This window comes from Triturus cristatus, chromosome 9 (genome assembly GCF_964204655.1).
Source record: "Triturus cristatus chromosome 9, aTriCri1.1, whole genome shotgun sequence".
NCBI classification, from domain to species: domain Eukaryota; kingdom Metazoa; phylum Chordata; class Amphibia; order Caudata; family Salamandridae; genus Triturus; species Triturus cristatus.
In genome coordinates, this window is record NC_140592.1 from 111,996,363 (window position 1) to 112,254,907 (window position 258,545).

Genomic DNA, 258,545 nt, shown 5'->3' on the forward strand with positions numbered 1-258,545 from the left:
AATAACATCCTAATCGTCGAGAGGAGTGCCGCGTTATTATTTACTTGTGTTTGATATATATATATATATATATATATATATATATCACTCGAACCTTGTTTGGCGATGGATCTTTGCCTCTTTAGTGATGGCGGGCTGCCGGTAGGGTCGCGACCCCTTCAAATCCAGCAAAAACGATCAATCCTTCCTTGTTTAAAGATTGTGCCGAGCCCAATTCATTTCATTAGCGTGCTTTAATTAAAGCAATGACAAACACTGTCCCGACGCTTTTCAGAACCTTAGTTCCTTGGTCACGGGTCAACAGACGATAACGTGAGTCATGTGATATAGTGCAAAAAATTATAACTATACAAACAAAGGACTACGATGTTGGCATGATTGAGAGACTGCTTGCACCACCATATTGGAATGGTTCATTAATACCTGATAGTATCTAATGGTTTCAATTTCAAAACACTGAACCACGACTTAAAATCATTTAAAAAATAACAGAAATGAAAAAGTAATTTCATACATGATACATTCAGGTTTGATCAACATTAAATGTCAGATGTCGTCATTTAAGCATCACGTTAATATCAAAACATTCTTATTTCATGTTTAACAATATTGCCCTAGTGGGTGAGTATTCACAACTATTAATCGCAATGTTGGCTACTTGTTACATTGATGCCCTAGTGGGCCAATATCGAACGTGTTTTCAATTCATTAAATGATACCAATTCATGAGGTTTAATACTGCAATTCTTCACAACAAGGCATACACTCCGTCTCCTAGAAAGATAAAACCAAATGCACTAATCAATATAATGGTTACTACCCACCTATTAAAAACAACACAAACATCATGTACAAAAGGCATCATTTCGAGATTCATTATATAAAAACATTACATTTGAGTGGTCAGGTTGGAGCTACATCTTAGCCAAGGTGAACTGATTATTCTTCATCTTTGTTAATGCCCCCTGGGAACATGGTTTCGTACTTTATTATCAACCGTGATTCCAACCTGCCAACTCTTGTGTTCTATTTCCCCCTCTTTCAGAGATAGCAATTCTGTTGAGGGCACAATATCTCAATAAGCCAATATCTTTATTGTGGCATTCTTTAAAATGCCGAGCAATAGGATATTGCCTGTCCTCATTTGTTATAGTACACATGTGTTCCAAAATGCGTAATTTAACCTGGTTGATCGTACTACCAATGTACACCAGCTGGCAAGGGCATATAAGTGCATACACACAGAAATCCGATTTGCAATTTAGATGCTCTCTTATGATGAACGGTTTCATAGTTTTAGATAGAACTATCTGTTTACTGTTGAAACTGTTCCTGCATGCTTTGCATGAAGTACATGTAAAAAATCCCTGAATATTTGATCTAGTTTCCTTTTCAGGCATTAAAATATTTCTACATAGTACATCTTTTAAGGCTGGACATCTTCGAAATGTAACTTTTGGGAAATCATCACTACATTTCATGAAGGTCTCGTCAATACGTAACACCTTCCAGAATTTGTTTAAACACTTTCTGACATCGTTTGCCTGATTACTGAACGCGGTGATGAATCGTATAGGTTCTTCTCCACTTCTGCATCAGCCTTGATTTTAAAAAGTTCTTCTCTTTTTATTTTTGTGACTTTCTCACATGCCTTTCTGATAACTTTGCGGGAATAACCTCTTTCTTCAAACCTGCCTCTCATTGTATTCATCTCTTCTACAAATGCAGTTTCCGAGCTACAATTTCTTCTAGCTCTTAATAGTTCCCCATATGGTATACTATTAATGTGATTTACAGGATGACAGCTTGCAGCATGCAAGATGCTGTTTCCAGCCGTAACTTTACGGAATAGTTTACTCTCCAAACGGTTTCCATTGATTTTCACTTCCACATCTAAGAACTCAATAACGTTCTTATTGACTGTGCAAGTGAACTTGAGATTTAAGTTATTTTCGTTGAGGGATTCTACAAATCTAACTGCATCTACTTCATCTCCCTTCCAAATGCAGAATATGTCATCAATATACTTTGCCCAGAGGACGACCTGATGGTTAAAGGCACTGATATTTTCGCCACCTGCTCCTCCCACCAGCCCAGGTACAAGCCTGCGTAACTGGGGGCGAAGCAGGTTCCCATCGCCGTTCCCTGGGCCTGACGGTATAGCACATGATCAAAGATGAAAAAATTGTTTTTTAGGCAGGTTGACATCATGTTAAGTAACATCTCTGTATGCATAAGATAGCATACAGCTCGATCTTTTAAATAATACCTGCATGCTTCTAAACCCAAATCATGAGGTATGCAGGTATATAGGCTGTTCACGTCAAGTGTTAATAATAAACAATCCGGTTCCCAAATTACATCATCAATCATTCTCAAGAAATGCCCCGTGTCCTTAACATATGAAGGTAAAGCTTGCACATATTGCCTCAAAAAATTATCGATGTATTTTGAGGTATTTTCAAACGTGCTTCCAATAGAGGAAACAATTGGACGTCCAGGTGGAACGTCTTTGTTTTTATGTACTTTAGGTAATAAGTACATTGCTGATAGTTTAGGAAATTTACAATGTAAATATTTGTACTCATCATTAGTAATCAAATTTTTACTTTTCCAGTTCTCCAAGTCATTTATATCTCATTACTTTTTTCATAACAACTTCTGTCACTATTTATGTAACTGTCCTCATCATTCAATTGTCGTCTTCCCTCTTCTAAATACATATTGAGAGGCTATACAACAATGTTCCCCCCTTTATCTGCATTTTTAATAACTATCGACCTGTTGTCCTGCAGTTCTTTGATAGCTATTTGTTGTTTTTTGGTGAGATTGCTATTCAACTGGGGTTTCTGTTTAGCCAATTTTTTAAATTCTTTCAGTACACCCTTCTCAAATACCTCTATTGATTCATTATACAGTTGTGGCAAAAATACAGATTTTGGTTTAAAACCACTATTACATGCATCATCAATAACCATTTCTTCATGTGCCAAGCTAATCAAAGGATCGTCTACCCAATTTTCATCCACTAATTCCCTCAGTGTATGCAAAGTTTCTATATCACCAATAGATAATGTGGGTTCTTTAACACTGGTTGTATATGTCAATTGCTTCAACTTATTTGCATGCCATTTCTTCAATTTTAATTTGCGTGTGAAAAAGAATAGATCGATCCTGCTTTCTGTATAATTAAAACTCCTAGTTGGACAAAAAGTCAATCCTAATGAGAGTACATCAATTTGTTCATCAGTTAATAAAAAATTAGAAAGGTTCAATACTGTAAGAGTGTCCTTCATTGCATGGCTGTTTTGCCCCTTGTAACCATTCCCATGAGGCTTTGTATATTTCCTTGCTGCTTTGCGCCCCACTTGCCGCCTCTGGCACCTCGACCTCGACCTCTTCCCACTTGGGGACTTGCTGATTCCTGTCTTCCCTTGGCAATTATGTCAAATTCCCTTAAAATGCTGGATTTTACTCCTTCCGCGGTTTTACCTTTCCCCTTCCCCATAGATTCAGTTTCCTGTGGCCGTGATGTTGTAGCAACTTCCATTGGGATTCCATTGTTAATATTCTCGGTATTGACAATTCCTTGCACTTGCTCTATACCCGATGTTGCTTTCTCTCTTAAATGGTCAAATTTTCGACCAAAAGTAAGGATCTGACCTTGTTTATAGTCCAATTCGTCACGATAGAACTTCCGCTGTTTTTTATGTTTGATTTCTTCCTCAGCCTTTTCCAAACGTGTTTTTAATTTAGCCATTTCTGTCTCCAGCTCACTTGTAGTGCATTTGCTTTTCAACAGCTTTTCTATCTCCAATGCTAGTCGTTCTGTATCTTTAAGCGCGTATTTGATCAAAAGTTTCAGCATCACCGAAGAACACTCATGATTATTTACCATCCATTCTTCAATAAGATTGGGGTCAGGATCTTGGAAAGTAGGGGTGATGAAGATGCGCAGCTCCCTCGGAACTCTTCCAAAGTCTACACATTTTTGAAGGGCAGTCGCCTCCCACCACTTTACCTGTTCCAATTTGGCCACTTTCCACAATTTATCCCATAATTCTCTTTTGCTCTGGGATTCTTCCGTGATTTTATTGCCCACTTTGTTCACACCAACCTGACCATCTATGGTTGGTATAAATAGCAGCTCCGCTGCTTCTCGTCGTGTTGCCTCTCTGTTTGTCAACATTTTGCTTGTTTATCTTGGAACCTGACATACACTGGTCCCGTCCTGATGTTGTTGACTGCACGCTTTTAAATCGTGACGTGCCCGTCACGTTGATTCCACCAGCTTCGACTCGGTTACCGCGTTAACCTGTTAGGAGGTGACAGGTTCCTCTTCCAGATAATCCGTAATGGATCGCTGCGCTAACCGGAGAAGTCAGCTGACCTCCCGTAAGCGTTCCACAAATCCTTGTACTTAACTAGAAGTTTTCCCCTCCTGCAATGGATACGCGGTGTTGTGTCGAGCGGGCAGAGAAATATTTTCTATCACTCGAACCTTGTTTCGCGGTTGATCTCTGCCTCTTTAGTGGTGGTGGGCTGCCGGCAGGGTCGCGACCCCTTCAAATCCAGCAAAAACGATCAATCCTTCCTTGTTTAAAGATTGTGCCGAGCCCAATTCATTTCATTAGCGTGCTTTAATTAAAGCAATGACAAACACTGTCCCGACGCTTTTCAGAACCTTAGTTCCTTGGTCACGGGTCAACAGACGATAACGTGAGTCATGTGATATAGTGCAAAAAATGATAACTATACAAACAAAGGACTACGATGTTGCCATGATTGAGAGACTGCTTGCACCACCATTTTGGAATGGTTCATTAATACCTGATAGTATCTAATGGTTTCAATTTCAAAACACTGAACCACGACTTAAAATCATTAAAAAAATAACAGAAATGAAAAAGTAATTTCATACATGATACATTCAGGCTTGATCAAAATTATATGACCGTTGTCGTCATTTAAGCATCGAGTTAATATCAAAACATTCTTATTTCATGTTTAACAATATTGCCCTAGTGGGTGAGTATTCACAACTATTAATCGCAATGTTGTCTACTTGTTACATTGATGCCCCCCCCCCTTGATGAATCACCCCCAAACTGTCAACATAGGAGCTGATATTTCATGAAGATTCATCAAACGACGCCAAAGTTATAAGCAAAACAAAAAATGCTCTTCCTATGGAAACTTGGTCCTAACTATAACTACCTACAGTAGGTAATATATTCTCGATTCCAGGCAGAACCACAAAAAGAAAAATCAACAAATTAATAAATTGCAATACCGAATTTGTTGTATACTGCCTGTCCTGTCCCTGTGATTTAAAGTATGTAGGGAGTACTATTCACCCCGCCAAAAAGAGAATTCTGGAGCACATGCGTGCTATAAAAAATCATGATGTCAATTATCCGGTGGCACGCCACTTCAAGGAGTTTCACAAGTCCAATCCGAACCTTTTGAGGTTCTTCTGCCTGGATCACGTCCCAAAAGATGAGAGAGGTGGGGACAGAATTAAGAAACTTAGAAGACTCGAATCCAAATATATATTAGAGATGCATACCAAAAGCCCCTCTGGGTTGAACAACGAGGAAGAGCTCTGGGTACACATTACATAGTAACCTGAGAGCAGCAAATATTTACTATATCGGTATTACCCTAACTTCTTCTCTGTGAAAGGTTTGGCAGGCAACAAAGGGGATGGAACAGGGGAGACACTGATTAACAAAGAGATGAGTTTAGACAACAGGGGTTATTGATGATGACTATATAGTAGCAACGACATTGACCTCTGGCTGTGTATGCCCATTCAGGGCTGAAATTTAAAAAGGTGTATCTCATGAATTATTATGAACATCGAATGTATATATGTATTATAAACTGTGTAAATACATGGAACTATACATGATATCAAAGCATGTTACAAGATGTCTGCCCATTAAGAGATCTTGAAAAGTGATACAATGTTTCCCTCCTCTATTTCAATGATATAGAAAGTAGCGATCTCCTCTCTCGATGTCAATGAAACTTTATTATTTGTTTAAAATGACGAAAAAAATGTAACCTTACCGACATTGACAAAGGCGTGTAGCCGAAACGCGTCTGTCGGATGTTTTTCTTGTTTTGTTGCTGAATAAATCTTAAAGAAGATATCCCATGGAGTGCGCCGCATTCATGATCCGGGATAGGGTCAACGACTAGGAGTAGGTAATATATATATATATATACGGTAGCCTTCGCCACATCAATCCTCAGCCAAACAGACGAAAACAGCCCCAGTACTCAGTGCGGAGTTGTTAATTTAATATTAGATGCCCCTCTTGTCCGCCATGACGCGTTTCAGCCTTCAGGAGGCCTTGATAACAATATGAAGGCCTCCTGTAAACCTTTAAACTCCTCCTCAAGACCTGGCTTTTTAATACAGCTTTTGAGTAGCTATGTGTCAATAGAGATTACAGCGAACCATATATCGTCGGGACACTCTTTAAGTAGCTGTGCATTCTACAATTTTTTTGATTTATTGATCCACCGAATTGACAATGCCGCATCGCCACCTCTTCCTCTCGCATTGAGTCTTCGACGTTGACGCTTGCTCTCTGAAAGGTACTTTCTCAGCAGAACCTACATGAGTCCTGTAGTTGGCCTGCCCATCATCGTGGTTGGCCTGAACTTTGGATTTACCCCTGTCCAGCATGACCTCAAGTAACCCCTAAGCGCTATTGATTTATAAGCACTATTTTCGGTATATTCTTTTAACTCCGGTTCTACATACTGTATTTTTGGTCTTACTGTTCTCATCAAATTATTCTCTATATTTCTAAACCTGTGAGGAGTATTTTTGTGGTGTTTTCATTGTGTAATTTTTAGTGTTTATCTAGCTTACCCAGACTTGGATTGTGGTCTTTACTTGGACAGGTTGCATACCTCTGCCAGCTAGAGACCCAGTTTCTAACACAAGATAACTGACTTGCATCTTAGTACACTAATGGCATTGTAGTTGGAGGCGAACCATGAATGTTTCTAAAAACTATCCCTTTAATAAATGTATGTCTATGAAGTGATATAATCTGACACACTAAGGTGGAATGCTTGTACATATTAATATACTTTTTTGAATTTTGAAGAGATTGTATCATATTTTTACATTATGTTTGTTCCAGGACATACATACCAAATGTTCTCATGGCTCAGCTCACGCATGGACTCTTAGGGCCTTCTTACGAGTTCGGCAATCCATTGGACTGCTGACCCCGTAGTGGTGGTGCGTAGACCGCCAGTCTGGTGATCCGCCTGCCTTATTAGGAGTTTGGCAGTTGGACTGCCACTAGACCACTGTGGCAGCCGGGGATTCTGGATCCTACTGCGGTGGCGCAGTGAGCAAGCAGAGCAATATGCTGGTGGTGCCACTGCAGCATCGCCAAGCATATTACGAGTTGCCTCACCGCCAGCCTTTCCATGTCAGTGAGCCTGCAAGGAAAAGGATGTCGGTGAGGCAATAAGGGGGGCCCTAAGTTCCCCCTGCTGCTCCACAGCCTAGGGATGCATGGAGGGAGGCACATGTAGTGCCCTCCTTCATATGCCCACTCCAGTTCCTGCATGGTGCATCACGCACCACATGGTGCATGCCACACCATGCGGGATCGTGCTTCAGGGGTGTCACAGCAGTGCCTGTCTGAGGTTCACCTATGGGCCTTTAGACAATCACCACTGTGACATCGCTGCTGCATGCCCGTCTCCAAGGATTACAATCCTAATCCGGCAGGCGGTGTGAGTAAGGCTTTGATGGTCCTCCCACAGGGCACTGGTGTGGCGACCCGGGGGAGGAACGCCAAAGTCATAATAAGGCCCTTAGTGCTTGGCTCAACTCGCCCTATTAATTTGCCTGCTCACCCTCTTCTAGTTGCGACTCGAGCTTAGTACATTGGGCTACCAGTCACTTGAATAAATAATTTGTAAAAGGCTAGAAACATGGAGCCCTGCCCAAATGCACCAATTTGACACCTCAATTTGACACCTCTACCATCAAGGCTTCTTGTTGCAGAGATGAAGAAGATTGCATGCAATGAAAATACATTCAAAATAAGTGATCCCAGGGTAGGGACCTTGGGCCATTGAATTGTATGTTGCATTAGTCCTGAGTTCGCTGAGAGAACTACGAGGCTGAGGTGGGACAGACAGGGGCACAGCTTCAGTGGGGAGTTTCAGGTGTGATGCCCCTCAAATGCATTCTTAGTATGGTAGTTGAGTCAGGGGAGTCCTGATTCGTTGATGCTGAATCTGTGTCATTTTGTCTTGTAGCTCTCATTTCACTAAGAGTTTTTAACTGTTTAATTTTTTGGATCAGGATCGTAAATATATTTATAACATTTGAATTTTTTGAGCTCCATTAAAGACAATGGAGTGCTCCGGGCTTCTAATGGCTGGTAGAAGCCCGGAGCATCAACACTATAATGTTTTCCTTTCCCAGCTGTTGCTGTGAACAAAGGCCTCACGGAGCCCGAGAGAATTTCAACCTCCTCGGTCACCGTGAGGCCTTTGTTTTACTAATTAGAACATTCTGCCCTCTAGTGCTTGGGCTTTAAGCCTGGAACAGGCCTTTAATGGCCGGTAAAGCTCGCTATAGCGGGCTGTAAGGCTATAATAGTGAGTGGTTAACCAAAAAAGTAGTAAATATGTAACCAAGGAAGTACTCACTGAATGGGTGCAAATTTATCACCTTTTGGAATTCACAAACATTGACAGTAGTAGGCTTGCAAAGCTGCACTAGTCTTAAGTTTTCCAGGCATACTCAGTGGCGGCTGGCTTGTACCAAGAGTGGTGTGGCACAAAAAAAATGAATTCACTTACCTTCCCAGCACAACGTCCTCCTACCTCGGGTGTCTTCCAAGAAGCTCCCGATGCAGTAAACTACCCTACCCAATCCTGGTGCTGCTTTCACATAGAGTAGGCTCTCCCAGTGCTCCTAGGAGCACAGGAGGTATGCACTTTCTCAAACCCAGCTTTCTAAGACAGCTAGGTTAGAGAACTTTAAAAGGTGCACGCCTGGCTGGCCGTTTTAAAATAGCCTCCTGCCAAAGAGAAATGCACATTTTAAAGCATATAGCTCCATGCTGCTGCCACTCCGCATTGCTGGCTCCACCCCGTCCTGACACTTAAGTTCAGTTGCTGAAAAATGAAACGGTAATAAATAGAGTTTATTGCCTTTTTATTTTTGATCTCTGGGGCTTGTGGGGCGACACTCCTCTGCTCCAATGGAGAAGCCGGTCCTGGGAATACTACTGGCAATCAAACACCCAAAAGGTGATGGGATGAGTGCTTGACAGCTGTCTAAATTCTAGACGACTATCGCTCGGATAGCATTCCAACCCATCCCTCGTTGCCCACTGTGCCACCCTAGTCACCTAATGCAAATATGTTTCTGACCCTGTTCCTTACGGAAACAGCCCATCTCGAACCTTTATCATCTCACCCCAACACCCTGCAGCCCAATGCTTTTTTAGTTGGGAACTGTTAGATTCACAGACCCCACCTCCTCCCCGACTCCCCCGCAATGTCCTAAGCCGCGCCCCTGATAGGCTGTTGTTAGAGGTTACCTGCGCATCATCCTGTTTGCATCTGAGGGAGTTGTGTAATCTCCTTTGAATGCTGCAGATGCTTTACCTCGTGCCGTCCTAATCTCTCTATTCTTCAATGAAGCAATATTTTGACAGTTTTAAGAATGCGCCTTCCTGGCGCAGCCGACTCAGTCCACACAGGAGCTGTGCCCGAGTGAGGCTCGCGGTAAGAAACGCTTTCAACGGGTGCAGCAGGGGAAGGGGTCAGAGGGAGACGATTAATTTCTTACCTATTCAATTTGAGGCTGTTTGACAGAGGCATTTAATGAATATATATTTACTCGTTCTGGAAATGTGTGCAAATGGTTGGTTGTTTACTTGTAAAATGGTGCGTGTCTTTGGAGATCTGACAGACGGGCCTCTTTAGTTTCCGGAGTTGAAGTAGATGCACATTTGAGGCGAACGTAAAACCTGAAAAACTAAGGAAAGTCAATGTGACGTGAGGCTCTCACCTACTTATTACCCCAGCGCGTACTGCGTTTACCGTCCGGGGATCATCCTTTCACAGCTGTCTGCCCGAGCCGTCCTTCTAGGATGCGTTCGTAGGGATTTTTTCTTCCAGGGTGTTCATCCGAGGGGCGCATCTTGATGGAGAACTCATCTTTGAGGGATGTTTCCTTCTTCTTTTCCAGATAGCTCCTTGGTGAGGGTCACATCTCTGTATGCATGAAAAATAACTTCTTGGAGAGGGTGTTTATGTATGATGTTGGAAACTGAACACCTGTATCTCGAGAGCTCATAAACTGAGTGTGGGAGGAGGGGGAGTTACTTGTAGGGAGAGAAGAATGCGGGTGAGGCCAGTAAGGAAGAGTCAAGCGGGAAGGAGTCAGTGACTTTGTCTGCCCGCGATGTGGCGCAATTTTTCCATTATTTAACAATCGATCGCAAAGCAAATGGATGCGTGCTAGAATATTAAAACAAAAGGCACGCAGAATGATGCTTCCATGTGATACCACGTTAAAGATAGTCCTGTTGCTTTCTGGATGTATGGTTGTGTTGGCGGTGGTAGTGTTGCTTGCTTGTGGTTATTGGTGGTGGTATTATTGGTAGGAGTGGTATTGGTGTGATATTGATGGGGGTATAGGTATTTTGATATTGATATTGGTAGAATTGGTGGTGGAGTGGGATTGTTGATACTGGTGGTGGAGGAATTAGTGGTCCTTTTAGTTGGTTGTGGCGGTACTGACAGTAGCATTGGTAGTGTCTGAGGTGGTTGTATTGGTGTTGGTATTTAGTCTGGTGGTGGTGTCAGTGGTGGTGGTATTGTTACTAATGGTGGTATTTGCAGCAATGGTGATATTAGTGGTGGTGCTGTTGAGAAGGTATAGGTGGTAGTAGTGAAGGTGTGATTGTGGTTGGTGGTGATATTAATGGTGATATACTGTGATTTGTATTAGCAATGTTGAAGGTGGTGGTGCAGTTATTGAAGATACCATTGCTGATGTTATTGGTCATGTGGTTTTAGTATTCTATCAGTGATGCTGGTAGTGGTGCTGGTTGTCGTAGCATTGATCATGGCAGTGGTATTAGTGTTAGTGATTATGATAATGGTGGTAGTGATGGTGGTGTTATGTTAAGCTATGTTATATTGAATTGTATAGTGCACTAATCACCAGGGAGGGTATCCAGGCGCTTGAGAAGATGTGTAGGTGAGTGGTCCCTGAGGTGTTTATACCCAGCGCCAAGTCTTCACCTTCTTGGGGAGCTCAAGAAATGAGGAGGAGGTGATTGTGATGTGTTGGGGGTGGCCGTTCCATGTCTTGGGTGCAATGTAGGAAAATGATAGACCTCCAGTTTTGCTTTTGTGGATGTGGAGAATGTGCGCGAGTGAGAGTAAAGGTAGAGCGTGGGTGTCTGGTGGGTTGGTGAAAGTGTGTGGGGATGTTCAGGTATTCTGATCCTGTGTTGTTTAGGGCTTTGTAAGTTTGATTTGGCTGCGTTTGTGAATGGGGAGCCAGTGAAACTTCCTGTGATGCGGTGTGATGTGGGTGCATCTTGGGAGGTCGAGTATGAGTCTTGCAGCGATGTTCTGGATGGTCTGGATTCTGTGTAGGGGTTCTTTGGAGATTCTGGTGTAGAGAGTTGTAGCCTGCTGGTGCTATTGGTTGTATTATTAGTGGTACAATTGGAGGTTTTAGCAGTGGTTTTAGCTGGCTGTAGCGGGCACCGGGCGTTTTCCCAGCAGGCCAGAAGGGTGGGGGCCGGTTTTCAAGTGGTGAGGGCTGGTTTTGTTACTGGGGGCCGGTTTTGCAGCAGTGCAATATCGGACCCCTGTAACAAAACCGGAAGCAGTGATAAAGTGGAAGCAGTGCTACTTCTCGGTAGGACCCCCCCCCCCACAATTGCCAGGGCTGGTTTGTGTTCCCAGTCCAGCCCTAGTGTTAATAGTATTAGTAATGGTGTTACTGTGGTAGTACTGTTTGTATTATTGGAGATAGTGCCTTTGGTAGTGTCTTGAGGTGGTGGTCATGACAGTGTTAATGATGGAGGTTTTGCTGGTGGTATTCTTAAAGACATTGGTGTTATTCATGGCATTAATTGTGGTAATAGTGGTGATGGTATTGTTAGATGTGTATTGGTCTAGGTTTTACTGGTGGTGGTATTGAAGATGATGCTATTTGTGGTAGTGGTGGGGTTTGTGTGGTGTATTGGTGGTGGTATTGGTGATAGTATTGGTGGAGCATTTGTGATAATGACGGTGGTGTTAATATCTGTGTTATTGATGGTGTTGGGGATTGTGCATGGTATTGGTGGTATTTCTATTGTGGTGGCAAGATTGGTAGTGGTGGTCTGGTGTTGTTTTGCTGGTAGACGTACAGTTGTGGTGGTATTGACGATATTGGTAGTGGTGGTAGTGTGGTATTGGTAGTCGTGGTAGCAGCATTGGTGGTTGTGTCTGTTGGTGATAGTATTGTGTCTAGTGTGGATGGTGTAGGTGGTGGTAGTTTAAGTATTGATGGTAGTATTTGCGCGGTATAGAGATTGGTGCTGCTTTTGATTGTATTGGTGTTAGTGGCATAGGTGGTAATTGTGATATTGGTTTTTCTGGTTTTGGGGCCTGTATTGTTATTGGTAATGTTGGTGGTAAAGGTCTTGTGGTGGTAATGATTTCAGTGGTATTTGCAGTACTGGTGTTGTGGTGTTGATGTTTGCCTCTTTGTGGGTGTCATTGTTAGTGGTATTGGTGGTGGTCGAGTGAACAGGTAGTGGTGTTGCTTATACTGGTGGTAATATTGGTGAAGGAGCTATTTGTGCTGTTGGTATTAGTGTTGTAATGATGATGGTTGTATTGGTGGTGGCGTTAAGGCTGGTGGTGGTGGTATTGATGGTGGTATTATTAATTGCAATGGTGGTGATGATATGGTATTGGTGGTGGTGGTATTGTGTCTGGTGGGGGCCATACTGGTGGTCATCATATTAGTCATGAATGTTGTATTGGGGTGTGTTGTTGAAATTGGCGGTCTTATTGGTATTAGTAGTATTTGTGTTAATGGTGGTATTGGTGGTGGTAATAGTGGTATTTTTGATTTTGGTTTTGGTGGTGGTGTGGTGTCGTTACTGTGGTGTTGGTCTTGGCATTTGTGCTATTTGTAGTGCTGGTGTGGTATTGATAATGGTGGCCTTAGGTGAGCTATTGATTGTGGTATTGGTAGTGGTGCGATAAATTGGTGGTGGCATTAGTTATACTGGTGGTGGTGGTGGTTTAGGTGTTGGTGGTATTGATGGTGTCTAGTGGTGGGTGTAGTGGTGGTGGTATTGGTAGTGGTATTAGTGGTGGATTTGGGGGTGATATGATAATTGTTATGGTATTGTGATTGCGGTATTGGTATTAGTGACTCTGATAGTGGTGGTGGAGTAGTATCAGTGGTGGTGGTATTTACGGAGGTGATATTGTGATAAAGGTGGCAGTATTGTGGTGGTATTGGTAAAATTGGTCTTCATGATGGTATTAGTGGTGGTGTTGGTGATATTAGTGATGGTAGAATTGGTGGTTGTGGTATTAGTGGTGTTGTTAGTGTTGGTGGTGAGGCTATTGATGGAGTTGTTGGTGGTATTAATGGTATCTGGTTGTGGTGGCATTTGTGGCGGCATTGGTGTTTTTGTTGGTGGTATTGATGATAGTGTTGGTGGAGTTGATCGTTGCTGGTGGTGATGTTGGTTGGTATTGGTGTTGTTACTGGTGGCTTTGGTGGTGCTGGTATTGATGTGTTAGTGGCGTTGGCACTGTCTGTTGGTGGTGGTACTGGTGGTGGTGGTATTGGTGGTCGTGGCATTGGTGATCTTGGTGGTGGTACTGGTGCTAATGCTGCTGCTATTGATTGTTGTGTTGGTTGTGGGTGGTGTGACTGTACCTGTTTTATTGTCCCCATGTCAGTGCCTCTTCCCAAAATTCTGTGACTCTCTCTCAAGGTCTCTGTGTCAGTGACTTATCTCGATATTAGTTCCTCTTTAACAGTGTCCCTGTGTTAGTGCCTGTAACTATGTCGATGTCCCCATCTCCATGTCCTTGTGTAAACGTCTCCAAGTTGGTTTCAAAGTCACAATGTTCGTGTCAATGTCCCGGTTTCTTTGTTAGTGTCCCTGTGTGAGTATCCTAAATGCTTTGTCTATATCCCTAAGTCATTGGTCAGTTGTCAGTGTTGCAATGTTTCCCTGTCAGTAGCAGTGTTCCAGTATCAGTATTGTGGGTCAGTGTCTCAGTGGCTTTGTCTCAGTCACTGTCTCTATCCCAGTAACAGCATCTCACTATCATTGCCCTGATCTCACTGCTACAGTCTCAGTGTGTCTCCCGGTGATGGTGATACAGTGTTTTCATGATTTGTACTTGATTGGCACCTATTCCACTATGCACCCTGGAAAAAATAGAGTTGAATTAGGAGGCATGAAACTGATGGGTGGTCCCTGTGGGCTGAGGGGGAAGATCAATGAAAGATCTGGAGGTGGCAGAGAAAAATTGATCAGGGATTAGGGATTGTGAAGCAAATATAAAGTGAGAAATATTTACAATAAAGTCCAATCTTTGTTTAAACAGTAAAATTACATCTTTGTTTAAACAGCAAAGAGATTTTCATTTAGAAGAATAGCAAGACGGTGACATAAATTATACAAGAAGTACATTTTGGCTGCATTATAATTGTCCAAATTTACAAAGATATTATATGTGCCCTTATTTTGGTATGTACCTGTCTGCTTGTGCTGTTGGATCTCTCTGCATGCTTTCATAGGGTGGCCAACGAGGCACTCTATCTTTTTTGTCATAATGCATGGGCTGTGGTGGAAATGTCCTTGATTGGCTTAAATTATTCCAATGTGATTGCTCTCAGTGCATTCAGATTGATACCTCCAGTCCATGTAATATAATGAAAAAAATGAGTGTGATGTTATCAATGCTGCTGTCTAGGCCCTGAGCATCTATGAATGATGTATCCTGTACTTTCTTTGATCTTGTGATCTCTATGTAGTCGAGCAGTAAAATTGCTGTAGGCTTTGCCTAGATATGTTGTCTGCCACCTGAGATTGTATATTTTCTGGTATGTTTTCACTGTTCACGCGTAGTCTCAGTTTAAAAATATGACATTGCATCTATCTGGAAGAGCCTGGATAGAAACAAAAAGTTACGAAAAATTTTAAAATATTTTGAAGAAAGATAACCGTGTGACATTGTATGCTCTTAAATGCCAGTTGTATTGTTATGTAGCCACCATTTAGGAAATGTTTTGTTGGACAATCCATTGTTTTGCAACCATTTTGTCCTGTTTTTCAGGTGTTGAATTCCAGCACATGGAAGATAAGGCTTGCCCGGAACACCTCAAACATATTGGGCTATTTTATTAGTTTCCTTATAGACCCATAGGCTTGTTCAGCAATTTATGGGAACATTGTGCTGTACAATGAAACAATTTCCAAACCCTCTCAAAGGAAGTCAGGCTTGCTTCCTTTTCTGCTCTGTCAAACTGTAGGAAGGTCCCACCCACCACTTGTAGAGTCCAATAGCCTCCTCTGCTCGTGCCGAATCACCTGAACAAGCATAAGAAGAGGTCTGTGCTCAGTTATCCATGGATCCAAATGTTTCCAAAAAGCCCACAGTTTGATAGAATGCGTGGAAATATTGAGGCGATGGGCTGTTAATATGTTGTTTTTTTATCATGCACAACCAGTAGTTCACCAATACAACTTGAAGGTAGTACCACACATTTGTAATAATTGCTTAGGAAATCTTGTAAATTCACTACTGACCACCCACTTCCCTGAACACAGCAATTCACTTGAACGTTCATAAATGGTTGGAAGTGTTTGATCAAGTGCCTCTGTGTCACCCTAGTTCTCATTTTTTTTTATTTCTGACCCAGCTGGTATGTTCCCCTGCTGAAGAGGAATCATGAATACCCTAAGAGTCTGCTCAATAGTGGTTTTGACATTGGTCCCCAACAGAGTGTTAGACTCAATTGGGGTTGTGGGTGGCTTACAGTAAGCCCCGTTTAATGAAGAGTGTCAGCTGATTAAAGCATTATAGCTTCCAGCACTCCTAAATTTAGCAACCCTCCTTGATAAAATATACCCAGTATGTCATGACAGTAAATCCTCATTCCAGGTGTGAGATAAATGTGGCTAACCTGGCTATACATACATGAGGTGATGGGGTTTCCCTGTGTGGTGGATCTCCATTTACTTGTAGCCTCAAAATGTAGGGTTTAAATGGAAGCAGTTGTATTCCTTTCTGGTAGCTGGTTTGCCTTCATTCCCCTCATGCTGCTGTGATCCTGTCCTTAAATCCCGTTCTGTGCAGTTCAATGGCGGTGTAGAACCCACAAAAGCTTCAATAAAGTGGACATAAGACTATTGCATTTCCAATAACTAATAACACACAAGTGGAGAGGGGAGGTGAGGCCACCGTACGTCCTACCTAATCCAAATACTACCACACAACAGGGTATGGTAGCACAAAATGAGAAAGGACATTTTCTCTATTTGGGACTTCAATTCCGAGCCCTATTTAGATGTCACAGAAATACTGTTGGAGTATGTGGGAAGACCAATCTTTTGGAAGAGGAAGCCTCACACACAGCTTGTGTCTTGTCATACCCCACGGTATTTTTAATTTGTCTGATTCCTACCATTTGTCCAGTAGATCTTTATCTAAGAATTCCATCCTTCATTCGAGTCCCTCAGGAGGTTGAGTCTTCCTTGGTGGCATTGTGTGTCTTTTGCTTTCATAAACAGTGTGTGAGGCTTTCTCGTCCAAAGGATTGGTCTTCCCATGTGCTCTGACATTATTTCATCTGCATAGGTAAAGTATAGGATGCCAAACAATTATGTGGTAGTTGCCTGAGATGGCACATAGAGATAAAAAAGAGTAAGACTCAAACAAGAGCCCCTGTAGAACACCAAACTGAAGATTTTAATGTTTATGTCGGAATGGAGGACAAAAATATCTTGTGTTCTATTCATCGGAAAAGAACAGATCCATTTAGGAGCTTAGCTAACCTCTTCCACGTTCTGCAGCCTGTGTATTAAAGCACTGTGGGAGACCATGTGAACGGCTGCAAACAGGTCCAGCAAGATCATAATTGCAGGCTGGCGTAGTGCAGCACCCGCTGTACCAGCTAGAGCGGGGGTGTCACAGGACAGATTTTTGATTTTATGGCTCTTATGAATGAATGAATGAAAGAGTATTTATAAAATGCACAGCTACTCAGGAAGAGTGTCCCAGCACTGGAAAACCTCAAAACCGGTGTGCTGCTGTCCCTACTGGGCGGGGAAACTTAGGGTGAGTTTCGGAAGAGCCAGGTTTTGAGCATCTTCCTAAAAGTGGGTGCGTCCTTCAAATGTCTGAGTGTCACAGGAAGGAGGTTCCATGCACGTGCAACCTGCACTTGAAAGGAGCGGCCTCCTGTGTGGGCGCGGCATGTCTTGGGGATGGAAGCCAGATGCAGTGAAGATGACCTAAAGGTTCTGCGGGGTGCGTAATGTGTGACTCTCTTTCTGAGGTAATGTGTGCCAGTGCCCTGCAGTGCCTTAAAGGCAAGAACCAAGGCCTTGAAACAGATTCTCTTTATTACGGGTAGCCTGTGCAAGGCTTTCAGATGAGGTGAGATATGGGTTCTGGGTTTGAGCAGGTGGACAACCCGGGCGGCCGCATTATGGACCACCTGCAATCTATTTAACAGGTGTTCCGGGAGGCCTAGGTATAGGACATTGACATAGTCCAGTCTGGAAACAATGAGGGCTTGGACAACGGTCTTCCTGTGGTCAAGAAGCAAGAGGGGAAGGAATTTTCTGAGCATCCGCAGGAGGCCGGCGACTGACTGGACTTGCGCTTTCATTGACAAGGTGTCATCCATCTTGACGCCCAGGTTTTTGACCCTGCTGACGGAAGAGAGGGGCGGTGACATATCAGATGGCCACCATTGTTTCCACTCATCCATGGGTGGGATGCCGAAGAAGATAACCCCCGATTTCTCTGAGTTGCATTTGAGCTGGTTCTTCCTCAGCCATGCAAAAACCCTAGTCAGACATTGGTTGATCTTTTCACCTATAAAGTCTGCACCCTTGTCACAAGTGAATAGAAGCTGCGTGTCGTCAGCATAGGAGATCACGTTAGCACCACAAGCTTCTGCTAAATGAGCAAGGGGAGACATATAAAGGTTGAAAAGAGTGGGGCTCAGAATTGAGCCCTGAGGGACTCCCACCTTCAAGGCAGGGATGGGAGCGGCAAAAGGGGGAGACCAAACATCTTGGTATCTATCCTCCATAAAGAAGGAGAACCACTTCAGAACCGTGCGGCCAAGACCGCAACCTGTGCAGGAGTTGATCATGTGGCACGGTATCGAAAGCTGCAGAGAGGTCTAGCAGAATTAGCATGGCTTTAACCCCCTGTCAAGCTTCTTCTTGATGGACTCTGAGACTTCGAGAAGAGCCGTCTCTATACTATAATTGGATCTGAAACCCGACTGGCTCTGGTGGAGGAGATTATTATTTTCAGCATATTCAGAAATCACTGAATTAATGTATTTCTCTAAAGTCTTAGAGAAAAACGGGAGCAGTGAAATGGGTCTATAATTTGCTGCTACCATGGGATCTGCGAAGGGCTTTTTTAGCGATGGGAGTATTTTGGCGCTTTTCCACCTGCCAGGGACATGGCCGATCATCCGAGAGGAATTCAGGACTTTGTTAGCCGTTGGGTTAATGGCCTCGGCAACTGAGGCCAGCAGATTTGCTGGGCAGGGGTCCGAGGGAGAGCCGGGCTTAAGGCTTTTCATAATCTTCAAGGATACCTCCAGTTGGAGAGGGGGAAACTGTACTAGCGATGGGCCCTATACAGGGGCTCCAGGTGCTAGAAATTTGGAGTGCATTCCGTCCACAGGGAGGTTCTCCGCAAAAGAGTCTTGGAGTACTCTGATCTTATCATGAAAAAAGGCCGCAAGTTGGCTCGTCCATTCAATAGAGGATGGAAGAGGCTTCGCAACCGAAGACGGGGAGGAGAAGGCTTTACCAATTAAAAAAATGTCCTTGCCCTTCTTTCCGGGTGTCTCGATTTTGTCCGCAAAATAACTTTTTTTGGCCTCATACATTTTAATGTGATAGACTTTCAAGGCCTGTTTGTATATAGTTTTATCCTCTGAATTGAAGTTTTTGCGCCGTAGCCTTTCCAGGCGCTTGCAGGAGCATTTACTCTGCCTAAGGACTTCATTAAACCAGGGAGCCGAAATTCTGGTTATCTTGGAAGAGTGGGTCGGCATGGGGGCTAGGCGAGGGCATGAATGTATTGCTGCATCCAGTTCTCAAGGCAGAGAGCGTCCCTTTCCGGGTTGCCACTTAATGAGAGCGGGTGGTGCTCCAGTGCTTCACTCAGTGCTGATGGAGTGATGTGGTGGAAAGGTCTTAATGTATTTGACCTTTTCATGCTAGGGGATTAAGGACTCCTTGTTGCCCTGAGGACCTTAAAACCAATAAGGTAGTGGTCTGACCACACCAGAGGCAGGGGCAGGTCCATCTCGATCTCAGAATTAGAAAAGATCTGGTCAAGGGTGTGACCCTTATTGTATGTGGGATGGGAGACGTAGGGGGATAGATTAAGGATGGCAAGGGACTCGGTCAAGGAGATTGCCTCGGGGTCCGAGGGTTTGTCCAAATGGATGTTAAGGTCTCCCAGTACCAGGAAGTGATTGTACTTAAGTGCTAGGGGGTAGATTGCTTCAATGATGGATGTAAGGAAATTGCCGACTGGACCTGGGGGCCTATAGATTAGGACTCCGGCCAGGGATTGGTGTATTGACATTACACAGGGGAAACCCAGGCATTCTGCCCCGTCTATCTCCCCCATGGGGACAATGTTGCAGGAGATTTCCTATTTGAAAATGATTGACACCCCTCCTCCTTTGCCACCTGAATGATCTTTCCTGAGAATCTTATAGCCTGGAGGGATAGCCGTGGGGATGGTAGGGTTGGAGGCTTCGGTGAGCCATGTTTCCGTAAGAAACATTATGTCCGGGTTTGAATCTTGTATTAGCTCAAAAACATGGAGTTCGTGCTTTAGCAAGGTGCGTGTGTTAAGTAAGTATGCTTTATAGTTCTAACCCTGGTTGATCATAGGGCCCGTTATGTGACCTATTTCCACATGGACCACCTGCCTGGGTGCCCAAAGGTTATTGTCAGGTGCCTCCCAGTTGCAGTGCGCACATTTTAAAATAACTTCTTCAGCATTAATAGCGATGTTACTATGGCAGCAAGACGCCTTACCGATGTTTGGCAGTGTGGTTTTTTCATTGGTAATACGCTGCTCGTGATTTGAGCCAAATCTCGCAGCGTGGCACGCGCCGGCCGCCTCCGGGATGCTGACGGCCGTAGACAGGCTTGCCTTAGGTGCGCCTTTGGAATGCCAGCAGCGCGTCCACACAGCGCCACTGGTTTTATTCATGAGTCTAAACACTAGAGCGCTAACCCAGGAAAATGGTGCTGCTCCGTGTCTTCCCTTTGGAATCAGTGAGAGCTTAGTGCGGGCCCCACCACCCCACCAAACATCAAATTCAATACAGTTGTTATAACACAAATATAGAACAAAAATTGCTAAAAACGTACGAGCTTTCAATAAAAATGCGTATTAAACATGGGAAAAAAATCACCCAGCTTAGCACAGCTTCACACAGCTGACTTGTGGCGTGACTGACAGCGAGGGTTACTTTGAACTGCAAATTCCAAATCGCAAGTTTGAAGCCAAAGCTAATGAATCACACTGCAAGACCGGCAAATATGACACTGTTGTCTGGTGGGAGCTTACAGTGGCACACAAACTAAACCTGGTTACAATGACAAACAACATATAAAAGAGGCAAATAGAGTGAAAGTCAAAATGAAGGGAGGAAAGAATCCAAGCAAAGAAAGAAATATGAAACAACAGAAAGCAGGGGACAAAGAAGGCTGGAAGGAACAAAAGGAGAAATGGAAAGAAGGAAAGAAAACTAGAACGGAGAAAAGAAAAGGAAATTGTCTTTGAGAAACAAGGGCAATTCCTGCAGACTTTCCTTGAAAGGGTTGGAATCACATGATCCACACACAGGCCCAGCGCTAGCCATATTGTTCAAAGTGGGGGCTTCTTTATTTCTCTGGCTACTCCCTTGCGTACCAGAATCTAAACAAATTCAGATTTCATTTAGTTCAGAAATCAACATTGATTCAGTACTATACCCTTGTCTGAAACCAGATTGATAACTGGCATAAACATTAAAGTCTTTGAAAAAACACAAACGTTTTTATTGATATATGTCTCCAAAATCTTAGCATGTGCTGGAAGTAATGAAATTGGTCAACAGTTGGCTATCATATTGGGATAAGCATTACGCTTGTTTAATAGGGGAACCCCCTATGCCTGCTTCCAGGCCTTAGTCATTTAAAGGGGCCAATAAACAATCTTGCTAAAAATGAGAACTGGAACATTTGAACTGCTCTTGACCCCAAACAGAATGGTGATGGCCAGGAATGGAATGCCTCAGGCTGAGGTTGTGTGCCATTTTTTAGAGGAAACTTTACATACTCTCCAACATATAGGGGCTTATTATGATGTCAGACAGAGTTGCCTCTGACCGACACCATCTCGGTCTCGGGACCGACCAACCTCTGGTCAGCAGTTCCGACCGCCTTATTATGATGCAACGGAACACTGTTCGGTTGCATACTTACTATTCTGTATGGGAGCTTGTGTTACGGCCGTAAACCAGCCGTAATACAGGCTCTTATAGAGAAATGTTTGTGTATGTAAAACCCTGCACCCTGTGGCAATCACTCCGTGGTAGGCTGAAGAGGCAAGGAGGCCCTTCTAGGGGCCCCCAAAGTCGCTTACCAACAGCCTTTCCGTGTTCGACAGGCCGGCACGGAAAGGCTGTGGGAAACCGACATCGTAATCCTGACGGCAGAAACCCACCCATAGGGGATTACGGTGTGGTTCAAACTGGCAGGAAAACTCAGAGAACCGGACGGAACCAAGTCAGACTGACCAGCCGGTTTACGGTCCGACCACCGACATCATAATCGGGCGGTCGGAACGCAAACTGCGGTTAGAAAGCTTCCGACTAGCGGTCAGAGGCTTTGCGACCGACATCGTAATCGGCCCCATAGTATTTAACTGTCAGGAACTGTAGGATCTCTGCAGTCATTTTCCAAAGATGTACTTGCCAAGATGTGGGGCTCACCAGAGGAAATGATACACTGGATTGATTTCTAGAATTATTAGTTTAATCAATGATATATATGTGTCAGCAGGAATTTTAATAAAAATGGTGAATAAGGGCATTGACTATCAGAGTGGAAAACGAACCATGAGATAAACAGGATTTACATGGGCTGCATCCATAAATGCTGTTATTACAGTGAGCAAAAGACACCCAATTGATGGACGGAATGCAGAACAAATCAAAACATTCACCCCCAGTCAAGAGATCTGGGTTAAATCCATCATTCTTTTGCTCACCATGCTACCCTAGTTTAGACCTGGCCATATGCAAATCAGTCTTGACCCTGAGCCTCACGGGAACAGTCCAGCCCGAACTGCCAAGCCAGGTCCTCCCTGGACCGGAAACAAGCATCCTAGGACCGGTTTCGGGGTTTCACCCCTCTTCAGCCAGGATAGCTTGATTCCAGTGGCACAGTGAGCCCAGGACCCCCATCAGGACATACCTGGCACACTTAGGGCGAGAAAGCAAAAGACACACAATTGATGGACGGAATGCAGAACAAATCAAAACATTCACCCCCAGTCAAGAGATCTGGGTTAAATCCATCATTCTTTTGCTCACCATGCCACCCCAGTTTAGACCTGGCCATATGCAAATCAGTCTTGACCCTGTGCCTCATGGGAACAGTCCAGCCCGAACTGCCAAGCCAGCTCCTCCCATGGCATGGTGAGCAAAAAAACGATGGATTTAGGCCCAGATCTCTGTACTGGGGTGAATGTATGACATTGTTCTGCATTCTGTCCATCAACTGTTGTTTTTGCATTTGTCACCCCAAGTGGGAAGGGTATGCCCAGACGTGGGTCCTGTGCTCTCCATGCCACTGGAATCAAGCTATCCTGGCTGAAGAGGGGTGACACCCCGAAACCGGTCCTAGGATGCTTGTTTCCAGTCCAGGGAGGACCTGGCTTGGCAGTTCGGGCTGGACTGTTCCCATGAGGCACAGGGTCAAGACTGATTTGCATATGGCTGGGTTCAAACTGGAATGGCATGGTGAGCAAAAAACGATGGATTTAGGCCCAGATCTCTGTACTGGGGTGAATGTATGACATTGTTCTGCATTCTGTCCATCAACTGTTGTTTTTGCATATGTCACCCCAAGTGGGAAGGGTATGCCCAGGCGTGGGTCCCGTGCTCTCCATACCACTGGAATCAAGCTATCCTGGCTGAAGAGGGGTGAAACCCCAAAACCGGTCCTAGAATGCTTGTTTCCAGTCCAGGGAGGACCTGGCTTGGCAGTTCGGGCTGGACTGTTCCCATGAGGCACACGGTCAAGACTGATTTGCATATGGCTGGGTTGAAACTGGAATGGCATGGTGAGCCAAAAAATGACGGATTTAGGCCCAGATCTCTGTACTGAGGTGAATGTATCACATTGTTCTGCATTCTGTCCATCAACTGTTGTTTTTGCATTTGTCACCCCAAGTGGGAAGGATATGCCCAGACGTGGGTCCCGTGCTCTCCATGCCACTGGAATCAAGCTATCCTGGCTGAAGAGGGGTGACACCCCGAAACCGGTCCTAGGATGCTTGTTTCCAGTCCAGGGAGGACCTGGCTTGGCAGTTTGGGCTGGACTGTTCCCATGATGCACAGGGTCAAGACTGATTTGCATATGGCTGGGTTCATACTGGAATGGCATGGTGAGCAAAAAAACAATGGATTTAGGCCCAGATCTCTGTACTGGGGTGAATGTATGACATTGTTCTGCATTCTGTCCATCAACTGTTGTTTTTGCATTTGTCACCCCAAGCGGGAAGGGTATGCCCAGACGTGGGTCCCGTGCTCTCCATGCCACTGGAATCAAGCTATCCTGGCTGAAGAGGGGTGAAACCTCGAAACCGGTCCTAGGATGCTTGTTTCCAGTCCAGGGAGGACCTGGCTTGGCAGTTCGGGCTGGACTGTTCCCATGAGGCACAGGGTCAATACTGATTTGCATATGGCTGGGTTCAAACTGGAATGGCATGGTGAGCAAAAAACAATGGATTTAGGCCCAGATCTCTGTACTGGGGTGAATGTATGACATTGTTCTGCATTCTGTCCATCAACTGTTGTTTTTGCATTTGTCACCCCAAGTGGGAAGGGTATGCCCAGACGTGGGTCCTGTGCTCTCCATGCCACTGGAATCAAGCTATCCTGGCTGAAGAGGGGTGAAACCCCGAAGCCGGTCCTAGGATGCTTGTTCCAGTACAGGGAGGACCTGGCTTGGCAGTTTGGGCTGGACTGTTCCCATGAGGCACAGGGTCAAGACTGATTTGCATATGGCTGGGTTCAAACTGAAATGGCATGGTGAGCAAAAAAACGATGGATTTATGCCAATATCTCTGTATTGGGGTGAATGTATGACATTGTTCTGCATTCTGTACATCAACTGTTGTTTTTGCAGTTATCACAGTGAAGCCTGCTACATTAAAGGCGGTTCCAATACAAGGAAAAGGTAGCATGAGGGTATTGCTCTCTATAATGAATGTGTATTGAATGTTACGAACCAGAGTTTACTTTTCAGACATAAACATTCTAATTGACGCACTTACTGGAAGGCGGATGGTTCACCAAATAGCCAATAGCGTGAGCCCACTCTCCGTATAATTTAATGAATTTGAACCAATACATCTTGCAGGCAGCTGAGCAATCAAGCCAGACCTAGCAAGAGTAACCTGGATACAGATGAGCTCACGGAAGACAAAGAAAATGAAATAGCAACCAAAGAGTAGTTTGGTGGTGACAAGAGAGTACGTTTCACAAAGAAATGAAAACTGGGCGCACAAGCATAGAATGTAAAGGGAAGCTGGATTTTAAATAGGCATAGAGGAACGAGACCGCATTGGATACATAAGAGGGAAAGGATTGCAACCAGGCACAGGTGTTATTAGAAGATTTTCGGGTGGCAAACAAGAACAGGATACATTAGAATTGCAATAAGTGGTAATCAAACCACAGGATAATATAAAAGAAAGCTTGAAGACAAGCATGCACAAGGTAAAATAGAAGAAGAGGGGGTGACAAGCAAGCACAGGCAGGACAATTTAAATATTCCAAAAGGCTTAAGAATTGAATCACGTATATATGTTTCATTTACATCACATTAGTGGGTTGGTGATTTATCTGGTAATAAACAACCTTACTCTGTTCTAGTTCAAACATAAATCTTCATTTCAGAAGTATTGTGCAGAGAGAGCTAGAGAAGGGGTTCCTGTGGAATGTGATGACAATTGTGGATTGTGGAACGTGCATTTTATTTAGATGGTGTTGTTAATAAGATATCTGGATCTGCGATCAGGACGCTCTGGTCTGAGCACAATTGATTACAGCCGAAAAATAAACCTCTTGACTTTATGTTCCACAGGTAAATGCAGTGATGGTGGCTGTACTGCTGTTGGTAATCACATTTTTGGCATCCTTTGCATCTCCCAGTAAGTTGTTTATTTTTAAAAGGTATTCGCTATATAGAACACTGAATTAATTAACGAAAACGCACATATGAACAAGTGACCATAAGGAAAATTACCTACGGGGGAGGGAAGGGTAAATAACAGATGTGTCTATATATATATATATATATGTTCATGCCCTAAGGTAACTATAACTCACACCCTTGCCATGCAGTTTTCTCATCATTCATTTTATTGCAAATGTTGCAGTGATATTATGAACGATGTCATAGGAGATGTCATGACTGATGTAATATGTGGGGTAATTAGCAGTGCATGGCGAGGGCACAAGTTATAGTTACCTTGTGGCATGGGTTTATAGGGGCATATTATCAAGAGAGGCGATAAAATTATCGCCGCTTTAGCCGCAGAAAACTGCTGCTAAAACTGCGATAATGGGCTTGATAATATGCTCTATGGAATTCCAATTGAAGCCCATGTTAGATGTGAAGGACATCTAACCTGAGCTTCAATTGGAATTCCATAGAGCATATTATCAAGCCCATTATCGCCGTTTTAGCGGCAGTTTTCTGCTGCTAAAGCAGCGATAATTTTATCGCCTGTCTTGATAATATGCCCCATAGTTTCTTGTGATAAGTAGAACTATAACTGCTGAATTTCTATGGTTTTGTGTGTGTAAAATCTGAACCTAACTATACCATCCCTGTAACCCTTAGGTTGTTTTGTGAATTTCTAAAGTTTTTTCAATCTATTTCCCAACTATAAGGTCCTTATAACCTTTGCTTTTTTCTGTCACTTTCTGTTTTTTTAATGGTATTTCCTAACTCTAATGTCCCTATAACCTTTGCTTTTTCAGTGAATTCTAGTTTGTTTAACGTAAAGTAATATTTAATTACATTATGTTAATCAAGCCGCTGCCACACCTGGCCTTCAGCCACGTGTGGCGGTAGTTGGCCGTAGGGCCTGGCTGCAGCAGCCAACCCCCGTATGCAGCCAACCCCACGCAGCAATGGTCTTCTGCTTTGCATGGTAAGAGGGTGAGCACAGAGCCTGTCCTGCACCCAGGCCCTGTGGCCAACCCCCTCAAAGGCAATTAATCCGACCCCCACCACAGGTCGATTATGGCCCCGGCAACCCATCCCTCTGCACCAACTACATTTTCTTAAGGCGAGATGGGTACATGGCCCCCCTTTCCAGGCCATTTTTGACCCTGGGCGCCCCATCCCCGGAAGTCCACCACTGACTTCATGGAGTAGGGGCCACGCATCCCCGTTCCTCAGGCTGATTTGAGCCCCGGGGACCCAATCTCCCTGGACCCAGGAATATGGTAAATGGGAAGGGGGTACACAGCCTCCCTTCCTGGGCCGATTTCTGGCACCAGAAACCCCCACACCCATGGCTCAGCCATATTATAAAGGTGAGGGGGGGCAAGTAGCCCCCCTCCCTGGGCCAGTTTGGTGCAGGGGACCCCATCTCCCTGGGCCCTTTAAATGTTTACAAACGGAGGGAGGCACACAGCCCCCCTCCCCAGGCTGATTTCAGCCCTGGGGATCGCGGGCCCAGCAAATTAAGGGTGGATACCCTGAGACCCACCTAGGGTACCACTTCACCATTGTTGGGGGCAACTAGGGGTGCCCCAATCCCCCGCTGCCCCATCCAACTAAAAATGCTGCTCCTTGGTGCCGGAGCAATTTTCTCTGTTTCCCTGCCTGCTTCAGTGCAGACAGGGAAACAGATGACACGTCTACTCCCAGCATGCAGGACCCTTTTTAATGCTCCCTCCCACTGGGTGCAGACTTAGGTCCTGATTTAGATCTTGGAGGACTGGTTATTCCATCACAATGGTGGCAGGTGTCCAGTCCGTCTAAATATAAATTCCATAGGATATAATGGGATTTATATTTCGGCAGACAGGATGTCCGTCACCGTTGTGATGGAGTAGCCTGTCCACCAAGACCACCAAGATCTAATATCAGGTCCTTAGTGTTTGCTCTTGCTTGGTGGGAGCTTGGAAATTGCTCCCGCCAAGCGAGAGCAAAAACAGATTTCCCTGCCCGCACCAGTGCGAGCAGGGAGACTGCTATGTTTCGGGGTGGGCAACCCAGGACATAGCAGGAGCGAGCCCTGGAGGATGGGGTCCCCATGGCCTTTAAGAGCTTCTATAGAGGGGCCGCGCTCACTATTTGAAGCATGGCTGTGCCCCGTAGGATAGGGGTCCCTGGGGCCAAAATCGGCTACGGGGTGGTGCTGCATGACCCTCCTCCCCGTTTTTAAAAGAGGCTGGACCCTGGGGATAGGCCCTCAGGGCTGAAATCGGCCTGGGAGGGCCTGCCTAGTCCAACTCCCCCTTTCATTTTGACAGCCGGGCCTCAGGAGATGGGGGTCCCTGGGGCCAAAGGCAACCTGAGGAAGGGGGCCATGTGCGCCCCCCTTCCCATTAGATATTCATTTCATTTCCCCCATGACCTGGCCTGCCCCAGGGGCATGTAAAAACAAACGCAGGAAACTGCTCTTTTTTTATTTATATTTTCCTGCAGATCCTCTGCGGCTTAACAGAAAAGTTAAAAAATAAAACGTTTTTGTCCCCCAGCTGTGTTCCTGTAGGACCCCACCACCAGACCTAGGGGGTCAGGGTATTTATACCCTGCCCCTTTGTTTGTTTTTTACGTTTTATCTTGGGACTCAGCCGAGTTTGAGTCAAAAGATGTCTGCCACCACTTCCAGGTTGAAGTGGTGGTAGCCAATCCGATTTCATAATGAGATCTGTTGGATCCGCGGACCCTCCGCATCGCTAGATATACATAAATCCTTTTACTTTAATAACTCCAAAACTACTGAAAGGATTTACACCATATCTCAAAAAGAGATCTTTCTGGACCAAGATCTAACTTTCTGCCAAATTTGGTTTATCTCTGTTCCTCGGTTCAGACTGTAGTCGTGTCTAAAATCCATATGGAAAATTGCATGGGGAAAACACGTTTTGGGTCCCCCGATTTTTCTCAACCCCCTCTTGATGAATCTCTCATCTTTTCTAGACTGCAGCTGAAGTGAGTGGCAAACTAGTATGGAAAATTCCTTGAAGATTCGTCAATTGGGGCCAAAGTTATTAGCAAAACAATAAATGCTTTTCCTATGGAAACGGAGTCCTAACTATAACTACCTACTGCTTTGTATTACTTTTAATTATGAAGCAATGTTAAAAGATGCTCATATGACCATAACAATTGGCAAAGCCAATAGCTCTGCGACTAGTCACAAAGATTGTTTTCTACTATTTTTGCTTTTCAGATTCATAGGAAAGTAAAATAGTTTGACTTTTTTCTGTGATGACTAAATAGAATGATTTTGGTTCAGGGTCCAATTTGTATTCTGTGAGTAGCTGGCCTCTAATAAAAACCAGTTAAATATTTTCTTTGCAGCAGAGAGCAAAGGTTATTAGTTTTTTAGCATTCTCAACATAAATATGTCCCTATCAAATTAAGAACTGAGTAAAATACTTGGGAATGGGCAGATGGAGTGTTTGCATTGCTGTCAGCCACTTACCGCCATATTCGAAAAAGTGTTCAGTGGATTTGGGAATAACCTGTGGAAATACTCATTTTATTGGTTATTCCAGTTACCAAACATTTTTCCCTTTCACACCATTAGTGTTAAGTTTAAAATAAGGGCAACATTGTTGATTTCAGACCGAACTGACTATGTATTGTTTTTTAAACATATTGTACTGTTCCTCCATATATTCTACATTCTCTTTTTTCTTCTTTCTTTCTTACTTTTTCATTCTTTGTTTACTCCTTATTTTGAATATTTTGTTTAATCGTTCGTTTTACATTTACGTTCTTCATCTCCCCCTTCCCACTTTCCTTTCTCATATGTAATTTCTGCCTTCGTTGGCTTTTAATTTTCTACATAATATATTGTCAGATAACTTGTTATCTGACAGTATCCCTTTTTGTATCTTTTTAGTGTCCCATTTTTGTACTTTCCTTTCCACATTTTGTAATGTTCTTATCTACTAGTTTTCTCTGTGTTCATACTGCTTTTTTCACTTTTCTCTTCCCATTTGTCCTTCCCACTTTTTTACATCACTACCCTATTCATTCATTGGTATTTTTATATTTAAATCTTTAAATTGAACTTTTACAAATGACAGTTACAATCATGACACACTCAATCAGTCGCCATGTATCCCAACATGTAATGTTCGCCTATTTATCTTTCTTAACATGCACTACTGATATAAAGTTCTAGCAGACCATAGAGCAGTTCACACTAGTGGCAAAAATTATCCATCAAGACCTTCACATGCCATCAATTTACAGGTGGTGGTCATGTCTTGTCATGTCTTGACACCTTCAAAAAAGTCTGCACCACCTTTAAATGTGTGAAAATTAAAGATTTTCTCTCATGCATATTTTCTGTCTAATTCGGCTGCATATTGACACCCTGATGCTCAGGTTCTGGAGCAGGTCATGGATTGCCTGTAGCAGTTGTCTCTTGTCTAGCATCTAGGCCCCATAATCTGGAAAAAGTGTAATTCGTCTACCCTCTGCCTGCAGGGGGTCTTTCAGCGAAGCACCCTTCCTCAGACTCAAGTCTCTTATGTAAAGGTCGCAAACCACCCCAGTGATGATGCCTCCAGCTGATGTTGGCTGAGGCCAGCTGGTTTTAGAGTTAAGTCGGTATGCCTTTCTCACCAAATTTACGTCAACACTTTGTGACAGGGGATCAAATTATCTGCAAGGTAGGTGTGCATTGCTTCTGAGATGGGCTTACAATTTTACCTGAAGCCTCGAATATTTGCTGCTTTCTGAGAGCTTGCAAGTACCTCCATGTTATTGTCCATCAGAGACTATGCTTTTGTCAATGTATTTTGTAAATCTCTGGAGTTTTTTCTAGGTGTTTCTCCATTCCATTCATCTTTCTCCCACACTCTGCCACCGCATTCTCTGATGATTCCACCTTTCTTTCTGTTTCTGTTATCTTCTCTGCAATTTACTCTGGTCAGGTCTCCATTGCTGAAGTTGATTTCTCCATCTTGTCTGATTTGTTTTTGAGATGATGTCAAAAATGTTCAACATTTCTTTCTGCTCCCTGACCAGAGCACCTTCCACCACCCCTGCTCTGTAGCCCTCAGCTGGCACCTCTTTAGTTTGCTAAAGAAGTCCTGTTTAATCTTTTGCCTGGTTGCCTTTCCTTCAGTCTGATGTGCTCTGCCTGCAGGGCCCTTCATGATGCCCGCTGTTATATGCCATTTCTTCTCAGGGCCTCTTTCTTGCCAGCCTATATTTCAGCCCTCCACCCATTCATCGACCCAACCCAAGATGCATGGATTCATATTGCGATAAAGGTTGTGCTACAAATTTTTAATTTTAATATTCCATTTTAAGTATGATTTTTATATAATTAGGTATTAAGGATCTGAGTTCTGATTTAGAAGAGAGTCTTTTATTGAAAATCTTCAATGAAACCAGCAGATTTACCTTCTGTACTGCGGGGAATATATACATACTATTTAGAATAGAATGGGAGAAAACTCAATAGTGGAAACCTCCCTTATCTGCAAGTGTGCAGAGGTGACGCAACCCCAAATGATTGTGGGTCACCATTCTAACAGAGGTATCTCTATAAAAACTGCCAGGAAAAGTCTGGCAGAGTTTCACACAAATATGATGCTCCTAACATTCAGGCAGACACCCCATAGCATGTTAGAGAGAATAGATATGTAGGTGCTGACAACATGACCCTATTTGAGAGTATATCTTTAGTGCCCACATTTCTTTTCAGGCATTCTGTAGTGCAATGCGATTATTGGAGAATTTGTTTCTGGAGTAATTCCTCTTATAGGGTATTGTAATGTATTATTTAATTTGATTTTTGTGTTACACCTGTCACACCTGCTCCCATGAACTCTTCCTTTAATGGTTGAGCAGGCCAAACACTGACAGATCAAGGAAGCCTCGCAGAAGGAGCTGATCGCTGGTCTCCTGGCATCATGGGTCTCTAGTGGGAAACACCTTGGAAACTGTTGGGTGGTTACTACAGCCAAAGGATTTGGAGAAAAAATGCCATCAAAATTATGCCAGTTTTAGAGAAAACAGGCTACAGGCTTTTGCAGTTTTTCTTTTCATATTTGTTAGACTAGGTAACAAGAAATGATAGGCGTGTTTGCAGCATTGTAGGAATTTCCAAAGATGTGTAGACCTTGTCATCTTATTCTATGCATGCATAGTGTATAGTTTGACAGCACAAGCTATCTATCAAGTAGAGAAAAGTAATGTAATCATTATCTCAGGTTTGTTTAGGCTTAATTGGAATTTTTCACTAGTACCCAACGCAAACCACCATAGTGTTTATATGTTTACCAGAGAGGTATGTATGAATGAATATTGCCCACAGTGACCTGGAATGCTAGCAACAGCCTGGGTGAGATCAGGCTGCAGTCCTGTTATGACACTTATACAACATGCACCCCAATATTCAACCCTAGAGCTGATTCACCTGTTAATATGGGTGACATAGGGAGGGAGATGCTGCAGCAGCATAGATGTCACACACAACTCATTGTAACAGTTTAGCTCCAGCCTTGCTACTGATGCACTCTTGTGCTGTGCTGCTTCTGCCAATAGAGGCCTTGACTTGTGGGTTTAGTAAGGAAAGGGTTTTGATCAATTGCAGAGATACATCACTAAACCAGAAGGAGACGAGCTCTGGAACCAAAGATGCAACTGGCTGGTGGGGCAATTTACTATCTCAGGTTAATGTCTAGCTTGATTCTGAATGTTGGCAAGCATTGCATCTGTTGGAATGTGTGATGTCCACAGTTAGATTTAATCACGGCGTATACTGTACAGAAGAAGCAGATAAACAATGACCTGTAACTAATGCAGCTGTAACCTCAGAACTCAGCGGAGTCCTATCTGATTCCCGTGAACAGAAAGGGATGTGAGCTCACAGGTTGCGAAGGCTAACAGAAATAAAGTGTTGAAACTTATGATTGCCTCATTTAGCTGTCATCATATATTTACTGCTCACAAATTAGCCGAGGAATTAGACTGACTGGAGTGGCTTCTTTCCTAGATCCTACAGGACACTGTTCCTATAACCAATCTACAGAAAACTGTAGTTAATAACATATTTTTGTTTGCACTAACCCTATACAATAGAACCACTATGACTGAATGATTGAATTCACCACACCACTCACAGGATGCCCACAGTAAACAGCCCACAACATACTATCCTAACATTTCAACTTTGGATTGGTCCAGAATCTAACACCGTCCTTTACAACATTAAAAGAGTGGCCACCATAATTGTGGGGTTTTGCTTGGAGGAGTATGTGATTTTTATCAAGTCTGAGACAAAGTGAAGTTGTTAGAACCTAGGATTTCCAGTGGTTGCTGTGATCACAGTAAGCACTGTCAATAAAGTGGCACACAAAATGATCAACTACATTTATTTGTGTGGTTTGTTCCTCCAAACCGCACCATGGTTTTAAGGTATTATACTGGCTGTAACCAGCATTTCTTGGGAGAATAGTCCTAAACCATATGTAGTTGTGCTCACTGCCTGATATTCCATACAAGCCAAAGGCGCTAATGCTGTAGGAATAAGGGTACAGTGCTAGGTTCCTGTCATGGGTGACATATACAGTTTCAGATATACATCTGGGGGATGGTGAGCTTCCAATTAAACTTCCTGGAAGAAGAACAAAACTGAACATTTTTAAAGCACCCAAGAATAATGTTTGTCTCAAAGTAGTTTATGTTTTGTAAACAGTAAGCTGGAGGTTATGTAGAACATGATTGGATCCCTGCACCCCACAAATATTTTTTTTATCAACAATGGGCAAAGGGTTTAGGGCTGAGGGTTTAGTGTTGTGTCAGGGGCTCGTAGTGTAGGTACTGTTTTAGGGTTTAGGGTCGTGTCAGGGGGTCGTACTGTAGGGTAGTGATTAAGGGTTTGGGATTTAAGCTTTAGGGTAGTGTATTGTTTTGTACTGTAGGGTACAGTAGTGGACTGTGTGTTATGTAGGGTAGTGTATTACTGTTGGGGGATTATTTCGAAAAATAATTGCGATGTAAAAGCATGTGGGGGATTGCGTGCGTTGTAAAGGGATTGTGTATGCATTTCAAAGGAAATGCGAAGTAATGGTTCGCGTTAAAAAAACTTGCGTTGTGACGGTACATGCGAACTAAAAACTGCGATGTAAAGGCATGCGTTGTTTTAGTTTGCGATGTATCATCGTACATCCCTCTGGACAACTTATTTGTATCTCTCCACCAGGTCAGCAGGGACCTTGATGCTGAAAATATCTCTGCTGTTACAGACAAGGCACTTTTAACAATTCTAAATGCCAGGCAGACCACCATGTTGTCTCTTCGGTTTTAACGTTTGTTCTTCTGAAGCAGACTTCCTCAGGTGTTTTTTTCTGATAACCAAAAACAATGTCCATCACACACAAGAAGGTTTCTTCCTGAGCATGTGGGCCATTTTTGATTTTCCCTGCCAATGACCACCCTTCTTTGCCGGGCAGGAAAATGTACAACAGAAGAGCTGCCCAAAATAGAATGGCTCCTTCAATATTCACAGATTGGCTGCCCTGTGCTGGATGGACAGTTAGTCAAAGGTGTCTGCCCAGCAGAACCTCTACTAAGGTGGGAGAACAGCCTGTTTGTAAGTGAAATAGATCTCCTGCTGCGCCAAACACTAAATGGCCTCCAGTGTCATAATATGTGGTTCTGTCCAAATTAATTTTTTATTGCAAACAGTAGATAACTGATTGAAGAGAATAAATGTGTATTCCTAAAAACAAATGATCCTATTATTAGTGTTCAAATAGGACAAATATAAGTTAACATATAAGGAGTGGAGACCATGTAAGTAAATCTCCTAAAATGCAAATTTATTGGCCCCGATTCTGGGGTCAAAATCATCAGATCATCAAGGAATTTTATTTTACAATTGCAGTGAATGAAAATATGCTTGGAACTGGTCTCCTAAATTGCATGTCATAGGAATAAATAAAACGATGCCTTATAGATCAAGAAAAGAATCAAATCAAGTAAGTAGGGAGGAACTAGCATTAAGTAATTAGGAGAGTCATTTACACCCAGGTAGACCACTTTCTAGCTGCCACATCAGCGGAGGCTATGGCATTCAATATCAAGGTGGAGTACCGGCTGCTGGATTTGCAGATCTTTGCCTCCCTTCTTGGAATCTCCGAGACTTGAGAGCAGCTGCCACAGTTGCCCTGAAAGCTGAAACGTTTGCTGGTTGTCTCACCCTAAATTGGAAGGTGTGACTGTCATTATGACCCAGTGGCCCTGTGGGGGTTGAGCTGCCAGGTCAAGACTTCCACTGGGGGAGCCAGCTAAAGCTCCTCAGGTGGAAATCCTGTGACCTCCAAACCTCTACGTGGGCTGAGGCACCTCAGGTGGAAATCCTGCGACCTCCAAACTTCAACGTGGTTGAGGCTCCTCAGGTGGAAATCCTGTGACCTCCAAACATCTACGTGGGCTGAGGCTCTTCAGGTGGAAATCCTGTGCCCTCCAAACCTCTACGTGGCCTGAGGCTCCTCAGGAGGAAATCCTGTGAGCTCCAAACCTCTACGTGAGCTGATGCTCCTCAGGAGGAAATCCTCTGACCTCCAAACCTCTATGTGGTCTGAGGCTCCCCAGGTGGAAATCCTCTGACCTCCAAACCTCAATGTGGGCTGAGGCTCCTCAGGTGGGAATCCTGTGACCTCCAACCTCTACGTGGCCTGGGGCTCCTCAGGTGGAAATCCTCTGACCTCCAAACATCTACGTGGGCTAATGCTCCGCAGGAGGAAATACTGTGAGCACCAAACCTCTACGTGCCCTGAGGCTCCTGATGAGGAAATTTTGTGACCTCCAAACCTCTACGTGGCCTGAGGCTCCTCAGGTGGAAATCCTCTGACCTCCAAACCTTTATGAGGGCTGAGGCTCCATAGGGGGAATTCCTGTGACCTCCAAATCTCTACTTCGGCTTAGGCTCCTCAGGTGGAAATCCTGTGACCTCCAAACCTTTATGTGGCCTGAGGCTCCTCAGGTGGAAATCCTGTGATCTCCAAACCTCTAAGTGTGGCAGGAGAACTGCCCGTTTGGCATGCGGTGCATCTTTTTGTTGTTGTTGCACTGCATCCTTTATTTTTGGCAGATGTGCCACATCCATCAAACTCTAAATGATGGCCTCACTATGGTAAACTCTGCTGCTGCACATAATGTGATTGTTCTATGCTTTTGAAAATTGAGGTTCTGTCAAAGAGTCATCTGTTACACGTTATACATTCGTTGATGGAAGCTGGGTCTTTTGTCTTTGTCGTATCTCTTCTGTGCACAGGAGGGATGATTGCACACTTGTAGCATGTGCTTTATCTAGTCTGACTATAATACAAAAGCTTAGCTTTAGTACTTTGCTCTTCACCTTTTGAGTGTGTGTGTGTCTGCATGCGTGTTTGTTTGTGTGAGTGATGGAAACTTGATCAGCTGCTTCTATTATACCACATCTGTATGTACTGGAGTGAAAATTGGACTGCTTGTGCATTTCCTGTAAAATGCTGTGTATGTAATAAAGGTCTCCACTGTAACACAGTGTTCTGCACCTTTTGAGTTTGCACTTGTGCGGGCATTTTGGGGTGCGTGTGTTGGTGTGTTTAGGTGCTTGTGTGTGATGGCAGCTTGCACTGCTGTTTGTGGTATATCTCTCCTCTGCACCTGAGAGATGATTACATTGCTGCTGCCTGTGATCAATCTCTTCATTATGTAACAAATGATTACGCTGCAGCATTCCTTCTGCACCTATTGTATGTGTCCACGTGTGAGTGATGGAAACCCATGCTGCAGTTGGCTGTGAGGTACCACTATGGAAACAAAATATTTGATTCTATCCTCTCATTAACTGCATGCCTCTTAAAACTGCAACATCTGCACTCTTGTCCGAGACCGTTTTGCTGACTCTACCACCAGCGGCCATACCTGTCAGGTTTTCGCCTTTACTGTTTATTTTATGATGAGAGTTTTCAAATACATATGCTTGAGCTTTCAGAATCCTCAGGTATTAAAAACTACTCAGCCAACGCAAAATACACACGTTGGAGTAGGCAATGAAGCGTTAGAGGGACCTTTCAAGCAGGTTGTTTGTTTCGACATCTCCTGACCCTAATCTTACAGGATAACCGAAAGGTCTTATCTACTGTGGCAGTCTCTAAAGAGGCACCTCTCTAACTTCCCCTGTCTTGAACCCAGTTGAACTACTTCTGCTTTTGTCAAGAGGAAGAATCATCTTTATTGATAACCTTCTGCTTCCCTCTGTTAAAGAAACTGTGCAGAGGAGACCCCATAAATGTGTGTAAACAAAGCCTCAGATGTGTCTAGTGATGGCTGCAATAAGGTGTGTAATTGGGCCTCCAGAACGGTGGAAAGATGTGCAGCGTGGGAAAAGATGAGATTTATAGCCATGGATATTCGTAGGGTGTGTTGTACAGGCTCCATAGAGGAGTCCTGGCTGTGGATAAGGTGTGTAGTACATGCTCCACGGACGGTGTAAAGTGTAGGATCCAGATAAGATGTATAGCCCTGGCTATTGATAAGATGTGTTGTGCAGATTTCAAGTGCGGCCATGGATATGTCTTGTTGTGCAGGCTTCATGGATGATGTAAAGTGCAGGATTAATTTAAGATGTATAACCCCAGCTGTGGATAAGGGGTGTAGTACAGGCTCCACAGAGAGTGTAAAGTTAAGGAGCCAGGTCAGAGGTACAACCCCGCCTATGGTTAAGTTCTGTTGTACTGGCTTCATAGAATGTGTAAAGTGTAGGTTCCAGATAAGATATATTGCACCGGCTATGGATAAGGTGTGTGGTACAGGCTCCATTGAGGATGCAAAATGCAGCATCCAGATAAGACCTATAGCCCCAGCTATGGACCTACACCTTGTGTAATAGAGGCTTCACAGAGGATGTAAAGTGTAGGATCCAGTTAATATGAATAGCCCCGGCTACGAATAAGCTGTGCCATAGAGGCTCCACAGTCTGTGTTAACTGATAGACATTATGTACTGTTTGACCAGCGGTCAAGAAAATAACAAAGAAACTTCACTCTTTACCCATCTGTTGGCAAAATAGCAGACAATGTGCATAACTTGTCCAGTAGCAATGCAAAGAGAAGAGAAAGTTCATTATTCACTTGGTGGGTGGCTAAATAGTAGACAGTATGGACACATTGGCCAGTAGCTATGCAACTAGCAGAGAAACGTCATGATTTCTCCTGCTGCAGTCTAAACCATCATTTTAAATTTTGTGTGGTTTTGTCTTATGCAGATTTTTTCAACAGGCACTGACCACCAAGTAGGACTGCAAACAAGGATTTATCTCAATTAACATCTCCTTCTACAAGTTAGGGCTCTGATGTATTATTATTCCATTCGCAATAAGTGGTTGCATACTGCACACAGACTTTTTGTGAATGGCAAAGTATTTTTCAAACCAACCTGTGCTCTAGTTCATCGTTTCACAAAATACTGAATCACCACGAGACGCAGAACAACCTGCCTAATTAATATTCATTAGGGAGAAGGCAAACTACATCCTCTGAGATTGGATGCAATCACAGGGATGGTGGTATGCAAGGGACAGCAGCCACCATCCCTATAACTGCATTTCAAAATGGAAAGCATTTTTTTTAAAGCAGCCTGTGTTCCCTAAAAAACAAAAACAGTGCTGCTTTTCAAAAAAAAGTTTTACGTTTTGAGAAACTTCAAGGGGAGAAGGCAGTGATCCTTTGGGCCATTTTTTTCTCTGAGGCTGCTAAAATGATTCTTAAAGGGAATGGGGAGCAAAGGGGGGCCATTCCCCATTCCAAATCATCAGTTACTACGCCCAACTTAGGGATTGGTAGCGCCTCACCACAATTGAAGTAGCAAACTATTGATAACTTCCTTTCTGAAGTAGAAATGGGAGGTACATTGCCCCTTTCACAACCGGTCCCATTTGCAATTCGGAAAGATTCGCAAAAGTCCTTTTATCAGTCAATAGAATTTTCCAGCTCATGAAAGGGCTTTTGTACATAATGATATACACCTTTAAGGTCAGAAACCTTGTACGTTTTGACATTTGATCCTAAAACTGGCTTAAATGCAATTTTCTCACTAAGAACTAACTCAAAGATCTAAAGGTCCAAATGTTTGAATGTTGCCAAGTAATTTTGACAGACTGGCACATAATGCCTGTCTATTTCACTGTGTGCCAAGACACAGAAACTTGAGAGGCCCTTTATGGAGCTGTCTTACCCTCCACAAATGCTCATATTCCTTTAACTTTACCTGCAGAGGTGGCTAAAGATAAAGATGATTAGAACCATAACAAGACTGGGTGAAGCTGTTTACTCTTCTACAGTGAACTTTCTCTCAGGACACGGAAAACGTTTTGGACATGGCTTCTGGAGGGAATAATCTGAGGCAGACAACTAAGCCCAACCATATGGCCAATTTATGGATAATGTCTGCTTTACAAACAAAGGAATGGGGCCATGATTAATGAACAGAATGTCATTGGAATGTGAAGGAATATTCCTAGTAAATGAAAGACACATAGGCATCAATGACACAGAGCAAAATAAACTAACAGATATATTGTATTTATTGCCTTTATTACAAATACTGCAGGAAATAAGACACTGTGAATAAATAGAGACTTTTTGTTACCTCCATTCTTGTGACCCATAAAGCAATGATTTCACCCTTCCAATTTTATACTAATTTTCCTGACAGGGTATGTAGGTCGACTAGGGTTTCAGAAAAGATATGGGGTGACTCTCTTTCAAATGTCATTTTCTGCCTGCAGATGATGGCTCTAACAGGTACAGCAATGGTGCAGGCTCTTAGAAGGAGTATCCAATACAAGGACACAGATCTCGGCACCTGGCTGTCATCAGGAACAGACAATAGGGCAGGCACTGCCTTGACACTTTGTCACCGTAAACAAGAGAAACCTCTGACCTACCCCTCACTCCTATCGTCTAATCTATGTTGTTGCTCAGAAAGAAATAATCAGCAGCCCTTTGCTAACAAGGACCTTGCTGAATTTCTGTTGGTAGTCTTTTCTCTATCCTACCTCACTTCAGTGTCTGGATCACCACCCTGAAGCTACAGGTATACAATCAAAAGGGGGCAGGGCTTCAGGTGAAAAATTATATTTTGTAAGTAGTTATAACAGCACTACAGTACAGGTCAATATACAAGTGACCATATGTTGGACCTGTCAGCCCTAGGGTGGTCTCCCCATCTATTTTTTATCGTGCCTCATTTTTTCCACCCTCATTTTGATGTTGGACTTAGGTCTCCGGGCGCCTTTTCATTGCCAATCAGTGTTAAGGTGCAGGTGCTCCCTTCTCCCAAGATGGCTGCCACAGACCCCTGCTACTGCAGAGTGGTCTTTCATAGTAGCACCCTAGCTGCCAGGAGCTGGCTGGAACCCCACAACAATGTTGCGACACCAGCCCGCCTTTTTTGTCCCATAGGTAGAATGGGGAAGCTCCTGGAATGTGCTGGAGCCTTCTAGAAGGGAGGTGTGGTTTTAATTTTGCTGCCTTGGCTAGAGGTCACCTGACCTAGGGCTACTTAAGTGAGGGGGGGAACTTTTTCTAGTTAGTTGGCCAGTGGGGTAAAGCAGAGCTGGAGAATCCACGCAGGAGTGTAGGCGGTAGGGCCTAGCCAGGGACTTATTTAGGTGCTGCCTCTTAAGTGAGTGAGGGATCCTGTGAAACCCACTGATCTTGCCCAGCAGTAGGAGGACCCAGGGAACCTCTGCCCAACCTGACTAGGAAGGACCTAGTCGCCAACTCATTCCCTACCCCCCAGGAACAGAACCCCCAAGGGCGCCAGAGACATCTGCGCCAGTAAGACTTGAAAGAACGACTGAATACTAAAACTGAATGCTGTGACTTTGTGTCAAGACTGAACACTGAAACCAGATGCCAAGCGGATTGTGGAATTGCTGGGGATCGACCAGGTATTAGCGCTGTGACCCCTGCGCTTCATGTCCTGGCCTGGGATCCCTTGCAGCAAGCCCCGTTGAGCACGGAACTCTCCGCTTAATTTGACCCCCCCCCCTGTCGCGGGGGCTAGAGCGCGCTCACCGTAGCGGCCCGGAAGCCTGAAGTGTGCCCCCTTATCGAGGCGTGGCCCGCGGAGAAGCCCGGGGCCCCGTCACTGCCGTCGCAGCTGCTGAGAGAGGTGCGTGAGGCCGTGGCCTGCCCCCGTCGTGGAAGGAGCAACTGCGGAGACCGGAGCTGGTTTAGACGCCGCAAGACGTCGTGATCATGGTAAGCCGGGAGGCTTGGGAAGGACCCCGGTGCGCCCCCTATCGACCGGGAGCAGCACCGCACCCTGAGACCCTGGTTCCCCCGGGAGTCCCCCGTTAACCCAGAACTGTGACCCCTCCGAGGGATTGCCCCCTTTTCTGCAAGACTGTCAAGGAGCGTTGTGCCCCACAAACTGCACCGGAGTGCGAGAGGCGCGCTCCGTAAGAATCGTTGTGCCCCGTGAACTGCTCCGTTCTAAAGTATTCACCGCTTACTGATTACGAGTAGCGTTATGTTCTAAATGCTCTGCGCGGAAGTATTCACTGCTTACTGATTACGAGTAGCGTTATGTTCTAATGCTCTGCGCTGAAGTATTCACTGCTTACTGATTACGAGTAGCGTTATGTTCTAATGCTCTGCGCTGAAGTATTCACTGCGTGCTGGTTACGAGTAGCGCTATGTTCTAATGCTCTGCTCTGAAGTATTCACTGCGTGCTGGTTACGAGTGGCGCTATGTTCTAATGCTCTGCTCTGAAGTATGCACCGCGTGCTGGTTACGAGTGGCGCTATGTTCTAATGTTCTGCTCTGAAGTATGCACTGCGTGCGGATTACGAGTAGCGCTATGTTCTAATGCTCTGCTCTGAAGGAGTCCCTAAGTAGAGGTTACGAGGAGCGTATGATCGTAGGCTCTCCTCAGAAGTCCAGGGCTCAGTTAGTACGAGTGGCGCTACAATCCCCAAACCCTACCACGGGGAGTAAGATATACAAGGGTGGCCTAGAGCCTGCAGGTACAATCCTGGTGAATAACATACTGGTGAATAACATACTGGTGAATATCCTACTGGTGAATATGGTGCTGGCGGATTAAACGCTGACATAAGTGAATTGCCATTGTTATCTCAGGAACTGCATGTGCATCTCATGAACTGCATGTATATCTCATGAACTGCATGTATATCTCATGAACTGCATGTATATCTCATTAACTGCATGTATATCTCAGGAAGTGCATTTATATCTTATGAATTGCGTTGTGATCTCATGAACTGCATTTATCTCGAACTGCTTGGATAAACTTGAGTTATTTGCATAAATCTCTACAGTGTGGCGTCCCTTATTGTGTCCGTTCCTTGCTTCAGTGAATGTGCGTGTTGTATGGTCGCTTTACACACAAGCCTTTGGGTGCCCAGCCGCTCGTGTCACGTTACCCCCTTAGGGCCTGGAGACCCCAGGTCTTACATTGTTGGCGAGCGGTGGGATATTTGGACCTGTGACCATACAGCACCCTTCCGTGAAGCGGAGGGCGCCACAATTAAACACCTGTTGTTTCAAAGCTCTGCAACTATTATTTGCTACATTTATTGATTCCACTGTCCAGGCTGAGAGTGTAAGAGAATCCTGGTTAGCTGGTAACTGTCACCCATATCCTAGGAATTTCTTCCTCATATCTAGGTCCCACCTGTCAAGATGGAATTCCGGTTAGCTGACCTCGAGGGGTACTCGGTGAAGCAACTGAGAGAGTTCGGGCAGGGGATGGGGGTGCCTGGGGTGCGGAGGGCCAAAGGACCGGAACTCCGTACCGCCATGAGGGCATGGGTAGAGGCCCACCCAGAAGGGAGAGAGGATGAGAGACAGGAGGCGCCAGATGCACCTCAGGAGGAGAGCGCCCAGGAAGTACTAGACATACTTAATGTGGATATGTCTGAAAATGTGCCCCCAGGGAGACGTTCTGGGGCCAGTAATAGGACAGGGTCTAGGAGGAGCGCGTCTCCAGAGGAGTACGAGGACAGAAGGGAAGAGAGGCAATTAAAGTGGGAGCTAGTGAAATTGGAACATGAAAGAGAAAGAGAAAGAGAGAACAAGAGATGGGCAATGGAGCAAAAGAAGCTGGCGCACGAGCTTCAGCTGAAAGAGTTGGAGCTGCGCGCCCTCCAATTGAATGCGTCCAATAAGGACAATGGTGGCAGCATACCTAAAGAGTCTCACGAGTCAAAATTCTACCTACCTATGATGAGTACAGGCCCCAGCTAGGCCCGCAGGACACAAGGGTTCGCTCTCCTGCAATGGAATCTATAAGGAAGTTGGCACGGAAACTGCAAAGTACAAAGACAAGGTTTATTAACCCTTAAGGGTGGTCCTACAATCCATACAATACCCTTCAGTATTGCATAGAGTAGCACAAAGAACTTGCATACACGGTCCCCTTTTATACACAACAGAGGGGCTCATAAGTGGGAGGGCACGACATGAGACGAGGAATGTTACCTTTTATGGACATTTGCAATACAAGATCGATATGTGGGCGGAGCTGACATACTCCTTAAGCCCGCGAAAACATGGTCAAGCAAGGACTAACTGATAACAGATGTGGTCAAGTCTGGGCATGCGCCAGACGGACAAAGGAACTATTTATAGACTGTTACTAGGCAGATTACAAAAGCAACTAACACAAAGATAAGACTCTCCTCTCCTCGTGTTGAGCACGTGGAGACATGACAATACAAAATGGAGTCCAGACTTCAGTCAACATAACAAAAGGAACATGTGTAAGGGAGGAGAATTCATGTCTTTAGTAAATGCTTAATCACATCGAAGTTGCAATTTACAACAGACGACCCTTTCAGCATTTACTGAAGACATCCGGCTTGTTAGAATAATCATCATATATATCAATTATCATCATCTCTTCTACTTCCTTAGCTAAACGTTTCTGATAAGTGACATTGGCAATAGCTTTCTTATCGGGGATACAAAATGATACACATACGGAACAGAGCAAAGGACCACATTGAATACAGATACAGCAAGAAAACAGAACTGCTATAATTATGCAGAGACCAGTCCAAACCTTCCAACCCCAAGCAGTGATCAATGCCCAAAACCATCCAGAAAAGGACCAAGTGCCGTTTTCTGTATGGATTTCAGCTGCAATTTTATGCAACCTGTTAATTGCATTGTAGACTGAAGGTGTGTGGTCAGGAATAAACACACAGCAACTACTTCCGATAATTTTACAAGCTCCACCTCGATCAGCTAACATAACATCTAACACCATACGATTCTGCAATGCAACAATTCTGGTAATCTGTAATTCTTCCGTAAGATTCCCAAGAGCAGCAGCGGTTTGGTTTGTCACAGCCTCTACCACTCGTGTTAATCTTCGAATTTTCCTACTATTTAGGGCAGCTCCAACAAAGAAAAACAATCCTAGATTGAAGTCGATATACTGCTGTAAACTGGTGTCAGTTTGATCCACATCATCAATTGATAAAGTACGTTTATACCTATTTACAGTCACATTATTCAACAACTTTAAATCCTTATGATAGGATGCAGGTGCCAGAAATACAGGAGGTAACAAAAATGATACATAACATACTCCAGACCAACCGGCTGGCAAACGATAATAACCCTTAGTTCCACACAAGAAGTACGTATTATGGGATGCTAAAAAAGTACTGTTATTCAATCCATCGATGTTTAATATGGTAATACAATCGCTAACACCGACGGGAATATAACCCACACTTTGGACACACAGGTCCGCTTGAGCTTGTGCCACTTGAATCACAAATTTATCTCTTCCCACAGTGTCTCTGGTGTTCGTAAAAACATATAGAATCGATTCATTGTCTGGTCGATACTCTTCCCTTTCCCAAATTGTCCCATTCGCTTGCGGATATCCATCTTTATCCTGATGACATTCTTTATTGAGTCTGAAGAGTAATCGTCCCACTGTGGGTTTCCGAGTGGCAAAAAGCAAAGTGTACCATGCTCTACAAGAGCCATTATGAGAGAAAGGAAGAGGTATAAATGGCGTTCCTCCCTTCTTCTGATGAGCTGGCATCATACCACATATCCAACAGTTCGTAGCATTGGTGGCAACATGGGTATGATGTAACATCTGAATGAAAGTGTTATTCAAATAAGACTGACGATGCTTCAATTCTTGATACGGAAGGGTATAGAAATAGTGCTCCGCAGGCACTGGAGTGGTCAACACAAGCAACTCTCGGGCAGGAGTCACGTTCTCCACAAACCATGTGGTTATCCCAACAATAGTTACTGTGAGCATAAACCCTGTTGCACAGAGGATCTTCTTCTTCTCCATGTCAAAAATAAAAAATCAATATCTTCCTGAAACTAAAGGTTTGTCAGAACTCTTCCCCTTGGGCAGCGGTCGATTTCTTCACCAACGGGCCAAGACGGGTGTCACTACACTAATGCAGGGCTGATCCCCCCCCCTTGCCTCACTGGCTCTCCGTTTCACTAACCCAAGGGCCGTTCTGACAACATGTCCCGATACTGAAGGATTCACTTTCTTGGCCTCAGATGATATCGCCTTCCTCCAGGAGTCGCGTGGTCCGGAAAGAGCTCCTCAGCGTCGTTCGATTCCACAGCACGGCCTTTCTCTGTGGTCAGAATCTCTCGTTGATCGGTCAGTACAGCGGGCTCCACCAATCCGGGCGGTACTTTGCGGCAGTGCAGGGAATGGATCCAATTCTTTCTGTTGGAAACTCGCACAGCCGTCCTTGTTGCCAGCAAGACTTGCTCAGGGCCCACCCATCTCGGCTCCAGGCTGTTCGTCCTGTCGAAGATTTTCAGCATGACATAGTCTCCAGGCCGGAGACTATGTCCTTCGCCGGTGGACCGATCAGGGAGCGCCTCCCGGACCTGTTGATGAATGGAAACCAAGTTATCCGTTAACTGTGCCAAATAATCATTCATCATTACGCAAGGTACATCATACACAGTCTTAGGTTTTGGTGGACCCCAAATATTCATTGGACGTCCAAAGACAATCTCATATGGTGTAAGACCGATTCGAGAGTGCGGTACCGACCTAATTGACAACAATGCCAGCGGTAAAGCGTCTGGCCAAGTCAAAGACGTTGAAGCTTGAATTTTAGCGATCTTGAGCTTCAGTGTACCATTATACTTCTCGACTAGTCCTGCAGATTGAGGGTGGAATACTGCATGGAACTTCTGGGTGATGCCTAGACCCTTCAGAACATACTTTATAACGTCCGCTATAAAGTGGGGCCCGTTATCACTCCACAGAAGTCTACAAACGCCATATCGAGGGAAGAACTCCTTCAACAGCATCTTAGCGGTAGTCATTGCAGTATTGTCCTTCGTGGGGTATGCCTCAACCCATTTGCTAAAGGCACACACCACTACTAGAACATACTTCAAATTATTACAACGCTCCAGCTGGATGTAATCCATCTGTAACACCTCAAAGCGTGCAGTAGGCGTTACGAATCCTCCTGCTGGGGTCCGAGTCCCCTTTCCTGGGTTGTACCGCAAGCAGATCATACAGGTCTGCACCACTCTCTTTGCCGTGCTAGCAATCTCTGGATGCTCCCAAACTTGGGTAAGCAATTTTACAATTGCGGAAGCTCCAACATGTGCTAGCCCATGTGCCATCTGAACCATAGGTTGTACAAAAGCTGTGGGTAATTTCCATCGATCCATCTGCTTATTTCTCCAGCAACCCTCATCATCCAATTCTCCCTCACTGGACCATTGCTCCCGTTCTTTATCAGAAGCGGTCCTCTGTATTTCTCGCACTTCTTCCTTCGCATCATGCCATCTTTCTACTTGCGACTTTACTACATACATGGCAGTAGCACCGGGCTGCATCGCAGTCTTCCGCGCCACTCGGTCTGCTAACGCATTCCCTTCTCCAACTTTATCGACTATTTTCCTATGGGCGCTACATTTAATGATAGCAATTTTCTTCGGATATGTCAATGCAGTTAAAAGATTATGAACTAACTCCCCATGCATTATTTGTACTCCATGCGACGTTAAGAACCCTCTTTCCTTCCAGAGCAGGCCGAAATCGTGCGCTACTCCGAAGGCATAGCGGCTATCTGTATAAACATTCACACACAATCCTGTACTGAGCTCACATGCTCGTGTTAATGCTATCAGTTCCGCTGCTTGAGCTGATTTCTGTGGTATGCGTGCTGTCTCCACTATTGTTTGCAATGTGGTAATCGCATACGCCGCTGAAGTCGTACCATCTGGTAGCTTCAGGCATGACCCATCCACCCACAGTTCTCCATCTACATCTGAAAAGGGCGTATCCTGGAGATCAATACGACCCTTTGTTTGTTCCTCGGTCATGAGGATACAATCATGTGCTTCTCGTGCCTCAGACCGAGTCTCGGGGTATGGCAACAATGTGGCAGGATTTAACGTCACGCACCTCTTCAACGTGATATGAGGAGCCAAAAGCGTCAGCTCATATCCCGTTAAACGGGCACTGGTCAAATGCTGCGTCTTTGTCTGATTAAGCAGGGCATCAACAGCATGGGGGACTAATACCAACAGCTTATGAGATAACACAATTCCCTCGCTCTGGCGTATTGACACAGCTGTTGCCGCAACCGAGCGAAAACAACCAGGCAATGCTCGGGCAACAGGATCAAGTACAGCCGAAAAATATGCACAAGGGCGCTGCTTATCGCCGTGCATCTGCACTAAAACTGATAATGCACATCCATCTTTCTCATGCACATACAACGAAAAAGGCTTGGTATAATCAGGTGTCCCTAATACTGGTGCTGAACAGAGGGCCTGTCGCAGTTTCTGAAAGGCAGTGTCACACTCATTCGTCCAGGGGAGCGGGATAGGTATATCTTTTGTCAAAAGGGCTAACAATGGCGTGGCTATATACGAAAACCCTAATATCCACTGCCTGCAAAAAGAGACAAGACCCAAAAATGCGCGCACGTCCTTCTGCGTGGACGGCGTCGGTGTATCCAGAATCACTTGAACACGGTCTGGTGTGAGTGCACGTCCCTCCTTAGACAAAAGGTGACCTAGATAAGTCACCTTTGGTCTACAAAATTGCAACTTTTTCCGAGAGACCTTGTGATTGTGGGATGCCAAAAAGGAAAGCAAAGACAACGTACTCGTTTCACACAACTCCGGGGTGTCAGCCGCCAGCAAGATGTCATCGACATATTGAATGAGGGCGACACCCTCGGGCAGAACAAAGGAGTCCAATTGTCTTTTCAAGGCTTGACTGTAGATGCTAGGGCTTTCCGTATAGCCCTGGGGAATTCTACAAAATCGGTAAGACCTATTATTGAGAGTGAAACCAAAAAGGTATCGACTATCGGGATGAATGGGAATTGAAAAGAAGGCATTTTTCAAATCAATAACAGAAAACGTGGTCGCCGTAGGCGGGACCAAAGTAAGCAACGTCGTGATATCCGAAACCACTGGGTACTGAGGTATCACGATCTTGTTTACTTCTCTCAAATCAATGATAAACCGATAGACTTTGGCATCCGTATCCTTTTTCAGAATGGGTAGAATCGGGCTATTACAAACATTATAGGGAACTTCTTCCACCACTCCCACCTTAATCAAATCCTGCACAATCTGTATAAGAGCCTCTTCCCCCTCCTGCGAAATACGATACTGTGGAAGGCGTGGTAACACCGCCCCCTCCTGGACACTAATGTGAACAGGCGGAATCACCATCTGTCCCACATCAGTATCCGAAGTGGCCCACAGAGCACGGGGGAGGGCAGCTAACACAGCATCTTCTGTAGCCACACACATCCGTTCAGACAGGGGGTAATTGTCATTCAATATCACCCGCACTCCAGCAGGGGAACACCGGATCGTAGCTCTGAAGTGCTTCAGCATATCAAGGCCCATAATATTATCCGGCGTGTTCGGAGCTAACAAAAACGGACAGGGTGCAGAAAAGGAATTAACCCGAAATGTAAGGGGCTGCGAAAGAGGGCTTCGGGAGAGTGTTCCATCAAACCCTACCGATGTAACCATTAAGCCAGATGGGGGAGCCCTCGGAACCAATTGTTTAGACAGCGCACTACGAGTCGCTCCTGTGTCCACTAGAAACTGATCAGTGGAGCCCAAAACCTCAGCTGATACGTAAGGACCCCTCTGATCAACTGGCATCTCAACTGATTCTAACCTCCATCCAACGCATTCCTATGCATGCTGAGAATCATGATACCCAGACCGGTCAATCCCCGACACTTGATACTGATTTTGTCGATCAAAAACATTAGACCTATCTCGTTGCTGCCCAGCAAGGTCAAAACGAGCGTGATCAGTAGAATTCCCTCTAAAATTCGAGAAACCCCCTCTACCTCTGGGGCCACTCTGAGTGTGTCCCTGACCGTGCCCCTGCCGTGAAGCATGCAACGCTGGGCATTCTCTGGCCCAGTGCCCCGATTGCTTACAATACGCACATTGATTCCTATTCAGATCAGATCGGCCCGAGGGAGGACCATAAAATCCTCCCCTACCTCTATTTACACCCCGTCGGGGCGGACCATATACTTGTGCTAACATCACCTTCGTTTTTAAATCCTTCGATTTCTTTTCCTCCTGCCCCTTCGCTTCTAGCTCCTGGCGCTCATAGTACTGAGCTATAGTCAGAAGGGCTGTCGGGGTCGTAGTGGACCAAGAACTTTCACTCGCTTTGAGGCGAGCTGCAATTGCCGGTAATAAATTCGCCACATATTTGTCAGCAAAAAGGTGCCGACCCGTATCATCCGTAAGAGACTGACCACTAAAATCATGGAACGTCTCCTCAAAGCGCGTAAAGAAATCTGCAACTGATTCATCGGCTTTCTGCTTACACGAGGCTAACATATTCCAGTCAATCTTTTTAGGGGGAATGATGGTCTTCAACTTAGTCAAAATAGCAGCGGGGAGATCTAAAATAATCTGAGGTGGTTTCTGCGCGGGCTTTCTCTCCCTATCCTCAAGTTCAGACCATCGAGCCTTAAAAGTGGCAACATCATCTACCTTCCGCACGGATCGCCACATATCTGGTGGTAGAATAAGCCCAAAGAACAAATCTATATCCGCTAAGGTCATAATACAAGAATTCAAGGCCCCCTCGACTTCTTCGTAAAAGGCCGCTGGATTCTTGCGGGGATCAGGCAACGCATTCTTAAATGCCATGACGTCAGCCCTGTGCCAGGGAGTATAAACCCAATTATACACAAAATATCCCTTAGCATCGGCGGAGGTAATATCCGAGCTAGTCCCCGCTCCTTTAGGAGGAACATACAAAGGCGCCGCCTCGCGCATTGGTTTAGCATGCACTGGATCGCTCTTATCTGATTGAGAGATGGATGAATGGCCGCCTCCAGTACGCGAATCCGACCGCCTTTCCTCCTCAAGATGTTGGCGCGCTTTCTCTTTAAGGTCTGCTGCCGCATCCCGCAACGCAAACAGTCGCCGAACTGCTTCAGGCGCCTTAGAGGGAGAGAAAACACCATTACGCAATGCTTTAGCATCCAATACCACATCGTCAGGTTCAAAGACGCTGGAATATTTCCGAAAGGCACCAATCACTTCATCAGAAAAGTGTCCCAAGAAATACAACCTTTCTCTATCCTGCCACGACTCCCAAGAAGCCAACAGTTCATCAAGGGATAACTTGCCCTTACATGCACGATAAGAAACCTGCCGAAGCTCACCCATTCGCTCAGCCGATAACATGGACCGCGTGTCTACCTTACTCGAACCCGATCCAGAATCTTGTGGCCTCGGGGCAGACGCGCCGACATAAGGAGGCGGAGAACGATCTAATAAATAAAAATCATCGTCATGATTATTAAGGACAGGATAGAGTGGCTGACGAACAGCATATTGACCCGAGACTTGTAACCTATGTTCTTTCTCTTGTTTCTCCGTCTGTTCTCTTTCCTCCCGACGCTTTGCTTCCTGCGCTCTCACATGATCATTCTTTCGTTGCTCTTTATCAAACAGCGCTTTCTCGCGTTTCTCTCGCTCACGCACTTCCTTCACCCATAGTCGCACACATTCAAACATGTCTTGCCGCGCACGCCGTTTACACATACACTGTTCCACATACTCAATCTTACGTATATCAAACGACCCATACAACGGCCACCGTAACTCAGGATCCTTCTTGGTATATTTCCTCCATACTGTGCTGTACATTATGGAGGAAAGACCATGCTTCACATACATATCCCTATTAGGAGTCCCCTCTGGGGGAGCTGGAGCAGATTCCTCGAGGTTTAACCGGTTTCCAAAGCAGCAGCACCACTTACGGAGTGCGCTAAAAGCAGGCATGCTAAAAAATAATGCAGAATATGCAGTATTATCAAAAAAATGGCACTTAAACGTTGTGCTGGTCAAAGTTACACAGTTCCGGAGAAATATCTCCACATTACCTGCCTATATGTGTTGCAACACATATATTCTCACAATAATCAATACAAGATATGACCGGTCATCGCAAATCAAACTCAAATAGCCAACCCAGGCTTCAAAAACTCGGAGCAAGTACCGTACAACGGTTCTTACCAATCAAGAGTCCAGATTCCAACTGCCAAGCTCCGAAATTCGCCCAAACGGCTGTCACGGCAGAACCGACAGAAGAGGTCTCAGTCGAGGACCGGCGCCACCCAGATGGTCAGCTCGGAAGGGAAGGAAGAAAAACCTCGGGATGCCAGGACTAAAGTGCCTCTGGCAGTGATCACATCCCCGGCCAAATTCCTCACCTTCGTCGCGACCAATCCTTCGAGCATCCGAGTCGCCGATGAGCCCCACGTGACGGGCGCCAATTGATGAGTACAGGCCCCAGCTAGGCCCGCAGGACACAAGGGTTCGCTCTCCTGCAATGGAATCTATAAGGAAGTTGGCACGGAAACTGCAAAGTACAAAGACAAGGTTTATTAACCCTTAAGGGTGGTCCTACAATCCATACAATACCCTTCAGTATTGCATAGAGTAGCACAAAGAACTTGCATACACGGTCCCCTTTTATACACAACAGAGGGGCTCATAAGTGGGAGGGCACGACATGAGACGAGGAATGTTACCTTTTATGGACATTTGCAATACAAGATCGATATGTGGGCGGAGCTGACATACTCCTTAAGCCCGCGAAAACATGGTCAAGCAAGGACTAACTGATAACAGATGTGGTCAAGTCTGGGCATGCGCCAGACGGACAAAGGAACTATTTATAGACTGTTACTAGGCAGATTACAAAAGCAACTAACACAAAGATAAGACTCTCCTCGTGTTGAGCACGTGGAGACATGACAATACAAAATGGAGTCCAGACTTCAGTCAACATAACAAAAGGAACATGTGTAAGGGAGGAGAATTCATGTCTTTAGTAAATGCTTAATCACATCGAAGTTGCAATTTACAACACCTAAGGAAGTCATTGTCAATTACACAGTGGGGGACGACATTGGTAAATGGTTGGAGGCATACGAGGTAGCCTTGACTGCCCATGGGGTACCCGAGAGTAATTGGGGAGGTGGTTTATATCGGTATATACCTCCCAACGTCAGGGACACCCTGTTATATTTGGCCAAGGCGGATCAGGTCAGGTATGCCCCCATGAAAGAGGCTTTACTGAAGAAATTTGGTCTTAACCCCGAGAGGTACAGGCAGAAGTTCCGTGGCAGCCATAAGCTGTCCACACAGACATGGGTGGATTTTTTTGATTATGCAAGAAAAGCACTAGATGGTTGGGTGCGTGACAGCGAGGTGCAGGACTACCAAGGGGTGTACAATCTTTTTTTTACGGGAGCACCTCTTGGATAAGTGCTTTCCAGAGCTGCGCCACCATCTGGTGGACCGCAAGTTGATGGATCCCCGTGAGCTTGCGGAAGAGGCAGATATTTGGGTGAGCACCCGGGTGTCTCACAAGGGCCCCGGGGGAGATGGCTCGAAAGGCGGACAGGGTTTCCCCCAGAAGAAAGAGGGGGGAGATAAAAAGGTGGAGTTCTCTAAAGGCCCCCAAAATAAGTTTGGGAAGGGAGTAGGAACCCCACCCCCGTCCAATTCCACAAGACCCACTTACCCTGACAGGAGTCAGCAGCCAAGGATTGTGCGGTGCTACGAATGTGGGGAGATTGGACACTACAAGGGAGATCCCAAGTGTCGCAAGCGACCCCAGCCCCAACGGGCGGGAAAAGTCCTGGGGTGAGTAGTATAGCGCTTGGGGTGGAGCTGCCCTTAGATAGGGAAGGGGAGTGGACAGGCCTGACCCTGGTTTCACTCGGGGATAGAGAGGTGGTCCCCGTAGTGTCTCTGCCCCCGAACACTGCTAAATATCAGCAGAGGGTGAGAATTAACGGGGAGGAAGTGGAGGCTCTGAGGGACACAGGTGCCAGCATGACCACCGTAGTGAGGCGGCTGGTGTCCCCAGACCAAGTAGTCCCCGAGGAGTTCCATCCGGCCGTATTGGCTGACGGCAGTGTGAGTCACTATCCCGTGGCTCGTGTTCCATTTGAGTGGGGAGGAGTCAAAGGCCTACTAAGAGTTGCGGTGAGCCCTGCCTTGCTTGTGGGGTGCTTGCTAGGGAACGACCTGGAGCACACCAAGTGGAAAGATGTCGAGTTTCGAGCTCACACCGAGATGCTGGGATTACCAGGGTGGACTTGCGTAGTCATGCGGTCCATGGCTGCCCAGCATGGAACTCACCCTGGGTTGGAGCCTGGAATCATGGCCCAACCCAACACCAGAAGAGGAAAGAAGAAGGTGGTAGAGGACACGCCCCGTGAGATGGATGGGGAGGCCGCAGAGGTGCCCCCGGAGTCCGTGGAGGTGGATGTCGTTCCCGTGGAGGACTTGCCGACCCTTGCTGACTGGCATGTGGGAGGAGGCCCTACCCGGGAGGAATTTTGTCAGGCAAAAAGGGCGTGCCCCACGCTTGAAGGCATGCGGCGACAGGCCGAAGCCCAAGTGGCCAGTCAGGAGATGGGAGGATATCATGTGTATTGGGAGGATGGTCTCCTATACAGTGAGCCCAGGGTGCCGGTAAATGGATCTTCGAGGGCCATAGTGGTCCCCCAATGTTACCGGGCCTTCCTGCTGGAGTTAGCGCACGAGATACCCTCAGCCGGACATCTGGTCAGGACAAAACCTTTGCACGGTTGGTCCCTCATTTTTATTGGCCCAGGATGAGGATTGCCTCAGACACCTTTTGCAAGACCTGCAAGTCTTGTCAGGCAAGTGGCAAGACTGGGACTAAATTGAAAGTCCCATTGGAACCGCTCCCCGTGGTCGGGACCCCTTTTGAGAGGGTCGGTATTGATATTGTTGGGCCCTTGGACCCTCCGACCGCAGCGGGACACCGGTTCATTCTGGTTTTGGTGGACCACGCCACAAGGTACCCAGAGGCTATTCCTCTGAGGACCATCACTGCACCGGTGGTGGCGCGGGCACTATTGGGGATTTTTACCCGAGTGGGATTCCCCAAGGTCGTGGTGTCGGACAGGGGCACGAATTTCATGTCGGCCTACATGCAGGCCATGTGGAAGGAGTGTGGAGTGACCTACCGGTTCTCCACTCCTTACCACCCCCAGACTAACGGACTTGTAGAGCGCTTCAATAAAACCTTGAAGGGAATGATCCGGAGCCTGCCAGAGGGCTTGAGGCGTAAATGGGACGTCCTCCTCCCCTGCTTGATATTCTCCTACCGGGAGGTACCGCAGAAGGGAGTCGGGTTCAGCCCGTTTGAGTTGCTCTATGGCCATCCCGTTAGGGGTCCCCTCAGTTTAGTGAAAGAGGGGTGGGAGAAGACTTCGCAGAAGCTTCCCCGTGACATTGTCAGCTACATGCTGGCGTTCCGCAGCCAGATGGCCAAGCTGTGGAAGGCGGCCTCAGAGAACCTGGAGGCTAGCCAGACCGTGATGAAGGAATGGTATGACCGCAACGCTTGGACGGTCGAGTTGGACGTTGGACAGAAGGTGTGGGTCATGGAACCTGGGGAGCTTTGTGCCCTCCAGGACCGGTGGACTGGTCCGTACGACATTGTGGAGCGACGAGGCCAGACCACATATGTAGTGGATTTGAAGACCCCCTGGCAGCCCCTCAGGGTGCTCCACGTCAACCGCCTGAAGCCGCACCATGAGCGATCAGAGCTTGCTCTCCTGATGGTGACGGATGGGAGCGAAGAGGAAGAGAGTGAAGCTCTTCCTGACCTAGCGGTACAAGAGAAGGATGGTTCGGTGGAAGGTGTAGTCCTCTCCCCATCCTTGACCCCAGAGCAACAGAGGGACTGCCGCCATGTCCTGGGACAGTTCGCCTCGTTGTTCTCCCTCACGCCTGGAATCACTCATCTGTGTACCCATGATGTGGACACAGGGGACAGCCCCCCGGTGAAGAACAAGTCTTACCGGCTCTCTGACCGAGTGAAAGATAGCATCCAGCGTGAGGTGGCAAAGATGCTGGAGCTGGGGGTGATAGAACCTTCCAGCAGCCCGTGGGCTAGTCCAGTGGTGTTGGTGCCGAAAGCGGCCCCACCGGGTACGACGCCAGAGCTTCGGTTCTGTGTGGACTACCGGGGGTTGAACTCTGTCACGAAGACAGATGCTCACCCCATCCCACGTGCAGACGAGCTGGTGGACCGGCTGGGAGCAGCCCGGTACCTCAGCACCATCGATCTGACATCCGGATATTGGCAGATTGCCATGGCCGAAGGAGCAAGGGAGAAGACAACGTTCTCCACCCTCGAGGGCCACTACCAGTTCCGAGTGATGCCCTTTGGGCTCAAAAATGCTCCGGCCACATTCCAGCGGTTAGTGAATCAGGTACTATCTGGCCTGGAGTCCTTCTCAGCGGCCTACCTGGATGACATAGCTGTCTTCAGTGGCACCTGGGAGGACCATCTGCAACACCTCCAGGAGGTATTGCAGGCGCTGCAACGTGCTGGCCTAACAATTAAAGCCAGCAAGTGTCAGATTGGGGATCTGTCGTGTACCTGGGACACCTGGTGGGCGGAGGTAAGGTGCAACCCCTCCAGGCCAAAATAGAGACCATCTTGGCTTGGGAGCCCCCCAAGACCCAAACAGAGGTCCGAGCTTTCCTCGGCCTCACTGGGTATTACCGCCGGTTCGTCAAGGGATATGGTACCATCGTAACCCCCTTGACGGAATTGACCTCGAAGAAGCAACCTCGCAAGGTCATATGGACAGCTGCATGCCAAGAAGCCTTTGACACGCTGAAACATGCGATGTGTGCCGCTCCAGTACTAGCAACACCAGATTTCAGCAAGGAATTTATTGTGCTTACCGACGCCTCAGAGCACGGCATAGGTGCGGTGCTCTCGCAACTCAACACCGAGGGCCAAGATCAACCAGTGGCCTTCATATCCAGAAGACTCATCCCTCGGGAACGGCGATGGAGCACCATTGAGAGAGAAGCCTTCGCGGTGGTCTGGGCTCTGAAGAAGTTGAGGCCATATCTCTTTGGAACTCACTTCCTCATTCAGACCGACCACCGCCCCCTTCGCTGGCTCATGCAGATGAGAGGCGAAAACCCCAAGTTGTTGAGGTGGTCCATTTCCCTACAGGGGATGGACTTTTGGGTGGAACATCGGCCCGGAGTTGACCACGCCAATGCTAACGGTCTCTCCAGGTTTTTCCGCCTCAGCGAACTCCCTAGAGGCTGGGTAGCTCTCCCCTCTTTCGGCTGGGGGGGACGCGTGTTGGACCTGTCAGCCCTAGGGTGGTCTCCCCATCTATTTTCTATTGTGCCTCATTTTTTCCACCCTCATTTTGATGTTGGACTTAGGTCTCCGGGCGCCTTTTCATTGCCAATCAGTGTTAAGGTGCAGGTGCTCCCTTCTCCCAAGATGGCTGCCACAGACCCCTGCTACTGCAGAGTGGTCTTTCATAGTAGCACCCTAGCTGCCAGGAGCTGGCTGGAACCCCACAACAATGTTGCGACACCAGCCCGCCTTTTTTGTCCCATAGGTAGAATGGGGAAGCTCCTGGAATGTGCTGGAAACTTCTAGAAGGGAGGTGTGGTTTTACTTTTGCCGCCTTGGCTAGAGGTCACCTGACCTAGGGCTACTTAAGTGACGGGGGAACTTTTTCTAGTTAGTTGGCCAGTGGGGTAAAGCAGAGCTGGAGAATCCACGCAGGAGTGTAGGCGGTAGGGCCTAGCCAGGGACTTATGCCTCTGAGAGTGACAGGATTTAGGTGCTGCCTCTTAAGTGAGTGAGGGATCCTGTGAAACCCATTGATCTTGCCCAGCAGTAGGAACCTCTGCCCAGCCTGACTAGGAAGGACCTAGTCGCCAACTCATTCCCTACCCCCCAGGAACAGGACCCCCCAAAGGCGCCAGAGACATCTGCGCCATTAAGACTTGAAAGAACGACTGAATACTGAAACTGAATGCTGTGACTTCGTGTCAAGACTGAACACTGAAACCAGATGCCAAGCGGATTGTGGAATTGCTGGGGATCGACCAGGTATTAGTGCTGTGACCCCTGCGCTTCATGTCCTGGCCTGGGATCCCTTGCAGCAAGCCCCGTTGAGCGCGGAACTCTCCGCTTAATTTGACCCCCCCCTGTCGCGGGGGCTAGAGCGCGCTCACCGTCGCAGCCCGGAAGCCTGAAGTGTGCCCCCTCATCGAGGCGAGGCCCGCGGAGAAGCCCGGGCCCCGTCGCTGCCGTTGCAGCTGCTGAGAGAGGTGCGTGAGGCCGTGGCCTGCCCCCGTCGTGGAAGGAGCAACTGCGGAGACCGGAGCTGGGTTAGACGCCGCAAGACGTCGTGATCAAGGTAAGCCGGGAGGCTTGGGAAGGACCCCGGTGCGCCCCCTATCGACCGGGAGCAGCACCGCACCCTGATACCCTGGTTCCCCCTCCGTGGGAGTCCCCCGTTAACCCAGAACTGTGACCCCTCGCTGATTTTTTCACCGATTCGGCATTTCACCACCTTTCCGTGCCGACTCCTCCACATTAGGTTTGATCATGCACTGACCTGACGCTTCTCCTTATCTCACCTTAAAATAACCTCTGATTTCTCTCTTGCCTAGTTTTTTTTATCTGCTCTATACTATACTCATCACTTTTTGAAAAACTGTGACCATGGTCCGGATGATGACCTGAAATCAATCAGGTTGAAACGCCGTTGAATCCACAGCATAGAACTTTGGCACTGCTGTGGTCAATTTATGCATTGCAAAATACCTACACTGTACATAACTATTTTTGTATTGTTGACCACATTGTTACCTTTCATAGTACTGCTGCCGTTCTCGTTGTTTTTTCACCCTTGTGTCACTGCGCCGTTTACTATCACTAGTACTCCCAGTGCTCACTTGAGTTGTATGGTCACTTGTATTTTGACTTGTACTGTAGTGCTGTTATAACTAGTTACAAAATATAATTTTTCACCTGAACCCCTGCCCCTTTGTAGTCTCCATTTCTTCTTCCCCCTCCCTATGTGATTTATCTCGCTGTTACCTTTAAGAGTGGTTGCCGTGCTAGCAGGATTGATTACATTCTGCTATCACTAGATCTTTGGGAGACCCTGAGGGGCATGGTGGTCATAGACAGACTGGAGAGTGACCACAATCCCCTCTCTCTGTCTATCTTGTATTGGGCGACTCCCATCGCCCATAGAGGTTTTCCTCCGCAGTATCAGCAAGATGTAGTTATCACTAACGATCTGCGCCATGTTAAGTGGACTAAGATTGTCCAAAGTCAAGAATGTTTAACACGTATTTTAAATAGCTTAGAGCTTGCCACCCAAGATTTAGGGGTCGTATATAACCAGTGTCTCTTGGAAACACATTGTATACCTGAAATGTCGATTCATGATTCTTTCTTCCTTGAACTTAAAAATATTTTTGTTAGGCCTTGCAAACTACCTAAGCCCAAACAAGATTTTTCAACACGATGGTATTCTACTGAATGTAGAGATGCTCGTGTGAACTTGGGAATTGCACTGAAATCTGACGATAGTCTCAAAGTTCGTACCGCCAGATATGCCTATAAGCAAGCTATCTTTAAATCGAAGAGAGCGTGGGACTTCCAAAGATGGCAGGAACTTAGAGAAGCAGGTGCCCAAAAGGATATGAGACGCTTCTGGTCTGTTTTTAGATGGGGTACTGGGGGTAACCCTGATAAACCCCAAAACTGGGTTTCGCAAGATGCTTGGGTCAAACATTTTGAGGTCCTTTATGCTGCTGAAGAGGATACGTGTCCCTTTTCTAATCATCAAATTATTTTTTACAAGGAAGATGCATTTTCCATAGGTGATGTTGCTACTGCCCTTAAAACACTGGTTCCTGGAAAAGCCCCTGGGTTGGATGGAGTCCCTGCTGACATTTTTCTGAATAATAGCAAATCTTGGGGAAACTATATCTTAATTTTAGCCAACTTAATTGCCAGAGGTGCCCCGATCCCCACTTCTTGGAAAGGTGCTGAAATTATCCCGGTGTTTAAGAAAGGAGACAAGTCCCTCCCTGCTAACTATCGTCCAATCAGTTTGATTGATACTACGCAAAAGATTTTAGGCAGGTTGATCCTGAATAAAGTGCTGGACTGGGCTTTAGAGAATACAATCCTTTCCCATTTACAAGCTGGTTTTAGAGCTAGAATAAGCACCATTGACCAGGTGCTGCATTTTGCTATGCTCTACTGGAAAGTGGTCTACTTAGGGGGGGGGGTAGCTTATATGCTGCCTTTATAGATCTTAGGGCAGCCTTTGATCTTGTCCCCCGGGCATCCCTATGGACTACTTTAGACAAGATGGGGATGCCTGCTGCCCTAATCTCCCTAATTGCCAGACTTCATGCAGATAATTTTGCACAGATTCGATGGGGTGGTGTCGGCCAAGTGACTAAACAGTTTCCTATCCAGAAGGGGGTCAGACAGGGATGCGTACTCGCACCAACTTTATTTTCCCTGTATATTAACGATGTGGCCTCATTACTAATAGATGCAAATGTAGATGCCTCCTCTTTGGCAGGAGGAAAAATTCCTATTTTAATGTTTGCTGACGATTGTCTTATAATCTCTAAAACACCGAGTGGCTTACAGAAGTCTTTAGGTATTTTCGAGGACTTCTGTTCAGCCCGCGGCCTCGAAATTAATGTTTTAAAATCCAAATTTATGTCTTTTAACCAGTCGAAATCTTTTAAAAGTAAAATATATATGAATAATATGCCATTGGACCAGGTCCAAGATTTTACTTATCTAGGTATTTGCATCCAACATGATCTGGGATGGAAAAAGCAAGTAGATTTGGCATCCCTTAAACACTCCCAGCTCTCTGGCGCATTAAGTAAAGAACACGCCAAATCCCTGACTAAACCCATTAACCCTGCTCTTCGGGTGTATGATGGTAAAGTGGTTGGTGCTGCGCTCTACGGAGTAGAGTTGTGGGGATTTGACAATGTATATAAACTATCTACCTCTGAAAATAGATTCTTAAGGAATCTCACCAAACTACCACAGAGTACTCCCCTTTGCCCCCTGTCCTATGATCTAGGTATAAGGCCTATAGCACTAATTGCCCTGTTTCGCCCAGTTTTATATTGGAGACGCCTATGGGTGACTCCTGAACTTAGGCTCTTTGCTCTTGGCTTGATGGATATTATTAAATTGGACACCTTCCATAAGGTCAAGTGGCTTCGTAGATTGCGTGATTCGCTCCAGGACTTGGGCTTAAAAATTTTGTGGGAGGACCCACTAAACGCTAGCTTCCCGTCTAAGCAAGTATTGAAGGCTTTATATTGGGAAAAGGTAGCAACTCGAGTTTTTAGATCCACAGCCCCGCTTTCATTGTCTGGTATCTTTCTTGATTTTAAGGATACTATTTCTTTGGCACCTTTTTGGGATGACATCACAAATCCTCTGGACAGGAAGCTATATTTTCAATTCAGGGTTGGCAGTCTCCCAGTAAGAGAGTTTACATCTAGATGGGCCGTGTCTAACGTGCTTAATTGTCCTGGCTGCACTGCACCTATTGAATCGGTCAATCATTTTCTGTTTCAATGTCCATCCTATGTAATTCCCCGCCAGTTCTGGCTAAAATCAATGTGCCGACAGCTGGGTACCAGAAATGTTAAGGTGGCCGTGCGTATTATGCGTTCTGCTGAAATCCCATTTGTCTACATATCTGTTGCCAAGTTCCTAGGAAGGGCATGGGTGATCAGGAATAAAATGTTGGCGGGATAATCCACCCCTATACCTTGTAATGTTAATCTTTTTCCAAATGCCTTTATTTATTGTCTTAAATTATTTTTAATATGTCGTCTGTAACTGTGTATATATATAAATTTTGTATGCTTTTATGACAATCGTCGAATAAAGCTTTCTTGACTTGACTTTATCTCGCTAAATTTAAATTGCTCTGGTCAAATGATTTCCAGTTGAGACATTGTTGTTTGTTACAAACCTTTGCCCGGTCTCACCTGGGTTAACGGGCCTGCTCCTGTTTTTGCTTCTTTACAGTAAGTAAAGTCTTTATTGCTCAGTTAATTTAAACCATTGCAATTGTTAACATATAAAAAACATAAATTAAATACAATTGATGTTTAAAAGAGAAAATAGCAGATATGTGTGTACAGCAAAATTAGCTTCGAATAATAAAATAAAAAAGTACTTATAATGATTACAGAATAGAGGACTGTCTGTTAGCTTTGCGCCTGGATGTTAGCCAAGCTGTGATATTTATTACTGGGTCTGTTGGGTCGTGACAGTCCCCTGCAGTGTTATTGTGACCTGTTTTTACCATTCGGGTATCAAGCCATTGTCCATATCAAATGAGATGATTCCTTATCAGTTTTGGGTTTTACTTCGTTAGTTGGTGTCGGCCTGTTTTCGCCCTCTGTCATTCTTGTTTCTTTTCTGCTTTGTCCAAGAATTTGACAACGTGGCTTGCTATTTGAATGTTCGTTCCGTCCAAGCAGGCCTTTACTGCCTGCCGGCGAGTTCTTATGCCCAGCCTGTTGAAGTGCTTTTTTAGAAGGGATCTGCGCTCTGCGTCCAGACCTTTGCAGGTACATAATAAATGCAGGATGTCTTCCTTTGAGTTCCCACAAATTCGGCAGTTGATGGTTTCTTTGGGTCTTGTCCATGGGGGGGAGATGGTTTTGCACAGGAAGTTGGCCCAGCCGTAGACGTAGAAACTTCTCCTTTGTGCGCCTAGTAAACCCGACTCCTAGGTAGCTTTGGCAGAGGCTGGTTGTATAGCTTTGGATAACTGTCCAGCCATGAGCCCGGGTTGCTAGGCTTGCTTTGTCCTCAATTAACAACGTGGATCTTACTGATTTATTGACTAATTGTTTGAAGATATTATGAGATCTGCTGCTCATCCAGGCTTCTTGAAGACTCAAGGAATTTAGAGAGTGGTTAAGATATAGCGCAGCCGCGCTCTTACTCTTACTTTCCATCTCTTTCCAGAGGTGATGATTTAGGCTTGTGGATTCCCTTCTCTGTATCTTGTGCCAACTTTTGGCATAGGCACCCATTCGCTCTAGAGTTTGGTTTCTCCGGCCAAATTCCAGCCTAATTTGTGCCTGGGAGGTGTAGTTGGGCAGACTGAAGATTATTCTCATGGCCTTCGCTATTGTGCTGTTCAGTTGCTGGGCATCCCTTCCTCGGAGGCATTCGCATCCGTAGGTCAGGGCCGGTGTTAATTTTTCCTGTAGCACTTGAAGCAGAGGTGTGAAGCTTCGGCCAACTGCTTTTGTTTTGAGGTTCCTTAGTGCAATCCCTACGCTGGTGCCCCTCCGTTTTATTGCTTCCTTTTGCTGGTTGAATGAGCACTTTCTGTCAAAGATTACCCCCAGGTACTTGTACTCCTCTACTGTTTCCAGTGTGGACCCTCCCATGTGCCAGCGGAATCCTGCTGGTGGTCTTTTTGCGTTAATCCTCATTATTTTAGTTTTTGAAAGGTTTATGATAAGGTTGTTGTCTGTCGAGTACTTAAACGTAGTGCTGATCAGATGTTGTAGCCCTATCGGTGTTCTACTTATTAGGGCAATGTCATCGGCGTACATTAGGTTGGAGATAGTAAGGCCGCCTAGGCTAGGGGCGTGAGAGTTGGTTTGATTCAGCAGCTGTGCCAGGTCGGACATGAAAATATTGAAAAGTGTTGGAGCTAGGAAACAGCCTTGTTTTAAACCATTTGTGGTCGTTATTTTTCTTGAAAGAAGGTCTCCTGGCCCTAGCTTGACTTGGACCCATGTGTCCGTGTGAAGTAGAATCAGCTGTGTGAGAAGGCCAGGTGGGATGTTCCTTTTTTCCAGTTTTGACCATAGTATATTTCTGTTGACTGTGTCAAACGCTGAGGTGAAATCAATAAAGCATACATACAGGGGGAGGTTGGTTGCCTTTGTAGCGTCAATGAGGAGCGAGAGAGCTAGCATGTTTGTTGTAGTGCCCATTTGTTTACGGAAACCTGTCTGGGTGATAGGAATTACTGCATTTTCTTCTGTCCAGTCCAGAAGCTCCTCTAATAGGAGACCAGTGTAATATTTGGCTTCGTTGTCGATTAGGGCTATTAATCTGTAGTTTTTTGGGTCCTTTACGTTGCCCTTCTTGTGTATTGGTGCTATTATAGAGCCTTTCCATGAAGCTGGGATTGTTGCAGTATCTGTTATCTGCTTGAAGAGTGGGACTAGGGCTGCTGCCCAGTAATCCGGGTTTTGTTTATACAATATTGGGGGGATCCCGTTAGGGCCTGGAGCCCCCTCTGCTTTCCCCTTCGCGATCCTGTTTATTATTTGTTTTTCCGTAGGGACAAAAGCGTTAATGCCCAATTGTAACGTCCGTGATGGACTTTTTTTGGCGTTAGCCAATCGCCCTGTGGGATTGGGCTTCTTTACAGGTATACAATCAGCATTCTTCCACCATCTGGGAAAGCTGCATCTCATCTCAGTCACATGCCATGCTAAACCAGGTGACATCTAAAATGTATCCCTCTGGTCCTAGCACTCAGACTTTCACCACACATTGATGCATCCTACTACACACTTGCTACACATCCACTCACTTGAAATTTCAGCCCAAAGGTCTGGAAGCCACACAGTCTACTCTAATGTTCTTGACACTTTGGGCCATATGTAGGAAGCCCAATACCGGTCGGTAACGGCCGATTTTCGGTAAATATACCGTTACCGACCGGTATTTGGGCTTTTGCTATGTAGGGGGATCATTTCTGGATTCGGTAATTTACCGAATCGGTAAAATTACCGAATCGGTAATTTTACCGATTCGGTAAATACCGAATCCAGAAATGAGATGTAGGGGGAGTGTGTCGTGGGTGTGGGGATTCGTTATTTACCACCAACTGAAAGTTGGTGGTAAATGACGAATAGGTGTAAAAATGCATTTTTGTGCACTGTGAAGTGTGCAATGTGGCAGACATACATGCCCTTAGGGCATGTATGTGCGCCACATGTGCACACATCGACGATTCAGGGGTGCAACAGGGTGTCAATGTGACACCCTGCCACCCATGATACAGCCTCCCCCATTACCGATTCGGTATTTACCGATTCGGTAATGGCAACTGGCTTCCCATTCATTCCTATGGGCCTCCAGGCCCATAGGAATGAATGGGAAGCCAGTTGCCATTACCGAATCGGTAAATACCGACTCTAAAATACCGACACTTACCGATTCGGTATTTTTTTACCTACATTACATTTACCGATTCATAAATACCGAATCGGTAAAATTCGGTATTTAAGAATCGGTAAATGTAATTTACCTACATATGGCCCTTAATGCCCAATTTACAAAGGTGTCATGTAACAAACGCAGTGCAGCTCCCAATTGTACTGTGCTGCATTGCATGACAGGGAGAGAGCAAGGCAGCACCATATCTACAGAGATGTGGCACTCTCCTTTCCTCTCCTTAGTGCCGGCACAGAATTTTGCTGGTGAGCATCACACACACACACTTTGTGCCATAGTGGAAGGGTGTGTGCATGAGTCTTGAATCGGTTTTGTACTGGAAGGTTAACCTTCCAGTACAAAATACTATGACTAGACAAGTTTTATAACTTTTCCTGCTTTGTATGTGTGCTATAAGTGCAGCACATATGCAACATCGGAAAAAAAAGAGAAATGAAAACGTTTCTCTTTTTAACGCCTGCTTTCCAGCAGCATGATTTTTTCACACCAAACCCTGTATACTAATGTTAGTACATAGGGTTTTGTGTCACAAAGCATGGGTGGTTGCATGGTAAGGCCCATATACCACCCATGTAATTCCCACATGATGCTAAGTAACACAAAGCAACGCTCCGTGGTGGTTTGCGTACTTATCCTTACAAACCAACACAAATACCAATTTGCGTTGGTTTGTAAATCCTCAAAAAGATTTTGCATTGGGTTTGTGTTAAAAAGTAACGCAAACTCAACACAAAACCTTTGTAAATCTTGGCCTTAGTATCTCTTTGCTGGTATTCCAAACACTTCTGCTGCATATGTATCTCTGAACCCTTAAATTTAGCCATCATATTTTTGTGGACCACTTGTCTGGCTCTGACTCTGTCACTGCTGACCTTGGTTCCCAGTGCTAAGACAGATGGAAATCATAGGCCTTTGTTACTCAGAACACCTGTGTGGCACATCCAAGACAATCTATCTGGAGCCTCTCTCACTCCTCTTCTGTTTATCGGAGCCTTCTTATGACCCTAAGCTCCCCTTTTCTGATCTCCATAGCCCTTCATCTTCCTTTGTTAGCCATTAACAATGTTTTCTAACTTCAGCTCTCTGAGTTTCTCAAACTCTTTCTGTCATCCTTCTCAGACCATACTGCTTTTTGCTGCTGCATCTTTAGGCCCTTGTGGGAGCCGGCCTCGTGGCGTGGTCCTGTTTCCCCGCGCTAAGCCGCACGAGGTCCCATGCACATCGGGACTCCTCCATCTTGGATTGCACGTCACTCCACGTGACCATCTGTGTGACCCTGCTCTACCCAGCCTCGGTCCCAGCGAGGCCCGACATCGAGACGCCAACCCCTGGCCCGGGGGATACCACGTGAGCCCTTCCCACTCCCAGCGGAGGGCAGTATCAATGGGACCCCCAACCGTCTCTCCACACCTGGGTGTGACCGCCCCACAGCTCTCTGGGGCCTGGCGCCTCTCCTGCTGGGCGTCTGGCAGCTCCCTACCCGGCCTCTCTGCCCCCTCCGGGCGCAAGGGTCCGGACATCAAAGGGCTCCCGTCCTATATCTGGGGCGACCCGACAACAGGGCAGTAGTTGTATCCTGGAGTCAAGAGCCCTGCTGATCGGATCGCGGCTGACCCTACGGAAGAAGACTCACCCTGAACCACCACTTGAGCCCTGCTGACGACGTCGCGGCTCCACCGTGCTTAAAGACCTTCACGAACCTTTGGGGCCCTGCTGACGCTGTCGCGGCCCGACCTTGTTGAACCTTACCACCTGAGCCCAGCTGACCTCGTCGCGGCTCGACCGAAGCGGACCTACCACCAGAGCCCTGCTGACCGTGTCGCGGCTCGACCTAAGCAGAACTACCATCCGAGCCCTGCAGACGCCGTCGCGGCTCTCCACGTCCGAGCCGCTCTGAGACCAGCATCCAAGGTCTGGCACGGAGCCCTCCCGTACCTGGTTGGTACTAAGACTGTCCCGCTACCCTATCCTCTTAACGAACATTGAGACTCTGATAGGATCCCTTGATCCCTCTGTAAATATTGCCCGTATTACTGCCGATAAAGAATCTAATCTTGCAACTGCTATTGAGTCCAGTGTGGTGGTGTTACTGGGCCTAGTACGATCATAGGAGAAGGACCTCCCCGAGGGGGCTTCTCAGCGGCGCTCGGCTATAACTTTGCGGTAGGAAGGTGCCCGGAATAGTCTCCCCGACTACCCGGTGGGCCTCCCTCCAACATTTGGTGGCCAGCGATGGGATCCGAGCCAGACGCAATCGTACAAGCAAGTAACGCAACCACTGCCGGACCAGACGGGAAAAGAAAACCATGGATGGCCAAGAAGCAACCGTGGCCGCAACCTTCCAGGTGGAGAAACTGGAGGAATACACCCACAAAGAACTCAAACAGTTCTGCAAGGACAAAAGGATCCCAACCACAGGATTGGGCACCAAGGAAGAGATGCAGAGAGCCCTGAAAGCCAGGGCAGAACTCGAGACCCCTCCACCCCGAGCCGAAGGGACCTCGGCCCGGGACAGAAACCTGCCGACCACGACCCCGACAAACGGGGAGCGAACCGTCCCGGACACCAGCCTTTCCCACGAAGAGATACGAGAACGGGAAAGGGCACAGACACACGAAATGGACCTTGCCCGACTCCGGCTGGACGGTGAGCTCCTACTGGCGGAGAAAAAGATAGCCCTGGAGCAACTACGGCTGCAAGAGGAAATCAAGGAGAAGAAAAGGCATCGGGAGCTAGAGGAGAGACGGCTAACCCTCGAGCACGAGAGGAGCCTTAAAGAACTTGAACTAAAAGCTAAAACTGGGGAGACCAGCAACCCCGGAGCCCGGGACGCTCTGCCCCTGACCGAGCCAAAGGTTCACATCCCCAAGGATGTCGTCAAGGAGTACTATAAAAATGACGACATCCAGCAATGGTTCCGAGCGTACGAGGTAGCCATGACCTCCCATCGGGTACCCCGGAAGGATTGGGGCGCTGGCCTATGGGGAGGTTCCTCAGCGAGGGGCGGGATACCCTGCTGCAACTCCCCGATGCCGTGATGACCTCGTACGACCACATGAAGGAAGCCCTACTCACACGCTACGGACTATCGGCCGAGATGTACCGGCAACGCTTCCGGGACTGCAAGAAGATCCCCGGTACCACATGGGTCGAATACGTGGACTTCTTCAGCCGAGCGTTGGAAGGATGGATAAAAGGGAGCAAGGTCACCTCATATAATGAACTGTTCGACCTCATTGTCTGGGAGCACCTCGCCAACAACTGCTTTGTGGAACTAAGGCAACACCTCCTGGACAGTAAACTGACCGAGCCTCGGAAGCTCGCCGCCGAAGCGGACCGATGGGTCAACACCCGGGTCCCCCGGAACCCTGTGGGGGACTACACCCGGAGTACCACGGGACCTCCCCGCCAGCGAGGCGGAGGAGGGGGGTCCCACCGCAGTCGAGAATTCCCAGCCGGGCCGCCCAGAAGTCCGCCACGAGGGCAAGCAACCAACCCCGCTTCCCCGACCCAGGGCCGAAGAGGGACCCCTATCGCCGGGTCTGGACCACGACCGACAGTGACCTGCTTCGGGTGTCAGCAGACCGGCCATTATGCAAGCGACCCGGCTTGCCCCGTGAACCGACGGAACGGGACAACGGGGCCACCTCCCCGACAAATAGCCGCCGCAGCCCTGGGGGAGAGAGAGGACGAGGAGGAAAACCACGACGACGGGTCCCCCGAGTGGGAACCAGCCGCCATGTCGCTTGTATGCCTAGGCTCCCGAGAAATGGTGCCCCGAGCCACCATCCCAAGCAACACCCAGAAGTACCAACAGTGGGTCACCATCAGCGGGCGACGGGCCGAGGCCCTCCGGGACACTGGGGCCAGTGTGACCGCTGTCCACTGCCATCTGGTGACCCCCGAACAGATCCTGCCACATGTCCTCTGCCCTGTCCGGACCGCAGACAACACCGAGAGCATGTGCCGGATGGCCCGAATCCCCTTCGAGTGGGGAGGAGTGTCCGGCACCCTAAAAGTAACTGTCCGCGACGACGCCCCGGTGGACTGCCTCCTGGGGAACGACCTAGAGAGCTCCCCCTGGGCCCAGGTGGAGCGCCAAGAGCATCTGGGGATGCTAGGACTACCCGAGTGGGCCTGCGCCACCACTCGGTCCATGACCACCCAGCCAGCCGCGGCCCCGGCCCCCGACAAGCCGGCGGGCCCCGAACAATCCACCTCCTCCGGCCCGGAGGAACCTGACGAGGAGGCCGGGCCGTCCGAACTTTCTTCCAACGAGGCCGCTCCCCTCAGCGAGATCCCCGAGCTGGCCCAGTGGCGCCACGACGGGGGCCCCACCCGCGAACAATTCCAGCAAGAGCAGAAGGGCTGCCCGTCCCTCGAGGGGGCCCGACAGCAGGCGGCCGCGCAGGCTGCGGGGGACCCCACGGGAACCCACTGGGTCTATTGGGACAATGACTTATTGTATAGCGAGCAGAAAGTCGCCGAACTAGGGGCCGGCCGGGTGCTGGTGGTCCCCCTCCGATTTCGAGAGTTCCTCTTGAACCTGGCACATGACGTGCCCCTCGCCGGACATCTAGGGCGGGACAAGACTTACAGCCGCCTCGTGACCCATTTCTATTGGCCCCGAATGAGACGAGACGTGTACCAGCACTGCCGGTCCTGGCCGACCTGCCAAGCTAGCGGGAAGAATGAGGGACGAGTGAAAGCCCCCCTACAACCATTTCCAGCCGTCCACACCCCGTTCGAACGAGTGGGGATCGACATCGTGGGGCCCCTCGACCCCCGAACCGCCCTGGGCCACCGCTTCATCCTGGTACTGGTCGACCATGCCACCCGATACCCAGAAGCTGTCCCCCTCCGAACTGTGACAGCTCCAGTGGTGGGCCGGGCCCTGATGGGCATCTTCTCCAGGGTGGGGTTCCCCCGAGAAGTAGTGAGCGACAGGGGGACGAACTTTATCTCGAAGTACATGAGATCCCTCTGGCAACAATGTGGGGTCACCTATAAATTCACTACCCCTTACCACCCCCAGGGGAACGGACTGGTCGAGCGGTTCAACCGAACCCTGAAGGAGATGATCAAGGGCCTGGAAGAGCCCCTCAGGAGGAGATGGGATGTCCTGTTGCCCTGCCTCCTGTTCGCCTACCGGGAGGTACCACAGAAGTCCCTGGGCTTCAGTCCCTTCGAACTGTTGTATGGGCACCCCGTCCGAGGGCCCCTCAGCCTGGTCAAGGAGGGTTGGGAGGCGAACGTCCAAAGTGCCCCGCCCGACGTCTACCGGTACCTCCTGACCCTGCGGAACCAGACTCGGAAGTTTCGGGCCCTGGCAGAAGCCAACCTTGAAGCCAGCCAAGAAGACATGAAACGCTGGTATGACGAGAATGCCTCAGCCGTCGAGTTTGAGCCGGGCCAGCAGGTCTGGGTCATGTCACCCGTGGACCCCTGCGCCCTGCAGGACAAGTGGACGGGGCCCTTCAAGGTAGTTGAGAGGAAGAGCCCCGTCACGTACCTGGTCGACATGGAGTCTCCGAGGAACCCCCTCCGGGTCCTGCACGGCAACCGGCTCAAGCCCCACTTTGCCCGAACTGAACTAAGCTTACTGCTGGCTACTGACGATGGGGGTGAAAGTGACTCCGAGCCCCTACCAGACCTCCTGGGGTCCTCGAGCCAAGACGGCTCCTTGGAGGGCGTCTGCCTCTCCGCCACCCTGACACCAGAACAGCGCCATGACTGCCAGAAGCTGCTGCAACCCTTCGCTGCCCTCTTCTCTCTCACGCCCGGGGTGACCCCCTGGTGCGTCCACGACGTGGACACGGGGGATAGCCCCCCTGTACGACACTGCGCTTATAGAGTGCCTGACCGAGTCCGAGCCTGCATAAAGACCGAGGTCGCCAAGATGCTCGCCCTCGGAGTCATCGAGCCTTCCGACAGCCCGTGGGCCAGCCCGGTAGTCTTGGTACCAAAGGCCGCCGCCCCCGGCACGGCCCCCGAACTCAGATTTTGTGTCGACTACCGGGGCCTGAACGCAGTTACCAAGACCGATGCCCACCCTTTGCCATGAGCCGATGAGCTGATTGATCGCTTAGGGGCCGCCCGCTACCTAAGCACCTTTGATCTCACCGCTGGGTACTGGCAGATCAAGCTCACTCCCGGCGCACAAGAACGATCAGCTTTCTCTACCCCCGATGGCCACTACCACTTCCGGGTGATGCCCTTCGGCATGAAGAACGCCCCAGCGACCTTTCAGAGGCTGGTAAACAAGGTCCTGGCCGGTCTCGAAGCCTTCAGCGCGGCCTACCTCGATGACATTGCTATCTTCAGCGACCACTGGGCCGCGCACCTAGGACACCTTGGGGAAGTCCTGGCCGCTCTCCAAAGAGCCGGGCTCACCATTAAAGCCAGTAAATGCCAGATCGGTCAAGGCTCTGTGACCTATCTGGGCCACCAGCTGGGGAGTGGCCAGGTGGCCCCCCTCCAGTTAAAAGTCGACGCCATCCAGGCGTGGGAGCCTCCCGCCACCCAAACCGCTGTCCGGGCCTTCTTAGGCCTCACAGGTTACAACCAACGCTTCATAAAGGATTATGGCAGCATTGTGGGCCCTCTTACGGAACTCACTTCAAAGAAGCGGCCCAAGACGGTGCACTGGACGCCCCACTGCCAGACCGCGTTTGATGCTCTCAAGGCGGCCATTTGCGCTGCCCCTGTGCTACAGGCCCCCGACTACAGCAAGGAATTTGTAGTCCAGGCCGATGCATCGGAGTACGGGGTCGGGGCAGTCCTCTCCCAGCTGGACGCCAAGGGCCTCGACCGACCGGTGGCCTTTATCAGCCGCCGACTGCTGCCGCGAGAACAGAGGTGGAGCACCATCGAGCGGGAGGCCTTCGCTGTGGTATGGGCTCTCAAGAAACTCCGGCCCTACCTTTTCGGTACCCACTTCAGGGTCCAGACTGACCACCGGCCCTTGCGGTGGCTCATGCAAATGCGGGGCGAGAACCCCAAGCTGTTGCGCTGGTCCATCTCACTGCAAGGGATGGACTTCACTGTAGAACACCGGCCCGGCAACGACCACGCCAATGCTGACGGCCTGTCCCGATTCTTCCGCCTCGGCGAGGAGAACCCCCAAGGAGATGGGTGACTCTCCCTGCCTTCAGCTGGGGGGGACGCGTGTGGGAGCCGGCCTCGTCGCGTGGTCCTGTTTCCCCGCGCTAAGCCACACGAGGTCCCATGCACATCAGGACTCCTCCATCTTGGATTGCACGTCACTCCACGTGACCATCTGTATGACCCTGCTCTACCCGGCCTCGGTCCCAGCGAGGCCCGACATCGAGACGCCAACCCCTGGCCCGGGGGATACCACGTGAGCCCTTCCCACTCCCGGCAGAGGGCAGTATCGATGGGACCCCCAACCGTCTCTCCACACCTGGGTGTGACCGCCCCACAGCTCTCTGGGGCCTGGCGCCTCTCCTGCTGGGCGTCTGGCCGCTCCCTACCCGGCCTCTCCGCCCCCTCCGGGCGCAAGGGTCCGGACATCAAAGGGCTCCCGTCCTATATCTGGGGCGACCCGACAACAGGGCAGTAGTTGTATCCTGGAGTCAAGAGCCCTGCTGATCGGATCGCGGCTGACCCTACGGAAGAAGACTCACCCTGAACCACCACTTGAGCCCTGCTGACGACGTCGCGGCTCCACCGTGCTTAAAGACCTTCACGAACCTTTGGGGCCCTGCTGACGCTGTCGCGGCCCGACCTTGTTGAACCTTACCACCTGAGCCCAGCTGACCTCGTCGCGGCTCGACCAAAGCGGACCTACCACCAGAGCCCTGCTGACCGTGTCGCGGCTCGACCTAAGCGGAAATACCATCCGAGCCCTGCAGACGCCGTCGCGGCTCTCCACGTCCGAGCCGCTCTGAGACCAGCATCCAAGGTCAGGCACGGAGCCCTCCCGTACCTGGTTGGTACTAAGACTGTCCCGCTACCCTATCTTCTTAACGAACATTGAGACTCTGATAGGATCCCTCGATCCCTCTGTAAATATTACCCGTATTACTGCCGATAAAGAATCTAATCTTGCAACTGCTATTGAGTCCAGTGTGGTGGTGTTACTGGGCCTAGTACGATCATAGGAGAAGGACCTCCCCGAGGGGGCTTCTCAGCGGCGCTCGGCTATAACTTTGCGGTAGGAAGGTGCCCGGAATAGTCTCCCCGACTACCCGGTGGGCCTCCCTCCAACAGCCCTTCTGTCACGTTTCAGTCTCTCTGCCCTAAGATCCACCTTCAGACTACTATGCCAGTAAGAAACTACATCTGTTATCACTCAGAGGTCTGAATGTAACAGTCCTAGCTTTTATTCACTTTGCATGCTCTGAATTTTTAGCAAATACTTCGCAGATCTAAAAGTGGGCAGAAAAAGGTGAGGTTTTTAATGGGTTGATCCTGATCCTTCTTATCGTGGTCCTTGTCCTATTGGCCAACCTGGTATTACATTCAGTGGTACTGGTCTTCCTTATTAGGTCTTCTTGGGGTGGTATGGTTTGTGTGATCCTGGTCTGGCTGCCTTGGTCCTCATGGCATGGGTTGTCCTGGTCTGCCTAATCCTCATCAGCATGGTACTGCTACCCTAGACTTCCTGTTCCAAGGGTAGTGAAAGGGTGACTTTACGCCTTTTGTAGATGGATTGATGGAGTGAGAGATTGTAATTTTCCAGTGGAATACTTGTCTGCATCTTCAAATCATACAACAAATTGTTTTTCTGGGTTACCTGTGAGTGACATGGAGGGTGAGCAGGTAGATAGCTGTGTTTTGGGTGCAGGAAAGTGCGCTATCTTTGGTGGAATGGAATGAGGCAATTGACAGTAATGGTATTTTATAGGCAGAACAAGAGTATGTGGTTAAGGGATGGCCTGATAGAAGTAAGATTCCTGTGGAATTAGAAGGATTTCAGCAGAGGAGGAACAAATTATCTGTGAATGCTAAGATCTTATGCAGAGTTTTGATTATAGTGCCACCAGATAGTTTAAGTGACACGATTATTAATTTGGCTCATGAAGGGCATTTGGGAAGGAACAAAACCAAAGCCAGAGAAACCTATTGGTGGGCAAGTGTGGATCATATGATGGACAGAGGGGTAAAGGAATGCAATTTGCATGCTCATAGTGACAAAAGTATGGTAGTAAGAAATGCTCCTTTGTCTCCATTTGAGGTGCCTTGTAGATTTTGGTGCAAATTGTGTTTTGATATTGTTGAGACCTTCTGAAAGATGTTGGTGTGAATCATATGAGGACAGTGCTTCATTTCCCACAAGCAAAACGGTTTGGTGGAAAGCAAGAATAGTATGGTCAAGGCTTGCGGTCAACTTGCTAAACATACTGAGAGTCCTTTGAAAGAGATACTTAGAGAGAAATTGTGGGCACACAGAACCACACCTAGTGCAGCAACTAATTTTGTTTCCTTGTATGTGTTGAAGGGGAGAAGACCGTAAAAAAGTACACCCTAAGTGGTTGGTGGGTGTTGAGGGTGAGGATGGATTGAGTTTTGATGCTCAAAAGAGAATAGCTGATCATCAAAGGAACTACAAAGACAGGTTTGATAAAAGCATTCGGTTTAAGTGCAAGTGTGGCATGTGGGGGATAAAGAGTGGATTAAAGGACTGCACTTTATTAAGAAAGGGAAGAGCAGATTTCTAGGTCTTTATGAGATTATTGAAGTGAATGTGGTGAGAGTGCCAACTGGTGAGTGGTGGAGTATGTCTCGGTTAGTGAAATGTAACGGGGAGTTCATTGTGGGTAGTAAAAATGGTAATCGGGTGTCGGTTCCTTGGGTTACCTGAGATCAACCCTAAAGGGTCAGGCTTACACCGTGTCGTATGAGGATCATATTGATGGGTGATTTCCTCTTATTTATTCTTTCTACAGACCTCTGCCTTCTTTTGGCTAGGCAGCAATTTTGTTTCATCCATGATTGTGGGGTATTATACTTACTCTCTGTTATAAATATATTTTTTCTCCATTTGTTTGCATCAAAATTACACATTTTCTTCCTGTGTTAAAGGGGGAATATATGTTATGTTCTAGTTGCGTCTGTGCTTGGGGTTGGAACATTCCACCTGAAATCTGGAATGTTTAATGAGAATGTTGTGGGAGGCAGGGACAGTTGGCAGAGGACCTCGAAAATCTAGAAGCTATTTGGTGCTGGTCATCCGCTTACTAATACATTTATGAAATGCCAGATGAAGCGGATCCGCAGGAGTTATTTTCATTGGAAATGCAGCATACTTTTTAACAGTGAGTTTTTAAACCTGCACCGAGAAACATTCCTACCCCTCACACTGATGAAAATACTATTAGTGAACTAAGAGTTGTCATGTGTGCCCTATTTGGGGGCTAGATTCTCATGGATGCTCTAATAGAGCAACATAATACGCTAATAAATTAAACACAAGAGGTTTTGTACAGTGCATCTCCTGAACTCAAGAAAGGGAAGAGGCGTTTATATGTGCTAATGAACGAATAGGTGGTCCAGTGAAATAAATTATTTGCCTACGATCATACAATTTTGTCAAGACTGGAAGCCAAGATGGAGCTCAGATTTTCCAGTGTCCAATTCAGCCTTTAGAGGCTTATCGCTTTCTGACATCCAAGGTTAATGCTTAGTCTTTAATTCTTAGAGGGTAAGATTACAGCAGGAGAATTCACATTTTATTTTTTTGAGTTTCACACAGCATGAACCCTGTCGAAGGAGATAAGAGTGCTCACAACAGACAAACAACATTACACCGTTTTTCTTATGGTACAGGGTTATTTGCCAGAATTTGTAGGATATAGAGGTAAGGCAGGTATTCGAACTTGGTTTCCTATGTTGCATGGTCGGCTGCGGTGGCCACAAGGTCACATCACCTCCAGTCAAAGCTTGGGCTGTTTTGAGCTTGAGGTTCCAAGAGGACCTAGGGCTGAGCAAGAGCCAGGTATCCAACTCGAACGTGGCTTGAGCTTTCAGTGACATGCCCCCCTCTAAGTAAAATGAAAGTGAGAACGAGAAATCAATTTCATTATATCCTCCCAGCATGTCCAGATTTTCTGATTAACATTGAAGCGCTCTCCCAAAACCCAGTTTGCCCAGATTAGTAAAATACCTTAGCAATGCATACCTTACATCAGTCATCCTTGGCAGGACAACTTTATAACTGTACCGTGAGCAAAAGATGCAGCAGGTCATAGTGTATGGAATCTATCTCCACATTGGTTTCTAGTGCCTCATGCATCTATTTTTAAATGTCTCCACATACTTCAGTAACCTTACATTTGGGACACCCATGCATGTAACTAGACACAGCACTGTGCTTCATCTTGAGGCAAGGCCTCTGCTAAATTAACACCCCAAATAGTACAATGATATATAACAAACCCCATAAGTTTTGATTTCTAGAAGTATTCTGGTACAAACCAGGTGAAAGTTAAACCCATAGTACAAGGTTACTTGGCCCCCTTATTTAAGAAGCGTGAACTAGGAGATTAGATCCATGAGGGTAACAACGTATGAAACACTGGCCACCTTTGGGAACCACAGTTCAATCTCGAAAAGGTCCAATAGGAGAGGATGCCCAACCAATACTCCTTCCCCATTCTTTTAAATTAAAGCTTCTGATTGCGAGTTGTTTAAGGCATTGTACAAACGCTATGGATAAGGCACTTTACATACATTTGTCACAATATCTAAACACTAACATTTTTGTTAGGCTTTTTGAAAATTTGCTATTTATTGTATTTCTTATAGCACAAATCAGGCCCGCTAATGGAGCCCTGAACATTAGGAGACTATTGAAAAAGTGGAGATTTACATTGACCATATTTGCAATCATATTTCCAGAGATAAGGAGAATGAGTTATTTTCCCACAACCAGAGGATTTTCCCTCATGTGCCAAGGTTGCAGTTGAAATCTAGGTCTCCAGATTCAACAGCTTAGCCTCTAGACCAAATCCCCTGCTCATAAGGGGGAGGGAACTCCCATGTTATTGTTAACCAGGTGTAGGCAGAGGGTCCTGAGGTGAAGCCAAGTGCCCTGCCCCACTGTATTCAATAACTACATGGAAAAGTCCTCCATTGTAGATAAGAGTGCTACTGTAACTCAGACCATTAACATTTGGGGTGAAAATCACAAAATTGTAAGCTGGTGGGTTCGTCATGGGACTACTTAGGTGGAAGGTTACAGGAACAGAGCTGTTGGAGTTGTTTGATGATAAAGCACCACCTCATTTGTTAAATTAAAATGTATTGTGGTGAATGCCTGGATTTGAGGTCACACTAAAGATAATTTAGGAAGGGTGATAGTTATGTTCTTTAAAAATAATTGGTGGTGAGTACTAAGGTGATTTGATTTGATGGACCATGTTTGAGAGAAAACATTTTCCAGTCATGGTTTTCTCATACAAGTTTTAGAAGGTGCTACAGATTTTTCTTATTTGAGGCATCATATATACTTTTTAAGAAGCTAAATATAGTTGTAGACCGCAATCCCAATCGAATTCCAGCATCCCCTTTCCACCTCTGGGTACTCAGGATACCCATCTTCTCCCATCTTGCTTAATACCTCCTTAATTTTTAAATGGTAACATTTTGGTAGATGTTAAAGGTGTTTTCAATTTTCCATTTAAATGAATGTGAATTAAGTTTTTAGAGCTGGTTGAAGCTATTTACACACATATCTCATATTTAAAATTAGTAACATTGTGCTTCAATATGTAGGTAAGACCTTCCAGAAGGACTTGCTGTTTTGACATTTATTTTGTTCTTTTTTGTTTTCCTTCTCCCTCTTGTCAGTAGTTGCTTTTCCATGAATGAATGTGCACTGGCTTCAAAATAATTGTTATTGTGAGTTAAATATAGGGAGATTATGAAACACATGCAAACATATTTATTGTACATAGAATGACTTATTGTATACCTTGTAAACTACTACATTTAAATTTTATTAAAAATAACAGGTAAAAATATAACAATGCTATTCCAAAACAGTGACTGGGAGCACTTTAAACCTATAAACAGCACATGGACAAAAATGTTTTTGGTGTCTCATTTATTTCAGGATGTTGTAGCAGCAATGATAAGAAGCATTTCTATGTACATATTCAACCTTTTATTAAAGGGGGTGAATGATTCTAAATCTGTCAACAGCAGATCTTCCAGTGCAGATAGGTGAAGATTCTACTTCTTTATTTAATCTGTTCTGGATTTCATAGGTAGCTGTTTGGGAAAGAAGACATAGTGAAATGTAGGCTGATTACTGTAATGAGTTTGACTCCAGTATTAGCAGTGAATCTCCAGGATATATTGCGATTGGCGATGAGGCAAGCAAAATGCTGCATTTTTGGTAGTGTACGCTGTCTAATTTACAGTTGTTATTAAGGTTATTGTATAAGGCTCTCGCAGAATTCATGCTGAACATATTGTATTATATAATTACTTTAAAGGGCTTTGGGCCAGTCTCCTTCAGCCATTGGCTTGTTATATTGTCAATCAGATCTTGGGTCAGCCCACAGGAGTATTTTGGTTTCTATGTTTTTGTTGGTTGTTGTTTAGCTACGTTCTTCAGCTTCCATTGAAATGCATGAGGTAGTATCTTACAGTCTCCAAGCGGACCAGTAATACTGGGGAGCTAGGGCTGGAATATGCATCTGTAAAATTTAAGGTACAGATAAAACCAGTTGCCTTTATCTGTAGCATTTAATCTTAGATTTACTTTTCATTGTAGCATCAATTTTCAGATGCAGTTGTCAGCGCTTGTCCTCCTTTACTCAAAACCAATAGTACTTAGTACAGTTGTCAAACCAATTGGCTTGTTAATGCTAGTTGAGTTAACAATTCTTGCTTTGTTAGACTTTATTTCGGCCCCAAAGGCCATAAAAGCGACATGAGATGTTACAATTCACAGTTTAAAATATCTACATCAAATCACAGTTATAAAATTCACATTGTGCTCTTGTGCTTTGTTTAACAAGCTTATTGGTAGCGCACTACTGGATTTTCACAAAGCAGTGATAAGTGTTAGTTTATGATAATTGTTTCTGAATGTGACTTTTATACAGGTCCACTTTGTTGCTCTTCGGGTTGAGGGAGCGCCTTTGCAATGGATCATTCTTAGGGCTCCAAGAGCACACATTATGCTTCTATATATTTTCCTGTAGAATTTATTTTCATGGGATTTTTGAAGTTAACTTTAACTGTTGGTCTTCCCTCATCAGATTGGATCCTTCCTCCTGTAGATCTTCAAATCATGGAGTCGGCCCTGGGAGAAGTCACAATATCCTGGAAAGAGAATCTGTCCATGGAATTCGATGTCCATGATACAATACGGTATGCGGTGGTTCTGGAGACTCCATTCAAGACAATGCAGGTGACATATTAAATATGGACATAATGTACAGTATATATTGCAAATTCAGTGATGTTTGTATTGACCACTTAAGGGCTCATGCTCTGTTCTGCATAATTCTAGTTGCAAATTGCATGTTTGATAACTACTGATACAATGGAGTGTGGTATTTACCAGATGAACAAATTGTGATTAATCCTGGGAAACAAGTCTGAGAATGGGGGTAGCATAACAAATTGGGCTATTTTCTCCTATTTCTGAGGTATGCAAACACAGATTTTGTGTATTTTGCATGCACGATTTGTTCCATGCGCCACATGGAGCAAATCTTAAGGGTAAATACTCAAGTGGTGCATTATGTGCACATAAGTGAGAATATGTATTAATACACAAGCTGAAATGTGTGCATGACTTGGTATTCACAGCTGATTCTGAACGAGGGCCTTAGCATGTGCACATTACATATGTTTTACAAGGTGCAAGGATCTCAAGCAGCACAATTCACGTGACATTTTGCTACAGCCTCTCAGTTGTTAAAAGTTCCATAACGGGTGCTTCTGTGTCCATCCTAATACCATCCACCTCCTTTACTGATGCTACACTAGATAGCCATCTAGAATGCCTGCTGTAGAAATGACTCTGAACTGCAGGAACTATGAACATTGCCAAAACCTGCAATGCTGTAATAACCACAATAAAGGAGCTACATGGGCTTTGAGCTGTATGATGTCATGAATGAGATGGAGAGCTGGGAAAACTGCCATGATCTCTGTTGCTACTAGTCCAGCTCTACTAATAACAAAGAATCATGAGCTCTGAGTTGCACAAGTGTCAGAGAGGAGTTGCATGAGATCTGAGCTGCACGATGTTCTGAATGAGAGGAAGAGTTGTGAGTCCTATTGTGATCTCTTTCACTACCAGAACAGCTCTACTAAGCATGCACGATGCTCGGATTGAGCACCAGATCTAGAAGTTTTTCCATAATCTACTCTGTTATCTACACAGCTTTATTAAAGCATAACAGTGAGGATGCATAAGCCTTGGGCAATGCCAGGTCTTGAACTACTAACTATAATGGTAGAAGTTGTGGTGGGTGTGAATTCTACTATAATCAGCAATGCCATACTAACCTCAGTGAAGGAGCTACAGGACTCTACCATATTCTGAACAGCTAACCATGTACGTCTCTGAGTAGGTCCATACTCTATAAATACATGCATAAGTATAAATACATACTAATACTTGCATAGATATATGCTGCTGCCTGTTTTGCCGTAATCGCAAAATGAAGGATCTACATCAGCTGTGATCCATAACATATCTTGCAAGCTTAGCAGCTCTGAACTCTGTAATATCTTACAATGTCACACTAATCACAATAAGGAAACTAGAGACTATGTAGGCACAACCATATCCTGAATGGCTAGACATAATGATGGGTGTGCAGAAGCTGTAAACTCTAACATAATCTGCAATGCTATACTAACCAAAATAAAGAAAGTCATAGTCTGTAAGCTGTGCCAGGTGACAGTTGGAAAAGGTGGTGCTCTGAAAGGGCGAGAGGTTGCCTGACTGCACTCCCTCCATCATGCAACAGAAGCTGATGTGAGTTGTTTTATTTGCTACATTGCCGTAAGTGACTCTTTTGTAAAGCAGCTGGTAAGAGCACGGATATGTGACACAGTAGTTAAGGGTCGATTTGTCCCATTGCTTTTTAACCATAATGTGTTGTTTTGCATTGCACATTTTCCTTGCAGCCATAGATATAAGAATGCATCCACTTTTATGGGAAAGGCAATGTAATATTTAATTTAACATTTTTAATATGGAAATGCAACCAGAAAATGTTTTTCATCAAACATTACAATGTCGGTCGGAGTTGCGTCCGACCAACACCGTCGTGGTCTCTGGACAGACTGACCTCAAGTTGCCTGCTACACGGTGCAGGGATTAACAGGGTGAAGGGAGCCCTGCTAGGAGCCCCCAGTGTCTCTTTCCGACAGGGTTTCCATGTCGGAAAGCCCGACATGGAAAGCCTGTTGGAAACCAACATTGTAATCCCTACGGACGTCGGAAATGCCGTCCATAGGAATTACGTCCAGTCTCCGACTGGCCGGCCAGTTTCACTTCCGACCGCCTAGGTTGTAATTAGGCAGTCGGAATTGAAACTAAAGCTTAAGATGAAGTCTTTTGTAAAGACAAAATATTGTTTGTGTTGTATTGGGTGCACTAGATGTGGTATAAATTCTTGACTATATAAAATCCCATGGTTGAATTACCCACAATGTATTCAAATAATTTTCCCATTGAGAATTAACATAAACTTTATCTCTAACAATTTCTGAAATCATTAACAGATTATAAATGGAAATAAGTTAGAAATACCTCAAAATCAGGTGCTATTCATCTCTCCTTTTTAGTTTCCAAATAAATAGGCAATCCTTTTCCCATTTTGTTTTGTCCACCATACAATTTGACTAGCTTTTATTTGAAAAACATATGCATTTCCAATGTTTTATTGGTTAAAGCCCAGTAGAGGTTCTGTCAATTCTTCAAGTACTTTTTTTTAGAAGTAAAGTGTGTGTGTATTAAGGACTCAATTTGAACACGCCTTTGAAATACTTATTATAGATCTTTTTATGTAAGACACACTTTAAATTAAATCCTTTTCAGAAGCCTTACAGGTATCCCAAGTGATGCATACGGAAGTATCTACAACTGGATGTAGGTACAATTATTTATTTAGCAAAAGCTTCAAATTTAGATACAAATTGCATATCATTGAACAATCTAGTATTGAACCTCCATCTATGCTCTTTCTTTTTTTTTAAAGATAAAATCAAAATTTAATGTACCTGGTACATGATCTGATGTCAGGATATTTCCAGTTTCTGAGTATAGAAGACAGCCATTTTTTATTCAATCAATTCTGGAATTAAATCCATGTACTAGGGGCATATATGAAAATTCACAAACACCTGCATTATGTATCCTCCAAGTATCAGTTAATTCCCTTTGTGAAACAACTCTTGACAATGTTTTTGCATTCTATTATCAAATATACTTATATTTAGATTTCCTGTCAAGAACGTGGGTTTAGTATTTGGTACAATCACCCCCTGCTCATACATTTTCATTGGGATGTTTATTCAAGATCATATTAATACCATTATAAAAAGAAACCTCAGGATTAATTGGGCTAAACATAGGCAATATACTATAGGTATACCATCTATTTTAAGGATTAATAAAATGTATCTGCCTTCAGAATGGCATGAGATAATGATCCATTTTCCTTCTGAAATGTTCTGCAGTAGAAACATAACTCACACACTGTCTTTCAAATTTCATCACCTCATCTACAGAAAAATTGGATTTTTGAAGCAATGCAATAATAATTTTACATTTAGATTATTAGGAAATAACTATTTGTCTCTTGATGGAGTTACGCACATCTTACACATTCCAAGATACAAATCTAACCATGACATGAAGTCAACACTGGTCAAGGAAAATAATAAAACTGAAAACTTCACATCAAACATGATGCATTTAGCCCCAAACACACAGGAAATATATCAACACCACCTGGAGAAAAAAGTAAATAGAATGGCACTAGATAAGAATAAAATGAGAGACAGTCAGGAGCCAATAAGCTATGACTAAAATTGTAGAATGAAATAGAAAATGTTTGAAAGGAGGATGAGAACCACTGAAATAAACAGCAAACCTCACCCCCAGCCACTGCCTATCAACAACAGACAATTAAAGACTTGTGACCATACCCAAGGAGCTCTACACAAAATAACAAGGATAAAAAACATGAGGGAAAAACAAAAACATTCAATTTTATTTTACAACAACCTAACTCAAGGAACATTCTATCATCTATCCATAAGCACAGCCAAATAATGAAACATATTGAAATATGACAAATATGTGATATAACAGTTCTAAATATCCATGTATTTGCCTTCAAATGTTATACTATATTTTCTGAGCGTCTCAGTATCCTCATACATTATAGTTTTCCATTGTGAGTCTCTCTAAACAAACAGGGATGAATTCAGCCATAAAGTGGCCTCCATTGCCTCAGTGCTGGTTCACAAATCAAAAAATTGTTCATGGCTCTCAGTTGTACAATTTGCTACATGCTTTAAACTAAAATCTTATGTCCTGAACAGATACATTGTTCTCTCTCCTTTACCACCATCATCACCTTCATGAGAACAGTATACTCTAAAAAGAGCATTCTTATACCTCCTGATTTCTCATTTCTGCTTATCAGCTGTAATGTTTTACCCAGATGATGAGCTACGTGGATGTTAATGTCATTTGTATCTTTGAGCCCCAACAATTTGGATAAGACATTTTTCATGACAGCCATTGCATCCTCAAACTCCACCCCATAAGGCAGATCATGCTCTATTTTAAAAAACAATATCTTTATTTGCATTTTTACAAACAAAAATTATAAGTAACAAAGAGTATATTTGAGGTAGGGTATGGGTGCCCATGCCAGGTGCATTAAACTTTCTCATGCAAGCTGTACAGGTATAATAAATTATAATCAAACTCAATTCCGTAAATCAAACAAGTGTGCATTTGATTGTTATTCTCATACTTAATGCCAGATACAAACGTCGTTGGATTCACACTTTTATGTACAATAGTGTGACTATTTATTTACCCGAACCTACCCCCCTATAAGGCATATCATGCTCTATAAGGTTATTTCTTTTATTCCTTTTTTCCAAATTCTCTGCCTGTTTTCCTGGGATTTTGATTTCGGATTTTAGATTAGATAGTCTCTGCACAACATTCTCTGCATTACTAATATGTTGCTTTATCTCCAAAATTAGGTTACCGTGATAGACCATTTATCATCTATTATCAGAGGCTTTCTGTTTGTTTCCTCTATGAATGGTCTGAAAGCTATAATCCATTCTAATAGGGCTTCCATGGTTAATCCAGAATTAGGTTTCATAGATGAAGGTGGGTCTTTTTAACTGTTTTCATAGATACATTACCAGCCGTGGTGCTTTCTCTTCATGCTAAGAGGGTGGTGAAACTGGCTTTGGTGCCATGCTTGAATCCATCAGCCTGAGGAGAATCAATTTTCATTTTGCATGCAGAGTGGTCAGAAAGGTGACTAAGGGATAGCTTCCTGGATGACAGCACAGCCTTAGCGATACATGTATTCTTCTTCGCCCCCAGCTCCTTTGAATAAAACAGGAGATAAAGTAAATGCTCTGTCCATAACAGTACTTATAAAAACCCTATAGTCTGCAAACATTGAAAACTCGTGCATATTATAATGTAGGCATATAGTTAAAAATATGACGAGTCACCTATATATACAAGCTGAAAAAATAAATGTGTTCATTTACAGTTATGTGTGCAGACTTTCAGATGCCGGCATGGAAAGCGCACCAAATATTCTGCTTAAGAAATAAATACATTTCCTTTCTGTTAGGTGAGTAATGTCGTAGCTTAAATGTAACCATGCATAGGTACTTTCACAAGTTCTAAAAGTTAAAACTCACAATAATTGTTTCTTCCGTAGAGATAAAAAGGTAGCACACCATGGCTGACAGAAAGGGCTGAAATGAAGTGGCCTAGACCCTGAATGGTGACTAGGACTGCAACCTGCACAGCTGATGAATTTTCTTGCATTCCATACAATTTATCTATCAATTATGACATTGAAATGTAAACATAATAAACATAATAAACAACCGACGTTAAGTAGAGACACGCTTCGGTAAGCACGGTTTGCGGTTTGTGAATGATAAAGACTTCATTTGTATTTTCGCTATATCGGACGTATACTTTATTCAGGTTTACATATGTTTTAGGTGCCACGAAGCATTGGGCTACCTGAAGAAATCTTCAGCCACTTGCATAAAACAGCTTGTAATCATCGTTTGACGGTCGCTACTAATTCACACTCATTTACTCAATGAGGTGAGTTTATAAACTTTAGTTTTGTTGTAATGCTGAGAGCACCATGGATTCTAATAGTGGCTTATACAAAGGCACCTTTTCTATTTTTAGGTGTCCCAGAGAGGGAACATGATTTTGAAACACTGAATATTCACACGTATTGCCATCAGGTACGTGTTTGGTTTTACTGGATAAGCTTGTTTGTCATTCCCTCATTGGTGGTCCTGGTACATTAGAGTTGTGTTCTCTTTTTCATCTTTTTACATAGAGAAGGAACCACTTTGTGGAATCAAGATAGTAAGTGAAAGTCAGGTACACGTTTGTTCACAACACTGTGGTGAAGGGAGCACGATATGTACATACACTACATAAGTATTTAACATTTCATTTGAATCCAGGTGTGCAACAATTGAGAATAGTCTCCTTTCTTTCCTTTCAGAATACCCCTGACGAAGGGACTTCGTGTCCCAAAATGCATTGGGTGTTGGTGCCGCAATAACCTTGTGGCACGCAAAGAATAATATAATGTGGATATATCACAATGTGGATAATTTATTTTTCTATTGAAAGTTTCATGTTAGACATGTAAATATTCCTTGTTTATTATGTTTATTATGTTTACATTTCAATGTCATAATGGATTAATAAATTGTATGGAATGCAAGAAAATTCATCAGCTGTGCAGGTTGCAGTCATGGGGGCATATGTATCAACATCACCATTTGCGATTCTCAAATAGCGATTGTTAAGGAATCGCTATTTGAGAATTGCAAAACGGGATGTATTTAAAAATTCGCAAACTGTTTGCGATTTCTTAAAATTCCTTAATTGCGATCAGCAAATTGCGAAATCGCAATTAAGGAATACCTGCCCATTCATTTCTATGGGCCAGGAGACCCATAGGAATGAATGGGAAGTAATTCTCAAATAGCGAATTCGCAATTTGCTAATTGCTATTTGAGAATAATTTCAAAGGTGCAAGGGTGTCATGATGACACCCTGATGCACCCCTGAAATGAGCATGTGTGTGCATATGGCGCACATACATGCCCTAAGGGCATGTATGAGCGTCACGTGGCACTTTGCAAAATTAACAATAGTGCATTTTGAAAGGAAATCGCAAATTACCACCAACTGGAAGTTGGTGGTAATTTGCGATTTCTTAAGGATAATTCGCACAACTTGGGTGCTTTTTACATATCATTTAAGAAATCGCAATGTGCGATTTCTTAAATGATTACGCAAAATTAAGAAATCGCTAAATTAGCAATTCCTTAATTTTGCGATGGGATTTTGCCTAATACATCCCGTTTTGCGAATTTTTACTCGCAAACGCTGTATTTTGCGATTCGCAGCGTTTGCGAGTAAAAATTAGCTTGATACATATGCCCCCTAGTCACCATTCAGGGTCTAGGCCACTTCATTTAATTTATTTCACATATGCATCGCAGGCATATTGGCAACTTAGCACGCATATCGCTTTAAACTATTTTTACAATTTCTAATAGAGTGCGCTCTCCACCCACGTTATTTTCTGACAGAAATGACTGACATATTTATTGCCATTTGTAGAATGAACAATACTCCAAATACTTTCTTTTTATAATAACTGCTGTTGAAAAAAGAGCATGAATGAATCAATGAAAGTTACAAGTATTCGTCTTAATGTATAATGAAGTGATGGCAGTGGCGGGTCTTTAACTATTGTGACTTCAGCTTCACCTCATGTCATGGCTGCCTCGCATACTTTGAGCAGAAGGACAAATTACATCGCAGTCAGATCGCACTTTCAAGGAGAAAATCGTTTTTACTGCAGACTGACTTGTTCCCCTACCCCAGCTCAAACAAGATAAGTTCAAAACCCCATAAATCCTGAAGAAAAGGGTTGTCATGTAGGCACCGGCATGGAGCTGTCCTAGGAAGCAGCCATTTTCATCAGCCTCCAAGCCAAACCCCAATATATGCATTTCTTCCTGGAAATACTTGCACTTTGCTGCTCATCAGCACCCATTTCGAAAGGACTCTCACTCAGTGTGCTGGATGAGAGAGAGGAGTTGCTCACAGTCTGTCAGGTGAACATTAACACCTGCATAAGGTCTGTAACACCCTTGTCAATCAATCAATCAATCTATCAATCAATGCAACTTTATTCGATCATTATTTGTTCAGATCATAAAAGTACATAAACAGCAGTAAATTTAAAAAAGTAACTCTCATAGGTGGATTACAATACTCATTTTATTTCGGTTCTCATAAAAATAGTATAAAAAAGGGTATAAAATACATGCAGAGCTCCAGTATACGGGTTTTAAAAACTGCCAGATCAAATATAAATTAAAATACAATATATAATTAAATACATTCCATAAAAAGTTATAATCCCAAGGACTTTCTTTTTTTCATGCAAGCCCCCTAAGTGGTGGGTAATGATTTTAAGAAAAATAGTGCGACCCATCATTGAACAAACACCCTTGTCCTTTCAGGCTGCAGGTCAAACAGATTTATTGGTGTCCTTCCCCTGTATAATACAAAAAAGTGACGAATGGAAGGCTTGAATTAATCTCAACCACTGGTAATCACTCAGAGCTGCATCCCAATCCATTGTTTGCATGGTGCCACCTCAGTGTGGACCTAGCCATAGGCAAATAAGTCTTGACCCTGTGCAAATGGGAATTGTTCAGTTCCAAATGCCAGACCAAGTTATCCCCTAACTGGAACACAAACAACCCAGAACCACTTTCGGCCTTACTAAGGGTCATGAGCCAGGTTTAGCTTGGTCCCAGTGGCACAGCGTGCATGGGACCCATGTCTGGGGAAAATGCATCCCACTTCGGTCGTCACACTGTAGGTTACAAGAAAGTGATGGGTGATGAGATGTGCGACCAGGTGTACCTCTGCTCAGCCTCTAGCACCCCTGTAGACTGTCATGCTGCTCCGAGTGAGACAAGACAGGTATCACTTGCTGCTGAGGCCAATTGAGGCTGAAGTTGTATTTGAAAGTTTTGAAAGTGCCTCTTAGTGCAACATGTCAAAAATGGGAGTTAATTTCATTAAATGTTGTTACAGTAAACATTAATAGAGTATGCCTATAAAAAGCAACTTGTGTATGTAGGAAGAACATTTTGGTGGCCCTACTAATAGGGCATTTATCAGAACTCCAGGATTGTAGCATGACTTCAATTTTGCTGTGATGCAAGACACTGGGAACCAGACCTCAGATAATAGCCACTCCAATGGTGGCTACCAGTTGTTCCCCCTCCATTTGACGCAGGCGATGATTCTCATTTCTTAAGGAAGATGTCTACTACTTTCTTCTCAAAGAGGTAGAATCAACAACATGGCTCCTGAATCCTTCCCAAGGAAGCAATCCCCATTGTCCCTCTCAGGGAAAAAGGACATGGTCAACAATCTTCTATTCATGAGTTAGCGCTAGGACACCCTAATTGCGTGCTCTACAAAATTTATAATAAGAATATTAATAGTGAGACCCTGCCACAAATTCCCTTCCGTCTTCTGATTCAATGGGTTTTTAATAGCCAGATCAAATTATGACAGTTGTATAGACCAGATGTGACACCACAGTGTAGGTAGGGGACATTTAATACAAGTCAGCATATGTCAAAATATAGCGTGTCCAGTCGGCTGGGATCTGTAGTACAAAGCAAAAAGGTTGGTTCTTTATACATCGGGTTAAACAAAGAGAAATAAACACCGCACATGCATAAGTGTTATCTTGAAAATGTGAGGCGGGGAGAAAGGCACATTCCTCCTGTACAACCCTTGACGGGGAATGCACAGAGGATCTGGGAATGAAGAGGGAACATAAGGCAGTCAAGGTAGCATTATAAGGAGTAACATTCCTATGGGGGGCTTTACAGCCAGTTGCTGAGGGCTATACATTGTTGTTAAAGTCCCTAAACCTGAGTAATAGGCCTGAGCCGCAGGCAAAAGCCTATAATGAGGGAGAGGGCCTTTAACAACTGGTATAGCCTGAGGCAGAAGGGCTATAAGGCTACTAGAACATTCCACCCACTAAGGGTAGAATATTCTAAATAAAAAAAGGAGAAACCATAAAGACAAACATTGGAATGTTGGAGCAGAAGGCTTGTACCAGCCATTTTAAGCCCAGAGCTACTCCATTGTCTTCAACAGAGCTCCCAACACTCTGATGTTCTAAAATAGCATTATAGCCCGCAGTAGCAGGCTATACCATCCATTAAGGACCCTCTCCAGCGCTAAAAGCCTGAACCGACAGCGAGGGCCTTTAACAATGGAGCGGGCCTTTAATGGCAGGTATAAGCCAGATACGGAGAGCTATAAGCCTATTAGAACATTCCTCCCCTAGAGGGCAGAATGTTCTAATTAGTAAAACAAAGACTTCACAGAGCCTGAGGGGGTTGAAATCCCCTCGGACTCCGTGAGGCCTTTGTTCACAGCAACAACTTGAAAGGCAAAAATTGGAATGTTGATGCTCCGGGCTTCCACCAGCCATTGGAAGCCCGGAGCACTCCATTGTCTTCAATGACGTGCTTGACATTCCAATTTTCTAATTAGGAGTGAAGATGGTGTTCTCCTGACACAGACGGAGGCCACCTCAGTATGGCACTTCTAGGGCTGGCGGGCAGTAGCGCATTCAGACCTTATCGGAGTGGAAGGAGACAACTGTGCTTTCAGCATTGAGACAGACCTTGTAAAAGATAAAGTTTGAGATTATTTTAGTTCACTGTATACATTACAGAAATCGAAAAACTGATACACGACTATATAGTTACCTACAAAGCAATGAATTATAAAAATATATATAAAACAATATAAACCCTACAAATGTCTACAGTATTCCATCAATCAAGAACATAGATGTGCATGCCATTACTCTGAAGCCATCTGCTTTTTATTTGATTTTGATTTGAAAATCCTTAAAACGGTCTGCAATGTGCTAGGTTTGTCAAATCTCCTTTTGGCAGGTCACCAAATGAGTGCCCTGTTTTCTTCAGGTGAACCAACTGGCCTACCATACCTGGTAAAACTTATTTGTAAAAGAAATGCCAGGTCTATATATTGTCTTGTTGAGAGAGGCCACTTTCGCAGCCATATAAGGGATAATGATTGGATTTGGGTGATGTGGCCAGAAAACAATTGAAATGCTGCTTTCTTAGTGCAAAGTATAATTGATACCTTTTACTATTTCTCACAGATTACAACATTGAAATTATTTATTTTCTACCTTTCAATTAGTATGAAACTCTGCATAAAGAGAAGAAGCAAACTTTCGCTCTGAATGAGGGTCTCTCTGCACGTGTCGCCACTGTTCTATATACAAATGGTACAGTCAGGGAGAGAAGTCAATGGGCTGAGGTCCGACTCCTACCTCATCCAGGTAAGAGGCTGTCCACCATCTTTGGATGTTTTAGCAAGGATGAAGTTCAGTCACCTCAGTGACCAAGCACTATAGAACATTAACTAATGAGATTAGAACATGATCTATAGAAGCATCAGCAGTTCAGGAGAATCCTCTTTGTGGCTATTTTAAGAAAAGCCACAATAACTGTTTGCTCTTTCCTAATATGCTTGCTAAGCAATGTCGTCTAACAAGCATTGCTACATGTCAACAGAATGTTTAAAAAAAAATAAGAGTCTAATGTGAGGGACATAGAAAAACTGTGCAATTCATATCCTGATTGGCTAGTGGTTCACCATTAAATGCTGGCCAAAGCATTCATTACCATTTAACACCCACACGGTGAGAACCAAGATTGATCAACCCATTGTCTGCATTTTCTGAATAATTAATATTATTTAAGGTTGAGGCCTTCCCAAATAGTGACATGAAGCCCTACCCCACCACCGCTACCATTTATTCTGCGGGAGTCCAACCCCTCCAGATAATATTGTTTTTTAAGTCGGGCACTTAAAACGTTGAGAGCTGTTAGCAATATTTATCAAATATGTATGAAACAAAGTTAGATGAGATACATGAATTGTAACTTGCTGAATTGGTTTTTATTTTATTGTATTAACGTTTGTATATAGTGTGCACAAGGTTTAAGGGTATCAGGACACTTTACAATGGAAGGTGCATAGTTTGATAATATAAGGCACATGTAGGGAAGGGGGATTTAGGATGGCCACCACAAACCAATTTAAGGAAAATGAAAAACTGGTAAGAGTTAGATACAAAGATGATTATCTGGTGGGACAAGAGGCTTAATGGTATTAGTAGAGCGGACGACTGATGGAAGAGTATTAGCAAAACCTCCGACAGAGGGGCCGATTCCGATCCGGGTCGGAAGGGCACCGAACGCGATACGGCCGTAAAAACTACGCGCCGCACGCGTGTTTTCCGCCTGACTCGTACAGCTGTACGAGCGAGCAAGTACAATGCGAGCTACATAAAATTCACCAACCGACTCGTTTCCGGGTCCGAACCGCTCCGTACATCTCGGTCGTAAGCTAACCGTGGCGTGCAATGGATGCGATTCATGACCGAGCCAGTACGATGCACGCGTCGGACAGCCTGTGCGAGCCGGAGTGTCCGGCTCGCAAATCGTCCGGGTGGTTGCCTTTGGGGGTCCGCGTCGGACCCCCTGTCACCCGCAGCCCTATGACTCGGACACAGGGGGAGACCCATGGGTGTCCCGAACACAGGCATGTACAGTGCAGATGGCACGACGCACACTCACTGTAGGGGGCGCACTTGTCTGCGACGTACCCATTCAGTCAATGGGAGCCCATGTACGCGTCGTACGACCGGCTCCCATTGACTTCTATGGGAGTCCGACCGAACCGAGTCGACAGCATACGGCTGCTTCGTACTCGCTTAGTCGGACTGCAGGACTCCGGCTTGGTCGGAAAACACTCCGGATCCGGCTCGGTTGGAGTGCTTTCCGACCCGGATCAGAATCGGCCCCAGAGGAGGAAATCAGCACCAGAAACAACAGTCAACTAGTTCCTGTACACCTCCAAAATACCAGATGAAATACTAGTGACAGGGCTGATCCTGATGATTAAAGGAAGGGGAGGAGAAACATTGCTCGAGGAGGAAGGTTTTAATTCTTGTTTGAAGGTGATTAGAGAGGCAGGACTATGAATCGAAATTGGAGTAGCATGCTGTCAAAGCACATCCAGAAAAAGGGTGGTCAGAGAACATTTTTTATCGTATACTCGGATATCAAGCAGTGGAGCATCGGGGCTTTGTAACTGGTTGGAGCGTCCACAGACCTTTAATTTACTTGGCAATTAGTGATTTTTATCGGAGTTTAGGTTTGGGCCTGTACAGGTTAGTATGTCGATGTGCCATCACTAGGGGGCAGTATAATGAGCGTAGTAAAGGAGTCATGTAATCAGAGTGGCCAATCACAGAGATCAAGTGTGCTGCAGCATGTTGAGGAGCCTTTAGTGGAGCAAGGTGAGTTTCGGAATACACAACAGGATTGCTTTGCCGTAGTTGCTTCTTGAAAATGCCAGCTTTGGTAATAAGGCATATTCATTTTTCCCCTACACCAACCTAAATGTTCTTCTGAAAGTCATTGGAGTGGGTTTCTATATTTGAAGCTCACAACAAAAAAGGAATGATACTGCGATAACTGATTTTAGTGCAATACAAATTTATTGCTTTTTTAAGCTACATTGATTTTTGGACCTATGATCAGGGCCACTGGAATTATGCAACAAGGGAGGGCCAAATTGTGTGACAGGGTTGACTAAATTATGTGGCACAATAAGCAACATTTTGTGATAGTATAACATCATTTTTGGTCATTAGGTCGAGCCTAGCCAGTGCTTGAGCTGTCTCTTTGGGGCATGTTGTATATATACTTTGTGGGTTTACAGCCCGCCCATTGCTTTTTATTTGTTTCTTTCAGTGTCCGTAAAAAATCCTTGCTTCAAAGTGGTTAATCTTTCCTATTTGTCCCTCCTTTTCATTGGTTATTCCCTCCCAGGGAGCAGGTCCCCATTACTTCTAGACTCTCACCTGTTCTATTTTAACAACTATAAAAGGGACTACTTTTTCCTTTGTCCAAGAGCACTCCAAATGAGCACTCAATGTTTTCAGTCGGTCTGAGCTCTGACTTCCGTTTCTGTAAACAGGACTGTAATTCTTGTTATCTCCTCACATTTGCTGGGCATCATCCCTTCTTCTCCTGACACACCTGTGTGATCCCAGAAATGGTGCATGTTGCCTGGAAGATGTCTCCTCTGGAGTTGGTAATGTTTGTGCTGACTGATATGCCGTTGCAGGAGCAGTGTTCTGCTTCTCATTTCTTTCCTACAAAAACCAGGATGGAGCAAGTGCGGCATTCCTTGGAGTTCAGACCACAGGCGCGTTCCTGATCTTTCTGCTTCAGACTACTGAGTCTCCCATCCCCACGAGCCCTGTCAGCAGCACACGCTCATTACCATGCCTGCTTCTCAATTGGCACAGCCCTTTTAAATTTATTTTAAGTGCAATGTGAGCTGGACCCTGAGGGGGTGTAGCGGTGGCTATGCCTGGCATGCAGACTCTGCACTTTCTGCACAGCCCTGCTTGTCCTGGACATGCATGTTTCCCTTCCTTCTCCCAACACACTTTGTTTGCCTTCGCTTACATATTCTCCTGTCTGCACACCTCCTCTGCCACTCTTCTTCCTGCCCATACTTCATTTCCCCTTCCCCACTCCTGTCCCCTGCCCCCTACCTATCCTCGGTCACTTCCCATCTCTCCCCGGCTTTACCTCTTTATGCCTATGTCTGCTTTAAATACATCTCTTTGCCCTAAACATTGCCAGTGCTCTCCACAGTTCCCCAATATCTGAACTTTTGTCTTTCTCCTTTCAGAGAGGCTACAAGCTAGCTCCCACTGTCCTTCACGCTCTCTGTGCCCGTTCTGTGCCTGTCTGCCCGATGCCATCTCTCCCCTTGCTCTGTGTTTGCTCACTGCCTGTGACAATCTTACCCTTGTCTGTCATCTGCCTGTGCCTTCCCTGCCTCTCCGCGGCTTGACCTGCTCGGTGGATCGTCATCTTTCATATCTGCCTTTGCCCTTACGGTTTCTCACTGCAGGATCTCTGTATGTGTTCCTCCTCTTTCTCCAACGCTGCCATCCTTGTTTCTTGTCCCTCTGTAGTCTGTGTTGTTCTTTAGCAGTTTGCTCTAGTGGCATCTTTCCCAGAATGCTCTGAAACAAAATGGCCTCTGACCCCAGAGTACAAACTGAGCTCAGCATGTGGGAGGGTGCAACTGGACCAAGACATACAGGCAACTGAGCGTTAGTGAGGGCCACTCATGTACGCCTTATCGAGCTCTTCAGGCTCCTTGAATGCAGATCTCCTGAATGCTGGCCTTCTGCAGGTTTTGTTGGAGGCCTGTGGTAGGATCAGGGCGTGAGTGCAGACCTCTCCCATAGGCTTCGAACTTTGGTTCATGTTTCTCTCCCTCAGACCCGAGGTGCGCAGGCCACTCCACCTCAGACCGCAAGTGTGCAGGACTTACTCCTGTAGGCTTCAGATGTTTCTGCCTCTTCTGTTCATTTCTTGTCTGCAACCAGTTCCCAGATGTGCAGGTATCTGACCACCAGGCTGAAGATGTGCAGTCCTTTCATGGGGTCCCATGTTTGCAGTTCATTCTAATACAGATGTCCACTTCTCACCTTGCATGTCCTTTGTGTCAGGTCTCCAAACTGTAGCCACTCCCTCTAGGTCCACGAACCTGCAGACAGGCAGGTCTCTTCATTGGAGTTTCTCAAAGTGCAGGGGTCTAACCTCCAGTCTGAAGATATGCAGGCCTTTCACAGGGTCCCCATGTTTGTAGTTCATTCTAATACAAATGTCCACTCCTCTCCATGCCTATCCAATGTGTCAGATCTCTAAACTGCAGTCACTCCCTCTCGGTCCATGAGCCTGCTGACAGGCAGGTCTTTTCACTGGAGGTCTTTCTAGTTTAACCCGAGATGCACTGGAGACTGCTATGCAGCATGGCTACAAATCATTGCTAAATACATCAATGCCCATGTTGTAAAGCATGAACAAAAAGCAATATCAGAGCCAAAAGTCTCAAAGACAAGACCAATTGACTATGCCAATGCTTGTTTTTACTCATGGTAAAACTGTCTGGACTAGGATTTTACATAATTAGTATCTGTATTATAACCAAATGCAGCAATAAGCACCCTTCCGCCTAAAAACTGGGATTTACATACCTTTCCGCCTGCAATTTGTGATTTATGTATTTTACCGCCTGCAAACTGGGATTTACAAACCTGGGATTTACATACCTTTCTGCCTGCAGTCTGGGATTTATGTAGCTTTCCACCTCCAAACTGGGATTTACGTACCTTTCTGCCTGCAATCTGATATTTACGTACCTTTCTGCGTGCAAACTGAGATTTTAGTATCTTTCCACCTTCAAACTGAGATTTATGTAACTTTCAGCCTGCATTCTGGGATTTACGTACCTTTCTGCCTGCAAACTAGAATTTACAAATGTGGGATCTACGTACCTTTCGCCCTGCAATTGGGGATTTACATACCTTTCCGCCCGTAGTCTGGGATTTACTTACCTTTCTGCCTGCAAAATGGGATTTACAAATTTGGGAGTTACGTACCTTTCACCTGTAATCTGGGATTTATGTACCTTTCTGCCTGCAATCTGGGATTTACGTACCTTTCCATCTGTAATCTGGGATTTACGTACCTTTCCGCCTGTTATCTGGGATTAACATTCCTTTCCGCTGACAAACTGGGATTTATGTACCTTTCTGTCTGCAATCTGGGATTTACATTGCTTTCCGGTTACAAACTGAGATTTACATACCTTTCCGCCTGCAATCTGGGATTTAAACTACTTTCCAATCTGGGATTTGTGTTACTTTCCACCTAGACATTGAGTGATGCACAGTGGCTGCAGTGGGCCAGTGCTTGTCCTCTTGGGAACCCATTAGGCTCTCCCGCTCCTGCATCTGCTGGCATTTAGCCCCATGTAGCTGGATCAATCCCACAAAGTGAGTGGGACCTCAAACAAACCTGCCAGGCCCAGCAGATGAGATGATTGCTCCTTCAGTGACTACGTCAGGTGAAATCAAGGGATACAGACTGAGGAGTGACAGGGAGCCCCAGAACCATACAGACTGTCCCAGCTCCTGTTTCCTACGCTTTATGAAAGCCTAATAACATTGATCACCACATGAATGAGCAAATAGAAGGCAGAAGACTAATGCCTTTAGATAATGGGAGCAATTTCATTTCTGTTATTGACAGGAACATAATGACAATCAAATCAGGTGATTCAGTTTACACTGGACAGCAGCTACCAGTAAACAAACAGCAGCCTTTTTTTCACAGATGACATATCTGCTGGCAGGAGGGTTGTGGCAGGCAGAGGTATGCACATGAAGATCCAATGCATTTCTTTCTGTGGATGTATTTTCTGCCACTCACTTATTGTAGGAATGGATGTGCGGAAAAGGAAGGAGTAGGTTTTTTGTTTTCGGTTTAAACCTTTAAACCAGGTAAGTACACTGTGAAACAAAATTCTTGCTTGCTGAGCTCCAGTTTTGAAAATGTAATAAAAAAAAGATTTGGAGCCACATGTACGACCATATTTAGCTGCTACAAATGGCGAATCGGGCTGTTTGCGACCGCTAAAATGACCTGTAGCATGTATCAACTCTATTTTACGAGCAGTAACTTTTTACTGACTCACAAAATAGGGTCTGTGGGCCACTATTAGGAATGGGTGTGCAAAGGGCGTCTCTTCCTAATAGCGAGCCACAGGGGGATGTACAATTGTGTTGCGACCGGAATGCGGTTGCAAAACAATCGCAGTTTAGCGCCTACTTTATACATGTGGCCCTTGATCCATAAAAAATATGTTCCCTTAGTTTTCAAGTGAAAAGCACTGGGCACTCCACCCCCTTTCTTTTTAATTTCTTGAAATATACTAAACCTGCTGCAGGGTGTTTTGCAGTGCTTAATTTGAACCAGTGGTTTCCTGAGCTTGGCATCAGCACATAATTACCAAAATTGGCGCTTATGACAGCTGTCACATGGTGGTGCTGTTTGTGTAATTTAAAGATAAGCAGAACAACAGTCGTTTATTAATTCAATAAACATTAAAAACAACTAATACCTGCTCCCTGGCCATTCTTAGAGCTGTGGGGGCCTCCAACAGTCTGAATTGTCACATTTGTCGAAGTGTGACAGTTAGTGGTTGTTTTGCTACTGTAATTGTCAGCGCTACCAGTGGTAATGGGTGATGAAAGCGGGAGTGGCCTCATGGTGAGGGTCCTGGCACTTATTTTATACAAATTAAGCACTGGTGCTTTGTTACAATTTAAGGTGCATTTTAACCTTGTGCTTCTGTTTTGCACAGTGATGGGTACATGTACAGCGTATAAATAATGAGTAAACTTGCCCTTGCTTATCTATTACACATTGTGGATGTTTCTGGCTTGGACGTGGTGCAAGTACACCCTTATCAGTCACGTACATACTTGTTCCCTATTTGCAAAATGTGCAGAACAGTAACAGGAAATGTTGCTTCACAAAACAAGTGATGAATGTGTAGAGGGATATTTACTAATTTATCAGGCAGCTCAAGGCCTCAAGCTAAGTAGCTGTGGTGTTTTGTGTGAAAGGGAAACAGCAGAAATGTGTCATATCAACAAAGATGTGTGCTTCCTAGCGCCAACGCAGGCTCCATTGCACCATGGTAGGAGGCACTTTATGGTTGATCAAATAGCTTTAAATTTATTTACGAGAGTTTTGACTAAGACTGATACATTTTCTAAGACATCCACTGATGGGATTTGGATGCCCACTTGGGCCTTACTAAGAGCACCATGAAACATAAGTAAGTGAAAGGACTTGCTAATTTGTCAATTTGATGCAATTTCTATGATGTCCAAGGGGGCACAGATGCCACTTGGGTTTGACACAAAGCACCATGAATTGAACATTCCAGGGAAAGGATAGAATTTCAAGGGACTTTAAGGCCATGAACTGACTGATATAGAATATTGCCGAATAATTTTTTACACTGAAATCTCCAGCAAGGATGTCTATTCTTAATGAATTTCTTCTTCTAAATGCCCTGTTCTAAATATTCAGTTGGATTCCAAATATTCATTTCATGTTTATTGGCTGCAATGGATTTATTCTGCACTTTATTGGTTTGCACTTGAGGAGATGATGATGCCGTAGAGCTCATCCTTTTTTTGGACATTTATGGGAGATAACATTGGGATAAAGTAGTCATCTGTATAGCATTGAATATTTATGTTTAGACTGGCATTTAACTTTTCCAATATACAAAATGGCGACCGTTTGGTACCTTCAAAGATATTAAAAGAAATTATTGATTTGAGGTTGTCTCTCTATGGCCATGCTTATGGTTTGCTCTCACTTCATCTTCCTACAAAATGGCGAGCGCAAAGAATGCAAACTTGGTTGTGATATAGGCATCCCTCCCAACACACGTGGACCTTGTTTGTTTTGGGCGTCTGACTGCTTGCCATGAAATTATTCTTGAACGGAAGTTTTGCAATACTTGGTTGGTGTGCCGCCTTTTCTGCCTGCAATTCATCAATGGATTTTTGTTTCCCAATACACACATGCACACAGGCTTGCTAAGTACCACGCATCAGGCGTCAGACTAACGCATTTTAGTGTGGTGGTCCGCATCACCGCACTAAAATGAAAAGTCACAAATTATAGTGCTGCCGCCTCATCGTCATGGGCGCAGGGCTATATAATAAGTTAAGTAGCCGTGAGAAAGCAGCAGGAGCGTGGAACGCATGCTGGACAAGTTAGCGCTGCTGTGGCAGAGACCGACTGTGTGATTGACACTGTTCTCAAGTTACATTATGCATGCACATGCTGGCCAGGCAGCCTGAGGGGACTGCACACAGAAAAGTACATTTAAATTGTGTCTCTAACATCTCCCTGTACTTCTTCTGCTCGCTGTTTTGAATTTTAGTCCCTCATTCTTGTTTCTCCAGGTGATTCTAATACCTCTGTCACCAACCTATCGTGTGTTACCTATGTGGATCTTGCAGGTGCACTCTGTCTAAACTGTACCTGGCTCGCTGGAAAGAATGCTCCCCAGGATACCAAATACTTTCTGTTTTACAGGTGAGTCTCTTGTGAAAATGCTTGGGAGGAGTATGGGCTTACCTATCGTTAAAGTGAATTATGATGGGTGGGACCGCTCACTCCTATCTGTGTGTAAACTGATTTATCCTGTGTACTCTGTGTAAATTGATTGAGCGTGCCTATCGTTAAAACCACTATAGACTTGTGAAAGTAATGGCGAGAGAACTAAGAGGCATATCAATAAGGGGCGGCAATAATATTGTCGCCGCTTTAGAGCCCGTTTTCGGGCAAAAAGCGGTGATAATATTATCGCATTATCAACAAGGACACGCTAGCTCGTATTTCCTTGCATTAGCGCCCCTTGTCAGCACGCCTCCCATCGCATCACTAATGAGCTGCAAAGGAGGCGTGCCTGACAAAACGCCATGGGAAAATATCGCTAACCCAGCTTCGTCATATTAACAACGAGGGTTAGCTATATTTGAAATCGCGTTAAGTATGCCTTAACGCAGGAATTTAACGCCTGTAAAAATCCTGACTAAGGCATACCTAACATGGGGGGGTGGATTGTGTGGCTAAGACCACAGGCCCTATCACCAAGGTTATCGCCGTTTTCCATGGAACATCGCTGGAAAACCAGTGATGTTCCATGGAAAACACCGCTATCACTGGAATAATTATCACCGTTGCGCTATGCGTTGTTGATGCAGCGCTAGCTTGGCGATAATTTCCAGCGATAGCCGGTGATAAAAATCCTCACGCTAAGGGCGGCCAGCGATAATTATCGCTGCCGCTTGATATGTCCCTTTGGACCTTATTGAAGGTGTGTGGGCCATTGGTATATTTTTCTGTTTGGGATCTCCAGGCTTTTTGGTGGTCCCTATCAGGAAAACAAAAATGTTTGAATGTCCATCCTAAATAGGATGGAGAGTCTGAGGTACATAGCAAACAGACGTTTGGCAGACATTGTATTTCTCCACATTTGTGAGAGAGTACCCTCTTCACCAAACTCTAAATGAGTCCCTAATCTAACATTAGGGACTTTTTAAAGAGCATGCCATCCCAAACACTGTGTGAACTATTTTTGCTGTTTTCTATTTATTTAACCGCCGTGTTTATTACCCAACACCATTTTCCATGCCTATGCTATACTAACATGCCTGAGTTGGTTCTCTTCTGACCTGCACAGTCCGTGTTTCCGTGCCCTGTACAGCAAAGCAGAAAGCCTCAATCTAGCTAGCTCAGTGTCATGCATGTTCATTGTACTATCTTTTCTTCAAGGTCTTTCTGAACTCTTCTCATGACACAACCATGCATCTGCTAACACCAGAATCTAAAGTTGTGGTTTCTGTTTCAAGCACCTTCCTATGATTGCTTATGTGAAGAAAATGTATAAGTGTTGGTGAAATTTGGGGAGGGCCTAGCATAAGATGCACAGTTGCTTGGGGAGCTCTGTCTAACTCAGTAGTAATATTGCTTTATTTTTGCCTATTTTGTTTACTATGAACCTGTTATTCACTTCAATTGAGCCTGGGGAGATATTTTTCTTTCACAAATCGAAGACAGACTCATGACCCCATCACAATTATTTAAAAGCATTCTCCTCTGTTCAAAGGTGTTCAAATGACTAGCGGGTTACCTCCTGTTGAATATCCCTTCCACTTTTCATGTTGTAGACTAACATACCAGATACCATCCTTGCTTTTCGAATTGCAGGTATACTCGTTGTAAGGTACTGTTAGCTCGTTCAAAGTGTTATTTATTTATTTTTTATTTTTTTGTCTTTTTTTTTTTAAACCGTTTATTACAAAATTCAAAAAATATACAAAGATGGGCCTACAACCTTCAGGCCGGCCGCTAGCAAACAGAAGGAGCATATGGTACAAACAATAGCGCACATGCTGCGGCAAAGGGAAATGCACAGGAGTTAGCAGCGTTGATGGCCACACCATCCGGACCCCATATAACGGTTTCTTTTTGATATAAATAACAACAGGAAACAAATCCACAAGGCAACCCACAATCGGAAACAGCAACATGTGCTCCCCTAGAAGGGGGACCCTACCAATCCATAGGAGTATCAAGGGGGGGAAAAGGTCAGGACAGGGACTAGGTGGACTCAGTGCCCGGTACCGGGGCGATAAACCGGCTAAGGGGACGGGGCCGGAGACGGATCGGGCAATAACGGCGGGGTACAGATTCCCCCGCGGTAGGCGTTCCAGGGGCCCCATACTTTCACCCATGTCCCAGGCTTACCTCTCGCAACATACACCACCTTTTCCCAAAACATGCACCAGTCCATGTTGTCCTTCCAGGCCGAGACGGTCGGCGACCTCTGGGAACCCCACAGTTGGGCAATGTCGCGTTTGGCCACCATATATCCCAGAGTCACCCACCACGTGTTCAAAGTGTTATTGACTTGCTGAACACCTATGCTCTTGGAAAAGCAATCTCATGTTTCCTAGTAATATCTCCCTCACAAGAAGACAGTGTTTCTTTTTATATATGAGTTACACATAGTGGTAGGTACTCAAGTCTTGTGGAGATCAAAAGGCAATTCAACAGGTAATCTGTAATTCCTTTGAATGTAGGAAGCAGGTTTCATTGCATAGACTTCTGGTCATTGTTGTGCCTCTCTTTGGAAGGAGTACTAATTCACTATAAGACAGATGGAAGGCAATCTTTAATTATTACACACTTTTGTCAATGCTATCAACACTATTATGTTGTGTAAGTATTCATATTTGTAACCCTCTCTCTCTTTGAATTTTGGTATCAATACATCATTCAATACAACCAAACCATTATGTCTTTCTATTTTATCAGCTTCATAGATACAGTCAGCTGGAGACCTAGCATCCAGGCTAATGTCTCTGCTATTATACCAAGGGGCAGACTTACAAGCCCCTTGCGCCTCATTTACGCCACCGTTGTGTCACTTTTGTGACGCAGCGGCGGCGCAAATCCTGTGCCATGGTGCGGGGTACTTACAACGTGACGCATCTGGGAGATGCGTCACGGTGTAAAGCCCTGCACCACATGTAGGCGTTCCTGTGCAGGGGGGGGCGTTCCGGCGCAGGAACGCCTCCTAAAAGCGGCTGAGTGAAATCTACAAGATTTCACTCAGTCACTTTTATGCCCATGCTGCATCAAAACCCTGCGCCTGCCTGACGCAGGCATAAGGATTAACTCAGCATTTTAAAGATAGGGCCCCCCAGAGCATTGCTGGAGCTGCGTCGCGCTTGCGACGCAACTCCAGCAATGCGCCACTTTTACGGCACAGATGCGTCACGCATCTGTGCCGTTTTTGCCTCATGGTGCGCCGCATTGTAAATGCGGCGCATCCATGGTGGCAGAGCTGTGGCGCACAATAACTGGCGTATCCCTGCTGATATGAAAGGATGCGCCAGTTATTGTAAATATGCCCCTGAGTCTCTACTCAAGGTCACACAAAGAATGTGATCAAGAGCCAAGAGCAAGGCCCCAGAAACCAGGCATCCAACTTAGCATTGTAGACACGACTGCTCAATAAGGTCAGACAGGGAGTATTCTGAATAGCCAAGAGTAAGGCATTGGCGATATAGTACCCAGCCAAATGCAATCCCTTATATCTCACGCTACTCATCAAGCTAACATTCTCATCAAAATCAAAGCATAAGGATCATTGGGTCTAGCCAAATGTACCTCCTTTTGTACTGCAAATCCCCTAATGGATGACCTTATGCAGACAATGGTGGATCTAATAGATGACATGATAGAGCTATGCTTTACACAGTAACATTCAAGAAGGCAGATGAGCCAGATCGTAGGGGTCTTGGTAATATGTAGGAAAAAATGAAATTACAAAGTCCCCTGAGGACTGCATGTCTGGCTTTGTGTGTCAGACAGTGTAACTTGAAATGAATCTGGGATTGGACTTCTAGACATTGAAATACAGAATGAGCAGATGATACATGATTGAACTTACAAGGGCCATGAACCAGTTGGTGCTACACTCTCTACCATGTCTCTCTTAATATCCTAGCCCTTACAGCAGAGACTGTCATTGAAATGAGAACATTTCGGTTAGACCCCATCTCTTTACAGGTTAGCCGTAATAGTCAGAGATAGTGCCAGTTAGTTACTGTTAGAACTACAATTTTAAACAAAACCACTTATCAAGGTAATTTATAGAACCAGATGATGAATCAAGTCCATAGTTCAGCAGTAATCGAGAAACATGCATTTTATGGCGGAGTACACTTATGTGAAAGTGAAATAAAGGCAAATATAGGACTACAAATTTATGATAGGAGCTTCATACAATTCAACAACTTCCTCTCTCACTCACCCCCAATTTATGAAACTGCTGGGTCTGATTTTTCTGACCGGATCCCCTTATTGATATTGCATTTTTTAATTCAGGGATAAGAAGGTCACTGAAGAGTGCTGGGATTATGGCTTGGATGTGCACAGCAAGATTCCTACCAGCTGCCACTTTCCAAAAACAAAAGTAATCAGTAGAAGGGGAAGAGAGTTAGTAATATTCATTAATGGATCCAGTTGGCATGCCAAAATTCAGTCATTCTACCAGTTATTTGAGACAGACATTCTTGGTAAGCATTTATGACTTTTTCCAACATCTTTTGCTTTTACCTGTTCATATGACAACCATCCTCTGAACCTCTATTGTGTGTTACAGAGAAGATCCTCCCTCCTTGGAATGTCACAGTATTTCAGAAAATTGATTTCATTGAGATACAGTGGGAACACCCGCGTTCGTCATTTCCAAATACCTGCTTCATGTATGAAGTAAAGATGCACGATTTGAAGACAGGCAAGGAAGAGGTAACCATGGACATTGTACTCTTTGTAGAATCTAAAGTGAGGTGTTTCACTTATCTCATGTTTCATCAGGTATGCAAATAGATTGGAGACCATTGGTGTTACGTGGGAAATTGGTTGGTTTAATTACTTATAGCATTTTCGCTACTGCAGCATACGTTCCCTTGTGCCCACTGTAGAAATCTTGAACACATTTTTGAATAAAAATAGGAAAAATAGAAAAGTCAGTGTGTAGGTGCTGAATCATACAGGTTATAGGTGTAGTAATATGTGTAATGAGATAGGTTTTTTATAATAATTCCGGTACAGCTCCTGCAGTGTGGTACCTTAACTTGAAAAACATGTAGTCACCTTGGTAGAGAGAAGGAAATGTGAGAAGGAGAAAGGCTGATTGGTCTTAAACAAGAGTTTTTCCTAAAACAAACATCTTAAAGATATTTAAACTTAATTATAAAGTGCAGCTTACCTTCTTGTTTTAGATAAGTGGATGCCCAAATTGATCCTGCATCTACTGATGCTGGTGATATCGAGGCTGGTGATATCCAGGCTGCATGTGTGGTGTTGGGCACCACTAATTTTGCTTGTCAGATAGGGTGGGTGTGCTTTAGTAGACTTCCCTGTAAATAATATAGCAAGGTAATGAAAGCTAGGGTGTTAAGATAATTATGTTCTGTCTACCTTTCTAGTTCGGACTATGTAGTCATACTTATTCATTCTCATAATGAGTCCAGCTGCGGCGTGCAGTTCTTCTGAAGAGTTAGGGGAAGCTTGTGATGATGAGTAACAGTTTTACCACTTTCCAGGTATGAAATGCCCAGTGCTTCAATGGTTGTTCTAAAACAACTTCACCATGGCTCCCTTTGATGAACCATTTATCCAGGTTCAGCCCAGTCAGAATTTTTAACTTTGGTCTCAGAGGGTAACTTATATGTTGGAGTATGTATACTCTGTCACAACTGCGACGTAGTGTACATACTGCCAACATGAAGGTCAGTCTGCCTGATTTAAATGTTGGCAGACCTTCAATTTGGCCATGGCGGAGACTACTCTATTTATGCTGTGGCCAAACGTCTCCTACAGCCCTTGGGAGTCAGGGCAGTAGGAGGAATGGTTGCATGTCCGGCCACTCACTTAAGAAGGGTGGACATGTAGTCATTGTTTACTGTTTCTTACCACCAAGTAAAACATGGTGGTAATAAACAGTAAAAACATTATAATGTTTACCTCACCATGGGAGAAGACTCACATGGTAAGGGTAGCATTATATTTTTTCTTTGCAAAAAGAAAATCTTGTTTTGGGATTTTCTTTCTGTAAAGAAAAATATATACTTCGTGCTACAGGGCTGTGTCCTGCTGATGCAGTCCTATAGCACAGAGTACAATGCATTGACAGGAACCTCCATGACAGCGGTGCCTGCCAAAGCTTTTATAAATGACTGCCTGTGTGGTGATCATTTATAAATTAGGCAGGTGGTCCCTCCGTTTACTCTGTCTCCATGGCAGAACAGCGGACCATCCACCTACACATAAATTACCCCCGAAGTCCCTTCAGCGGGGCAAGGTATCAGGCTGGGCTGTGAATGGCTCCACCAGGTGGGATAGCTGCCAGATGAAGACCTGGTGAAGCCATTGACTTTTGGGGGAAAGCTCTGAGCAGGGGAAATTGAAATACTACTCCTAAGGAAAGTTCCATGCCCGCCGGATACTTTTGTCTCCTTTGCCCGGTTATGGTTTCTTCAATTGCACCTTTTTAGTTTTTGAAGCTCAAATTCTTTCAGCAGAGCAAGGCTTCAGGCTGTAGCTGAAGGGGACTCCACAAAGTCGGTTACCTTTTCCAAGTGGTCCAGCTGAATCGTATTTGCTTCTGCAAGAAAAGCTCCGAGCAGGTGAAACCAGAATCTCCAGCCTAACAGCAATGCACGTTCATCGGACGGCTTGGCAGGTTTGTCCCGGTCCTCCATAGGCTATGAAGTCAAATCTTTCTAAGTCCCCTGATTTCTCAGGAGGTTAGGAGGAGTACACCTTGATACAGCACAGTGTTCCATGACCTCAGCAATGACACTTGAGGTTCTATACCCACTCTAGCAGAGGCCACTAGCAGATTCCAGGGTAGGTCCAGTTTGACCTGGTCAACCGGGAAGCTGTAAAAAAGGCCTCTTGATGTGTCCCTGTAGCTTGGACAGCAGTTCATGCCTGTTATCCTTGGTTCCACTTCTTTGTCCTGCGTAGAGTGAGAGCAGGTTCAATGCTTCAGGGCACTTTTCAGGTCTCAGTCAGCAGGTTCAGTCCTCTTCTGATCTTCCTCATGTCCTGAAAGTCTTCTGAGGAGGGCACATTTTTGCCTGGCTTTAGTTTCTGGATGTGGCTAACCCTTGGCTCCTCCTTTACCAGTAGGGTGGAAATTCCCTGGGGTAACTTTATCCACTTTTGCCCACTTTTACCCACTTTTGCAGCATTTCCTATGTGTCCTAGAGCAAACAACCCAACAGTTCCCCTCTTTTCCTAAATATAAGATGAGGAAAGCCTTCTCCACTTGTACATGGCCTGTGTGCCCTCCTCAGATGTATTTTTTTTAAACATATTTTTATTTGCATTTGTAATATAAGGCATTTATGCACACATATTTCTCGATTAGCACTTTACATTGCGTAATCATTATTATACTGTAGGCATTTCCATACACATTTCAGCCCGATAACCCATCTGAAAACCACTTCTCATTTCCCCAGCTTTATCCGTACTCTTTCTAGATTTTATCTTCCATTCAAAGATTCATAGTGGCCATCTTTCCCTGGACAATGCCTACCACTACTTCTCGGTCCCATCCCAGTGTACGGACTCCAGCCACAGACCAGGCCTTAGTACTGTCTTCATCAAATCGAACTCAGAATTTAAAATTTAAACAATTAACCCAACATTGTGCGGGGGGTGTTTGCAGGGTATCAAACTCCAGGGACATGTCATCAGTCTAAATTACTAAGCTTTAAGCGCCAGCATATTCCTGGGGGGATCTTCTCACTTTCTGCTGCTGACCCTATCTGAATGTATAGCTCTGTCTTCGTTTAGAGGTGTCTATATTCTTTGCACTGCCGTCTACCTGCCCACCTCCATCTCCGCCCAAGAGTGGCCATCTACCGTGATAAAGGGTGTGCTATCCACTATCTTTCCCGGTCTCTCCTCCCGTTTCCTGTTCTGGTTGTGCATTCTCCCAGGCCGCCAAGGCTTCCCTCCATAAATCTGCTATGGGCTGTCTCCTTATACCCTTCGATTCCTCCCAACTCAGCGCTCTGCCCTCCGCTCCGGCCCAACTAATAACGTCCCGGTTCTAGCTAGTTATCCTCGGCCCAAATGAAGACTTCAAATCTAATGCTATCTGTCAATTGGCCAATCACAGGGCCAAGTCAATCAGTCTATTCCCCACCTTTCATTCAATTGGTCATGTGAAAAGCCCACGCAAGCCAGTCTCTCTTGTGGGGGCTAGCTCACTCCCCAGTGTGTCTTTAATTTTGGCTAAAATACTCACCCAATATGTATGTATGATATCGCAGCCCCAAGTCATATGTATAAAGTCCGCGTCCGCATGGGCACATCTCGGGCAATTCCTCACTTCCCCACCATACATTATAAGTCGGTGAGGCGTCATATAAGCCATGTGTATATAATTGAACTTAGTAAATTTAAGTCTGGAATTCCGTGATATCTTCTTGGGAGATCGGAGGACCTTACTCCATTCCACCTCCGTAAACTCTCTATCTATCACCCTTTCCCATCTCGCACGGAGCCCCCCCCAATGGAGTAGTGGATGTGGAAACCAAAGCCTCGTGGTGCCACTTCACTTGGTGCCTCGCAGTACGCAGCTTGAGCAGTGTATGCAGTACCGGGTGAGTCCCTGGCTCCTCCCTTCCCTTGCCCCACAACTGATCAAAAGTATGGACCAAGGCCTCATAGCGTAAAAACCGTCCTGAAGGAAGACTATTGCTATCCATCAAATCAGCGAACGGGATTAATGAGGCATCTTTGTAGCAATCTCCCACAGAATCTAGGTCCACCTCTGTCCATGGTGCCATTTGCTCCATGGTAAACATCGTCACTGGATTCCCATGTGGGAGCCCAACTAATGGTGGCTAAGGGGTGTATCATGAGGACCCCCCTAGTCTGCGCCCGCATCGCTTCCAAGTCTGGAAGGCTGTAAGTTGTAGTGCTAACCGATAGCGAGTGACAGTCGTTGGTCTCAGTAATTTGGCTAATAGTAATTCTGGGGTATCATTAGGGTCCATCAGCCAGGTAGTTTCCGCATTCCCCTCCTCTACCCATTGTGTTAACCATTGCAGCTGGGCTACTAGCATGTATAATTCAAAGTCTGGAACTCCTAAACCCCCTTCCGTCATTGGCCTCTGTGGTATCTTCAAAGATACTCTTCATCTCCCATTTCCCCATATCAGATCTCGCACTAAAGGATTCAACAGTCTAAACCATCCAAGCGGCATCAGAAGTGGCAAATTCACACAAAAATATAGTAACCGGGGCAGTATCACCATTTTAGTCAAAGAAACGTAAGCGAGGATGGGCAGCTGCAAAGTGCCCCAGAAAGGCACGCGTCGTTCTCACCAATGGGAAGAGATAGGTTTTCTTCTTATTGATCCTCAAGCCTGATAGGGTTTCAAAGTGCTCCAAAAGTGTATGGGCAGCTGTAGTACCCATCACGTCAGACTTCAAATAAACCAACAGATCGTCAGCATATAGGGAGATCGTGTGTAGCCGTCCATCCATCCAGCCTAAGTCCCATATCTTCCCCACCCTCTCGGAACAGTTCGGCCAGAGGTTCGATCGCTAGGGCAAATAGTAAAGGCGAGAGGGGACACCCTTGTCGGATTCCTCGCAGTACGGCGTATTGGGAGAACACTGTCTGTCCCATCCGAACCCTTGCCGTCGGGGATGAGTAAAGAAGTTATACCCATTTCACCCAACCTTCTCCTAATCCCAGCCTTATCATTACCTCAAAAAGGTAGTTCCAGCCGACCGTATCAAAATCTTTCTCTAGTTCGACCGAGAGTACCCTCCCCAGATGTATGGCAAAGAAATAAGCAACCAGTTTTGAAGTAGCAATCTCACTCACTGTCCTTGGAGCTTATACTGGCTGACTGAGGGAACAAAGAAGGGCCTGTTCTGGTATCATATAGCATCTGCCTGTGACATGGGAGGGTCCCTTAAAAAAAATTAAGTTCCTGGGTACTTCAGAAATGATCAGCCTGCCAGATGAACATAAACATGTCACCATATCTAGCCCTTTAGCTCATGCTCTGGAGCAGTTTTCACACCTCATTCAGGATTGATCACCGGGGGGCTACAGCTGGAACCTAATGCAAATTAGCCTCCAGGGGATTTAGACAGGGAAAAGATAACTTTCTAAGAATACACTTTACTTAATAGTTATCAAATAAATACTGCACCATTAAATTGGATTTTAAATAAATATTATAAAGAGTCCTTGAATTAACCTCCTAGCTGTTTTCTAGCCAAAGATAACATTGATAAATATATTAAGCAAGCCAGCCCTGCCACAGTGAAAATAGCTTTTGGAGCCTAGTCACTGTAAGCATATGTGTAACATTAAATTTCTATATGTCCTACTTTAAAATACCATGCACCCTGTCTTATGTGCAGTAAGACCTACTTGAACTAATTAATATTTAACAAGAAGGTTTAGAAATGTCAAATGGAGTTAGGGTTGACTTGTTGATTTGCAATTTAAAAGCTGGTTTAGTCCAGCTACAATGCTAGGCCTGAAGCCCTGTTTTACTCTGGCCCTGTAGTGGGTGGCACAGTGCGTTCTGCAATCCAATAATGACATTTAACTTATAGGCAATGGGTACATATGGTACCATATACTAGGACGTTTAGGTAAGTTGAATATGCCAACAAGGGGTATACCAATTTCATCATGTTGAAAGGAGGAGCACAGGCACTTTACCTCTAGTTGGCAGGGGTACCGTGCACACAGTTTTAAATCCAGCAAGCACAGCTAATCTTGAGTATACCATGCAAAAGATGGCCATTTCCAACAATATGCAAGCAAATACACAATTGGCAATACAAATTCCCAATGATTATGTCTGAAGAACAGACCCACAAACAGTGGTGGATGATGTTCAGGGACAAGATGGGCATTGCCCTGCCACCCTAGGGGGTAGTACAATAATGAGGGCTGGAACACCGAGCAGCAAGCAATAAATTGTGCTGGCTGCTCGGTGAACAAAAATGTAAATCTGGGTTTTTATTTGAGGGCGTGAGGGAGGATGGCCCTTGGGTCTGTGTATATCTGGGCTGGGCGAAGATTTCTTCAACCTGGAGCCAGAAAGCAGGACAGTGACGACACACTGGTGGGAGGGGTTTGTGTATCACTGCCCGAATAGTGTTTTAGTTTGGGCATTATTCACATAGCCCAGGGAGGAGTCGGAAGACACATTCATTTCAATGGCTGGGAGGCAGTGCAGTCAGCTTTAAAAATGCTGGAGTGGGGGGGGGGTTCAGGGGCCTCTGCTTCTTCCACGAGACCCAGCAATTGTTGTTAATTTTTAAAATGATTTGAGGGCTGGGGTCTGGGGGAGGAGTCCAAATCCAGCATTTTCCAGGTCCTTCTAGGCTTGAGCCATGCTGCCTGCCGTAATGCGGAGGAGCCTGGCGCGAGAACGTTCCATTGGTGGGTTATTAATTTAGTTACAGTATATTATATTGATCAAGAGAGAGAGACTGTTTTAAAACAACCGAGCCCTCTCCGAAGCTTTTATTCACCATCTGCTCTTGAGTGCTAGCTCTGCTGCCAGAGCCTGAAATAAAGGTAATTTAGTTGAGACGTCTGTGTGTGAGGCCTTTCCTGTCAGGAAATTTGAAATTTTGTAAATTTGGGAGGCCTTTCCTACCACGTGTCCTTGGGTTCTTCTTTGTGGTGTGTCTTTGCTGCATAGCCCCCCTCACTATTGCGTATTGAGCTAGTTTTCATTATGTAAGTCTGAGTGCAGAGAATGCACATCAAACACTCCATGGCATGAGATAGGCAAATATTGCATACATTAAGCATATGTGCTGTACGTCTCGATAATGAACATATGCACATACCCTTTTGTTTTTTGAATCACCTGTAACTTATCAAAGTATACATTCTGGCTCTACCTTAAAACTGTAAACATCGATCCCTACTGTAAAATTATATCCGCTCGTTTAGGTTGCCTTTTCAATGCAACCACCAACCTTAACATCTTGGGCCTTGACTTCTTTTGACCAGGCGCAATGGCGAGCTCAGACCAGCACTGTGCGGTAAGGCAGAGGGGTCGCGCAGGAAGCAGGGGCTACCAGGATCCCAGCACTGCAGGAGAGAGGAAGAGGGACGAGGTGGGGGAGAGGAAGACTATAGCACACAGGAGACCAGCAGGAGAGACATGAATGTGGTAGTGAAAGAACACGAGAGCAGGCAAAACAGAAAGGCAGCGGAAGCGACAGAGAGAGAAGGAGAGTTGTAGGGTAGGGAGATTAAAAACCAACAAGAGAGCACGAGGAAGAGGAGGAAAGACGATAAAAGAGCACCCGACATTTAGGAAGAGAAGTGGAAATAGAGAGAGAGAGTGCAGGAGCGAGATGGGTACAATTGGTGCGAGAAGCGAGAGGACCACGCGATAGAAGGAGAAAATAGAGAGTACTACTAAGGGAGTGCGCGAGTGGGAGAGTGGGCAAGTAAAGAAGAAAACCGGAACACAATATAGACAGGAAGGAATATATAGAGAGAGAAGAAGGAAGGCGGGTAACGCAAGAGGGAGATTAAAGAGCAGGAGAGTGCATGATAGAAAGAGCGATAAAGAAAGTACAACATAGCAAGAGTGCAAGAGAGGGAGCAGGGGCAAAGGAAGATAAAGCATGAGAGCAAGGGAGAGGTGGGATAACAGGATAATAACAAGAGGAGCAGAAAGGACTTGAAATTGGTGAATGAGAGGAGGGAAGAGGAGGAGAAAGCAGAAGACACAGCAGAACAGAAACGGAGGAGAGCAAGAGGAAGACAGGCTACATGAGAGAGTGAATATGGTAATAGATCACGAGACCTGTGGAATACAAGACGGAGTGAGAACAGAGAGAGATCTGGGGAGATATTGTGGGCCATGCGTAGACCACCGAAGGGAGTCGAGGGAGCATGTGGTATTGGTTTTGTTGACCTTAACATTAAAAGATGTGTGGCAGAAGCTAGAAGGGCAGGTAGAGGGTGCGGCCTAACAGCTAGAGAAATCAACCATGAAGCTGGGCAACCAGGTTCAAGTCTCGACAGGGACGCTCAATATCCTGTGATTCTGGGCAAGTCACTTATTCTCCCCCTGTCTAAGAAAAAAAAAATGAATATGTCCATCTGTAACGAAACTGGTGTTCAGGTAAAGCACTCTGATACCTTCGGGTCTAGTGTGTGCTATATAAACCACCCCACCCCCACAAAAAGGGCATGCTTGCTTTTGTTCGCTCACAACACATGATAGACCTCTCACCTGGGATCAGATTTACATGCTGTATCCAGAACTCTGTTGATGTAATGGGGATATGTGGATTTTCAGTGTTGCCCTTCATCTCATGAGGGAAGTTGAGCCAGAGAGGTGGACCACCCTATAAAAAACACGTATCTCCTTTGCTTTTCCTTGTGTTCCTGTGGATCTGTAGGATAGTGACTTAATCAGAGTGAATGTGATTGGTACTGCTTTACGTGTTTTTCAGGTGGTAGCTGTGTCCTGGTCCTTTTGTTGGTGACTTATAGAATCTTTAAGGTAATTTTGGCCTGTGACAAAATCCATTGAAGGTTTCTGATTTGGAGGGAGGGCAAGTGCATGTTAGTGTGTCTGCTGTGGTCTATTAGAAAACCAAACATTGGCAAAACGAAAAGGTATGGAAATGGCATTACCAGTGTATTGATCCCATTAAAATATTTGTTTCCAGCAAACTTAAGGATTACAAAACAATGTGGTTCATTCGTACTTTGCTAATAAGAGATATTTGTAGAGTTCATTTACAGACATTTTAATTATGTTGTGTGTTAAAAGTATTTCATTTCCAAGACTGAGGTTTCAGTTATTCTCTTTTAATGTTTAAGTAATTTAATCTTGAGGTAAAACTTGAGACAAATGAAAAGACACCCTCCCTTAAACATCTTAAGAATGTGCCAAGTAAGCTCACAGTTTCACCTTGTCTGGTACACACCTTTGCTTGCACACTGCTGTGCACACCATGTGCACAAATGCATTGCGATCACGCGCTGTCCGAAGGCGATCTTAGGCTCTTTCTTTGCAGTACCTTTAACCTGATGGGCCTGTTGGACCCATCGCAGCCTACCCTATCCCACACTATTGTGACATAACCCAGAAAGCATTGACTACAGTACCAAGAATTCAGAAAAACAGTACAGAGGAAAGGCTGCATCGCCCCCATGTTTACCAGATGCATCCACGGGTCACTAGGGCGGCTACCCACCTGAGCTCATGAGAGTAGTGCCAGGCTCAAAACCTCCAAAGGGTTAGTATAGGGCAGAGCAATGTTTGGAACAGGCAGGTTATTCAAAATAACTACTGCCTCCAACACAAGGATTGGGAGAGCAAGTCAGGACTGCATCCTCAGTAAATCTGACAGACTGTATGATGTGAACAAAGGAGCTGAACCTGCACAGGCTGTCGAACTGTCAGAGGCACTGATCTGACGTACGACTGACATCATACCAACCCTGCCAGCAGCACAGATCTGACATATGACTGACACCATCCCATCCCTACCAGCCTATCAGAGGCACTGATCTGGCCACTGACTTTTGGTCTGTTCACACTGCCTTCCCTCACAATAGCCACACTGCACACATGGTATCAAGCAGTGTAAGAGATCCTCCGCTTTTCATGCTGGCCTGTTTCCGTTGGTTGGGTGTGCTTGGCTTGGAGGTCATTTTGCAAGCAGAACAGTTTGAGGATTGGGCACATTTTATATTTGTTTCTAATGTTTTCTTCACACTTGTGCTTTAAAATGCTATATTTGGATGTTTTTTCTCAACAATTTGCAGTAAATTTGTGGCGTAAAAGCAACAATTTGAATCAATTTTTTAAAAGCATTTCATGCGGGGGGAGAACCCCCGGCAACATGGCACCCTCCTTTCACACTTCCGGATCGCTCACTTCGCTCACTCATTATACTAGGGTACAAAAAATTACGCCGCACCACTTCCAAAATCTACCAGCCACCAGTGCCCACAAACACGTCAAAACCATGATTGCATAACTGAACAGCATGCTGTTGCACACAATATCAAACATGGACATTGGTGTACTAAAATAACAGGATCTCCCTCTCTACGGTCACAGGTGCTCTGTACATGCCAAGTAATGGAATCTGACAAGACAATCTTGCTACAAATCTTTTTAGAGTGGCAGGACGGGGAGAAACATTTTAAAGCTCCATCCTACTAGGAACACAATTGACATGGGGCATGCAGCCTCATCCTAGTGCAAAAATCATTATAACCAATATGACATGGTAGGCAGAACATTCTTCATCCATAGAACACTGCATAGATGTGCCAAACCAAATTCAATAAAAAAGATCAAACTTGACTTTCATAAATGAGAACCCAGATATCAAAAAAACAAATATATTATTTTCTTCACCATATACCAACAATACACATCAGCCACAGCCCCTGACATCTTCAGGTGCCCAATCAGTGCCAGATATGCCACTTCAAAAGCAGTTACATATCCTCTCACAAGCCTACCTATCAAAAGAAGATACAATTCTAAGAAGATCCACTACATTAATATACATTTGGTGCCCACATTTGCACCATCAACTGTACAATACAGCACCAGAGCCACATACCTGGCTCAGCGTGGCTACTTCAGCAGCAGCTCCTTATTGAAGTACTGGGTTTTTCAGAACCCAGCGGTGCCAGGGAACACACCCTAAGACTTCGAGTCCTTCCTGTTTCAGACTACAGAAACACAGAGTCTTCTTGGTGAAGTCAAAGTTCGTATTCATTGGCTGCAGCCAGTAACAGGTATCCTAGAAGTACAACACGGTGTATATTCTCAGGAGACTGCTCAACCTTACAAAGCCAGTCTTCTCTTTTTATACAAAATATTATGCTTTAGGCAAACATTCCTTATTTTACAGTTGACCATTCACATATTTTCACTACAAAGAAAAAGCAGAGTCATGATGACAAGCCCATGTTTCAGTTTGTCCAGCCCTCAATCAATTGCCCGGCAAGGCTCAGTACTTTCATCAGATATCGACGGAACCCCAATAAAAACGGGCAACTCCTCCTCGTAAAGCAAGTCATAAAGAAAGAAACAGGGACAGGTGTGTGTAAGATTAGGCATGGTTTGTGTGTGATGAAAGGTTTTATGATATGTTGTGCCTTGATACTAATCTCATTCGGCCACTGGGAAAGGAACTGGCCGAACAGGTTTGGCTTCAGGCAGTGGAGTCAGCTTGCCCAGGTCACAGAGGAGTCAGCAAAGGTGCATGTGTCCTTCAGACTCATTTCTGGCCTTAGTCATTGGCCTATGTGAGGGCAATTACAAAATGGCTGCCGTTCAAATGGAACTATAGGGTTCAGGACGGAAACTCTGATTTCAGGGTGATTTCGTCACCCGAATATGACGGAAATGCTTGTGCATAGTATTCTATTCATTCTCGGTCTGCTGATACCAAAATCTTCAAGATACGACAATGTTTATAACACGGGTCCACAATTTTCAGTACCACAGACCCTCCTTTTGCCCTTACATAGGCAATAACCTATACTCACGCTAATCTGAGTCTAGGTCTATATTCATAAAGTCGTTGAGATGTTGCTGTAGCATCATCCTATTACTTAGCTCGTCTCTTGATACAGGTTTCCTTACACATGATGTAGCACAGAGGCCACATATTGCAGGAGCACACTGTACACACAGACAGGACAGGAAAAGAATGGCTAAGATCATCCCAATGACTATCAGAATCTTCCATCCCCAGGCGGATATCAGTTCCCAGAACCACCCCATCAATGACCAATCTCCTTTATCCACGTGAATAGATTCGGAGATCTTATGCAGTTTGGAAATGGCCTGGTAGACTGTCGGAGCGTTATCTGGAATGAAAACACAGCAACTTGATTGGATCACTTTACATACCCCACTTCGGTCTGCAAGTATGACGTCTAATGCGACCCTGTTCTGAAGAGTCATAAGGCGATCCGACTGGAGCTCAGCAGTCAAATTACTAAGGGCACCGGCGGTTTCATCCACCGTGGATTCAACCACCCTTGTCAATTGCCTTATGTTCCTGCTGTTAACCATAGGCCCCCAAAACAGCAGAAAACCCTTTACGAAATCTCCAAGTTCTTGTCCTGTAGTGTCTTCTTTACTGATGACACCTCTAACTATCCTTGTCTTATGGTAATCTGCCGCGGCCGTGTAGGTGGAAGGCAACAGGAACGAAACAAAACATGTGCCTGAGAAGTCAGGGGGCAAACATGTATAGGCTCTATTATGGCAGATGAAATAGGTACCCTTAGCTGCTAAGAACGAAGGGGAAGTCTGAGACGCAAAAACATATGTTTCAGTGCAGATACTTTTCCCCAACTGAGCTCTGGGATTCTTGCCATTACCTTGCAGACATAGGTGACCCTGATGGGGTACAATCCAAATTGGGGAGGATCTCTTTGCCCGCTGGTTCTCACTCAGAGTAACTCCATATCCTGTTATGTTCCATCCAATATATGCTAGTGTCTCATCTCTCGGGATAGTCTCATAGGAAATATTTTCCCTAATCATATCTACTATACCCTTAACTAGAGCACTATTCTTAGGATTATCTTTCACAGAACGTAGGGGGTTGGCTTTATGAGCGTATATGAACACCGTTATATATGCCCACACAGAACATTATGGCTGAAAGGTAGGACCAGATAAGGGATACCTTTATCAGTAGTATGAGGCATAAGACCACACACCCAACAGTTAGTTGTGTTCACTACTAATTGGTGTTGGTGTAGAAGCTGAATGAATGAATTATTGACAAATTCTAATCTTCTAACAGACTCGTGTTCAGTCAGAGGGTGAAAAGAATGTGAGGTAACAGTAGAAGGAGGTATAGGCTGTGTAGTGGGTGTAAATGTCACTTGAAAAGAGAATAAAACATATCTTATTAAAAACGTCATTACACTAAACAACATGAAAATACATAATATCAAAAATCGTTTCTTTGTCATCATTATACACATTCTGGCTTTAAAGTCCATCTGTTTGGCAGGTCTCTCATTCTCGAAAAACTCCACCCTCTCTAATTGCTGCTCGCGGTGGTAGGGTGTTCTATGCTAAGGAATGCTTCTGTCAGTCCAGGGCAACTCCCTTAGACCGACCAGAACTGTCGACCTAACGTCTTCAGCTGCACTCCAAAGACTTGGGCAACCACAACCCTACAGCTGAACCCGGATGGCGGTTCGAAAAACAAAAATAAGAAAGTTTCTCAGATGAGAGAGCTGCACTTTCAAAAATAGCAAAGAAAAATAATTTTGTATTTGTCCATAGTTCTCGGCCTCAAATTATAACGGCTTTTTCCAGGTACTGTCTGGTTCTGGAACAAGAGTTCAGGCTCTGTAGTGTTCAATCGAATTGACGGTGGCACAGCTTCTTGCAAAATATTGTCACTTTCTCGTTCAGAAATTGTTCCTTTTACACGTGCATCGCTAAAAGGCAGAAAACGAGGCACAGTCTCAGTCTCAGAGTCAGCGATCTCCTCCTGGACCCACCGGTCGTACGGTAGAGGCAAAGGGACCTTCTTGCAGTGTACGCCGTGGATCCAGTTCTTTTTCCCTTCCACTCGAACAGCTGATCTTGTTGAGAGAAGGACGAGGTGGGGGCCGGTCCAACGGGGCTGGTCATTCTTTGTTCGCTGGAAGTTCTTGACCAGCACCCATGATCCAGGATCGATAAGATGTCCTGGAGCTTCAGAGACCTGAGGCAGAGTATCGTGAACCTGTTGGTGTAGAACACGCAATTTAGCCGTCAATTCATACAGATAATCAAGCAGTACAGGGTGTTCGATCTCACTGAATTTTGTTGGCCTTGGCACTCCCCATATGTTGGCCGGGCGGCCGAACACAATCTCATAGGGACTAAGTCCCACTCGCGAATGCACAGTCATTCTTGTTGATAGGAGTGCTAAAGGCAGAGCGTCAGGCCATTTAAGACCAGAGCTCGCTTGTATCTTTGCCAACTTCAGTTTTAGCGTGCCATTATAGCATTCTACTAGTCCAGCTGATTGGGGGTGATTTGCAGCGTGGAATTTTTGCTGGATACCTAGCCCCTCACATACTTTTTTCATCACTCGACCCACAAATTCACTCCCATTATCACTCCAGACCATTCTCGGCATTCCAAACCTAGGGAAGAATTCTTTGGAAAGGGCTTTAGCTGTGGATAAGGCAGTGTTGTCTTTTAAGGGATATGCTTCTACCCATCTTGAAAAGGCACAAACAACAACAAGTACGTATTTCAAATTGTTGCACCTTTCCATGTGGATGAAATCTAGCTGCAAAACCTCGAACGGATACGTTGGAGGTGCAAAATGACCAGCTGGAGTTGGGGTTCCCCTACCAGGATTGTATTTCAGACACACCATGCAATTCTTGACCACATTCTCTGCACATTTAGGAATTCCAGCATTTTGCCATACTGGAGCCAACAACTTACAAATCCCTTTCACACTGATATGGGCCATTCCATGAGCCATTGTCACCACTGCAAGCACATACGCATCGGGTAACAACCATCACTGATGTTCTGAGAAGTCAACCCAACAACCATTTTCATCCAATTTACCCGTACTTTCTCTCCACACACTCAACTCTTTCTCTGAAGCTTCACCTTGAATAGACTTCACACTCTCTATCGCATCTTCACACATTCCAACGTCACCAACCCATCTTGCAGGGCCTGCAACATACATTCGATTCATCACATCTTTTGCTGTTTCTTTTGCGATTTCGTCAGCAAATGCATTGCCACGACCAACATCATCAGTAACCTTCTTGTGTGCACTGCATTTCACAATCGCAACTTGCAGCGTCAAGGTCAGTGACTCAAGAAGCTCATTCACCAACTGACCATGCTGAATCTTAGCTTCATGCGAAGTCAGGAACCCACGTTCTTTCCACAATCGCCCAAAACTATGGGCCACACCAAACGCATACTGGCTGTCGGTATATATGGTCACTTTCATTCCTTTCGATAACACACACGCTCTCGTAAGTGCAATCAACTCTGCTGCTTGAGCTGAATTATGTGGTATACGTGCAGCTTCAACAATCGTATGCAAAGTCGTGACAGCATATGCTGCAGTCGTATCACCATTCGGAAGCTTGAAGCATGAACCATCCACCCATAAGGTACCATCACACCTTACAAGAGGAGTATCTTTAAGATCTACTCTCCCTTTCGTTCCTTCTTCTGTCCTGAGAAAACAATCATGCTGTTCAACATCATCTGTCTCTACTGAAATCGGCAATAACGTGGCTGGATTCAACGTATTGCACCTCTTTATATTCACATGACTTGCTAACAGTGTCAACTCGTAACCCGACAATCGAGCACTAGTTAAGTGCTGTGTCTTGGTCCTGTTTAACAACATGTGCACTGCATGTGGAACCATCACAATCAACATATTATTCATCACTAACCCAGCTGACTGTCGAATAGAAACAGCTGCTGCCACTGTGGCTCTCAAGCAACTCGGCAATGCTTTAGCTACCGGATCCAAAGTCGACGAAAAATACGCGCATGGACGCTGCTTGTCTCCAAAAGACTGTGTCAGTACTGACAATGCACAACCCTCTTTCTCATGGACATATAGTGTAAAGGGCTTACTGTAGTCGGGGGTACCCAACACAGGAGCCGAACACAATGCATTACGCAATTCGGAAAAACTTTTCTGACAATCTTCAGACCACGGAACGGGATTCAGTGTATCTTTACAGGTCAATGCTACCAAAGGTTTGGCCAGCAAAGAGAAATTCGGTATCCATTGTCTGCAGTATGATGTAATGCCCAAGAAAGCACGTACTTCTCTCTGTGTCCTTGGCACACTCAATTTTGCAATTGCCTGAATTCTTTCTGGGGTCAGTTTCCTTCCCTCCTTCAATAAGAGATGACCTAAATAGGTCACTTCTTGTCGACAATATTGCAGTTTTGAAAGGGACACTTTGTGATGTAAATCAGACAAATGACGCAACAACAACAAGGTGGCTTCTTTACAAATCTCTTCAGTATCTGCAGCGATTAGCAAATCATCGACGTACTGAATAAGGGTAGCGCCATCAGGTAAAACAATTGCATCAAGCTGTGTTTTTAAAGCCTGACTATATATTGATGGACTTTCACAGTAGCCTTGAGGAGCGCGTTTGAAGCGGAAGCTTCGGCCTCCTAAACTGAAGCCAAAAATATCCCTGCTCTCCTCGGCAATCGGGATGCTGAAGAAAGCATTCTTCAAGTCAATCACCGAGAACCATGTGGCGGAAGCTGGAATCATAGTCAATAGGGCAGTGATATCAGGAACAACTGGGAACTGTGGCACAACTATTTTATTGACCTCTCTAAGATCAATCACGAACCTGTAAACAGGTGGTTGAGAAGGGTCTGTACGTTTCAAAACAGGCAGAACAGGACTATTACAAACGTTGCCTCTTGTCTCTTCAATTACATCTTTTTCAACCAAATCTTAAATGATCGCTAGCAACGCCTTTTCACCTTCACTAGAGATCTTGTATTGCGGAATGCGTGGCAATTTAACATTGGCTTTCAATGTCACAACATATGGTGGTATTTCCAAAAGACCCACATCATTAGGACCAGTGGCCCAAAGAATATCAGGAAGAAACGACAATTCGGTCGGAAGTTTATCCTTCGACAAATACATTGGAGAGATCACTTTCCTACCCAGTGTAAGTTGTACTCCCGAAGGAGAACAATATAATGTCGCATACAATATTTTCAACAAATCCAATCCTAACAAGTTTTCACCACAACCTGTCGTCAGAATAAGGGGTGCTTCCAATTCACAAGGTCCAACAGAAAGGGACATAGGACTAGAAATCGGGTTCCTAACCGGGGCGCCAGAAAAACCTACTGAAACATTCATCTCGCCAGACAAAGGTGCGCCAGGGAGTTTTGAGTGCATAATAGAACTCTTTGTAGCACCAGTATCCAACAGAAAAGGCTCTGACACACCTGATGTAATCACCTTAACATAAGGTCCACTCTGATCTACTGGAACTGAAACAACTCCCTCTCTTTGTCTATGGCTGTCCTAGCAACTATTACCTTCCATATTCTCATCTTCTGCATAGTAGTCGTCAGCATAGTACTGAGCCGTCCTACCAGACGCGTTATTTTGCTGGTCAAAACTATTCATTGAATTTTGAGACGGAAGGGAACGCGCATTCTGGGCGATACTTCCACGTCCTCTACCTCTAGGAGCTTGTTGAACACCTCGACCTCTTGCGCCAGAAGCACCATTCGTACGCTGTAACAAAATAGGACAACTATACTTGAAATGACCCTCTTCTTTACAATATGAACACTGATTGGGACCTACAGGAACACGTGGTTGAGAAAACTCGAACCTTTGCGAGTTTCTCTGTAACTGTTGAGGTTGCTGATAGTTACTCTGACCACCACGTGGTGGATACGCCTGTTGTAAAAGAACCTTCGTCTTTAATTCTTTAGTTTTCTTGTCTGCTCTATCCTTCTCATCTTTATCTCTATTTTCGTAGTACTGTGCAGTAGCCAATATTTGTGCTGTAGAGGAAACGGCCCAAGAACTCTCTGAATCTTTCAATTTCTTACACAGCTCGGGAAGCAAATTGTGCACAAACTTGTCAATGAACAACCGTTGACCACCTTCTGTACTCATATCTTGACCACTGTGGTCGATAAATGTTTCCTCAAACCTGGTGAAGAAATCAGACACTGTTTCATCTTTCTTCTGCTTACACGCAGACAATTTATCCCAATTCACACGCATCGCAGGCATTAAAGTCTTCATGTAAGTAATGATCCTAGCAGGAAGTTCTGCTACCAAAGGCTCAGGCTTGGCACCACCAACTTGTCTATCATTTGCAGCACTAATATTAGCCCATGAGTCACCTAACTCTTGCGCATGATCTGTATGGCGAATCAATCCCCACAAAGGCTGTGGAACAACATTCCCAAATAACATGTCTATGTCGGCTAAATTCATAATGCATGAGTCTGCAGTCTGTGATAATTCCTTATAATACCCTGCAGGGTTTTTACGGGGGTCAGGCAAAGTCTGCTTAAGGGCTAGAACTTCAGCTCGCTTTCAAGGAACATGTACCCAAACACACTGAAAATGAGCTGGAACAGCATCAATTTGATTAGCGGCATCAGCCGCAACGGCGTCCTTCCATACCGGAGGGACTTCTCTCATTGGGTACTGTCGCACTTTTTTTTTTAACAGAGGAGTCATGTTCAAACAGTGACTGAGAAGGATCCTTATTCCTAAAGGACAACAACGTCGCAACTGCTTTCTCAACATCGGAACCTTTTCAAATTCAAACCGTACACGGCACAACTCAGGCGGATTTGTTTCCAAATCATTATCCTCCAATTCCTCACTAAGAAAAGCACACATTTTCTCAAAAACGTATCTTTGTTTCGGTGCTTCCCATTGACGGAAGACATCCATAACAGACTCCACATCATATCTTGAAGGGTAAGTAACCCATTTACGCGCCATACGGTCAAACATTTCTCTCTCTCTCGAGAATTAGGCAGTTGACTACGCGACTGCTTACGTTCCGAATCAGGGGTCACACCAGATGACCCAAAGAGAGGAAATATAAGGCTAGCAACAGTATTTGTCATTCTCTGTCGGACAGAGGGAGAAGTTGACGAAAGAACAGGAGGAAAAACAGAGGGAGGCAAGGCAGACGCAGATGCAGATGCAGAGGCAGTATCAGGAAGAACACCAGAAGAGGCAGTTGATGTAGTAGACAAAGTCGTAGGAAGTACAGATGAAGCAGGTAGCAAAGTCGGTGGCCCTTGAGGGGGCTGCGCCATAGGAGTAGGAGCCAACTGAAGAGGAGCTGGCGGCTGTGGAAGAACCTGATGCACAATAACCGGAGGTTGCACAACTAAAGGTTGCAGAGGTGCTGTAGCACTCTGCGCATAAGGGGGTGGCGAACTCAACAAGTGTGACATTAAAGGATCTTTCTCAAGTTCTTTTGCTGCATCTTGCTGAAGAAGTGGCAAAACTGGATAACATTTCTCGATCACCATTTTACGTTGCCTGTGTAACTGCTCACTCATCTGTTCTTCTTCATTATCTTTAAACTGCATAGCAGCTTGCATTATCGAGATACCCTTTTCTCTCTTATTTCTCTTTGCTAATTTAATTTCCTTCTGTTTGGCTTCCTTACGCCATAGGCGGACAGAGTCAAACATCGCCGGCCAGGCTTTCTTCTTAAAAAGTTTAACCTCCAGATTATCCAGAATCTCTGTGTCAAAACTACCATATTGGGGCCATTTTAAAACACCATCTTTCCTGGTGTATCGGATCCATACTTCATTATATGTGAGGGGGCCTATGCCATGTTTCACATATAGTTCATAGCTTGGAGTTCCAATCGGAGGAACCGGACACGAGTCCTCCAATCGGGAATCCCTATTACAACCAAGACAAAACAAATTTCCAAGTCTGCTAAGACCAGGCATCTTCGCTCTCTAGTCTAGCTTCAAACTTCAAAGGATTATCGACTACAATAGTCTCGTGAATACACGAGTCCCTTGGCTTTGGTACTTGCAAGTTCCAAATCAAAGATCCCAAGGGGATACCAAACTAAGAACCAAACTAAGGACTGGGAGACGCTCCGCTTATACTTAACTGAGGTATCGATGACGTCACCAGAAGACTCGTTTATCGTTTCGCTCTACCAATCATCAAGGGTCCAAAACAGGGCGATAGTCAGGGCAGCAGTCCTTCGTAGCCGTCGGGAAGCGGGGAACCTCGCAGCAAAGACTTTCGGACCACGTCGACATACAGGGGTCGATGAAGTGGCGGCCTTCCTCCAGAATTTTCACATGAAGCTCCTCACGAACCTCTTGCTTGGACCGGTACCGCTGAAATCGCCCCACGTTGGGCGCCAACTGAAGTACTGGGTTTTTCAGAACCCAGCGGTGCCAGGGAACACACCCTAAGACTTTGAGTCCTTCCTGTTTCAGACTACAGAAACACAGAGTCTTCTTGGTGAAGTCAAAGATCGTATTTATTGGCTGCAGCCAGTAACAGGTATCCTAGAAGTACAACACGGTGTATATTCTCAGGAGACTGCTCCACCTTACAAAGCCAGCCTTCTCTTTTTATACAAAATATTATGCTTTAGGCAAACATTCCTTATTTTACAGTTGACCATTCACATATTTTCACTACAAAGAAAAAGCAGAGTCATGATGACAAGCCCATGTTTCAGTTTGTCCAGCCCTCAATCAATTGCCCGGCAAGGCTCAGTGCTTTCATCAGATATCGACGGACCCCCAATAAAAACGGGCACCTCCTCCTCGTAAAGCAAGTCATAAAGAAAGAAACAGGGACAGGTGTGTGTAAGATTAGGCATGGTTTGTGTGTGATGAAAGGTTTTATGATATGTTGTGCCTTGATACTAATCTCATTCGGCCACTGGGAAAGGAACTGGCCGAACAGGTTTGGCTTCAGGCAGTGGAGTCAGCTTGCCCAAGTCACAGAGGAGTCAGCAAAGGTGCATGTGTCCTTCAGACTCATTTCTGGCCTTAGTCATTGGCCTATGTGAGGGCAATTACAAAATGGCTGCCGTTCAAATGGAACTCTAGGGTTCAGGACGGAAACTCTGATTTCAGGGTGATTTCGTCACCCGAATATGACGGAAATGCTTGTGCATAGTATTCTAATCATTCTCGGTCTGCTGATACCAAAATCTTCAAGATACGACGATGTTTATAACACGGGTCCAGAATTTTCAGTACCACATTATCAACATAAAGTATTACCTGAAAGCACAATGTTACAATGCATGTTTTTACCACACAGTCTTTATAATCCATGCCTTTAACACGCATACGTTTTTTCCCATGCATGTCTTTACCTTGCACACACATTGGAAAAGATTGACATACCTTTACCACGCATACGTTTACAACACATACCTTTAGGAAGCGTTGGCATTTTTGATTTGCTCTGGAAACCTTGCTTTTTATTTTTCATATCAATAATATGAATAAAGTTACAGCCCAAACTTTTCCTAATGTGCCAGATAATGGGAGCAATAAAAACCTCACAACTGTATGTAATGCAACAACGCAGGACAAGGCAAAGCAAATAGTACAGTGTTACCTATAAAGCCACACAAGGTTTGATTTGCAGAGCCTTGCGTGTCTTTCTAAGTTAATTATTAATATTATAAATATGTACCCAACTAAGATGGCGGACATACATGCTAAAGAAGGCCAAATCCATGACAAAAAAACACTGTAAAAAATACATTTAGTTATGTTTTTTTCACTTTAAAACAAAGTTTATATTCATTTTATTGAAAATTGTGGTAAACCCTTACAAAACATAGAAAAACAGTCAGTCAGGATTTTGTATTCAGTGGTACACAGTCTTGTGAGGTGGCCATATGCACTGCTGAGAGGAAGACTCTATGGCATTAAGTTTTAATTTGCATTAGTGCGAATAAGAGTTGTGGAAACCCGCATGAGGTCCAAGTGTAGAGGAAATGGCACCAACACCTATTTGTGTACCTAGGTTAATGTGATTGTAATGAAGCTGCGTGATACAACTCTTATGACAACATGAAAGACAAATGGCTCCAATATGAGTTTAGCAGGGCGAGAGCAGGACTGCCCGCTCCCGCACTGCCAAAACTGTGTGCCACGGCCAACCAGGTCATTACTTTTTTTGTCACTCGCGGGCAGTTCTTTGGCAGTCCCAAAGCAGTGCCTATGAAAAAAGCATCGCAATGGGAATGCCAGATCAAGTTCCTGCAGAGCACAGACTGTCAGATCCATGCCCTGCACAAACTGGGGGTGCATGCAGGCATGGGAGCACACCATGTGCCCCCTTGCATGCATCCCATGGCGCAGAAGCAACAGGGGACCTGTAGGGCCCCCTTTGTTTCCTCTCCACCACAACTTTCATGGCTGGCTCACCGCCATGAAAACAGTGGCAGAGAGGAAACTCGTAATATGCTTGGCTGGGCTGCAGCAGCCCTCCAAGCATATTGCGTCCTCAAGACTGCCGCAACACCACCAGGGATCGCGGACCCCTGGTGGCAGCAGTAGTCCCATGGCGGTCCGACTAATGTGTTTCAGTTCATATATTAACATTATGTTTCACTATTGTTTGGTGAATTGTTATTATTTTGTTTTTATTTAGTTTGTAATTTTAAGTGATGTAGAACGTTTTATTTAATTGTTAATAGTAATTGATATTACTGTAGTGGTTTGTTGGGTTGGTAGAGAAAGGGTGGGAAGGTAATTAAGAAACAATTAATCATTAATTAATAAATATTTTCTTAATTAATTATGTGATTGATATTAACTATGTAAATGATGTAATACTGATTTATTTTAATTATATTTTAGGAGTGGGTTGCTAGGTTTATAGGGGTATAGAGTGGGAATTTAAATAATTAATGGACAATAAATTAATAATTGATAATGATTAATTGCTTAATAATTATGTAACTAGTGTAATATTTATATATTTTAGTTATATTTCAGGTTTAGGCTGCTAGGTTTGTAGGGGCATAGGGTGTGCAGTTCATTAAATAATTAATTGATTATTTACTATGCTAATTATTTTTTCTTTTTTTAATACGCACACACATATATATATATATATATATTCACTGAAAAAACCATAGGTTTCACACATGTTATAGTTAGCGGAAATTTTACTGATAAAAAACCAATGAAATTGCCCCGTTATAGTTAGTGCTGGCAACTATAACTCACGCGACCGCAATCCTCTGCTGATGCTAATACTGTATTTAGACACTTATTTGCCCATGTCTTCTTCCATACATTTTTAGCTATACATATATTACAAATATTTTTTTTTATAAAGACACATATGTCATCAGCAGAAGATTGCGGTCGCGTGAGTTATAGTTGCCAGCACTAACTATAACGGGGCAATTTCATTGGTTTTTTATCAGTAAAATTTCCGCTAACTATAACATGTGTGAAACCTATGGTTTTTTCAGTGAATTTGCAAGGTTTTTTAAATGCTAATTCCTAACTATAACGTGTGTGAAACCTATGGTTTTTTCAGTGAATTTGTACGGTTTTTTAAATGCTAAGTTACTTTACGCCATTCGAGGCGTGCGTGCCCACTTAACGCAGTGCGTTCCGTGCACGGTTTTTATCAACTTTAATAAGCCCTGTACATTTGGTGGCCTTCGGCCACCAAAAGCACAGGGGGTGGGGTCAATGTGGATAGTGTTTTTTTTATTTCGATTTTATAATTTCATGTTGCCAAAATATAGTTTTTTTACTGATGTAATAAGCCCTGTACATTTGGTGGCCTACGGCAACCAAAAGCACAGGGGGTGGGGTAAGTGTGGATAGTGTTTTTTTTATTTCTATTTTTTACCGTACGCTTACGGTAAGCGTACGGTAAGCGTACTCGGCGAAATTGCCAAAAAAAAAATAATACCGTTTTTTCTCTTGGGGGATGTTTGGGGACTCCCTCAACATGACTATGTGGGAGGGAGTTGTCAAAACAGCCCCGTAACATGTTTTTGGGCATCATGTTTGATAAATAACACTCAGTGCGAGAGACAAAATGGCGGACGCCGCTTCCTGGTTTCGGCCGATTCGAATGTTTACTAAGATCTAAGAGCCAATCAGAATCGCGCTCGCGCACGCCACCGTACGCGTACGGTAAGCGTACGGTAAGCGTACCGTAAGCGGGCTCAGATATATATATTGATTTAAAGGCTATTTTCTCAGAATCTACTGAACAGATTTACACCAAACCTACAAAAGGCACTCCCTTGACATAGGGACTACCTCTCTGCCAAATTTCTAGTAATTCTGTTCAGCCGTTCGGGCTGTAGCTCTGTCTAAAGGTCCTATGGAAAAATGCATGGGAAAAACGCGTTTTGGGACCCCCCTTTTATCTCAGCCCCCGCTTGACGAATCCCCCCGAGACTTTCAGGGTAGGAGCGGAGCGTAGCGCCCCACCTATTTTGAGAAATTCGCGAGGATTCATCGACCGGCGCCAAAGTTATTCAAAATAGAATGTTGCAGATTTCCTATGGAAAAGGGGTCCTAACTATAACTACCTACTGGCGACCGCCAGTAGGTAATATACTTCATGTTAATAATTGTTTATATCAAGACTTTAATATTTTGTTGTAAATTAACATGGTCCTTTATACATTTAATGTGTTTGAAGAGAAGTACTTTCCCCACTATTGCTTACACTGCAGAGGGAGTAGTAGATTTAACCCCTCTGAAATCCAACAATTTCCCTTCTGCTACACAGACTGGAGTGGGAGTATTAAATCTTTCCCTTCCCAAGTCCAACACTTTCTGTACTATGATGTTGTTTGGAGTGAGAATAGTAAACCGAATTCTGCCGAAGTAAAATTATTTCCGTACTGTTGCACTGACTGCAATGGAAATAATAAATGTAACCCTTCCAAAGTCCAACACTTTCCCTGTTGTTGTATAGACTGGAATTAAAATAGTACATATAACCCCACCAAAGTGTAATGCTTTCCCTTCTGTTGCTTAGACTGGAGTGCAAATAGTGAGTTTAACTCCTCTTAAATCCAACACTTTCCCTACTGTTGCACTGACTGGAGAAGAAATTGTAAATCTAACTCTCTAGTGACTCAAAATTTAAATCAAAATTAAAATTAAAAAAGAGACAGCGAAAAACCATCCGGAACGGCTCACTTGAGAGCACTAAAAAGAATTGCAAATAAACGATGGATATAAAACTGACATTTAAGCAGGACTTGCCGAAAGAACAATAAACAAAAGATATTGTTCAAAAATGAAACAGAGACAAGAACACCCAATTCACTTTGTTAAAACATCACTATGTTTGTCTTAAATGTATATACCACATTAACCACATTGCACCAAAATACAAAACAGGAAGTAACTGTGTGCAGATAGAAATAAAAGAAAACCTTTCTCTGTATCACATCATCCCGTGAAGAAGGTCAAAGTAACTTGACCGAAATGCGTAGGACATGGCAAATATTTAATAAATCCGCCTGATTATTCCTGAAAACGAGTAAGTGCGTTCTTCACTTTGCTGAAAGGCAAGAATTGTACCAAGTATCAATAGTTAAAAACCTAAGTATTATTACAATTCCCTTACCAATACCCCCATAACCTTTGCATCATTTGCCTAAAATGTATCAAGCACCTTATTTTAATGTATTTAATGAATGCATGCAATAATGTGTTAAATTAAGGCTCTGTCCTCTCACCCATGCTTTTCAACATCTACATAAAGTCATTACCGGCAAAGATCAACGAATTTCAGCTCACAGCTGACGTGCTATAACTGCAGAGGTCAATTACTCTGGAGTAAAAATTATATGGCTATCAGCACATCTCTATGTATTTTGATATAACTCAATTTGTTATATATGGTGATGATTTTCTTCTTTTTTACGTGGTATTATGTCATGTGTGTTTCATTTAAATGTGGTATTGTACTTTTACATGTGTGTATATATACATGTTTTTATATATAGGGGTCTTTTCAAAATGTTTTAATTTTACAGCCCTGACAAAGTTCTCTGTGGAGAACGAAACGCGTTGGCTGTGTGTTTTCTTAAAGAAAGAAGATCACGAATCAATAATAAAGAAGGACATTTAATCATTTGATGGATTCAATGTGGACTATTTGATCATATTGAATGATAGTGGTGCAATCACAATACAAGTTCATTTGCTTTATTGACCCTGTGTATTGGGGTGGTTCCTTTGGACAGAAGGTGTCTTTGTGATTTTGCACACAGGAGGATTTCTGGTTCTTGTAAAAATAATTTTTGGTTCAATTTATGAATTTGGTGCCTTTTGCCAAGTTGGTCCGCTGTCCAGTTGGTGTATGAACGATCTTGACACTTTCACCTTGATCTAGCAGCTAGAGACACTACCATTGTTCCTTGATCCCATCTAATTAGCAGAGAATAAACATTACAATCAAATAGTGACTGCTACCACTCACCACTCAATAATTAAGTTCAAGATTTATTACAGGAAATCACGAGAAATAACAGAAAGTATAGTAAGAAATGCCATATGGACTCGGGTACAGAAAATACAAAATTAGCATCAGAAATATCATTCCTAGTGAGTATCTATTCCCTAACTTTAAGCGTCATAAAGAGTTGTGACAGAGTTCTATATAAGGAAAATCCCAATAAAATCGGATGAAGTTTCTTTATTAATATGAAACGTTGCCCCCAATCTCTAAAACCAAGGGTTTTATACACATTTTATGCATTACCAATTGGCAAAACTGCAGATTCATCATGGCATGATAATAATTAGGGAACCTAGCTAGTAGGGAAAAGGAGGGGTCTACTATATGAGTAAGACGCACCTCAAATAGAGAAAAGAGAATTATTTTCTTGAGTCCCCTCACTCACCAAAGGTTTCCCCTAGGTGGCATGCTTCATCATTGGGGCCATCCCAAGCATCTACTGCTTGGGGCGTGCTGCGACTTGCGACAGTTACGTAGGAGCACTGAGTTATAATGACTATGTGTAGTGCAGTGAAGGGGGAGTGGTGTGGGGGGTTGTTTAAAAATGACCTAGCTAGTGAGCGTAAATTAATTTATTTTTGCTCCTAGTTGGCAAAGGATAAAAAGGGGGTTAATAAAAGGGAAGAATTACATATTTATGTACTAATAGTCCCTAATATTTAAAGTCAACATGTTTCGAGGTTGTCCCCGAAACCTCTTCTTCAGGACCGCATGGGGACCAGCCCCATGTGTACCACTCCATGCAAAATCTGTAATAAAGTGAGAAATAGGAAAAATAAACGAGCACCTCTGTGTCAGCGTAATTACATACGGTTAGACTGAACACGTAGTATCTAAAGGAATACAAAAAACAGACATGTTAATATGCTGCCTGCCCATCATTCTCGTGGGCAGGTAGAAATGCTGTTCTTCTTGGATCAAATCAATCCACAGGTGGTAGTGCTCTTGACTGTAACTTAAAATAAGTATATAAATCCAGTGCAGTCTGGTAATCGTGTGTCTCTAAAGTGAGAAACCACATGGTAAAAACAAAAGATAAACACACTTGTGATGGGACATCCGACATAACAAACAGAACATGAAACATAAACATTAGCGTATGGACCTACTTAATAGTTAGCCAAAATTAGCCTCATGGTCTGCCAGGGTGGAGGAGTCTGAATAACCCTAGGAAAAAGCAGGGGTTAAAAAACTGGAGTCGGTATGGCGTTAATTAAACCCCGCAAAACGGGAAGTCAAAATTTGTGAAAGAGCCCAGTAGGGCTCCCGGTTGAGAGGGAACCTTAAAGCGGGGAAGAAAAAGCTTACTTGACTCGGCTTGCCTCTGTCAAAATGACCTACTTGTTCCCATCGGCGGACCGCATCTTAGCGTGTCTGGGGTTCTTGCTGTCTAAATAGTAAGTCAGAAGGCAGTAAACTGCCTGGTCACCGGCGCGCTGGAAAAAAGACCGAACTCGTCTGACAAGGACACCCAAGATGGCCCTCATCATCCTACCGTAGTACGCGGCAAGCCGAGTCAAGTAAGCTTTTTCTTCCCCGCTTTCAGGTTCCCTCTCAACCGGGAGCCCTACTGGGCTCTTTCACAAATTTTGACTTCCCGTTTTGCGGGGTTTAATTGACGCCATACCGCCTCCAGTTTTTTAACCCCTGCTTTTTCCTAGGGCTATTCAGGCTCTTCCACCCTGGCAGACCATGAGGTTAATTTTGGCTAACTATTAAGTAGGTCCATACGCTATTGTTTATGTTTCATGTTATGTTTGTTATGTCGGATGTCCCATCACAAGTGTGTTTATCTTTTGTTTATACCATGTGGTTTCTCACTTTAGAGACACACGATTACCAGACTGCACTGGATTTATACACTTATTTTAAGTTACAGTCAAGAGCACTATCACCTGTGGATTGATTTGATCCAAGAAGAACAGCATTTTCTACCTGCCCACGAGAATGATGGGCAGGCAGCATATTAACATGTCTGTTTTTTTGTATTCCTTTAGATACTACGTGTTCAGTCTAACCGTATGCAATTACGCTGACAAAGAGGTGTGCGTTTATTTTTCCTATTTCTCACTTTATTACAGGTTTTGCACTGAGTGGTACACATGGGGCTGGTCTCCATGTGGTCCTGAAGAAGAGGTTTCGGGGACAACCTCGAAACATGTTGACTTTAAATATTAGGGACTATTAGTACATAAATATTTAATTCTTCCCTTTTATTAACCCCCTTTTTATCCTTAGCCAACTAGGAGAGGGAATAAATTCATTTACGCTCACTAGCTAGGTAATTTTTAAGCAACCACCCACACCACTCCCCCTTCACTGTACTACACATAGTCATTATAACTCAGTGCTCCTACATAACAGTCGCAAGTCGCAGTACGCCCTAAGCAGTAGATGCTTGGGATGGCCCCAATGATGAAGCATGTCACCTAGGGGAAACCTTTGGTGAGTGAGGGAACTCAAGAAAATTATTCTCTTTTCTCTATTTGAGGTGCGTCTTACTCATATAGTAGACCCCTCCTTTTCCCTACTAGCTAGGTTCCCTGATCCATGATTCTCGGATTTTTTCTGTCTTACAAGTATCAAGGAGGACGAACCTAGCCGTATCCTCCTCTCCCCCCTTTCTTTGTTTTGATGATAATAATTAGCTCACTAACAGATGATTTTTCCACAGTGATCTGTATGAATGTTAGTTTGGTTAACTATTTTAATCCATATTTCCTCTGTTTTGTCAGTTTAGAGTGTCAAATCAATTCATTGCTAGGGTTTGGCTTGTTAGCAACTATTGAAAGTGCATCTTTTAAGCCCTCACTTAGCACCATGGTAGAAAGCAGCAGTCTAAGCGGCCTTAAAAACAAGTGGAATAAAATGAGCAGCATACGAAATCAGTTTCTTGGGCCCTTGTCACAGTCAGTGGACCTGAACAGTGCGTCTTCTACCAAATCCTGACTGGAAATCTTTGAGAAAGACATCATAACATTGTAACCATGCATTTTGATCAGGAGTAGCTCTCATTAAAGCATGATTGGGTCAATATGGCAGAAAAAAGATCCCATGAGTGGAATCAGAATTGAACAGACTAGGATAATACAAAAACTGTAAAGAGCATGTCTAACAAAGTGAAATGCAGGGGAGCATCTCCTGAAAGGTTCTACTGTAGTGCTAAAATGAGACCCACAGCATGTGTATTCATATCTTGATTTACTAGAGATGCATTAGGATGTCTGTCTTGAACAGACGTAGTGCCTGCTCCACCCTATGATGGAGTTGATAGATTTAATTAATATAACAAGAATGATCTTTCCTTACAGGCAATTTTAAGATCCCCCCCCCCCAATGGCTTGAGACATCTATGTGGAGGTGATTAGGGCCAGAATTAATTTTGCTTTGGAAATGGCCAACTATCAAATATGGGCTACGAAGGGAGTTTGACAATAAACTGTCTCTCTCTCCCTAGTACGATCCTCCATGCTTACAATGAATATAAGAAGGTATTTCCTGGGGGAAGTGGGAATGCATTTGAGGGAGAAAGAGATTAAAACACAGCTAGGACTGTCCTCAGCTATTTAGTTGTCTGAGGATTGTAGGAAAGTGCCCTTTTGTATGGCCACCCCTCACTTTTTGCTCTGATGCTGATGGTTATGACACCTAAAAGTGCATTGGAGCCTGCTGCCCAGGCCCTAGTGCCAGTGCTCTCTCCCTCAAACTGACATTTGTTGGCAAGGACTTTAACCTCTTTTTAAGTCTTTAGTATATAGTACCAAAGGTACCCAGGGCATGGGTGTTAAAGGGGTCACCAGAGCCTGAAGCGCTGTTTGTGCCACCCTGAGTGATCCAAGTTTACTACTGACCAGCAGGCCTGCCATTGCAGAATGCAGGAGCAGTGCAAACTGCTCGAACTTGACTTTGCCCTCACCATGTGTGACAAAGTCAATTCACTATCTTTAATATATACGAGTCACCCTTAAGGAAGTCCTCCTAAGCCCAAGAGGCAGGGTGCATTATATTAAACATGTGGACATGTCAGAGCAAGGTTATATGTCCATATAATGCCCTTTACCATTAAAGGCTACTATAAGTGGCCAGTGGTTGATAGGATAACATGGGGTGGCACCCAGGAAAACCCGAGGTTGCCAGCTCCAATATGGTACCACCAAATATGTCATGGTTAGTGGCATAACGAAACCTAAGGGCCCCCCCCTGCGAATTTCACAGAGGGGGGCCCCCACACCCTGGACCCAGTCAGGAGCTTTAAGGACAGGGACCTCACGGCCCCGTGCACAGTGCAGGAGGGGGCACCCTGGAGCCCGGGGGCCCTCCGCACCATGGGTGCTGCGGGGACTATTGTTGCACCACTAGCTACACACCAAGGATTTAAGTGGCTTGTGGGAAAGGTGATATTGTGACCATGTGTTACATAGAATAAAGTACATGCTGCCGTAGATGATAATGATATTGTAAGTTACCTTCGGCCTTGTTCTACTATATGGTCATGGAACTCCTCAGTGAGTTGCAATAACCTTATAATGAATGCCAGGGGCTATTTTATCTCATAAAGTACAGCCACCAGTTTAACTATGGCCTAATGTATGCCCCCCTACAATTTGCTTCTAAGGACACTACAGATAGTCCCACTAGTGATATTCTAGACAATGCATACAATAAAAAAAGCATAGAGAAAATAGTGCAGATGTCTGTGATAGTTCACGCAGGCATGGGTAATTGCTGATTTGGGTAAAACATTTAAAATACTTGTAATTGAATTACCTTTTCAATTTACCTGCTTGGATTGAAATATATTACGTCCCCACACAACCAGTGCTTAATTTGAGCAGGTGGTTTCCGGTGCTCAACACTGGATCTTAATTTGTTTCCGGTGCGCCGCACCGGCACTTAATTGTTAACACCACACTTAGGACAGTCTGCCACATGGTGGCGCTGCTCATCTAATTTAGAGATGAGCAGAACAACGGTTGTTTATAAATAAAATATACATAAAAAAATTACTAATATCTGCCACCATAGTCATTCCTTTAGCTTTGGGGACCTCGAATAAGCACTTTCTGGAGAGAGAGATGGCTAGTAGTTGTTTTGACAGCGATGGTTGGTGCAAGTTGCAGTGGCCTTCTGGTCAGAGCTGTGGCACTTAATAGTTGACAAATTAAGCACTGCACACAACAACTCCCCTTGGGTGCAGAGGACACCATGCCTGCATTTAACTACTTACAAAAATGCTATCCCTGTCCCCTTACAGCAGACCATTAACAAAACAAGATCCCTGTGCAAGGCACAACTCTGCTTGTCATTGAGAAAAAAAGGCTGGAGGGGGTCCACTTTCTTAGCGCTCACCGACCACAATCACTCATATGCAATAACCCCTCCACATCCTTCACCACTCGTTCAACATTCCAGCTATATTTTGTCTCTCCATTGCCCCTAAGTAGAGTCCTGGTCATGTTTCTGCAGTTGCACACATCCTCGTCCTAAGGTTGCCACCTAACTAGTTTTATATGGGCATGAGCTGTATTTTAATGTCCCGGACGGTACAACAATCAGAAAAATCAGATTGGTATTTCTCCCCTTATTAGTTCATTGATTAAATAGGCAATGTAAGAAGAAAACACTTTAAGTGTGCTCTACAGCTGCCCTGGTGACCCCTGACTGACAGACAGAAAGGCAAAATTCAATTGAATAACAATGATTTCTTATGAAGTTCTATTTGAGAACCATATTGGGGCCTTTTTGCAGAAGGTTAAATTGTGAACACATGGCTATATTTGTCTGTTGCAATTAAAGGTAGGAACCTTATATCTGCCCCAATAAATTCTGTGCAGCCTCTTCCCCTCAGACAAGCAGTGCTCTAAGGAAGATGCTTTCTGTGAGGAGGAGTGGGAGGGGGATGGGGGGGTATCTGCTCTTGTAAGGGGCCTGACAGGCTCCGAGTGAAAGGGAAACAAAAGTTGTTATTTTGTTTCTCTTCACTTCTGAGTCAGCCGGTGTCAGCGGCGGCTCAGAGCAGCTCAAAGCAGGCTGCAAACTGCATCTGCTTTACAAGAGACACACACCCTGGACAAACAAGCTGAGGGGGCCCCCCTTCATATATAGAAGAGTGGGGGCCCCCCCCGCACTGCGGGGGCTGCGGGGGTGTCCGTTACGCCACTGGTCATGTTTGGTATCAAGCAACCTGCCTCCTTATCCCTGACATGATTCTTGTGATGAAGGCCCATTCACTGTCAAGTTAAGATCTCTTTCCAGGAAAAGGCAGACAGCTTTTAACAGTATGCTGAAATGCTTACGTTGTATTACTTAGTATTAAAAGCAGAAACTTTAGCCTTAGAACATTTGTGGCATTTTCTAACCATGCCTTAGTACCTTTCTTTGACCTATATAGGCATTATCCGATTGATTTTTTCAACTTAATCTATTTGGTCGTTATGATCATGTTCTAAATGTTGCAATAAATATTGCATGTTAAAAATAAAGTTAATATACAAGAGCTATGGAATATTTTACTACTAATCTGGCAGCCAGCCAACAGGGTCATGATTTGAATGGTGCAGCAGGGGCAGTAGTGCAGGGCCCAAAAGTTGTCAAAACTCCTCTAAACACATAATATTTTTATTTTTGACTACTAAAAAGGCAGTCACAATTGCAGGTACCTTGCAGTTAAAAGGAAGTTGATTTGAATGTTGCAAAAGGTGCAGTGGCATTGGGACCAAAAGCTCTAGGGACCCCACTAAACGCAGCTTATTGCTAAATACTAGTACTAAACAAGACAGTCACAAGTGAATTTATCTAGCAGGCAATAGGGTCATGATTTGAATGGTGTAACAGGTGCAGTAGTACCAGGACCAAAAGGTCTAGGCACCCCACTAAACACATAATATTGCTATATTTCACTACTAAACAGGCTGTCCTTGCAGGCAACAGGGTCATGATTTGCATCATGCAGCAGGTGCAGTGGCACCAGGGCCAAACGTTGTCATAACTCCTCTAAACACATAATGTTGCCATTACATCAATTAATTCTATTACTTCCCTCTTTCGTTTCATTTCAATATTGCTATTACTTACTCGCACTATACCACTAGTGACAGCACAATATATCACCTTTTTGTACATAAACAAGTCATAACACTTTAACAGACTTTCTGTAACTTATATTGTAACTACTCAGCAAGCTACAACTTACAACAACAAAAAAGCTTATTATTAACCACATAGGCGAAACCTAGTGCATTTATCAATGCTTTTTCTAGATTGTTGTCTTGTAATTGTTTGGCTGCGTTATTAAGTTGCCTTTGGTTTGGTGTGTGAGCGACATGACTGTTTCATGTAACGTTTCACCAAGCTAGTGACACCTCCTTTGTTTACCAGTAGAGTTGACTTGCTTTTGCGTTTTGTGGTTTCCTACTTTTAAATCTCACAGGCATGCATTTGTATGCTGTGCCATTGACTTTTTTCTGTATCGTTGACTTCCCTTCGTTCAATTTACCATGATTTCATTTAATGTCTTTCCATTGTTTCACGGTATAATAGCTTGCTTTTGTTTTTTATGTCCTTTCCTTACATTACATTATCTTGTAGTTATTTCGCTGTGTCATTCTCTTGCCTCTATTTAACAGTGATATTGAATTATTGAATTCATTTTGTTGTCTTTCTCAATAACATATTTTAGTATTAGTTTTAGTTTTAGTATTTTATTTCTAACTTTTATTTCTGGGTGTCATATACTATCCTTTATTTTTATTTAGTTGTGTACTCTATTTTATGTTTTACTCTATGATTGATTTGCATTTCGTTTGCTTTGTCCTTATCTTTCCTTTCTTCATTTATGGCATTGACAGGTTTAACTGATAACACTTGTTTTGCTTCGTTCTTTGTTCACTACCTCACTCACATAGCTTTTCCTTCAACTGAGATGAAATTGTTTTCTTTTGACATTGCCTTACCTTTCCTTTCTGGCAACACTAGACTGCCTTTGTGCCACTTTATTGCTAGCTGGGCTTTATGTGACTGCCATTTCCTACAATTTAAATTCTAGTGCATGTATTTTGCCATGTTTCATGTGTAATGGACTTATGTTTGTTTTTGCTCCGGTTTAGACTATCCTATTGTTAGTTGTGTCAGTAACCTGACTTTCTCTTCCTAATTAACTTGCCTTTATTCACCTGGCATTGTCTTGCTGTACCATTGATCTTTCAGATATTGTTTTCTTACCTTGATGTCACTGTCTCAATTGTTTGTCTTTGATTTGCACTATCATTGACTTGCCTTTATTTTCAGTTTTACTTAAATTTCCTTATTTTCTCTCTTTGCAACCTTTCGTTTCTTTCAGACGGCACAGTAAAATTCTGACATAGTTTCTTTTTTGTAGGTAACATCTACAGAGAGGAACAAAGTAAACATTTTCAAGAATGTAAGGAACATGCAGTCTGTGTTTGTGAGAGCGAGAGGAACCGATTCCTGCAGGAGCAATAACCACTGGAGCGAATGGAGCCAACCAGTGTTCACAGGTAGGTACATTGCCATCTGTCCTAAACGATGGATTTGGGATCAGCACAAGGGATCCTAAATATCAAAGATAGGGATGATTCTAAATAGGTTGAAAGCTTGCTTATCTGATTGCAACCGGGTTCTCCAAACTATGGCCACCGGGCCACATCTGGCCCTCTACAAGATTTTATCTGGCCGACAGCAAAGTTAGCATTAATAGGCTAAAATGTGATTCCTCTGTTGTTTTCCAAAGCCTCGGATTCTGATGATCAAAGGGAAATATATTTCCAATACCGTTGACAGCCTATAGGTGGCAGCAGAGCCTCCTGAATCTTCTTTATAATTTAAAATGAATCAACAAATTAATAGCCTGCTCTTCTTATCTACAGTTATGTAATTGATTATTTTTTTAGAGCATTTGCTAATGTTTGACATTTTTACTCATTACATATAATTTCTCAGTTTAAGCAAGACATTGCTTCTTTGTAATTGTCACAGTTCTCTTTTGTTCTGAATCATATCATGTTGATTACAAAAAAGATCCAAGTAAACCATATTCATTCATTTAACATATATTAGATGCAGCCCTAGTACTGAAAAGTTTAGAGAGCCCTGGATTGCACTGATAAAAAAGAGCATGTACCATGGACAGAAATGTCATGAAGGTAAAACTTTTGTTTATATCGTTGGAACCAGTGATTATCAGAGTTTGTAAAATTTGTGTTTTTCTACTGCACACAGCTTCGGCCAAAATGCACCCATACATAATGCCCTGTTGTTGCTTATGACATTGCTGTTTTGTGTGGTAGACCTGCAGTGTCTCTTATCTTAAACATTTCAGAAATTAATGCATTTTTCAAACACAGTTCATCAATATCTAGAATTAGTGTTGACTTATCTGCACCAAACAGAACCTTCAGCTTAAGCATGATGTTCCTCATCCAACAAAACATTATATGTTCATAATATTCAAATCATTGACTGTTGACATTTGAGGCAAGTGTCACAACATCCCTTTAGGGACAGTCTTATTATTAACTACAAACCCCTGCCAAGCAGAGAGACACAGTTGATAACCACTTCCACCACTTCCATACAGTGTTCTCCACATATAGTACACTTCCTTTAAATACCCCTTACTGGGTCATATCTCCTCTTTTTTTCCAGTACACCTATCCTCAACAGAACCACTGCTCCGTCTGTATCTGTGCACAGTGCAGGCAGCACACTCACCTCTGCATAGCATGGGTCTTCTGGTGACCAGAACAGAGGAATGTTTCAGGCTTGTGTCCCGTCCGTGCGCGCAAACGATCTAACAGATAGTTTGCACATAATAAGTACTATTTTGTGAATCTTGACAGAGTTTACAGACATCTGCTCTTGTTCGAAAAGGCCACCGTGTGCGTGGTATTCCCCCAGATCTCTGCCTTCACTACCCTGTTTTTGCTGAACCTGTTTTTGTTGGCATTAGGACTCTTCACCTGCTCGCCAGTAGTAAAGTGATTGTGCTCTTCTTCCAAAATATGATAAAATTAGTATACACCTGATTGGTACATTTAGTTTACTTCTAAGACCCTGGAATAAGGTACTATATGTACTTGGGGCCTGTAAATGAAATGCTACTTAGGGGTTATAGCACTCATTGTGCCATCCACAAACGTAGACCAGTTAAACATGTCTCAGGCCTGCAGTTGAAATCTGTGAGGGCTGTTTTAAAAGCGCAATTTTTTCAGGCCTAAATCCTTCCTTGTGATACATATAAGGTTGTCCGTAAAGGTTTATATCATGGGGTGCATGATATTTAAAAATAGGACATGTGTACTTACGTTTTACACATCCTGGCAGTGAAAACCCCCCAAAGTGGTTTTTCACTGCAGCAAGGCTAGTTCTCCCATAGGCTAACACTGGATTACCTTATTTCACTTAACAAGTGATAATTTCAGTTTGGGACTGGGAAATGTTTCTTCGACCCATTTAAATTGCAATCTAACTTCCTCCTTAATTGTAAGGTCAGATTTTAAACTATTATTTTGAAAATGCTACATTTAGAAAGTTGACATTTTCTGTCCAAACCAAATATTCCTTTGTGCCAGTGTCCAGGGTGACCTGACTGCTAATGGCTCTTCTGTGGTGTGATGGGTATTCCATCCAGACAGTGGATACAAGAACCTTGGGTATGGAGATGTGTACTCCTTTACAGAGCAGTATGGCCTTGGGGGTGTACTCAGCCCTTCCTTGGCTTAAACAGTAGCCTGAGGGCTATACCCAGCACCTTCTGACTTCAAAAGATGCTTTCCCTTTCACTGCCAAATGCAGTCCACACCTGGACAGTAATAAAGTGAAAACACAACACAAGAAAAATCCCCATGACAGACTGGAGCCAAGCCCAGGGAAAAGGGAGGAAATGACAAAGGCCAGTTTAGGGTTAAACGAAGGGGGTCTCTCCCACACACAGGTCGCCACTGGATATAGAAGTGGAATGTTCAGAACCTTTCAAGAGAATACTCCTGAGGATTAGGAGACTGAGACGAAGGATTGCCCTGCTCTCTGAAGCCTGAAGGAAGATTAGGAAGACTGAACCTGGTTCCCTTGAAACCAGGACCCCAGCAGTGACTCCAAGGGTCAGTTGGCTGACCTCCTTTTTGAGCAACGGGCCACAACAAGCTTCCAGGGGCCATCTTCTGCAACTTTCCTGCTTTTTCTTCTGCCTATTTCTAACTAGAACTGCCCTGGACTCTGCTACTGGCTTCTCCTGGAGTGAGTCCTAACCCCCACAAGGTGCACCTCCAGGTTCTGGACCCTTGGTTGTTGTTAGAGTGTACTCCTCCTGACCAAAACTGGAAATGGTCACTTAAAACATTTTCCTGACCTTCCCCCCCCCCCAAAAAAAAACAATAAACTACCACTGGACTATCGCTGAGCTGCAGTGAACGAAGCTGAATTGCTAGTCGAGTTCCACTTCCTGGTTTCACCTCGATGGTATCTCAACTTCAGAAACGTTTTTAAGTCTGAACATAAAGGATTTCACCTGGAAGATCGCCAAGCTGCAGCCCACGTTCAACAATACCGTCCTAGGCCCAGGGCCGGACTGGGAACCAAAACTGGCCTTGGCAAAGTGCTCGGCCACCCCCCCGAGGGTTGGGGGTGTCGCCAAGCTCTATTCCAGGGCCGGTTTTCGGCCGATATTGTTACAGGGCCGATTTTGCAGCTATGCTGCAAAAACGGCCCTGTAACAAAAACGGCCCCCAGGAGCCCAAAAACGTCCCCCACCCATGCGGCCCCCTGGGGGATTGCCCGATGCTCGCTACGGCCTGTCCGGCCCTGCCTGGGCCCAGACTTCAGACTTTGCCCACCCGGAGCTTGCCAGGTGTATAGTGCACGGAACATTCTGCATGAGGCTAAACTCCTACTGAGGACCAGCTTTTCAGCCAGCCACCATCGAGGATAGTTCAACCCCACCATTGACGCAAACTTTTGTCTAAAAACATAGTGCGAAGGAAAACTTTCCTCCGGGATGAACATGGTCCCTGTATCCGAACTGCGCTCCATCGAGGCCGGCATTACCTTTTGACTAGTAGCGGCCCGAGGAGGAAGTTCTGTGGGACGGTGAGGCTGGGCGGGGGGGGGGGGGCAGGGTGGGGGTAGTAAACGCCAGAATATGGATGAACGGAGGTAAGTAAACAATTAAATAAATAAAACGAATTTCGTTGCGGGCGCTGCATCGCATTTTGTGATGCAGCGTGTGCTACAAAATTCGTTTTATTTATTTTATTGTTTACTTACCTCCGTTCATCCATATTCCGGTGTTTACTACCCCCCCCACTCTATCCCTCCCCACCCCACCTCACCACCCCACAGAACTTGCTCCATGGGCCACTACTGCTTTTGACTATGACCTGGTCTAGTTCAACTCGATAACTGCAGTTGGCAGTATGTGCTTTTGGGCTATTTTTGTCTAAAAATGTTAAAACTCATAATTCTGGCTCTACTCATTGGTTTTGTGTCATTTTGCTGTCATTTTATGTGCTAAAATATTGTCTATTTTTCTAAATAGTTTGGGGATTTTTCTTGTGTTGTGTTTTCACTTTATTACTGTTTAAGTGTTGCAAAAATACTTGACACATTGCCTCTAAGTTGAGGCTGACTACTTTTTGCCAAGCTGTCATAGGGTTAAGCACAAGTTTAGTTATTGACATTATTTGGTTCACCCTGACAAGGATTGTGATTATTTCTTGAAGTGGGTCCTCACTCCCTTAAAAAAATAATAACATTTCATATACAAGAAAAAATCTAATTTTCATAAAAAATGCATTGAAAAGTAGGTGAATGTCTGTTCCAGCTCTAAGTAATAGGCAGTGACACAGAAAAAGTTTCTGTCTTGCGAATCAAATTATGAGTAAAGCATAAAAATGGTCTGCTGCACTGAAAAAAATAAAAACAATCATGTTCTGTTTAGAATGAATCAATGAGATAACATATTTAATGAGTGATGATATATTGTTCAATTATGATGTAAAATAGTCCCTCATGCATAGTAAATCAAGCTCTCTAGGAGGCGGAATGGTCCATAGAACAGGCAATGACAAGTGGTGGAAGGCATATGCTCCTCTGGGTGAATCCAAAACCCACTGTTTGTATATTTTGAATATCTGGTAACAATGGGCCTCATTTATGTGGTTTTGCCGCAGGGAAGTGCAGCAGGCCTTCCTGCTGCGCTTCCCTACGGCAAAAGAAAAGGGCAGGGATGCGCCGTATCTATAAAACGCGGCGCATTCCTGTCCTTTTTCCCTGCGCCGGCGCACAATGGGCTGCCTGCGCCAACGCAGGCACCTCTGCACCATGGTGCAAGGGTGCCTGCGTTACGGGGATGAATATTTTTGTACAGGAAGGGAAACCTTTCTGTACAAAAATAATCACAAGAGGTTTTTCCTCTTTGTATGGGTGCTGCAGAAAGATATTTCTCCTCGTTGCGCCTCCCTTACGCCTCCCCTGGGGAGGCGTAAGCTTTTGGCGCTGCCTCAGATTTACGATTTCTCGTAAATCTGGGGCAGTGTCAAAAGGCCATGGATGTTGCTGGGAACGCCCCCAGCAACACCCATTGCACGCCCCTTTAACGCAGAACACTGCGTTAAAGGGACTGATATTTATGAGGCAGCATTAAACCCAAAAAAGTGGCTCAGTGCTGCCTGATAAATATCACGCAGGCTTCTGCGCCACGGAACGTCACAAAAAGTGACGTTTCGATGGCGCAACGGGCCTCATAAATCTGCCCCAATATGTTTTGCAGACATCAGCTCTGTCGAACCAGACCTAAAAATGAGTATGCTAAGAATTTGTTTTAGAAATGGGTATTTTCAATACCCTTTTGGCTGATTATTATTGGGTCCAGCGGGGATATGCTTGGATGTGAAAACAACACTGGTTGAATTAGTGAAAAGGTAAAGATTTTGCATCTTTGAACTGAGTTAAGCTTACCCTCATGAGTACAAATGAATCTTTGACTACAAGTTACAGTGATGTGCTAGAAGTAGAGGGGTAAGGAAAAACTCAGGGGCTGGTGTCAACATGGGCTTCTATTGGATTCCCTCTCACATTGTCAAATATGTTGTAATTTAGATGATTTTTTTGGGGGGGGGGGGGATTCAGTATCACAAACTTGTTAGATATCCATTGTTGGGTTTCATGAGACACGATTGAAGAGTGAGGATTTTAAACTCTTATGGGACCAGATGAACTCATGTGGACCTCCTCTTCCTTATAACGAGGTGTCCTTACCTTTGTAGGCCTCGGTCCAGCGGAGTGCTCCACATTAAAACCATGAAGGGTAGATTTTCTATTATTTCACGCAACGCAGCAGGACAACTTGCTGTGCTGTGCTGTGTTGTGTGAAAGGGAGAGAGCAGAAATGCTGCATAATCACAAAGATGTGGCGCATTACTGCTCTCTCTTTGCTCTGGTATACACTCTGCTGTGTACCGCCAACGCTGGCACCTTTGGCACTACAGACAGGATTGTGTATGTGCAGGAAAGGGTACTTTCAGGCATAAAACAATCCTTAATGGTGTTTTATTCTTTCCATGAGTGCTGCAGAATGTGGAGAACTTAAGATATTTCTCCTCGTTACACCTCACCAGGAAATTCTGAAGTATTACAAGCCTTTGTAAATCTGGCAATGCACCAAAATCCTTGGATGAATGCATAGGAACATCCATGTTCTACCCATGAAACGCCTACCCAACGCATGTAAATAAAAGGCAGCAGTAAGCTCTTGCGTTATTTTGTATTTACTAAAGCACGCAAAGTGGCTTTGCAATGCTTAGTAAATAAACAAAATGATTTTGCATCTGGTCTGCGCCACAAAAGTGACAGAGCCCTGACACAAAATCTTAATAAATCTGTCCCCAAGTCTTTTGAACTGACCAGTCTCTGGCAGGTTTTGGATGAAGCTGGGGAGACATCATGGACAGCAGTGTATAGAGCAGAGTGGTGTAGAATAAGAGTATAGATACTTGTTTATTATGTGTTTGAATGTTTTATAAAGTGCAGCAAGTAACCTTTTGGTTTGGTCAGAAGATAGATTTCAAACAGACAACTGTCTATTGGATTGTTGTTTACATAATTGACCTTATTTTAGTGTCAAGTTTGTTGGTGATTGGCACCAAAGAATGTTTCAAAAGCTGACTGCCACTCTTCATGTTAGATTCAAGCCTGTAAATTGCTAAAGAATCTGCTATCTGCTTCCCCTTAGCCTTTATTCAGGGTCCAAGTTCAGGATGTGCTATTTTGAAAGAAACAGAACTTCCTTTCAAGAAGAAGGTTGTTTTCACCTTCTTTTAATTTTGATATCTCAGACACAATCTGTTTCCACACCCCCAGCTTTTTTTTTCTTTGCCACAGCTATAAAGACTTCCCATTTTGTAACCCTGCAACCTGATGTTTGTCAAGCTGTTGGCAATACAATGAAGACCTCAGCTTGTGGTCTATTTAATATCTACATCCTATCTTATTCTTTTATCATTTATTTTTCATGTATGCATGCATATGTTTTCTAGAGCATCAACATGCTCTCTTAGTGAAGAGAGATGGCACGATTGCCCACATTACTAAAGGCCTGGAACAGTATCCCCGGTAGGAATACTGCACTTGTCTATTCTGAGTAGCGTCATGTTTATAGGCCAGGAAACAATGGATCTGGACCAGGATGCAGAGCTGCTGAGGCTGTGAGCATCTCTGGCCTCACTAAAATCCATTTTGATGCAGCCCCTGTATAAACAATACACCCAGAGACTGATAGGATATCTACTTGGAGTTCAGCAACCAATGAGTGGATCCACAAGAATTGTCTTGACATCCTGTTTTCTTCCCTTTCGAGTATGCCCCAAGAGTTACATGTAAAACTCAGAGACAGAAGTCTGGTAGGATAAAAGCAGAGTCTTTCAATCAGACTGTGGCTCCATAAGAATTGTCTAGGCATCCAACAAATGACACTTTGGATTATGGTCTGGCGCCTGACAGCTTTGAACTTTAAAGACAAGAAGCCCTTATAGGACACTAATACTAATGTATAGGTCATTTTAAGGAATTTCAAATCACGCCTATTGGTTTTATACATTTTATCTTATGTGTGTGGTAGAATATATGTTTTGTCCTGAAGAAGGTGGTAATAATCAATGAAGTCCACTGAAACGTTTTGTCATTTTTGATGCACTGAGGGCCAGATGGACGACCCTTTTTTGCAGCCGCAAACAGGAGAATCTCCCGTTTGCGGGCGCAAAAAAGGGTAATAGCATATACAAAAGCTATTTTGCGAGTCACTGACTCGCAAAATAGCATTTGCGACTCTCGCTATTAGGAAGGGGCATCCCTTCCTAATAGCGAGTCAACATGCTATGTACTAGTGTTTTGGGACCGCATTTGCGGCCGCAAAACACTAGCCATTTACCACCTACTTCAAGTAGGTGGTAAACAACTCTCAAAGGGGAAGGGGTCCCAGGAGGACCCCTTCCCCTTTGTGCGTATGTTGAAAAATATTTTTTAGAGCAGGCAGTCGTCCCAGAGACCACTGCCTGACCTTAAAAAAATGAAACTGAAAAGTGTCATTTTTCGTTTTTTAAATGCAGTCCATTTTCCTTTCAGGAAAACGGGCTGCATTAAAAAAAATGCTTTATTAAAAAACAGTCCCAGATATGGTGGTCTGCTGAGCCCAGCAGGCCACCATCCCTGGGAGGGCCTATCATTCCCAATGGGCTCGCAAATTGTGAGAGGCTCATTAATATTCATGAGCCTCGTAATTTGCGACCCCATTGGGAACTGCAAACAGTGTTAAACACACTGTTGTACATGCAAAATAGCGCCTCGCAAATGACTCGCAATTTGCGATGCGCTTTTTTGCAGGTTGTACATCTAGCCCTGAATCTGTTTAATATCTTGATACAATAGATGGTGATTTTTTATGTTACATCATGTATAATGATAAATGGATCGTTACTATTGAAATAGACAGCTGTTTGCTGTCTTATTTGTCTCTCCCTCTTTTATTTTGCTTATAGTTATTTTTGGCGCCAAATTGCAGTGTGTGTATCGTGCAATACTGTTTTTAACCTGCATGACGGTTATATGATCACTATATGCTTGATGACACATATATTGTAACAATCTGCAACTGTAATAGGTGTCTGTGAACATGCCATTACAAGCATTGTGCTCCTTTATATTGTTGTGGTACTGGTCCTGTTTAAATGAGCGCAGGAGTGACATTTGCTTGAAAGGTGGTTTGTAAAAGTGTATATGTATGTGATACAGTGACTTTCCAAGGGGGATTTGATTTTACTGTGTTTTCTGGGTAGTAAGTCTCAGGTCAGGAAAAAATATGGGGCCATATGTAGGTAGCTAAATACCAGCCGGTAACGGCCAAAATTCGGTAAATATCCCGTTACCGACCGGTATTTAGTCAATTGAGATGTAGGAGGCCAAAAAGAAGGTTTAGGTAAATATGAATCGGTAAATACCGATTCATATATACCAAATTCTAAATTACCGATTCATATTTACCGAATACATATTTTCCGATTCGGTAAATATGAAGTGGTAAAACGAGAAAAGAGATGTAGGTAAATTCGGTATTTAAGAAATCCATGAAATTCAGTATTTAAGAGTCGGTAGTTAACACAGATTGAAAGCAGGTGGTAATCAGCAACAGTGCATATAAGCAATCCCAAAATGCAACAGCGTGGACACCATGGCTGCTCTGTATGTGATTGCAAGGCGCCTACGTCTAAAGGCAGCAGGTCTGAGGATTTGGAGACTGGAGGAACGCATTTACAGACAGCGCATCACACTCTTTCAACAGACTGAGGCTGAGATACATGAAAGGTACAGGCTACACCCACAAACCATCATGGACCTGATAAGGGACCTGCACCCACTCCTGGACCAGCCAACAACAAGGGCGCATGCCATACCACCACATGTGCAGGTTCTCTGTAGCCTACATCTACTTACATCTGGCAGTTACCAGGGGGTGATAGCTGCGGTAGGCGGGGTATCCCAGAGTTGCCTGTCCCGTTTCTTCAGGAAGTTCCTGGATGCCATGATGCAGAGAATGCAACACTACATCAGCTTCCCAAACACACAGGCTGAACTGCAGAAAACCAAGACAGACTTTTACCAGATGGCACAGTTCCCGCATGTCATAGGCTGTATTGATGGCACACACATTCCAATCTGCCCACCAGCAGCCACTGAGCACATCTACAGGAACAGAAAGTCCACCCACTCCATAAATGTGCAGGTAATCTGCGATGCAGGCAACATAATCACTGATATCGTGGCTAAGTTTCCTGGGAGCACCCACGACTCCTACATCTTCCAGAACAGTGGGATCTACACACGACTGCTTGCCGTAGAATTTGGAGAGGGATACCTGCTAGGTAAGTAACAGTGACGCCCCATGAAACCTGCAAATCATAGTGTATTGAGGCATGTGACTGATGGTTCCCTTTTACTCACCTAGGCGATAGTGCATATGCCGTGCGGTCATTCATCCTCACTCCCTACCTACACCCAGCAACCCTGAGTGAAAGACGATATAATGTGGCACACAAATCAACACGCAATGTGGTGGAGCGCACGTTTGGACTATTGAAAAGCAGGTTCCGCTGCCTCCACAAAAGCGGAAGCGCACTCCAGTACTCACCCATCATCTGCTGCAAAATCATTGCCACCTGTGCAATGCTGCACAACCTTGCCACGAAGAGAGGTACAGAGGTGGAGCTAACTGATTATGAGGACAATGATGATGAGTCTGCACAGCCAGAGGCCAACAGCATGACGGACTGGGACATGTCCCGCATGCCCGCAGCCATCTCACTCATTCCCTCAGCCATAGCGCTGATGCCCCTGTCCATATTTACAAATGTATCTTGGAGTCCCCGCATTTGCCGCTGCACTGACATCATTGCCCTTGCCTGTAGGCGCTGTATCTTTACCATGGTGGCCTCCAGCCCCGAGAACACTCCATGGCTCTCTCCCTGTGGTGGTGGACTCTGCACCCGAGCACTGCGGCGACGTCTGGCACCTGTGTGTGCTCCCTCAGAGGCGGAGGGCACACTGGCATGGCAGCCATCCAGGGGCACAGTGGATGGTTCCGGCCCCCTGCAGTCTTCGGATGAGGACTCCCACACTTGCAACCTGGAAGCAGCACGCCTCCTCGACCTGAGCAATGCAGACGGTGATGATGCCGGTGACTCCAGCATGAGTGGCGATGCTGGCTGTGGTGGTGATGCTGGCTGTGGTGGTGATGCTGGCTGTGGTGGTGAGGCTGGCTGTGGTGGTGAGGCAGCATGTGGTGCTGATCTCTGGCCAGAACTGGTGGTGGCCTTCCCTGAGCTGTCTTTCCGGTGTGCCCTCTCTCCCGTCTCATGTGCAGTCCTGCGCAATGTATCGTCTGTGGACAGAAATGCAACATCAGCTCAGTGTACCTGCAGCCCTGCATTGCTAGCATCACAATACATTTCTGAAACACTCTCACATTGTCCTCTGCCTGCTTTTCGCTAATGTGTATAACATGCCTTGTTGTTCTGTGCTATTCAGTTCATGGTTGGGGTTTCCCGGACTACATCTCCCATAATGCATTGCTAGTATGCACTAACACATGGACTGGAGTGGGATACTCATTGCCCACTTGGGGAGTTGGGATAGGGGTAGGGGGGGCCACATTGCTGTGCATGCGTCTTACCTTGTTTGGTGGCGGCTCTGGCAGAGCTGTCCGCATCCCCAATCCCCACGACACTCTCGGGCTCTATTGTGGACTCCACCAGCTCCTCCAGTTCTGTAAGGGCAGGTGCCCTGTTCCTTCCCCCTCCTGTCCCGCTGGCCTCCTTCTGCAGTTCCCCCATCTTCCTCTTGGTGACGATGCGTAGGTCATACCACCGCTTTTTCAGCACGTCTATGTCCCAGGGGGTCACTCCGATTGCATTCACCTGCGCCTGGATTCCCAGCCAGATTTTCCTCTTCTCCGACTCAGGCACTTGCAGGGACTGCTTTCCAAACAGCTTCTGGTGCTGCTTGACCACCTCCTCCACTAGTACCTGCAGTTCCTTAGGGCTAAAGTTTTGTTCCTCCTCCTTTCCCCTCCATCTCTCTCTGTCTCCTGGCTGGACATTGTCAGTTTGAGGCTCACAATCAGGCACTGGCTCCCTTGCTCTGCTCTGCACTCCCAGCCTCTCCAGAGTCTGTTGATTGTGTGCACCTGCCTTGGTGTGGCCACTTCCTGGTTGGGTGGGGTTTGGTTTGCACAGGATTGGCTGATTCATCAAGTCATGTGTATTTCAATTTCCGATTCGGTAAATACCGATTCGGTATTTACCGAATCGGTAAAAACCACTTCGGTATTTACCGATTCGGTAAATACCGCTTCGGTATTTACCGAATCGGTAAATTCCGATTCATGAATACCGATTATTACCGATTCGGTAATAATTACCGAATGTTTACCTACATATAACTTACCGATTCATAAATACAGATTCGGTAAAATTCGGTATTTATGAATCGGTAAATAAGACTTACCTACATATGGCCCATTGTGTTATTCCTAAACTACAAATCTCACATCTGGCCTCTTGTAGGAACTGGAAGCAGTTGCTATGTTCTTGTTCTCTTTCATGATGTATCCATCTCCTTGTCTTTTTCTTTTGTTTCTTCTTTACATGCACTGCTTTTGGATTGTAACCTTAGAGTGCTCTTAAATTTCTTATTTCCTGATTCTTCCTGTCTAATTCTTCATAGCCTATACCTCTTTCCTTACGTTTTATATCTGAAGGGCCTTTGACACAGGCTTGGGACAACTTGAATACCGGGTGTCTTTGCTTTTAATTACTTATGTTATTCTAAATGTTTTAGTGCTAGTTGTGTGTTTTTAATTTTCATTGATCACTCTACCTTTTAAAAATCTTTAGCCTATTCAATTGCACTTACTTCCGGCCCACCGAGGCAGCTGCCGTTTGTGTGGAGGAAATATTTTCTCGCTCTCTTTTTGCCTCGCATCCCCAGCTCCTCCTCTTGTCATGTGCGGCCGGCTATATCTTGCCGATGCCGATACGCAGCGGCTGCGCCAATGGAGCGCGAAAGGCAAGCCCATCTGTGCCCATCCGTGCCAGGCCGTCACCAGGAGCCAGAACCCCTGCTCCTTTTAACCCAGATATCCCTATATGAAGACGGTCAGTTACTCCTCTGATCAATTGAAGTTTATTAATCACTATGCTTGTGTCTCCACCTTCCTTCTCTTAATGGGTCCCGCTACCTACATCAAATGCAGATTCCAAAGTCTGTCTCCCCCCCCCACTCACTACACTCACCAACCCCAATTCCTGTAAAGACTCTCATCTGTCTGCACTGTCTATACTTTGGCCCAATGTCTCCTCTACTCCTGCCGAATGTTTAAACACAAAAACAACAGTTGATGGACAGAATGCAGAACAATGTCATACATTCACCCCAGTACAGAGATCTGGGTCTGAACCCATCGTTGTTTTGCTCACCATGCAATTCCAGTTTGAACCCAGCCATATGCAAATCAGTCTTGACCCTGTGCCTCATGGGAACAGTCCAGCCCGAACTGCCAAGCCAGGTCCTCCCTGGACTGGAAACAAGCACCCTAGGACTGGTTTCGGGGTTTCACCCCTTTTCAGCCAGGATAGCTTGATTCCAGTGGCATGGAGAGCACGGGACTCACGTCTGGGCATACCCGTCCCACTCGGGGTGACAAACGCAAAAACAACAGTTGATTGACAGAATGCAGAACAATGTCATACATTCACCCCAGTACAGAGATCTGGGCCTAAATCCATTGTGTTTTTGCTATCCATGCCATTCCAGTTTTAACCCAGTCATATGCAAATCAGTCTTGACCCTGTGCCTCATGGGAACAGTCCAGCCCAAACTGCCAAGCCAGGTCTTCCCTGGACTGGAAACAAGCATCTTAGGACCGGTTTCGGGGCTTGGATCTCTTCTGACACTTTGCATCTTCCCAGCAGCAGCACTTCTTCGCCAGCTTCCATTGAAAACGACGACACGACCCAACACCATTTGACACCTATGCACCCGACTTCCCTGGGTGAGGTAACTCGTGTACTCCAGTGCTCCCGTGGGTGTTGACCCTAGAACTGTCCAAGTCCAAGAGGGTTTGGTCCTAGTCCATTTCTAAGTGTCCTTTAACTTTAAAAATCTAACCACGACTTTCCCTATAGAAGCTAATGGGAGCTCGAGGCTGTGTCCTCACACTGCACACAGCCCTCCTGGGTCCCCTGTGTCACTACCTTGGGTGGTTCCTTGGGGTCCCAGCGATTCTACAGGCTCTAGGCCTTGTGTCTAGTTAAGTCGTGGTTCTCATACCATTTTTTTAGTATATGGTTCGGTCCGCCCCTAGGGCCAAACTTGTATTTGTGATACTTTACTGTTATATTTGAAGTGTAACTTATGTGCTTTTGTCTTTAGCCTCATAAAGAGACTAGAGGGGTGTGTTTAGTAATAAATACATATTTTTTAAATATATACCTGGTGTGGTCTCCTTTCATTTAGCCACTCAAGAGATTATAGACTGGTAAAACAAGCTGCTTTACATTCCTTCAAGACTTAGCCTGAAGGCTGCTCTCCATAGCTACCAATAGGATAGCTTACAATAAAGGTTGTCTTTAACCGATCATCAATAAGGGGTTGTCAGGACTGGTGCAAGTTGCCCACTATAACTAGTGTACAGCATATACCAGACGAACTTCTCACAGGGACTACATCAACAAGTCCCACACACTCGGCGGGCCACACCCTTGACCTAATTATTTCAATGACTCTTGTAGTTAGCATCGACCCCCCTAAACCTGTACTCTGGTCCGATCACTCTCTGATCAGTTTTTCTTTATCTGCGCACAAGACTAATAGCCAACCCCCCATATGCCATAACAAATTATCTAGGCAATGGCAAACAGTCACTCCGCTGGCTTGGGCCGAGGCACAGGTGCCTCCTTTGTTTTCTGACACCATAGATGTAGATTTAGCACTTTCAAATTTTAACATGTCACTGAACGCAGTTATTGACAACATTGCCCCATAGAGCCACAGCTAAAAATGTTCCCATAGACCTCACGCGCCTTGGTATACTCCCGTTCTATGGACTATGAAAGACTCTTGCAAAAAATTGGAAAGAAGATGGTGCTCGACTAATCTAGCTGTGGACAAAATAACCTATTAACTGGCCATAACAGTCTATCATCGTAATATCAAGGCAGCACGCAAAACTTATATTGCTAAAATTATTGATGCAGCTGGGAACTCATCAAAAACTCTTTTTAATATTTCAAATTCCTACATTAACCCTGCGGCCTGCATCTCAGATCCATGCCCATCCCAATCTCTCTGTGATGCTTTGGCTCACCATTTTGAGGGCAAAATTAAGGAGATTTACTTAAAACTCCCTCCTACTGTCCCACTGAACCCCATAGTCCCTTCTCCTTGCACTGATTCTCCCATTAGTCTTTGTAATTCTACTGCAATCTCCACGGAAATTACTTTTAACCTTTTAAACTCTGTGAAGTCTGGCTCTCCTTCAGACATCTGTCCACCCACAGTCCTGGCGACTCTCGCCTCCGAACTAGCACAACAAATTTCTTCCCTAATTAATCTATCAATTACATCTGGGAAAGTGCCCTTAGACTGGAAGGCGGACTTGATCAGTCCAAAAAAAAGCAACTCTGTTCCCACTGATTTGGCTAACTACCGCCCTATTACCCTCCTCCCTTCCTTGGTCAAACTACTGGAAAAACAGATTAACTATCAATTAACCACGTACCTGGAGACTAACAGACTATTGGATGACTCTCAGTCTGGTTTCAGACCTCTCCACAGCACTGAGACAGGCTTGCCTGCGGTCACTGAACATATTAAATGTTCACTTGATGCTAATGTTCCGACATTATTGGTTTTATTAGATCTGTCAGCGGCATTTGATACGGTGTATCGCTCCTGACTTCTCGATAGACTCCATGATCTAGGGATTCAGGGAATGGCCGTCAAATGGTTAGCGGATTTTCTATCACAAAGATCCCAAACAATCACCCTTGGCCCCTATAGGTCTAGAACGATGCCATTAACCTATGGAGTCCCTCAGGGCTCCTGTTTGAGACCCACGCTCTTTAATATTTACTTGGCTCCCCTTGATAGCCAGAGGCTTTGGATTTGAGATTATCTCACGCAGCTATTTTTCTCTTTTGGCTCTGATTTGTCCAAAACTAAAGCCCTGTTCTCCTCCAGGATGAAGGCCATAGCCACCTGGATGTTGGATAACCAGCTGCAACTCAATCTTACAAAAACTGAAATCATGTTATTCGGACAAGCCCAACTTGTCTGGGCCCCGGAATGGTGGCCATCTGAACTCACTTAAATTGGCAGTAAAAAATCTCGTTGTCCGCATAGATCAATCTCTTTCTATGAATGAGCACATCGCTGCTACCACAGCGTCTTGTTTTTACATGCTGCACCTGTTGCGAAGATTTTTCCTCCTATTGCCTCTCTCCTCAAGGAAAACCTTGGTCCAAGCTTTGGTAGTTATCTGCCTCGATTATGGCAACTCCCTTCTGGCGTCCATTAGCGAGAATCTATTGTCCAAACTCCAGGTGGTCCAAAATACTGCCACACGCCTTGTGTGTAACTCCCCTCCGCGTTCATCCTCAGCCCTTCTTCTTCAGTCTCTACACTGGCTTCCAGTAAAAAAGAGAATAATTTTCAAATTATGATGCTTAACCCACTGTGCCTTTCACGGCCAAGGGCACTCTTTTCTTGCAGCCAAGATTCTGCCTTATACCCCAGTGAGACTCCTTAGATCAAGTGACAAAGCTTTGCTTAAAGTCCCAGGTTTAAGTAGGCTAGGGCCTGCTACAGATCTTTCACGTTCCTTGCTCCTCATTTTTGGAAAGGCCTGCCCATTCAGCTTCGTCTCTGCGTAAACCATTTTCTTTTTAGGAAGTCGCTAAAACCCATCTATTTTAGTCAACCTCAGCCTGTCCTCTGCCCATTGCCCCACGCCGAGATAACCCTTAGGGGTTGATTTGAGCACGATATTAAGTTAAAATAACATTACATAACAAGGGAGTTTGTTAAAACCATCTAATATTGAAATATTAATTCTGAAATACAAATTGTCTTGCCTGCTGTCAAAACAGACTAATTTATGTTAATTTCCACTTACATGCTGATGTTGTAGCCAGTTCTGATTTACCAATACTGTTGTTCTTGTGGTAGTGTCCAGCATGCACAATCATCAGGCTTTGTGATTGACACATGATAAAACTAACTGTATGAAGTCAAATATTTCCATGTCGAGATTGAGAAATATATGTTGACCATTACTCAAATTTAAATATCTCCAAGATCTAGTTCCTGTTCCATGCCAACCAGATTAGTATCGATTTCTTTAATGCATGATCAGGCCATAAATATCACCCCTCCTGTTGCTCTTTTCCTCACATTCTAGGCTTCTATCTCACTTCTCACTTTACTATGTGGACTCATGTCCAATGGGTCATCTGTGCTAACTTTCATCTTCATTAACAAAGGTTTGATACTTTTGATCCCTCTGCCTGATCTCCATACTTTGGCTTAAGCCTCTTTTTTGTGGATTGGATTTAGAAACTCCATCGTAGTAGGATTTTCTAAATCCAATAACATTCCTCTGAGGCTGTGCATCATGTGGGATTGACCACATAATCCCAGTTTTAAAACAACTGCATTGGCTGCCAATACTAGAATGGGCACTGTCCATGCTTGCCTTGCTGATCAGGCAGTACCTGCTGGTAATACCCCTAAAGGCCAATTACAAGTGATCCATAGTTCCCAATGGACCAGTGACAGATGTTACCTCCTGCATTGAGAGTCACAAGTTGGTATATCCACATTGGGAGTTTCCATGAGGCAGGGAATGTTAAGAAGAAGACAGTGCACTTATAAAGCAGTAAGGCAGCCTGATGTTGGACCTTGCACTCATTGCACAGCTGGCTGTCCTCATGGCCTATATCATGCTTGCTTTTCCGTGGTTGCGGTCAACTGGAGGAGTACTTCTTTCCTTGCATGGAGCGCCAGCAGCCAAGGGGAGTGGTTGGGCTGCAGAGTCCCACATTGGAAGAAAAGTGTTAAACTTGAGTTTCTTCTTTGTGCTCCATGTCAACATCATGTAATGGAAGAAAGGGGCATCCTAAAGCCATATAAAATGCTCTTTCCAAGAATAGGATCTGTCCAGGGAGGCCTGAGGTTTCCATTTCAAGGTGAAGCTGACTGTTTTCCTGTGATGACAGCTGTTGTCTGGGTTTCACATAAAGGAGGCATTAACAACATAACTTATTGTTTATTTGTAAAGCGCACACTCACCCAGAAGGGTATCTTGGAGCTGAATAACAGATGTTTATTGTTACTCAACTTAATAGTACTCATTTTATGGACCTCAGAAGGATGAAAGGGTGAGTTGACCTACCAGGAATTGAACCTGTGGCCATGAGGCAGTAGCGGCTTCTCCGCTAAGGTGGAGGAGCATCGTCCCACTGCTCAAAAGGAAAAATAAAAGGATAATAATCTATTGTTATTATCATTTTAGTTTTCCTATGTCACTCAGCGGCTCTTGGGTGGGGCTGGCCAGAACAGGGGAAGGAGTGATTTGCTCTGCCTAAGTGCGAATGACTGCTTCACCTGACCGTTTGGGCCAGCCAAACAGTTATGCACACTTTGAATCTTCCCCACCAGGCTGTACTGCACAGCATTGTGATTGGCTCAGGCGAGCCTGGGAGCCCAAGTGCTTCCTACTGCTGGACCAGAGACAGCAAGAAGAGGACAGAGGAGAGGTGACAGATGGTCGTTTTCAGGAAAGTGTTTTTTTTTTTCCTTTTTCGTACTTCCATCCTCCTGCTCCATCACCCGGGTCCGGTAGCAGCCGCTACTGCCATGAGGTCAAACCAGGAGTGGCCACTCATATTGCCAAGTGGTGTGGCGGTGGGAGGGGGCAACATAAACAAAATAAAAGGATTATAAATAAAGAAAAATGCACTTACCTGATCCGATGGCCGCCACCTTCCTCCCTATCTTTGCCGCCCTGACGTCCAGGAACTGCTTCATGCTGCGTACGCTCCCAGCTCCCAATCCCAGAGCTGCTCACATGCTGGGAATACTATTCCCAGTGTAGCCCGAGCACCTCGCTTCGGCGTTTAGACATAGACTGGGAGCCTGTGTTGATTTCTCCAACCAGCTGTACAATGCATCTAGGTGGAGAAAGGCGAAGTGCGTATGACTGGTTGGCCGGCAAACAGTCATAAGCACTTGGCAATGCCCACCATTCCCCGTCCTCCCTGGTTGTGCAACTGAGGCGTCTGTGTAGGTGGCAATGCCCCTCTGCTTGCACTTCCAGCCTGCAGGACAAAAAATAAAATGATAATAACATTGTTTTATTATCATTTTATTTTTGTCCTTTGCCTCTGCTGGCTTTCAGCAAGAGTAGCAACGCTCCTCCGCCTTAACGCAGGAGCTGCGCCTGGGTGAAACACAGGCCCCTGTAGTGAATGCATTAGTCCACTAAGCCACCAGACCCGGCTGGAATGGGTGCGTTGCAGGATAATCCCTTCCTTATTTTTAATCACATTCAACACCCATTTACTTCTTTTTATGTCCCTGACTTCCAGTTCTTTCAAACAGAATTGCATTTAGAATTTCTTCTGGGAAGATCTTGTTGTTTTCTCTTTCCTTATGTCAGGGAGAGTTTGTTACCTTCCTAATGATTTTCTGCTTAAGTCTTTTTCTTCAACAAAGAGACTCAAGAGTGAGAAGGAGATTTCGCCCTATGTGGCTTTTTCCTCCTAAATGAGATCATCTTCTCAAGGAGACATTGGACACCTTTCAGATGTACTATTAAGTGCTCTGTGGGAGGAGCTGCTCTGTCTTCCGGAACTACATGGGTCAACAGGTTTTTACTTCAACATTTTGCCTAGTATTAAACTCTCTAAGAGTCACTTACATCCCAGCTTCCGAGTTAAAGATTCAAGTGTATTCAGAGAACTGTGCAGTAGGGGTGCTTTTGATTAGAGATTCCACCATTCCAGAAGCCAGAACCTCCAACTAAGGGTCCGATTACAATGCGGTTAGGAGATCTTCCTGACTGAATGGGTTTGGGAATGGTTTCCGACTGACCAAGTATGATGCATCCGGATGCTTCCAGATACGATTCGGTCGGACTTCCATTGACTTTAATGAGAGCCTATGTTCCAACCGAATGCATAGGCTCCCTTGAAGAAAGGAGTGGCTGGGGAAAATCAGGCACCCTGTGGTTGGCACCCCCTGGTGCCTGTCACACTGCGCATGGCTGGTAAGGGGGGACCCATTGGTACCCCTACGGTCCCGATTGGGAAGGCTCCGGGTGCAGGAGGGCCGCTACGCCCCAAAATCTGATTCCAACTGCTGATTCGAGTCGGACGGCACGATTCGGAAAGGCTGTCCGAATCAATCATCGTACTCAGTCATTAGGAAATGCAGCCCGTAGAGACGTACGATTCTGCTCCGTACGGCTCTGTCATTCTAAATGCCGTCGGGTTCAAAATGGGATAATGCTAGCGCCTAACTCGCATCGTACTCGGTTGGTAGGAAACCTTTCCGAGTCAGTCAGGAAGACACGTTCCTGATCCAATTCGGACGCAGCAAATGCCGTTAGAAGTCCTTCCTAACTGCATCATAATCGGGCCCTAAGCCTTTTCTAAAGCTGCTGTGAAATTCTCAGCTCTTGTTCGAAGGCTACATTAGAGTTTCCTTTATCAACTTGTTTTTTGTCCTCTCTCTTTAGGTCTGGCTGTTGTAAAAATCTTTCTGCTGTATATTACTTCTGGATTTGTTTGTTCAACCGTGTTATGGACCGTATTCAGGAAATGTATTGTTTTATAATTGTTTTTGGCAGCAGCTTTGGTGCACTGGTGTTCTGAGTTTAACAAAGAGCTAAAATAAACCACTTGAAAATCTAGACGTTCCTCCTTAGAGCGGTGAGCCAAATTCTTCACATTTTAAGCACAGTTTAGAATCACAAGTTTCAAATTTCTGCACCATTTATGACCTCCGCATTGTATTAGCTTCCATAAATTAACTGATGAAATATACTGAAATTGTTTATTTGCACCTTAAATTTCCAGGGAACCAGAAGGAGGATGGACTGTTTATTGTGGTCATTGCCTTCTCCCTGACATTGATTTCCCTTGCTTTCATATCCGCCTTAGTCTGCAACAGGTAAAGAATCCTAGAGTCATAACACAGAGTAATTGCCCAAAATTCACTGACATATGTTTATTGTTCTTTCAGTTGTATTAGCTTTTATTATTGAAGCCTGTTCATAAAAAGGGCATGAGTTTGTTATTTCTTGGTGAATAAACCCTGTATTTTGGCACTTGCCAATCATTATGTCATCACAAAGTAATACCAATGTGGAACCTATCATTGAGGGACAACTCCTATATAGGCTAACTCTTACAGTCATGTTTTGCGTGCTCGACACGAGTTTAGCTAGCATAAAACAAATGTCAACATAGAGACAACACCAACACATCATTTTGCCATCCTAGTACACTTAAACGCTTGCAATGGAAGGATGGATCTAACAAGAAGTGTAGAGCTGAGTCCTTGGTATGGTGATTTCCTAGACTTAGGAAGTAGACATGTCGCTATCCGTCGATTGGACTTTGCTGGCCACCATACGATTGCTTAATCTCATGCCCAGTCTTAGCTGGGTGTTTTGGGTTACCCAAGAGGGGATTCAAACCACATTGTCAGAGTAGATTTTGGGAGTTGGTTATGGAGACATTTTTCTTTGGTATCCATGGAGAGGCACCTTCAATAGATGCCATGAAGAAGAGCCTGCTCGCTGCTGCTTCTTGTATGATGCGTAACTGGTGATGTTCAGGCATGGACCGTCCCAGAAGTGATCTTGATATTCCATGCCTTCAGTGATCACTCGAGCTAATGGGATTCACTTGTGGTAGAAACGCTAATCTGGCACGCTAACACTGCTCCAATCTTATGTAGATAGCACAATTATTTATTTTCATTTATAATTCAATTTATATACATACAATTAAGTCAATTCGTCCAGTTTAGTAGTGCTGTAGAGTGACCAGTCTTTACTGGGTTTTAACAGTGCACTTAAAAGCACTTGACAATATAGGACGTTCTTGAAAATGATACAATGAGACCATATCTGCAAAATACACCAGACCTTAAACCCATTCAATACCTGAAAACATAATCACAAATTACTGCGGATTTGTAGGTATGTTTAGGAATCATTCAGTTTCTCGATGTGTGGTTGTGCTTGTTAAATGTGCAATATGTAAAGCTACTGAGAGCAACTTGCCTTTGCAATTTAAACATCAAATTCAACAAATACAATGAATGAAAGATGTCGTATAAACTGGAAAGTGTGTAAATAGAGAAAATGGATCACATGTCTGTTTAGAACATCCATGGCTAAGTCAGGGTATGGCTCCGCTCTAAAAATATGGTAGTTTTGTAGTGTTAGATAGTTGAATTGCTCAGTTTGACACAGGGTGAAAAGATTGATGGTCTTTCTTCGAAATGTGTACAACTTAAGAAGTGTTTATCCAGAAATAGGGGGAAGTAGAGGTAAAAGTAAGGTTCACCCTCCACAAATATATCTATCAAAAAAACTATCTGAACAAGTCAGGTAGACAGGAACCTAACTGGGAGAAACAGAAGGTGTAGGAAACAAATTGATCCTTAAAGACACCGTTATCCGGAAGAGAAGTATTATCTCTTTCTATAGTCCCCTCACTCACCAGGGTTTCCCCACGGTGACATGCTTCATCATAGGGGTCCTCCCAGTCCTCTACAGACTGAGGCGTGCTGCGACTTGCGGTGTTACGTAGGAGCACTGGAAATTTTGTAAACTATGTGTAGTGTAAGTGAAGTAGTGGTGGAGTGGGAAAATTAAAATAATCAGCTAGTGGGCTACAAAATAAACTTTATTGGTGCTCTAAGCTGAAAAAATTAAAAACGGGGTAATATGACAAGGGACCCTAACTATGATGGAAAGGTGTGCCTAGCATATTTTGAAGTCAACTAGTTTCGAGCTCCCCAGCTCTTCGTCAGGACTACACTGGGACCAGCCCAGTGTCGAGAAACTTGCCACTCCTAGTCAACCTTAATAGGGTGAAATAAGTGTGATGCCACAATAGTAAGGCATGCGTTTTAAAATATATACATACGTAATGTACGTTAGCACACTGATCTGTAAAGTACAAAATCACAGTTAATTGCGAGGAAAAAAATATATATACATATATATGCGCATAGTGTAATACGTAATAGTAGCTAAGTTGTGAGCACACTACACACAGGTGGATGCACACTTCCATGACTGGCGTGCCGCTAGGTGAAAGACAGAAGAGATGCAATTATTCACTCCATGCCGGCGTGGTGATGGAAAAGGTGTGCTGGAATTGAATAAATTATTAGGTCTGACTACACACACACAATAACATACAACATAAAACATGTAACCTACTTAAGAAAAAGCAACACTGTGCCTCATGGTCACTGGAGGGGATGCGGAGATCTCGTACATCTAATGGACGAAGGGAATCGAGATCGTTAGGAAAAAACGGCGTGTTCCGTCATGACGGATCGCCCAGCATGGTGTGAGGGGGAAGGAAGAGACGGGTCTCCACGCTACATCCAGGAGATGAGAATGGCAGCACTTACTTGTACGTTGAACCCCACATGCTTCTGACACCTACTGGAAGCCAAACCTCTAGGACCGCATTCTGGCGTGTCCTCGTAGCCGCAATGTTTTTATGTGCTGGCGGGCGTATCACGAGGCTAGAGATAGAAAAGGGCAAGTTCCAATGCCGGTATGCAAGTGGAGCCGCCATCTTGGAAAAGGATGAGACTGTAGGTTAAGATACTATTAAGTATCCAAATATATTTTCTCTGTAAGGACTCAATGCTCCAGCGTGGGTATGCGATCGCTCGCAACTGAATTAGGTTATGAGGGCGAGAGATGGTGAAATAAGGAGCCGCATAATGGTAAAGCTCATATTTTGAGGCAAAATCGAACTTTATTGAAAAGACAGGTTGGAGCTGTTCAGACCCGGGTCAGTGGGATCGGCTAAGATGGAAGCCGCCATTTTGGAATGGGAAGGGAAAGTGATGAATAGTCATGAGGAATTATTTAATTATGCGCTAGTTACAATTCGCTGTGGGGCCGTAAGGAAATAGTAATAGTAGCCAAAAGGGAGATACAGATTGAGGGAATGAAGGAGGGATAATGGCTAATGGAATGACGTGAATGTTATCATAATGGATAACAACGTGCGAGGTTGTTTATCAAGTACAACCTGATGGAAATTGAAAGCTAGATCAGCAAATGTTCCAGTGATTGTTGTTTAAGTAAACTGGCCCCAGGGTATGTCATCATTGAGACCCCTGTCGTCCGAGCGTAGTTTGAACACCCAACGTTGTTCCTTCTCATGTAGCTGTTTCTCTATGTTGGGGTGATTCTTGATGTGTTCTAAAACAACCCAGTTGAAGTCATTAGGAGTATGGCGTTTTTCCAGGAAATGTGTGGTCATCTTTGTGTTGTCACGTTTACATCTGAAATTACTACGGTGTTCGATCATACGGGTGTTTACTTTCCTGGTGGTCATGCCTACGTAGTGCAAATTACAAACGCAAGTTATTAGGTAAACAACACCTGTTGTGTTACAGTTAGTGAACGACCGAAGATTCCAGGTTATCCCATTGTTGCATTCTACTGTCTTAGTCACCTTGGTCAGATGACACACACTGCAGTTACTGCATGGGAAATGGCCCTCTGGTAGGGGTTGGAGCAGGCGTTGGGGACCTGCGGTTTTTGTCGTCGTGGGACGTGTATGGACAAGATGATCCCTTAAGTTGCGTGCTTTGCGATGGCTGAACATAGGTTTCTGTAGGTCTAGGCTCCCGCTGTTCAGGGTGCGCCAGTGTTTCTTGATTATTTTACTAACCAAGTTGGATGCAATACTGTATGTAGTAATACAAATTTGTCTTCGTGGCTCATCCTGTCTGGCTACGGTTTTAGTCTCTAAAAGGGCCTCCCTATTGTTATTGAGAGCTCTTTTTCTGGATCTGGACACAAGATGTTGTGGGTAATTTCGCTGTATCAATTTTTCTGATAGTTCTTTTGCCTGAATGTTGTAGTCTTGTCTTGTTGTACAATTCCTTCTGAGGCGCAAAAATTGGCCAAAAGGGAGGTTGTCCTTGAGGCTGCGAGGATGGAAGCTGTCATATACCAGCAGGCAGTTCCTTGCTGTAGGTTTGAAATGTGTGGTACTGTAGAGACGTCCGTCTTGTGCTGATATATTAAGGTCTAAAAAGACCATGGTGGATCGGCTCATCGAGGAGGTGAATTTCAGGAAAGGGTCTTGTTGGTTAAGCCAGACTAGGAAATCTTCCGCTTCTTGCTCATTGCCTTCCCAGATCAACAGTACATCGTCTATGTACCTTTTCCATAGTTTAATATGTTCAATGTGAGGATTGTGTTGGTGGAGAATATTCTGCTTTTCCAAATGATGTACATACAACCCTGCCACACTCGGCGCAAATGTGCTTCCCATACTGGTACCGTGGGTTTGCTTGTACAGGACATCGTTAAATTGGAAAAAATTCTCAGTCAAAGCCAAACGGCAACATTCAAGGACCACATGTCTGGGTGTGTGATAACCCCAATCATTTAGGTAGAGTACCTCTTCCAGGATGTCTAAGGTTTCCTTATGAGGGAGACTCGTGTACAGACTCTCTACATCTAAACTGATCAAAATGTTAGTTGTGGGGTTGAATTCGAGATCCTGGATTAAACAAAGGACTGCTTTGGTGTCCTGTAGATAGGTTTCAGTCGCCTGAACCAAGGGTCTTAAAAAGGCATCCGCAAATTTAGACAAGGGTTCCAAAATCCAACCGATCCCTGATACTATGGGTCTTCCTGGGGGAGTTTCCATAGATTTATGTATCTTAGGGATCGTGTAGAAGTAAGGTGTTATTGGTTTTTTGTTTTCTAGGAAATCTGCCTCTTTCTTGCTGATCCAGTCGTTAGTCAGAGATTCTTCCACTAGGCTAGCGATCTCTCTGCGCAGTCGTTCAGTGGGATCCTGTTGTATTGTTAGGTAGTTACGTTCATCACCTAGTAGTCGTAGGCATTCGTGTTGGTAATCAATAGTATTCTGTAGAACAATAGCTCCGCCTTTGTCGGCTGGTTTAATAGTTAGGTCCTTGTTGTTAGATAGTTGATAGATCGCCTCCAGCTCAATTTTGCTCGTGTTGTGAAAGACTTTAATTGTTCTTGGATCTATCTCGGTCACCTCTTTTATAACCGCTTTCTCAAAAGCCAGTAATTCAACCGGAAGGTTATGTGGTGGAGGAGTGAAATTAGATTTCTTATGTAGTCCAGTGTCGGTGGTGGCATTATCGCTAGGATCTTTATCTTTGAAATAGACTTCCAGTTTGATTTTGCGAATAAACTCCTTTAATTCGCATATCAGCTTGAATTTGTCCAAAGCCGCTGTGGGGACAAAGCCTAATCCTTTTTCTAACACTCTTTTTTGTATAGGTGTAATAATTATACTGGATAGGTTCACTGCTAGGCTTGGTTGTGGCTTGTTGAGGGCAAGTTCGGTGGTCCCATACTCCGGGTATGGCTCCTCGTCACCTCTAGTGGCCAACCACTAGAGGTGACGAGGAGCCATATAACACCTATACAAAAAAGAGTGTTAGAAAAAGGATTAGGCTTTGGCCCCACAGCGGCTTTGGACAAATTCAAGCTGATATGCGAATTAAAGGAGTTTATTCGCAAAATCAAACTGGAAGTCTATTTCAAAGATAAAGATCCTAGCGATAATGCCACCACCGACACTGGACTACATAAGAAATCTAATTTCACTCCTCCACCACATAACCTTCCGGTTGAATTACTGGCTTTTGAGAAAGCGGTTATAAACGAGGTGACCGAGATAGATCCAAGAACAATTAAAGTCTTTCACAACACGAGCAAAATTGAGCTGGAGGCGATCTATCAACTATCTAACAACAAGGACCTAACTATTAAACCAGCCGACAAAGGCGGAGCTATTGTTCTACAGAATACTATTGATTACCAACACGAATGCCTACGACTACTAGGTGATGAACGTAACTACCTAACAATACAACAGGATCCCACTGAACGACTGCGCAGAGAGATCGCTAGCCTAGTGGAAGAATCTCTGACTAACGACTGGATCAGCAAGAAAGAGGCAGATTTCCTAGAAAACAAAAAACCAATAACACCTTACTTCTACACGATCCCTAAGATACATAAATCTATGGAAACTCCCCCAGGAAGACCCATAGTATCAGGGATCGGTTCGATTTTGGAACCCTTGTCTAAATTTGCGGATGCCTTTTTAAGACCCTTGGTTCAGGCGACTGAAACCTATCTACAGGACACCAAAGCAGTCCTTTGTTTAATCCAGGATCTCGAATTCAACCCCACAACTAACATTTTGATCAGTTTAGATGTAGAGAGTCTGTACACGAGTCTCCCTCATAAGGAAACCTTAGACATCCTGGAAGAGGTACTCTACCTAAATGATTGGGGTTATCACACACCCAGACATGTGGTCCTTGAATGTTGCCGTTTGGCTTTGACTGAGAATTTTTTCCAATTTAACGATGTCCTGTACAAGCAAACCCACGGTACCAGTATGGGAAGCACATTTGCGCCGAGTGTGGCAGGGTTGTATGTACATCATTTGGAAAAGCAGAATATTCTCCACCAACACAATCCTCACATTGAACATATTAAACTATGGAAAAGGTACATAGACGATGTACTGTTGATCTGGGAAGGCAATGAGCAAGAAGCGGAAGATTTCCTAGTCTGGCTTAACCAACAAGACCCTTTCCTGAAATTCACCTCCTCGATGAGCCGATCCACCATGGTCTTTTTAGACCTTAATATATCAGCACAAGACGGACGTCTCTACAGTACCACACATTTCAAACCTACAGCAAGGAACTGCCTGCTGGTATATGACAGCTTCCATCCTCGCAGCCTCAAGGACAACCTCCCTTTTGGCCAATTTTTGCGCCTCAGAAGGAATTGTACAACAAGACAAGACTACAACATTCAGGCAAAAGAACTATCAGAAAAATTGATACAGCGAAATTACCCACAACATCTTGTGTCCAGATCCAGAAAAAGAGCTCTCAATAACAATAGGGAGGCCCTTTTAGAGACTAAAACCGTAGCCAGACAGGATGAGCCACGAAGACAAATTTGTATTACTACATACAGTATTGCATCCAACTTGGTTAGTAAAATAATCAAGAAACACTGGCGCACCCTGAACAGCGGGAGCCTAGACCTACAGAAACCTATGTTCAGCCATCGCAAAGCACGCAACTTAAGGGATCATCTTGTCCATACACGTCCCACGACGACAAAAACCGCAGGTCCCCAACGCCTGCTCCAACCCCTACCAGAGGGCCATTTCCCATGCAGTAACTGCAGTGTGTGTCATCTGACCAAGGTGACTAAGACAGTAGAATGCAACAATGGGATAACCTGGAATCTTCGGTCGTTCACTAACTGTAACACAACAGGTGTTGTTTACCTAATAACTTGCGTTTGTAATTTGCACTACGTAGGCATGACCACCAGGAAAGTAAACACCCGTATGATCGAACACCGTAGTAATTTCAGATGTAAACGTGACAACACAAAGATGACCACACATTTCCTGGAAAAACGCCATACTCCTAATGACTTCAACTGGGTTGTTTTAGAACACATCAAGAATCACCCCAACATAGAGAAACAGCTACATGAGAAGGAACAACGTTGGGTGTTCAAACTACGCTCGGACGACAGGGGTCTCAATGATGACATACCCTGGGGCCAGTTTACTTAAACAACAATCACTGGAACATTTGCTGATCTAGCTTTCAATTTCCATCAGGTTGTACTTGATAAACAACCTCGCACGTTGTTATCCATTATGATAACATTCACGTCATTCCATTAGCCATTATCCCTCCTTCATTCCCTCAATCTGTATCTCCCTTTTGGCTACTATTACTATTTCCTTACGGCCCCACAGCGAATTGTAACTAGCGCATAATTAAATAATTCCTCATGACTATTCATCACTTTCCCTTCCCATTCCAAAATGGCGGCTTCCATCTTAGCCGATCCCACTGACCCGGGTCTGAACAGCTCCAACCTGTCTTTTCAATAAAGTTCGATTTTGCCTCAAAATATGAGCTTTACCATTATGCGGCTCCTTATTTCACCATCTCTCGCCCTCATAACCTAATTCAGTTGCGAGCGATCGCATACCCACGCTGGAGCATTGAGTCCTTACAGAGAAAATATATTTGGATACTTAATAGTATCTTAACCTACAGTCTCATCCTTTTCCAAGATGGCGGCTCCACTTGCATACCGGCATTGGAACTTGCCCTTTTCTATCTCTAGCCTCGTGATACGCCCGCCAGCACATAAAAACATTGCGGCTACGAGGACACGCCAGAATGCGGTCCTAGAGGTTTGGCTTCCAGTAGGTGTCAGAAGCATGTGGGGTTCAACGTACAAGTAAGTGCTGCCATTCTCAACTCCTGGATGTAGCGTGGAGACCCGTCTCTTCCTTCCCCCTCACACCATGCTGGGCGATCCGTCATGACGGAACACGCCGTTTTTTCCTAACGATCTCGATTCCCTTCGTCCATTAGATGTACGAGATCTCCGCATCCCCTCCAGTGACCATGAGGCACAGTGTTGCTTTTTCTTAAGTAGGTTACATGTTTTATGTTGTATGTTATTGTGTGTGTGTAGTCAGACCTAATAATTTATTCAATTCCAGCACACCTTTTCCATCACCACGCCGGCATGGAGTGAATAATTGCATCTCTTCTGTCTTTCACCTAGCGGCACGCCAGTCATGGAAGTGTGCATCCACCTGTGTGTAGTGTGCTCACAACTTAGCTACTATTACGTATTACACTATGCGCATATATATGTATATATATTTTTTTCCTCGCAATTAACTGTGATTTTGTACTTTACAGATCAGTGTGCTAACGTACATTACGTATGTATATATTTTAAAACGCATGCCTTACTATTGTGGCATCACACTTATTTCACCCTATTAAGGTTGACTAGGAGTGGCAAGTTTCTCGACACTGGGCTGGTCCCAGTGTAGTCCTGACGAAGAGCTGGGGAGCTCAAAACTAGTTGACTTCAAAATATGCTAGGCACACCTTTCCATCATAGTTAGGGTCCCTTGTCATATTACCCCGTTTTTAATTTTTTCAGCTTAGAGCACCAATAAAGTTTATTTTGTAGCCCACTAGCTGATTATTTTAATTTTCCCACTCCACCACTACTTCACTTACACTACACATAGTTTACAAAATTTCCAGTGCTCCTACGTAACACCGCAAGTCGCAGCACGCCTCAGTCCGTAGAGGACTGGGAGGAACCCTATGATGAAGCATGTCACCGTGGGGAAACCCTGGTGAGTGAGGGGACTATAGAAAGAGATAATACTTCTCTTCCGGATAACGGTGTCTTTAAGGATCAATTTGTTTCCTACACCTTCTGTTTCTCCCAGTTAGGTTCCTGTCTACCTGACTTGTTCAGATAGTTTTTTTGACAACTTAAGAAGTGAAAATATCTATGCAAATAGCAGTGCCGGCTGGTGAACTTTGAAAGTGGTGAGGCAGGTGAACTTTGAAAGTGGTGAGGCAAAAATATACCAATGCATATTATCAAAGGATTGCACGAAGGGAGCAAGCCTGACTCCCGGGGGGGAATTGGCAGTGAGTTCTAACACTGAAATCATTTTTTTTTAAATAGTGTGATATTGATTTAACTGTCATCTACTTAATTCTTCTATGTAATTATTTTATAGCACAACGCATCTAAGTGTAGGGTGTCAGAGTGCTTTCATCACACAGAGAGGCACAATACATCATACAAGTTTGAAAATCAATGTACAGGAATGTTACACAAGACACTGAGTCTTACAGGGTGTAGGAATCTAATATCATCTAAACTTCCAGACGTTCTATGTTAAGAGTGAATGGCTGGGCGGACCATATGGTTAGAGTATAAAACGTAATGCAGTTGATTGCAATTGTCAGTACTAACAAGACTTTATCACTTCCCAAAGGAACTCTACTTTGCAATCTTAGAATAACAACAGATTGAGTAAAAATAAGGATGCAACCCCATGACTCACAGTTTGCATGCAGCACCTTCATGCCAATAAATAGATCACTGTGCAATATTAGAATATTTCAGTTTAAGAACTGGAAGTAACAAAATGGTCTCAGTGTCACAAGTAGTAGTCCACTTACCTAGCTAAATATTCTCTGAGCTGCATGTTACACAGTGTGCCTTGCAGCAGGCACATTAATCCTCTACACTACTTTATGAGTCAAACATGTCAATGGATAAAACAAAGAACTCTCCCAGAGCTTTGTTAATCACTAGTCATCATTTCCAGCATAATTTCCTCAAAATTGTTGGGCGGACACAGACCTCTGCTTCAGGCGTACTAAAACTATGAAGTAGTTTGAAATGCAGCCTCTTTGTGACCAGTTAGGTAATATAGAACAGATTTACTGTCAAATATGTGCTTGGTTGCCAATTTCGTTGCAGCAGATTTACTTTGAAATACATTTGTAAATTGACTGTCAGACTCTAGTTTTCAAGCTCTGGCACTTATGACTTAAACCCCTTTTCCTTTGCCACACATTAGAGTATTTGTTTCAGAAATTCAGCGCTTCCACTCCTTGATAATTACAGTAAACAAAGACTGAACAATAAGTACAGAATATTCATATAAAATGTGTACCGAAGCGCAATTGTTATGTAAGATGTAAACTTATAGGAAATGTTTTTAAATAAAGGATTCCTTTCCATAGTTTACTAACATGCTTGTTTCTGCGCATCTTGTATGGCTCTATTCCGTCTTTTCATTGCAGCGCCAGGAACATGCTGATCACAGCCCTATCAGGAAGCAGATTAGAGCTGAGTGTTAACCCTCTTTTCACTCCTGCTCCATACTGACTCCTGATTGGGCCTGGTGCGATTTGGTCTCACAGCCCGTGCATGCATCCATTCGTAGACGAGCTGCGCTGCAAAGAGCATGCGCAGCATGTCTATGGGTTGCGAATGTGTGAAGAGGGCTGAAATGAAAAGCACTCTTCACACATGCGCAATTCATGAAGCTGATGCACCCCCCTGCCCTGTGTTGCTCTTCTCTGTACTTCCGTTGACACTTGCACAGAAATGAAAGCAAAACGAAAAGACAAATCTGCCGTTTGAATTTCTGGAGGCTGGAAATGCACAGAGTAGCTTTTCTCTCCTCCTGCGTGCTGGTGATGGGAGTTCGCCGCCCTTGCGCCCCCTATGGACCAGCCGCCACTGGGAAATAGAATTATTGTATCTGTGCTACGGTTCTCCATACTGCATCTTGTTAATTTTCTCCTAGGCAGCTGAAATTAATGTTTACATTTTTAGGTCTAGCTTGACAGCTCAGCTGTCTGGAGGATCTGTTGTCATTAATTATTTAAAATATACGAAGAGTGGGCTGTGGCACTTCCCTCTCAACTAATGCTATTGGCTGTTTTTTATTATCACTCTGTCCCCTATAACTCCATGCACATGCAAAAGGGTCTATTTTTTTTATTTTAAAAGTGCTCTGACTGATCACATATTAAAACCTTATCGCATAGTTGCATTCTATACAGAAATCAATTATTGTTGCCTTGTGACTTAATCAGAAGTCGAAATGCAATTCAAACCTGTTAGCTATAAAAATGCCAGCTTAATCTCTTGCCCTTGGACAAATAACTTTTCAAGTACAATTAGTTTGGGCATTTGATGGCATGGCAATAGCCTTATTTGTGCTTTAAGACCTACTCGTGGTTTGTATCCTCTATCTGACCGTACAATTTTAGTTTGGGTGGATGGCAATCCACCACAAGCAATACATTCATTAACTTGTTACGTCAAGTCAAAGGTTTTAGTAATTTAATCCAGCGCTCAATCCCGGGTAGCTACGGCGCAGAGCAGAGAGGCTTACTTTAAGGAAAATATGCAAAGCATTTAGAAGTACCAAAACAGTGGCAAAGGTGAAAACGGAAAACAATAAAAAACCCACTCCGATTTACAAAAGGAGAGAAAATGTAGTAAGCAAAATTACACAAACATCACGATTATCCTATAAGAGATATTAATTTTTAGAGATTGATGTGGCAAAGCACCAATGTCTGTGGTAGCCCAGTGCCTAGACATAATTTGAGGCTAACCGCAATGGAGCGTGGGTCGGATACACCAAGTAGATTTAACCCATTGGTGCCTGGAAGCAGAGAAGTTCGAAAAAGTTTCAAAAACCTTTTAAGTCCCAATCTGAAAGGGGACTTTGTCAGTTTTCTGAGGAAAAAACATGCTCTGCAGCTATTTTTGTTTCAGCCTGAACAACAAATTTAACCTAATCCTTTAAAGTCATGGCTTAAACAGTCCTCTATGACCTGAAAAAACCATTTGGGAATCAGTGCTTCATACGTGCAGGGAAAACATCTAAATCACATTCATGGTTTCAAGATCTAATCTAAAGTTTCTATGTTTTCTTTCTAGATTTAAAGTCTTCACACAGCTTTTTCCTCCAGTCCCATCACCACAAGTTCCCTTGAAGGACGTCTTTTTATTTCCTGAAATTGGGGTAAGGTGGATTATTGTCTTACATACCTTCTGTGCATGAGAACTGCAAGCAACATGCATGGGGATGAGATGGTGATGCATCTCCTGTAAGGGGTGCAGAGGATTCTATGTAAGAGACCTGTTTCATTCAAGTCGAAAGCAGTCAATGCATGATCTAAATATAAATACTATTGGATAGCAAGACTTTTTGCTGAGTTACTGCAAGACATTTTGATGGAAGGCACTACAGATGTGACTAGGAACCAGTGGACATGAGTGTGATGGCATATGTCAAGCGCATGCACACCCTGACTTTCATGTAGGTGACACAGAGAAGTGCACATAGTGAGAAAGAACAATATGTTATCAATTGCTATCAAATATTAGGTAATGTAGGATTTATCTCACATCAGCTGCGATGCGGTCAAGTGATAGGATTCCCATAGTTGGACAGACGTCAGACACCTCTTACCAAGAGCTATGGCAGCTGCTTCCCATGTCATGGCATTCCTGCTTGAATGTTATTGAGCAGCCATTTTGCAACGAGGCAATATCTTCTCAATGCAATGTGTGCTTCCTTGAAAGTCAATTAAATCATGTTTTTTGTAACTGTCATATACATTGTTTAGTTACAGATCCAAATTGCTTAATTTCTGCAAATTCCTACAAATAATTTTCTTCATAATTGTTTAAAGTTTCTTAGCGCAGTGACTGCTATGCTTGCATATGAAACTCAAATTACTGTTTTTAGGTTATGTTTTTCTTATATTTGTGTTTGTTAGGATGAGCAAAATGAATTGAACTTGTCTGTTTTTCTTCATAAAAAAAATGGTATAGCTTTTAAAAACGATTTTATATCAACCCACAGATTTTCGTATTAGTTCATTTTTGCAAAGAACAATTGCCCAATCTGTGATTTTGATTCTTGATTTTGTTAGTTAGATAAACTTATCACTAGCGCATTACAAAAAAAAGGGAATATATTGTCTAACACTGGCTCTCTACTCCTTTAAGTAATGCATAGGTTAAGCATCACTCTGTAGAATCAGGATTCCTAGACTCTATAAAGAGCCATTGTCCTTGATGAGGAAATTAAACCATAATGAACATATGTCAAGTTGTTGAGGCTACCTGGATGAACTACGACTTGAGTTTACCATTGGTCACTGTTAGAAATGAGGGTCTCTGGTTGGCAGGTACCTTTGACCAAATAGGGACCCTTGCTTCTGGTCAGGGTAAGGGGGCTACACACTTTAGATAACCCCTACTCACCCCCTTTGTAGCTTGGCACGAGCAGACAGGCTTATCCCAAAGGCAATGTGTAAATTATTTGTACCAACACTCACAGTAACACATTGAAAACACCGCAAATGGACACCACACCAGTTTAGAAAAATAAAATATCTTTATCTAAACTATACAAGACGAAAACAACAAAAATCCAACATACAGAAACTCAGTAGAATGTCTTTAAAAAGGTTGTTGCAAAAATAAACTTGTAGATGATCAAATGCGACACTCAGTCTCAAAGTACCTAGGATGCGTAACGCAAAACAGCCAAAAGGGGCGCAGAGAAGGCGATGGGTCGGTTCTTCCTGCGCTCCGGTTCCGATGCGACAAGATGGCGCCTTGATGCGTTGCGACGATCCGGTGTGATGCGACAAAATGGCGTCCGGTGCGATGCGTCAACGTAAAGGCAATGCGTGCACGCCCAACGGCCTTGCGGCGAACTTGGTGGTTTTCTGAGCCGCGACAGGCCCTGTGACACACTTCTCCAGTGATGCAACGGCACCCTCTGTGGCGGTGGCATGCTTCTCCAGTGATGTGACGGCGAACAGCAGCAGCGACGACACTCTTCCTCAATGATGCGACAGCAGCTGCTGCGGCGGCGTCACGCTTCTCTCTCGTTGCGTCGCGCTACCATCTCCCCACAGCAAAAATGCTTCACACACTGTTACAGGCCCTCCTGGCAGACTGAAACTCCCAGCAAGGAAGTTCCGAGAAGCTAGCGGTGAAGTCCTTTTGTGCCTGGGACTTCAGAAACAGGAGGCCAGCTTTTCTCAGGCCCTTGGAGACTTTTCTTCAGATGAACACAGCACACAGCAAAGTCCTTCTTCAAGCAGAGGACACAGCACACAGCATAGTCCTTTGGTCCTCTCCTCAGTAGAAACAGCAAACTGCAGGCCAACCCCAGACACACAGCAAGGGTAGTACTTCTCCTCAGTCTCTTCAGCTGATCTTCTTTGGCAGGGATTCCTCTTGATCACGAAGTAGTCTAATTTTACAGGGGTTTCAGATCTTATTTTTATACCCCAAAAGCCTTTGTTCTATATGTGTTAGGGGTCCTGGACCCAGTTGAAACCAGTTCTGGGTGCACTCTGCCAGTGCACAACTTCTTCCTTTGTGAATGTGGGCCAGGGTCTTCAGACGCACCGCAGGAGGTGGAGCCAGCATTGTGGAAGGCAGGCACAGCCCTATTAAGGCCCAGTTGCTTTTCCTCCCACCACTCCAAATGCAGATTGGTCTATTCAGCCTAGTGCTGACCCACACAGACTCCTCGAGCCACCCGAGCCCCTGTCACTCTCAAGCCAGACAGTCAATCCACAAACAGGCAGAGGCACACAGAAAGGTTGAACAAGAAAATAGCCACTTTCTAACAGTGCTATTTTCAAACACAGAATTTAAAAACCATCCTTCTTAAAAGATGTGTTATTAAATTCTGAGTTCAGGGATACCAGACTCCAATCTCACTCCTATGGGAAGATTATGCAGGTAATATGTTACACAGCATTCCCCATTCTGTCCTATGGGCAAGTTAGCATTTCAATAGTGAAAAACAAAATTGGCAGTATTTCACTATCAGGACATGTTACACACACTAGTACATGTCCTACCTTTCACATGCAATGCACCCTGCCCAGGGGGGTACCTTGGGCCTACCATAGGGGTGCCCTATGTGTAAGAAAAGGGATGGGTAAGGCCTGGCAAGTGGGTACACTGGCCAGGTCGACGTGGCAGTTAACAAACTGCTCACAGGCACTGCAGTGGCAGGCCTGAAATCTCTTTTCAGGGCTACTTATGTGGGTGGCACAATCAGTGCTGCAAGCCCACTAGTTGCATTTGAATTACCAGCCCCGGCACACTTAGTGCACTTTACTAGGTACCTACTGGTAAAAACAAATATGCCAATCGTGGATAACCAATCACAATATCAATTTACACAGAGCATATGCACTTTAGCACTGATCAGCAGTAGTAAAATGCCCAGAGTCCTATAGCCAACAACCACAGGTCAGGAAAAACAAAGGAGGAAGAAGCAAAAAAGTATGGGGATAACCCTACAACAAGGGCCATTTCCAACAGTCACAATCTCTAAGGATGACTGACTGTCACAGTCATGGGTAGTTTAGAACTAGATTGAAAAGATCTGATCAAGTGCTTCTAGGTAAAGGTGCATAGGGTTTCCTAAACTAATACATGAATTCATGTAGGTGGTTGTTCCTTGTTTGGATGGTTTCAGAGGGTCAGGAGTGAGCAAGTAATTGAGCTGGACTTCCCATGGGCAGAAGAGAACAAACAGAACCGGGCTATGGCACAATGTTTACCACATAAACGATACTCAGTAATAATAGCCAATTCAGCATCATGGCCCCCATTTAGACCGGCCTCCCAACCACCGGATGTTGCACATGCAGCAGACGGGTAGAACATCCCAGTGATATCCTGAGCCCTGGGGATTGAGAACAGCTTTTGTCATCCACACGCACTAATACACCATGATACGTCTTAGGATTGCATTCCTAAGGGTTCCATAGCCATCAAGAAGAGGATAATCACAGAGATTATGTTGCCAATATTATGCATTAAATAGTCCTCCTCTGCCCTCAGGGAGAAACCTGTTTGCATTACTAGGATGCCTTGGCACCTCTGTGCCCTCAGCTGTCCTTCATGCTGAACTGCTATTCTTCAGCCATGGTCCAGCTGCCCCTGTAATTAGCAGTGGTTGCACCACATAGTTGGACGCACTCATAGGGGCCTTAAGGTCTGATTTAGAGTTGTGTGGAATTTTCACCATCTCAGGCAGAGCAAAAATTCCATCCACTTTAGACTTTGTGTGATGAAGGAAAAATCCCTGTACTCCTCTCTGTATTTAACATTTGCTGCAGAAATTGGAGGATTATCCATTGCCACCCACTTCTCAGTAAGGCCAAGCATCTCTGGGTTTTCCCTACCCCTAGAAGAAGGAGGTCAGGGATAAAATATATGACACACATTAGTGAGCTGCAACTTCAAAGATAGTTGCCTCTTTGTTTCTAATCCAAAGTGCACTTATACCATCAAGATAGGCCTATTGGAGTTCAAAGGTAGCTCACATAGGTGTGTGAGGGCACATAACTAATGATGGAAGACGTCAGGTCTGTGGGGCTTCGGCCCATGTGATGAACAGAAAGAAGGAGAGCTAGTAGGGCTACAGTTCTCCCTCTTGGATGGATGGACAAATGTGCACACAGTGTGACCAACTGTACTGGTCTCAGAGGAGAAGATGGGCAAAGTAGAGGATCTTAGGCAGGCTGGCAACTACCTAATGTCTTTTCTGTGAGACCAGGAACATTTATGAATTTTCTTAATTTTATAGAGATTAAGTGAAATGAAAGAGTTGCACGGTTATTGTGATGTTTTGGTCCCATTGACAAGAATGGACGCCTTACTAAACTCATCTAAAGGCAGGAGAAGGGTATGGGCCTTTTACGTTGGCCTGTCAGTTAATAGGAGATACCAAAATGGTTGCTTCTCATCTGTATCTGGTAGCTTTAAGACTCGCCTCTGTGACAAATATGTGCTTCCTGTTGCCCCTCCATTGGACTACTTTCAAACTGGAAGCTGCCAGAGCCTCAGCTCACTGAAGGGATAACAGGAGGTGCAGCAGATGTGGAAAAGTAGGTCTGTAATCTCTTTCATTCACTCCGCCATTTTGTGCTATACCCTTCATGACTGACCTTCTCTCTGTATCACGAACACTCTGGAGCTCCACTTTTGACCTCCCACGTTCCTGCAGGGACGCTCACACCCTGTTCATGCTTTGACCTGCCACAAACTGACCAGCCCATGCTCAACCAGTCGGACAGGGAGCTTCCCAGATGTTTATCGTCCTCACCCTGCACACTATGCCTTGCAGGGGTCCAACAACTACCATCTGCGGATTTATCCGATCGAACTTTACTTGTCGTATAAACATGCTTTTCGCCTACACCCTGCAGGGGCCTCACCGCTACCATCTGTGGACTTATCAGATTAACCTTTGTTTGACATATAATCATGCCTTTTTCACCTATGCCCTGCAGGGGCCAAACAGCCACCACCTGCTGATTGTATCAGAACTGACCATTGCTTGTCTGTAAATTATTAGTGTTTGTTATTGTTCACCTAGCACGCACAGGGTGGGGATGAAGGGTATATAAGGTGCAGAACCAAAGCACTCAGCAGACTGCCTCCTCAGACAGCTATGGGTGTCTGTTATTGATGCTTTCTCTCTCATGAGATTGTAATAAATATCCTTTCTCTCCGTGCTCCAGTGTTGGTCTCAGTTTGTATTTCGGACCAGTGGACTATACGGTGACCCTGCACACCAAACAATCTCATACTCAATATACCTCAAAGGGATGATTTCCTTTAATAGTCATCTTCTGAGGTATAATCGCATTCTAAGCTCCATCAGCTTAGAGCGTGTCATCAGGAAGATCTAGAAAGAGGACCAATTGCTCTCCTTCTTGAACCAGAGTTTCTAAATGTGGAGTCAACTTCCCCCTTATCAGTAACTAGTGTTTTTATTTATTCAAAATACTTCACATCTCCTTTCAGTAACTTCAGGTACTGGTGTGAGCTTGAAGGAAGTACAGAGACAAAAGGGCTGACTGATTGTGCCTTAAATTCTCCACTCTCAACACATGCTGTGCTTTGTTCTGTTAAGGGCAAGTCTGATTGATTTCCAAATTTCCCCTGAGTCATTTGTTTATGGTTCGGGTCTCAGATTGAGGCTGAAGGCACACCAGAGTCCATGTTGTATCATCTGCAGCACCACCTTTCAGTTCTCTGCAGCACATCGCTTTCCAGCATACTAAAGCATGTCCCCATCCATCCAGACCCTCCTCCAACTCCTCCATTCAGTTGCTGCAACACTTGGGCTCTAAAGACGTCTTGAAATTGCATTAGTTTAACACGCGGTGTATGACACTTGGTGGTCACAACCATCATTTCATGGGTGAATATACCTGTGCAAATCGCTAATGGGAATGTGGCTCCTTCTGCAACAGGTAAGTCACGCTCAAGTCCAGGGGTGATGTCAGGGTATTTCATCCATTTCAACTCTTGGGAGCTTACACTCTGTAATGTGTTCACTCTGCATTTGGATACAGTAGGTGTTATTATTGGAGGGAGAAACCTTTTTCTTATCAACTAAACTCATTTAACAATTCAGAAACATTTTGCTGAATTACTAAATGTGTTTAGAAATCATTATCAATTCATGAGTTAGGAGAGGTGTGTTTGGGATGTCCCTCCCAAATTGCGAATCAGTCACCTATGTATTAATGATTTTCATTCAATTTTGGTTGCAAACCATTGACCAATTACTGTCCACCAAATTAGGGTGGTAAATGATTCACAAAGTCACAGTCTCCCTTCAGACCACTTCCCCTTTGAGAACCATGGTTGCAGCTTCAGGGAAAGTCAGCAGGGGTCTAAGAGACCACTGCCTGCTCTCACAGAATTCTTTTAAATGGAAAGGCAGCCCCATTTCCTTTTTAGGAACTTGGGCTACTTTAAAAAACAGAAATGCAGTTTGAAATTGAGGTGGTGGTCTGCTGTTCCCTGCAGGCCCCCATCCTTCTGAAACTAAGCAATCAGAGGGAGTTGCAGTTTTCGATCTGCCTGGTTGATATGGATTAGGCACGTCCTTCTGCAACTCCCTCCCATTGTTTATTTTGCAAACTGGCCTATAAGTACATTGGTCAGCTCACAAAATAAAACATGGTCGCTACCTTTCTGTGCGCAATTTGTGACCACTTTCTGTGACCAGTAACATTTTACATCTGGCCTACATTCCTCTGCAAAAGAAAGTTAACGATTCTTAAAGTAGTAATGTTAAACTTAATAGCAAAACAATTTTCAACATCTGAATTTGAAAAACAAGTGTCCGTTCGCCCCTTGATCAATATTTAATAGTCTCCAGGGAAACAAACATCAATATGAAATGGTCCTTCTTCATTATCCTTAGTCAGCCCACCCAAGCCACTAATACGTCTTAACCATTGAAAATTTACTCTGGATCGCATCTCATCTCATCGTGATTTAGATCATCAGTGACATTATAGAAGGGGGAAAAGAGCGATAAAAAAGAGGTAACATAGATCTCTTGTTGCAACACCCACTTCAATAAATGGGACTGACTAATTCCAAGGTGGCCACTCCTTACAGAGTGATTGGTAGCTGAACTGTAGGACTATAACTTATCTACTGTAACAACATAGGGCCCAATTATGATGCAGTTAGGAAATCTTCCTGGTCTAATCGGTTTGGAAATGGTTTCTGACCGGCTCGGAACGGGAGAGTCCGAACGACCGAGTATGATGCATCCGGATGCTTCCAGATACGATTTGGTTGGACTCCCATTGACTTTTAAGGGAGTCTAAGTTCCTAACCGCATCGCAATCTGGCCCCAAGTAGGGAGTATATTAGTTTCTTCCTCTCTCACATATTTTCTATGTGTGAAGGAGTAGCACTGGCTACTTAGGGCCAGATGTACTAAAATTAAAGTATTTTGCACTTGCAAACCCTGAGACTATAACATTCTTTTTTGTAATATAGAAAGAATATTTTACAAGTCAGAAAACGTTTTCCTTTTTGTAAAATGAGTTTTGTGACCTATGCCGAATCGCAATTTGGAAGGGGCGTTAAAGGGACATTATTTTCACATTGCAAGTTGGTATGCAATCTATCAATGGTTTGCAATCAGAACTGTGGTTGCAAACTGTTGTAGAATTCTCAACACTTCAAAGGAGGTGGTAACTGATTCGCAAACACCTTTCCCGTTAGAAATTGAGGTGACTGACTCTGTAGGGATAGGCATTGGTCAAGGGGACCACTGCCTTTTCTCCTTAATGTTTTTCCAAATGGAAAACCTGTATTTTTTGGTGGGTTCAGTAGACCACCATGTCTATGATCACATTTAAATTCACCCAAGGACGGTGCTCTGCTTTCCCTTGGAGGCCACCATTCCTGTGTTTACAGCCCAACACAGGGGGTCTTAAACTGCAAGCTGCATAATTATTATTGATTAGGGAGGCCAGTCTGAGTCACCCTTTGAATGATAATTTTGTGAATAAACCTAATGGTACATGGGTTGGTTCACAAAACCAAATACTGGTCACAAAATGTCAGCGTGCAATTTGCCACCACTTCTTGCAACCAGTATATAAGCACATCTGGGACCAGATGCACTAGCATTTCATTAACCAAAAATGATTGCAATGTATTCACTGACTTTTTTGTGTGATTCAAATCAAATTATGTGAACTGACCTATGTTTTAATAGGTCCGTTCGCTAAATCACCATTCGGAGTGGATGGCAATTCGACCTACCTCATCAATACTCATGAGATAGGCAAATTGCAACTCACTCCAAGTTGAGGCCAGGTATGGTCAGCCGACGTCCATGTCTGAGATTGAAATTAAATAAAGTGCAATTTAATAAACAAAAGTTTGTTTTAAGTCTTGGCAGTCGTCCGACCAGGACCCTGCCTTCTTTGTGAATGACTTACTACCTAATTTGAGGAGTTGTTCATCTGTCAATGGTTTGCAACTGAAGTTCGGGGGAAAATGGGGTAGCCATGGATACATAGCATTGAAAAGCTCAATTTGGAAGGGACGCTTTAAACACGCCTCTTTCCAATTGCGATTCATTATTAATTTCTAAGCTTTTTTTTGCAATTCGGTAACTACTTTTCCTAAAACAGGTTCAGTACATTTAAAAAAGTCATTTATTTATTGCATTTATATGGCACTTACTACCCCTGATGTGGTATTAAAGGTTTCAAACTCAGCGACTTAGGGCCTAATTTAGAGTTTGGCGGACCGGGTTACTCCGTCACAAATGTCACAGATATCCCGTTTGCTGTATTACGAGTCCATTATATCCTATTGTTCTTGTAATACGGTGGGCCGGCTATCTGTCACGTTCGTGATTGTGTAACCACCCGCTGAACTCTAAACGAGGCCCTTAGTGATTCTCAAGGTTTCCAACAACTAAATAGCTTCCTACATCTGGCCATTGACACTAAGGGATCTATTTACTAAATTCTCACGCAATGCAGCGCAGCTGCCAAAAACGGTGCGTTGCATTGCGTGAGTAGGAGAGAGCAAGTCAGTGCCTAACATATAGAGATGTGACACTTTCCACCTCTCTCGCTAGCGCCAGTGAACACTCTCCATAGTGCCAAGGTGTCTGCGTGAGTCTAGTATATATTTTGTCCGGTAAGAGAACTTTTCCAGTACAAAATACTTTGCTTAGACGAACTTCACCTACTTTCCTACTTTGTATGGGTGCTGTACAGTGCAACACACATACAAAGTCAGAAAAGAAAAGAGAAATAAAAGCATCTTTCCTCAATAACACCTATTTCAAAAGGGCATTTTTTTTGCATGTAAAACCTTGTCTACTTTTTTCAGTAGATAAATCTTTGCGTAAAAAAACATTGTTAGTTACATGGGGACGCCCATGCAGCACCCATGGAATGCCTCCTTGGGGCTAAGTAATGCAAAGCAACACTAGGAATTACTTTGCGCTATTTTCAAGTGAATTCCCAGTGTAAAACGAGTTTTGCGCTGGATGAAAATGAAATTCTAGATTTTATGTCGGCTTTTGTTTCTTCGTGACGAAAACTGGACGTAAAATCTTAGTAAATATACCCCGAAGTTTCTTATGTAACTGAACGCTCATTTTTTTAAACCAATGAAATAGTTTTTGGTGAACGAAGTTGAATAAGACAAAAAATAATGTTTGACGCTTTACTATTTCAGGAACCGGTATCTTTAATTCAAGAGGTAGTTCGCCATCTAGTGGAATGATTAAATATCATTCCAGAATGGCAATGGATATTTTAAGAAACAAATGTTTATTATTTGGAAATTATATAAGAATCTATTAATACAGTGAAGAAAGAAAAGAAATGCAGATTATCTAATGACAATGTATGAAATTATTACTGGAAGGCGGTATATGAGAGAATAATAATTTATTGCAACGGAACCGAGAAAGACCAGAGGATCCGGCCGTTAGGAGGGGGATGCGACTGGATGAGGCATCAAGGCAGAAGAGTGGCCTGATTTAAGTGACCCCCGGAGCTGGCAGTCGCAAGCTCTACGACCCCTGACTCGCCGCCACTGCAAGAAACATTGAGGCGACAGACGAGGAAAGAACAAGTGAGGACTGGGAAACTGACCGGCAGGCAAAATCAAATGAGACCATAGAGAGCAGACGGCGGCACCTTACCACAACCATAGCCAACCACATAGAGCTGAGAGGAGGAGTCCTGAGGACCCGAACACTACACCGGTGAGTGCCCCCCAAGGTGGAACGTAGAGGCTACTCACCAGGTCACTGGGATGACAATCACAAAAGCAGGCAAAGTGGAGAAACGGGCGAACTTGGTTGCCTGACCTCAAGATGGCGGCCCCCTTGGATGGAGATGCAAATTAGCAGCTGACCTGCCTCCCTACCCACTGCTGAGAAGCACCAGCCTTGTAACCCTAGAGCGCTGCGACGTCTGCCGCTTTGCCCGCAGGATCAATCCAACGGACCTAGAACGCTTTAACTAACTATATAAGGGGCTTGCTGCTACTCCAGGGAGAAGGTGAGGCCTACTTTCCGCCTGCATTACTCATCAACATCAGCCCGGGGATCCAGCATGCTGCTTCCGCCTACCAACACCTGGCCTTCTACCCCTATGGCCATCTCCACCTCCACTTCGGGGATCCCTACGGACCCAAGACCACCGCCCCTAAGTGCAACACCACCTGAACTCCTGGCCGAAAGACGGCAAGAATGTCATGCTCTGTAAATATGTACTATATAATTACCCAACCCTAACTGCTTTTTGAAATGTAATCTTGAGTGATTTGCAACTTGTATATATGTAATTCTAACCACTAGTATCTGTAGTAGACGTATGTATTTACTACCATTCTTATGTAAATTTAGAGTTTTTCTGCTTGTATCTTTTCCTTGAGTGAATTTTCAACTTGTATATATGCAACTCTAACCACTAGTATCTGTAGTAGACGTATGTACTTACTACCATTCTTTTGTGAATTTAGAGTTTTTCTGTTTGTATCTGTTATGTAACTCATTTACTCTGAATTCCTTATGCAATGTAACTGGTCCTCTTGTAAAGTGCTCTGACACCTTTGGGTACAGTTTACGCTATAAAAAGATGCATTAAATAAAATAAATAAAAAATATTGTCTAACCAGTACGGCACAAGTCCGCAGAGTGCCCCACTCCTACCATCTTTCCACCTCCCACCATCTCAAAATTCAAAACGATGATGCTCGAGAGTGCGAGAAAAAGAAGCCAAGGAGTGGGGAAGCATCAAACAGCGGTATGCAACAACATCGTCCTTTTTTTGTAAAAAAAACTCAGGGGTATATTTACAAGTACTTAAAGCCGCCTTATTTTGCCGCTAAATGGAGTTAGCAGCACTTTTCCGGCAAAAACGTTAATTTTAAAGATTGCCACTTCTAATGCGAGAGTTGACGAAATTGAGATGCAAAGTGAGCGTTCCTGGGGAAAAACTGCTGCTAACCCCATTTCACGATATGTACAAGGAATTCCCTCTATGGTGCAAAACACAAATAACTGCATTTAAGTTCAGTTAGATGCAATTTTAAGACCAGAAAATAGCTGGTCTTAAAATTGGTTCAAACACTTGGGGCCTCATTTCAGAGGTTTTGGTGCTGGACAGCGCAGCAAAGAATATTGCTGCCCTGCGCCAAAACAAAAGATCAAAAATGTGCCCCACAATAAGATAGGGCGCAGTCCTGGGCCTCATTTATGAAAAGTGTTGCATCACTGCAACAAAACAGCATTGGCACACTTTTCACTGCGCTCTCCTTGCAACACCATGGATGCGCCGTATTTACTGTATGGCACTCCATGTCGCAAGGATTTACAGATATGTCAGTATTCCTGACGTATCTCTTGGCGCTAAAGTCACGCATTGCTGCAATTTTGTCTTCAGCATGATGCAACTCCAGCAGTGCATGGGGCACGTATATCCCTATGGCACTGAGTCACCCTAATGCTCGCCATAAGGCAGGTTTAAGGTTTTGATGCAGGTGCATCCTAGAATTGTCGCAGTGAAATTTCATAGATTTCACTGGGCCACTCCTACGAGGCTTTGTTTCATGGGAATGCCCATCCTGCATACATCCTACCTGACGCAGGTATAATGTGGCATAGGGGTTCACAAGGTCACGCATATGCCTAGATTCGTCCCTTTGAACAGAGTCTAGTTTGGCATCCAGCGTGTTTGCTGTCACCTTCCCCAGTGACCCCCAGATGCTTGGTCCACTGACACAGAGGAGCTGCCAGGGTTTCGGCGCAGTTGGAGCTCTATCGGTGGAGTTTGCGCTTTGCGGTGTTAGCGTCTGTAAGCATTGGCGGAGTGGTTGTGCTGAGGGAGTTGCAGAAAAGTTGTTTAGTGGCCTTGATCCAGCTGCTGTGGCAATGATGGTGGTGGTGTACAATGGGTGTGGTGATGGTGTGATGTATACTATGATGGTCGGTCCAGGAGAGTTCAGTGGAGTGGCTGTAGTTGAAGTTCCGCTGGCGGAGAAGACAGGGTTGAGCGTGTGTCCGCCTATGTGGGTTAGTGCGGTGACTAGCTGCTTCAGTCCAATGTTGACGTGGTTCGCCAGGAGGGTGGTGGTGTTCTGGTCACTGGGGTTGTCCAGTTGGAAGTTGAGGTGTTTGAGTAGGATGTACTCAGTGGATGGGAGAGTCTGGGTGCAATGAGGTCAACAATGGCATCAGTGAATGGGGGTTCATGGGCCGGGGGCCTTTCGATGAGGGTGCAGCAGAGGGTGGGATTGGGGTTGGTCGGGATCTAGAAGTGGAGGTGTTCCATGGTAGCTGTTGGGTCATTAGAGTGAGGTCAATCGGAGTGTGCTTTTTTAGACAATAGCAATACCTCCTCCTGGGCGCTTGGGGTGGTTTGTGTGGGTGAATATGTTGCCGTCGTGGATGGTGATGACGAGGTCCAGTCCGGAGCAGAGGTTGGTCCAAGTTTCCTTGAACACGGTGATGTCTGAAGAGGTGGCATTGAGGAGGTCCCAGATTTCTATTGCGTGTTTGTGGAGGGACCGCACGTTGAGGAGGATGCAGTTGAGTGCGTCAGCTGGGCGTCAGGAGGCGCTGAGGTACTGATGTGGCAGAAGGTGTGTTTGCAGTTTAGGCAGGCGCAGGGTGCAAGGGAATTCTACAGTGATGCTAGATGGCAGGCAGTGTGGCATTCAGGCTGATGGCAAGGAGGGTGCTGGCGTTGTAGCGGTGGAGTGTCCAAGAGGAAGGGCCCTTGGTGCTGGGCGTGGTCCAGGGGCAGATGGACGCAGACGGGCTTACCTTTGGATCATGAGTGGTACGCCCGCTGTGCATGGCCACACAGGGGCCATCATTAAGTAGTGCTGCAGCCATTAAGTAGGGACTGGACAGCTGGGAGGCAGGAAACAAAGGAAATTATAATGGATGGCGGGGGCAGCGGGGGTAGTAAATATATATTTTTTTAAATCTTACCTCGAGGCCGGGTCCCGCATCTTCTATGCTCCTGCTCTCCTGAGTCTGCTTCCAGGAACAGGAAGCAGGCAGCCAGGCTCCCTCCCCGAAGCCAATCACTGAAAAGCATTGTGATTGTTCTTTAGCGCCGTGACAAGGCGTTCCACCAGGGGCTGGAGGGGTGGGCATGTTCTCCATGCAGGCTATAATTTAGCCTGCATTGTGAACAGGGAAGTGCACATGACTGCTTTGGGAGGCCTGAGAGGGCTGACCAAACAGCCATTGTGCACTTGAGTTGGAATACCACTCTGCCCCTGCCCTGCTCCGGGTGTAGAGCAGCCCCAATCACCCTCTCACCCGCAAAGGAAACATAGCATGAGAATATCAGAAAGTTATCATCTTGTTATGTTTCCTCTTCTTGCACTGCTTGAAAGCAGTGGGCGACGCTCTTCCGCCATAGAGGAGGAGCCGCCACTGGGGATGCGTCACCCACAGGCACTAGGCCTGGGCCCGACTCGACCCCCGGGAATTTTCCACTTTGCTTCTCATATTCTCCTCACCTGTACATTGACACCGTGTTGCAATCTGCTGCACTCTCCAAATCTGTGACTCAGCAGCAGGAGCCTCAGCCGGGTGGGATTTCACAAGCCTGGGTACAGTAGTCGCCGCCAAGTCCTCTGCTCTGGGGAACCTTACGATGCAGGGGATGCAACAGGGCCCCCTTATGTGTGAAGTTTCAGCGCTCTCTCCACACAAGTTTGGCACAGCTCAGGGGCCTCACCCTCCACAGCGTCCGGCCAGTGCAACATCCTCTGGCCTCTGATGTAAAGAGGCGCTGCCCACCATTGATAATCCCCTCCATGCACACCGGCGTAGTGGTGGTGCGTGGTATGAGATGCAGACCTCCCTACGTTGGTGCGCAGGAACACCTCTACTGTTCACAGTGCCAAAGGGCACCAGGCGGTCTTCTCACACAGGTCAGCAACGTGTCTCCATGTGACCTGGCAGACTTCACTACCAGGTAAGGGTGATCGCCGACACCTCAACGTCTGCTGTCACTGCCCAGCAACTCTACAGTACCTCCGCATCCCACTCTGGGCCCCAGACTCAGGCACAGCGAGGCCTCTGAGCCCAGGGGACTGTCCGCACATTCAAGGTTTTGGCTGCTATGACGTTGCAAGGAGGGCACTATGAAAAGTGATGCCTCACAGGTTTTCCCCAGCGATGCACCTCTTTTCATATATGTAGCCCTGATACTCTCATCCCCTGGGACTCTGGCTGGTAATCCTGGCTGTTGGGGTGTTTGGGGAGGTTGTTGATCTGTGCTGCACTTGTCTCTGGCTGCTCCATTCTGCATTCCATTGTTTTTCTTTTCTTTTTTTCATTGGAGGTGGACTTTTTGGCTATTTTTGCCTCTAGAAGCAAAAAAGGTGAAGATCTGCTGACTAACGTGAGTTTTTTGCCTGCATATTGGCCTTTCGTCTGTTTTCGTCCACTAACTTCAGAATTTGTATCGCCTTCATGCTAGTATTGGCGGCAGCTTTCACCGTGGCTACCTGAAACTATCGCCATGTAGCGACGTATTGCTGGGTGAAGGGACATAACCCAGGGAAGCCAAGATCACCTGCCTGGAACCTGGTACCCCAGCGCCTGCCTGCTCGCCAAGACTTGGGTGCCTGTGAGGAAGAGGGGAGTGTCGGTGGGAGCCAGAAGAGAGCCAATTAGTGAGGATTTTCTGTGCAAAGTGTGAGGAATACTTCCTGCCACAATTAGGCCGGCTCATAGCCCAAGTGTTGGACTGTTTTGATGAGCCCACATGCCAGGACAGGCCTACGTGAACTGACTTAGAGGAGTGCAGTGGGAGTAACCCACTCCTTGCACCGATCGGGCCATGCCCTTGTGCAGAATTAACTGTGTGACCCCGTATGACAGGAGGAGCAGCCATTGTGTGGATTAAAGCCGGTGGTGGGAGGAAACCATCTCCTCACTGACCGGGCTGTTGCCCATGTGCTGAAGTGGCTTAGCAATCCTGAGGGGCTGCTATGACTATCCAGGTGAGGCAAATGTGACCGGAGTGTGAAGGCCGGAGTGGCAACTTTATATGCCAGGAGGGGTGGCTAAGGATGATGAAGTCGATAGATCCGGGTCGTCGCCTGGGACTGGGAAATTGTTGGACCAAGGTGGAACTTGATCACATTTTGTGGACTGCCCCAAAGGAAACCTGTTGGAGCAAGGAGACCAACCCCCACACTTGACCAAGGAAGAAAGGACTACCGCGTGACCACTGGAGCCGGAGAACCTCCCCCATCTGCCTGTCGCAGGTAGTGTGTCTCTGGGAAGAGAGACCATGCCTGTCAGGTGCTGCAGCATGTGACCACAGGTGGCCTGACTCATTCGATCCAGAACAGGACCGTGCTGCAACGCCGCAGAGTACTTTGCAGCCAAAGCCAGTAAGCCAAGACCCAGGCCTTTGGACCCTGGGGGACATACCACCAATGGTGCTGCTAAACCCAACACTATAAAAACTGAATTTACTTGCAGAGTCCGAGGGAAGAACTCTTGAGTACAGCCTATTTAGTTTATATTCCCTGGAAGCGGCCCGCCGTGAATGGGGACGAACACCAAACTCGCACTAAAGGTGGAAGAACAGGGAGTGGTCTCACAATTACTAGAGCACCGACCTCAAAGAGATTGTGTGATTGCTTCTTAAAAGTTGTTTACATTTTCATGTGTAGAGTTAGAAGAAAAATAATTATTTTTATACAAAAACAAGCATTTTACTGGACATTGATGTATTGCCGTGCTGCCCGCATGTTGAGATTTGAGTCATGGTCACTGAACTGTATCTGAGCTTCCCCTGAAGGAGCCTTGACCACTTGAGCTACGCTACCCAGGTGAGAGTCAGGTGCAGAAGGGGGCGCTTGACCCAGTTGAGCAGGATCCATAAATGGTGGGCCCCACAACATCAGGGGTAAAAGGTACCAACTCCCTTGGTTGGTCTCAGTAAGCCTGTGGCCCTAAGAATGGGGATCTAACAGTCAGAATACCATTTTCACACCCAAACTGGCAGTCAGCGCAGCGGTGCACACCTGTATATCATAGAGGGGCCATTCCTATCCCATAAAACTCATGGGAGTCAGCATTGTGTGGTTTTTATATATATCTAATTCCCCTCTGACATTTTTTGCTATTGGTTTGATCCACCAAAGTTTCAGATATTCTCACTGACACATACAAGTGGAGGTTTCAGAGTCCACAACACCAGTCCCTGTTAGCACACAACATTCAAAACTGGATGCATCATGCAGGACATTTGGTCTTTGCGAAGTCAAAGCAGCTTTTTGGTCATCCTGTTTAAGTTGGTTAACCCTGACCATGTTAGATAGTCTATCAGCAGGTCAATTCGACCTATGGATCCATTGCTCAAGCTATTAAGAATGCTTGGAAATGTGGCACCACCAAGCCGGAAAGACATAGGATATTTCAATTAATGCTGATGCATGGTAAAGGCCAGAAAAATAGTCTTGACAAATTGCAGAAAAGATGTGGAATAGATTTGTCCAGCCAATTGACCAACAAGGAGTGGACACAGATCCATGATTGTCTGTTGACATGATTCCGTTTGAAAGCCTTAATGGAATGAAAGGTTAACATTTATCCAATGTAAGATACTACACAGGGCATAACTTACCCCTCACAGACTACACAAATGTTTACCCCAAACCTACTGGCGGATGTCAGAGATGTTCCCAAACACCAGCAGACATATTATACATGTTCTGAGAAAACTCTAGAACATTTACTCTTCTTGACTACATAAAGTTGCCACTAACTGGTTTGCGTTCATATTTCAAATCACGAGTTTAAATTTGTTTTTCTGTATTGTTACAAGGTTTTCCTGTGCTCACTTCAAGAGCATCTTTACTACTAATGACTGTCTCCCCCCCAAAAAAGAGGGATTGGGAGATCAAACAGAAAAATCGAGCAAACCCTGCGACTGTATGAATCTCCCAATACCCCAAAGTGTTCGAGAGTTGAAGGCAAGCCTTGACAAAGAGGATTCTACTCAAAATACTTGTTGGCATGGCTACTTTTTGAACATTAATGCGTATGAATTATAAAATTGAAACTAAAGAACTGCACCTTTAAAAAAAAGTACAATGGAGGTAATTGAAGCGATGAATTGATGTACCGTGAATGAATGTTTTTAAGAAAGACCTCCTAAGAGACTTTAACAATTTTAAATGCACCATAGGAGTCGGGTGCTGGATGTGAAAGCGCCGGGTTACTTCTCCTTACTACCTTGAACTGTAGTCTAAAGATCTGAGCTGTAGCTGTAGAGCACTGCCCTCTGGGCCCCAGAGAGGAGGGTGTCTTGCTTTGGATGGAGACAAGTGAGCATAGAGTGTGATGCAACTATATGTACCACACCACGGATCCCACTGGTCAAGCTTCAGCAGTTCATTCGAAGTGGGAGAGATCCATTTCGGACAGATAGGCACTGGACATTGTGAGTAGATACAGGGTAGATTTATCCCCAGACGTTTCTGATTCTGGCATCCTTGCATCTCCTTGGCCGCCCGTCCAATGACATTTAGAAGCTTTTGGCACAAGGGGGGAGATCAGTGGTTCTTTAAGAGGAGCACGGCCAGGGATTTGCTCCAGGGTCTATCTTTGTCAGAAGGGCTGTGCAGGGATACTGTTTAACTTTCAAAATTAGGGTGGCAAATTGTTCAGTTAAACAAATATTTTCAGAATTTGCAAGATTCCTAGCACAAACGTTTATATTTGATAGCGTCATCTCTCTTCTTGCTTTCTTGTACTCGGAGCGCTCCTGTCTCCACGTTCTAGTTCAAAGGGAAAAACAGAGGTTCCTATGATTTGCTAATCTGCCATATCATTTGCATTATAACACCCCTTCTTTCCGTCTAAATAAACACACTGGGAATTGTTTTCTAAGCCTGCTTCGAGGAGAGGCTGACCAAGGCCATATCTATGACCAGGGAATAATAGGGGACTGATTATAAAAAAAAGATGGTGGTCAAGGTGCAGTTTTTGCATTAGACTGTTTATAGCCTCTCTTTCAGTGCTGGGGTGCTCAAAGCCCATGACCCATAAAGAGAATTTTCATTAAGAGTTGCAAACCTCATGCCCCCTGAATGTTGATAAAACAGGGATTTGCTGGCAATTACTAGTGAAAATGAGGCAAAGGCCTGCGTGGAACTTTCGGGCTCTATCGCAGCATTCAGAACCACAATGTGCAGGCATTGTCACCCATTTCTCTTTAAGGTACATTGTAGTTTGCAACTTTCCTGCTGCAATAGATCAACACTGCACTTCCGGTTCTCCTCTAAATTGAATTTCCTGATCAAAAGGCTGAATGTAGTTTACACAATGGAGGATATTTGGCCTCATTCTGAAATCCTTGGTAGCAACAATCAGTGTTTGCCCCAGTTTGACAAAGAGAGATTGTGCCCAATTTGAGTTCAGTCCAGCTTCAACCGTAATTTCCACCAGGTCCAGTCTGGAGGAAAGCATGTGTGCAAAACACTGTGTTAGAATCAATTGCAAACACCATTTCTGCATGTTATTTGCAAAGATGTGTGTCCTGGTAAATCTGCCAGAAATTAAAGCATTAATAGTAATGCACACCATATGTTAGTTCTGAAAAAAAAACAGTATTATCTCTCTACCTAATGCTCTTGCATCAGTTTGTTTTCTATGGTTCAGATACACAACTTACTTTTGATAAACATGTTGTACTGATCCTGTCACTTCCTCCATCTTTTTTTTTAATCCTCCATGGGAAAGCCTGTTATTTATTTTCCTATTTTTTTGTAGGTGTCTCCAGCATCTACTGAAATCAGTATGGTATCTCAATCGTTGTCGTAAATACCGAATCGGTAATGGGGGGAGCTCAATCAAGGGTGGCAGGGTGTCACATTGACACCCTGTTGCACCCCTGATTCCTGCATGTGTGCACATGTGGCACACATACATGCCCTGAGGGCATGTGTGTCTGCCACATTGCACACATCTAAGGGCCAAATAATGCATTAACAGAGACATTCGTCATTTACCACCAACTTTCAGTTGGTGGTAAATAACGAATCCCCACACCCACCACACTCTTCCCCTACATCTCATTTCTGTATTCGGTATTTACCGAATCGGTAAAATTACAGATTCGGTAATTTTACCGATTCGGTAAATTACCGAATACAGAAATGATCCCCCTACATCTCAAAAGCCTAAATACCGGTCGGTAACGGTATATTTACCGAAAATCGGCCGTTACCGACCGGTATTGGGCTACCTACATATGGCCCTAAATAACCCCCTCAACTGGTCGTAGGGACCTATGTTAGTCAACAAGGAGATATGGTAAGGAGCAGTCATTTACATCAAACAACATAAACAGTGGAGTCCAAATGGGGCTTCACAAGAATCGATAAAGAGATTTGGTGTGAGGTTAAAGTGTGTTCCATAAAGGTTAATCTAAATTAATGAGGTTTTAGGCATAAAGGGTAATTTTGTTCAAAAGGCAAGGTAAGGTGTCAGTTTCTGAAGCCCTCTGATGAGAGAATACGAATGCATAGGCATGAAGCCTTAGCACTCAAGCAATTGCATTTTGCAAAATCTGGATTGTATTCTCAGGTTAAAGTCAACAGGGATCCATAAGATCTGATTTCAAGATTTCAAGATTTTATTTTTTGGGTGATCGGTCTTTTAAAAACAAAAACCATTACACCAAATGACATTTTTAAATAGTACTACTACATATAAACACATAAAATCATTGGCAGAATCTTACATCGTTAATCTATAAGGTACTTTTGTGCGTTAACTATTTAAAATTTCATTTTTAAACAAAGATTTAAAAAGATCATGTCTTTCTAACATCCTTGTTATTAAACGGCCTTTAACTCTTCGAGGTTTTCTGGTTGTCGGTTAGTTTAAAAAGAAAATTCATAATAATAATCTTTTTCGCTCTCTACAGAGTTTCAACCGATTTCCTTTAAATACACATTTAAAAGTTTCACCCCCCTGCATACTAGGGGGATTGAGGTCCCCCCGCCGAGCCAGGTGATTACAGCTTCTCCACATGAGCGTATATTCAAACTATTCAGTAGTGATTTTAATAGTGACTTCCGTTCCTTTAATAGCTTAAGGCATATGCAAAAAATGTGTTGAATAGATTTGTCTTTGTATCCGCATAGTCTGCAATCTCGATTTTCCCTTTTATCCTCCCATGCGGGGATTAAGTCTTTTGTTTCCCACATGCCCAGTCGCAGCCTCATAAATTGATGTTTTAGTGTAAGTGAGAAATAGGCTGATAAATATTCCTGAGGCTTCCTTTTCCCATATGAATTAATAACCGTCCAGGCATGCCGTCTTTGCAATAGGCTATTCTCATCCGTTGAGTGAGACGTGGATTTTATTCTGATGTTGATTAGTTTGTTGAACACATTTTTTCCTATGCTAAGATTCCAAATATCTAGGGCAGAGAGGTCCTTTATCATAAGATCTGATTTCTAAGTTCTGCAGCAGGTCTCCATACCTAGTCTCTGAGTGGGAAAGGGAAGCTCTCTGAATGAAGAAGGCCTCTCTGGGGAGGGCTCTGAAGGGTGCACTTTCCTGACTAATCTATGGAACACAAACTAATGTAATTCCACCAGTTCACACATTCCCCGTTCCCACCAACCAAACAGTTTCCAGCGAACTCTGGGGGCAGGTAAACTCCCTAGTTTTGCATGTCCTTACAATGCACTATGGAAGTGTGTTCTTGGTTCATTACATTTGATCAAATCTTGTGGGTCAGACAGCTCTTCTAATGGGTCAGGTTCTTGCTATCCCCTCTCCTTCAGGTGAGAACCTCACTATCAGTTGTCTAATACATAACAAATGTCTATTCACTAGCTAACACAAGGCTTCTGGACATTTTTTAGCATCTGCAGTGGAAAGAAAACATCATCTTGTGCAAAACAACAGCTTAATGCGAAAATTTGTCTCTTAACCATAACGTGTAAAGTCTACATTTAACATGACATCAACAGTCAGGCTAACTTAAATCAATACATTATGTTAATTAATTTGTGTTTTCTTATAATGCCTAAATATAATTACCTACTACAAATGTTTTAAATTGTTATTCGTGTGTTATTCAGCTTTGTCATTAACACTTTTAAGTTAAATGTGTTTAGCTTGTCAAATAAGGACATTTGCTCTATGAGTAGTGGAAAGATCTATTGTGATTGTGTAACTGCAATTGTTTGTTAAAACTCCAGAAACACATTGTGCCTGTCTTTTGAGCACTGCCAAAAAGTTACACAGTGCCAGTTATTTGATTCATATTATGTTGTAATTGTAATGATGAGTAAACTTTGTGCGTATAGCACTTTGTATGAACAGGGCCGGCTTTAGGGCAGTGCGACTGGTGCGGCCGCACTGGGTGCCGACCTGTGGAGGGGGCGCCGACTTCAGGGGGGGACGCTGTGTTTAGCAAAAGCTTATGATTGGAGAGATGAGGAGCACTTCTGCCTGGTGGAAGTGAGAGAATCATAAGAGGTGGTCATGGGGTGCGGGGTGCCAAAAATGGTTGTCGCACCGGGCGACACCAGCGCTAAAGCCGGCCCTGTGTATGAAACCGCAATAAGCTTGATTCTACCACTGCTGCCTTCACTGCTTACACTGTCTCTCTAATTTGTGTAATATGATATTGTGGCTTGTAACTTCACTAGCATCCACACATCTATTTCCTTCTTTTGTAGAAGCTAAGGTGCTCAAGCCTGGAGTCTGAAGTCATAAGTTACGTTGAAGAACTGTACTCTGATAATTTGGAAGCTATTGAAGACCACAAAGTAGCGCTGATGCTGAAGAAGTGACTCCTTGGATTCGTGGAGGCCTGAGGCTTCTGCCGTCGAGCGTCGGGCATGCATAATGTCCCCTTAAAATATGTAGGCTCTAGCTTGGACTATTAAATCTTGTTTTCATCACAGTGTGCAATATAGCGCTTAGTGTCATGTTCCTATAACTTTTGTAGAGAAGTAAATCACTGATTTGGCATTATCACCTCAATGGTAACAATGAAATTGACCTCATGGCGATGAAAAGCTGAGTTGGGTACACCACACACCAGAATCCCAATGTGACGAGAGGGTAAATACAGATTCCTGCAGCAGATGCACCTTCTCATTTGGCCTGTCTATACTCTGCATTGATGTTTCAGTGACGTCTTTTATGATTGTCAATGTTGTTGCAGATCTTCTTTTGTTTCCTACCCTTGTGACGTCAGTGGAAGAGGAAGTAAATCTTGTCTGCTTGTTTCTGTAGTTCAAGACTCATTGTGAACACAGACCCGCACCTTTACCAATGCCCTGTTCTACCTCAGAGTGGGTAGTCTTACCTCCCGCCACTTCTGATGGATAACAAAGGAGCATTGTCCATGGTGCTGAACTAAGGGAAGGCATACACACTCATTGCAGTCAATCATAGACCACACAAGAGGAATATCAAGTAAAACTGGGTGAGACATGTGGGCAAGTGAGGATGAAGCTGTTTAGGAATGGGGAATGAACCAGTCAGGCCAATGCTAACAGGATGAGATGCAAGAAGAGGATCAGGGAGGTGAGAGAACGAATACAAAAGACGAAATCCCATAAAAATATGGTCGGTAAATGTAGAAGAAATTGCTTTGATTAGAAGCTGTATAACATGGCTTGAAAAATAATAATCTGGAAAGAAATAGGAATGGTAACCACAAATTTTAATATTGCTGACTCTGCTTCAACTGTTTCACATATATGGGGGTAGAAATCCAATGTGAGTTAATTAAAATTACACAACTATCTAGAATATGTAAACTTCCTTACATGCTAAGTACTAAGGGGCTTATTTACAAGCCACTTGCACCGCCAGAGCGTCACGTTGTGTACGCACCAGCGGCGCAGCCTGCTGCGTGATATTTAGAAGCACATGTAAAGCCACCCGGCGTGGCTTTACATGTTCCTGTAAATATCGCCCCTTTTCACGAAACACTTTGGGGCAGATTTTCAAGCCCCTTGCACCACCGGTACATCACTTTTTGTGTCATACCGGTGGTGCATTTAACTGCTCCATATTTACAAGGACAGAAAGAGCCACCCTGCGCGACTTTTCCTGTCCATGTAAATATGGCACCTTTGCACGCCACACTTTGCGTCAAAGGGGTGTTCCATGGGTGTTGCTGTGGGTGTTCCCACTGAACACCCATGGAACCGGACACATTTCCAGATTTACGATGGGTCGTAAATCTGGAAATACCTGTAAATGCTACGCCTCCCCAGGGGAAGCGTAGGGAGGCGCAACGAGGAGAAATGTATTAATTTCTCCTCGTTTTCTTGTCATGACACATGGTTGCATGTTGTGGATATGGTCACAAGTTCCGAGACGACAGTGGGCATGGCTGCATTGGCCAGGACTCATGTTCCAGGTGCGGACAACCAACGAGGGTTGGCACTGACTTGTGTTGGTGAGGGACTCCCCCGAGGTGGACACGGGCACTTTCCTATGTTCCTCATTCAGACATGCTGCTGCATTGGCACTTCTCTGGGCCGTACTGACTCGTACTTGTTGATAAAGTTTCCACACTTTCACTTGTCTCCAACTATGTTATGTCTTGATTTGTATGCCAATGTGTGTCACAGACTCTCTGGCTCCCTGCCATCCGTGCATTGCTACCCCATCAGGACTGTGGGTTTGTACTTGTGCATTATCATGTCCCTGTTTCGTGCTTTGCCAGATGCATATATGCCCGTTTACCGGCCACAGGCGGGTGCACTTGTGTCCTGTGTTTGGTTGTGCACAAGTTGGTGTTTGTACCACATTGTGTTGGATGTTGGGGTGCTCTGCTTCAAATGTGTGAGTGCCGCATTGTGTGTGAAATGTCCCTTCAGCTCTAATTTGGCTCACCCTTCTCCCTTTCAGGCGGTGTTGTGTTCACTTCTGTGCCTGTTCTTGGTGTGACATTGCCGGGTTGTGTGACTTGTGCACCTGGTTGGTGTTGTTACCCTTGGGCATGGTTTGTCTGCAGTTGTGCTTAGTTGTGCATGTGTGCCATTGTACCCATCTCCCCCCGTCCCCCAGTCCCTGCTGGTTACTTTCCCTGTTGCTGTTGTGTCTATTGTTTGGTGCAGTTTCCGGTCCCCGAGTTCTGCCACCATCTCCTGACTGATGTGGTGGAGACCATTTCCTCCATGTCATTTAGCTCCCATCTCTGGTGTGCATTGCTGCCTTCTTGTTGTTGGCGTGTTTCTGCTTGTTTGTGCTTTTCGCATCATTGCTGGAGTTCTGGTTTTCTGCCATTGTCCTCCTCCGCTCTCAGGCTGCATTCATCTTGTCCAAGTTGGCCTGCTATGTACAATGTTTGGTTGCCAATGTGTTTGGTGGGGTTGTTTGCTGGCTCGGGTTGCTTCCATTGTGGTTGGCTGTTGTTTTCTGTTTTACTTTTTCAGGCTTTTGTTCTGCTTATTCCCGCCTGTCTTGTGTTTCGCGGTCCTGGCGGTGCTTATCCCTGCTTTCCTCATCGTGGATGGGCTCATCACAAGTTTTCTGGTGTTCTGGTTTGTGTTTTTATCTCCGTCGGGTGGTTGTATCGCAGACATTGGCTGCGTTTTGGGCAGACTATCGCATGGTACCGCCATGTTTGATTTCCATGTTAACACAGGGTTATTTTCCCGTGATGGGCTGCAATGTGTAAAGTTGCGTTAGCATTTTTTGGCGATGTTTATCACACGTTCTTGTGAATATACCCCTTAAGGTATTTAAAGGGACTATGAGACTTGCCTCACCCCCACTACCCACCTTATGGAGATATGTTGTTCCCTGTAACGAATGTGTAACAATGCTGCTATGTTTTTTTCTGCATTTTTTTCATAAAAAACTTGAATAAATAATTTTGAAAAAAATGTATTCAAAGGGACTTGTATATGTCATTGTGGATGAACCATTAGAGCAGTGGAAAGGGGGAATCAGGGTATACTGTGCCCAAAGCATAAACTCGACTATTTATCTTTAGAAAGAAGATAGAAAAATATGCCCCATGAAAGTCTTGATCCAAAAAATAGGGCATCAACTTCCTCTGAGCAATATAACTTTGCTAATTTTCCGACAAACAAATGACTCGGTATCTCCTATGCTAATAAATAGATCTCTGGCACTCTAGCATTAATCTGGGCTTTACTTGTGAATATTTTCATAGAGTCTCTGTGCATGAAACAGTTTCCAGAGTGATTGGTGTAAGACTTGCAGCAGAAGACTACACTGTTCGCATTATCTGTGCTTGACTTTTAGGCAGTTTCTTTCTTGTGATTGCTTATAAGATAGCATTTCATTTGAGTGTGTTTGAAGGTGAGTGAATCTGTCTGCATGAACCTACTATATGAATGACATTCTTGGCAAAGACTAGGTAACTGGAAGAAGAGCAAGACATGCAGGGCTCTGTTGCCTCTCTGGGTATCCCAAAGTTGCCTGGACTTGAAAAAAACACCAGCGTACAGTTTGTTTACAAAGCTGCCCAAAGCCGCCATCATGCTTCACATTGGGGGATCTGAGCTTCCAATATATAGGGTCTGAAATGGTTGAGTCTGCTTTTCTTACTTTTGAAGGACAGAAGAAAAGATGGACCTGAGATTACAGAATCTCAGGCGAACTATCAGGACTGCTTATGGTATGTAGAAATTGTTTTACTTGTTCTGTTCAGAGAATTTAGAATGCACAGAGTGAAAGGGTCTTATGTGTGGGCCTGAAGGATAGCCCAGTCACTGTAAGGGTCCAAAGTGTTAGATTACTCTTGAAACTCATGTAATACATATTTGCATAAGAATAACATGAGGTATACTCTGGCTTTGTTACTATATAACAGTCTGGCCTGATTCACAAACTGCATTTTGTGGCACTTAAAGTAGCACAGCAGTAGTAGAACTCACGTAGTACCAAATGCAATTCATAAATCTATGGCCAGAGACCTCTGTCTCTCAGTGGCGTAACGAAACTCGAGGGGGCCCCCTGTGAGGTACATGGAGGGGTCCCCGCTCTGGAATTAATCAGGAGATCTCGGTTTAAAGGACAATGCTTAGGGGGCCCCCCTGTGAGAAACATGGAGGGTCCCTGCTCTGGAATTAATCAGGAGCTCTCAGGCCATAATACTGTGCTGAGGGGGCCCCCTGTAGCTCGGGGGACCCCACACCATGGGGGCTGCAGGGGCCTGTGTTACGCCACTGCTGCCCCTCCTATCTTTTCTAAGGCGAGATCTCTGCCAAAGTAAGGTAAACATTTTGTAGTAAATGTGGGAGGAAAATAAGGAATAGCCGGGAATAGGGAATGCTTACAACTAAATGGGAGGGGCTGAGAGACATTTAAGGAGGGGTTTAGGGAGAGAGACATGCTAATACAAACATATGCCCACAAAAGAGTAAGCCATGAGATCACAAATTTTCCGGGCAGCCCCCTCATGCACCAGCCCAGCGCTAACTCCTGCCACCACGTTTTTAACATTGAGAAACGTGTATCGATTTCACCATGTACTGTTAGATGGATGTTACCAGCCTTACGATTATGGGACACACGTACGCACAGCAGGGGATTGTTACGCGCGAGTGTAGTCACCATATTGCACATCATGATTGAACCTAACTGAGCTTGGTAGTCATCTATCACCATTTAATGTATGTACCCCCCTTATTTACTGTCCAGCGGTTGCCATGACATTAAAAATCTCGTATATTGCTTTTTCATCGCCTAATCTGCCCTACACCGTGTACTAACTCACATGTATTCATGAGAAATGGCATTCCCACTTTAGTTTCTAACAAACTGTTTACTAGTGGTGATGTCCACTCCTTTGATCCAGTGACCGTATGGATCTACTTGTCACAATTTATCAAATTGTTTATATACACAGATGCAGTATCACACTGTATTGCTACCATTGGCAATACCTTTTAGCCAACTAGCCCTATGTCTTAACGCCCTGTTTGGTTGTCCTTCCCCTATTGTTTCCCCTTTTCTCTTACAGGTCTACTGATCGCCCCAGTATACGTCTACCAGGCCTTCTTCCTTCCTGGTAATTTATGTCAATATACTGAACACCAGGTGGTAGTGCACTTCTTTACACATTACCGGTCCTGACGAAGTGTCAATTGACCCGTTAAGGGCAAAATAGGCATGAAACATGTTGACCTTTCACACATAACTTGACCCTTGAGGAACATTATCTTTCACACATAACTTGACCCTTGAGGAACATTATCTTCCACACAGGAGCAAACACACCGTTTTGAATTAGGCGGGAGCTACCTAGCTATTTAAAATGTGATCCTAATAGGACTGCTCCTTACCTATTTTAACTATTTCACTCCCTTGTGCACTACCTAGCCCCCACACCCGCATGCACCTTACGGCTTCTTCTTCAAAAGATCCCCGCCAAGGAGCCCTGGTTTCGGGAGCCCGTCAGGCATTGCAGCGCCAGCTTGACGAGGGGCAACAGCCCAATGATGAAGCATGACACCTCTCGGGGTGTGTGAGGGCATCACGAAGAAAGACCTGTCTTCCCCACATCCCCTTACAGGAACTAAACACACCGTTATAGTTCTTCTCAAAAGAGTAAGACCACTTTTATTCACAAACTACAGGGCATATTTACAAGGGCTTTATCTCTTCTTTTTTGGCTTAAAATCCCAAAAAGAGGACATAAAACTATCGCCCTATTTACAAGAGGGTGCAAACATGCATAATCGCATGTTAGCACCCTTTTTCCCAGCGCCTACCTTTGCATCTCTAATGAGATGCAAAGTGGGCGTCACTGGGCGTACCCCAGATGGACTACCTTGCAAAGAAACGCGTTGTTAATAACGCGCTACCAGGGCGATAAATTCCACAGATAGCCTGCGATAAAAAATTTATCGCTAAGCACGGCCGGCGATAATTATCGCTGGCCATTGATAATGTGCCCCTGCATTTCTAAAATTACTAAAACCCTAAAAGTGTTGAAACAGGTGTAAGCATACTCCAGACTACCTTTGGAGTAAGCCAAACACCACACATGGCCAGTCATAGGTACTACAATATGCTCACTTGGAAAACACTGGAGGCAGGGACATAAAATAGCAAGTCATATATCACTTCTGCTACCCTAGCATTTTGGTCAATGGACTGTAGTGTTCTTCTGGACACTCAATGATGCAGCCACTCCCCTGAGGCTGCCTTATCATCCACCCTACACCCATCCATCACAGGCATCACCAGTCAGGTGACCCTGTCAATAAAAGGGGCCAGGGGTACGTTCCCTGGGCTAGTTCCACACACACTTACTCCATTGTTAAACTGGCTAAAGTAATTCTTGCACAACCGCTGCCAAGCTGTATCTCTTCCCCCGTTTCGTTCCAAATTCAGAAAAACAACTCATGGTGTCCCCCAGGTATCTTCCCTCAGCCCTATCTTGTTTAATGTTTACATTAAATCTTTGATTACACTCAGAAAAACCTATAACATCAAACTAATCAACTACGCGGATGACACCTAATTAATTTTGTCATTGAATAATAACCAGGAGGATACTATCAGAAACTTTCAAGCACGCATTGTTGACATCCTTGATTGGAAGAACTCCAATTCACTGAAGATGAATGCAAATAAAACAGAATTTCATTGCAAGTCCTTACCATCGAACTTCTGGCCGCTGCCCATGGAAAAGCCCTGGAGCAATCCTGTGGCAGTAAGAAACTTGGGCGTGACCATTGACCAAGGATTAACTTTAGAAAACCAAGTGAATAAAACCACTGGAACCTGTTTTGCTTTGATCCGTGCTCTTAGGAAGCTATACCCTCTGCTCGATATACCTGCCAGGTCATTGATCTCCAGAGGGGTAATACTAAGTAGGCTGGACTACTGCAATGTCCTGTTGCCAGGAGCTCCCAGCTACCTTCTAAAAATGTTAGAGTGTATTCAGACCATTACTGCCAAGTTGACACTGAACAAACCCCGACATTCATCCGCTACAGAAGCCTTGAAGGAGCTTCATTGGCTACCTGTCAAGCAGAGAATATCTTTCAACTCTCTATGTATTGTTCATAGGGCATTACACAATAAAGGGCCAATACCCCTTCAAAACAAGATGAAAAAGTAGCCCCCTGGCAGGAACCTCCGCTCTACTAATGGTAACTATGCCCAGGAGATCAGGTACACGAAAGTTAGACAAGGGGGACGCACCTTCATGGTGAACACGGCCCGGCTATGGAATAGACTTCCAGCCTCCTTACGCTCTCAAACTGATCTACAAAAATTCAGGAAGGCCATGAAGACCTGGCTATTTCCCCCCTAGCGGCCACTGTTTAGCTTTCCATCTGCTAATATTACACAATAGTTTAGCGCCAGGATACCATCTTTGGTCCCAGTGCGCTCTATAAATAATCCCTACAATACAATACAATAGTGTCTGTGCCCGGTATTTATACAGCATGGAGGTCTAAGGCCCGCAGCTTTACCTTGCGTGACGAGGGGGTCTGACCCCACCTGTTGCGATGCCAGGAGTAGTGTTTCCTCATGGGAGCGCTGTAGACCGAGGGGCAGAATTATGACGTCTGGCGCATCTCTGCTAATCAGCAGAGATGCGCCAGAAGAGTTGTGACGCATCTGCCCACCCGAGTGCCACCATTGATGCACCGCATTTACCATGCAGCGCACCGTGGCACTCGGATGGGCAGATGCGTGATGCATCTCCTGTCGGAAAGGCGGCGCATTGCTGGAGTTTCGTCGCAAGCGCGACGCAGCTCCAGCAAGGCTCGGGGGTGCCCTATCATTACAATGCTGCGTCAATCCTTACGCCTGCTTCAAGCAGGCGCAGGGTTTTGACGCAGCATGGGCTCAAAAGTGACTGAGTGAAATCTTGTAGATTTCACTCAGCCACTTTTAGGAGGCGTTCCTGTGACGGAACGCCCCCCCCCTGCACAGGTACACCTACTGCTGGCGCAGGGCTTTACAACGTGACGCATCTCCCAGATGCGTCACGTTGTAAATACCCCGCAGCATGGCGCAGGATTTGCGCCGCCGCTGCGTCACAAAAGTGACACAACGGCGGCGTAAATGAGGCGCAAGGGGCTCATAAATCTGCCCCCGAGTGCGGAACATCTCAGCCCCGCTCTCTAAGAGGTGCAGCAATTGAGCTACAAATGCATGTTGCTAGTGATGAAGCGAAAGGAGAGCCTGCCTGTTGATGAAGATGGTTGACCACACCATCCCCTGACACCATCCCCATGACTCTGACCCCCTCCAGCACCACAGGTTGAGGGTGTGCCTGCGATGTCCTAGCAGTAATCGGACTGTCAGGCCACAACACACGGTCAGTTTGGGATGCCAAGATGCCTAATCCTTCAGAGTTGCAGCAAGGCATCCCAACCCTACCAGAGAACATTTCAGTGGCGGTGAGGTAAACGTGAGGGGCGCTTCATATGGCGTGGCCATCCAAGGTGAGGAGGTGCGCTGCTGCAACTGTAGGAACCGCTTGGTGTGCAGAGAGCCAGCAAAGCTGCCCGCAGCCACCTGGAAGGCAGGGTGACACCGCTACACTGATGATGCTGCCATTGTGAAGAGCCTGAGGGGCTGGAGCCCCGTGGTAATATGCCCAAGCAAGAGATGGCTCCTGGTCGAGAGCCTGCACATGCACAACAAACACTGGAGCCGGGCATGTCGGTGATCTTGAGAGAGCCCGCATCCACAGCACAATGGCAAAAGAAATGAAAACTGATCAGACGCCTATGGGTGAAAAGAAGCAATGGGCCAAGGAGCCACATTTACCCGTTGAACCTATCCAAGAAACTGCTACAATATGAGCAGCTTTCCTGCTCGCTCGTCGTCGCTGGGATGGGGCAGTGCACTACATGATACTGGCCACTAGAGTGCACCCAGACTCCATGCCAGAACTGTGAATAGACATACACTTTAAAAAAAGAAAGCGTGAGGGTTACAGAAAGCACAGCACACTCCCTGTGGGCACTGATTATGAAAGGGGACCTTTCACCTCCCACAGCAGCCCTGTTTGCACCCACCATCCCTTGCATGAGGAATCGGAAGTCCTCACGCGAGTGTCCCACCTGCCAGACCTGCCTGCCTGAGCCCAGGCCCAAAGAACAGCTGGTGGACAAAACTAGACCCTGCAAATTTGGGCCATGATGGGCCACAACTCTAAGCTAGCCCTTCCCTGACGGCAATAGTTACATTCAAGACAGCACCCAGAAAGAAAACTGACTACGCCTGGGTGGGGGAACTTCCAAGCAGGGGTAATGGGCTTCAGCAGGCTTATGGCAGGGCTTTTGTGGCAGGGCGGGGCCAGCAGGGCCCTTATTGTACAGTGGGACTACAGTGGCACTGCGCCAATGGCGTGCAACCCAACAAGTGCGAGAGATGGACTTGACACTGCTCCACTGACAGACTCCAGGAGGTAGCAAGACCTGGCAGCAGAGAACTCCACAGGTTGCAGACTGTCTGCAAGGAGGCAAGCAGCCCCACCAAAGTATGGTTCACGATGGATGCTTCGCGGTGGACTCTGGCAATGCTCCTGATACATCATGTTTTTGAATCATTGACGCCAACCAGAAGTCTCCCTGAGTTTCAGCAGAATGGACCATCTCCAGACTATGGACATGATTCCATCTGGTATGTTGCCAGAAGGACCTGACAGCTCTGAGCCAGTGTTTGTGTCCTGAACCACTCAAGTTACATTATGAATGCGAGCAGGGATGTCCTGTCACAGCCCGCTTCATCAGTCCATGTGTTCGCTGCTGTCCTGCTGTTTGCTCTAAAGACTGATGGAGTACGTGGCATCCGGTTTATTTTAGTTTTTTGTTTCCACAGGTTGGACTTGTTTTCGGTTCCATTTTGGAGGGATGTAGGGGCATATCAGCAACAACCGGCGATAATTATTGCTAAGCGCACTTAGCGCTAGGATAATTATCTCCGGCCTTCGTGGATTTTTATCCCTGAGATAGCGTGCTATTAGCAACGCTTACCTCAAAAGCGATAAAAATCCTAGCGCTAACTGCCAAACGTGAGATTATCGCTGGAAACCCAGCGATAATCCCACAAAGTTTGGCGATAGCTTGCTGATAGGGCCTCACATACTTAGCCATGATATCCACCTTCCATAGGATATCATGGCTAAGTCAGTTTCAAAGCAGGCGTAAGGAAAGTAGCGATAACAGTGGTTATCGCTACTTTTCTTGTCGCTATGCTGCTTTGCGTGAGGCTTGATAATCGGAGAAATGTCGCTTAGCGACATTTCCCCCCTTATTCTGGGCAGGAACGCCCACTTTGCATCTCATTAGAGATGCAAAGATGGGCGTTAGGAATTCAGGCGCTAAGGCATGGTTTTACGCGATAGCGTGACCTTGCTGATATAGCGATAAAATTATCGCAGCTTTTCTGCCGAAAACGGCCGCAAAAGCGGCGTTAATTTTATTTCGCCGCCTGGTAGATATGTCCTGTAGTGTTTTGTTGGATACTCAGTGATGCAGCCCCTCCCCTGAGGCTGCCTTAACACCCACCCCACTCCCATCCATCACAGGCGTCACAAGCTAGGTGACCCTGTCAATAAAAGGGGTCAGGCATGTGCCCTAGCCCAGTTCTACACACTTACTTCTGGTGTCTGTGTCTGTTATTTATTAAGCATGAGGCCCTGGGTCCCACACCTTTACATGGAAGTTCATAGATACATGCCAAACTCCTTCTCGCTGACTTATCCTCCCATGAGTGTCCCTGGAAGGAGCCGCTTATGCCCTGAGCTTTACTGGGGGGCATATTTCCAATGGCACTTTTATGCCACCGGAGCGTCACTTTTGTCACACTCTGGAGGCGCAACATGCTGGCCCATATTTACAAAACTACGCAAAGCCACCCAGCATGGCTTTTCATGGCATTGTAACTATGGAGTAAGGCAATGCCTTACTCTGCGTGGAAGAGGTGTTCCATGGATGTTGCTGTGGGTGTCCCCACGCAACATCCATGGTTTTTTACACTGCCCCAAATTTGCAACATAGCAGAAATCTGGGGCAGCACAAAAACTAAAGCATCCTAAAGCAGGCGTAACGAGGAGCAATGTTTACATTTCTCCTTGTTTCTGCCTCTTTCCACATGTGCTTCATTCCACAGCACACATAGAACGAGGAAAACGCCTCCTTTGTTTTTGTGCAGGAAGACATCCCTTCCTGCACTAAAACAATCCTGCCAACAACACAGACACCCTTGCACCATGGTGCAATGGTGCCTGCTTTGGCATTCACTAAACTTCGTGCACAGGCGCTGTCAGAAGGGACAGGAATGTGCTGCAGCTTGTAGATACGGTGCATTCCTACCCTTTGCTTTTGATGTAGGGCAGCTTAGCTAGAAGGCTTGCGGCACTGCCCTATGCCAAAATAATGTTATATGCCCCTAGGTTTGTGGGGTACGACGTGCACAATCAGCAGTCCAAGCCCTAGTCATCTCCAGACTAGATTATGGGGTGCTACTCTCGCAGGCCTAACCAAAGTAAAACAGCCTTCAATAAGGAAGAATATATGATGTTACAATGCATGCAATTACAACGCATACTTTTACAACACAGTCTTTACAGTACAACTACCATTACATTGCATGATTTTATAACGCATGCCATTACAAAGCATTTTTAAAAACTACCATTACAACGCATTCCATTACAACGCATACCATTACAATGCATACCATTACAACGCATGATACTTTTAGTGCAACAGTTGGGTAAGTGTTGGATAGTGTAGGGGTAAAAGTTACTATTCCCATTCCAGTGAGTGCAACAGTAGGATTAGTGTTGGATAGTGTAGGGGTAAAAATTACTATTCCTATGTATCCCAAAACCCATACCTACCCTAATACTAAAAAAAAATCTCCATTACTTACCTTATAATGCGTTGTAATGGCATGCGTTGTAAGGGTATGCCTTGTGGTGACATGCGTTGTAATGACATGCATTGGAATGGCATGTGATGCAAAGGCAGTTGCGTTGTAACAGTTGCGTTGTAAAGGTAGATTGTTGTAATGACTAGGTTATAATGGATGTTCCCCCTAAGGAACACTTTGAACTCAGCTGCTAGGCTCATCACTGGCTCCAGAAAGTCCGATAGCATTACTCCAGCTCTAAACCATTTAAAATGGCTCCAGTTTGAAGCAAGAATACCGCTGAAGATAGCTTGCATGGCTCACAGGGCTCTCCATCATAACACGCTAGTTTACCCAGCCCCAAACTCGACCTAGCTGGCGGGACACGGTCCTTAAGAAGCACCAACTCCCTGTTGCTCAAACCACAGAAGTTCAGTAAAAAGAAAACCTGGAACTGCTCCTTCTCTGGTCTTGTCCCAAGAATTTGAAACGCATTGCCACTTGAAGCCAAGACCAACCCCTCTACTTCTGCCTTCAAAAGAGACACAAAAAGGCTTCTGTCGGAGCGTTCTTAAAGACCACTGAATCTAGCAGGCCGATTGGTATACTACTGTATTTGTATCTTCATTTTTAGGTCTCGACCTTGCTATCGCGTAAGCGATCGCAAAGCGGGACTATAGAAAGCGGGTTTGAAAAGTGCTCCCAAAAAGCGGATTGCATGGCTAGCACGCGCACAATCACGCGCATCGTGCCGCCATGCAATCCGCCTTTTGGGAGCACTTCAAAGGGTCCGCTCCCCCGCCCCCAAGCGCGCGCGCGCCACGCTCCGCTGGGCTTGCTAATCCCAGCAACCAAATGCGAGCGCCACTCTTTCAACCACCCCAGCCCCCACTGTGGTCATACATACTTTATTGCGTGGTTTCACTTTCACTGTTATTTTCAGGCACTGTTGGTTAATGGCCACATTTGTTTGTTTATCTATTGTGGACATACATACTTTATCAGCGTGGCGCCCGTTATGCTTTCATTGTTGACTCTTTCTCTTCTCCTCCACCCCCATTCTCTGTGCTCTCAGTCCCCCCACTCTTCTACCCCTCCCTCCTCCCTCCCAATCAGTCCCCGGGCTCCAGCTTCTACGCCATTTGCTAACCTGCACTTATGTCTATTGAGGTTACCAGTGCTATTGTGTGACAGCCAACCCTACTGAAACGCGTTTGTGCAGCAGCAAAGTATATTAAGATCCACAGGATGGAGTTTCAAGTTAACGGGCAATTGTAATGTCTTTGGTCTCACGGACGGCCCGTGGGGCCACATTAAGCAAGGCGCATCATACAGATAATGCCCTCTAGCATAGAGCACAGGCAATAAAACGTTTAACTGCATTTAGCTTTAAAATATGACGCACTCTTTTCGTCTATTTTTGCTTTGATTAAAATTGCTGGACCAGGTTCCACAGAGCCAAAGTTGTCAGCTTGCTTTGTTTGTTACCCTGCAGACACAGTTATGATTGGCCCCCAACCCTGACTCATAAGATGCTTCCGAGGGCACACACGCCATTTACATCTCATCAGACAAGGGTGCGGTGCACTTACCCCTCCTGCTTTTTTAATGTCGCTGTCATTGTCATCGTATTTTGGAGTGAATTCACAGTTTGAGTCCGCTCGCGCTACGGTGGTTCAGCACATTAGATAGAGGCGAGCAGTTCTGGGCTGCCGGTAAAGTGCGTTTGGCTCTAACTAACCAAAACCTTTAAAGTAAACATGTTGTTCCTGACTAGATTTCACATGCTTTACTTAATCTTGCATTACCTATGTGTTTGTTTTTTCAAGGATTTTGTTACTTATTTTTCACGCACCTATCACTCTTGTCTCCCCTCCCTTATAACCTATTTCCAGGTTCTCCAGCGCCACAACGTCATATAAATGGCAATAGCGCTATGCAAATATAATCACTCCTCTGCAAATGAACAGACTAAAGTAAAAAAACATTAGATTTCAATGCTAAAAACTCTAACTTTCACAAATGCGAGACTGCTGCACGCCGCACACTGCACACTGCTGCACGCCGCACACTGCTGCACGCCGCACACTGCTTCACGCCCCACACTGCTGCACGCCACACACTGCTGCATGCCGCTGCACGCCACACACTGCTGCACGCCTCACACTGCTGCACGCCGCACACTGCTGCACGCCGCACACTGCTGCACGCCGCACACTGCTGCACGCCACACACTGCTGCAAGCCGCTGCACGCCGCACACTGCTGCACGCCGCACACTGCTGCACGCCGCACACTGCTGCATGCCACACACTGCTGCACGCCACACACTGCTGCACGCCACACACTGCTGCACGCCACACACTGCGGCACGCCACACACTGCTGCATGCCGCTGCACGCCGCACACTGCTGCACGCCGCACACTGCTGCACACCGCACACTGCTGCACGCCACACACTGCTGCACGCCACACACTGCTGAACGCCGCACAATGCTACATGAAACACTGCTGCATGCCACACACTGCTGCACGTCACACACTGCTGCACGCTGCACACTACCGCACGCCGCACAATGCTGTGCACACTGCTGCATTACACACTGCTGCACGCCGCACACTGCTGCACGCCGCACACTGCTACACGAAACACTGCTGCACGCCTCACACTGCTGCACGCCTCACACTGCTGCATGCCTCACAGTGCTGCATGCCACACACTGCTGCACGCCACACACTGCTGCACGCCACACACTGCTGCATGCCACACACTGCTGCACGCCACACTGCTGCACGCCACACACTGCTGCACGCCGCTGCATGCCACACTGCTGCACACTGCTGCATGCTGCACAATGCTGCATGCCGCACACTGCTGCACGCCGCACACTACTACACGAAACACTGCTGCACGCCACACACTGCTGCACGCCACACACTGCTGCACGCCGCTGCATGCCACACACTGCTGCATGCCTCACACTGCTACACGAAACACTGCTGCACGCCACACACTGCTGCACGCCGCACACTGCTGCACGCCGCACACTGCTGCACGCCGCACACTGCTGCGCGCCACACACTGCTGCATGCCGCTGCACGCCACACACTGCTGCACGCCACACACTGCTGCATGTCACACACTGCTGCACGCCGCACACTGCTGCACGCCGCACAATGATGCACGCCACACAATGCTGCACGCCACACAATGCTGCACGCCGCACACTGCTGCACGCCACACACTGCTGCACGCCACACACTGCTGCACGCCGCACACTACCGCATGCCGCACAATGCTGCGCACACTGCTGCATTACACACTGCTGCACGCCTCACACTGCTGCACGTCGCACACTGCTACACGAAACACTGCTGCACGCCTCACACTGCTGCACGCCTCACACTACTGCACGCCTCACACTGCTGCACGCCTCACAGTGCTGCACGCCACACACTGCTGCACGCCACACACTGCTGCATGCCACACACTGCTGCATGCCACACACTGCTGCACGCCACACTGCTGCACGCCACACACTGCTGCACACCACTGCATGCCACACTGCTGCACACTGCTGCATGCTGCACACTGCTGCATGCTGCACACTGCTGCATGCCGCACACTGCTGCACACCGCACACTGCTACACGAAACACTGCTGCACGCCACACACTGCTGCATGCCACACACTGCTGCATGCCGCTGCACGCCACACACTGCTGCATGCCTCACACTGCTACACGAAACACTGCTGCATGCCACACACTGCTGCATGCCGCACACTGCTGCACGCCGCACACTGCTGCACGCCGCCTACTGCTGCATGCCACACACTGCTGCATGCCGCTGCACGCCACACACTGCTGCACGCCACACACTGCTGCATGCCACACACTGCTGCACGCCGCACACTGCTGCATGCCGCACACTGCTGCACACTGCTGCATCACTCACTGCTGCATGCTGCACAACACTGCTGCACGCAGCACACTGCTGCATGCCGCACACCGCTGCAAGCCGCTGCACGCCACACACTGCTGCACGCCACACGCTGCTGCACGCCACACGCTGCTGCACACCTCACACTGCAGCACGCCGCACACTGCTGCACGCCGCACACTGCTGCACTCCACACACTGCTTTTATGCGAGTTTATGCTACTGACATTGTAAATGACAATGGCTTTTATTTGTTTTAAAACCAAAATATAAATAAAAGGCATTGTAATTTTACAATGCCAATAGCTCAAACTCTTATAAATGCGAGACCTGTTGCATTGCAAATGCTTGTTGTGGCTTCTAGTCTGTATGATCTGATCACTATGTACAGCGCCCTGACACCCTGATGGGTCACGTTCGCGCTATACAAAACTCCGTAAATACATCAAAAATCATGACGCGACTCATAAACCTCTTGAATTATTTCTTTAGAAGACTAGGCCACATGGGGCATCCTGGCTGCATGGCGCGCGACTGACGGTACCGTTGTCTGCTCAACGTTGTGTTTTCTTTAGTATAAAACACCAGCCAGGGCCGGAAAACTGACACAGCCACATGCTATTAGCCTCTCCATTGATTCCTAGGGACTAACCAGTGACATCACTACTTCTGATTACTTGTTTAAAGCTTGCACAGGCAGTGAGGTCTTGTAGAACTTCACAATGCAACAAGCGGCAACAGACGATCTTCTATAATGAGCTCATTGCCGAATTCTGGAGTCAAAGAATTATTTTCATGGAGCTTTCGCGGCACCAAGTGGTCAAATAGAAAAGTGTCGCATCGTCTGAGACAAAGATAATCAGTAAGTAATCGGGACCACATAGGAGTGGCGTCGCATCTGGAGCTATTAGTCATACAATTCCATCACACTGGGAGCTTTTGTTCATACCCAAGCTTTGGATTGTGAGCTGTTTCTCATAAATGACAGGATCACACAGGGAGTTGCGCTTCATACCATGACATCGTCCTGGAAGCTATTTTTTATACAGAGCCATCCCACTAGGTGTTCGTCATGCAGTGACGTCATGTTGGGACTATTCTTACAGTGACAGTTTTTTAATACAATTACATCACACTGGGAGGTGTTCTTCATAGAGAGGCACCACAGAAAGAGCTGTCCATCACACAGACATATCAGGCTGGGGCTGTTCTTCTTACAGTGACATCTCACTAGAAGCTGTTCTTCGTGCAGTGGCGTCTCACTAGAAGAACAGTGGCGTCTCACTAGAAGCTGTTATTCGTGCAGTGGCATCTCACTAGAAGCTGTTCTTCGTGTAGTGACATCACACTAGAAGCTGTTCTTACAGTGGCGTCTCACTAGAAGCTGTTCTTCTTACAGTTGCATCTCACTAGAAGCTGTTCTTCTTACAGTGGCGTCTCAGTAGAAGCTGTTCTTCGTGCAGTGACACCACACTAGAAGCTATTCTTCTTACAGTGGCGTCTCACTAGAAGAACAGTGGCGTCTCACTAGAAGCTGTTCTTCTTACAGTGGCATCTCACTAGAAGCTGTTCTTCGTGCAGTGACATCACACTAGAAGCTGTTCTTCTTACAGTTGCATCTCACTAGAAGCTGTTCTTCGTGCAGTGACATCACACTAGAAGCTGTTCTTCTTACAGTTGCATCTCACTAGAAGCTGTTCTTCGTGCAGTGACATCACACTAGAAGCTATTCTTCTTACAGTGGCGTCTCACTAGAAGAACAGTGGCGTCTCACTAGAAGCTGTTCTTCTTACAGTGGTATCTCACTAGAAGCTGTTCTTCGTGCAGTGACATCACACTAGAAGCTGTTCTTCTTACAGTGGCGTCTCACTAGAAGCTGTTCTTCTTACAGTTGCATCTCACTAGAAGCTGTACTTCTTACAGTGCCGTCTCACTAGAAGCTGTTCTTCGTGCAGTGACATCACACTAGAAGCTGTTCTTCTTACAGTGGCATCTCACTAGAAGCTGTTCTTCGTGCAGTGGCATCTCACTAGAAGCTGTTCTTCTTACAGTTGCATCTCACTAGAAGCTGTTCTTCTTACAGTGGCATCTCACTAGAAGCTGTTCTTCATACAGTGGCGTCTCACTAGAAGCTGTTCTTCGTGCAGTGACATCACACTAGAAGCTGTTCTTCGTGCAGTGACATCACACAAGAAGCTGTTCTTCTTACAGTGGCATCTCACTAGAAGCTGTTCTTCGTGCAGTGATATCACACTAGAAGCTGTTCTTCTTACAGTGGCGTCTCACTGGAAGCTGTTCTTCGTGCAGTGGCATCTCACTAGAAGCTGTTCTTCTTACAGTTGCATCTCACTAGAAGCTGTTCTTCTTACAGTGGCGTCTCACTAGAAGCTGTTCTTCTTACAGTGGCGTCTCACTAGAAGCTGTTCTTCGTGCAGTGACATCACACTAGAAGCTGTTCTTCGTGCAGTGACATCACACTAGAAGCTGTTCTTCTTACAGTGGCATCTCACTAGAAGCTGTTCTTCGTGCTGTGACATCACACTAGAAGCTGTTCTTCTTACAGTGGCGTCTCACTAGAAGAACAGTGGCGTCTCACTAGAAGCTGTTCTTCGTGCAGTGGCATCTCACTAGAAGCTGTTCTTCGTGTAGTGACATCACACTAGAAGCTGTTCTTACAGTGGCGTCTCACTAGAAGCTGTTCTTCTTACAGTTGCATCTCACTAGAAGCTGTTCTTCTTACAGTGGCGTCTCACTAGAAGCTGTTCTTCGTGCAGTGACATCACACTAGAAGCTATTCTTCTTACAGTGGCGTCTCACTAGAAAAACAGTGGCGTCCCACTAGAAGCTGTTCTTCTTACAGTGGCATCTCACTAGAAGCTGTTCTTCGTGCAGTGACATCACACTAGAAGCTGAGCTATTCTTCTTACAGTGGCATCTCACTAGAAGCTGTTCTTCGTGCAGTGGCATCTCACTAGAAGCTGTTCTTCGTGCAGTGACATCACACTAGAAGCTATTCTTCTTACAGTGGCATCTCACTAGAAGCTGTTCTTCATGCAGTGACATCACACTAGAAGCTGTTCTTCTTACAGTGGCGTCTCACTGGAAGCTGTTCTTCGTGCAGTGGCATCTCACTAGAAGCTGTTCTTCTTATAGTTGCATCTCACTAGAAGCTATTCTTCTTACAGTGGCGTCTCACTAGAAGCTGTTCTTCTTACAGTGGCGTCTCACTAGAAGCTGTTCTTCGTGCAGTGACATCACACTAGAAGCTGTTCTTCGTGCAGTGACATCACAATAGAAGCTGTTCTTCTTACAGTGACATCTCACTAGAAGCTGTTCTTCGTGCAGTGACATCACACTAGAAGCTGTTCTTCTTACAGTGGCGTCTCACTAGAAGAACAGTGGCGTCTCACTAGAAGCTGTTCTTTGTGCAGTGGCATCTCACTAGAAGCTGTTCTTCGTGTAGTGACATCACACTAGAATATTTTCTTACAGTGGCGTCTCACTAGAAGCTGTTCTTCTTACAGTTGCATCTCACTAGAAGCTGTTCTTCTTACAGTGGCATCTCACTAGAAGCTGTACTTCTTACAGTGCCGTCTCACTAGAAGCTGTTCTTCGTGCAGTGGCATCTCACTAGAAGCTGTTCTTCGTGCAGTGACATCACACTAGAAGCTATTCTTCTTACAGTGGCATCTCACTAGAAGCTGTTCTTCGTGCAGTGGCATCTCACTAGAAGCTGTTCTTCGTGCAGTGACATCACACTAGAAGCTATTCTTCTTACAGTGGCATCTCACTAGAAGCTGTTCTTCGTGCAGTGACATCACACTAGAAGCTGTTCTTCTTACAGTGGCGTCTCACTGGAAGCTGTTCTTCGTGCAGTGGCATCTCACTAGAAACTGTTCTTCTTACAGTTGCATCTCACTAGAAGCTGTTCTTCTTACAGTGGCGTCTCACTAGAAGCTGTTCTTCTTACAGTGACATCACACTAGAAGCTGTTCTTCTTACAGTGGCATCTCACTAGACGCTGTTCTTCGTGCAGTGACATCACACTAGAAGCTGTTCTTCTTACAGTGGCGTCTCACTAGAAGAACAGTGGCGTCTCACTAGAAGCTGTTCTTCGTGCAGTGGCATCTCACTAGAAGCTGTTCTTCGTGTAGTGACATTACACTAGAAGCTGTTCTTACAGTGGCGTCTCACTAGAAGCTGTTCTTCTTACAGTTGCATCTCACTAGAAGCTGTTCTTCTTACAGTGGCGTCTCACTAGAAGCTGTTCTTCGTGCAGTGACATCACACTAGAAGCTATTCTTCTTACAGTGGCGTCTCACTAGAAGAACAGTGGCGTCCCACTAGAAGCTGTTCTTCTTACAGTGGCATCTCACTAGAAGCTGTTCTTCGTGCAGTGACATCACACTAGAAGCTGTTCTTCTTACAGTGGCGTCTCACTAGAAGCTGTTCTTCTTACAGTTGCATCTCACTAGAAGCTGTTCTTCTTACAGTGGCATCTCACTAGAAGCTGTTCTTTGTGCAGTGACATCTCACTAGAAGCTGTTCTTCGTGCAGTGGCATCTCACTAGAAGCTCTTCTTCGTGCAGTGACATCACACTAGAAGCTATTCTTCTTACAGTGGCATCTCACTAGAAGCTGTTCTTCGTGCAGTGACATCACACTAGAAGCTGTTGTTCTTACAGTGGCGTCTCACTAGAAGCTGTTCTTCGTGCAGTGACATCACACTAGAAGCTGTTCTTCTTACAGTGGCATCTCACTAGAAGCTGTTCTTCGTGCAGTGGCATCTCACTAGAAGCTGTTCTTCTTACAGTTGCATCTCACTAGAAGCTGTTCTTCTTACAGTGGCGTCTCACTAGAAGCTGTTCTTCATACAGTGGCGTCTCACTAGAAGCTGTTCTTTGTGCAGTGACACCACACTAGAAGCTGTTCTTCGTGCAGTGACATCACACTAGAAGCTGTTCTTCTTACAGTGGCATCTCACTAGAAGCTGTTCTTCGTGCAGTGACATCACACTAGAAGCTGTTCTTCGTGCAGTGACATCTCACTAGAAGCTGTTCTTCGTGCAGTGGCATCTCACTAGAAGCTGTTCTTCTTACAGTTGCATCTCACTAGAAGCTGTTCTTCTTACAGTGGCGTCTTACTAGAAGCTGTTCTTCGTGCAGTGACATCACACTAGAAGCTGTTCTTCGTGCAGTGGCATCTCACTAGAAGCTGTTCTTACAGTGGCGTCTCCCTAGAAGCTGTTCTTCTTACAGTGGCATCTCACTAGAAGCTGCTCTTCGTGCAGTGACGTTACAACAAACAAATGATGGACGGAATGCTGACAATGCATACATTCTCCCCCAGTCAAGAGATCTGGGTTAAATCCATCGTTCTTTTGCCCACTACACCACCCCAGTTCAGACATGGCCATATGAAAATCAGTCTTGACCCTGTGCCTCATGGGAACAGTCCAGCCCGAACTGCCAAGCCATGTCTTCCCTGGACCGGAATCAAGTATCCTAGGACCGGTTTCTGGCTATCAGCCGTCATCAGCCAGGATAGCTTGACTTCAGTGGCGTAGTGAGTACGGGTTCCATGTCTGGGAATACCAATCCCACTTAGGGCGAAAAGCGTTACAACAAACAAATGATGGACGGAATGCTGACAATGCATACATTCTCCCCCAGTCAAGAGATCTGGGTTGGGTATGCCCAGACGTGGGTCACGTGCTCACTACGCCAATGGAGTCAAGCTATCCTGGCTGAACTGGGGTGGCGTAGTGGGCAAAAGAACGATGGATTTAACCCAGATCTCTTGTCTGGGGGAGAATGTCTGCATTGTCAGCATTCCGTCCATCATTTGTTTGTTGTAACGCTTCGTGCAGTGACATCACACTAGAAGCTGTTCTTCTTACAGTGGCGTCTCACTAGAAGTTGTTCTTCTTGACATCACACTGGGCACTGTTGTACCTTAAGTGACATCACAATGGAAGGCGTTCTTAATACAGGGCCATCGTACTAGGGGATGTTCTTCAAACGATTATGTCACATTGGGAGTTGTCAGGATGACATCACAAGGTGCTATTTTTTATACAGTGACATCATACTGGAAGCTGTTCTTCATACAGAGACACCACATTTGGGACTTTTCTTCCTACAGTGACACCACACCGGAGACTGTTCTTCAGAAAGAGACATCACACTGGGGACAGTTTTTCTGACAGTGACATCACATTGGAGACTGTTCTTCAGACAGTGACATCACAAAGAGAACAGTTCTTCATACAAAGACATCACACTGACATTTAATCTTCCTGTAGGGACATCACTTTGATGGTTATATTCTTTTCCTCATAACAGTCTCATTAACGTCAATGAGATGCTTCCACATCTTTCAAGACATACACTCCTACATAGTTTAAAAAGTCCACAATATAATTACTCTCTTTCCACAGGGGGAGGCGCTGCTTTCCCCCCACCTCATGCTTTGGCGATACCAAAGCCTGCATAAGTCATCAAGGTCAGACAGGGTCATCCACGGGGGGGGGTTTGTAGTAGCGGGGATGAAAACTTACAACTTGAGGCTGCTTTGATGGGAACAGTCTGCTCTTTACAAATAATAAAACCAACAGCCCGTATCAGGGAGGATTACCTGGAGAGGTGATTAGAGGGACCACACTTGGGGGCATATCAGCAACGAGGCGATAAAAAATTATCGCCGCTTTTGCGTCCGTTTTCGGGCGAAAAGCGGCGATAATTTTATTGCCTAATCAGCAAGGTCACGCTATCGCGTGAAACCTTGCATTAGCGCCAGAATTCTGAACGCCCAGCTTTGCATCTCTAATGAGATGCAAAGTGGGCGTTCCTGCCCTCACATGACTGGAGAATCTCCTATCATCAAGCCCTACGCTATGAAGCATAGTGGCAAGAAAAGTAGAGATAACCCCTGTTTTCGCTACTTTCCTTACGCCTGCTTCAGGACTTACTTAGCCATGATATCCTATGGAAGGTGGATATCATGGCTAAGTTTGTCTTGCCCTATCATCAAGCTAACACCAAACTTTGTGAGATTATCGCTGGATTTCCAGCGATAATCTTACGTTTGGCAGTTAGCGCTAGGATTTTAATCACTTTTGAGATAAGCGTTGCTAATAGCACGCTATCTCAGCGATAAAAATCCACGCTAGCTGGTGATAATTATCCTAGCGCTAAGTGAGCTTAGCGATTATTATCACCGGTCCTTGATGATATGCCCCTTGATCTCTAATTGAGAGAAAGCTAAGGGTCCCTAGCAATCAATCTACTCGTCCCTCAACAGAAACTGGAGAGCACTTAAGTACTCTAGAATGTTTGTGTAGACATGGGCAAGGAGACTGACTCAAGAGAGGGGGTGTGGGCTGAGGTTAAGTGCAGAGTATTTATCAAGAAATAAGGGGAAAGTAGAGGTTTTGGTTAGGTTCACCCTCCACTAATATACATATCAACAAAACTACCTGAACGAGTCAAGTAGACAGGAACCTAACCGGGAGAGACAAAAGGTGTAGGAAACAATTTGATCCTTAAGGACACCGTTTTTAGAAAGAAAGGTTTGGCTTCAAGTAGGTGTCAGAAGTATGCGGGGTTCAACGTACAAATGTACGAGATCGCCGCATCCCCTCCAGTGACGATGAGGCACAGTGTTGCTTTTCCTTAAACCATTGTGCTGACGTACATTACGTATGTATTTTTAAAAAAAACGCATGCCTTACTATTGTGGCATCACACTTATTGCACCTTAATAAGGTTAACTAGGAGTGGCAAGTTTCTTGACACTGGGCTGGTCCCAGTGTAGTCCTGACGAAGAGCTGGGGAAGCTCGAAACTAGTTGACCTGAATATATGCTAGGCACACCTTTCCATTACAGTTAGGGTCCCTTGTCATATTACCCCGTTTTTAATTTTTTCAGCTTAGAGCACCAATAAAGTTTATTTTGTAGCCCACTAGCTGATTATTTTAATTATCCCACTCCATCACTAATTCACTTTCACTACACATAGTCCACAAGTTTCTAGTGCTCCTACGTAACACCGCAAGTCGCAGCACGCCTCAGTCCGTAGAGGACTGGGAGGACCCCTATGATGAAGCATGTCACCGTGGGGAAACCCTGGTGAGTGAGGGGACTATAGAAAGAGATAATCCTTCCCTTTCTTTCTAAAAACGTTGTCCTTAAGGATCAAATTGTTTCCTATACCTTTTGTCTCTCCCGGTTAGGTTCCTGTCTACTTGACTCGTTCAGGTAGTTTTGTTGTTAAGTGCAGAGTATCACACTTATTTAAGACAGAGAAAAGTGTGTAGATCCAGCCAAGGGTTTGTGCAAACAACATTTTAATAACAAGTCATATGAGTTACATAAATATACTCACAGAATTAAAAACACAATCAGATCAATGGATAATAAACAAAACCTAATGTTACACAATAACAAACGCAATCAAGAAGTTATGTTGCAATGAGCATGTACACTCACTACGACAGTGGAAATCGAAAGTGAAAATACTGGACACAAAAAGAGAACTAGGGTAAGCACAGTAGAGTACTGAGTCCAGGCCACTGGTTAAACACTATGGGTCAGATTTACAATAAAGTGCTGCAGCGCGGCAACGGAAGCCCTTTGGCTGCGCCACGCTGCGGCACTTTCAAAGCACAGGAATGTGACAAATTTACAATAATATGTAGCATTTCTGTGCTTCCCCCTGCGCTGGCGCACACACTGCTGCCATGCGCCGGCGCAGGCACCCTTCGACCATGGTGCAAGGATGCCTGCGTCATGGGGAGATTGTTTTTGTGCAGGAAGGGGCACCTTTCTGCACAAAACCAATCAATACAGGTATTTTCCTCTTTCAATGTGTGCTGTAGAATGCAGCACGCATTGAAAGAGGAAAAAACCGAGGAGAAATGAAAATATTTCCCCTCATGGCGCCTCGCTATGCCACCCTGGTGGCGTAGCATTCTGACTCATTTCCAGGTTTACGTTCCTCGTAAATCTGGAAATGTGTCTGGTTCCATGGATGCTGCGTGGGAACACCCACAGCAACACCCATGGAACACCTCTTTCACGCAGTGTTGCGTGTAAAGGGGTCGTATGTACAAGGACAGGAAAAGTCACTTGTGGTAGCTTTTCCTGTCCTTGTAAATATGGGGCAGTGAATTGCTCCGCAGGTCTGTCCCGAAAAGTGACACACAGGTGGCGCAAGGGGCTTGTAAATCTGCCCGTTCGTAATGCTTGTTAACAGTTACAATAATGGTCAAGCTCTACTATTCACACAACTCATACCTATCTCAAAAGGAAATGACATTAAATTATTGCAAAAGGTGGGCAACCAGGGGGCATATCAGCAACAACCGGCGATAATTATCGCTAAGCGCACTTCGCGCTAGGATAATTATCGCCGGCTAAAGTGGATTTTTGTCGCTGAGATAGCGTGCTATTAGCAACGCTTATCTCAAAAGCGATAAAAATCCTAGCGCTAACTGCCTAACGTGAGATTATCGCTGGAAACCCAGCGATAATCTCAAATATCCACCTTCCATAGGATATCATGGCTATGTCAGTCCTGAAGCAGGCGTAAGGAAAGTAGCGATAACAGTGGTTATCGCTACTTTTCTTGCCGCTATGCTTCATAGCGTGGGGCTTGATGAGAGGAGAAATGTCGCTTTGTGACATTTCTCCTGTCATGTTAGGTCAGGGACGGCCACTTTGCATCTCATTAGAGATGCAAAGCTGGGCGTTAAGATTTTGTGCGCTAAAGCAAGGTTTCACGCGTTAGCGTGACCTTGCTAATTAGGCGATAAAAAAGCTTTTGCTCCTACAAATGTACAGTCAGAGCTCCATAACAAGACGAGCTCCCGTGGGAAAAGCAACAATGCCTTGCTGCGATTGATTTCCTGTGTTTTTTTCTCCCCAACTCAGTCTTTCGATGGTGTTCTTTAGAGGTACCGACTGCTTCCATTGCTCACCGGGGCCATCACACAAATTAAAGCCCTACACACAAGCGTTTGCTTCGCCCACTACGAGGATCTGACCCCGCCCCTGATATGCACACAAAAGTCTGCTTGCACAATCGCGGTTCGCGTTGAACATTGGAGAACAATGAACTGTTCTTATATGGCAGCCATGTTTCTGCATTGCTAATCAGCTGCAGCGTTCCTGGTTGTAATGCCAAGGTTTACTGCTGATGCTGCGGGCGGACTTACATTACTGCCCCTTCTGGAAACGTCTGTGGCACCTCCGGTTGATCTCTGGGTTGACAGGTAAGCCCAATCTTTCAAAATCAGCCGCAGGCATGTGTAGCAGTCTGGTAGCCTGAACACTGCTGAGAGACCTGGGAAAGCAGAATTGTAGGACGCGGTTTGTATATCCAACAGTGACAAGTGACCAACAGTGAGAACCTCTGAGTGAACAACCAACTCAGACAAAGCACACCAGCACAGCTATGATAAGAAACACTTACTTGGCCAACATCACACTGCTGTTAGCAGGGTGACTTTTTGATAGTAGTGGGTTCACAAAGAGCTGTGGGCTTGCTGGGAGCTGTAGTTTCACTTTTCCATTTAACACGTTAGAGTGCAAGTCGCAGCGTGCTTAATCCAGTGGGTTGAACACTACGACTAGGTACCTAATCGGCACCAGTGACATAAACCCTGTGAGTTTTTCCACAGCTAGGCAGCCATTGACTGACTCGCCCCAAGCACTAACGGACCAAAACGCACGTCAGGCCAAACACTGAATGGATAAATATGAGCTTCACTAACAAGTGACAGCAAACCAAGATTGAACTGCACTGGAACAAACCCCTAAGCAAACGCTGATGCAACTCATTGCACGATAATTCAAAGACTACAACTCCCAGAGTGCATTGGATTGTTAAATGCAAGCCCAGCACTGCATGCATGTTGCAGAGTCAACTTGAGACAATTTGGCAACCTCACTCGGAGGCAGAGGCCAGCATTTTCATCACGTCTCTGCATGCTTTTCATGAGGCTGAAGTAGCTTTTGAGCACCCTCAGGTAATGTCACTGACCTTGTGGATAATTGCCAAGAACTGAGATGGAATGCTGCACAGAGGAGTGCAAAGTTCACCTGTGCTGATGCAGTTTCACTGCTAACGAGGAGCAAAGGATATGAACAGAGCCAGACTGATAGAAACAACTGTGTACGAGGTGAGGCGCGGATTGCTGGCGAAACCCCAGTGTCACCACATTATAACAACTATAGAGCCCTTTACAAATCACATAATGTATGTGGCCCTGGGAGCTCCCTTCCAGACTGATCGGAAAATCAATATTACTGTTGGCAATGTTTGTGTCCCCTGCCCCCGCTTGCTCCCCTGGCACACCCCTGCGATTGGCACCAGTTGCATGTTTTCTCACCATTGCCCGCTCTCTTATCTTAATTCACTGCTACTCACTGTTAAAAGAACCTCATTTTTAGGTCTCAGCTAGTCAGCACAGCGCTGTCTCATTGAGACATGCAGTATATGCTCTACGATGTTTGTAAACACCTCTTTTTAGCTTGTTTCTATTTGTCATTTAGTGTGCTTTTAAAATGTTGTAGTTGTGATTGGTTAATAATGTTCCATGTCCCTCCTTTTGAGTTCCGGCACTCCTATGGCTATTGGCCCCTTTACTTGTATTCGTTCGACGCTGTTGGAGTATGCTGGTTTGGTTCAGACTTTTTCTTTAATGTGCTTTGCTTTTTTTTCTGTCTGAGGCAGGCGTGCAACGCCCATAGGGGTTAAAGGGCTTCAGCCCTTTCGTTGTGTGTGTGAGCCCGGGTTGAGACAGCTGCTGTGGGGCTGCACCGTAGTACTTCACAGGTCTTTAACAGACCATTTACTTGTTATCGAGGCTTTGCATCTCCACTCTGCCTATTGCTGTAAGAATTAGCCCCCTGCCACGAAATGTTTATTATTTTGTATATATTCTGTATATATGTTTATTTGCGTAAACTTTTTTAATATATATTTTGTATATATGTTTATTAGCGTGAACTTGACCCGAAAGTATCAGAGCGCTTTACATGAGCACCAGTTGCGTTACGCAAGGACACATTCTCTTTTTTGTTAGGCATAGGAAGATTAGGTGATTTGCCCAGAATCCCATGATATTGAGCGTCTGTGCCGAAACTTGAACCTGGTTCCCCAGATTTGAAGTCGACCGCCCGAGCCGCTTGGCCACATCCTCTTCCCAACTTTTAATATAAGCAATCTGTGTACTGCAATTGTCCTGTGTTCACAAACATGCTGTGTTATATTTGACTCCTGTGTTCTTTTTTGGGTTCATTGTGACTTAGAGTGATGCCTTCCTGCACCCATCTGGGTGTCTTTGTGTCCAGGTGACTCCCTTTCCAGGTAAATACAATGGTACCTCTTGGTTTCCTCCAGGACTCTTCTGTCAGTTCTCCTAGTTGCATGAGTTTGTGTGGCAGAAGTTATATACCTGCATGTCATCAGCTGCCAGTTTACAGGCATGTACTTAGCACTGCTCAAATCTTTCAGTGGTATGTGAGTGCTGCAGCTGTTTCTCCGTTCCCAGTGGTAATTCCCCATTCTTTAGACCTCTAGGCAGTGCTGCACCTGCATCTGTTTCCAGTGGTAATTCCTCATTCTTAGTCTTCTAGGCAGTGATGCAGCTGCATCTCTAGTTCCAGTGGTAATTCCTCATTCTTAGACCTCTAGGCAGTGCTGCACCTGCATCTCTGTTTCCAGTGGTAATTCCTCATTCTTAGTCTTCTAGGCAGTGCTGCAGCCGCATCTCTAGTTCCAGTCGTAATTCCTCATTCTCAAACCTCTATGCAGTGCTGCACCTGCATCTCTAGTTCCAGTGGTAATTCCTCATTCTTAGTCATCTAGACAGTGCTGCAGGTGCATCTCTGGTCCCAGGGGTAATTCCTCATTCTTAGTCCTCTAGACAGTGCTGCAGGTGCATCTCTGGTCCCAGTGGTAATTCCTAATTCTTAGTCGTCTAGACAGTGCTGCTAGCTGCTTCTCCGGCCTGAGACCCTTTGGTGATATGCGCGCTATATAAAAATATCTGACATTGACATAGTTCCATTGGTAATTCCTCATTCTTGGTCCTTTAGCCAGTGCTGCAGCTGCTTCTCCGGTCACAGTGGTAATTCCTCATTCTGAGACCTCTAGACAGTGTTGTAGCTGTGTCTCTGTTCATACATCCACTACACTCCAAACCAAACCACATAGGTCAAAGACATTATCATTTACAACGCCAATAGCTCTAACTCTAAAAATGCGAGACCTATTGCATTGCAAATGCTTGTTCTCCTTGAAATCACTTGTTTTTCTCCTTATAATCACTTGGTTTTCTCCATCTAATCACTTGTTTTTCTCAATCTAATCACTCGTTTTTCTCTTTCTAATCACTTGTTTTTCTCCATCTTTCTCCATCGAATCACTTGTTTTTCTCTATCTAATCACTCATTTTTCTCCATCTAATCACTCATTTTCCCCCATCTAATCACTACTTTTTCCACAATTGTATCCCCACTTAATTAATCGTTTTCTCAATGTAATATTGGCTTTGTCTACCTGCTCATTTTTCCTGCCTTTACACTGCTTCTCCCTCCAACTTCCTGCCTCTCGCTAACGCTTATCGGCGCCCTGCCCAGGACCTAGCTAATGGAGGTTGCAGTGTAGACGCACAGCAGCTTCGCTGCCGGCACGACGATGGTGCGCCAAAGGCAAGCCCATTTGCACCTGTCTGCACCTGTCCTGTGCCCAGCACCAGGAACCATGGCTCTCCCACCACCCACAGCGACACCAGAACCAAGCCCTGAACCCTGACCTTGAAACAAGAACAACAGCCATGCCTCTTCATGCTCAATGGTAGGACTGTTCTCCTGCCACCAATGACTCTTCCTCTGTGACTCTGGAGCACCACACATGCACCTGCCACTACCACGACTGGGCAAGGGCAATTCCACCACCTCCTGCTCAACAACCGATTGATCTGAAAACACACCACCGAGATTTGGGACACCATCACCCCCGACATTGTGTTCCTCACCAAGACCTGGCTCAACCCGGGATTTGTGCCAGACTTCGCCACGGCCATGCCCAATGGCTATAATACACCACACCGGGACTGCATGAACTGACCCGGAGGTGGAAAACCAATCACTCACAAAGAATCCAGCCACTGCACCGCCGACACAGATGACAGCACTCCGATCATGGAACACCTCAACTTCCAACTCAAAACAGATGGCAAAACAACCATCAGAGGCACCCTGGCCTACAGACTTCCAGGATACGCCCTGGCTCTTGCGACATCATCCCCCACGTCATCACCCCACTGGCCATCAATGCCGAAAACGTCATCTTCTTCAGAGACCTACATGTTCACCTTGATGACCCCAATGACACCAACACAGCCAACCCAACCTCCTTAAAAGCAGGAACAATCTCAGCCCCACCCAAATAGTTACTGACCCCACTCCCAATGCTGGACACACGCTTTACCCCATTTTCACAGCCAGCAACAGAGTCAGGTGCAGCCATGTCACTGAACTCACCTGGACGGACAACTCAATTCCCCACTTCACCATCACAGCAGCCCCCACCACTACCACCAAGTTGTACAGCACCACACAAAGCAGCTGGAACAAAATATCAGATAGCCAATAGACCGACGCCCTCAACACTATTGACCTAGAAGAGGCTGTCAAGAACTTTTAACACCTAGATCACTGACTGAGCTGACAGAACTGCCCCCATCTAGCCCACCAAACTCAGGAGATCCACCAAACATACCAGTTGGTACACCACGGAACTGAGATCCATGATACGCAATTGCAAGAGACTATAATGAAAGGGGTGCACTAGCAAGGTGCCAACTGACCGCGCCACGCTCAAGATAGCGCTCAACCACTACCACCAACTCCTGAAAGAGACAAAAAAGAAAATCCTGGCTGACCGCCTTGAAGCCAATTCTAACTACTCCAAAGAACTCTTCAGCATTGCCAAGGAGTTCTACAACCCCTCAGCAGCTTAAAACATCATCACCCCTTCACCAAGGTCTCTCTGACACCCTGGCAAACTTTTCCACTCAACAAGATCTCAACCATCTACAAACACTTCAACCTCCAACCCTCCACCTCCAGTATTCCTGAACAAAGGCCTTAAGCTTAACACTAACAAAATGGAGGTACTAGTCTATGGGAACAACACCTTCCGGTGGAACAATTCCTAGTAGCCTGCAGACCTGGGGCTCTCACCTACACCAACAGACCACGTCCGAAACCTTGGCATCACTCTAGAAAGCAAATTCACCATGAAAAACCAATCAGCACAGTGTCCTCAGCCTGTTTCCTCACCTGCCCAGACCTCATCCCAGACCTCAGGAAACTCCACTAGCTCGCTGTCCACAAGAGGTGCCAATTTAAGATGCTAACCCATACCTACAAAGCCCTGGCCAATCAAGGACCAGCATACATCAACCACTGCTTGAGCTTCCAACAACGCTCAAGACACCTGTGCTCCACCTCCCCCTTCCTCGCCCATACCCCGGCATCTGCCAAAGCAAGGGTGGTGGACCCTCATTCTCCTACCTGGCCACCAAGGACTGGACCAGCCTTCCGCTCCCCTCCTCCTCTGGACCTCACCCTCCCTGCAGGAATTCATGCGGGAACTCAAGACCTGGTTGTTCAACTGATTCCACCAGAGCAGCAGAACCCCGAGTGCCTGGATACCTTCGTGGATGTTTAGAAGCACTGTACAAATCTTGTTTGATTGATTGATTGATTGATTTAAAGTTTGTTTTTATCTTGTGACATTTGCATGTTCATGCATCAAAGATGCTTTAAAAGTTTGTTTTTATCTTGTCACATTTGCTGTATGTTCAAGATAGAGGTCAAATGTCAGACTATGCCTTCTGGCAGATTGCTGCTTATTCTTTTAACATGAACATTGGTGTTTCCTTTTCTTTCTCTGACTGCAAAGTGAGCGGATTTTGCTCAGTGAAACTAATCTTGCTGGTGTGAAAGGAAAGGCTGTAGGATGTCACTTTTTTCTAATTGCACAGCAAACTTTAAATATCTATAAATGAACTGTATAGATATTTCAAAATATACAAACTGGAAATTACATAAAACCATTTTTGGGTTATTCTGAAATGTGATGGAAACAAAGATTTTAATAGGATCAAAACAAATCAAGTGACAAATAATGAATGAAACCAGATTTTCACACGTTATTGTTTGTGCGCGGTATGGTTTTATCAGTAAACTGTATTTCCATGCAAAATGATTGGCCATTTCAATGGAGAATGTGCTGTCTGTAAATGACAGTGCGCTAGTAAACCATGCTTTCGGAATACATGTACGACAATCACCTCCAAAATGAAACACCAGCTACATACTACACTTGCACCACTCTCGAGCCGAATGGAGGAGGCTCAGATGCTATGCATTGTTCTTTGTGTGATGCTTGGATTTTTCATAATTCCTATGACTTCTGGGATGTTACACTGATGGCAGCACCCCCTCTATTAAAATTGTTCCAGCATCACTGACAATACACCCATCTCTCATCCTTGAGGTTAGTCATATAGTCAGTCTCAATGTGCGTGGTTGGAAAGCCATGCATGATTCTTGTGACGCTAATCTCGGAAGAGATCTTGGCATTGTATTTTATGCATTGCTTTCCATTTCTCAGTATTCTCAGTATCTCAAGGCTGTTTTAGAAGTGTCTTTCACAGCGCACCTCACTTCAATGAGCTACCTGTCTAGATTTAACTCCAGATAGATGGCACTAGACATCAAAGCCTTTTAGAAAACCCCAAAATGATTATTGAGGGCACAGCCATCCTGCTGCAAATAGAGCAGTCTCCTGAGTGCTTGTTTTTTGTTTCAACTTTTTATTTACAGGTGTAACTCCCCATAGGACCGCCATTTGTTAAAACATTTCCCATATATGACTATTTTAAGATAACTATGGGGCATATTATCAAGAAACGGCGTTGAGAATTCCCATAGAAGCCGATGTTCTGGTGTCAACATGGGCTTCGATGGGAATTCTCTGCGGCATATTATCAAGCCCATTATCGCTGCTTTAGAGGCAGTTTTCTGCCGCTAAAACGGCGATAATTTTAACGCCCTGCTTGATAATATGCCCCTACATTCCTTACCCTGTGCTTTACTTTACTTGCCAGTTTTTGTTCCTTAACCGTTTTCTTTTCTGATGCTTTTCGCCCATTTTTTATTTATTTTGCCCCTCGTTATATTTTGTGCCGAAGTTTTTGTCACCTTTATGGTGATTTAATTTTCACCAGTGAACTAAGGTGTCTTATAAACCCGGAGCTACACCAGTGACTTTAATGGAGTTCTCAACATTCCAAAGTTATAATTTTCAGTAAAGTATGAAGCAAGTGCATTTTATGCTCAGCCATTCTGGAGGAGGGAGACTGGAACTGGGTGGTTGACACACAAAGGGATTGGTCAAGGAGTACCGTTGTCCCTCAGGGTCAGAGGACGCTGATGCCAAAATTTACCGAAGCTATGGGCCTGGTGGATGTGTGGTGCGCCTTCCATCCCCACAAATGCAGCTTCCAGGGGCTGCTCTGCCCCACAGCTCTCAAACCAGTGACAGAAATGAAAAATAAAATCATAATAACAATGGGGCATATTAACAAGGAACAGGGAAAATTAACGCTAAGGGCGCTTAGCGTTCATTTTTTTAACGCCCGCTATCGCTGGATAATATCGCCTGGTTATCGCGTTATTAACAACGCTAACAGCCTCAGCGATTAAAAATCCAGCTATAGCAGCATTTTGGGAGGTTATCGCTGGTAATTCAGCGATAAAACTACAAGGATAGGGATATCCTTGTTGATAGCCCATGGTGGATTTAGCCATGTAATCCACCTCTCATTGGATTACATGGCTAAGTCTGAAAATTAGCAGACGTAAAAAAGGCAGCATTAACCGTGGTTAGCGCTGCTTTTTTTGTCTCTAACAGGGTTAGCGCGAAGCTTGATAATAGGAGAAATGTTGCTTAGCGACTTTTCTCCTATTATTTTGCCCTGGAACGCCCACTTTGCATCTCATTAGAGATGCAAAGGGAAGCGTAGTGAAGAAGGGTGCTAACATGCGATTTTGCATGTTAGCACCCTGTTGTTGATAGGGCGATATTTTTATCTCCGCTTCTTAAAGTCCTTGTTAATATGTCCCAATGTCATTGTCACTTTATTTTTCGTAGCTACAGGGCTGGGTTAGGGAGGGGCGGGCCGGGGTCACAGGGGGAGGAGTTGTGGGCACACCTTAAGTGCGCATGATGGTTTGTGTGTACTGCACAGCCTGGTGGGGAACATGCACAGGCTCATAGTCCCTGTCTGAGCGCCAAACTACAGCGCTCCAACCAATCACCACACTGCTGTCGTGGTGTCAGCAGCGTCGCGATTGGCTTAGAGGAGCCTGTGTGCTTCCTGCTTCTGGACTTGTGTGAGACGATGTGGAGAGACTGCAGAAGAGGTAAGCGGTTGCTTTTAAAAAATATTTTCATTGTTTTCAAACCCCCGTGCCCTGTCACCCCCGTTCCCTGCCAGCCGCCACTGGCAGCTTCTCGTTCTTTTCTGGAGGAATTTTCATAGATCAGAAGTAGCTCTCAGTATTAAAAATATGATACTACAAAAAATCCTGTGTTCTTAATTATATCTCTAGTTTGGACTAACTCCTGGCCTATAGCACCAAATGCATGTGTGATACACAGGAACTTGCTATGCTTGCTTTAGTTGCAGCTTTCAAACAGGCTGAGGGTGTTGCCACAATTAATATAGCCTTATAGCCCGCCGTAGCGGGCTATACCGGCTGTTAAAGGCTCGCTGCATCGTTAAAGGCCCGAGCCGAAGGCGAGGGACTTTAACAAAGCAGAGGGACTTTAAAAGCCGGTATAGCCCTGCTACAAAGGGCTATAAGGCTATTAGAACATTCTGCCACTAGAGGGCAGAATGTTCTAACAAAACAAAGCCTTCAGGGAGCGCGAGGGGATTCAAATCCCCTCAGGCTCCCTGAAGTCTTTGTTCACAGCCAGAGCTGTGAACAAAGACACATTGGAATGTTGGAGCTCCGGGCTTATACCAGCCATTATAATCAAGGAGCGCTCCATTGTTTTCAATGGCGCTTCCAACATTCCAATGTTCTAATGCTGGTTAATGTATTCTTTGGTTGCAAGGGTCATACATCGCTACAGCCAATACATGTTTCATCCCAGCCGAATTTCTCAATCCTGCAATTGGATTCATAGAAAAGCATCACTGGAAGAATTTTTTTTTTTATCCCAAACTTACTCAAGATGCTTTGTGATCCAATAGAATACTGTGGCCATTGTTATAACAATAAATGAATAAGAATCTCCAGGGCTCCCAAACAGATTGCGTGAGATGTGAATGTAATTGTTAATATTAAAGGAATAGGAAGAAATGCTTTATAATTAAATGTGCATTGTGTTTCACACTGTCTAGGTACATGTGAGATCAAATAAATTAAGAGGCCATGTCCGCAAGCTCTCCAGTTAGATTTGAATGCCGGTGACAATGTGTACCGTGCTTCAATAGTGGAATGATGTACTTAGGTGTAGAAATGTAGGGGTTTTTGTTTATGAGAGCCCTGTGTTACTTTTCCACCACGTAAAGTGAGACATGCATGATGCAGGGCTCTCATAATGATTTATGAAGTCACGCAAAGCCACCCTGCCTCATAACTCATGTGTAAGGTGATGCATGGTTAATTGCTGCGTCGCCTCACTCTGCACATGGGAAGCGTTCCATGGGCATTGCAATGGGTTTTCCCACGCAACACGTATTGAATTTGACACTGCCCCAAATTTAAAAAGTGATGGTAACCTGGGGAAGCGCCAGATTCATATGCCTCCCAAGGTGAGGCATAATGAGTAGAAATATCTTTATTGCTACTCATTTTTTCCTCTTTCCATATGTGCGGAATTCTGCAGCACAATGGAAAGAGGAAAACGCTTTGTAGATCATCATAAACCATCACAATTCTCATCTTTGTCGAATAACTTGAGAGAATGTAACAAATCTATTAAAGATATACAGGGCATACAATTATTGATGAAAATTGAAGCATATGACTTGTCTGCACCATCCATCTCGTATTTATTAGCAGATTTAGACATTGCACTTAATCTCAACATAAATAGAGGTTTAAGACTAAAATCCACTTTTATTACTTTTCTACCACCAGACCCTTCTATTGATGTTTTTACAAACTAGTAATTAGAGATTTAGATAAACTAATGGACAAATGGGGCCCAAGTGGTAGAATCTCACACAAAAATCTTAAATATAAGGAAAGCAAAACCTTAGAAAATCTAAAATAGATATTTGACATAGGGGTATATTCTCAAGAACGTGTGATAACCATCGCAAATTTAGCTTAACGCAACTTTGCATATCGCGGTCCATCGTGAGAAAATAATACTGTCTTAACGTCCAATTCCCAACCTGGCGGCACCATGCGATAGCAGCATGATAACGCGCCAAATGACCACGTAAAAACCAATGTGGCAAACTAAAAATGCGAAACACGAACGGCCAAAAATTTGCGATGCCACAAATCGCGATGCCAAAATCAGCGAAAACCAGCGACAGGCCTGCAATTCCCACGAGTCATGCAGAAAAATGCACCATAAAAGCAAAAAAAAAAAAAACCAAAACCTATTCAAACTGCGTAAGCACCATGGATGCACCCAGACCGAGTGCAGAGGACAAGCCGAACCCCACAAGCCCCATGGAGGACCAGCCAGGAACTCCGTATTCAGGGAAGGGCAAGGAGAAGAGGAAGATGAAGACTCAGTGCTCAGGAAGACCGGATCATCGTCACGGAGGGATCGAACACCATCAACAACTGTTCATCACCTCCACTCCAAACGGAAATATGGCAGTCAATCATCTTCAACTTCAATGGAGTCAGAGTGTCGAGGAGGTCAATGGAGGAGGTCAAGAGGTGCTGGCATGAAGTGCACAGCCAAACCAAGGAGAAACTCTCCGCCAACAGGGAGGCAGCAAGGGCGACTGGAGGTGGGCCTCCTGCGCCACAGGAGGAGCTGGATGAGCTGGAGCAAATGGTGGCCACAGTCATCAGTGTGGAGACGGTGGCAGGAGTTGGGGGCCTGGACACAGCTCGAAATGACCTGATCCAACAGGGTGAGTAACCACCAGGGACTGGGGGACGGGTGGAGATGGGCACAATGGCACACATGCACAATTATGTGTAGCACACTGCACACCCACAATGATTGTGGAACATGTCCCTGATACCCTTGGCACACTGCAGCACAAATAGGAACACCAAGTAGGCCTCCGTCCACTATGTGCACATATGGGCCCCCTCTAAATCACCAACTACACCACCCAGCCATGCACATGTGATGAATACAGAAAAGCTGTGGCTGTGTGAGCCACACTGACTATGAAAGTAACACTGCATACCTGATAGCATGGCAGCAGCTAATATACATGACATGGTGCACGATTCGACATGGAGGTGGCCCAGTGCGGATCACATCCGTAAAGGAGCAGGTCACACTCTGACATATCCACGTGCACCCACAACCCCTGCCGTCCAATACATGCAGCAGACGAACAATGCACAAGGCCACAAAATCTGTCCAAGAGCACATATGACCCAAGTCACAAACATTTCAGCCCCCGAAAAGCACACAATTCAAAGGCACAATGCCTCAAAGGGATAAGGGTACACGAAATCTGAGCTGCAGGGGCAACTCACCCACAATGCAGCACACACACATAGCAATCACAGAACATCAGCAGTGACGGCAATGTGGCTTAAAGTGCAACACCTACACCACAGGACAGAGGACACAACAGGTTCCGCTTGTACAGAGTAACTGGCCACTCATATCTGGCATTGACTGACATTGTGTGATGATACTGTACAGGTACTACCACACATCCGTCATGTAGTCGAAAATCCCACTGTCTGCCATCAAATAGCCAGCTCTACCAAAACAGTCAAAATGTGCATTGTCATGCAGTCTGTATGTAAACATCTGCTAAGCGTCAACATACAGGGGAAACTCTGTTAACCTGTATCTCCCCTTAACATTGCAGAGGGACAATCAACACTTACTGCAGAGCAGACCACAAACCCCATCATTGATGATGTAGAGGACAACCTGCACATATGTCAGGACACCCTCAAACGGATAATGGAATGCCTCCGCAGCCCACCCTCAGGAGCAGGAAAGGCCAGCTGCCTCGAGGTGACCCCGCAACCTGTACAGACCACACAGCAGGAAACACACACAACAACGGCTGTCTCTCAGGACCCCCACGAACAATACATGGAATTTCAACCTCATGTGTTGGGTTGCCAGGTGGAGTTGGTGGATCAGCTGCGGGTGGGTTTCGAGCTAGTGGCAGCCAAACTCAAGGCCATACGTGGGTGTCTGAGTCCCATCAGGGTCCACGTACAGTCCCTTACGGACACCCCCTATCCGCATCATGCTCACCGACAATCCTTGGTTGACCTCGCTGGGGCCATTACTCTGATACAGGAACTGCCTAGTCAGACAGGCACCAGCGATGACAGCACAGAGTTGGCACAGATGCGGTGGACAATGGAGACCATAGAACAGATGCAGGCTGGAAGTATGGCTGCCATGGCTGAACACCAGCGAGATGTAGCTGGGATCTTCTGTGCCCTGCAGTTCATCATCTTGCCATTGCTGCCACTGAGCCAGTCCCAGATAACTGCAGCGGGAACTTCGACACACACATCTCTGACCACTGGCACACAGTGATGCAGCCCCATCACCTTCGCACCCTGATGTGTCAGTGGCACCCAGTGATGCAGCCATTACACCGTCACACACACCGGTCACAGAAGAAGTATCAGAGTAAGATGTGGATGGTAATTACTGTGTGAGGAAGGAGGTAGTAGCATTCATCACCGCCAGATGGCCTGTTCCTGCCTGGTTCAGCCCCATGCATCATGCCCTGGGACAAAACCTCCCACTGTCCACCGGAATACTCTGCAACATCCACACGGACCCCGACATGGACTGCCACATCTTCACTGCTTGACAATTACACAGCAATCCTGCTGCGGACTGCACTCTCCCTCTTCCCAATCACTTTTCAATCCCCAAAAGGACTCTGGTTGGCCCACCACTGGGCTTCCATGTTATGTGGGCTTCAATGACCATGTACAGCTCCAGCTCCGTCATTCACCAGAATGTGAATAAAACATTCAAAATCACACAGATGTGTCATGACTATGTTTACTCATGTATGAAAGGATGGCTGGATGTAGGGACAATGATTGCACAAGAAGGTACACCCTGGTGAAGGACATCAATGCGCATGTTTATCCCTGAGACACATGGGCAATTGGATGACTGTGAAGGTGAGTACTAGCTGTGTCCCCATTGCACATCAACAGCAATCTCACAAAACCCCAACAAAGGCACACGTCCATGTATTGAATAGGGCTGTTTGTAGGAATGACCAAATCAGTAGCAGGCCAGGAGTGGTGTCCTACATCACATGTGACAACAGAACTTCACGTCGCATACCTACTCACACACATCTGTGTGGACACATTCTGTTATGATTTATGACATTGTTCCACATGATCAGAGGTTGGACACCATACTCACATTGCTGAAGACACGTAAGTGCACAGGTCTGCCAGCAACCATCCCAAAACAATGTCTGGTTCACAGAGGTGGAGCTGTCAAAAGGGACCCACCCCCATTGTACATGCGTCAGTCAGACCCTCCCTGTGTAGGGACGATGCTCATTGTGGCACACGAGTGGTCAATTTAATCAACACTCATCACAGTAAGACACCAGTGAAGTTGCGTAGACTTTATTGGCATATGAGTGTCAGCATGGACAAGGCAACGGCCACAATAGGCAGGGACATACTTAGGACACTTGCACACAGCCTGGGAACCTTTCGAGGTGCAGGAAATGAGGAGGCAGAGCTGAAGACCAATCATTACGGATGGCAACGGTCACAGCCCACCTTGCCTTGCTGGACGAGTCATGTGTTGTTTGGCGTCTGCCCATTGCCCCGTGTGAGGGGGCACAACTTACAGCCCATGGGGTCTGCATAGGGCTCTGCCACCGGACTGCGCCGACTGTCTACTCTGCTGACAGTGGTCAGGTGAAAGGGTCCGACAAGGTAACATGTCGTGCTACATTGCCATGCGTGTGCTCTCCCCCCACCAGTGTGTCCGAATTGGTAATGTTGCCAAATCGATGCTGTGCTGCTCCGACCGTGGAACTGCATCACCTTGCACAGGTGTGTGTACACACCCGTAGTTCCACGCACATGCATTCAGAGTCCAGACGAAGGCAGACATGTCCTCTTTTGTGGTGGGATATGTGAGCATACCCCATGATGCAACAAGGTTTTGGAACCTGTGCTCTGGGTGACAATCCGATGTGGCTGCAGGAACGTAGTTACTCGTCCATGAATGCCAGTGCAGCCTCATGTGCAATATGTTCCAATAGTACGTCGTTGTCGGGTTCAAGGAACACCAGGGTGAGCCAATCCATTAACTGGTCCGGGCAGATGTTCTCAGTTCACGCCGTTTCCCCAACACGCAACACAGCCCAATAGGGGAGCGCCTCGATGTGGTCACTGCACACGAGGAGTTGTGCAATCTCCCATGTGCAACTGCCAGCACATACGCCAAAGATCAGTTCATCCCGTGCAAGGCTATCCCGGTGACACTCCTGTTCGTGGGCCAACAAGGGGCGCACTGTCAGGTAATAATCCAATTCAGATACCGTTGCGTTGCATAGCCAGACCTCCATGGGCCACTCGAATGTACATGATCGACAGTGGAACCAGGGCTGGACGCAGGTGACGTAGGCAAGACGGAAACTCAGACGAAAACTGATTCGCAACACTGCCATTGGCAGGGATCCCAACAGATGCAGCATTCATGCACGGTACAGTTCCACTTGACAGGGGTTGTGCATGTGCCCGGGAATGCCTGCCATTGTGTTTGTTGGGCTCGTGGCACTGGCACTCCTCAGACCGGCGGAAGTTCGGTGGACGATATGCCACAGCTCTGGGCAATGAGTCGTATGTGTGTGTGACATATAGACATATGGGAATTTTTTTAAACGTATGTGTCAAGGGCATCCCTTGCAGGTTTAGATCGTGCAGGGACAAGTGTGTGTGGGGTGTGGGCACGTTGGTGTTTCATTGGCGCAGTTCATGGTGTGGGAGTCGTCAAAGGCTGGTATGGTATGTCACGCATGGTGTGCCAGCCGCATTCAGGACCAAGGTCAGAGGTTCGGTTGGCCTTCAGCCTTGTGTGTGGAAACAAACGGGATTTCATTCCTGATATCAGTCTGACTACTGCTTGCATTTCTTGAATGTGATGTGGACTTCGCGCTGACTTTGATGCCAGGCCTGTGATTTGGGATGCACAGATTTCGAGACACACGCAGCTGTTGGCATGTTTGCATGAGCCAAGTGCCGGATTGGCCTTGCACTCCTTGTTCAGTCTCTCTCTTTCTCTCTCTTTCTTTCTTTCTCTCCCTCTCTCTTTCTCTCTCTCCCTGTCCTTTGATGAGTGTCTGACACACCTTCTTATCTTGGATATTGTCTTGCAGGCTGTGAGTCACAGATTGTCCAGGGATGCCCCACCACGACTCTTCAAAATAGTTGTTTGGTGACCAATTAGGATGTGACATTTTGTTTGGTCTTTCAAATGGGAATGTATGAATCAGGATTTCAGTGCTCACATGTATGTTGGTTACTGCAATTGTGCAACATCAGGCGGGTGCTTTTGTTCATATTTTTGTGCCGTTGATGTGCAGTGTCTTGGTCCGGGGGAGGTAGGGGGTGCCCAGGGTGAGGCCCGGGTGCAGGGGGTGGAGTGTGGTCATGGGGGTGGTGGCGGTGGGTGTTGTGGCCCTCTTGGGTGTCCGGCACGCATGTTCAGTGGCTCCATGGCATCTTTGTTCTTCAGGTGTGGCTCTGGGCTGGGCTCTCTTTTCTGGTGCAGGTTGTAGTCCGACTTTGCACCAGGTCGGAGCAGGTGTTAGTTTCCTGGTGCTGACGCACCTTATCGCATGTTTTGTGATCTTATCGCAGATCTGGCTGGTCGTTGAGAATGTTGAGGTGTGGTGTTGTTGTGGCTTTTTGCACGGGAACACTTACTCTGCATCTCATTAGCGATAGTTGCCGGGGTCATCGGTGGCGATGTTTTTTGAGGATGCTATCACGGGAAAACTGGATGATATCGGCTGTTTGCACCAGCTTGTGAATGGGGCAGTAAATTTATCGCGTCTTTGGCTGAGATAAAATGCCGATAACTCGGAGATAGCTCCTTGAGAATATGCCCCATAGTCATTAAAAGGTTGATAAAGGTGGAAACACTGTCATAAGGAATTTTCAAGATTGCATTAAAGAAACAGACCGACAACTAGATGACAGTCAGGCTTACTGTATATTGAACAGCAATTCTTTGGGGTATATCCCTTCTAAGCTGGAACAAAAATTGCAACAATGGCGTGAATTACATTTGATCACGGACCTAAAATCCAAATAAATATTTAATCCAACAACTACTGCACCATGCGTCTACATTTTACCTAAAATTCATAACCAGGCCCATTTCCGCCAGGTTGACTCATCATTTCAGGCATCGGTTCCTTGACCGAACATCTATTAGATGCATTGATATTTTCTTCAACCAACGTTTCAAAATCTCTCGCTCATACATACAGGTCACTTCTTAATAAACCTAGTGGCATACAACAGTGTGAAGACCTAACATTTGTCACCTGTGAACATTTGCTCTTTATACGCATACTTGCCAAAGGGCAAGTGACTAGGGGGCATATTATCAAGAACGGCGTTAAAATTATCGCCGCTTTGGCGGCAGGAAACTGCCGCCAAAGCGGCGATAAAGGGCTTGATAATATTTTCCTAGAGAATTTCAATAGAAGCCCATGTTCACACCAGTACATGGGCTTTTATTGGAATTCTCAAGGGCATATTATCAAAAAGCGGCGATAATTTTAACACCGTTCTTGATAATATGCCCCTAGAAGTGATCAAACATTTCCTATTTTATAGGGATGCTACACTGTATGAACATTCAACCATGATACTGGTGATGGTCTCATATTTACTTGATAACAATGCTTTTCTTCACAATGGCCTTTGGTATTCACAAACACAAGAGGGAACTATGGTGCATATTTACAAGCTGGCGATAAAAAATTATCGCTGCTTTTGCGGCCGTTTACGGCCGAAAAGCGGCGATAATTTTATTGCCTAATTAGCAAGGCCACGCTAACGCGTGAAACCTTGCTTTAGCGGGGGGATTCCTAACGCCCAGCTTTGCATCTCTAATGAGATGCAAAGTGGGCGTTCCTGACCTAACATGACAGTAGAAATGTCGCTAAGCGACATTTCTCCTATCATCAAGCCCCACGCTATGAAGCATAGCGGCAAGAAAAGTAGCGATAACCCCTGTTATCGCTACTTTCCTTACGCCTGCTTCAGGACTGAGTTAGCCATGATATCTTATAGAAGGTGGATAACATGGCTAAGTTTGTGAGTCCCTATCATCAAGCTAATGCCACATTGCGTGAGATTATCGCTGGGTTTCCAGTGATAATCTCACATTAGGCAGTTAGCGTGAGGATTTTTTATCGCTGAGGAGATAAGCGTTGCTAATTGCACGCTATCTCAGCGATAAAAATCCACGTTACCCGGCGATAATTATCCTCACGCTAAGAGCGCTGAGCGATAATTATCGTCGGGTGTTGCTGATATGCCCCCAAGATGCATCCAGCCCCCTTGCCACATCTGCTCTTCTCTTCTGAAAGGGATGCTTCGGTGGTCCTGATCCCTGACTCTCCCCTCATTCATACTGCGCTTGTAGGTTTGTCCGTTGTCTGGTCCTGGGGAAGAATGAACATCCTTGAATGATTCTGATTTCTTATTTCCACTGTCCTGTGTAGAGTAAAAATGTCGCTCATTTGACTTATATATCCATGAAAATCTTATCTACTATTATTTAGGTGATATCCTTCCTGTTCCCCATCTTTCTGAAAATGTTTTTCTTTCTTTTTGAATCTTCACAGAGTTTTGTACTCTCAGCTTAAGATCATTGCGGTTCAGGCTTCCTTTCTTTTGCAAGATTTTCATTCTCTATCCCAGTTGTCAACTGGGGACTTTGCAGTTTCTACCCCAAGGTGTCTCTCCCATGGAAGCATAAACTTGAGATAATATTTTTGGTAGCTCCATTTCTTTCTGATATTTTGGGGTTGCAGCAAATTTCTGCTGAATGGCCGATAAGGTTGCATCGCTTTTAATAATACAGAGAACAAACTTAGGGGCATATTATCAAGCACGGCGGTAACATTATCGCCAGTTTAGCGGCAGAAAACTGCCGCTAAAGTGGCGATAATGAGCTTGATAATATGCCGTAGAGAATTCCCATAGAAGCCCATGTTGACACCAGAACATGGGCTTCTATGGGAATTCTCTACGGCATATTATCAAGCCCATTATCGCCGCTTTAGCGGCAGTTTTCTGCTGCTAAAGCAGCAATAATGTTAACGCCGTTTCTTGATAATATACCCCTCGGCTACTGTAGCTATGTTACCTCTCACCTTCATTACTACATTTACTGTAGGTTAAGGTCCATGGGGCATATTATCAAGCCAGGCGATAAAATTATCGCCATTTTAGCGGCAGAAAACTGCCGCTAAAACGGCGATAATGGGCTTGATAATATGCTCTATGGAATTCCAATTGAAGCCCATGTTAGACGTCCTTCGCAACCCGGTTTGAGTCTCCGCGACGACGCTCAGCATCCTGTGATTCTGGTTAAATCACTTAGGGGCATATTATCAAGGACGGCGTTAAAATTATCGCCGGTTTAGCGGCAGAAAACTGCCGCTTAAGCGGCGGTAATGGGCTTGGTAATATGCCTTTGAGAATTGCAATAGAAGCAGATGTTCACACCAGAACATGGATTTCTATTGGAATTCTCAAAGGCATATTATCAAGCCCATTATCACCGCTTTAGCAGCAGTTTTCTGCCGCTAAACCGGCGATCATTTTTAACGCCGTCCTTGATAATATGCCCCTTAATCTCCTTGTGCCTAACAGAAATGACTGGATCCTTGTGTAACGAAACTGGTGCCATGTAAAGCGCTCTGCTCTGATACCCAATGTCTTCGGGTCAACATCCTGTGATTCTGGTTAAATAACTTAATCTTCCCCTGCCCAACGGAAATGACTGGGTCCTTGTGTAATAAAACTGGCGCTATGTAAAGCGCTCTGATACCTGATATCTTCAGGTCTAGTTTGCGCTATATAAAACTAAAAAAAAAAACATTTTTAAATTGTCTATAGTACATATGTTTAACTTCAGTAAGCGTGTCCCTAGTTTCTGCTATGGGAAGATGAACTCGCTATGGATGTGGGATATATGTAGCTAGTAAGGCCGAGTCTATCCTAGCATTGCTAGCAGACCTAAGCATGCCTACTGTACAGCATGTGAAAGTTTCTCCAGAAACAAAGTTAAGTGTTTAATATAAGTCAAAGGTACTTCAATATAATTAAAAAGATCATATTGAGTTGGACGGCCTGTTTTTAGTTACTTTGGGGCAGATTTACAACTTCTGGCGCATCTCTGCTAATCAGCAGGGATGCGCCAGAAGAGCTGCAACGCATCTGCCCACCCGTCTGCCACCACTGATGCGCCGCATTTACAATGTCGCACACCGTGGCGCACGGATGGGCAGATGCGTGTCGCATCCCCCGGCGGAAAGGCGGCGCATTGCTGGAGTCGCGTTGCAAGCGTGACGCAGCTCCAGCAAGGCTTGGGGTGCCCCTATTCCTAACATGCTGCATCAATCCTTACGCCTGCTTCAAGCAGGCGCAGAGTTTTGACGCAGCATGGCCGTAAAAGTGACTGAGTGAAATCTTGTAGATTTCACTCAGCCACTTTTAGGAAGCGTTCCTGCACCGGAACGCCCCCCTGTGCCGGATCGCCCACATGTGGCGCAGGGCTTTACAAGGGATGCGTCACGTTGTAAGTACCCCGCAGCATGGTGCTGGCTTTGCCCCTCCGCTGCGTCGCAAAAGTGACGCAACGGCGTACAGGGGTTGTAAATCTGCCCCTTTGTGAATAGCCCTGCTGCCTAAGCAGTCTATAGTCCAATCCAGGATTAAAACATCTCTATAGAGTACACCTAATAGTATAGACCTGGTCTGCTCTGACCACTGCTACTACTACTACTACCCCCTCCAGTCAATGGGAATCCCCTTGCCATCAAATGGGCAAATGTTTTCTGGTATCTCAAACTCTTCCAGTTCAATAATTCAATGTCGTCTGATTCTACACCCATTGCACAAAAAGACCAAGGGGCATATTATCAAGCATGGCGTTACAATTATCGACGATTTAGCGGCAGAAAACTGCCGCTAAAGCGGCGATAATGGGCTTGATAATATGCCGTAGAGAATTCCAATAGAAGCCCATGTTGACACCAGAACATGGGCTTCTATTGGAATTCTCAAGGGCATATTATCAAGCCCATTATCGCCGCTTTAGCGGCAATTTTCTGCCGCTAAAGCGGCGATAATTTTAACGCCGTTTCTTGATAATATGCCCTCAAATAACTGTACTCACGGTTAGGCCTTGATAACATTTAAAATGCACAGGCAGGATCAGCATAATTTCAGGAATTTTGCATTCCAACTGTTAATGTGAAATTCCTGAAATTATGCCATGTCCCATAATGGTGTTTGTAGCAAGTTTTACCATGAGCATGATTCTCCAACCATTGTTCAAAGCTATCCAAGGATGGTACTCGCGGTTAGGCGTGGCAACATTTTAAATAAACTGCCACAATTTGCATAATTTGGGGAATTTCACATTATACTTGTTATGTGAAATTCCTGAAATGATGCTGTGTCCTGCAATTTTGTTGTATTCAGGGCAAACTTTACCTTGAATGTGTGTGAATATGGAGAATGGCCACTAACGTAAACAGCTGTTTATAGTGCCACTTGTGTTGTTATGTAAATTTCACAATACCCTTATTCACGATATAGGCTAATCCTTTGTGTCTGTTAAGTGCTTAACAAACCCAGCAGTTATGTTTTGTTAATAGGTTTGTAGAGCGCGTGAATACCCTGATGGTGTCTTGGTGCTAGTGTCAGATAATATATCTTGCATGAAGGAAGAATTATTGGGATTTAGAGCAGAAATCCAGGTTTTTAGCAGTTTCCTAAAGATAAGGCGATTAGGTTGCGTTAGAAGATGGTGGGCATGGAGTTCCACCATTTGGTTGTAACATGGGAAAAGCTTCTTCCTCCAAGTGTGCTTTTTTGATTCTAGGAGTTCTTATTAATCTAGTTGTATTGGACCGCAGGTTGTGTGATGGTGAATACCACTTAAAAGATTCTTGAAAGAAAAAAGGACCAACCTGGTGTAAGGCTTTGTGAGTCCAGCATAGGACTTTAAACTTAATTCATGCCCTTATTAGTATCCAGCGCAGGTCTCTTAGGGGCAGATTTACTTTCCCTGGCGCATCCCTGCAAATCAGCAGGGATGCGCCAGACAAGATGCATCACGCAAGTTTGCCCTTGCGCCACCGCGGTTGCACCGCATTTACAATGCAAGGACAATGAAAGGACAAGCAGATGCATGACGCATCTGCCGGCGTAAGGTTGGTGCAGTGCTGAAGTTGTGTCGCAAGCACGACGCAACTCCAGCACTGTTCCAAACTGCCCTATCCCTAACATGGTGCTTCAAGCCTTATGCCTGCTTGAAGCAGGCGTAAGGATTTGACGCACTAGCGTCGGAAAAGTGACTGCGTGAAATCTTGTAGATTTCACTGAGTCACTTTTCCGAGGCTTTTTCCCACGTAACGCATACCCTGCAAAAGTGACGCAACGGCGGTGTAAAAGTGGTGCACGGGGCTTGTAAATCTGCCCCTTAGAGTTTGGGAAACTGAAGAAACCTAGACATTTCTGAAAAAAAAATCTTACCCGGAATGCCCTGCAAATGTCAAACTTCAAAGACAAATTACATATTTTTTTTTCATTCCTGTGACTTAAAGTTCTAATATCTAAAAGGGATCCACAAAATTCCTACTTCCCATCACTCTGCCAAATGTCCTGATAAAAGCACTATGCCACTTGTGTGTCTGCGCCTAGTACCCGAGACAGGAATGATAAGGGAAAAATTAAAGGAAAATCTAAAAGAATACTTTTATATGGAAACATAATTAAATACTCATTCTTATATGTAGAAATGTCATGAGGAGAGTGAATATTCTGAGAATTCTCTTAGCTTGGTGAATGAGGACAAAAAATAACGAAATGATAACATCAAAAACATAAATTAAATATTTTATGCCACTATAAGAGTATTAATGATAAGCATCAGACAGTTAATAGCTCACATTTGGAATCCTTTATTAAATCTATATTAGTTTCAAGGCTCTCTTTAGAAGTTGCTTTCCAAGTAGTGACCCCATATCATCAATATGAAATACTAGAGGTAATTCAGAATATGTCTAATTGGAAAGCATATGAAATAACAGATGCTCGATTACCACACACAACCCTAGCCATCAGAGCCTATGTTTAGACTTTGGCCCTCTTAAAAATGCCCAAAGTGGGTTAGGTTAGCCCTGGGTGCATTTACCCCATTGGTTAGGGTATCCCCAAGGTCATTCCCACCCCTCTAAGCACCCACTTTAAACCCTCATGGACTTGAGAAAAATCAGAAGAGGAGTGAACGTGCTGTTTGAGATCTGAGAAGACCCTAGTAGTCTGGACCCCCTTTTCCTCTTTTATCCAGGACAAAGAAGTGAACTCCAAGGTCATAAGGCTGACCTCCTGTTACAACTACAGGGACACAGCAAGCTACTAGATGTTTTTCCTGCAACTGCCCGATGACCAGTGGCAACTGGACCTGGACTTGACCCTGCTGTTGGCCTCTGCCTGCCAGCCAGAGATCCTCGAAGTGCCTCCCCTGAGGCCCTTGGGGGTGGTGCATTAGAAGTGTGCTCCTGTGGTGGATTGGGACTAAAGTCAGAAAGTTAAATCTTTGACGTTACAACACTGCAAGTGTCAAATTGCGCCTAGGTCCTGTTCTACCGAGACCATTGCCGATCATTGGCACTTTGAGCTTCTTATCACTATTTGTACTTAAAACAAATTGGATTTTTGTCATTTTGTTATTACTTTTTTATTTATTTTTCTAATTTGTTTTAGGATTTCTATTGTTTTGCATTTCAACTTTATTAGTGTTTTAGTACTTCATAAATACTTTTTACTCATTGCCTCCAATTGAAGCCTTTCTGTTTTGATCCATAGCTACAAGAGCTTTGAGCTCAGGTTTATTTAGTGACCCTAGTGGTTTACCATGACAACGATTGTGATTTTTACCTGAGTGGGTACTTAGCCTCCTCAACGAATACCCCGATTCCCTACATAGACTATATAATATTACATAAATTGTTGGTGGGCAGAATAAATAAAATTGGAGAGTTCGGGCCAGATGTACGACCATTTTTTGCGGTTGCAAAGGGGTTTTAGGCCCGTTTGCTCCCACAAAAAACGTGTGGCCCATGTACTAATCCTATTTTGCAAGTCGCTAATCAATTAGTGACTCGCTACTAGGAAGGGGCGTTCCAAGGGCATCCCTTTCTAATAGCAACTCCAAGCACTATGTTAGACTGTTTGTAACCGCAATTGTGGTCACAAAACACTCGCAGTTTACCACCCTTCTCAGAAGGGTGGTAAAGCACTCGCAAACTGGAAGTGGTGCCCAGGGAATGCCATCCCCTTTGGGAATGCATGCACAATAATTTTTTAAGGGCAAGCAGTGGTCCTAGGGACCACTGCCTGCCCTTAAGAAATGAAACTGAAAAAAATAATTTTTATTTTATAAATGCATCCCGTTTTCCTTTGAGGAAAACGGGCTGCATTTGAAAAAACAATGCTTTATTTAAAAGCAGTCCCAGACAAGGTGGTCTGCTGACCCGAGCAGGTCACCATCCCTGGGAGTGCCAGTCATTCCCAATGGGGTCGCAAATTGCGACAGCCTCGTTAATATGCATGAGGCATGTAATTTGCGACCCCATTGGGAATCGCAAACAGTGTCTCTGACTCTGTTGTACATTGATGTTTGCGAGTCGCAAATTGCGACTTGCAATTTAATGCAATTTGCGAGTCGCAAACATCAATGGGCGTACATCTGGCCCTTCATTTATTACTAAACTGAATGCTAATATCAATTACCCGATTGATGCAACAGATATTTTATGCATAGGAAAACACCTGCAGTAAAGTAACCATACTTTTGGATGCAGAAAAAACATTTGACTGTGTGATCGGGAAAGCCTATTATTGATATTAAGTCTATTTGATTTTCCTTCCCAGCTCTCAAGGGTAATACTGAATTTTTATAAACAAGCCCAAGCAAATATTATACTCAAGTCAGAGGTTGTAGGATCCTTATAGGTTACGTAGGTTGTAAGATACAGCTGACCTGTGTTCCTGTCTTGTTTGCTCTTAGCCTCTGTGTTAGATTTGGGGGTCTCTAGTTGGCAGAGGTAGGTACCTTTGACCAAATAGGGGCCCTTGCGTCTAGTCAGGGTAAGGGGGTACACTCCTAAAATAACCACTGCTCACTCCCTTGGTAGCTTGGCACGAGCAGACAGGCTTATCTCAGAGGCAGTGTGTAAAGCATTTGTGAATACATACAGTAATCCTGTAACAACACTACAGATGGACACCACACAGGTTTTATATAAAAAGTAAGTATTCTTTATATAGACTTATCACAAGACCACAAACGACAAAAATCCACAATACTGTACTTTAAAAATGGTAGAAATAGCTTAGTTCTCTTAAGATGGTAAATGCGACACTTTACGTTCAATGTACCTTTGGATGAGTAACGCTATACAACGAAAGTGTTGCAGGGAAGATGATGCGTCGGTTCCTTACACACAAGAACGGTAATGCGTTGGGTCCCTACTGATGCGTAGGGGATGCGGCGGTTCTTCTTGGCGTGGGGAGGTGATGCGTTGGTTTCTTACTGGGCTTCCTTGGCGATGCAGCCCGCAACGCCGTGATGTGATGAAGATCCGGTGCAATGAAACAAAATGGCATCTTCTTCTTGATTCGACACGAATGCGGCATGCCCGACGGCTGGGTGTCGACTCAACGATTCTTCTGAGCCGCGACAGGCCCTGCGACACACTTCACCGGTGATGCGACGGCATTTGATGCGACGGCGACACTCTTCTCCAGTGATGCGAGACGCTTCGGTGAGGCGATACAACAGCTGCAGCGGCAATACCCTTCTTCAGTGATGCGATGACAGCGGCTGCGGCGGCGACACGCTTCTCCGATGATGCGACGGTGTCTGATGCGACGGCGACACTCTTCTCTGGCGATGCGAGGCGCTTCTGCGATGCGAAGCGGCGATGCCCTTCTCCAGTGATGCGACGACAGCGGCTGCGGCAGTGACACGTTTCTTCTTCATGAATCGCGCTTCCAGCTCCTTGCGACACGCAGTCCCTCAAAAGGCCCAGCACAACAGCAGGCACTTCAAAAGAACTCTTGGGGAGCTGGTTGGTGAAGTCTGTTGTCCCTGAGACTTCAGCAGGAGGCAAGCTCTATCTCAAGCCCTTGGAGATCCTTCACAAATTGATTTGAAAGTAGCACAAAGTCCTTTTTCCTTTCTTTGGCAGTCAGGCAATCACTGCAGGCCAATACCCCCAAACAGCACTCAGCTAGGGATAGTCTCTCCCTCAGTTTCTCTGGTTCTTCTCCGCAGCAAAGTTTTTTCTTATTTCCCAAAGTGATCTAAAGTTCTGGAGCCAGCATTGTGGAGTGGAGGCACAGCCCTATTCAGGTCCCAGGTGCAACTCCTCCCACCCATCTACATGCAGATCTCTCTATTCAGCCCTGTGCTGACTCACACTGTCTCCTGGAATCCCCCAGCCCCTGTCACTCAAACTCCAGACACGGAATACACAACCTAGCAGAGGCAGGCTTGGATAATTAAGTAAGAAAATACCTACTTTCTAAAAGTGGTATTTTCAAACACAGAGGTGCCGATTCCGATGCGGTAAAAAGGCCCTACGAATCGTCGTACGGAGCGTTTTCTCCGTACGACTCGTACCCGGTAAACTGTCCGTACAACCTAGCCTGTACGCGCCGTCCGTACGTATGTAAGCAGCGCTTTACGGCCCAGCAAGTACGATCCGTCCCTACGGCACTCCGTGCGGCTCTTTTTTTACGGGAGCCAAAAACAGCCATAAAAGCTGATTCCCCAGGGGTACGAGTCGTACAGGCCCCCCACCCCCGTATGTATGCACCGTACCCCCACTCCCCGTATGTACGCACCGTACCCCCCGTATGTATGCACCGTACCCCCACCCACCGTATGTATGCACCGTTCCCCCACCACCCCCCATATGTACGCACCGTATCCCCACCACCCCCCGTACGCGCTGGGGGTACGGTGTGTACATACGGGGGTGGGGGTATGGTGCGTACATACGGGGGTGGGGGAGGCCTGTACAACTCGTACCCCGGGAACAACTTTTCCCGGGCTACGAGTCGTACAAACTTCGCTTCGTAGCGGGTAGGGTCATTTCCCGTGTACGGGCCGTTTTCCGTATGATTCGTAGATCGGATAGCCGGTCCGGATCGTACTTGTACGCTCGGACTGTCTTTTTACTAATCGTGCGGAAAAGTGTCCGGGTACGTCTCGTACAACTTTTCCCGCTACGATTCGTACGGAGCGGGCCGATCCGTATGTACTTTTTCCCGTACGAATCGTACTTCACGAGTCGGATGTGACTTGTACGATTCGTACGGAAAAAAATACGGATACGAGTCATACGGAAATATTTTTTAACGGATCGGAATCGGCACCAGAATGTTAAAACCAACTTCACTAAAAGATGTATTTTATCATTCTGAGTTCAGGCATACTAAACACGAATTTCTACCATGTTCCCTGGGTCAGTTAGGATTATAGGATGTTATAATCAAACTGCCCATTGTGGGCTATGGGGAACAGGTAACCCTGCAATAGTGAAAAATGAAAATGGCTATAATTCGGTATTAGGACATGCCACACACACCAGGGCATGTCCTACCTTATACTTACAATGCACATAGGGGTGTCTGATAGGAAGAAAAGGGAAGGGTTAGGGACTGGCAAGTGGGTGCACTTGGCCAGTCAACATGGCAGTACCAGACTGCACATAGGCTCTGCAATGGCAGGCCTGAGACACACTTTACAGGCTGCTTTGGTGGGTGGCACAACCAGTGCTGCAAGCCCACTAGCAGCATTTGATTTACAAGCCCTGGGCACCCATGGTGCACTGTACTAAGGTCTGACCAGTTAATCAAATAATCCAATCATGGAGTCACTAATCGATACATCAATTTACAATAGAGAGCATATGCACTTTAGCACTGATCAGCAGTAATAAATTGCCCAGAGTCATAAAACAGCCAACAACAGGTCAGAAAAAATACAGGAGAAAGGCAAAAAGTTCAGGGATGACCCTGCAAAAAGGGCCTAGTCCAACACTCTGGCAGCAGCCATTTGGGAGGATAAAAATTCCCCACTTCAGAATATAAGCTCTATCTGGGTGCTGTGATCTAATTTTTAAAACCTGATAGGGCTGATCTTAATAATGCAGTACATCATTTTTCAACACTTACCAAGAATTGGGTTGATACAAATCAATCATCTCACTCAAAACTAATACTTACAGTTTTAATATCTACCCAGAAGTTCTTCTTGAAGAATTGGCATATGACTCTTTAGATTTAGCAGATTTTTAGGATTTAATCTATGTTAATTAAATGTTAACTGTACCCTTCTTAACTTTGTCTTTTTAGGCATTCCTTGCATGTTAAATGGTAAATGTTTTAAGGAAGTAGAAATAATGTTCTCCCAATTTGTTTTGGTACTAAAGTCCTGAGTTTGGCATTATGCACTTTACATTCATTTGTTTCTGATGGTGGTTCAGCTTTGCCGAGTACGAAACCTTATTATTTTTCTGCTTTTGTTGCTTATTGTTGGAGATTTAAACATTTGCATTCTTCTCTTAAGCACTTTCACAATAATCTCTTGCAAGATATGCTTAGGGAAAACAAACTGAATACTATTTCGAATAAAGCCAAATCACACAGAAAAGTCAGTTATAAATCCCTTCATGGCTTCCTCAAAGGAAAAGACCACCATTTAAAGCATTTTTTCATCCCAACTAATAACACTGAAACGACATTACCAAATGTAATGCGTCATGATCAGAGCTTTCTCACTGAAAATGATGGGGCATATTATCAAGAAACCGCGTTAAAATTATCGCTGCTTTAGCGGCAGAAAACTGCCGCTAAAGCGGCGATAATGGGCTTGATAATATGCCCTTAAGAATTCCCATAGAAACCCATGTTCTGGTGTCAACACGGGCTTCTATTAGAATTCTTAAGGGCATATTATCAAGCCCATTATCGCCGCTTTAGCGGCGATAATTTTAACGCCGTGCTTGATAATATGGCAAAAAATTCTGAGATTGCTTACAAATAGTATTCCAAAGTATCCAATTTTATCACCAGTACTGGATGTGAACAGTGGTATGTTCTTGAGGAGCTAGTTAAATATCGTTGATTTTTTTTTTGTGGTGCTGTATTAGAATTCGGTATTTTTTACCCAAATATCCCATTTCAATTTTTCTTCAAAATAACTAGCCCATTATATAGTTGAAAACAAATGTCAGTTTAGGAACTTGGAAAACAAGTCTCAGTGAGGCAAAGAAACCTGTTCTTTTTGGCAAAATAGCCCAAAAATGGGAATACAAGGAAGCAGACTGGTTAAACAACTGAAATACTGCAGAACATTAATGGGGAAGATTTACAGGAACATGGCGCAGCGCAGCACCGCAAACCCTTCGGCTGTGCCACGCTGTGGCACTTTCAGAGCACAAGAATGCGACATACTTACAATGATATGTCGCATTTCTGTGCTCTCATCTCTGTGCTGGTGCACAAACAGCTGCCATGCGCCAGCGCAGGCACCCTTGCACCATGGTGCATGGATGCCTGCGTCATGGGGAGATTGTTTTTGTGCAGGAAGGGGCATTTTCCTCTTAATGCGTGCTGTAGAATGCAGCACGCATTGAAAGAGGAAAAAAAGGAGGTGAAACATTTCTCCTAGTTGCTCCTCTCTACGCCACCCCTAGGATGGCTTAGCATACTCACACATTTCAAGATTTACGATTCCTCTTAAATCTGGAAATGTGTCTGGTTCCGTGGGTGTTGCGAGGAAGCACCCACAGCAAAACCATGGAACGCCCCTTTCACGCAAAGTGCCTCGTGTAAAGGGGCCATATTTACAAGGACAGGAAAAGCAACACAGGGTGGCTTTTCCTGTCCTTGTAAATATGGGGCAGAGAAATGCGCTGCCAGTGTGTCACAAAAAGTGACGTAATGACAGCGCAAGGGGCTTGTAAATTTGCCCCTAATGAGTTTAACTTCACTACGGCGTATGGAGCAACTTGGAGAAGCATGCAGTTTTACTCACACAAAGGATGTTCTTCATAAGAAAAATCAAAGTATTAGTACATACTGTTTTAGGTGGTCTTCAATGGAAATTGGTAGCTTGCTTCATAACGCCTAATCTTGGCTTCAAGTCCAGAACTGGAAAATCCCAACAAATACCTCAACTTTCAGGATGGTTAAGGAAATTTACCAAGTTCAGAGCAAGAGAAAGCATATTTGCAGCAAGGTTGGAGAACATTAAAACATTTGAAATGCTTTGGGGAGGCTCTTTATGAAAATATTATGGTTAGGTTCCATACTTTTATGCAATGAACTAAAAGCATGATGTAATTCAGGGACTGTGGTGTACGTTATTGTGAGTATTTATAATTAATAACCCAATTTTAATGTATGTATGTATGTAATATTTTTAACTCCCGGGCAATAAAGAAATTACAAATATCCATGCCTTGTCTTTCAAACGTTGTATTCTATTCTATTACTTCCAATACGACATTTGCGTAGACCAGATCTGTCCTTGTATTTCTTATTTTTGCTCGTACTGTCCCGAAGTCAGCTATTTTTGTTTTTATTGACCTTACTGTTGATTTTACGCCTTTGTGATTGTCCGCCGATGCATCAGTGAGTGGTGAGTTGGCTTCAGATCACCTTACTCATGTGGTAGTTTTCACTAAACTTCTGAGTGGCCTTTATTTGTTCGCCTTAGGTTTCTGGATTCAAGAGGTACCATTGTACCCCCAAAAGTGAGAAATGACTGTGAATATGATGCTAGTTTACTGGGTTTGCTTGTCGCACGTGCAGTGTAACCTGAGAAGTGTGGTCAAGTATGATCATGTTCCTACATGGTGTTGTGTTTGGGCCTTAGGCCCACATGCGGATAAATGATGTACGCAGACACTTGCAGTATGGTTGGATAGCTAGCCAGGAGCACGTGCGCTCGGCCCTTTTTATTATAAGGGTCACCTGACTGGTGACGCCTGTGGTGGGTGGGTGTTTAGTGGGTGATTCTACAGGTAGAACACTAGACTGGTGATCGGACGATCACTACATCCCTCCCAAACTTTAATAAAAGTCAAAACAATGAAGTCCGAACCTGTGGGAGAGAGAACACAAATTACAAACAAAATATAAGTCAGTGATAATGACTTCCACGTAGTCTCTTCGCTGATGGTCAACTGCCGGCGAGGGTATCCTTGCAGCCAAGACCACTCTGTCTCTTTGGCACGATGTCCGGGTGCTCTGTGGATGTGCTATTTTGGACTTGCACCGTGGAAGTGTGCTTTACAGTCTCCTTCTTTCTTGCACTGCAGTCAGTGAAAAGTGTAGATGGAATGATGGTGGACCATTGGTGTTTTACTTTCCGCTGTACAGTCCTGGTAGAGGTGTTTTCTCCAACTGGTGGTTTTCTTCTAACAGGATTCACAGTTGCAGGATATCCCTCCCACGGATACCCCTCTCTCGTGGGTGTCCCCTCTCACTGGACGACCCGGAGGCACTATGTTGCCAGGCTTCCACTGGACCGGTGGACTGCCGCGTTGGAGGTGTCGCTACGGGTCCTCTCTCCGTGTCCGAAGCTCCACCTGAAAAGGGTGTTGTTGTCACGTGGTCCTTCGCGCGCTACCTCTGTTCTCCCAGGATCTCCAGAGCAAGGGTCAACAGTCCATCTCTCGTCTCGGGACCCGCTGCCACCGTTGTCCCTGAGGCCTCTGCCCCTTGGATATCCATGGTCCTATGTCCGTTCCATCCCAGAGGTGGTTGTTACCAACGGACCGGCCTGCTCGCCTCTGTCGCCCCCGGGTGACCTTCTGGTTTGCACATAGACGTGTACTCCCCAGTGGTGTTGAATGTTTTCCCAGGTACTGTGTTCGGATGTCCATGCACTTTCTCACTTTCCTCTTCGGGTATTCCCCTTCCGGTGTGTGTTGTGTTGATCTGTCACGCATACCTCTTTGCTCTTCTCTTCTCCTTTCCTCTTCTCTCCTCCTCTTATTCCTTCGTCGTGGCGTCATGCCACTCAGGATCTGTCTTTCTTTTCCTTTCTTTGCGACGAGGTTCGGTCTTCTCGCCTTCTTGCTCGTCCTTACCAGGCTTCTCCATGTAGTGTGCACTCTACACGTTTCCCTCTGGTCTTGTCCCAACACTAGGACACTGTCTTCCTTTCACTCTGTGACTGGACCGGTCGTCGCGACCTTCTTTCACACGATTACTTCTGATTTCAAAGTGATGTTGTTGAACCTCTCGTCCGTCTGTTTCTGGTCCTCTTCGCGGACCTCTTCTGGGGTCCTCTTCATTGACGTCCCCTCGGTCTTCCTCTTCACTCCCGCTCTGACCTCTTGACAGGTCAGTGTGCTCTCTGACCTCTTGTAGGTCAGCACCCTCCTTGCGACCATCTGGTGGGTCGGCTTCTTCCTTGTGACCATCTGGTTAGTTGGCTCCGTCCTCCTTGCGACCGTCTGACAGGTCGGCTTCTCCCTTGTGACCATCTGGCTGGTCGGCGTCTTCCTTGCGACCATCTGGCTGGTCGGCTTCTCCCTTGCGACCATCTGGCTGGTCGGCTTCTCCCTTGCGACCATCTGGCTGGTCGGCTCCTTCCTTGCGACCATCTGGCTGGTTGGCGTCTTCTTTGCGATCATCTGGCTGGCCGGCTTCTCCCTTGCAACCACCTGGCTGGTCGGCTTCTCCCTTGCGACCATCTGGCTGGTCGGCTTCTCCCTTGCGACCATCTGGTTGGTCGGCTTCTTCCTCCTACTGCGGGTCTTCGTGCTTCTGGTGGTCCGCGCAACCACTTCTCCTTCTCTCCGAAGTCGCATTGCTTCGGCGCGCTTCTGACTGCGCCCTTCGTTCACTTTTGAGACTTTCGGCATTGGACTGTTGTCTTGGCTTCTGCTCAGTGTCCGCGTGCAGTGCTCCACTGTTCCGTACCGTCCTTGGCACGTCAGTGGCGCAGCTTTTCCCCTAGCACTCCTCCTTCTTCTAGTGGCAGTGGCAACCCTTCACCACAGTGCACGCATGCTGCGCACTTCCTCCTGTTCCCTTGGAGTCTTGCTGCTTTCTCTTCTCTCTGTGCATGACCGTCTTGGGGTATCTCTGACACCTTAGTCGCTACCCCTTCGTGTTCTCTCCTTAGTCTCTGTGTATGTGTACCTGCCTCCCCATCAACTTTGAGTTTCTGTCTCCGACCTCCTGCTGACGCAGTTTCCTTGGTGCTGTACTCTGTGGGAGTTTCCTTTGAAGACGGGGACTGCAGTTAGGGCAACCTGTTGATAACCTGCTGGCACTTTGACACTGCCCCTTTAATCTCTCTCTTGGTTATTTTTTCCTTTGGGAGGCACCCATGTGCTAGTAGGGTGGCCCTACAGTCAGTCCTTTGCTGCAGGTCACGCCAGCTTTCCTTGGCACTGGTTGCAGTAGGCTGCAGCAACCGGTTCCACCTGTTTCAGGCCTGTGTTGAAACTAAAATACTGTTCCTCACCGCGGTAGCGCGAAACGGCAACTAGATGGCGCTGCAGGGCAAGTTGTGGCAGTCCACGGCCGTTCTCCTTCGTTTCCTGGAGCCTCAGTACCAGCCGCGGCCCGTGGAGGGAGTTCCGTGGGGCGGTAAGGCGGGGCGGGGGAGGGGCAGGGTGGGGGGTTCTAAAAACCGGAATATGGATAATTGCAGGTAAGTAAACAATTAAATAAATAAAACGAATTTCGTAGCGCGTAGGGTGGGATGGGGGAGGGTGATGGGGGTGAAGCAGCCAGAAAAAGAGAGTTCATGGACGGAATTTTTTTATGTTTTGATTTTTTGAATACATTTAGGAAAAGGATACATAATGCTGTTAGGAAATGATGCTGGTTTATATAGCTGTTATGTTGCACATATTGCACATATTGCACATTGGATATTGGACTTGATTGCACTTTAGTTTTATATTGCACATATTGCACATACTGCGCATATTGCACATTGGATACTGGACTTTATTGCACTTTATCGCACTTTAGTGTTTTCTATAATTGATATAAATCGTACTGTACTATACTATATTGTTTTGAGTGGCCTAATAGCTACCTGATTTGCATTTTAATAGCCTTTTGCACAATTGTTACAAGTGTTACAAGTGTTACAAACTGTACTGTAATATGCAGTCTTAGATGCGTGATTTGCACTTTATTGTATGATTTACACAATGGCACAATTGCACAATCCTTATATTAGATATGGCAGACTTACGTAATTTGCACTATTTAATGACTTATTTAAATGACCTGTATTTTTGCATATAACTTAGCCTATTTTGGTTTTATCAGGAGAAGAGAGCTAACGATTAAGCGGTTATTTATTGATGTAGCTGGCATATTTATATTACAATTTTTGTTTAGAAAAGTATTTTTTGTACATATAGTGCATATCACACTTTAGATGAGATTCCATCGGGCGCATGGATAAAGCAGGCTACATTATGAATAGGAATAAACTCTCAGTTTTATCACTGAATGTCAATGGTTTAAATAATAGGCGTAAAACTGGTGCTATAGAAATGTGGTTAAAAAGTCATCACCCAGATGTAATTTTTTTACAAGAGACACATTTTCGAACTTCAGTAGATGCTAGTAAGATGTTTAAAAACTGGGCAGGTTTCTATTGCTCGGCTGTGTCAGGGACAGCTCAGAAGGGTGTGAGCATCTATATAGGCAAGCATGTTCAATTTCATGTTGAAGCATCTCATTCGGATATGAGTGGCATATGGACATTTTTACATGGGAAAATAAATCACACAAGCGTGATACTTGCTACAATCTATGCACCAGTTGTAGATGATCCACTCCCCATTTTACAGTTAAAACAAGCTTTGACAGGTATACCTGGTCAGATTATATGGGGAGGGGATTTTAATTATTTGCAAAACCCTGTGGTGGATTCTACTAAAAAAGATCGAAGGCAGAATAAACCACAAGTATGTACTGCATTATTGAGTTGTAAGACAGATTTAGATATTTTAGACCATTGGCGTTTTAATAATCCGAGTAAACGCGAGTACTCTTGCTACTCAGCAAGGTATAACTCATCATCAAGGCTTGATTTCTTTCTAACCTCCCATAATCTGGAAGTTAGTAAATATGAGCATATAGCAAATGCCTTCTCAGATCACGTACTCATTAAAATGGAAGTTCTTCTAGGGAAGAAAGATGAACAAGTATTAAAAAGGTGGTATTTTAATAAATTTAACTCAGCAGATGAGCAATGGTGTGCAGATTTAGGGAAAGAGATTGGCTCGTTCTTCTCTATATATAAAGATTCTGCCCCAATCAATATAATATGGGATGCTTTTAAGGCTACATTGAGAGGCATAATTACCTCAAAGGAGATACCAAAACAAAAAGCTAAGAAGGAGGAAAGAATGGCAATAGAAAATAGTCTAGCTTATGCAAATCAGGAATACTTTAGAAATAGGACTTTAAATAATAGGCAAGAAGTACAGAGTGCAAAAACAAGAATGAGGGAATTTTATTATGACTTAGGGGATAGGGCAAGCAGGTTATATCTTCAGACAAGCTATGAAGTTAGTGAGTATACGGGAAGACTGCTAGCTTGGCAAGCAAAAGAAGAACAAGTTCAAAACAGAATCGAATCTATTCAGGACAAAGTAACTAAAACTTGCGTAAAAACTACGCCATTAATAGGCGAGGTGTTTCTCAGACATTATAAAGACATATATCAGACAACTCAGCAGGTCTCTCCAGAGATAATTGATTAATTTCTGCAGGAACTCCCAATTCCAACGTTGGAAAATAATTTTAAAGAGCTGCTGCCAGCCGAATTTACAAAGGAAAAACTAGACGCGGTTATCAGCTCTTTGCCTAATTGCAAAGCCACTGGAGAGGACGGCATCCCCGCAGAATTTTTTAAAGCATTTTCTACTGTACTTCGCCCCGAATTTTTTAAACTTGCAAATTATTTATTACAAGGGGGTGACCCACCTGCATCTTTTCGTACGGCAGTAGTGGTCAGTATTCTAAAAAAAAGATAAAGATAGTGAAAATGTGAACTCCTATAGACCGATAAGTCTTTTAAATACTGATTATAAAATGTTTACTAAACTCCTTGCTAATAGGCTAAATAAGATGGTGGGATCCCTTATTGGGACAGATCAGTGCGGGAGCAGGGAGACAGCTGTATAATAATACAAACTTTTTATTAGAGGCACTAGATTTTTTTAATATTAATAAGGTTAAAGCACAGATTTGGTTTTTAGACGCCGAAAAGGCATTCGATCTGGTTTCTTGGAATTGTCTTTTTACAATTTTAGAAAATTTTGGCTTCCCAAATGAGATTATTTTTCTATTGAAACAACTTTATACAAATTCTCAGGTCCAAATTTTAATCAACTCTGTTAATATAGGGATATGCCAAATAAATAGAGGCACCAGACAGGGTTGTCCCCTCTCCCCGATTTTATTCGCTCTATTCATAGAACCACTAGCAATTGCAATCAGGGAAAAAAGAGCCCATACGGTTCCGGTTCAAGGAATGACAAACATAAAATTGTATGCTGATGACATTGTCCTCTTCCTGAACCCAAAGATAAATACCCAGATGGAAGTTATGAGTATCTTTGCAGAGTTTGAAAAGATAGGGGGCTATAAAATTAATAAGACTAAAACAGAAATTATATTATGTAATTGTGAAGTGAATTCTCTTTTATTGGAATTTAGACAGATATATAATACCCGTCCAAAGAGGTACTTAGGAATTTATGTAACTCAGCGAGTAGAAGATCTTTACTCCCTAAATTATATTCCATTGTTAGAAAAGGTACAGTCTCAGTTAAAACTATGGAATCAGTTGCCATTGTCAATAATCGGGCGAATCGCACTGATTAGAATGTCTATTCTTCCACTTTTCAATTTTCTTTTTAGTGTGGCTCCCTGTGCAATACAGAACACTTTTTTTAGAGAGATAGACAGTATGTTTTCTACTTTTCTATGGATAAATAAGGTGCCAAGATTAGCTCTTGGCACTTTAAATTATCCTTTCGCTGATGGAGGTTTATCCCTCCCAAATATTAGAAATTATTATTATGCGACATTTGCACATCACAGTTTTAGATTTTTCTTTTTAGATCCTCAAGAGGTGGATAATTTTTTTATGAATAAGATCCTAAGGGAGTGCAATATAATAGATCCAACAAGAGTGACTAAATATCCTAAAAAAGTCCGTTATAAGACCCTACAATGGCTATTTAGACAAAAAACCCAGCTGTTAACACATTACGATATTTTAAGAATTAATATTTCAACTAGGCTTTCAAACATACACACGGGGGAAACACGTCTTTTAGATAATAATATACTAAAACTCTGGAAAGAAAACGGATATGTCCAAATCCAGGATTTTATTCGGGGGAATTGTTGGAAAAACTGGGTGGAAATCGAAGCAGGTCTCCAACATTCAAATACAATTTTGAAATGGTCATTTATTAAATTGAAATCCATATTGGAAAACTTAGATATGAATAGCTTGTGTTATAAAATAAGTACTAGTGAAGACCTTAGTTCCCCCGCACAACGGAAAATTAGCAATTGGATTAAGATCTTTGATGATAATAAATCTCTATCACTATACGAAAAAGTTAGGGATAGATGGAAGAAAAGAGAAGATATGCAGATTCTTAAATCAACCTGGAATAGGCTTAACAAACTTAATACAGCCATTTTCAGAGGAGCAAACTTTAAACGCATGCAATATTATACGAAATGGTTGATATATAGAACACCCTCTTTTCTTCATAAAATATACCCGCAAATAGAAGATAAATGCTTTCGTTGTACAGAGAAAGGAACCTGGACACATATCATCTGGGAATGCCCCAAAATCCAGGGTTTTTGGGAGGAGATAGAGAAATATCTTAAATTTATAATCGACCCGGGTATTCTATTTGACAAATCGACAGTGGTTTTGGGCTGCTCTCCCGATACCTCTGCGCATGAGGAAGGTTTGTTTGTTGCAGTTTCAATAGCAAGATCTCTAATTCTGCAAGCATGGAGAACAGAGAAGATACCAACTTTTAATGCATGGAGGGCAAAGCTGTCTAGAATACAAAAACTGGAAAAAAATATGCATTAAGATCAGGAACTGTAAGAAAATATAAAAAATATTGGAGTATGTTTGAGACATAGAATAACATCTTGTAGGGGATATAAAAGGAGAGAATATATATTCGAGTATATGTTCGGTCACAGCACTCTGCACTTTAGATTATGTTGATTTTTTGCACTATTGCACTTTAAATTACTAGGTCCTCTTCCTGTATTATTGACGTATTGTGATTGCATTATTGAGTATTTTTTTTTTCTATATGGATATTTATCACAATGTAATACATTGAATTTTAGATTCAATTAAT

At 44.9% G+C, this 258,545-nt stretch overlaps 1 protein-coding gene across 2 annotated transcripts; it reads left to right on the plus strand.

Annotated features, from left to right (window-relative positions):
* The first annotated feature begins 9,688 nt into the window (after positions 1-9,688).
* On the plus strand, positions 9,689-195,312 carry IL5RA (interleukin 5 receptor subunit alpha). 2 transcript variants are annotated; one of them, XM_085627561.1, is made up of 11 exons: positions 9,689-9,786; positions 25,689-25,755; positions 78,732-78,883; positions 90,044-90,185; positions 98,781-98,913; positions 103,279-103,469; positions 103,556-103,701; positions 138,419-138,557; positions 159,240-159,333; positions 171,782-171,866; positions 194,441-195,312. In XM_085627561.1, exons 1-11 carry the CDS (start codon positions 9,697-9,699, stop codon positions 194,552-194,554), a joined length of 1,353 nt encoding a protein of 450 aa, XP_085483687.1. In that variant the 5' UTR covers positions 9,689-9,696; the 3' UTR covers positions 194,555-195,312. The 2 variants fall into 2 exon arrangements, with proteins under 2 accessions (XP_085483687.1, XP_085483688.1); XM_085627562.1 differs by lacking the exon at positions 159,240-159,333 and having other exon boundaries at positions 194,441-194,666.
* Positions 195,313-258,545: the final 63,233 nt, after the last annotated feature.

Bases quoted from the DNA above. Each gene is read 5' to 3' on its own strand.
- IL5RA (XM_085627561.1), top strand. From the start codon at position 9,697: ATGAAGCAATATTTTGACAGTTTTAAGAATGCGCCTTCCTGGCGCAGC. The intron at 90,186-98,780 runs GTAAGAGGCTGT...TTGTTTCTCCAG, and splicing joins CCGACTCCTACCTCATCCAG to GTGATTCTAATACCTCTGTC. The intron at 138,558-159,239 runs GTAGGTACATTG...TTAAATTTCCAG, and splicing joins GAGCCAACCAGTGTTCACAG to GGAACCAGAAGGAGGATGGA.